Source organism: Hemiscyllium ocellatum, chromosome 5 (genome assembly GCF_020745735.1).
Source record: "Hemiscyllium ocellatum isolate sHemOce1 chromosome 5, sHemOce1.pat.X.cur, whole genome shotgun sequence".
NCBI lineage: Eukaryota > Metazoa > Chordata > Chondrichthyes > Orectolobiformes > Hemiscylliidae > Hemiscyllium > Hemiscyllium ocellatum.
In genome coordinates, this window is record NC_083405.1 from 139,737,997 (window position 1) to 140,026,354 (window position 288,358).

The 288,358-nt window shown below is 48.3% G+C and overlaps 4 protein-coding genes and 1 non-coding gene across 7 annotated transcripts; 2 read left to right on the forward strand and 3 right to left on the reverse strand.

The window, feature by feature from the left end:
- Positions 1-17,675: 17,675 nt before the first annotated feature.
- Positions 17,676-72,184, reverse strand: LOC132815903 (fucolectin-like). 3 transcript variants are annotated; one of them, XM_060825276.1, is made up of 5 exons: positions 71,839-72,184; positions 22,764-22,831; positions 21,500-21,782; positions 20,042-20,223; positions 17,676-17,836 (listed from the first exon to the last, which is right to left on the reverse strand). In XM_060825276.1, the coding sequence occupies exons 2-4, from the start codon at positions 22,828-22,830 to the stop codon at positions 20,061-20,063; spliced, it is 513 nt and encodes a 170-aa protein (XP_060681259.1). In that variant the 5' UTR covers position 22,831; positions 71,839-72,184; the 3' UTR covers positions 17,676-17,836; positions 20,042-20,060. The 3 variants fall into 3 exon arrangements, with proteins under 3 accessions (XP_060681259.1, XP_060681258.1, XP_060681260.1); XM_060825275.1 differs by lacking the exon at positions 71,839-72,184 and adding an exon at positions 71,525-71,638; XM_060825277.1 differs by lacking the exon at positions 22,764-22,831 and having other exon boundaries at positions 71,839-72,183.
- Positions 72,185-86,418: 14,234 nt separating this feature from the next.
- On the forward strand, positions 86,419-110,503 carry LOC132815904 (fucolectin-like). The gene is made up of 5 exons (XM_060825278.1): positions 86,419-86,454; positions 103,558-103,625; positions 106,179-106,458; positions 108,488-108,665; positions 109,954-110,503. The coding sequence occupies exons 2-4, from the start codon at positions 103,559-103,561 to the stop codon at positions 108,648-108,650; spliced, it is 510 nt and encodes a 169-aa protein (XP_060681261.1). The 5' UTR covers positions 86,419-86,454; position 103,558; the 3' UTR covers positions 108,651-108,665; positions 109,954-110,503.
- Positions 110,504-116,732: 6,229 nt separating this feature from the next.
- Positions 116,733-152,420, reverse strand: LOC132816255 (uncharacterized). Its single transcript, XM_060825751.1, has 8 exons — positions 152,255-152,420; positions 150,840-151,101; positions 150,592-150,756; positions 141,589-141,609; positions 137,812-137,884; positions 134,571-134,854; positions 124,164-124,363; positions 116,733-116,867 (listed from the first exon to the last, which is right to left on the reverse strand). The coding sequence occupies exons 1-7, from the start codon at positions 152,319-152,321 to the stop codon at positions 124,198-124,200; spliced, it is 1,038 nt and encodes a 345-aa protein (XP_060681734.1). The 5' UTR covers positions 152,322-152,420; the 3' UTR covers positions 116,733-116,867; positions 124,164-124,197.
- trnag-ucc (transfer RNA glycine (anticodon UCC)) lies at positions 140,923-140,994 on the forward strand. The gene has a single exon. It is a non-coding gene; the product is annotated as a tRNA-Gly (tRNA).
- Positions 152,421-167,090: 14,670 nt separating the features above from the next.
- Positions 167,091-240,506, reverse strand: LOC132816188 (IQ motif and ankyrin repeat domain-containing protein 1-like). The gene is made up of 12 exons (XM_060825684.1): positions 240,463-240,506; positions 229,815-229,979; positions 226,788-226,979; positions 220,400-220,525; positions 218,835-218,974; positions 215,765-215,819; positions 202,583-202,675; positions 190,842-190,950; positions 185,314-185,413; positions 173,334-173,468; positions 171,448-171,576; positions 167,091-167,398 (listed from the first exon to the last, which is right to left on the reverse strand). The coding sequence occupies exons 1-12, from the start codon at positions 240,481-240,483 to the stop codon at positions 167,236-167,238; spliced, it is 1,428 nt and encodes a 475-aa protein (XP_060681667.1). The 5' UTR covers positions 240,484-240,506; the 3' UTR covers positions 167,091-167,235.
- Positions 240,507-288,358: the final 47,852 nt, after the last annotated feature.

A 288,358-nucleotide genomic window follows, 5' to 3' on the forward strand; every position in this document is an offset into this window, starting at 1 on the left:
AGGATCCGGGATGTCACCGATCGGGTTTACAGGATTCTGAAGGGGATAGGTGAGCATCCAGAAATTGTGGTACATATTGGCACCAATGATATAGCCAGGAAGGTGATTAAGGATCTGAAAAGTGACTACAGAGAGTTAGGTTGGAAGCTGAAGAGCAGGATGGGTAGAGTAGTGATCTCAGGTTTGCTACCGGTGCCACGAGACAGTGAGGTGAGAAACCGGCCGAGTGCAGCTTAACATGTGGCTGAGAGACTGGAGCAGGAGGGAAGGCTTCAGGTACTTAGACTATTGGGATACCTTCTGGGGAAGGTGGGACCTGTACATGAAGGATGGGTTGTACCTGAACTGGAGGGATGCAAATATCATGGGTGGGAGGTTTGCATGTGTGGTTTGGGAGGGTTTAAACTAGTTTGGCAGGGGGGTGGGAATCAAAGCTACATATCTGAGAGGGGGGCAGTTGCAGAAGGGACAGTGACATGATATAGTGAATCTATCGGGAAGGTTCTCACGTGAGGAAACAAAGGGATTGGTTAAAGTGTATCTGCTTTAACGCAAGGAGTGTCCGAAATAAGAGTGACGAACTTAGAGCATGGATCAGTACTTGGGACTATGATGTTGTGGCCATAACGGAGACTTGGGTTTCAGAGGGGCAGGAATGGTTGCAGATCTTGACCAGATGGGCCAATGGGCTGAGAAGTGGCAGATGGAGTTTAATTCAGATAAATGCGAGTTGCTGCATTTTGGGAAAGCAAATCTTAGCACGACCTATACACTTAATAGTAAGGTCCTAGGGAGTGTTGCTGAACAAAGAGACCTTGGAGTGCAGATTCATAGCTCCTTGAAAGTGGAGTCACAGGTAGATAGGATAGTGAAGTTTAGTATGCTTTCCTTTATTGGTCAGAGTATTGAATACAGGAGTTGGGAGGTCATGTTGCGGCTGTACAGGACATTGGTTTGGCCACTGTTGGACTATTGTGTGCAATTCTGGTCTCCTTCCTATCGGAAAGATGTTGTGAAACTTGAAAGGGTTCAGAAAAGATTCACAAGGATGTTGGAGGATTTGAGCTACAGGGAGAGGCTGAACAGGCTGGGGCTGTTTTCCCTACATTGTCGGAGGCTGAGGGATGACCTTATAGAGGTTTACAAAGTTGTAAGGGGCATGGATAGGATAAATAGACAAAGTCTTTTCCCTGGGGTCAGGGAGTCCAGAACTAGAGGGCATAGGTTTAGGGGTGAGGGGGAAAGATAGAAAAGAGACCTACAGGGCAACTTTTTCACACAGAGGGTGGTACGTGTATGGAATGAGCTGCCAGAGGAAGTGTTGGAGACTGATACAATTGCAATATTTAAGAGGCATCTGGATGGGTATATGAATAGGAAGGGTTTGGAGGGATATGGGTCGGGCGCTGGCAGATGGGACGAGATTAGGTTGGGATATCTGGTTGGCATGGATACGTTGAACTGAAGGGTCTGTTTCTCTATGACTCTAGATGTTCCAGGGTTTAGAACATTTAAAAAGAACAGGGAGGGTGGAAAAAAAAGGAGGGGGTGTAGCATTGCTAATCAGAGAGTGCATCACAGCTACAGAAATGAAGGTTGTCGAGGAAGGTTTGTCTACTGAGTCAGTATGGGTGGAAGTTAGGAACACCACCTTGAAGAAGCTCTCTTCCTCCCTCTACACCTTGAAGAAGCTCTCTTCCTCCCTCTACAACCTTGAAGAAGCTCTCTTCCTCCCTCTACAACCTTGAAGAAGCTCTCTTCCTCCCTCTACAAACAAGGATGCCTTCCTTGAAGAAGCTCTCTTCCTCCCTCTACAACAAGGATGCCTTCCTTGAAGAAGCTCTCTTCCTCCCTCTACAAACAAGGATGCCTTCCTTGAAGAAGCTCTCTTCCTCCCTCTACAAACAAGGATGCCTTCCTTGAAGAAGCTATCTTCCTCCCTCTACAAATCTCCAGCATCTGCAGACCTCATTTTTTACTGGAAGTTAGGAACAGCAAGGGAACAGCCGCCTCATTGGGGGTTTTCTATAGACCCTCTAATAGTAATAGAGAGATTGAATAACTCATAGGCCAGCAGATGTTGAATAAAATCCAGATGGAGCAGGATTGTTGTTATGGGTGACTTCAATTTTCCCGATATCATCTGGAACCTCCGAAGTGCAGATGGTTTGGATGGAGCTGTTTTTGTTAGGTGTGTTCAGGAAGGTTTCCTTACTCAGTGTGTAGACAGACCAATGAGGAGAGAGCCCATTTTGGATTTGGTGCTCGGCAATGAGCCAGGACAGGTATCAGATCTCACGGTGGGAGAACACTTTGGTGACAGTGACTACAACTGCCTCATATTTACCACAGCCTTGGAGAGGGAAAGGAGCAGTTACCATGGGAAGACATTTAATTGGGGAAAAGGAAATTATGACGCTATGAGACAGGAGTTGGGAAACACAGACTGGGAGCAAGTGTTCCACAGAAAGGGCACAACAGACATGTGGAGACTGTTTTAAGGAGCAGTTGTGCGAGTGATGCACAAATTTGTTCCTCTGAGGCAGGCAAGAAGGGGTAAGATTAAGGAGCCTTGAATGATGAGAACAGAGGAGCTTCTCGTCAAAAGGAAAAAGGCAGCATACATAAGGTGGAAGAAGCAAAGATTTAGCACAGCTTTAGGGGATTACAGGCTTACTAAAAGGGAGCTCAGAAATGGGCTGAACAGATTCAGGAGGGGGCACAACATGAGGAATAAGAGAAAGATCAGGGAGAAGGTAGGGCCAGTCAGAAATAGCGTAGGAAACTTGTGCGTCGAGTCTGAGCAGATAGGGGAAGCTCTAAATGAGTTTTTTGCTTCGGTTTTCACTAAGGAAAGGGACCTTGTTGTAAATGAAAACTTTGAGGAGCTGGGATACAGGCTTGACCAGATCAAAATTGATGACGTTGATGTGCTGGAAATATTGGAAGACATTAAGATTGATAGGTCCCCAGGGCCAGACCAGATTTATCCCAGGCTGCTCCGGGAAGTAAGAAAGGAGGTTGCTAAGCCTATGGCGAGGATCTTTGCCTCCTCACTCTCCATGGGAGACGTACCGGAGGATTGGAAAGAGGCGAATGTTGTTCCTCTTTTCAAGAAGAGTAATAGGGAAATCCCTGGCAATTACAGACCAGTCAGTCTTACGTCGGTGGTCAGCAAGGTTTTGGAAAGAATTCTGAGGGATAAGATTTATGACTATTTGGAAAAGCACAGCGTGATTAAAGGCAGTCAGCATGGCTTTGTGAAGGGCAGGTCATGCCTCACAAATCTTATTGAGTTCTTTGAGGATATGACAAGACGGGTCGATGAAGGTTGAGCAATGGATGTGGTGTATATGGACTTCAGCAAGGCACTTGATAAGGTTCCCCATGGTAGGCTTATTTATAAAGTCAAGAAGTATGGGATACAAGGAGATTTGGCTATCTGGATTCAGAATTGGCTGGCTGACAGAAGGTAGAGTGGTTGCTGATGGAAAGTATTCTGCCTGGAGGTCAGTGTTGAGTGGGATCCCGCAAGGCTCTGTTCTTGGGCCTCTGCTCTTTGTAGTTTTTATAAATGACTTGGATGAGGAGGTTGAGGGGTGGGTTAGTAAATTTGCTGATGTCACAAAGGTTGGATGTGTCATTGATAGTTTAGAGGGCTATTGCAGGCTGCAGAGCAACATAGACAGGATGCAGAGCTGGGCTGAGAAATGGCAGATGGAGTTCACCCTGGATAAATGTGAAGTGATGCATTTTGGAAGGTCAAACTTGAATGCCGAATATAGGATTAAAGACAGGATTGTTGGCAGTGTGGAGGAACAGAGGGATCTGGGTGTTCAAGTTCATAGATCCCTCAAAGTTGCCACCCAAGTGGATAGGGTTGTTGAGAAAGCATATGGTGTTTTGGCTTTCATTAACAGGAGGACCGAATTTATAAGCCGCAAGGTTTTGCTGCAGCTCTACAAGTCCCTGGTGAGACCACACTTGGAATATTGTGTCCAGTTCCGATTGCCCTCCTATAGGAAAGATACAGAGGCTTTGGAGAGAGTGCAAAGAAGGTGTACCAGGATGCTGCCTGGACTGGAGGGCTTGCCTTATGAAGAGAGGTTGACTTAGCTCAGAATTTTCTCTCTGGAGAGAAGGAGGAAGAGAGGAGACCTGATCGAGGTGTACAAGGTAATGAGAGCCTTGGATAGAGTCAATAGCCAGAGACTCTTCCCCAGGGCAGGATTGACTGGCACGAGGGGACGTAGTTTGAAGATATTAGGAGGAAGGTACAGAGGAGACGTCTGAGGTAGGTTCTTTACGAAGAGAATTATGAATGCATGGAATGCGTTGCCAGCTGTGGTGGTGGAAGCAGAGTCATTGGGGACATTTAAGTGACTGCTGGACATGCACACGGACAGCAGTGAGTTGAGAGGTGCGTAGGTTAGGTTATTTTATTTTAGATTAGCAATATTCCTCGGCACAACATCGTGGGCCGAAGAGCCTATTCTGTGCAGTAGTTTTCTGTGTTCTGTGTTCTATCTTACCCATTCCCTCCATAATTGTATGCGTTTCTATAAGATCCCCCCCTCATTATTCTGAATTCCAATGAATATAATCTCAGTCTACTCAGTCTCTCCTCGTAAGCCAATCACCTCAACTCCGGAATCAAACTAATGAACTTCCTCTGTACCCCTCCAGTGCCAGTACATCCTTTCTCAAGTAAGGAGACCAAAACTGCACGCAGTACTCACAGTTGTGGATACCAAGCCCAAAATGCTCTCCTACTGAAACACTGATCTACTCCTTCTACATTGTCCCCATTAAATATTCCAGGGCAGGGACAGCACGGGGTTAGATACAGAGTAAAGCTCCCTCTATACTGTCCTCTCATCAAACACTCCCAGGACAGGAACAGCATAGGGTTAGATACAGAGTAAAGCACAGTCTACACTGTCCCGCATTAAACATTCCCAGGAGAATCTTAGACCCATCAGGATAAGTTGCAAGAAAATCAATTCCATGGGAAAATCTACTTTTATTCTACCTGAGACGAAGCTGGTGATTAGCAACACATTTGATTGAGAATGGTGTTGCCACGGAGAATGCAGCAATTAATGATGATTGACAGTTAACTGCCAGAGTGCAGTTAAATTTTGAAGCAGGCAGGCTGACTCTGGTCAGGGTGTTGTCCTGAGAAATAAACCAATGAGTGCCTGTTGCAGAGCAGGAGTCTTATTCTGGAGGGGTTCACTCTGACGCAGCAAGTTTGGAGTCTGTTTATCAGCTGAAAACAGCCAGCAATGTCAACATTCCAGAAAGAATCTTCTCTTCTCTCCTCGCAGTTGAATGGCTACTTGCACCACGGTGCTGTGGTCAGTCGGCTCATCCTCCCTGCAGTCCCCATTCCCGTCCACACAGGGAGCAAAACTCTCAAACCTGTTGGACAAGGACAGGGGCTGGGGATCCTGCATCTCTACCTCCTGGCTCCCTTTACCTGCCTCACTCACAGCCTACACCCTCCTGTCTCTGACCACTGGCCGAATTCGAGTTAGTTAGTCAAAGGGGTGTGACTGTGGTGTAGCTGTGTAAGTGGAAGGCAATAGCCTAGTAGTATTATCACTGCACTAAACCGAAGTAATGTCTGGAGACCTGTGTTCGATTCCTGCCATGGTAGAATTTGAATTCAATATGATTCCATGAGGTTATCTTAATATATAAATACATAAGTTGCCTCCTCTAAATAACCTATAACACTTACTTGTGTAGAACAATAGCCTTTTTTTTCTGCTGAGATTCACTTTAGCCAATAAGTCTTAGTTCTTGAAGGCCAAAAGGAAAACAATTTCCCTTCTCCCCATATCGGTGCGGATACCAGTCCCATTCAGTTGGACCTGTCTCCATTGCACTCTTGGGGCGTGTGTTCCAAACACTAACCATTCACTGCAGGCTGCGCTTCTCTCGATGTCCTTCACTCCGACACCATTCTCTCCCGCTGCTCATTAAACAGTGATCTGCAAAAAGATTCCAATGTGAAAGGGCCATTCAACTCCTTGAACCTGTTCCTGTTCAGTGGGTAATGCTAGAGGTAATTCCATTTAAAGATGTAAATCTACAAATGGTCCATCGTCCCTGGTTTCCAATTGAGGGTGGTGCACAAACTCCCTGAATCTTAGCACATTCTGTTGAGGTTGGAGCAGTGTGTTCTCTCTCTCCCTCCTCTCTCTAGAAGAGGTCCTTCTGCAGCTGTACAGGGCCCTGGTGAGACCGCACCTGGAGTACTGTGTGCAGTTTTGGTCTCCAAATGTGAGGAGGGGCATTCTGGCTAATGAGGGAGTGCAATGTAGATTCACGAGGTCAATTCCCAGAATGGCGGGACTATCCAATGTTGAAAGATTAGAGCGACTGGGATTGTATACGCTTGAGTTTAGAAGGATGAGAGGGAATCTGATTGAGACATATAAGATTATTAAAGGATTGGACACTCTGGAAGCAGGAAGCATGTTTCCGCTGATGGGTGAGTCCAGAACCAGTTTAAAAATAAGGGGTAGGCCACTTAGAACAGAGTTGAGGAGAAACTTCTTCACCCAGAGAGTGGTGGGTGTATGGAATGCTCTGCCCCAGAAGGCAATGGAGGCCCAGTCTCTGGATACTTTCAAGAAAGAGCAGGATAGAGCTCTTAAAGATAGTGGGATCAAAGGTTATGGGGATAAGGCAGGAACAGGATACTGATTGAGGATGATCAGCCGTGATCATAATGAATGATGGTGCAGGTTTGAAGGGTCGAATGGCCTACTCCTGCACCTATTGTCTATTGTCTCTCCCCCTCTCTTTAGCTCTGTACTTTTTTCTCCTTCCTTCTCTCTCTCTCTTTCTCTGTCCCCCTCTCTCTCTTTTTCTCCCTGTCCCTTTCTCTCTCTCTCTCACACACACACTCTCTCCCCCCTCCCCCTTTCTCTCTCCTCCCTCCCTCTCTCCCTCGTTTTCCCTCTCTCCCCGCTTCCCTTCTCTCTCTCTTTCTCTCTCTTTCTCTCTCTTTCTCTCTCTTTCCCTCTCTTTCCCTCTCTTTTCCTCTCTTTACTCAGCGGGTTGTGAGTTCATGGAATGCCCTGCCAGTAGCAGTGGTGAACTCTCCCTCTTTATGGTCATTTAAGCGGGCATTGGATAAGCATATGGAGGTTATTGGGCTAGTGTAGGTTAGGTAGACTTTGATCGGCGCAACATCGAGGGCCGAAGGGCCTGTACTGCGCTGTATTTTTCTGTGTTCTATGTTCTTTTCCACTCTTTCTCTCTCTTTTTCTTTCTTTCCCTCTCTGTCTCTCTCACACACACTCTCTCTCCCCCCTCCCCCTCCTCCTTTCTCTCTCCTCCCTCCCTCTCTCCCTTGTTTTCCCTCTCTCCCCCTCTTCCCCTCTCTCTCTTTCCCTCTCTCTCTCTCCCTCTGCCCGTCCCTCTCTCCCTCTCTCTCCCATCTCACTCCTCCACAATTCATGTCATCATCAATTTCAGTCGTTTACAAAACCCGATTCAACCAGTTATTTGTGTTCTCTACATTAGACTTCAAATAGGATCCATCAATCCAGAGTCCTTAATAACCACAAAATTATTAATCAGCATTAAAATAACACTTAACCAGTTTTCTATCTTCATTGATTGACTTAGGAGGAGTTATGAAGAGAGACTGGCTAGACTGAGTTTGTCTATCCTGGAGCAGAGGAGGCTGAGGGGGATCTGATTGAGGGAAATTCGAGGGACATAGATAGTTCAAATGATGAGAATTTCTTCCCCATGGCAGCCATGTTTAAGGAGAACAATGTGAGGAGTCAGTAGTTTAGAGGTGATCTGAGAATTTGTTTTCGATCCATGCAGCAATACGCGCACACACACACACACACACACACACTCGTACACACACACATCACACACACACACACACACACACACACACACACACACACACACACACACACACACACACACACACACACACACACACACACACTCGTACACACACACACCAGCAGGTTCAGGAACAGCTTCTTCCCTGCTGTTCGTAGACTGATGAATGGAACTCACCAATTTCAAATTTAATGTTCATCTTACTAACATAGATCTTGCTTTGTGAACCTCCTGTGCAGTATGCCTCACTCTGTCTAAGAGCCTGGTGAGCTGTAAGTTATTAGATTAGATTCCCTACAGTGTGGAAACAGGCCCTTCAGCCCAACAAGTCCACACCGACCCGCCGAAGCGTAACCCACCCAGACCCATTCTCCTACATTTACCCCTTCATCTAACACTACGGGCAATTTAGCATGGCCAATTCACCTAACCTGCGCATTTGGACAGTGGGAGGAAACCAGAGCACCAAGGAGGAAACCCACACAGACACGGGGAGAATGTGCAAACTCCACACAGTCACTTGTCTGAGGTGGGAATTGAACCCGGGTCTCTGGCGCTGTGAGGCAGCAGTGCTAACCACTGTGCCACCGTGCCGCCCACAATCTGCCTGTACTGCTCACAAAAAAACTTACCACTGTACTTAGTTACATGTGACTACAATAAATCAAATCAAGGGGAGAAATGTTGTGAGAGGGTGTTGAGGCAAGTGCTCTCACAACATTTAAATTGCATCTGGATAGGCACTTACAAGGCCAGGGCACAGAAGGTTGTGGACCAATGGGATTAGTGTAATTTGGTCCTTTGGCAGAGACGTGATGAGCCAAAGGCTCTGTTCCTGTGCTGTCTGACTCTATGACTCTCAGTGTGACAATCCAAAATACTTATTTTTTTCTATTCATTCATGAGATGAGGGCATCACTGGCTGGGTCAGCATTTATTATCCATCCCTAATTACCCAGATCAAAATCAACCTCATTGCTGTGGGTCTGGAGTCACATGTAGGCCAGAACAAGAAAGGATGGCAGCTTCCTTCCCTGAAGGGCATTAGTGACCCAGATGGGCTTTCCTGACAATTGACTCCTGCTCATCCTCAATTCCAGATTTTTAATTGAATTCAAATCCCACCATCTGCCAATGCAGGATTCAAACCCAGGTCCCCAGGACATTACTGGGGTCCCTGGGTTTACAGTCCAGTGATAATGCCTCTACGTTATTGCCTTCCCTTACACAGATACACCACAGTCACACCCCTGTGACTCACTCGAATTCAGCCAGTGGTCAGGGACAGGAGGGTGTGGCTGTGAATGAGGCAGGTAGAGGGATCCACGAGGTAGAGATGCAGGATCCCCATCCCCTGTCCTTGTCTGAGAGTTTGAGAGTTTTGCTCCCTGTGTGGACGGGAATGGGGACTGCAGCGAGGATGAGCCGACTAACCACAGCACTGTGGTGCAGGAGCCATTCAACTGGGAGGAGAGAAGGGAATGTTGGTATAACTAGGGACAGTATAATTAGAGGTATAGACAATGTTGTCTGTGACCAGGACTGAGGGACCTGAAGGCTGTGTTGCCGGCTAGTGCCTGGGTTTGGGATATTCCATCTGGGCTGCAGAGGAACCTGGAGTGGGAGGAGGAAGAGCCAGTGATCATGGTCCATGTAGGTACCAATGGCATTGAGTAAAAAATGAGGTCTGCAGATGCTGGAGATCACAGCTGAAAATGTGTTGCTGGTTAAAGCACAGCAGGTTAGGCAGCACCTCAGGAATAGGGAATTCGACGTTTCGAGCATAAGCCCTTCATCAGGAATCCATTCTGATGAAGGGCTTATGCTCGAAACGTCGAATTCCCTATTCCTGAGATGCTGCCTAACCTGCTGTGCTTTAACCAGCAACACATTTTCACCAATGGCATTGATAAAACTAGGGCAGAGGTTCCGCTAAGGGAGTATGAACAGCTCAGAGCTAAATTAAAAAGCAGAGCCAAAAAGGTAATGTCTGGATTACTACCTGAGCCACAAGCTGATTGGTACAGGGTCAATAAGATTAAGCAGGTAAATATGTGGCTCAAAGATGGGTGTGGGAGAAATCCTGGGAATTACAGACCAGTCAGTCTTACATTGGTGGTGGGCAAAGAGACGGGATTTATGATTACTTGGAAAACTAGAGTTTGATTAGAGATAGTCAGCATGGCTTTGTGAGGGTTGGGTCATGCCTCACAAACCTTACTGAATTCTTTGAGGATGTGACAAAACACATTGATGAGGGTAGAGCAGTGGGTGTGGTGTACATGGATTTTAACAAAGCATTTGATAAGGTTCCCCTTTAACAAGGCTCATTCAGAAAGTAAGGAGATATGGGGTACAGGGAAATCTGGTTGTCTGGATATAGAATTGGCTGGCCCAGACATGACAGAGGGTGATGGTAGATGGAAAGTTTTCAGCCTGGAGCTTGGTGACCAGTGGTGTTCTGCAGGGATCTGTTCTGCGACCTCTGCTCTTTGTGATTTTTATAAATAACTTGGATGAGGAAATGGAAGGGTGCATTAGTAAGTTTGCCAATGGCATGGAAGGTTGGTGGACCTGTGGATACTGTGGAGAGCTGTTGTAGGCTGTAACAGGACAATGACAGGATGCAGAACTAGGCTGATAAGTGGCAGATGGAGTTCAACCTGGAAAAGTGTGAAGTGATTCACTTTGGAAGGTGGAATTTGAATGCAGAATCCAGGTTTAAATGCAGGATTCTTGGCAGTATGGAGGAACAGAGAGATCTTGGGGTCCATGTTCATAGATCCCTCAAAGTTACCATCCAAGTTGATAGGGTCATTAAGAATATGTATGGTGTGTCAACATCCTGGCCATTACCAACCACAGAACAGCATTGCCGGCTTGTGCTGGTGATGCCTCCCTCCCAGGTGATTTGGACCAGATAACATCCAAGGCAGAGTGCTCAGAGGATGCTCTGACGTACTGACAGATGTTCTCATGGACATCTTTAACATCTTTCTGAGCTGCTCTATAGTTCCAACATGCTTCAAAGCTGCTACCGTCGTGCCCATGCATAGAAGTCTTCAGCGTCCTGTCTCAATGACTACTGCCCTGTTGCACTAACATCCATCATTATGAAATGTTTCAAGAGGCTTGTGATGAGGCATATGAAAACCCTGCTGCCCCCTTCACTGGAGACCCTATAGTTCTTGTATTGTCCAAACCGCTCAACAGATGATGCCATTTCCATCTGACCCTCACCCACCTGGAGAAGAAGGACACCTACTTCAGATTACTATTCATACACTTCCGTTCTGCATTTAACACAACATTCCTCAGTACCTGACTGGAAAGCTGAGTCTGCTGGGCCTAAATACATCCCTTTGTAACTGGATCCTGGACTTCTTGACTGGGAGACCTCAGTCAGTGCAGATTGGGGACAGCATCTCTAACGTTATCACACTGAGCACGGCCAGTGCTGTTCACCATGTTGACACATGACAGTGCAGCGATGCACAGCTCAAATCACATCAGGTTCACTGATGACACATCTGTAGAGGGTCTCTTTAGCAGGAACAATGTACAGACAGGAAGTGCAGTGGCTAACAGACTGGTGCAGAGACAATAACCCATCTCTGAACATGGACAACATGAAAGAGATGATTGCTGACCTCAGGAGGGGACGTAGCAACCACTCTCTGCTGGACATTGACGGCTCCCCTGTGGAGATCATGAACAGCACCAAGTTTCTTGGCATACACCTGGTGGAGAATCTCACCTGGACCCTCAACACCAGCTCCATAACCAGGAAAGTCCAGCTGTGTCTCTACTTTCAGCATAGGCTGAGGGAAGTCCCCCCCCACCCCCAATCATCACAGCATTCTACAGAGGGTGCATGGAGAGTACCCTGAGCTGCTGCCTGGTTTGGGAATTGCACTGTCTCTGATCCTAAGACCCTACAACGGATAGTGGTGACAGCTGAGTGGATCATCAGGGTTTCTGTCCCCTCCATTACAGACATTTACACCACACGCTGCATCTGAAAGGCTAAGAGATTGTGGAAGACCCCACACACACCCCTTACTCAAACTCTTCTCCCTCCTGCCATCTGGCAGAAGATACCGGAGCATTTGGTCTCTCACGGCCAGACTGTGCAACAATTTCATCTCCTAAGCCATCAAGCTCCTTAAACCCGTATGATCAGACTCTTTCCCATCTGAAATTCCTTGCACGACTTCCAATTGCTGCCAGAACAATGTCTATTAGTTATTATTCTTTTATTATACTGTAAGCTGTGAGTTTTACACACCTTATGCACTTTATGCTGCCCTGAGCATGATCGTGTAGTTTGTGCTGTCTATGTAACACCTTGGTCCTGAAGGAACACTGCCTCATTTTTACTGTATCAGTTGTATATGGGAGAAATGACAAATAACGACTCTACTTTACTCATTAGCAGGGGGATTGAGTTTAAGAGCTGCGAGGTTATGCTGCAGCTCTATAAAGCCCTGGTTAGACCACACTTGGAATATTGTGTTCAGTTCTGGTCGCCTCATTAAAGGAAAGGTGTGGAACTTTACGGAGGGTGCTGAGGAGATTTACCAGGATGCTGCCTGGACTGGAGAGCTTGTCTTATGGAAAAAGGTTGAGGGAGCTAGGGCTTTTCTCATTGGAGTGAAGAAGAATATGAGGTGACTTGATGGAAGAGTACACGATGATGAGAGGCACCGATAGAGTGGATAGCCAGAGACTTTTTCCCAGGGCAGAAATGTCTGTCATTTGGGGATATAATTTTAAGGTGATTGGAAGAATGTTGAGGGGAGATGTCCGAGGTAGGTTCTTTACACAGAGAGTGGTGGGTATGTGGAATGCACTGCCAGCGGTGGGAGTAGGGTCAGAGACATTAGGGACATTTTAAACGACTCTTGGTTAGGCACATGGATGATAGTAAATTGAAAAGTATGTAGTTTGTTTTATCTTAGAGCAGGATAGAAGGCCATCACATCAAAGGCCAAAGGCCCTGTTCTGTGCTGTACTGTTCTATGTTCTATGTTCGGATTCATGGGACATTGGCACCAGGACTGGGGAAGGACGGAGCTGCTCCAATGGGCGCAGGGATCAGAATCCCGAATGAATCGCTCAACTAGGGCTTTAGACAGGGTTTTAAACTGAATGGGGGAAGTGGGGGGGGGGGGAGTGTGGGGGGTGGGGACTCTTATAGGAGAGATTAGAAAACCCGAATTAAAGGAGGAGGTAAGAGTGCGGAGCTCAGGAGAGGTTATTAAAATCTCCAGCACTGACACAAAAAGGACAGAGTGTATGGAATGGGTTAGTGATCAAACTTCAAGCACACTGGACAAACGAGTGACAGGACTGAAGGTGTTATATCGGAATGCACACAGTGTCAGGAATAAGGTAAATGAGTGTATGGCGCAGATTGAAATTGGCAGGTATGACGTGGTGGGCATCACGGAGATGCAAGGGGCTGCAAGGGGATTAGAATTGGGAGCTGAATATTCACAGATATCCTTCCTATTGAAAAGACAGGCAGGTGGGCAGAGGGGGAGGGATTGCCTTCTTAGTACAGCATGAAATTAAATCAATAGTAAGAAATGCAGTAGGGTCAGGTGATGTCGAATCTGTGTGGGTAGGATTGAGGAACTGCAAGGTGAAAAAACCCATAGTTGGAGTTATGTACAGACCTCCAAACAGCAGTCAGGAGCTGGGGCGCAAGATACTCCAGGAGATAGAAAAGATGTGTAGGAAAGGCAAAGTTACAGTGATCATGGGGGATTTCAGTGTGCAGGTGGACTGAGAAATCAGGTTGGCAGTGGACTGCAAGAAAAGGAATTTGTGGAGTGTCTACAGGATGGCGTTTTGGAGCAGCTTGTGGTGGAGCTCATTAGGAAACAGGCAATACTGGATTTCGTGTTGTGCAATGAAGCAGGCTTGGTAGGGGGGCTTAAGGTCAAGGAACTTGTAGGAGGCAGTGCTCATAATATGATTGAATTTACTCTGCAATTTGAGAGGGAGAAGATAGAATCAGTGACAATGGTAAAAACAATGACTGCAGATGCTGGAAACCAGATTCTGGATTAGTGGTGCTGGAAGAACATAGCAGTTCAGGCAGCATCCAACGAGCAGCGAAATCGACGTTTTGGGCAAAAGCCCTTCATCAGGAATAAAGGCAGAGAGCTGGAAGCATGGAGAGATAAGCTAGAGGAGGGTGGGGGTGGGGAGAGAGTAGCATAGAGTAAGTTGCAGTGAGAAAGGGACTCCCTGAGATTCTTGTAGAGAGAGGAGGAAAACTTCTTCAAGGCAGGCATCCTTGCAAGAGGATTCGCAGTCGGGTTGAAGAAGTTTTCCTCCTCTCTCTACAAGAAAAAGCTTATCTCTCCATGCTTCCAGCTCACTGCCTTTATTCCTGATGAAGGGCTTTTGCCCGAAACGTCGATTTCGCTGCTCTTTGGATGCTGCCTGAACTGCTGTGCTCTTCCAGCACCACTGATACAGTGGTAATGGTATGCTATCTGAATAAATACAACTCCAGAGGCATGAGGGAGGAGCTGGGTAGAATTGACTGGGAGAGGAGCCCAGCAGAAAAGACAGTGGAACAGCAATAGCAGGAGTTTCTGGGCGTACTTCAGGAGACACAGCAGGGATTCATCCCGAGGAAAAGGAAGCATGGTACAGGGAGGATGAGGCAACCGTGGCTGACTAGGGAAGTTCAGGGTCAGCATAAAAACAAAAGGGAAAGCAGATAATGTGGTGAAGGGCAGTGGGAACCTGGAGAATTGGGAAGCTTACAAAGATCAACAGAGGGCAACAAAACAAGAAATAAGGAGCCGGGGGAGGGGGGTGGGGTGGAGATTAAATATAAGGGTAAACTAGCCTGTAATGTCAAGGAAGACTAAGAGTTCTCTTTAGATCTATAAAGGGCAAAGAGGGGCAAAGGTTGACGATGGGCAGCTGGAAAATGATGCTGGAGAGATAGTAGTGGGGATCACGGAAATGGCTGAGGAACTGAATAATTATTTCACGTCATTCTTCACGGCAGAAGACACAAGTAAAATCCCAAAGATTCAAGAGAGTGAGGGGTCAGAGCTGAGTCTGGTGGCCATCACCAAGGAGAAGGTGCTAGAAAAACTGAATCACCTGGACCAGGTGGTTCTAAGGGAGATAGCTGAAGTGATAATGAAGGCATTAGTGGTGATTTTTCAGGAATCACTAGAATCAGGGAGGTCCCAGACAACTGGAAAATCGCTAACATGACACCCCTGTTTAAAAAGGGAGTAAGACAAAAGACGGAAAATTACGGTCTGGTTAGTCTAACCTCCGTCGTGGGTAAGATCCTGGAATTCATTGTAATGATATTTCCGAATACTTGGAAGTGCATGGTAAAATAAGGCAAAGTCAGCATTGTTTCATCAAGGGGAGGTCATGCCTGATAAATCTGCTAGAATTCTTTTAGGAATTAACCAGCAGGTTAGACCAAAGAGAGCCAATGGATGTTATTTACCTGGACTTCAAGAAGGCCTTTGACAAGGTGCCGCACAGGGCGCTGGAAAAGCAGGAAGGGCTAATGTCCGAAATGTCGATTCTCCTGCTCCTTGGATGCTTTCTGACCTACTGTGCTTTTTCAGCACTACACTCTCGATTCAGATCCCCAGCATCTACAGTCTGTACTTTATCCTCCGCCACACGGGAGGCTACTGAGTAAGATAAGGTCCCATGGTGTTAGAGGCAAGGTGCTAGCGTGGATAGAAGCTTGGCTGCTGGCAGGAAGCAGAGAGTGGGGATAAAAGGGCCCTTCTCAGGTTGGCAGCCGGTGACAAGTGGTGTTCTGCAAGGCTCAGTGTTAAAACCACAACTTTTCACTTTATACATTAATAATTTAGATGAAGGAACTGAGGGTATTCTGGCAAAGTTTACAGACAATACGAAGGTAGGTAGAGAGACAGGTAGCATTTAAAAAGTGGGGAGGCTGCAGAAGGATTGAGACAGTTTAAGGGAGTGGGCAAAGAAACGGCAGATGGAGTACAATGTGGGAAAGTGTGAGGTAGGAAGAGTAGAGGCATGGACTATTTTCTAAATGGGGAGAAAATTCAGAAATCTGAAGTGCAAAAGGACTTGGGAGTTCTACACCAGTATTCTCCTCAAGGTAAACTTGCAGGTTGAGTCAGTAGTCGGAGAGGTAAATACAATGATGGCTTTTATCTTGTACACCTCTATGACTCTGTGACTCTTTGTACCCAGCAGGATAGATCAAGGGAAAGCAGTGGATCAGATATTTTTGAATTCTCAAAACATATTAGGCTACTGAATAAGATAAGAGCCCATGATGTTAGGGGGAATTATATTTGCATGAAGAACTCTTGGAAGACAGAGTTGGGATAATGGGGGCATTTTCCAGGTGGCAATCAGTAACTCATGTACCACCCCAAGGATCAGTGCTGGGACCACAGTTATTCAGAACATTATCTTATTGACTGGCATGAGGAAAGTGAATGTACTGTAGCCAGGTTCGCAGATGACACAGGAGGGATCTGCAGAGGGATATTGGCAGGTCAGACGAATGAATCTTGGCAGATGGAATATAATGTGGGACAATGTGTTGTTATGCACTTTGGTAGGAAGAACAGAGGCACTAAATATTATTTAAATGGATACAGACTGCAGAAAGCTGGCATTAGGAATCTTCCATGAATCACAAAAAGCGAGCATCCAAGTTCACCTTTCTAAACTGAAAGCCTTCTGCCTCCGTGCGGTCCCTCTCCCTGTATTCCCGACTTCCTTGTGTAGTTTTCAAGATGCTTCTTAAACGTTGCTGTTGTATCCGGCCCACCACCTCCTCAGGCACTTACCACCCTCTGTGGAAAAAAGACTTGCCTCTCACATCTCCTTTAAACTTACCCCCTTTTACCTTCAACCTATGTCCTGAGTAATTGGCATTTCTATCTTGGGAGAAAGACTCCGACGATCAATTCCATCCATGCCTCTCATAATTTTGTAAACTTCTATCAGCCTCCAATGTTCAAGTGAAAATTAACCAAGTTTGTTCGATCTGTCCTTATAGCTAATACCTTCCAAACCAGGCAACTTCTGTATCTGTACCCTCCACGTCCTTCTGATTGTGTGGTGACCAGAACTGTACACAATATTCCAAATGTGGCCGAATTAAGTTTCTCTACAGCTGCAACACGGCTTGTCAGTGTTTATAGTCTGTGCCCTGACCGATGAAAGCTCGCCTGTTGTATACCTTCTTGACCATCCTACCCACTTGTGTTGCCACTTTCAGGGAATTGTGGACCTTTGAGTGCAGATCCCTCTGTATGTATGTTAATGTTTCTGAGGGTTTTGCCATTTACTGTATATTCCCTCCTGCATTACATCTTCCAAACTGTATCACCTCACATTTGTTCGGATTAAACTCCATCTGCCATTTCTCCACCCAAGTCTCCATCCTTTCGATATCCTGCTGTATCCTCTGACAAACCTCCTCACCATCCACAGCTCATGTACCATGCAAAGGACAGTGAGCTGCATTTACATGGCCTCCAGTTGTTGTTGGATGGTGCTCTCCATGAGGGTGGCCACTCTCTCATGGCTGAAGCTCCAGCGTTTGACAGCAACGTCATCAAAGACGGGACGCTGAGTTCAGAGAGTGGGGAATCTGTCTCCCAAACACCCAGGCTTGGGCCAAATGGAAGAGAATGGAAGGTTTGTTCAAAATCAGTTCTGCTGATTTCCCTTCCACCATCGTTCCCATGTGATATTCTACCCTGTACCATATTTGTTGAAAGACCAAAAGCTGTTGTTGAATTGATTTGTTTTATTTCATGGCAATACAGGAAGTCAGAGCTGGTGTAAATCTTGTCAAGACTGACTCCTGTAGCTCACAGTTTCTGGAAGAGGTTGAACTCAGATGCTCCAGTGCATTATTCTGATGGTTTCATCTCTGCTGTCTATAACCCTAGGAAATAGAACAGAAGGGAACACTGAGTTCTCCCCAATCAACTAGATGTTACTTCTTACTGTTGAGGGTATGGTGCTGGAAAAACACAGCAGGTCAGGCAGCATTCGAGGAACAGAAGAATCGATATTTCGGGCAAAAGACCTTTATCATCCATTCCTGCTCCTCGGATGCTGCCTGACTTGCAGTGGTTTGCCAGCGCCACACTCTCAACTTTAATCTCCAGCAACTGCAGTCCTCCTTTTCACCTAATTCCTTCTTACTGACCATCCCATTGGTGTCTGTGCTTTGAGAGAGGGTTCTCAGATCAGACACGGCCCTTTCCACCAGCACAGAAAGGTATAGTCACCCCTTTCCCCAGAGAAATGTGGCAAGATGACCAGTCAGGAATACCGAGGAGCTGATTCCACTATCCCAACCATCCCCTTCTCCTTTTATTGACCAGTCTGGAGGGGATACTCTCTTCAAACGGAAATGTGAAGGAATTTCTTCCCCCAGAGGGTCACGAATGAGAGAATTCTCTGGGTCAGAGAGCTGTTGAGGCTAGTTCACCAAAACAGTCAGTTTCAAAAGGAGGGGGCCAGGCCTAGAAATATCAAGGAGTTGAGGTCTGGGGCAGGTGGAAGAATAGGCTTAAGGGGACAGGTGTCCCACTCTAAGTGGAGAGGTGTGGGCAGGGAATTCCAGAGCCTGCTGAAGGCATGGCCAATGGTGAGTGAGTGTCTAAAATCCCCACTAGGGCCACGTAGCTGAAGGGGTTGTGAGGACTATGGAGATTACAGAGATTAGGAAGCTGAGTGAGGATTTGGTAACAATTATTGTTTGAATGGAATGTTGTTTCTTAATGAGGAGCCCCAGCATGAGAGAGAACGCAGGGCGTGAGGGGCACCGGACTAGGACTACGAGCCTGTGTCAAGACTACAACAACAACTGGCCTACCTTGGGATGACCTTGGTTGTCATTGATGATGTGGGAATACCAAACACTCTGGTGTCTTCAACAACTGTTGGGGGTCAGGGGTCTGATGGGGATCAGACAGAAATGTCCAAGAGGGTCTCCCTGAATTCTCCCATAGCTTCAGTGAGATTGGGCTCATCACCATGGCAACACTCACTTGCCAATCTGTCTTCACTAAGGAAGACACAGATAATCTTCAGGAAATGCTCAAGGTCAGAGGGTCAAGTATGAAGGAGGAAGTGAAGGAAATCCTTATTAATCAGGAAATGGAATTGGGGAAATTGATGGGATTAAAACCCGACAAGCCCCAAGGACCTGATGCTCTATATCCCAGAGAACTTAAGGAAGTGGCCTTACAAATAGTGGATCTATTGGTGATCATTTTCCAGTATTTTGTAGACTCTGAAAGAGTACCAATGGACTGGAAGGTAGCGAATATAACTCCATTCTTTAAAAAGGAGGGAGAGGGAAAATGGGGAAATATAGGCTGGTTAGCCTGACATTGGTGGTGGTGAAAATGCTGGAGTCAATCATTAAGGATGTAATAATTGAGCATTTGGGAAGTGGTGACAGAATTGGTCCAAGTCAGCATGGATTCACTAAAGGGAAATCATGATTGACAGATCTTTTGGAATTTTTTGAGGATGTGACCAGTCGAGTAGACAATGGTGAATCAATAGATGTTGTATATCTGGACTTTCAAAAGGCTTTTGACAAGGTTCAATACAAGGTATTAGTGAGGAAAATTAAAGCTCATGGTATTGGAAGTAATGTATTGACATGGATGGAGAACTGATTGGCAGGCAGGAGTTGGAATAAACTGGCCCTTTTTAGAGTGGGAGGCAGTGATGAGGGGGTGCTGCAGGGTTCAGTGCTGGGACCCCAGCTGTTCACAATATACATTAACCATTTGGATGAAGGAATTAAAGGGGCCAAGGGGTATGGGGAGAGGGTGGGAATAGGATACTGAGATTGCTTAATCAGCCATGATCATATTGAATGGTGGGACAGGCTTGAAGGGCCGAATGGCCAACTCCTGCACCTAGTTTCTATGCTGCTGTGTTTGTAGGAGAGTCACTGGGAGGTTCCATAGCCTGACCATTGACCTCAGCTCAGCAGCTATGAGGGGAGGGGGATTGGTGAATGGATCTGGGAATGTGGCTTAGAATAAATGTCAGGATACCCGTGGGGTGAAGTGGAATGCAGGCCTCCCAGTGGTTCAACCGAGGGACACGCTATTTTACTTACCAATTAGGGACCTCCTCCTCTAACAGTCAACCCAACGTTCCCAGTTCCCAAAAATCTCCACCTCACAGAGAGTCAGATACTCTCTTCTTCTTGGGATGAAGATATTGACGTAACGGCCAGGCATGCCATTGCAGTGGAAGGTTTCGGAGTGACCAGCTCCAATGGAGCTGATGGTCGCACATCTGCAGAAAGAAGCGGATGTGGAAATCTGAATGTCCAAGCCACGAACGAAAGGAGCATCAGTGTTCAGGCCACACCCTTCTGGGTGCAGCTGTGAGCAATATCTCCATCAAACAACAGTCAGCCTTTTAACATTGTACCAATTCCCAAATTCCCATAGAAGTGATGACCTAATACTGCTTATAAATTCTGAAGAAGAATCACACTGAACTTGAAACATTAAGGACATTTAAGTCGACTCTTGGATAGGCACATGGATGAGAGTAAAATATAGAATATGAAGGTGAGTTTGATCTTAGAGTAGGATAAAAGGTCAGTACAATATCAAAGACCGAAGGGCCCATATTGTTCTGTATTCTATGAAACATTAACTCCCTCCTCAGATGCTGCCAGACCTGCTGAGTTCCTGCAGCAATTTCTGGATTTGCTTTTAAATTCTTGTGTGTGATTTGGGTGTCCGAAACAAAGCAGAATTTGTTTCTTTGGGCTAGCTCTCCAGGCCATTTCAGAGTCACCCATAGTGCAATGGGTTTGGAGTCACATGTACACCAGACCAGGTAAGGAAAGCAGTTTCCCTCTCTAAAGGCCATTCATGGGTTTTTGTAACGGGGTGGGTGGGGGTCATGACTGACATTGTACCAGCAGATTATTATGGAATTCAGATGTCACTATTTGCCAGGGTGGGGTTCCTGGCTGTCAGCATTTCTTCTCCAGGGCCATTATCACAACAACATGATCATACTGTGACACTGACCTATCAACTAGAACCCAAATGGCTTCACAGCCAATGAAGTGTTTTATTGAAATATAGTTACTGCTGCAATATTGGAAATAGAGCAAACTGTACATAGGAAGATCCCACAATTTGTATTGAGCCCATGAGTGTTTACTCTCTTTTTGTGATACTGGTTGGGAGTTAAGTATTGGCCTGGACCCTGCAATAGTTGCACAACATAAAACCTATATCTCCACAATCGGTTTAGCTCAGTTGGCTGGAGTGTTGGTTTCCAGAGCAGTCTGATGCCAACAGCGTGGGTTCAATGCCCATCACTGGTTTGAGGTTACCATGAAGGACTCTCTTTCTCAACCTCTTCCCCAGCCTGAGGTCTGGTGGCTCTCAAGTTAAATCACCACCAGTCGATTCTCTAATGAGAGAGCAGCCCCTATGGTCTGCTAAGACTATGGTGATGCAACAATATTCCCCACACATCTGTCCCCAATCCCATTTCCACACAATTCCTGAGGCCCTAGTACGAGGTTTCCCTCTCCTCCACCTACTTGGGATTGCTGTTGCCATTATTATCCAGAGAGTCTCCAATCCGAATCTCTGCCCCATTGAGACGTTGTGGACAGCAGTCCCCTCTGTTGGTGATTCTGATTGAGTGTATCTTATGTGAACTGAGTAAGTCGGCTCTCCACCAGGGCTCCATATCGTTCTGAGTAGCCGTGCAGGATGATTTTGAGTAGTTGGGGTCAGGGTTCCCATCAACGGCATTCACTGCATGGCCACGGTAATCATAGACACTGGACTGTGTCGGTCGACATCTCTTAGATAGATTCTCTGTCAAACAACAACAACACTTAGAGTCTTTAGGTCATAGAGATTATCGCATGGAAACAGATGTTTTGGTCCAACTCATCCATACTGACAAGATATCCCTAACCTGACCTAGTCCTATTTGACAACATTTGGCCCATATCCCTCCAAACCCTTCCTTTTCATATACCCATTCAGATGTCTTTTAAATGTTGCAATTGTACCAGCCTCCACCACTTCCTCTGGCAGCTCATTCCATACATGCACCACCCTCTGCATGAAAAAGTTGCCCCTTAGGTCTCTTTTAAACCTTTCTCCCTCACCCTAAGCCTATGCCCTCTAGTTCTGGACTTCCCCACCCCAGGGAAGAGACTTTGTCTATTTATCCTATCCATGCCCCTCATGATTTTATAAACCTCTATAAGGTCACCCCTCAGCCTCTGACCCTACAGGGAAAACAGCCCCAGCCTATTTGGCCTCTCCCTATAGCTCAAATCCTCCAACCCTGGCAACATCCTTGTAAATCTTTTCTGAACCCTTTCATGTTTCTCCAAGTTGAAGTGAATAGATAGTAGCAATCAGCTTTCTGATGGTTTTACAAAGAAAGGAGCAAGTTGGAACAGCTGCTGGTGATAGTGATGCTTCAATCCCCAAGTGCAAAGAGAAAGTAAATCATATAAGATGCTCTCATTTTGTATCTTATTTTGTTTGTGTCATTCTTATTATTGAGAATATATATATATAGGGGGCCTAAATCATCCAGTAAAATCTGCAGGCATGCCTGAGAGGGAACAGTTGATGGATACATTTATTTGGGTTAGAATTGATTGTGGAAATATTGGGGAATGGTAATCAGTGTGGTGAGAGTTTTCTGGAATATGCTGAAATGAATAAAACTCCCAATCAAAGTGTGGACTTGGACTCTGTTTAATCACATGCAAATTCTAGTTTGTAATAAAAGTCCTCTTCTCAGATCTGAAGACGCAAATTAAGGGTGATTCTTACCGTCTGCGTTTCCAACCATGAACATCAGAAAGACGCAGATGAGAGCTGACAGCTTCATCATTCCCATCCTCAGGGTTAAAACAGAAGAGTTTTCAAAATTATCTTGGAATGCAAACCAAACTCTCCCCCGACATATATAACCCATGAACCAAATATAGACGTTTCGAGCACTCTCACAAGGAACCAATGTGCACCCCAGATCAGACCTTGATCCTTTCTGAGTGACTCATCCATTTTCACTCTCTGCACAGTGCAGTGCTTTACAGAGAAACATAGAGACAGAAACTAGGTGCAGGAGTTGGCCATTCAGCCCTTTGAGCCTGCCCCACTATTCAATATGATCATGGCTGATCATGCAATCTCAGTATCCCATTCCCACCCTCTCCCCATTCCCCTTGATCCCTTCAGTCACAAGGACCACATCCAGCTCCCCCTTGAACATATCTAATGAACTGACCCCAATTTCACGGGTTCGCAACTCTCTGAGTGAAGAAATTCTTTCTCATCTCAATCCTGAATGGATTATCCCTTATTCTTAGACTGTGACTCCTAGTTCTGGACTTCCCCAGCATCGGGAACATTCTTCCCTTATCCAGCCAGTCCAGTCCCATCAGGATTTTATATGTTTCTATGAGAATCCCCTCACAATCTTCTAAATCCCATTGAGTACAAGCCCACTCGATCCAGTCTGTCCTCATACATTGATCCTGCCATCCTGGGAATCAGTCTGGGGAACCCTCAGTGGACTCCCTCAGGAGCAAGAATGTCCTTCCTCAGACGAGGAGACTGAAACTGCACACAATACTCAAGGGGTGGCCTCACCACGGCCCTGTGTAACTGCAGCAAGACATCCTTACTCCGATACTCAAACCCTCTCACTATGAACACCAGCATGGCATTAGCTTTCCTCACTGCCTGCTATATCTGCATCTAGATTAAAGTGGTGCTAGAAAAGCACAGCAGGTCAGGCAGCATCCGTGGAGCCGGGAAAGTTGACGTTTTGGGCAAAACCCTTCATGCATACCAACCATCAGTGACTTTTCCACCATGACACCCAGGTCTCGCTGTATCTCACCTTTTCCTAAACTGCCACCGTTCAGATCATAATCTGCCTTCCTGCTTTTGTGACCAAAGTGAATAAGCTCACATTTATTCACATGATATTGCATTTGCCAAGTATTTGCCCATGCAGCCAGTCTGTCCAAGTCACCCTGCAGCCTCTTAGCATCCTCCTCCCAGCACACACTGCCACCCAGCTTAGTGTCATCTACAAATATGGAGATACCACATTCAATTCCTTCATTGAAATGGTTCATGTATATTGTGAACAGCTGGGGTCCCAGCACTGAACCCTACAGTACCCCACTCATCACTGCCTCCCACTCTGAAAAGGATCAGTTTATTCCTCCTCTCTGCTTCCTCCCTGCCAACCAGTTCTCTATCCAGGTCAGTGTTTTACGTCTGATACCATGAGCTTTATTTTTCCTCACTATTACCTTGTATTGAACCTTGTCAAAAGCCTTTTGAAAATCCAGATACACAACTGGATTCACCCTTGTGGGTCTGGTCACATCCTCAACAAATTCCAAAAGATCTGTCAAGCATGATTTCCCTTCAGTGAATTCATGCTGACTTGGACCGATTCTTTCACTGCTTTCCAAATGCCCAGTTATTACATCACTAATGATTAACTCGAGCATTCTCCCCACCACCAATGTCAGGCTAACCAGCCTATAATTCCCCATTTTCCCTCTCCCTCCTTTTTAAAGAATGGAGTTATATTCGCTACCCTCCAGTCCATTGGTATTCTTTCAGAGTCTACAAAATACTGGAAAATGATCACCAATAGATCCACTATTTCTGAGGCCACTTCCTTAAGTTCTCTGGAATACAGAGCATCTGGTCCTTGGGGCTTATCTGGTTTTAATCCCATCAATTTCTCCAATTCCATTTCCAGATTAATAAGGATTTTCTTCAATTCCTCCTTTATGCTTGACCCTCTGACCCTTAGCATTTCCTGAAAATTATCTGTGTCCTCCTTAGTGAAGACAGATCCATTGTATTTGTCCAACCGGTCTGCCATCTTATTTTTATTCATTTACGGGATGAGGACGTCACTGGCTGGGTCAGCATTTACTTCCCATCCCTAACTGCCCAGAGACCAATTGAGGCCAGACCAGGTAAGGGTGGCAGTTTCCTTCCCTAAAGGACATTAGTGAACCAAATGGGTTTTGCCTGACAAACAATAATGGATTCATGGTGATCATTCGCCTCTTAATTTCAGATTTTGTTTCTTTTTACTGAATTTAAATTCCACCATCTGCCATGGCAGGATTCGAACCTGGGTGCTCAGAACATTATCTGGGTCTCTGGATTAACAGTCAACAGAGTGGTGCTGGAAAAGCACCACAGGTCAGGCAGCATCCGAGGAGGAGGAAAATCGACCGTTGGTGCAAAAGTCCTTCATCAGGAATTCCCGACAAAGGACTTTTGCCCAAAACATCGATTCTCCTGCCCCTCAGATGCTGCCTGACCTGCTGTGCTTTTCCAGCACCATACTCTCGACTCTGATCTCCAGCATCTGCAGCCCTCACTTTCTCCTCTCTGGAATAATTACCCAGCCAAAACACCACCAGGCCATTACCTCCACCAATCTCTTCACTGTCCATTATTCACCTGATTCCTTCTGTGAGGGACATACATCTGCCTTTAGCAGTCTTTTTTTTCACATATCTATAGAAGCTTTTGCAGTCAGTGTTTATGTTTTCTACAAGCTAACTTTCATATTCTATTTTCCCTTTCAGAATTTGTCCTCCTATGCTGAATTTTAAACTTCTCCCAATTCTCAGGTTTGCTGTTTTTTCCGGACAATTTATATGCCCCCTCTATGGCTTCAGTGGTAATTTCACCTTATTAGTGCCAACTTATCACAATTCACTTTATCAAAATAGCAATGTTTCCGTCTTTAGCAGCATTTGATATTAATATTTCCCCATAGTTCATCGAATGATGTATCAACAGCTGTCATTAAGCACAAAATTCCCCAACATCACTGCAAATCTTTGTCCAAACCTACCTCACACTTGCATTTTCCCATCGACCAGTTAACTTTCCATCAAAGCTTCTCTTACACTACAGGGTGGCGCTGTTGTGCTTAGAAGGTCATTCGGCCACCCCCCAGCCTGCTGTACCATTCCATTCAATCAAAGATGACGTGCATCAAAAGGTGTGGTGCTGGAAAATCACAGACAGTCAGGCAGCATCCGAGGAGCAGGAATGATGAAGGGCTTTTGCCCGAAACATCGACTCTCCTGATCCTCGGATGCTGCCTGACCTGCTGTGCCTTACCAGCACCACACTCTCGACTCTGATCCCCAGCATCTGCAGTCCTCACTTTGTCCCAAAGATGATATGTCTCAACCCAACTTTGCTCTCAATAATTATGAAAATATTATAAACCTCATTCAGTAAAATAACTAATTTTGAAAGTTGTGGAGTAGAATAAGACACAGGTTTTTTTGCTCCTCACCTCCTTGTAGTCTGTCTCCTCCAGTCTGATGTGATTATGCTTCTGCCCAGACTTAAATACAGAGCGCTCATGCACACACACGCACACACCGACACAGACACAAAGAAATGATATGGACATACAATTGGTGGTAAGTTACTAACCAAATGAAAATCACTGCAGGAGTTCAATCAAAGTTCCATTTTGATAACAATTGTTAAAAAAGTGGGTGAATGTTGTGTAAATCCAGCTGCTCAAATATTATAATACATGGGCCTTTCACATCTCACAAAGAAATATATTTAACACTGAATCATCAGAGACTATACATCAGGGCTGGGCCTGTTTACTGCTGTATTTTCTTATGGCGTTGCTCTCGTATATTCCTGGGCAGAATACACAAATAAACCTTTCAAAAACAAACTGAGGCAAATAACCTCTTAGTATCAGTTTCAACTTCTGCAATCCTTTCTTTTGGTTTGTGTACTCAGTACTGCTCTGAGCAATGCTCTCTGTGAGCACCTGGTCCCTTATGCAACATGAGCATCGCTGGCTGGGCCCAGCATTTACTGCCTGTCCTTGTTGCCCCTTGAGAAAGTGGCGGTGAGCTGTCTTCATGAAACGCTGCAGTCCACCTGATGCTATTAAGGCATTTCCAGGATTTTGACTCGATGACACAAGAGCAGGTCCTGTGGGCAATGTTTCCATGTGACGATAGTGAGGTGTTGGTGACCCCATGTATCTGCTGCCCCCGATCACCCAGTTGAGGCCAAGTCTACGTGAGGATCAGGGCCTGGCCGAGTTGCTGCACTGTAGCTTAAAGCTGATACAGTATATACAGCTACCATTGGGCTCATGAGGTGGGGGAGGGAATGTTTTAAATGGTGGAATAAAAACAGAATTTGCCGGAAATACTCAGCAGGTCTGGCAGCATCTGTGCAGAGAAAGCAGAGTTGACATTTTGGGATCAGTGATACTTCTTCAGAACTGATAGTACCTCGGAAGAGGTTGGGATATAAACCAAAGATGAGTTGGGGGGAGGGGCAGGAGTAAACAGAGGGTGAGGATGGAGCCCAGAGAGAGAGCGAGAGAGAAAGAGAAAATGGAGAGACAAAGGAGTGGGTAAAGATCAGCCTGGGAGAATCAATAACGGGCTCCGTTAGTAGCTGGCTTTGGTAGCAGCCAATGTAATGACAAGGCCTGGGATGTGGAGGTTGGGGTAAGGACAGGGTTCTCAGGCCCTAAAATTATTCAAGTCAATATTGAGTCCAGAGGGTTGGAGAGTTCCCAAGCAGAAAATCAGATGGTCATTTTAATGTGGTGATTGTGGTGCCAATCAAATGACTGCTTTGTCCTGGATGGTGTCGAGCTTCTTGAGTGTTGTTGGAGCTGCCCCCATCCAGGGCAAGTGGGGAGTACTCCCTCACACTCCTGACTTGTGCCTTGTAGATGGAGAACAGGCTTTGGATAGTCAGGAGGGTGAGTTATTTTCTCCTTTAGCTGTTCCGGCTGTCTCTGAGTGCAAACTGTGGCCATGGGGATCCATGCGGTTTTCCCAGTTATCCCAGTCTCTTTGTGGACAATGTGGAACATTCCCTATTCCAGTCCTACTTCAGCCTCCTGCTCTCATCCAGAAATGGAACATTCCATCAGTTTTGCTTCGAGTTTCCTTCTCTGACCTTTACCTGGTCCATCCTGGACTCTTCCTTTTCCTTCTTTGACATCTCTGTCTCCACTTCTGGGGAGAGATTATTCACAAATATTCATTCCAAAACCCCACCAACTGTCACAGTTACCGTGACCACACCTGCTCACACTCTCCACTCTTTCTCACAGTTTCTCCATCTCTGTCACATCTCTTGTGATGATCTCACCTTCCTCTCTGCTGCCTGTGACATGACCTCCTTTTCCTTCAAATGGAAATTCTCCCACACTGTGGTTGACAGGATCCTCAGGCGCATCTGACCCCTCTCCACACCTCTACACTCAGCCCTTCCCCTCTGTCCCAGATCAATGAAAGGGTTCCCCTTGTCCTCACATTCCACCCCCACAAGTCTCCACAACCCCAGGACCATTCTCCACCATTTCTGCCACCTCCAACAGGATACCATCACCAAACATTACTTTCCCCTCTCCTCCGCTGTCAGCATTCCACAGGGATCATTCCCTCTGTGACTCCCCAACCCACTCATCCATCATCCCGAACACTTCCTCACTCCCCCACCTTCCCCTGCCATTACTGAAGGTGTAAAACCTGTTCTTTCACCTTCTCCCTCCTCATGGTCCAAGTTCCCAAACACACCTTCTAGGGGTAGCGGTGTCTGACTTGTGTGTGTTTTTAAATATTTTAAATATTCTACAGTATTCACTACTCACAATGTGGTCTCCTTTGCACTGGGAGACCAAATGTCTGGTCTTTATTTTTCTTAAACTCTTCCTCCTCCTCCCTCACTTAAAAGTTCACAAGATATAGGAGCAGAATTAGGCAAATCAGCTCATCGAGTTAGCTCCCCCATTCGATCATTGCTGATATATCCCTCACTCCCATTTTCCTGCCTTCTCTCTGTAACCCTCCAACTCATTACCAATTAAAAATCTGTCTAACTCCTCCTTAAATGTACTCACTGTCCCAACATCCACCACACTTTGACGTAGCAAATTCCACAGATTCACAACCCCTCAGGAGAAGTAGTTTCTCCTCAACTCTAAAAACTTGTTTGTGTATTTTTTTTCTGTATTTTCTTATCCATCCATTTCAAATTATTATTGCCCCCCACCTCTGGAGCAGATGGGACTTGAACCTAGGCCTGCTACAGAAGTAGAAAGGACCCATTCTCTCCTTTCACATCTTAAGTCATACCCACTACCCCCACCACCATACTCCAAACTATTGCATAAATGCTGCACTTCACTTCAGCTCTGATGAGGAGTCATCTAGACTTGAAATGGTAGCTTCCTCTCTCTCCATGGATGCTGTCTGACCCGCCGTGATCTCCAGCATTTGTTGTTTTCAGTACAGATTCCCGCATCTGCAGTAATTTGTTCTGATATTTGATCCTCTTCCACAATCATTAACTACCCTTTATAATGGGTCTCTGCCTGTTAAAAGTACAGTATATAGAAAAGCATTCTTCAACACTTTTCAGTCCTGAAGAAGTCATATTGGACTGGAAATGTTAACACTGTTTCTCTCTCTGCAGATCCTGCCAGACCTACTGAGTTTCTCCAGCATTCTATGAGCTGCTCATAGTAGAATTAAAACAGAAGGAGGCCATTCAGCCCCATAAGCCTGCTGCACCATTCCAGATCATGGCTGACCATTCGCCACTATGCCATTTTCCTATGTTGACCCATTTTCTTTCCTCTTTTCAGCATCTAGAAATCTATTGGTCTCTGTCTTTAGCAAACTCAGTGACTGAGCTTCCACACAGCTCTCTGGGGTAGAGAATTACAAAGATCCATTCCTCCACCCCCACCCAAGTGAAGAGGTTCCCCCTTATCTCATCCCTGAATGGCCTGCCCTTATTCCACAACCAGGGAAGCATCCTCTTTGCATCCACCCTTCTATTTATCTCTTTAAGAATAGAACACAGAACAATACAGTACAGAACAGGCCATTCAGCCCTCAATGTTACGCCGACCTGTAAACTATTTTCAGCACGTCCCCCTACACTATCCCATCGTCATCCATGTTCTTATCCAAAGATTATTTAAATTATGGAAGGTTCTATGAGATTCCCTCTCATTCTTCTAAATCTCAGAGAGTGTAGGCCCCACTTCCTCAATCCCTCCATTTTGGATGGTCCCTCTGGTGAACATCAGCTGAACCCTCTCAACAGTAAGTCTAACCTTCCTGATGCAATGAGACGACCACACCCATATACACACTACTCAGAGAGTCACAAAGTCATAGAGATGTACAGCTCAGAAACAGACCCTTCGGTCCAACTCGTCAATGCTGACCAGATATCCCAACCTAATCTAGTCCCATTTGCCAGCACCTGGCCCATACCCCTCCAAACACTTCCTATTCACACTGTTCCATACAGTTGAAGGTGTCTCAGTGCCTGGTCTCAAATTCTTAAGTGATAAAGGCCAGCATTTTATTTCACTGCCTAACTGTTTTCCATGCTCGCATTGTACTTTACAAAGGAAATAGAAACAGGAGCAGGACATTCATAGAGTCATAGAGATGTACAGCATGGAAACGGACCCTTCGGTCCAACCCGTCCATGCTGACCAGATATCCCAACCCAACACCCAGCCCATATCCCTCCAAACCCTTCCTATTCGTATACTGCCTAGGCCAGCAATATTGTATCCACAATCTGCAGCAAAGAAGAATTCAAGAAAATGCTTTTTTCTGATGAAATAAAGAACATAGAACAGTACAGCACAGAACAGGCCCTTCAGCCCACGATGTTGTGCCGACCACTGATCCTCATGTAAGGTAAACCTAATGTACGAACCCTCAAATTTCTGTGACCATATGCATGTCTAGCAATCTCTTAAATATCCCCAATGACCTCGTTTCCACAACTGCTGCTGGCAACGCATTCCATGCTCTCTCAACTCTCTGCATAAAGAACCCGCCTCTGACATCCCCTCTGTACTTTCAGCCAAACAGCTTAAAACAATGACCCTTCATGTTAACAATCTCTGCCCTCGGAAAATGTCTCTGGCTATCAGCTCTATCTTTGCCTCTCATTATCTTGTACATCTCAATTAGGTCCCCTCTCTTTCTTTTTTCCAATGAAAAAAGTCTCAGCTCAGTCAACCTCTCTTCATAAGATAAGCCCTCCATTCTAGGCAGCATCCTGGTAAACCTCCTCTGAACCCTCTCCAAAGCATCCACATCTTTCCTATAATAGGGCGACCAGAACTGGACACAGTATTCCAAGTGCGGTCTAACCAAAGTTTTATAGAGCTGCAACAAGATCTCACGACACTGAAACTCAATCCCCCTGTTAATGAAAGCCAAAACACAATATGCTTTCTTAACAACCCTGTCCACTTGGGTGGCCATTTTAAGGGATCTATGCACCTGCACACCAAGCTCCCACTGTTCCTCCACACTGCCAAGAATCCTATCCTTAATCCTGTACTCAGCTTTCAAATTCGACCTTCCAAAATGCATCACCTCGCATTTATCCAGGTTGAACTCCATCTTCCACCTCTCAGCCCATCTCTGCATCCTGTCAATGTCCCGCTGCAGCCTACAACAGCCCTCTATACTGTCAACGACACCTCCAACCTTTGTGTCATCTGCAAACTCGCTGACCCATCCTTCAATCCCCTCAGCCAAGTCATTAATAAAAATTACAAACAATAGAGGCCCAAGGAGAGAGCCCTGTGGAACACTACTCACCACTGACTTCCAGGCAGAATACTTTCCTCCCACTATCACTTGCTGTCTTCTGTTGGCCAGCCAATTACGTATCCAGACAGCTATGTTCCCCTGTATCCCATTCCTCCTGACCTTCTGAATGAGCCTACCATGGGGAACCTTATCAAATGCCTTGCTGAAGTCCATATACACCACATCCACCGCTTGACCCTCATCAACTTGTTTAGTAACATCCTCAAAGAACTCAATAAGATTTGTGAGGCATGACCTGCCCTTCACAAAGCCGTGCTGACTGCATTTAATCAAGCCATGCTCTTCCAGATGGTCATAAATCCTATCCCTCAGAATCCTTTCTGACACCTTGCAGATGACAGACATGAGACTGACTGGTCTGTAATTGCCGGGGATTTCCCTATTTCCTTTCTTGAAGAGAGGAATTACATTTGCCTCCCTCCAGTCCTCAGGTGCGACTCCGGTGGAGAGCAAGGATGAAAAGATCTTCGCAAGTGACGAAGCAATCACATTTCTCGTTTCCCAAAGCAGCCAAGGACAAATCTGGTCTGGCCCTGGCGACTTATCAATCTTAATGTTTGTCAAAATTTTCAGCACATCAGCTTCCTCAATCTCTATCTATTCCAGCATGCTTACCTGCTCCTCAATGGTTTCATTCACTACAAGGTCCTTTTCTTTAGTAAAGACAGAACTAAAAAACTCATTTAGGGCTTCCCCTACCTGCTCAGACTCCACACACAAACTCCCTATGCTATCACCGAACGGCCCTACTCTTTCTTTGATCATTCTCTTATTTCTCACATAAGTGTAAAATGCCTTTGTGTTCTCCCTAATCCATTCTGCCAAGCCTTTCTCGTGTCCCCTCCTGGCTCTCCTCAGAACATTTTTAAGCTCCTTTCTCGCCTGCCTGTAATCCTGTAGAGCTGAGCTTGACCCTAGCTTCCTCCACCTTATGTAAGCTACCTTCTTCCTTTTGACGAGAAGCTCCACCGCTCTCGTCATCAAAGGTTCCTTTATCTTACCACTTCTTGCCTGTCTCAGAGGGACATATTTATTCATCACTCGCAACAACTGTTCCTTAAACAGTCTCCACATGTCTATAGTGCCTTTACCATGGAACAATTGCTCCCAATCCATGCTTCCTAACTCATGTCTGATCGCATCATAGTTTCCTCTTCCCCAATTAAATATCCTCCCATTTTGCCTAATCCTCTCCTTCTCCATAGCTATGTAGAATGTGAGGCAGTTGTGGTCACTATCACCAAAATGCTCTCCCACCACAAGATCTGATACCTGCCCCGGTTTGTTTCCAAGCACCAAGTCTAGAATGGTCTCTCCCCTCGTCGGCCTGTCAACGTACTGAGTTAGGAAACCGTCCTGAACACACCTTACAAAAACAGCTCCATTCAAATCTTCTGCTCGAAGGAGGTTCCAATCAATATTGGGAAAGTTAAAGTCACCCATTACAACAACCCTACTACGTCCACACTTTTCCAAAATCTGCCGACCTATGCTTTCTTCCATCTCCCTGCTGCTATTGGGGGGCTCATCACTTTTATTCCTGATACTCCTTGCATTAAAGCAAACACACTTTAATTGAACCCTTGGTTCTTTCCCAGGAAATTCCTTCCCACTAGCTGCGCTACCTCTTGCTATTGCCTCGTCTCCATCAACTCTCACCACCGGTACATAGCTCAGGTTCCCACCCCCTGCCATACTTGTTTAAACCCTCCTGAACCACTCGAGCAAACCTTCCACCCAGGACATTGGTCCCCTTCCAGTTCAGATGCAACCCGTCCTTTTTGTACAGGTCCCACCTTCCCCAGAAGGCATCCCAATTATCCCAATTTTCTTCACACAGCGGGTTGTGAGTTCATGGAATGCCCTGCCCGTATCAGTGGTGAACTCTCCTTCTTTATGGTCATTTAAGCGGGCATTGGATAGGCATTTGGAAGTTATTGGGCTAGTATAGGTTAGGTAGGATTCGGTCGGCGCAACATCGAGGGCCGAAGGGCCTGTACTGCGCTGTATCCTTCTATGTTCTATGTTCTATATATCTGAAGCCCTCCCTCCTACACCAGCTGCGCAGCCATGTATTAAGCTGCGCCCGCTCCCTGTTCCTCACCTCGCTATCTCGTGGCACCGGTAGTAAACTAGAGAACACTACTCTGTTCGTCCTGCTCTGCAGCTTCCACCCTAACTCCCTGAAATCACTTTTTATATCCTCAATCCTTTTCCTGGCTATATCATTAGTGCCAACATGTAACACGATTCCTGGCTGTTCGCTCTCCCCTTTCAGAATCTTATACACCCAATCGGAGACTTCCCGGACCCTGGCATCAGGGAGGCAACATACCTTCCGGGAATCCCGATCCTGTCAAATGCTCCTAACAATCGAGTCTCCTACCACTAACGCTTCTGCCCCCTTCCCTTCTGGGCCCCAGTGCCAGGCTCAGTGCCAGAGAACTGACTGCTATGGCTTTCCTCTGGTAGGTCATCCCCCCCCAGCAGTATCCGAAACGATATACTTATTGCTGAGGGGAATGTCCACAGGGGATCTCTGCACTGTCTGTCTGTCCCCTTTCCTCCCCCTGACTGTAAATCATTGGTTCAGCTTTAAGATTGCCTCAGAGCCAGGAAAGTCACAAGAAGCTCAGCACACTTGCTGTGAAAGCCACATCCCGAAAACATTTCTCCACTGAAATCACCAGAACTCTAATTCTCTGAAAAACAATTCACTCATTGGGGAAACAAGCCTTTCCAGAAGCAAGGAGGGCATGGCTCCCTCAAAGTAGCAACACAAATGGAGAAGCCGCTTGGCAGGCTTGCCTTCATTATTCAGGGCACTGAGGATAAAACGTATAAAACTTTTGTCAGGCCACATTTGGAATACTGTGTGCAGTTCTGGTCCACACACTTTAGGAAGAATATGGAAGCTTTACAGAGGGTGCAGAAAAGGTTGAGCAGGGTGTTCCCTGGATTGGCATGTTTTAGCGATAAGAAGAGGTTGGACAAACTTGGATTGTTTTCATTACAGCATCAGAATCATAGATTCATAGAGATGTACAGCACAGAAACAGATCCTTAGGTCCAACCTGTGCATGCCAACCAGATATCCCAACCCAATCTAGACCCACCTGCCAACACCTGGCCCATTTCCCTCCAAACCCTTCCTATTCATATACCCATTCAGATGCCTCTTAAATGTTGTTATTGTACCAGCCTCACCACTTCCTCTGGCAGCTCATTCCATACACGCACCACCCTCTGTGTGAAAAAGTTGCCCCTTAAATCTCTTTTATATCTTTTCCCTCTCACCCTAAACCAATGCCCTCTAGTTCTGGACACCCCAACCCCAGGAGAAAGTGAGGACTGCAGATGCTGGAGATCAGAGCTGAAAATGTGTTGCTGGAAAAGCGCAGCAGGTCAGGCAGCATCCAAGGAGCAGGAAATTCGACATTTTGGGCATAAGCCCTTCTTCAGGAATGAAGAAAGTGTGTCCAGCAGGCTAAGATAAAAGGTAGGGAGGAGGGACTTGGGGGAGGGATGATGGAGATGTGATAGGTGGAAGGAGGTCAAGGTGAGGGTGATAGGCTGGAGTGGGGTGGGGGGCGGAGAGGTCAGGAAGAAGATTGCAGGTTAGGAAGGCGGTGCTGAGTTCGAGGGATTCGACTGAGACAAGGTGGGGGGAGGGGAAATGAGGAAACTGGAGAAATCTGAGTTCATCCCTTGTGGTTGGAGGGTTCCCAGGCGGAAGATGAGGCGCTCTTCCTCCAACCGTCGTGTTGTTATGGTCCGGCGATGGAGGAGTCCAAGGACCTGCATGTCCTCGGTGGAGTGGGAGGGGGAGTTAAAGTGTTGAGCCACGGGGTGGTTGGGTTGGTTGGTCCGGTCGGCCCAGAGGTGTTCTCTGAAACGTTCCGCAAGTAGGCGGCCTGTCTCCCCAATATAGAGGAGGCCACATCGGGTGCAGCGGATGCAATAGATGATGTGTGTGGAGGTGCAGGTGAATTTGTGGCGGATATGGAAGGATCCCTTGGGGCCTTGGAGAGAAGTAAGGGAGGAGGTGTGGGCGCAAGTTTTACATTTCCTGCGGTTGCAGGGGAAGGTGCCGGGAGTGGAGGTTGGGTTGGTGGGGGGTGTGGACCTGACGAGGGAGTCACGAAGGGAGTGGTCTTTTCAGAACGCTGATAGGGGAGGGGAGGGAAATATATCCCTGGTGGTGGGGTCCGTTTGGAGGTGGCGGAAATGGCGGCGGATAATACGTTGTATGCGGAGGTTGGTGGGGTGGTAGGTGAGAACCAGTGGGGTTCTGTCTTGGTGGTGGTTGGAGAGGTGGGGCTCAAGGGCGGAGGAGCGGGAAGTGGAGGAGATGCGGTGGAGGGCATCGTCGATCACGTCTGGGGGGATTCTGCGGTCCTTGAAAAAGGAGGCCATCTGGGCTGTACGGTATTGGAACTAGTCCTCCTGGGAGCAGATGCGGCGGAGATGAAGGAATTGGGAATATGGGATGGAGTTTTTACAGGGGGCAGGGTGGGAGGAGGTGTAGTCCAGGTAGCTGTGGGAGTCAGTCGGTTTATAGTAGATGTCTGTGTTGAGTCGGTCGCCCGAGATAGAGATGGAAAGGTCTAGGAAGGGGAGGGAGGAGTCTGAGACAGTCCAGGTGAATTTGAGGTCGGGGTGGAAGGTGTTGGTAAAGTTGATGAACTGTTCAACCTCCTCGTGGGAGCACGAGGCAGCGCTGATACAGTCATCGATGTAGCGGAGGAAAAGGTAGGGGGTGGTGCCAGTGTATTTGCGGAAGATGGACTTTCCACATATCTTATGAAGAGGCAGACATAGCTGGGGCCCATGCGGGTGCCCATGGCTTATCCTTTGGTTTGGAGGAAGTGGGAGGATTGCATACCTTGACACGGTCCTGTCCGCCTTAGTCCAAAAACTCCCCACCTACATTCAGGACACCACCCACTCCCTCCACCTCCTCCATGATTTTCGCTTCCCCGGTCCCCAATGCCTTATCTTCACGATGGACATCCAGTCCCTGTACACCTCCATCCCTCATCACAAAGAACTCAAAGCCCTCCGCTTCTTCCTTTCCCGCCGCACCAACCAGTACCCTTCCACTGACACCCTCCTTCGACTGACTGAACTGGTCCTCACCCTGAACAACTTCTCTTTCCAATCCTCCCACTGGTGCAAAATACTCTTTAAGTATCTCCTCCATCTCCTGTGGATCCCCACAAAGGCTGCCTTGCTGATCTTTGAGGGGTCCTACTCTCTCCCTAGTTACCCTTTTGTCCTTAATGTATTTATAAAAAAGAGGCTGAGGGGTGATCTGATGGAATTTTATAAAATTATGAGAGGGATGGAAAGGGTTGATAGTCAGACTCTTTCTCCCGGTATAGAAATGACAAATACTAGAGGGTATGGGGGCAAGTTCACACAAGCTCGGTAAGGCTGTTTTTTTCACACAGAGGGTAGTAAGTTAGTGAGTGTTTATAAGAGATTCTAGATGTAGATCACTGAGATGGAAGGTTCGTTTTCAGACGTTTCATCATCATACTAGGTAACATTGTCAGTGAGTAAAAAATGAGGTCTGCAGATGCTGGAGATCACAGCTGCAAATGTGTTGCTGGTCAAAGCACAGCAGGCCAGGCAGCATCTCAGGAATAGAGAATTCGACGTTTCGAGCATAAGCCCCATTCCTGATGAAGGGCTTATGCTCGAAACATCGAATTCTCTATTCCTGAGATGCTGCCTGGCCTGCTGTGCTTTGACCAGCAACACATTTGCAACATTGTCAGTGAGCCTCCAGATGAAGCCCTGGTGATATGGCCTGCTTTTTATTTATGTGTTTAGGTTTCCTTGGATTGGTGATGTCATTTCCTGTGGTGATGTCATTTTTTGTTCTTTTTCTCAGGGGTGATAAATGGGATCTGAGTCAATGTGTTTGTTGATAGTTTTCTGGTTGGAATGCCATGTTTCTAGGAATTCTTGTGCATGTCTCTGTTTGGCTTGTCCTAGCCTGGATGTGTTGTCCCTGTTGAAATGGTGTCCTTCCTTATCTGTCTGTAAGGATATTAGTAAGAGAGGGTTAGGGTTATCGTTAGGCATCAGGATACATGAACATCAGCTAGCTACAAAAAGAGATGACCCACTCTCACTAGTATCCTTACATCCAGATGAGGAAGAACACCACTTTGACAGGGACAACACATCCATCTGAGGACAAGTCAAACAGCGACACGCACGAGAATTCCTAAAAGCATGGCATTCCAACTGGAACTTTATCAACAAACAGATTGACTCGAATCCCATTTACCACGCCCTGAGAAAAAGAACATGAAATGACATCACCAATCCAGGAAACCTAAACACATAAATAAAAAGCAGGCCATACCACCAGGGCTTTATCCGGAGGCTCACTGCTGATATTACCTAGTCTGTAATATCTGAAAACAAACCTTTCAGCTCAGCAGCAAACCTACATCCAGGGTGGTAAGTGCCTGGAATGCTTGCTAGGGAGGTGGTAGAGCAGATACAATAGCAACAGATGTTGAAACAGACATATGAAAAGGCAGGTGATAGAGGGATGTGGATCACGCGCAGGCAGTTGGGATGAGTTTAGAATGGCATCATGGTCACCACAGACATGGTGGGCTGAAGGGCCTGTTCCTATGCTGTACTGTTCTGTGTTCAATAAAAGCTCATTGCAACTGAGAGGGTAAACTCAAACTGAATACCTGCAAGGAGCAGCTGATTAACGGTCACCTAAAACAGATTTGATCCATTCGGGGAGAGGACAGAAATGTTTAATTTCCATCTGAAAAAGCCAAGCTGAGGAGCACAGTGAAAAGTTCTGAGGTAACATCTATAAACTGCAGGTAGTTCTCCTCTAATGCTGTAGTTGTATTCCAACAAAATCTCACTTAATAGAAAATCACTTAATGGAAATAATGGGGCCTAGAGGAAAAGTGCGGTTCGGGGCAAAGCAGCAAAAAGTGATCTCTCTAAAATCACTCAAAAGTCTCGCAAAGTGTAGCACAGCCTGAATGAAGGTTTCAATCATATTTACTAAGGTAACAAAAGTAAATTTAACACATAACATTGAAAAAAAACATTGTTAATGTAGGGCCTAAAACATTTAAATCAATGGTGGCATTTATGAGGGATCCTGAGGCAAAAAATGTGGTTCACATTGACAGTGAGAAGGTTTGGCACTATTTGTGATCATGGACTTTGATGGGAAATGGGATACTCAGTGCTGATAACAATGCTGTTTTATTTTGTTTGTGAGCGTGGGACTGCAAGTTCTGCCAATGTTATCAATCATAGCATAAAGGAAATGTAATGCATGCAGCGCAATGTGGCCTTATTACTTATTTTGTTTTTTTTGGTGTGGTCTGGGTGGAGGAATTTTTATTTTCATAAACACTATATTTTGATACTTTCATCTAATGATCCAGTTAAAAGATGAAAATCTGAAGACATAACTGAATATCTGGCAACCCTGGGAAGGTCACAGCAATATGACCACAAAACCACAGAGATTTCCTGCAGGGCAAGATGATGTTCAACCCTCTGTGGCTGGCTAAAATGGCGGAGCTAATCTCACCGTGCTCTATCCCACAAGTCCCTGAATCTTCACCTCCTTCATTTAATGCAAAACAGGGACAAACCACTCTGTTTGATTGGCACCAGATCCACAAACATTCACCTCCTCCACCACTGAAGCTCAGCAGCAGCTGTGTGCACCATCTATGAGATACACTTCAGGAATTCACCAAGATTCCTGAGACAGCATCTTCCATGACCATCACCATCTAGAAGGATTAGGTACATGGGAACAATGCGTATTCCCCTCAAGCCACACACCACTGTGATTTCAAAATATATTACCATTCTTTTAGTTTTGCGCATCCAAGATCCTTGAAGTTCCTCTTTAATGGCAGTATAGGTGTGGTGACACCCACTTTACTGCAGCGGTTCAAGAAGGCAGCTCACATCTTCTCGAGAGTAATTAAGGGTGAGTAATGAATGAATGCTGACCCAAATGGAAGATTCTGTACTCAACAATTTCCTGCTGATCTCAACAACCAAATAAATGCAGATTTTGAAATCTGACATAAAAACAGAAAGTACTCTGGTGATTAGGCATCACTTATAGGGAGAAACGGTTAATGTTTCAGGTCCCTTTCTCAGAGCCTGCACCTACCCGGGGCATTGTCAGCTTTCATATCTAATCAACAAGCTACCAGTGCTTTTGAATTGAATTGAATTTATTGTCATGTGTAGCGAGGCACAGTAAAAAGTTTTGTCTTGTGAGCAATACAGGCAGATCACAGAGTTAAGGAGCATAGATAAGTAAATAATAGGTAAGCAGCAGCAAAAACAAAAACACAAGTACAGGTGAATATTAAGAATTTGTGAGTCTATTTGGTATTCTAATAACAGTAGGGTAGAAACCGTTTCGAAACTGGAGGATGATGTGATGTATATGAAGGTTGGTGGGTGGAAGGTGAGGACCAGGCGGGTTCTGTCCTGATTGCGGTTGGAGGGTGGGGTTTGAAGGCGGAGGTGTGGGACATAGATGGGATGCGCTGGCAGGCATCATCAACCACGTGGGAGAGGAAATTGCAGTCTTTAAAGAAGAAAGCCAGCTGTGGTGAAACTGTTCTTCCTGGGATTTTGGATCAGAGTGGTGCTGGAAAAGCGCAGCAGGTCAGGCAGCATCCAAGGAGCAGGAAAATCTGGTTTCCAGCATCTGCAGTCCTCACTTTTGCCCTGTTCTTCCTGGGAGCAGATGCAGTGGAGGTGGAGGAATTGTGAATACGGGATAGCATTTTTGCAGGAGGCGAAATGGGAAGAAGTGTCATCTGCCGACATTTCCGCCATCTACAAACGGACCCCACCACCAGGGATATATTTCCCTCCCCACCCCTATCTACTTTCTGTAAAGACTGTTCCCTCTGCAACTACCTGGTCAGGTCCACACCCCCTAACAGCCCACCCTCCCCTCCTGGCACCTTCCCCTGCCACTGAAGGAATTGCAAAATCTGCACCCAAATCTCCCACCTCACCTCCGTCCATAGCCCCAAAGGAGCCTTCCACATCCATCAGAGTTTTACCTGCACTTCCACACATGTCATTTACTGCATCCTTTGCTCCCGAGGTGGTCGCCTCTACACTGGGGAGACAGGACAACTCTTCAGAGAATATCTCTGGGACATCCGCACCAATCAACCCCACCATCCCGTGGCTGAAGACTTCAACTCTCCCTCCCATTCTGCCGAGAACATGCAGGTCCTGGGCCTCCTCCATTGCCACTCCTTATCACCCAACGTCTGGAGGAAGAGTGCCTCATATTCCGCCTCGGAACTCTTCAACCCCACAGCAACAATGTGGATTTCACCAGTTTCCTCATTTCCCCTCCCCCCACCTTACCCTAGTTCCAACCTTCAAGCTCAGCACTGTCCTCATGATCTGTCCCACCTGTCAATCTTCCTTCCCACCTATCTGGTCCATTCTCCACATGTCCTGTTGAAAGCAAAGGAGAGGAAAGGCAAGATTTGTGAATCATGGATGACAGGAGAAACTGTATGACCAGCCTGGAGGAAAAGGGAAGCGTACATAAGGTCCAGGCAGCTAAGAATGGAACGGGCCCTGGAGGGATATCGGGAGAGTAGGACCAGTCTTAAACAAGGAATCAAGCAGGCTAAAAGGGGTCATGAAATAGCTTTACCGAGCAGAATTAAAGAGAATCCCAAGCAGGTAACTAGAGAAAGGATTGGTCCACTAAAGGATAATGAAGGAAGGCTGTGGGTTGAACCTGAGAGAATGGGTGAGATTCAGAATGATTACTTTGCATCAGTGTTCACTAAGAGAGGGACATGATGAATGTTGAGATTAGAGATAGAAGTTTGATCAGGCTGGATCACGTTGACATAAGTAGGGAAGATGTGTTGGGTAGGCTAGAGGTTATTACTGTGGACAAATCCCCAAGATCGGGAGGGATCTATCCCAGGTTGCTGAGCGTGGAAAGAGAGGAAATAGCTGGGGCCCTGACAGTTATCTTTGCAGCATCCTTAAACACAGGTGAGGTGCCGGAGGACTGGAGGTTGTTTCATGTTGTCCCCCTGTACAAGAAGGGTAGTAGGGATATTCAGGGTAACTACAGACCAGTCAGCCTGGCGTCAGTGGTGGGAAAGTTGCTGGAGAAGGTACTGAGTGTTAGGATCTATTTATAATTGGAAAAGAATGGGCTTATCAGTGAGAGGCAACATGGTTTTGTGTGGGGGAGATCGTGCCTTACCAACTTAATAGAGTTCTTGGAGGAAGTGACCAAGTTGATAGATGAAGGAAGGATTGTTGATATCATATACATGGATTTTAGTAAGGCATCTGATCAGGTTCCCCCTGGTAAACTAATAGAGAAAGTGAAGTCACATGGTGTGCAGGGTGTTCTAGCGAGATGGATAAAGAACTGGTTGAGCAACAGGAGACAGAGAGTAATAGTTGAAGGGGTTTCTCAAAATGGAGAAAGATGACCAGTGGTGTCCCACAGGGGTCAGTGTTGGGGTCACTGTTGTTTGTGATAGACATCAATGATCTGGAAGGGGGCACAGTTGGTCTGATCAGCAAGTTTGCAGATGACACGAAGATTGGTGGAGTAGCAGAAAGCATAAGGGATTGTCAGAGAATACAGGAAGATATAGATAGACTGGAGAGCTGGGCGGAGAAGTGGCAGATGGAGTTTGATCCAGGCAAATGTGAGGTGATGTATTTTGCAAAGTTTAATTCGAGAGCAAACTATACAGTAAATGGAAGAGCCTTGGGAAAAGTTGATGAGCAGAGAGATCTGGGAGTGCAGGTCCATTGTACCCTGAAGGTTGCTGCACAGGTGGATAGAGTGGTCAAGAAGGCATATGGTATGGTTGCCTTCATCGGACGGGGTATTGAGTATAAGAGCTGGCAGGTCATGTTAATATTGTACAATATGTTGGTTCGTCCACATTTAGAATACTGTGTACAGTTCTGGTCGGCACATTACCGAAAGGATGGGGACGCTTTGGAGAGGGTGTGGAGAAGGTTTATAAGGATGTTGCCTAGTATGGAAAGTGCTAGCTATGAAGAGAGGTTGAGTAGGTTAGGTTTGTTTTCATTAGGAAAAAGGAGATTGAGGGGGGACCTGATTGAGGTTTACAAAATCATGAAGGGGATAGACAGGGTGGATAGAGATAAGCTTTTTCCCAGGGTGAAGGATTCAACAACGAGAGGTCACGCTTTCAAGGTGAGAGGTGGAAAATTTAAGGGGGATACACACGCCAAGTACTTCACACAGAGGTTGGTGGGCATCAGGATTGCGTTGCCAGCAGCGGTGGTAGAGGCAGGAACGGGAGATTCATTTAAGATGCGTCTGGACAGATGCCTGAGTAGGTGGGGAGCAGAGGGATACAGATGCTTAGGAATTGGATGACAGATTTAGACAGTGGATTTGGATCAGCTCAGGCTTGGAGGGCCGAAGGGCCTGTTCCTGGGCTGTAAATTTCTTTGTTCTCTTTGTTCTTCCTTTCCGATCTATCACCTTTATTCCCACCTCCATCTACCTATTAGACTCTCAGCTACCCTTCCCCCAGCCCTACCCCCTCTCCCATTTATCTCTCCACCCGTGAGGCTTCCAGCCTTATTCCTGATGAAGGGCTTTTGCCTGAAACGTGATTTTCCTGCTCCTCAGATGCTGCCTGACCTGCTGTGCTTTTCCAACACCACACTCTTGACTCTAACCTCCAGCATCTGCAGTACTCACTTTTGCCAGATTAGGTGAATTGGCCATGCTAAATTGCCCATAGTGTTCAGGGATGAGTACGTTAGGTGCATCAATAGGGGTAAATGTAGAGTAATGGGTTTGGGTGGGATACTCTTTGGAGGGTCGGTGGGGACTTGTTGGGCCTCAGTGCCTGTTTCCACACTGTAGGGACTCTATGATTCTATGACAGAGGGTCATGACCTTCATCACCACCTTTAGGTGCAGCCTCTCCAGCTGCCTGAGTTCCTTTGGCCATAACCTCACAGATTTGCTGACACTCAGACTTGTTCCAGCAATACAGCTTGCTTTAATACATGACAGTGTTGTCTGTAATGGTGTGTAAGTTGGCTCCCTCATTCCTGTTAAGCAAGCTATATCACATCTTCTCTGTTTATGCTCAGAACACTTTATAACATCGGGCTTCTCTTCCAGTGTTATAATCTTTCTTTTCCATTAACCACCCACAATTTTACCACCAGGACACTTCTTGCTAACATTCTTGTCACTGTGCCCCTCCATTTTTTGCAAAAAAGGGATTATCTCGGAGTAGATTGTGTGATATGTGATACAAGAACAAATTAGAAAGGCAAACGTTATGTATAAGAGTAATGCAGTCCTGCAGGAAATAAACAGGGCTTAAAAAGGAATTAAAAAATGAGGTCTGCAGATGCTGGAGATCACAGTTGAAAATGCGTTGCTGGTTAAAGCACAGCAGGTCAGGCAGCATCCAAGGAACAGGAAATTCAATGTTTCGGGCATAAGCCCTTCATCAGGGCTTATGCCCGAAACGTTGAATTTCCTATTCCTTGGATGCTGCCTGACCTGCTGTGCTTTAACCAGCAACGCATTTTCAACTTAAAAAGGAATTAGACAAGAATACTCTTGTCTCAGGGGGAGAGCAATGAACATTCATTTGTTTAATGTTTGAGATGAAGCTGCTCAGTGTATAGCACTGTACTCTCACATGCTCTGACAGCAGCTGGCATCAGCACTTTTGCAGAACAAAGTGTGCGAAACAATCGCTGCTGGAATTATTCTTGAAAATACCGTTCCCTAATGCTTCACCAATGATGAAGGGCTCCAGCCCGAAACGTCAATCCTCCTGCTCCTCGGATGCTGCCTGACCGGCTGTGCTTTTCCAGAACCACACACTCAACTCTGACCTCCAGCATCTGCAGACTTCACTGTCCCTCAGCAATGGTAGAGCCAAATCATGCTGCCAAAAACCTGCTTTATATGAGAACTACCTGGTTTTACTTGATGACCAAGTTAACAACAGCGAGTTCGGTAAGTTACAGGCTTAAGGAATATCAATTGAAAACAAAAAGAAAATCAGGAACATAGATTGTTAAAGTATATTGAAATATTAAGGACCTGCAGCGAAGTTGGTGAAATCATTATGATGTTGACGTTTAAAACACAGGGGTAATGTTCTCTTCAATAGCTTAGCAGGTTTATTGATTTTATTCATTAAAACACAGAATCAGGAAAATGTCAATCTGACCATGTGAGTTTGGCACAAAAATAACTCAAATGTAGAAACAAATTGAATGGTCACAGCAGCTGATTTTGTTTGATTGATTGTAGTCGTATGTACTAAAGTACAGTGAAAAGCTTTGTTTTGTGAGCATTGCGGGCAGATCATAGCAAACAAGGACACAGCAGGATGCTAAGACAGAGTGAGGCACACGGGTTACACTGCACAGGAGGGGCGGGAAGCAAGGTCAACATTAGATTAAAATTAGAGATGTCTATTCATCAGTCTAATAACGGACGGGAGGAAGCTGTTCCTGAACCTGTTGGTGTGTGTGTTCAGGTTTCTGTACCTTCTGCCTGATGGAAGAGGGTGTGGGAGATCATTACCGGGGTGTGATGGATATTTGATGACGGCCTATTTGATCATGTTGGCAGCTTTTCTGCGGCAGTGAATGGTGTAAATGGAATTCATGGATGGAAGGTTGGCTTCTGTGATGGGCTGGGCTGTGCACACCACCTTCTGTAGTTTCTTATGGTCCTGGGCAGGACAGTTGCCATACCAGGCCATTATACACCGGGACAGTATACACACCAAGGTCCTCTGATCCTCAGGGGTTTCCCAGGGTCCTACTATCCATGATGTTTTCCCTTGTCTTGTTTGTCCAAGTGCATCATATTCATCTGGATTGAGTTCCATTTGGCACTGACCACCCCAGCTTTATCCTCCTGTCTACTAAAGCTATCCTCCTCACTATTTGCCACATCCACCAATTTTCATATCATCCACAACCTCGCTGATCAACCGGGTGTAGGTTTGCTCGCTGAGCTGTCGGTTTGACATCCAGACGTTTCATTACCTGGCTCGGTAACGTCATCAGTGGCGACCTCCAAGTGAAGCGAAGCTGTTGTCTCCTGCTTTCTATTTATAAGTTTGTCCTGGATGGGGTTCCTGGGGTTTGTGGTGATGTCATTTCCTGTTCATTTTCTGAGGGGCTGATAGATGGGTATCTAGATCTTTGTGTTTGTTTATGGCATTGTGGTTGGAGTGCCAGGCCTCTAGGAGTTCTCTGGCATGTCTTTGCTTAGCCTGTCCCAGGATAGATGTGTTGTCCCAGTCGAAATGGCGTTTTTTTTCATCCATGTGTAGGGCTACGAGGGAGAATGGGTCGTGTCTTTTTGTGGCTAGCTGGTGTTCGTGTATCCTGGTGGCTAACTTTCTTCCTGTTTGTCCATGGACAAAACCAACGTCATCTACAAAATTCCATGCAAGGACTGCCACAAACACTACGTAGGACAAACAGGAAGAAAGTTAGTCACCAGGATACACGAACACCAGCTAGCCACAAAAAGACACGATCCTCTCTCCCTTGTAGCTCTACACACAGATGAAAAAAAAACCACCATTTCGACTGGGACAACACATCTATCCTGGGACAGGATAAGCAAAGACATGCCAAAGAATTCCTAGAGGCCTGGCACTCCAACCACAACGCCATAAACAAACACATAGATCTAGATACCCATCTATCAACCCCTCAGAAAACGAATAGGAAATGACATCACCACAAACCCCAGGAACCCCATCCAGGACAAACATATAAATAGGAAGCAGAAGACAACAGCTTCACTTCACTTGGAGGTCCCCACTGCTGATGTTACCTAGCCAGGTAATGAAATGTCTGGATATCAAACCTACAGCTCAGCGAGGCACGGTGGCACAGTGGTTAGCACTGCTGCCTCACAGCGCCTGTAGACCCGGGTTCAATTCCCGACTCAGGCGACTGACTGTGTGGAGTTTGCACGTTCTCCCCGTGTCTGCGTGGGTTTCCTCCGGGTGCTCCGGTTTCCTCCCACAGTCCAAAGATGTGCGGGTCAGGTGAATTGGCCAAGCTAAATTGCCCGTAGTGTTAGGTAAGGGGTAAATGTAGGGGTATGGGTGGGTTGCGCTTCGGCGGGTCGGTGTGGACTTGTTGGGCCGAAGGGCCTGTTTCCACACTGTAAGTCTAATCTAATCAAACCTCAACCTTCACAAACCTTGCAAAAATCACTGATCAATCCTGCAACATTGGAGTCTAACTCATTTAAACATATCACAAACAACAACGACCCCAACACTGATTTCTCTGGGTCTCTGCAGAACACAGTGCTAATTATTGTATTTATTTTCTATCTGCCTTGAACCCCTTGATTATTGTGTAATTTTGGAATGATATTAGTATCTTCCACTATGAAGACTGATATAAAGTATTTATTCACCACCTCTCCTCTTTATTATTTTCTAGCCTTGTTCACGAAGAGCCTCTGTCCATCTTAATATTTCTTGCAAGCTTACCCTTTCACGTTATTTTCTCCATTTATATTATTTTTGATTGTCTTTTGTTGTTTTTTAGAACTTTCCCAATCCTATGGATTACCATAAACCACTGAAAAATATGTTTTTTCTTTCAATCTTTAATTTTTTTGAGTGAACCATGGTTAGTTATCCCATTCCAATAATCCTTGTTCCTCACTGGAATCTCTCTGTGAGCCATGAACTATTTTCTTAAAAGTCTGCCATTATTTCTCAATCACCTTTGCTGCTAAACTCCTTTGCAATTCATTCTAGCCAGCTCTACCCTCATACTTATTTAGGTTTAGTACAGTTGTTTCTAACCCAATTCCTCTCTCTCAAACTGGGATGTAAATTCTACCACGTTATGGTTACTGTTTCCGAGGGGATCTTTTACTTGGAGACAATTTATTAAACGTGCATTATTACATGTCATCAGATTCCTAATTGGATTCACAGCATATTTTTCTTACGGGGTGGCATGGTGATTCAATGGTTAGCACTGCTACCTCACAGCACCAGGGACCTGGGTTCAATGCCAGCCTCGGGCGACTGTCTGTGTGGAGTTTGCACATTTTCCCTGTGTCTGTGTGGGTTTCCTCTGAGTGCTCCGGTTTCCTCCCAGAGTCCAAAGATGTGCAGGTCAAGTAGATTGGCATTGGGGAATATAGTGTTACAAGGATGGAGTAGAGGGTAGGTTAAGATGTAATGCTCTTCGAAGGGTCGGTATGGACTCAATGGGCCAAATGGCCTGCTTCCGCACTGTGGGATTCTATGATTCTCAGAAACTGTTCTAAATACACTGTATTAATTATTTCCTCGTTGCTTTCTCTGACTTTCCCAATCTACATGAAGATTAATGTCACCCACATATCAAATGCCCTTTGTCATATAAGACCATAAGACATAGGAGTGGAAGTAAGTCCATTCGGCCCATCGAGTCCACTCCGCCATTCAATCATGGCTGAGGGGCATTTCAACTACACTTATCCACATTCTCCCCGTAGCCCGTAATTCCTCGAGACAACAAGAATCTATCAATCTCTGCCTTGAAGACATTTAGTGTCCCGGCCTCCACTGCACTCTGTGGCAATGAATTCCACAGGCCCACCACTCTCTGGCTGAAGATATGTCTCCGCATTTCTGTTCTGAATTGACCCCCTCTAATTCTAAGGCTGTGTCCACAGGTCCTAGTCTCCTCGCCTAATAGAAACAATTTCCTAGCATCCACCCTTTCCAAGCCATGTATTATCTTGTAAGTTTCTATTAAGTCTCCCCTTAATCTTCTAAACTCCAATGAATACAATCCCAGGATCCTCAGCTGTTCCTCGTATGTTAGACCTACTATTCCAGGGATCATCCGTGTGAATCTCCGCTGGACACACTCCAGTGCCAGTATGTCCTTCCTGAGGTGTGGGGACCAAAACTAGACACAGTACTCCAAATGGGGCCTAACCAGAGCTTTATAAAGTCTCAGTAGCACAATGGTGCTTTTATATTCCAACCCTCTTGAGATAAATGACAACATTGCATTCGCTTTCTTAATCACAGACTCAACCTGCATGTTTACGTTCAGAGAATCCTTGACTAGCACTCCCAGATCCCTTTGTACTTTGGCTTTATGAATTTTCTCACCATTTAGAAAGTAGACCATGCTTGTATTCTTTTTCCCAAAGTGCAAGACCTCAGCCATTTCCTGGACCACTCTCCCAAACTCCCTAGATCCTTCTGCAGCCTCCCCACTTCCTCAGCACTACCTGCCTGTCCATCTAACTTTGTATCATCAGCAAACTTCGCTAGAATGCCCCCAGTCCCTTCATCCAGATCATTAATATATAACGTGAACAGCTGTGGCCCCAACACTGAACCCTGCGGGACACCACTTGTCACTGGCTGCCATTCCAAATAAGGACCTTTTATCCCAACTCTCTGCCTTCTGTCAGACAGCCAATCCTCAATCCATACCAGTAGCTCACCTCGAACACCATGGGCCCTCACCTTGCTCAGCAGCCTCCTGTGTGGTACCTTATCAAAGGCCTTTTGGAAGTCTAGATAGACCACATCCACTGGGTTTCCCTGGTCTAACCTACTTGTCACCTCTTCAAAGAATTCCAACAGGTTTGTCAGGCACGACCTCCCCTTACTAAATCCATGTTGACTTGTTCTAATCCGACTCTGCTCTTCCAAAAATTTAAAAACCTCATCCTTAATGATGGATTTTAGAATTTTACCAACAACCAAGGTTAGGCTATTTGGCCTATAATCTTCCATCTTTTGTCTTGATCCTTTCTTGAACAAGGGGGTTACAACAGCAATCTTCCAATCATCCAGGACTTTCCCTGACTCCAGTGACTTTTGAAAGATCTCAACCAATGCCTCTGCTATTTCCTCAGCCACTTCCCTCAGAACTCTAGGATGTAGCCCATCGGGGCCAGGAGATTTATCAATTTTAAGACCTTTTAGCTTTTCCAGCACTTTCTCTTTTGTAATGGCAACTATACTCAACTCAGCCCCCTGACTCCCTTAAATTGTTGGGATATTACTCATGTCTTCCACTGTGAAGACTGACGCAAAGTACTTATTAAGTTCTCCTGCTATTTCCTTATCTCCCATCACTAGACTTCCAGCGTCAGTTTGAAGTGGTCCAATGTCTACTTTTGCCTGTCATTTATGCCCTCATCACTTCCTGATTTACTCTCTGTCCCACCACATAACTACTGTTCCAAGGTCTGTCAAGTACTCCAAACTTCTGAGGAAGGGTCACTCCAGCTGAAATGTTAACTCTGATTTCTCGTACCACCCTCTGCATGAAAAAGTTACCTCTTAGATTCCTTTTATATCTTACCCCTCTCATCCTAAACCTATGCCTCTAGTCTGGACTCCCCGACCCCAGAGAAAAGTCTATGTCTATTTATCATATCCATGCCCCTCGTGATTTTATAAACCTTTATAGGTCACCCTTCAGCCTCCGACACTCCAGGGAAAACAGCCCCAGTCTATTCAATCTCACCTGATAGCTCAAATCCTCCAACCATGGCAACATCCTTATAAATCTTTTCTGGACACTATCAAGTTTCACAACATCCCTCTTTTAGGAAGGAGACCAGAACTGCACACAATATTCCAAAAGTGGCCTAATCAATGTCCTGTACAGCCGCAACATGACCTCCCAACTCCTGTACCCAATACTCTGACCAATAAAGGAAAGCATACCAAACGCCTTCTTCACTATCCTATCTACCTGCGACTCCAATTTCAAGGAGCTATGAACCTGCACTCCAAGGTCTCTTTGTTCAGCAACACTCCCTAGGACCTTACCATTAAGTGTATAAGTCCTGCTAAGATTTGCTTTTCCAAAATGCAGCACCTCATATTTATCTGAATTAAATTCCATCTGCCACTTCTCAGCCCATTGGCCCATCTGGTCCAGATCCGTTGTAATCTGAGGTAACATTTTTTGCTGTCCGCTATACCTCCAATTTTGGTGTCATCTACAAACTTAATAACATATAAATGATGAAAAGTAGTGGACCAATCCTTGTGACACACTAATGGTCACAGGCCCCCAGTCTGAAAAACAACCCTCCACCACCACCCTCTGTCTTCTACCTTTGAGCCAGTTCTGTATGCAAATGGCTAGTTCTCCCTGTATTCCATGAGATCTAATCTTGATAACCAGTCTCTCATGGAGAACCTTATTGAACGCCTTACTGAAGTCCATATAGATCATGTCCACTGCTCTGCCCTCATCAATTCTTTTGTTACTTCTTCAAAAATTAAATCAAGTTTGTGAGACATGATTTCCCACACACAAAGCCATGCTGGCTATCTCTAATCAGTCCTTGCCTTTCCACATACATGTACATCCTGTCCCTCAGGATTCCCTCCAACAACTTGCCCACCAACGACATCAGGCTCACTGGTCTATAGTTCCCTGGCTTGTCGTTACCACCTTTATGAAACAGTGGCACCACATTAGCCAACCTCTGGTCTGTGACTATTGATAATACAAATATCTCAGTAAGAGACCCCGCAATTACTTCCCTAGCTTCCCACAGAGTTCTAGGGTACATCTGATCAGGTCCTTGGGGTTTATTCACGTTTATGCATTTCAAGACATCCAGCACTTCCTCCTCTGTAATATGGACATTTTTCAAGATGTCATCATCTACTTCCCCACATTCTATATCTTCCATAGTCTTTTCCACAGTAAACACTGATGCAAAATAGTCTTTTAGTATTTCCCCCATCTCCTGCGGCTTCCCAAAAAGGCCGCCTTGCTGATCTTTTAGGGGCCCTATTCGCTCCCGAGTTACCCTTTTGTCCTTAATGTATTTATAAAAGCCCTTTGGATTCCCCTTAACTCTATTTGCCATAGCTATCTCATGTCCCCTTTTTGCCTTCTTAAGTATACTCCTATTATCTTTATACTCTTCCAAGGATTCATTGTATCTCCCCCGAGTTTACCTGACACATGCTTCCTTATTTTTCTTAACCAAAATTTCTCGAGTCATCCAGCATTCTCTATACCTACCAAGCTTTCCTTTAACCCGAACTGGAATATCCAGTCTCTGGATTTTCATTATCTCATTTCTGAAGGTTTCCCATTTTCCAGCCATCCCTTTACCTGTGAACATCTGCGCCCAATCAGCTTTTGAACGTTCTTGGAGAAAGTGAGGACTGCAGATGCTGGAGATCAGAGTCGAGAGTGTGGTGCTGGAAAAGCACAGCTAGTCAGGCAGCATCTGAGGTGCAGGAGAGTCAATGTTTGAACATAAACCCTTCATCAGGAAAGTTCTTGCCGAATACCGTCAAAATTAGCCTTCCTCCAATTTAGAGCTTCAAATTTTAGATCCAGTCTATCCTTTACCATCACTATTTTAAAACTAATAGAATTATGGTCTCTGGCCCCAAAGTTGACTCTCCTGCTCCTCAGATGCTGCCTGACCGGCTGTGCTTTTCCAGCACCACACTCTTCAACTCTGATCTCCAGCATCTGCAGTCCTCACTTTCTCCAAAGTGCTCCCCCACTGACACCTCAGTCACCTGCCCTGCCTTATTTTTCAAGAGTAGGTCAAGTTTTGCACCTTCTCTAGTAGGTACATCCACAAACTGAATCAGAAAATTTTCTTGCACACACTTAACAAATTCCTCTCCATCTAAACCGTTAACACTATGACAGTCCCAGTCTGTTTGGAAAGTTAAAATCCTCCATCATAACCACCCTATTATTCTTAAAGATAAGTGAGATCTCCTTCCAAATTTGTTTCTCAATTTCCTGCTGACTATTAGGAGGTCTAAAATACAATCCCAATAAGGTGGTCATCCCTTTCTTATTTCTCAGTTCCACCCAAATAACTTCCCTGGATGTATTTCCGGGAATATGCTCCCTCAGTACAGCTGTAATACTATCCTGTGTCAAAGTGCCACTCCCCCTTTCTCTCTGACCACCTCCCATCCCCCCACCTCACCCTTTCCATCCTTTCTTATAGCATTTGTATCCTGAAACATGAGGCTGCCAGTCCTGCCCATCCCTGAGCCATGTTTCTGTAATTGCTATGATATCCCAGTCCCATCTTCCTAACCATGCCCTGAGTTCATCTGCCTTCCCTGTTAGGCCTCTTGTGTTGAAGTAAATGCGGTTTAATTTATCATTCCTACCTTGTTCTCTGCTTTGTCTCTGCCTGCCCTGACTGTTTAACTCGCCTTTGTTCTCAACTGTACCAGTCTCAGATTGATCTCTTTCCTCACTATCTCCCTGGGTCGCACCTCCCACCTTACTAGTTTAAATCCTCCAAACAGCATTAGCAAATCTCCCTGCTAGTATATTAGTCCCCTTCCAATTTAGGTGCAATCTGTTCTCCTTGTACGGGTCACTTCTTGCCCAGAAGAGATTCCAATGATCCAAAAATGTGAATCCTTCTCCCATACACCAGCTCCTCAGCCATGCATTCATCTGCTCTATCCTCACTAGCTCGTACCACCGGGAGAATACCAGATATTACTACTCTCGAGGACCTCCTTTTTAAATTCCTGTCTAACTTTCTCTATTCTCCCTTCAAAAATCTCATCGTTTTCCCTTCCTATGTTGTTGGTTCCAAGGTGTACAATGACCTCCTGCTGGGCCCTCTCCCTTTTGAGAATATTCTGCACCCTCTCTGAGATATTCTTGATCCTGGCACTAGGGAGGTAACACACCATTCGGATTTTTCACTGCTGGCCACAGAAATGTTTGTCTGTGCCTCTGACTAGTGGGTCCCCTAACATAATCGCTTGGAACCCGACATACCCCTCGTTGCATTAGAGCCAGGGGTGGGAGAAAGTAGCATAGAGTATAATAGGTGAGTGGGGGAGGGGATGAAGGTGATAGGTCAGGGAGGAGAGGGTGGAGTGGATAGGTGGAAAAGGAGCTAGGCAGGTCGGACAAGTCCAGACAAGTCATGGGGACAGTGCTGAGCTGGAAGTTTGGAACTGGGGTGAGGTGGGGGAAGGGGAAATGAGGAAACTGTTGAAGTCTATATTGATGCCCTGGGGTTGAAGTGTTCCGAGACGGAAGATGAGGCATTCTTCCTCCAGGCGTCTGGTGGTGAGGGAGTGGCGGTGAAGGAGGCCCAGGAACTCCATGTCCTCGAGAGAGTGGGAGGGGGAGTTGAAATGTTGGGCCACGGGGTGGTGTGGTTGATTGGTGCGGGTGTCCCGGAGATGTTCCCTAAAGCGCTCTGCTAGGGGGTGCCCAGTCTCCCCAATGTAGAGGAGACCGCATCGGGAGCAATGGATACAATAAATAATATTAGTGGATGTGCAGGTAAAACTTCGATGGATATGGAAGGCTCCTTTAGGGCCTTGGATGGAGGTGAGGGAGGAGGTGTGGGCGCAGGTTTTGCACTACCTGCCCACTCCTCCTACTTTTCCTGGAGTTAACCTATATATGCGACTGTATCTGCAGCTTTTCTCCCTTCCTATAACTGCCATCTATCACTTCCCCTTGCTCTTGTAAATTCCTCATTGCCTCTACCTGTTACTCCAACCGATCCATGCAATCTGCTAGGATTTGCAACCAAAGTCAATTCCTGCAGATATGCTCATCAGTAACATGGAAACTCTCCCTAAACTCCAACTTCTGAAGAGCATATCACTTTATTGAAGGCCGTCTTTGCCCCTTGACAATCTGCAGACTCAGAAAATAGCACCGTCTTTTTGCTCTAAAAAACAGTGCCCCAGGTTAGTACTTGTGGTTTATATTTTTAAAATTCATCAAGAGGCAGATTTCAATAAAACATTTAATCAAGAAAGAAACCACTCTACTCACTACTGCAGACTTACAGCAATGTTATGTGTTAAAAAGTATGCACTTATCTGTTCCTGTGCTGCGAGCTCTCCCACACAGGTTCCTCCAAGGTCAGCTGTGAATTTCACTGTTTATTAATTTTTCCTAGATGCATCCCAATGTCCAAAGATAAATGAACTCAAACTACAGAGGCAGTAACTGTGCAGGTTCACTGTTGTGTCAGTTAGCAGTGTAGGTTTCTTTCTCTCTCTCCCTCACTGACCATGTGGTTGCTGTCTTCTGTCTGTCTTTCTCCCTTTTAAAAGTGCCGTTGTTTTGACTTATTTCCCCAAAGTTCCAAAGCAATGCAACAACATCTGAAACAGGAATTTGCTGCTCCGGGATTTCGAGGAAATCACCTCCAACACCTCAAAAAAGGAGCAGCTCTTACAGCCAGAATTTTTTCCCATTTTCTAGCAATTTGTATTTCTGTTTCTGATTTGACAGCATCTGCAGTTCTTTCAGTTTTTACTCTCAACATAAAATTTTTTATTGGGGAAAATGCTAAAGTCTATTATAAATGATACAATAACAGAGCATTTAGAAATATATAATACTATCAAACAGAATCAACATGGCTTCATGAAAGGAAAATATAGCCTGACAAATTTAATAGAATGTTTTGAGAAGATAACAAGTGACATAGTTAAAGGTGAAGCAGTGGATGAAGTATACTTGGATTTTCAGAAGGTGTTTGATAAAATGCCACACATTAGGCTCTTTACCAAGAGACGAACCCATGGCGTTAGGGTTAGTATGTTATTGTGGAGACAGTGGTTCTGTTCGCCGAGCTGGAAGTTTTTGTTGCAAACGTTTCGTCCCCTGGCTAGGAGACATCATCAGTGCTCTGGAGCCTCCTGCGAAGCGCTTCTTTGATGTTTCTTCCGGTATTTATAGTGGTCTGTCCTTGCCGCTTCCGGGTGTCAGTTTCAGCTGTCCGCTGTAGTGATTGGTATATTGGGTTCAGGTCGATGTGTCTGTTGATGGAGTTTGTGGATGAATGCCATGCCTCTAGGAATTCCCTGGCTGTTCTCTGTCTGGCTTGCCCTATGGTAGTAGTGTTTTCCCAGTCGAATTCATGTTGCTTGTTGTCTGAGTGTGTGGCTACTAGGGATAGCTGGTCGTGTCGTTTCGTGGCTAGTTGGTGTTCATGTATGCGGATTGTTAGCTGTCTTCCTGTTTGTCCTATATAGTGTTTTGTGCAGTCCTTGCATGGTATTTTATAAACTACATTAGTTTTGCTCATGTTGGGTATTGGCTCCTTTGTTCTAGTAAGTTGTTGTCTGAGCGTGGCTGTTGGTTTGTGTGCCGTTATGAGTCCTAAGGGTCGCAGTAGTCTGGCTGTCAGTTCTGAAACGCTCCTGATGTATGGTAGAGTGGCTAGTCCTTTTGGTTGTGGCATGTCCTCGTTCCGTGGTCTATCTCTTAGGCATCTGTTGATAAAGTTGAGCGGGTATCCGTTTTTGGCGAATACCTTGTATAGGTGTTCCTCTTCCTCTTTTCGCAGTTCTGGTGTACTGCAGTGTGTTGTAGCTCTTTTGAATAGTGTCCTGATGCAGCTTCGTTTGTGTGTGTTGGGGTGGTTACTTTCATAGTTTAGGACTTGGTCTGTGTGTGTTGTTTTCCTGTGTACCCTTGTGGTGAAGACCCGTAGTGCTCTTTGATGGGGTGTTACATGGTTTTGACCCAGTGACAGCGAAGGGATGGCAATACATTTCCAAGTCAAGATGGTGAATGGCTTGGAGGGGAACATGCAAGGGATGGTGTTCCCATGTACCTGCTGCCCTTGTCCTTTTAGATGAAAGTGTTTGTTGGTTTGGAAGATGCAGTTTGTGGATCTTTGGTGAATTTTTGCAGTGCACCTTGTAGATGGTATACCTTTCAAATTTTGACTGAGTTCACCCCACCAGACCATGAATTGTCAAAAACAGAAATTGCTGAAAAAGCTCAGCAGGTCTGGCAGCATCTGCAGAGAGAAATCAGAGTTAATCTGAGGTAGGGTTGCTGGACCTGAAGATTTAATTCTGATTTCTCTGCACTGATGCTGCTAAACCTGCTGAGCTTTAACAACAATTTTTATCTCCAACTTACAGCATCCGCAGTTTTTTTGATTTTTGTCAGTATCTGACATCTCCTGTTTCAACTACATCATTCTCAGCTGATACTCTCTGTATTTTTCTCTCATTTACCTTCCTTTTCTTTCCTCTTGCATTTCCAAATCTAGTTTCCTCCATTTCCATTTTCTGTTTTCCTAATTACGTCTCAGATTCCTCCTCGTACTCTGCCATCATTAGTTTGTTCCTTCTCTTCTTACAGTCAAGTTGCTTTAATTATCACCAAGTGTCAGATCTGGAAATTCAATCTGCCATCTTTGAAAAAGAGATTTTAGTTGTTATATGGTCTTGTGAAAGAATTTCTGACTAAATCCTGGGCCTCAGCTTGTAAAGGGTCTGATGAAAGACCTGGTTCCAATCGATCTGTTTGGGGTTTCATGGTCCCAATGGATGGGAGCCACAGTTGGCAGCATCAGTGAATGGTGGGACCTTAATGGCAGCCTCCTGTTAGCTGGATAGCCCTTAGTCAGGATCTTCTGCAGTGATTGCCAAATGCAGACCATGGAATGGGAAGACTTGTTCTAGGATTGTCCTGGTTCAATGGTGGCTTCAAACTCCGCACTTGTCTCTCTCTCTCTCTCTGGTTTGAAGCCCTGTACCAGGGCTCTCCCTGTGGTTTGGAGCTCCATGCCAGGGCAATCCTTGTGGAAAGGAGCTCCATGACAGGTCTTCACATTGTTTGGAGCTCCGCGCCAGGTCTCCCTGTGGGTTGGAGCTCCATGCCAGGTCTCCCTGTGGGTTGGAGCTCCGTGCTGGGCCCCTCTTTGTGTTGGCACTCCACACTGGGCCATTCACGTGAGATGTCAGTGATTCAGGGACCCTTTTTGTGTGTTCCGCACAGGACCCCTCTCTGTGGTGGAGTTCCGCATTGAGGCCCCTCCCTGTGGTGGAGCTCTGCGCTGGCCCCCCTCCCTGTGGTGGAGCTCCATGCTGGGCCCCCTCCCTGCGGTTGAGCTCGGTGCTGGGCCCCCTCCCTGTGGCGGAGCTCCACGCTGGGGCTCCTCGCTGTGGCAGAGCTCCGCGCTGGGGCCTCTCCCTGTGACGGACCTCTGCGATGGGGCCCCTCCCTGTGATGGAGCTCCGCGATGGGGCCCCTCCCTGTGATGGAGCTCTGCGATGGGGCCCCTCCCTGTGGCAGAGCTCCGCGCTGGCCCCCCTCCCTGTGGTGGAGATCAATGCTGGGTCCCCTCCGTGTGGTGGAGCTCGGTGCTGGGCCCCCTCCCTGTGGTGGAGCTCCACGCTGGGCCCCCTCCCTGTGGCGGAGCTCCACGCTGGGGCTCCTCACTGTGGCAGAGCTCCGCGCTGGGGCCTCTCCCTGTGGCGGAGCTCCTCGCTGGGGCCCCTCCCTGTGGTGGAGCTCCTCGCTGGGGCCTCTTCCTGTGACGGAGCTCCGCGCTGGGGCTCCTCCCTGTGGCGGAGCTCCGCGCTGGGGCTCCTCCCTGTGGCGGAGCTCCGCACTGGGGCTCCTCCCTGTGGCAGAGCTCCGCGCTGGACCTCTCTCTAATGGGGGATGCTGAGTCCGCGGGACATGGCGCTGCCGCTCCGGGTTTATGTCTTTCTCGGAATCTGCAGCTCCCCAGCTGCACCCAGTCACTCAGTAAGTGACTTCACCCCCTCACCCCCTCACCCTCCCATCCTCACCCTGCCTCACCCCCAATCCCCTTACCCTCCTCCTCATTCACTCCCTCCCTCTCTCCATCACTTCAGTATCATTGGTCAGACACACACTTTCCAGGATTATTTTCATTAACTCTGTTGATGGGCTCCTCCGACAGATCTCTCACCAACAGATCTCTCACCAACAGATCTCTCACTAACAGATCCTCACCAACAGATCCTCACTAACAGATCCTCACCAACAGATCCTCACCAACAGATCTCTCACCAACAGATCTCTCACTAACAGATCCTCACCAACAGATCCTCACCAACAGATCTCTCACCAACAGATCCTCACCAACAAATCTCTCACCAACAAATCTCTCACCAACAGATCTCTCACCAACAGATCTCTCACTAACAGATCCTCACCAACAGATCCTCACTAACAGATCCTCACCAACAGATCCTCACCAACAGATCCTCACTAACAGATCCTCACTAACAGACCCTCACTAACAGACCCTCACCAACAGATCCTCACCAACAGATTCTCACTAACAGATCCTCACCAACAGACCCTCCCTAACAGATCCTCACCAACAGATCCTCACTAACAGATCCTCACCAACAGATCCTCACCAACAGACCCTCACTAACAGATCCTCACCAACAGACCCTCCCTAACAGACCCTCCCTAACAGATCCTCACCAACAGATCCTCACCAACAGATCCTCACTAACAGATCCTCACTAACAGATCCTCACCAACAGATCCTCACCAACAGATCCTGGCTGACTGATCCAAATCCTTCTTGCCCTGTAACCTCGCTCCGCTCCCCTCACAGCCTCCATTTGCCCCATCCCAAACCTCCTTCTCCCTGTTCATCATCCCACTTTAATCCACTGCCTCCATCTCCCACTCCTCCCATCTCTCTAACACTGTAAATTTATTTTTCAGTTTTCTCTCTTCCTTCTCTTGGCCTTTTGTTCATTCCTCACTGTCTCTCTCTTTCCTCAGAATGGAACCAAGTCCTTTGGGAATATCATTGAAAACATCACTGTGGCTGAATCTCACCAACAAGGTAGGTGTCTGGAGTCTGCGTTACAGGAAGCTTTTAAAGTAACATTGGACATCCACTAATGTCATTTATTGGATCCATTGCTCCTGATGCGGTCTCCTCTACATTGGGGAGACTGGACCTCTCCTAGCAGAGCGCTTTAGGGAACATCTCTGAGATACCCGGACCAATCAAGCACACCGCCCCGTGGCCCAACATTTCAACTCATCTTCCACTCTGCCGAGGACATGGAGGTCCTGGGCCTCCTTCACCGCCGCTCCCTCACCACCAGATGCCTGGAGGAAGAACGCCTCATCTTCCGCCTCGGAACACTTCAACCCCAGGACATCAATGTGGACTTCAACAGCTTCCTCATTTCCCCTTCCCCCACCTCACCCTAGTTCCAAACTTCCAGCTCAGCACTGTCCCCATGACTTGTCCGGACTTGTCCTACCTGCCTAGCTCCTTTTCAACCTATCCACTCTACCCTCTCCTCCCTGACCTATCACCTTCATCCCCTCCCCCACTCACCCATTGTACTCTATGCTACTTTCTCCCCACCCCCACCCCCCTCTAGCTTATCTCTCCACACTTCCAGCTCACTGCCTTTGTTCCTGATGAAGGTCTATTGCCCGAAACGTCGATGTCTCTGCACTTTGGACGCTGCCTGAACTTCTGTGCTCTTCCAGCACCACTGATCCAGAATCTGGTTTCCAGCATCTGCAGTCATTGCTTTTACCTCACTGACCCTCCAACAGTGCGGTGTTCCTTCAGCACTGACCCTCCAACTGTGCAGCACTCCCTCAGCACTGACCCTCCAACAGTGCCCACTCCCTCAGCACTTATCTTCTGACAGTGCTCACTCCATCAACACTGATCCTCCAACAGGGCCCACTCCCTCAGCACTGACCCTGTAACAGTGCGACGCTCCCTCAGCACTGACCCTCCGACAGTGCAGCACTCCCTCAGCACTAACCCTCCAACAGTGCCCACTCCCTCAGCACTGACCATTCGACAATGTGGCACTCCCTCAGCACCATCCCTCCAACAGTCCCCACTCGCTCAGCACTGACCCTCTGACAGTACGGTGCTCCCTCAGCACTGACCTCCAACAGTGCAGCACTCCCTCAGCACTGATTGTCTGACAGTGCCCACTCCCTCAGCACTGACCCTCCAACAGTGCCCACTCCCTCAGCACTGATGCTGTAACAAGGCCTACTCCCTCAGCACTGACATTCGGACAGTGCGGACTCCTTCTGCACTGACCCTCCAACAGGGCCCACTCCCTCAGCACTGACCCTCCAACAATGCCCACTCAGTCAGCTCGGTCCCTCTGACAGTGCAGCACTCCATCAGCACTGCCCCTCCAACAGTGCAGCACTCCCTCAGCACTGACCCTCCAACAGGGTCCACTCCCTCAGCACTCACCCTCCAACAGTGCCCACTCCCTCAGCACTTATCCTCCAACAGTGCTCACTCCATCAACACTGATCCTCCAACAGGGCCCACTCCCTCAGCACTAACCCTCTGACAGTGCCACTCCCCCAGCGTTGACCCTCTGACAGTGCAGCACTCCTTAAGCACTGACCTTCCGACACTGCCCACTCCCTCAGCACTGACCCTCTGACAGTGCCCACTCCCTCAGCACTGACCCTCCGACAGTGCCCACTCCCTCAGCACTGACACTGTGACAGTGCCCACTCCCTCAGCACTGACCCTCCGACAGTGCGGCACTCCCTCAGCACTGACCCTCCGACAGTGCCCACTCCCTCAGCACTGACCCTCAGTGGGGGAGGCAGTGAGTCGGTGGGGAAGCAGGTACGGGGAGGAGGAACCTGATTCCAGAACTGGTTGAATTTATTTGCCAGTTTGTTAACTGGTATTCCTTTATATCGGGGACTAATTTCAAAGAAGAACAAAGAACAGAATGTACAGCCCAGGAGCTGGCCCTTCGGCCCTCCAAGCCTGAGCTGATCCAAGTCCCCTGTCTGAACCTGTCGCCCAATTCCTAAGCATCTGTGTCCCTCTGCTCCCCACCCACTCAGGCATCTGTCCTGACGCATCTTAAATGAATCTCCCTGTGCCTGCCTCTACCATCGCTGCTGGCAACGTGTTCCAGACACCCACCACCCTCTGTATAAGGTACTTACCGCGTGTATCCCCCTTAAACTGTTCACCTCTCACCTTGAAAGCGTGACCTCTCGTTGTTGAATCCTTCACCCTGGGAAAAAGCTTGTCTCTACCCACCCTGTCTATCCCCTTCATGATTTTGTAAACCTCAATCAGATCCCCCCTCAATCTCCTTTTTTCTAATGAAAACAATCCTAACCTACTAAACCTCTCTTCATAACTAGCACCTTCCCTACCAGGCAACATCCTCGTAAACCTTCTCCACACCCTCTCCAAAGCGTCCACATTCTTTTGGTAATGTGATGACCAGAACTGTACACAGAATTCTAAATGCAGCCAAACCAATGTCTTGTACAATTTTAACATGACCTGCCAGCTGTTATACTCAATACCCCGTCCGATGAAGGCAAGCATACTGTATGCCTTCTTGACCACTCTATCCAACTGTGCAGCAACCTTCAGGGTACAATGGACCTGTACTCTCAGATCTCTCTGCCCATCAACTTTTCCCAAGGCTCTTCCATTTACTATATAGTTCGCTCTAGAATTAGAATTCCCAAAATACATCACCTCACATTTGCCTGGATTGAACTCCATCTGCCACTTCTCCGCCCAGCTCTCCAGTATATCTATATTCTCCTGTATTCTCTGACAGTCCCCTATGCTTTCTGCTACTCCACCAATCTTCGTGTCATCTGCAAACTTGCTGATCAGACCAACAGTGCCCTCTTCCAGATCATTGATGTCTATCACAAACAACAGAGGCCCCAGCACTGACCCCTGTGGGACACCACTGGTCACCTTTCTCCATTTTGAGAAACTCCCTTCAACTACTGTTGATTTTTTCGCAGGGCTTAGCCCTTGGACTTCATTTTTTCAGTAAGTGTCTTCACTGTTTTTGGTGTATGGACTGAGCCCTTGTGGATGACATGCGTTTTACTAGAGGAGCTGTTCCTGTGGGGAGGCCTAGCCCTGGAACTCAATCTCTGAAGATTGAACACCTGTGTGTGCGCTGGGAGGTGAGCAGTTGCTGTATCCTGGAGTTTGGGAGAAGACCTTTCCTTCATGAGTGAACCAAACCCCTGTGAGTTAACTGCACCTGTACAATGTATTATGTTCCTGTGGGTGGGCCTGGTTTTCCAAGGATGGGCCAGGACTCCATGGAGACTGAACACTTGTGTGCTTAGGGGTGTGCATTTGCTGTCTCTGGGAGTGAACTCTGCCCATGGTTGTGGACCCTGTTATTTTAGCGGTGGACTCTGCAGTTTGGAATGGACTCCATTTCTGACAATGCACCTCGTAAACTGGAGTGGACTGTGTTCCTGGGAATGGACTCTATATTTTGAAGACTCTGTTTGGGCTCTGTGTACCAGAAAGGACTCCTTTTATTCCCATGATTAACTCTATCATGCTGTTTGTTGGGGTAATCACCTGCACTGTCTTGTGTGTCCCTGGATCTGGCAGGCCTTACTGTGAGCTGGGAGGCTCATGGGTGGTCCAGAGGGCAGTGGAGGCCAGGTCTCTGGATTCATTTAAGAAAGAGTTGGATAGAGCTCTGAAGGATAGTGGAATCAAGGGTTATGGAGATAAGGCAAGAACAGAATACTGATTAAGGATGATCAGCCATGATCATATTGAATGGTGGTGCAGGCTCGAAGGGCAGAATGGCCTACTCCTGCACCTATTGTCTAATGAAAGCTGTCACCCTGAGAATCGGAGGATGGATAGGCCATCCTGGTGCCGGTCACCCTGAGAACCAGAAGGCTTGTCAGCTGTCGTCCCAGGGAAAGGGGATGGGCTGTTTTAGAGGTGGTTGGAAGGTGGGAGGGATGGGTGGGCTGTTGGGGGTGTGGCTCTGTTTTCTATGCATTGTTCTTTATGTAATTGAACTGTCTTATATGTCATTGTGGATCAGTGGTGCTGGAAGAGCACAGCAGTTCAAGCAACATCCAAAGTGCAGCGAAATCGACGTTTCAGGCAAAAGCCCTTCATCAGGAATAAAGGCAGTGAGCCTGAAGGGTGGAGAGATAAGCTAGAGGGGGGTGGGGGTGGGGAGAGAGTAGCATAGAGTACAATGGGTGAGTGGGGGAGGGATGAAGGTGAAAGGTCAGGGAGGAGAGGGTGGGTGGATACGTGGAAAATGAGATAGGCAGGTAGGACAAGTCCGGACAAGTCATGGGGACAGTGCTCTATGCTACTTTCTCCCCACCCCACCCTCCTCTAGCTTATCTCTCCACCCTTCAGGCTCTCTGCCTGTATTCCTGATGAAGGGCTTTTGCCCGAAACGTTAATTTTACTGCTCCTCAGATGCTGCCTGAACTGCTGTGCTCTTCCAGCACCTGCAGTCCCCAACAGTACCCTTCCACCGACACTCTCATTCGTTTGGCCGAACTGGTCCTCACCCTTAACAATTTCTCCTTTGAATCGTCCCACTTTCTCCAGACCAAAGCAGTAGCCATGGGCACACGTATGGGTCCCAGCTATGCCTGACTCTTTGTTGGTTACGTAGAAGAGTTGATCTTCCGTAATTACACAGGCACCACTCCCCACCTCTTCCTCCGCTACATTAATGATTGCATTGGTGCCACCTCGTGCTCCCACGAGGAGGTTGAGCAATTCATCAACTTCACCAACACATTCCACCCTGACCTTAAATTTACCTGGACCATCTCTGACACCTCCCTCCCCTTCCTGGACCTCTCTATCTCCATTAATGATGACCGACTTGACACTGACATTTTTTACAAACCCACCCACTCCCACAGCTACCTGGATTACACCTCTTCCCACCCTACCTCTTGCAAAAATGCCATCCCATATTCCCAATTCCTCCGCCTCCGCTGTATCTGCTCCCAGGAGGACCAGTTCCACCATAGAACACACCAGATGGCCTCCTTCTTTAGAGACCGCAATTTCCCTTCCCACGTGGTTAAAGATGCCCTCAACGCATCTCGTCCACATCCCGCACCTCCGCCCTCAGACCCCACCCCTCCAACAGAACGCCCCTGGTGCTCACCTTCCACCCTACAAACCTTCGCATAAACCAAATCATCCACCGACATTTCCGCCACCTCCAAAAAGACCCCACCACCAGGGATATATTTCCCTCCCCACCCCTTTCCGCCTTCCGCAAAGACCGTTCCCTCCGTGACTACCTGGTCAGGTCCACACACCCCTACAACCACCGTCCCATCCCGGCACTTTCCCCTGCCACCGCAGGAACTGTAAAACCTGTGCCCACACCTCCTCCCTCACCTCTATCCAAGGCCCTAAAGGAGCCTTCCACATCCATCAAAGTTTTACCTGCACATCCACTAATATCATTTATTGTATCCGTTGCTCCCGATGCGGTCTCCTCTACATTGGGGAGACTGGGTGCCTCCTAGCAGAGCGCTTTAGGGAACATCTCCGGGACACCCACACCAATCAACCACACTGCCCTGTGGCCCAACATTTCAACTCCCCCTCCCACTCTCCTGGGCCTCCTTCACCGCCGCTCCCTCACCACCAGACGCCTGGAGGAAGAACGCCTCATCTTCTGCCTCGGAACACTTCAACCCCAGGGTATCAATGTGGAGTTCAACAGCTTCCTCATTTCCCCTTCCCCCACCTCACCCCAGTTCCTAACTTCCAGCTCAGCACTGTCCCCATGACTTGTCCTCCCCTTCCCTAAGACCGGTACCCATTATTCCTGTTTATTTCTTGTCTTATCCAGTCTTGTCTGTGAAAAAAAATGCTCATTCCTGTTCTCAAGGCCATTTGACCTCCTCCTGCTGTGGGCACATCCTTGCCTTACCATTATTTACTCCCTCCATCTGCGCTGCCCCTCTCAGCATCTTATCACTCAGCCCTTTCAATCTTTTTTAACCATTATCTTACAGTCCCGTTTCTTTCTTGCATACACTTTTAGGTAATATAAAAAAACAATTATGCATTTCCTCCACATAGTTTCCATTCTTGTTGACTCAGCTCCTGGCTGAAACAATTACACACTGATGTGGGTTCATTTATTTTTATATAATTAATTATAATTGCAGAATTGCGGAAGTAACATTAATTTACCATATCCCACAGATTTCCCCTTTTCTTTAATTACCATTTGTTATCTTCTGCATTTTTCTTTTAAGCATCGCCCCCGAAATTCGCAAGCATCATTCCGGAGATTTCATCCATCTTGTTCTCACTCATCTCCTCATTATTTAGTTGATAAAGATCTTCTGCCTGATTTCCTTTTAGGGGCATCTGTTTCATCAAGGCTGTGTCAATCAGTCTCTGGGTGAGCTCTCGTATACAGGGTATGATACAACAGCCAATGGTCGCCAATACCCCGACTACTACTATCAGGGAAGTAAGGATGGAAACTACCACCCCCTTCCATCTTCCAAACCAGGATTCAAGCCCATCCCGGGAGAGATGTGTCTACTCCTGAATCCTCAGCCAGTTCCTCTGCTAAGGTAGTCAATCCCCTTAAGGCCCGAGTAATTGAACCATCAGGCGCAGTGTTGTTAGGAATAAAGGTACAACAGCTTCCTCCTAACATCTCACACACACACACACACACACACACACCCTTTTTCTGCTAAAATCATATCAAGGGCCATTCTGTTTTCCCATGCCATCCTACTTGTCGCATCAAGCTGTTCTGATATTCCTTTAACCGCATCTCTTGTATAATTTATAAATCACTGCTGATTATAGAAAATGTAATTTATCCAATCTACATGTTTATTAATTGTTACCCACCAAAAGAGAGCTGACTCAAAGCCTGCTGCAATCTGGTTATGAGCCTTGAACTCATCAGGTACCCCCCCAGGGACTCCTACCGAATCGAGATAAATCCTGTCATCGAAAGAGCTGTCTAACAGTGATCTCCTATCCCTTCCCTTTTTCCCTACTATCTTTTCCTTCTCAAATGCCAGGGTAAATGGAATTGCCAATTGTACAATTGCACATATCCCTTTCCAATCTGGAGGTAGGCTGGGTCTCAATATTTTGCCTCCACAGTACCACCACAGATCCGCTCAGGGAACCTTTAGTGCTGAGTAGTTCACTCCTTTCTCCGTGTCGGTAACATTTTTAATCTCTGTACATAATCTCAGCTCCCCCAAATCTCTAGACTGACTTGTGCCTCGTCTACACACACACGACGTGTGATTTCCAACTGCAGCGGAAAATGTTGGGGGAGCTTGTACATCTTTCTTCTCCAAGGGAGGGAACATCAGAGATAGGGAGGTACAATTCCTATCATTCCGTGCAGTCTCATCCTGATACAGGGCTATCATACATTTCATGCCCTTCCTGTCTCACTTCCACCCGAGCGGAAAGGGAACCACCTGGGCCACTGGCCTACCGGAGGCACATGCATAGCAATTGCTTTTGTTCAGACTTTTTATACAGTATACTTTACCCATTCAACCCAGGCATTTGCATCCCTGTACCCAGTTTCTATTTCGATAGTCTGTTTCAAGTCCTTTACCTCTATAATTTTTACTACTTTAGGATCAGCGGGAAGGATGAAAGGTTGTATCTCATTATCCAGTAATTCTGCCCGTTTTCCCTGTCCTACGCTAATTCGAAAACAATAGCCCACAAAATCCTTCCCATTTGCTTTCATTTCTATCCCAAACATTTCATTTAATTGTATCTCATAGGTGCCCGCCCCCCCACCAAGAATTGCTTCGTGCCATGTGGTTTTCTTTATTGTCAGGTATATTGGGTTACACTTTTTATCGGGACAATCGCGAGCTGGTCGGAAGGGGGTCCGGTGTACTATGACGAGACCATTATACCAAGTACCATCCCCAAGGCCAGCCCCACAATTCACTCAGCTGCATGCATCAGCGTCTATTACTTGTAGATTATCAGACTCAGGAACCGTTAATAATACATATGAAAATGATATTTGATAAAATCCCAATACTAAGAGGGCTAACTCTAAGCATTCCCAGTACTTTAAACATCATGCTGAAGCACAAAAAGACTTAATATACAATCCTACAGAAATAATCCCGTGCTCGCGTCGCCACTGTATAATCAGTTACTCAAGTCTCTTTAGCCTGAGTTTCAGCGGGTCTTGCGTTGATTCGGCTGTCCAGACTTCTTCCTCAACTGGAGATTCCACTGACCCTTTGATCCGAGTGTAGTGGGTCCAGCCTTTCTCCGCCATCCTTATTGCCGTTTCGGTCAAAAGAGCCTGGTACGGCCCTTCCCAGTCCGGCTGCAATTTAGTCTCTGTCCATGATTTTACTAAGACCCAACCTCCCGGCTGGATGGGATGAACGGTGAATTCTAGGGGTGGAGTCTGTGCCAATAAACCCTGTTTCCTGAGGAAAGACAGAGAGGAGGACAAGCCCAGTATATACTTCTTTAAGAACAAATCTTTAGTTTCAGGAATTGGCAATTCTCCATTCGTTCCCAGATAAGGTAATCCAAATAAGATTTCATAGGGGGATAGACCCAAATCTTTCCGTGGGGTTGTTCGTACTCGCAATAGAGCTATAGGTAAACATTTGGTCCAAGGGAGTCTGGTTTCTATTATCAATTTAGAGAGCTGTCGTTTGAGTGTTTCCAATATTGTTTTAGACACCCCACTCGCAGTGGCAGTAGCTAGGGGGTATGCCTCAACCCAACCGGATAAATGATCTACTATGACCAACATATATTTTAGTCTCCTTACTCTGGGTAGTTCAGTATAATCTACTTGTATACTCTGGAAGGGTCTCAATCCTGGGTCCCTTCCTCCCGGGGTCTGTTTTCTCAAGACTTTTTTATTTACCTTTCTGCATATTATACATCCCTCACATCTTTGTTTAGCAATTGTATATATTCCTTTACATCCATGTTCCCTAAGAACTAAATCACACATTGCTTGTACTCCCCAATGACTGCCTTGGTGTAGGACAGGCATAATCTCTCACATCATCATTTTGTTCAACATCTGTCCAAATAAATTCGAGGATTCTGTAAACCCCTGGGGGAGCACAGTCCACTGGTATTGCTGTTCCCGTCCTGTCTTGGGGTCTTCCCATTCAAAGGCGAACAAATTCCTACTTTCCTTCGCCAAGGGACAAGCCCAAAAGGAATCCTTTAAATCTATCACACTAAACCATTTGTGGTCATGAGGGATCTTACTCAATAACGTATAGGGGGTTGGCACCACTGGATGTCTGATCTGTACTATTCAATTCAATGTTCTCAAATCCTGCACCAATCGATGGTTTCCGTACGGGTAGGATTGGGGTATTATACGGAGACATACATGGCTCCAACAATCCATCTCTAATCAGTCCCTCAATTACTGGCTGCAGTCCTCGTTTACCTTCTATGGAAATGGGATATTGTCGCTCCTTTTTAAATTTACTTCAAGGGGAGGGATCTGTAGTCCTCCACGATTCCCTTCCCTAGCCCATACAATAGGGTCGTTCTCTCTCTCCATATCCTCTGTCAACATCGCCATTTGTACAACTAATTCTTGTTCCTGAATTCCAATCTCCAGTCCTAAGAGGATAATTAAGTCTCTCCCTAATAAGTTACTTCCTATATCGGGGATATACAACAGTTTCCCTGTGACTCTATCCTTAGGACCTTCTATCATCATAGGTTCAAATACTGGGACTGTAAATCCCTCCCCTTTTACCCTGGAAACAGTAATTGACCGTGTTGACATTCCTACTTTCTTTGGTTTAAAACTCAGCGACGACCGTGCTACCCCCGTATCTACGAGGAAGACTATCTCTTCCCTATAGGGTCCCACCTTCAAGTTTATCGAGGGTTCCTGGTGGGTCCCCGAAGGCAGGAACCCCTGACACCCCATTTCATTATCAAAATTCATAAGCAGAATTGCTCTTTCTTCCCTTTGTAGATCAGGACACTCCCACCTAAAATGCCCTATCTTTCCACAATAATAGCATCCTTCCCGTGGAGACTTCCATCTCTGCCCCTGTCACTCAAACCCTCTATCAAATGCTCCCCCTTGTCCTCTCCCTCTCCCCTTTCCTCTCTGCCCTACATGCTGCCACCCGCCGCTCATTCTTTTCTAGACTACCTCATCAACCGCAGCTACCATCATTTTCACCTTCTGTTTTTGTCTCTCATCCTCTCTTTACAAACACTTTGTGCCTCTCTTAACAATTCATCTAATGGTTTTTCACTCCACCCTTCTATCTTCTGTATCTTTCTCTGTATGTCTGGCCATGCCTTTGTCACAAAATGTACTTTCAAAAGACCCTGTGCCACTGGGTCCTCAGGGTTCATTCCAGAATATTTCCGCATTGAGTCTCTTAATCTTTACAAGAAAGCTGGGGGAGTCTCATCTTTCTCCTGTCTAACTTCAAAGGCTTTAGTCAGATTCTGCGACTTCATTTCTGCTCTATGCTCCAGGTTTTGATTTTCCCACTGGGGGTCTCTGAGGGGAAACTTCGTCTCTCCCTGTCCAGCATCCCCATCTCCAATCGGGTGTTCCCTGTCCCATATTTTAGTGGCTGCTCCCTGTATAAGTCCCCTTTCCTCCCCAGTAAATAGTATATTCAAAATAGACATTAACTCAGCCCACGTATACAGACTGGGCCCCAAAAATTGATCAATTTGTTCAGACAATCCTACCGGATCCTCAGGCAAGACCTTCATTTCCTTTTTAAATGTTCTGACCTCCCCACTGGTGAGGGGGGCACTTACAAACCCAATCTCTTTGTCCCCTATTGGTACCTCCCGAAGGGGATAAGTCATTACATTCTTCCCCTTTTTTCTTTCTTAAAGAAATATTGCAATATTTCTAGCTCCCCATAACTTCAAACACCAATTCATCAATTCATGCTTGACTAACTTTAAAGCCTGTTCCAAACTTGTAAATATATTTATATATTTACGTTCATTTAGTCAGTATTTAATATTTAAAATGTCAAAATGCATACAGTTCCCAGTTTTGAAATCCACTGTAATTACCCAGTTTTAGTCCCTTAATTTAAAGGGTAAAATGTGAGGTCTGCAGATGCTGGAGATCAGAGCTGAAAATGTGTTGCTGGTTAAAGCGCAGCAGGTCAGGCAGCATCCAAGGAACAGGAAATTCGACGTTTCGGGCAAAAGCAGGGCTGCTTTTGCCCGCAACATCGAATTTCCTGTTCCTTGGATGCTGCCTGACCTGCTGCGCTTTAACCAGCAACACATTTTCATCCCTTAATTTAAATCCAAAATTAGTTTTCTTATGTTGTCCTGACCAATCATTGCTCAATTACAATACTATGGGTCGTGAAATAATCAGAGCTGCTTTTTACTTTTTTTTAGATTATTTATAGTGTGGAAACAGGCCCTTCGGCCCAACAAGTCCACACCGACCCGCCGAAGCACAACCCACCCATACCCCTACATTTACCCCTTACCTGACACTACAGGCAATTAAACATGGCCAATTTACCTGACCCGCACATCTTTGGACTGTGGGAGGAAACCAGAGCACCCGGAAGAAACGGGGAAAACGTACAAACTCCACACAGTCAGTCACCTGAGTCGGGAATTGAACCCGGTTCTCAGGCGCTATGAGGCAGCAATGCTAACCACTGTGCCACCGTGCCTTACAAGAATTTGTCTATTCAAGTTAGAAAAAACTTCTAATGCATGAACGATGGCTGAATCCAAGGTCACAGATATTAACCATAGGATTTTGTTTTTACTACAATCTAATGTTGAACTGAAACTTCAACTGTCCTCCATAAATCACTTTTATGTAAAGATAAGAGATTAGTTAGAAACTGATAGTAAGGCAGTCATGACCTGTAAAAAGAACAGGATTTATCTTTTTTTCCATAATCTCTATAGAATCCTTAACCTTAAAAGAAATCATGTTAAGTTTCCATAATAAAAATCAGATTCAAAAACAGTCCTGGAACTCAAGCCCCAGGGAATAAAACGAAAACATTCAATCACCAACAAACAAACGTGCATTCAAACCAAATCACAAAGGGTTAAACTTTCTACCAGCTGTACAGCTCTTTTCATTCTCTCTCTCTCACACATTGACATATAAATTCAGATATTTACAAACCCAGTCTCCGGCCGACCTGTACTTTGGCCAGAAGACGGCGGGATGAAGAATGGATTCCTTAGTCCATACAAAGCAACAATATTTAATCATCTTTTTCCCTTGTACAAGTATTATTTTTCCAATTCCACAACATCCTGCCCAACGGACTTTAGGAGGTATGTTGTAAGGGACTCCGCCTCCATTTCCATTGCTTTGTCCTTCGTCTGTTTTCCCGGAGGCTTTTTCCTTACCCATGGCACAACCCATATTGAGTTCCTTCGTTAGCCACTTATTAACGACTAAAACTCAATCCCGGCCACCAAGGCAATACTTAAAAGTCAGTTTTCTTACCTTGGTCTGTGCACAGAGTTGCCTGGCCCCTTTTTGCCGTATTTTCTATCGATTGCATGTCACTGTCTGATTCAGATGTCTCTCTTGTGGGATTCGTACCAGTTGCCCAAGGGAACAGACCAAACCGGGACACGAGACCGCTCCTCACTTGGGAACGGGACGCGTCTTCCCAGTGTCCAGGGCCAGCCACTCCCCCCGGCGATGGAAGAACATCCCGGACAGCCCCACGTTGGACACCAATTGTGAGAAACAAAGCTCACTCACTGCAATAATTTCAGTCCGAGACAAGATCGGAATCAGTAGTGTCATTTATTTCCCACTTGCAAGTGGGTGTGATGTCCACAAGGCAGGGACAAAACACACTGAATTCAACAAATACTCGATATTTATATAATTTGGTTCCCATATTTTTTTTCTTATTTCATTGTTTCCCCCCCTGTTTACATCCTCCCCTTCCCGAAGACCGGTACCCATTACTCCTGTTTATCTTGTGTCTTATCCGGCCTGATCTGTGAAAAATAAATGCTTATTCCTGTTCTCAAGGCCATTTGACCTCCTCCTGCTGTGGGCACATCCTTGCCTTACCATTATCTACTCCCTCCATCTGTGCCGCCCCTCTCAGCATCTTATCACTAAGTCCTTTTAATCTTTTTTAACCATTATCTTACAGTCCCGTTTCTTTCTTGCATACACTTTTAGCTAATACAAAAAAACAATTATGCATTTCCTCCACATAGTTCCCAGTCTTGTTGACTCAGCTCCTGGCTGAAACAATTACACACTGATGTGGGTTCATTCACCTTGTATCAGAAATTATAACTGAGAATTGCAGAAGTAACATTAATTTACCATATCCCACACTTTCTTTTTTCGCCCCCACACCCTCCTTTACCAGAGAGGATTTTGTTCTTTTTGGTTTATTGTTGTTTGTCTTTACTTTAGTTTAAACTGTGTTCAGCTGCACAAGCAGCAACCACCACTACAGCTCCCATGGCAACAGCCTGGGCATTGCCCACAACGAAATACTGCTGCTGCCTGGGCCTAACCCAAACCTGGGGCCGCTGCTGCTGCCTGGGCCTAGACCAAACCTGGGGCCACTGCTGCTGCCTGGGCCTAGTCCAAACCTGGGGCTGCTGCTGCTGCCTGGGCCTAGTCCAAACCTGGGGCCACTGCTGCTGCTGCTGCTGCCTGGGCCTAGCCCAAACCTGGGGCCGCTGCTACTGCCTGGGCCTAGCCCAAACCTGGGGCCGCTGCTGCTGCCTGGGCCTAGACCAAACCTGGGGACGCTGCTGCTGCCTGGGCCTAGCCCAAACCTGGGGCCGCTGCTGCTGCCTGGGCCTAGCCCAAACCTGGGGCCGCTGCTGCTGCCTGGGCCTAGCCCAAACCTGGGGCCGCTGCTACTGCCTGGGCCTAGCCCAAACCTGGGGCTGCTGCTGCTGCCTGGGCCCAGCCCAAACCTGGGGCCAATGCTGCTGCTGCCTGGGCCTAACCCAAACCTGGGGCCAATGCTGCTGCCTGGGCCTAGCCCACACCTGGGGCTGCTGCTGCTGCCTGGGCCTAGACCAAACCTGGGGCTGCTGCTGCCTGGGCCTAGCCCACACCTGGGGCTGCTGCTGCCTGGGCCTAGTCCAAACCTGGGGCTGCTGCTGCCTGGGCCTAGCCCAAACCTGGGCCCACTGCTGCTACTGCCTGGGTCTAGTCCAAACCTGGGCCCACTGCTGCTGCTGCCTGGGCCTAGCCCAGACCTGGGGCTGCTGCTGCCTGGGCCTAGCCCAAACCTGGGGCTGCTGCTGCCTGGGCCTAGCCCAAACCTGGGGCTGCTGCTGCTGCCTGGGCCTAGCCCAAACCTGGGGCTGCTGCTGCTGCCTGGGCCCAGCCCAAACCTGGGGCCGCTGCTGCCTGGGCCTAGCCCAAACCTGGGGCTGCTGCTGCTGCCTGGGCCTAGCCCAAACTTGGGGCTGCTGCTACTGCCTGGGTCTAGTCCAAACCTGGGCCCACTGCTGCTGCTGCCTGGGTCTAGTCCAAACCTGGGCCCACTGCTGCTACTGCCTGGGTCTAGTCCAAACCTGGGCCCACTGCTGCTGCTGCCTGGGTCTAGTCCAAACCTGGGGCCGCTGCTGCTGCCTGGGCCCAGCCCAAACCTGGGGCTGCTGCAGCTGCTGGTGGAAATTGAACAAAGATTTGTACACTTGTTGTGTCTCACACCTGCACACACACAGCATGGTTCCTGGGGAAAGTATAAGGCCTACCGCAGTTCGGCAGCATTGTGGGGGTAAAGAGAAAATAAACTGAAGCAGCTGGTGGCTGTCATGCTGTGGTACTGGCTGGTCCCTTTGGTCCCTCCTCCTGGCTTTGTCACTGACATCCAGAGAACGTTGGTTCCTACTTCTGGGACAGTACTGGGTCACTGCGCCCTATTAAGGAGGGCGGTCAGTCGCTGGTGTGCGTCCGCACCCAGGTCGTGACATTCCGCCTTCAGACCTTGCAGCGATACCTTTACGTCGAGCCTCCTCCTAGGTGGTGCGCCCTGACAATGGATTTTTTTCTAGTAAAAAGTGAGGTCTGCAGATGCTGGAGATCAGAGCTGAAAATGTGTTGCTGGTTAAAGCGCATCATTCCTGATGAAGGGCTTTTGCCTGAAACGTCGAATTTCCTGTTCCTTGGATGCTGCCTGACCTGCTGCGCTTTAACCAGCAACACATTTTCAGACATATTTTTTCTGCCAGGTGCGTAACCTCAACTACGACACGCAGCTCCTGTTCGTTGACCGTGACGGTTTGGAGGTCGCCCTCAAGATGCTGCCTGTCTTTTACCAGGACCTGATCACTGTCTGGAACATGGTCGAATCGCGCCGCGCCTACCCTCCGGCAGGAGTAGCGGCTGTCGTCAGGGAGCCGTTGCTCAGGAATCCGCACCTCCGTGCTCGCGGGTTCGAGTGGCTGTCGGAGGGGAGGGCCGTGGCGGTGAGGGTGACCAGGGTCGGGGACGTGCTGGGTGCCAGGGGCCTGGGCTGGACACTGCCGCAGGACACAGCGAGCAGGGCAGCTGTAGACATCCGGTGCGTGGCCACCGCCATCCGACGCCTTAAAACGGCGGTGCTCGAACCCGACGTAGTGCACCAGTTGGAGGATGCTCAGGTGTGCGGTGGGATCCCGTCCACGCTCACCCCCTGCCTGGACGGAATTTCACATTTGGCCCCAAGGTCCAATACTTCCTGCAGGAGCCTGTGCCCCACACCCTGAGCCGCCTCCAGAATTTTAATTTTGTCCCTTTTACGGACGTAAAAAGGCTGGCCCTGTATAGACTGCTACTGCACACCGTCCACCTCTTCTCCCTCATCCACCGTCCGGACACGCCTTGGCGTGCCCATTTGCCATCGGGCGGTGGGGATCCCCAGTGGAGGGCTCTCTACGCTGGAGTCCTCCCCCTTTCTCTCGGGGATCTGGGGTGGAGGGTGCAGCACACAGCGGTCCCCTGCAACCGCAGATTGTGGTGGTTCACGGACTCCCAGCCCAATTGCTTGTTCTGTGGTGCTGTGGAGTCCGTGGACCATGTGTATGTTGGGTGTGGGTGTTTGCACTCCCTTTTTGATTTTCTGAAAAACCTTCTCCTCTGTTTTTGGTTGCACTTCAGTCCCACGCTCCTGATCTTCGGGCACCCGGTACGGAGGAGGGAGGGCAAGTCTGAAGACCTCCTCGTGGGTCTGCTCCTGGGCCTAGCCAAACTGGCCATAAACAGGTCCAGGCAGCGGGCCGTGGAGGGGGTCGTTAGGGCCGACTGCCTGCCCCTCTTCTGCGATTACGTTAGAGCCCGGGTGTCCTTGGAGAAGGAGCACGCAGTGTCCACCGACACCCTGGAGATGTTCAGGGAGAGGTGGGTGCCGCAGGGAGTGGAGTGCATCATTTCCCCCTCCAGCTCTATTTTGATTTAGTCCCTGCCCTCCCCTTCACTGTTTGATCACACAGCATTGCCCTTTAATGTGAAGGACATTGCTTGTCACTGGCCACTCGGGTGTTTCCTTTCTGTGTAGTAGGGGAGTATCAATAAAGATTGACAGACTTGTTGCTCTTCACTGTGTCTCACACCTGCACACACACACACACACACACTCCTACACACACACACACACACACTCCTACACACACACACACACACACACACACACAGTTACTCCTGCACTCACACACACACAGATACTCCTACACTATCACACACACACACACACAGATACTCCTACACTATCACACACACACACACACACACTCCTACACACACACACACAGATACTCCTGCACTCACACACACACAGATACTCCTACACTATCACACACACACACACACAGATACTCCTGCACTCACACACACACAGATACTCCTACACTCTCTCTCACACACACACACACTCACACACACAGATACTCCTGCACTCACACACACACACACTCCTACACATACACACACACACAACACACACACACACAGATACTCCTACACTCACACACACACACACACAGATACTCCTGCACTCACACACACACACACACACAGATACTCCTACACTCACACACACACACACACACAGATACTCCTACACTCTCTCACACACACACACACACACACACACACACACACACACACACCATGGGAGCTGGGGACATTTTTTAAAAAAGCAGAAACAGTAAACAGGTGGCTCAGGGGATCCGTTCACTCTGGGAGAGGGCTCTGAGGGAGTTGGATCAGTGTGAAGGACTCTCCCTGTGAAAATAAAGGGGGACCTGGAGATGGGATACCAGTCTCAGTGGAATTAGTTCCCCACGGGTTTGTGAGATGTGTGTAAGGAGCTTCCATTGAGTCACAACCGTCAGACGTTTAGAAACTTCTGCTTTGGCCCTGAGTTTCTCCCTGAGCCAACAGTGAATTGGGAAAGGAGTTGGTGGTTTAACGGTCTCACTGGGTCACCTCCCAGAGTTGTGTAATGAACAACTGTGGGTTTTTCTCGTGTGGATTCCTCACCTCAGCTACAAAGACAGCATTTATTGTCCCTCGATAACTCTCCCTGATCTGTGACAGGGGGCAGGTTGCTGTGGGTTTGGAGTTACCTGGAGGCCAGGCCCTGGTAAGGACAGCAGGTTACCTTCCCAATAGGAGATTTGCTGACATCACCAGATCTGATCCCTCTCCTGAATGAAGTGTTGTTCATTGGGATGGATCAGGTTCACAAGACCAGGGCCTTCCTCAGAGGTGGCTTTGAATACAGCAAAGGATCAGGCCATTCAGCCCACAATACTGGCCTAGCCAGAGATACCCTTACCCCGGAATGAATGCAGCACAGCAACAGGCCATTCAGCCCACAATACTAGCCTAGCCAGAGACACCCTCATCCCGGGAATGAATACAGCACAGCAACAGACCATTCAGCCCACAATGTTGTGCTGAACATGATGCCAGGTTAAACTAATCCCTTCTGCCTGCATTTGGTCCATATCCCTGCATTCCTTGTATATTCACATGCTCATCTAAAAGTCCCTTAGATGCCCCGATCGTATCTGCCTCCACCACCCCCTGGCAGTGCGTTCCACGCTCCTAGCACTCCCTGTGTAAAAAACCTGCCCCTCATATCTCCTTTGAACTTGTCCCCTTTCAACATACATACATGCTGCCGAGAATTAAACACTTCAACTCTGAGAAAGAAGCCCTGACTGTTCATCTCATTATTTTATCGACTTCTGTCAAGTCTCCCCTCAGCCTCTGCTGCTGCAGAGAAAACAACCTGGATGTTTCTAGTCCCTCCTTCTAGCTCACACCCTCTAATCCAGGCAGCACCCTGATAAACCACTTCTGTACCCTCTCCAAAGCCTCCACATCCTTCCTGCAATTGGGAAACCAGAATTGAATGCAGTACCCTAAACAAGGCCTAACCAAAGTCTTAGAAAAGCTGTAACATGACATCCTGATTCTTGAGCTCAGTGCCCTGACCAATAAAGACAAGTATGCCATACGCCTTCTTGACCACCCTATCTACTTGTGTGGCCACTCTCAAGGAGCTATGGAGTTGAACCCCAAGATCCCTCTGTACATCAATGCTGTTCAGGGTCCAGCCATTAACTGTATACTTTTCCTTTACATTTGATCTCCCAAAGTGCAGCACCTCACACTTACCAGGATTAAACTCCATCTGCCGTTCTTCTGCTTATATCTGTAACTAATCTATATCCTGCTGTATCCTTCAACAACCTTCTACACTATCCACAACTTCACCGATCTTTGTATCATCTACAACTTTGCAAACTTACTAACCCCCCCTCCCCACCCCCCCCCCCCCCCACCTACACTTTCATTCCCTCTGGAGATCTCTCCACAGCTTCCCACTTCATTATCCCGTAAGCCCACACAGGCCACCTGGACCCCCTTCCAAACACCTACAAACAGGAGTGTTTGGGAAGACCCATCTCTTCAGCCTGTTCCTGTCTCTCTGAGCTGATCTCTTCACTCTGCTTTCTGCCTGCTCCATCAGTCACTCTCTTCCCATTTACATTCCTGATTCTTCAGATGCTCCACAGCATTTCCACAATTCCCAAAGTTCTGGTCCTTGTTCCCTATGGATGTGCAATCTCTTTACATTCCCATTAAGGTGGTCAGAGAGCTCTCTACTTTGTCCAGGATCAAACACCTGCAGCATCTACTTCCAGCCGCACCCCCGGCCTGGCCCAGCTCCTCCACACTTTTAACAACATCTCCTTTAGCTCCTCCCACTGTCTGAGTGAAAGCTGTGGCCATGGGGATCCACGCGGTTTTCCCAGTTATCCCAGTCTCTTTGTGGATGATGTGGAACATTCCCTGTTCCAGTCCTACTCCAGGCCCTCAGCCACAGCTCACTCTCTGTACATTGAGGCTGTTCTTGGTGCTGCTTCCTGCGCTGACCCCTCTCCACACCTCCACCCTCAGCCCTTCACCTCCGTCCCAGATCAATGAAAGGGTTCCCCTTGTCCTCACATTCCACCTCCACAAGTCTCCACAGCCCCAGGACCATCCTCCACCAATTCTGCCATCTCCAACAGGATACCATCACCAAACATTACTTTCCCCACCCCTCCACTGTCAGCATTCCACAGGGATCATTCCCTCTGACTCCCCCACCTGCTCATCCATCATCCCTAACACTTCCTCACTCCCCCACCTTCCCCTGCCATTACTGAAGGTATAAAACCTGTTCTTTCACCTTCTCTCTCCTCACGGTCCAAGTTCCCAAACACACCTTCTCGGGGTAGCAGTATTTCATTCGTATTTCTTTCTGTCTCCCATCAGTCTACTGTATGAACTGCTCACAACGTGCTCTCTGTTACACCACAGACTGAATGAGTACTTTGCAACACACCTCTGTCTGTCTGTCTGTCTGCAGGAATGACCCTCAGCTCCCAGTCACGTTCCATCTCAGTAAACCATCTTGCTGTCACATGAACATTTCTGCCCTGGACCTGCTGCAATGTTCCAATAACACATCGGGTCACTTTGAGGAACACCCCACCCACCACCTCGGAGATACAACAGTCAGGGATTTGCACAGCTTCAGAGCATGACGTCTGCCCCCATTTTTCTTACCTCCCCCACCATTCCTTTCCATACCTTGTTTGTATCTTGTTGACTTTGCTCTCTGCAGAGTGGGCCCATTGGGTCCTTTTCACTCGTTTAACACCTCAATCATTCCTTTGGCCCTCATTTCACTGCCTCTGCCTTTTGCTCTGTTCCATTTACCCCCCCCCCCCGCCTTCTGTCATCAACATAAAAAACCCGTTTCCTATGTCTGAGGAAGATCCTGGATTTGAAACATAACTCTTCTCTCTCCACTGAGACTGCCAGACCTACTGAGTTTCTCCAGCAATTTCTGTTTCTGATTTCCAGCATCCACCATATTTTCCTTTAGTTTTAATTACTAAGCTCTATTGCTTCATTGTGAACTATTGTTAAAAGGCCACCTGAAAATTAACCTTCCAAACTCTCAGGAGTAGGTTCAAATAGTTTGGATGGAGCAGTTTTTGTCAGGAACGATTCCTGGTGCAATCTGTAGACAGGCCGACTAGAGGGGAGGCCAGATTGGATTCGGTGCTTAGCAACAAACTAGGCCAGGTGTCAGATCTCTCAGTGAGAGAGCATTTCGGTGATAGTGACCACAACCCCCTGACCTTTACTATACTCATGGAGAGGGATAAGAGTAGACGGTATGGGAAAATATTTAATTGGGGGAGGGGGAATTGCAATACTACTAGGCAGGAACTGTGGAGCATAAATTGGGAACAAATATTCTCAGGGAAATACACAACAGAAATTGGGAGGTTGTTTGGGGAGCACTTGCTACAAAGTGCTGGACAAGTTTGTTCCACTGAAGCAGGGAAGGGATAGTTGGGTGAAGGAACCTTGGGTGACAAGGGATGTGGAACATCTAGTCAAGAGGAAGAAGGAAGCTTACTTAAGGTTGAGGAGGCCAGGATCAGACAGGGTTACAAGGTAGTCAGGAAGGGTTACAAGGTAATCAGGAAGGAACTGAAGAAGAGACTGAGAAGCTTTAGCGGTTAGGATTAAGGAAAACCGAAAGGTGTCCTTCACTAATGTGAGGAACAAGAGAATGGCTAGAGTGAGGATAGGGCCCATCAGGGATAGTGGAGGGAACTTGTGCCTGGGTTGGAGGAAGTAGGGGAGGTCCTGAATGAAAACTTTGCTTCAGTATTCACTACTGAGAAGGACCTTAATGTTTCTGATGACAGCATGAAACAGACGACCTTGCTAGAACAGGTTAATGTTAAGAAGGAGGATGCGCTGAACATTTTGAAAAACGTAAGGAGAGATAAATCCACTGGACCAGACGGGATATACCCAAGGTTTCTACAGTAAGTGAGGGAAGAGATTGCTGCGCCTTTGGCGATGATCTTGCATCCTCACTGTCCACTTAGGTAGTGCCAGATGATTGGAGGGTGGCAAATATTATTCCCTGTTCAAGAAAGGGAATAGGGATAATCATGGGAATTACAGACCAGTCAGACTTAAGTCTATGGTGGGGAAAGTATTGGAGAGGATTCTGAGAGACAGGATTTATGATTACTTGGAAAACCATTGTTTGATTAGAGATAGTCAGCATGGCTCTGTGAAGGGCAGGTCATGCCTCACAAACCTTACTGAATTCTTTGAGGATGTGACAAAACACACTGTTGAAGGTAGAGCAGTGGATATGGTGTACGTGGATTTTAGCAAGGTGTTTGATAAGGTTCCCCATGGTAGGCTCATTCACAAAGTAAGGAGGCTTGGGATACAGGGAAACCCGGCTGTCTGGATACAGAATTGGCTGGCCCATAGAAGACAGAGGGTGGTGGGAGATGGAAAGTATTCTGCCTGGAGCTCAGTGACCAGTGGTGTTCCTCAGGGATCGGTTCTGGGACCTCTGCTCTTTGTGATTTTATAAATGACTTGGATGAGGAAGTGGAAGGGTGGGTTAGTAGGTTTGTCGATGACATGAAGGTTGGGGGAGTGGTGGATAGTGTGGAGGGCTGTTGTAGGCTGCAGCGTGACATAGACAGGATACAGAGCTGGGCTGAGAAGTCGCAGATGGAGTTCAACCTGGAAAAGGGTGAAGTGATTCAAAATTGAATGCAGATTGGAGGGTTAGAGGCAGGATTCTTGGCAGTGTGGAGAAACAGAGGGATCTTGGCGTCCATGTCCATAAATCCCTCAAAGTTACCATCCAAGTTGTTAAGAAGGTGTATGGTGTGTTGACTTTCATTAGCAGGGGGAGTGAGTTTAAGAGCTGCAGCTCTAAGGAACCCTGGTTAGATCACACTTGCAATATTGTGTTCAGTTCTGGTTGCTTCATTATAGGAAGAATAGAACAAAGAACAAAGAAAATGTACAGCCCAGGAGCTGGCCCTTCGGCCCGCCAAGCCTGAGCTGATCCAAATCCACCCTCTAAACCTGTCGCCCAATTCCTCAGCATCTGTATCCCTCTGCTCCCCACCGACTCGTGCATCTGTCCTGACGCATCTTAAATGAATCTCCCATGCCTGCCTCTACCACCGCTGCTGGCAACGTGTTCCAGGCACCCACCACCCTCTGTGTGAGGTACTTACCGCGTGTATCTCCCTTCAACTTTTCACCTCTCACCTTGAAAGCGTGATTGAATCCTTCACCCTGGGAAAAAGCTAGGTCTATCCACCCTGTCTATACCCTTCATGATTTTGTAAACCTCAGTCAGGTTCCCCCTCAATCTTCTTTTTTCTAATGAAAACAAACCTAACCTACTCAACCTCTCTTCATCGCTAGCACCTTCCATACCAGGTAACTTCCTCGTAAACCATCTCCACACCCTCTCCAAAGCATCCACATCCTTTTGGTAATAGAATGTAGAACATAGAAAAATACAGCGCAGTACAGGCCCTTTGGCCCTCGATGTTGCGCCGACCCAAGCCCACCTAACCTACACTAGCCCACTATCCTCCATATGTCTATCCAATGCCCGTTTAAATGCCCATAAAGAGGGAGAGTCCACCACTGCTACTGGCAGGGCATTCCATGAACTCACGACACGCTGAGTAAAGAATCTACTCCTAACATCTGTCCTATACCTACCACCCCTTAATTTAAAGCTATGCCCCCTCGTAATATCTGACTCTATACGTGGAAAAAGGTTCTCATGGTCAACCCTATCTAAACCCCTAATCATCTTGTACACCTTTATCAAGTCACTCCTAAACCTTCTTTTCTCCAATGAGAACAGCCCCAAGTGCCTCAGCCTTTCCTCATATGATCTTCCTACCATACCAGGCAACATCCTGGTAAACCTCCTCTGCACCCGTTCCAGTGCCTCCACATCCTTCCTATAGTATGGCGACCAAAACTGCACACAATACTCCAGATGTGGCCGCACCAGAGTCTTATACAACTGCAACATGACCTCAGGACTCCAGAACTCAATTCCTCTACCAATAAAAGCCACTAAGCCATATGCCTTCCTCACAGCACTATTTACCTGGGTGGCAACTTTCAGAGATCTGTGTACATGGACACCAAGATCCCTCTGCTCATCCACACTACCAAGTATCCGACCATTAGCCCAGTACCCCATCTTCTTGTTACTCTTACCAAAGTGAATCACTTCACACTTAGCTACATTGAACTCCATTTGCCACCTTTCTGCCCAGCTCTGCAGCTTATCTATATCCCGCTGTAACCTGCCACATCCTTCCTCACTGTCAACAACTCCACCGACTTTCGTATCATCCGCAAACTTGCTCACCCAACCTTCTAGCCCTCCTTTCGGTCATTTATAAAAATGACAAACAGCAATGGTCCCAAAACAGATCCTTGTGGAACACCGCTGGTAACTGCACTCCAAGATGAACCTTTACCATCAACTACTACCCTCTGTCTCCTTCCAGCCAGCCAATTCCTAATCCAAACCTCTAATGCACCCTCAATGCCATACCTCCGTAGTTTTTGCATTAGCCTACCATGGGGTACCTTATCGAACACCTTACTAAAATCCATATACACCACATCTACTGCTTTACCCTCATCCACCTCCTTAGTCACCTTCTCAAAGAATTCAATAAGGTTTGTGAGGCACGACCTGCCCTTCACAAAACCATGCTGACTATCCTTAATCACATTATTCCTATCCAGATGTTCATAAATCCTATCCCTTACAATTCTCTCTAAGACTTTGCCCACAACAGAAGTGAGACTGTGGCGACCAGAACTGTACACAGTATTCTAAATGCGGCCGAACCAACATTGTGTACAATATTAACATGACCTGCCAGCTCTTATACTCAATACCCCGTCTGATGAAGGCAAGCACACTGTATGCCTTCTTGACCACTCTATCCACCTGCGCAGCAACCTTCAGGGTACGATGGACCTGAACTCCCAGATCTCTCTGCCCATCAACTTTTCCCAAGGCTCTTCCATTTACTGTATAATTCGCTCTAGAATTAGACTTCCCAAAATACATCACCTCACATTTGCCTGGATCAAACTCCATCTGCCACTTCTCCGCCCAGCTCTCCAGTCTATCTATATCTTCCTGTATTCTCTGACAGTCTCCTATGCTTTCTGCTACTCCATCAATCTTCGGTGGAAGCTTTAGAGAGGGTGCAGAGGAGGTTTACCAGGATGCTGCCTGGACTGGAGGGTGTGTCTTATGGGGAAAAGTTGAGGGAGCGAGGGCTTTCGTCATTGGATTGAAGGAGGATGTGAGGGGCCTTGATAGAGGTGTGCAAGATGATGAGAGGCAGAGATAGAGGAGATAGCTAGATACATTTTCCCAGGGTGCTCATGGCCATCGTGAAGAGGCTTAGCTTTAAGGTGATTGGAGGAAGGTTTTGGGGAGATGTTGGTGGTAGGTCCTTCACACAGGGACTGGTGGGTATGTGGAATGCACTGCCAGCAGTGGGAGTAGAGTCAGAGACATTAGGGACATTTTAAACAACTCTTGGTTAGGCACATGGATGATAGTACAATGAAGAGTATGTAGGTTAGCCCAATCTTAAAGGAGGATAAAAGGCTGGCACAACATTGAGGGCCAAAGGGCCTGTACTGCGCTGTACTGTGTTCTTTAAAAGTGTCTGAGACATCAAAGTAAAACTTCGGCAGGTACTTTGGCTCCAAGCTTAGCATCGGTGCCTCACAGCACAAAGGACTGGGGGTCAGTCCCACCCTCAGGCGACTCTCTGCCCATGTCTGTGTGGGTTTGCTCCAGTTTCCCCCCACAATCCAAAAGCTGTTCAGGTTTGGGTGGATTGGCCATGCTAGATTGCCCGTCATGTTCAGGGATGTGCAGGCTGGGTGGGTTAGCCATGGGGAATGCAGGGTTACAGGGATAGTGTGGGGTGCTGCTCAGAGAGTTGGTATGGACTAGATAGGCCGAATGACCTGCCTCCACCCTGTAGGGATTTGTAAAATATCTAAAAGAGCTGGAGAAAGGAGAGGATCTCATTAACTTGGTCTTTGCCCAGTTATTTGGTGGTTATTGAGGAAGGTCATTGACCTTCTTGCTGACCTGACCATTCCCCAGCTGCTCTGTAACGCCAACAGTGAGGCTTCAATTCCTGCAATGGCTGACGTTACCACAAAGGACCCCCTTCACAATCTCTCCCCCCAACCTGACTTCCCCCTCAGGCTAAACCAGCAGGTGCCCCTCCCTATCTCCCTCTCTCTTTCCATCATTCCCTCTCTCCCTCTCCCACTCCCCCTCCTTCTCCTTCTCCCTCTCTCTCCTTCCCTCTCTCCTTCCCTCTCTCCTTCTCCCTCTCTCCCTCCCTCTCCCTCTCTCTCGCGCCCTCTCTCTCCCCCTCTTTCCCTCTCTCTCTCCCTCCCTTTTCCTCTCCTTCTCTCTCCATCTCCCTCTCTCTCCCTCTCCTCCTTCTCTCCCTCTTTACCCTTCTCCCTCCTTTCCTCTCACTCCCTTTCCTTCTCCCTCCCCCTACCCCTCTCTCCCTCTCCCCTTCTTCCCTTCTCTCTCACCCTCTCTCTCTCCCCCTCTCCTTCTCCCTCTCTCCCTCTGTCTCTCCCCCTCCTCCTCTCTCTTCCTCTCTCTTTCTCTCCTTCTCTTCCCTCCCCCTCCCTCTCCCTCATCCTCTCCCTCTCTTTCTCCCTCTCTCTCTTCCCTCCTCCACCCCTCCCTCTCCTCACTCTCTCCTCCCCCTCTCCCTCTCCAGCTCTCCTTCTTCCTCTCCTGCTCTCCCTCTCTTCCCTCTCTCTCCATCTCCTCTCTCCCTCTTCTCTCCCTCTCTCTCTCTCTACCCCTCATTCTCCCCCTTCCCTCCCTCTCTCCCTCCCTCTCCCCTCTCCCTCTTTCCCACTCCCTCTCCTTCTCCCTGTCTCCCTCTCTCTCTTCCCTCCTCCTCCCTCGCTCCCTCCCTCTCTCCCTCGCTCCCTCTCTCTGCTGAGAGACTGGGACTGGGGTATGTGTATCTTGTACTCAGTGATGGTAATGCCATTGAGTGTCAGTGGGTGATGTTGGAGACGGGTTATTGCCTGGAAGTTGTGGTACAAATGTTTTTACTATTTCTCAGCCTGAGCTGGTAACGAGGAGAAATCTCTGGGCTTTATTGAACAGGGACCTGCTGTATTCCTCTCAATGTCTCTGGTACATCCAGCTGTTGGTCTGTACAGTGACCCCACCTGGTTCCTATTGTCTCTCTAGTCGTTATCCCCAAACCCCAAATAAAACATCTCTCTACATTAACTTTCATCCACCCCTCACTCCCCACCTTCGCCAATCTCATTCCATTTGATTTCAAGTTGATCTTTATTCAACCCCTCCACCCCACCCCCTGACCCTGAGCTGTCGGTCCCACAACACACCCCACCCCTCTCCCACGGAACATTCCTGCTTTCCCATCCTGTCTAACAGCCATTCACATGTTGCACATTTCCCCCCTTCTTTCTTTCGGAGGGGATTGCATCAATGACTATTACCTAAGATTGACCAATCAGATCAGACCGTTGGTCAATAGACAGCCACCATCAGCATCATGTGACAGTTGGCACACTGACCCCCTCCCCCGGTTGCTCTGATATAAATCTCTGAGCAAAGCCTCCACTCACAGCCACGGTGAAAACCATCAGAAGGTGAGACACTGTTCCTGATCACTATTCCTGCAGCCTGGAACTGGGCACTGGGTGGGGAGCACTGGGCACTGGGGAGAGAGCATTGTGCACTGGGGAGAGAGCACTGGGGAGAAAGAACTGGGCACTGGGGAGAGGGCACTGAGTACTGGGGAGAGAGCACTGGGCACTGGGGAGAGGGCACAGGGCACTGGGTGGGGAGCACTGGGCGCTGGGGAGAGAGCACTGGGAACTGGGCACTGAGTACTGGGAAGTGGGCACTGGGTGGGGAGTACTGGGCACTAGGCACTGGGGAGAGAGCACTGGGCACTGGGCCCGGGGTGGGGAGCACTGGGAACTTGGAACTGGGGTCTGGGCGCTGGGGATTGAGCAGTGTGATTAGGTTTTAGGGATTAGGTTTGGGTTTGAGGGTTAGGACTGGGATTGGGATTGGAATTGCGGGTAGAGGATTGGGATTGGGGATTGGGGTTTGGAATTGGACACTGGGTGTGTTCTCGGAATGCCTGGAACCTCGAGACCCACATGGTACAGAACCATGTTCAACCAACAGCCCCCAAGTGTAACATGCAGTCGAGAGTAATCTGAGCTTTACTCTGTATCTAACCCCGTGCTGTCCATGTCTTGGGAGTGTTTGATAGGGGATAGTGTAGAGGGAGCTTTACTCTGTATCTAACCCCGTGCTGTCCCTGTCTTGGGAGTGTTTGATAGGGGATAGTGTAGAGGGAGCTTTACTCTGTATCTAACCCCGTGCTGTCCCTGTCTTGGGAGTGTTTGATGGGAGACAGTGTAGCGAGAACTTTATTCTGTATCTGACCCCTGTTTCACTGAGTCAGGAGCATTTGAGGGGGGAGACTGTAGAGGCACCTTTACTCTGTAATACTCAGGGACAGTGTAGAAGGAGCTTCACTCTGTTACTGGGGGACAGTGTAGAGGGAGCTTCACTCGGTTACTGGGGACAGTGTGGAGGGAGCTTCACTCTGTTACTGGGGAGCAGTGCAGAGGGAGCTTCACTCGGTTACTGGGGGACAGTGTAGAGGGAACTTCACTCTGTAACTGGGGGGACAGTGTAGAGGGAGCTTCACTCGGTTACTGGGGACAGTGTGGAGGGAGCTTCACTCTGTTACTGGGGGACAGTGTAGAGGGAGCTTCACTCTGTTACTGGAGGACAGTATAGAGGGAGCTTCACGCTGTTACTGGAGACAGTATAGAGGGAGCTTCACGCTGTTACTGGAGGACAGTGTAGAGGAAGCTTCAGTCTAATACTGGGGACAGTGTAGAGGAAGCTTCACTCGGTTACTGGGGACAGTGTAGATGGAGCTTCACTCGGTTACTGGGGACAGTGTAGAGGGAAAAAAACGAGGTAAAAGCAATGACTGCAGATGCTGGAAACAAGGTTCTGGATCAGTGGTGCTGGAAGAGCACAGCAGTTCAGGCAGCATCCAAAGTGCAGCGAAATCGACGTTTCGGGCGAAAGCCCTTCATCAGGAATAAAGGCAGTGAGCCTGAAGCATGGAGAGATAAGCTAGAGGAGGGTGGGGGTGGGGAGAGAGTAGCATAGAGTACAATGGGTGAGTGGGGGAGGAGAGGAAGGTGATAGGTCAGGGAGGAGAGGGTGGAGTGGATCGGTGGAAAAGAAGCTAGGCAGGTAGGTCACTCTCTCGGCGGTGCAGGTAGTGGCTGTCGTGGTATTTTTTTTAAGTCGCGGTATAGTCCAGTTAGTGTTTTTTAACAGTTAAAATTTAAAGTTTTTTTAAGCGCCTAGCGGACCCGGAAGCTGGTGTCGCGCTAGGTTACCTGGGAAGGTTTTTTTTCTTATAAAAGCGCGCAGCTCCAAGCCTTCGCCCTCACTCTCTCGGCGGAGTAGGTAACGGCTGTCTGGTGGTATTTTTTTTAAGTCGCGGTATAATCCAGTTATTGTTTTTTTAACGGCTAAAATTTAAAGTTTTTTTTAAGCGCCTAGCGGACCCGGAAGCTGGTGTCGCGCTAGCTTACCTGGGAAGGGTTTTTTTTCTTATAAAAGCGCGCAGGTGAGGAACCCGAGGCACTACAGGGGTAGAGCCTCCCACCCGCCCTCCTCCTCTAACCTAATAAGACCCGTTGTGGTAAGCAGGTAAGTGCTGCATTTTGCTTGTTTGTTTCTTTAGATCTAGTTTATAAAGTTTACCTTTTAGAGGGATGGCAGTGCAATGTTCCTCTTGCAACATGTATGAGGTGAGGGAAGCCATTAGCGTCCCTGCTGATTACACTTGCAGGAAGTGCAGCCATCTCCAGCTCCTCCAAGACCGTGTTAGGGAACTGGAGCTGGAGTTGGATGAACCCCAGATCATTCGGGAGACAGAGGGGGTCATAGATCGGAGCTTTAGGGAAGTAGTTACTCCGAAAGTTATAGAGAGATGGGTGACAGTGAGGGGGAGTGGGAGGAAGCAGCCAGTGCAGGGACCCCCTGCGGTCATTCCCCTCAAGAACAAGTATACTGTTTGGATACTTGTGGGGGGGATGACTTACCAGCGGTAAGCGATGGGGTTCGTGCCTCTGGCACGGAGCCTGTCCCCGTTGCTCAGAAGGGAAGGGTGGAGAAAGGTAGAGCGATAGTTATTGGGGACTCAATAGTTCGGGGCACAGATAGGTGGTTTTGTGGGGGCGACAGAGACTCACAATTGGTATGTTGCCTCCCAGGTGCAAGGGTACGTGACGTCTCTGATCGTGTTTTCCAGGTCCTTAAGGGGGAGGGGGAGCAGCCCCAGATCGTGGTCCACATTGGCACCAATGACATAGGTAGGAAGAGGGATGAGGATGTTAGGCAGGCTTTCAGGGAGCTAGGTTGGAAGCTCAGAGTTAGAACAAACAGAGTTGTTGTCTCTGGTTTGTTACCCGTGCCACGTGATAGAGAGTCGAGGAATAGGGAGAGAGAGCAGTTAAATCCGTGGCTACAGGGATGGTGCAGGAGGGAGGGATTCCGGTTTCTGGATAACTGGGGTTCTTTCTGGGCAAGGTGGGACCTCTATAAACAGGATGGTCTCCACCTGAACCTGAGGGGCACCAGTATCCTTGGGGGGAGGTTTGCTGGTGCTCTTTGGGAGGGCTTAAACTAACTCTGCAGGGGCATGGGAACCTAGACTGTAGCTTTAGGGTGCAGGACCTGGAGTGTAGGGAGGTTAGGAACAAGGCATCGATCTTGAAGGAGGGTGCCGGTAAACATGAAGGTGGCTTGAAGTGTGTATACTTCAATGCCAGAAGTATAAGAAATAAGGTAGGTGAACTTGCAGCGTGGGTTGGTACCTGGGACTTCGATGTTGCGGCCATTACAGAGACATGGGTAGAACAGGGACAGGATTGGCTGTTGCAGGTTCCAGGGTTTAAATGTTTTAGCAGGGTCAGAGGTGGGGGTAAAAGAGGGGGAGGTGTGGCATTGCTTGTCAAGGATAGTATTACAGCGGTGGAAAGGACAATGAAGGAAGACTTGCCATCTGAGGTAGTTTGGGCTGAGGTTAGAAATAGGAAAGGTGAGGCCACCCTGTTAGGTGTTTTCTACAGGCCTCCTAATAGTCCGAGAGAAGTAGAGGAAAGGATTGCGAGGATGATTCAGGAGAAGAGCGAAAGTAGCAGGGTGGTTGTTATGGGGGACTTTAACTTCCCAGATATTGACTGGGAAAGCTATAGCTCGAGTTCGTTAGATGGGTCGGTGTTTGTCCAATGTGTGCAGGAGGGTTTCCTGACACAATATGTAGACAGGCCAACAAGAGGTGAGGCTATACTGGATTTGGTTCTGGGTAATGAACCAGGTCAGGTGTTAGACTTGGAGGTAGGTGAGCACTTTGGCGACAGTGACCACAACTCGGTGACTTTTACTCTAGTGATGGAGAGGGATAAGTGTGCACTGCAGGGCAGGAGTTATACCTGGGGGCAGGGAAATTATGATGCGGTGAGGCATGACTTAGGATGTGTGGATTGGAAAAATAGGCTTCAAAGGAAGAACACAAATGATATGTGGAGATTGTTCAAGGAAAAGCTAATGGGTGTCCTTGATAAGTATGTACCTGTCAGGCAGGGAGTAAAGGGTCTTGTGAGGGAGCTGTGGTTTAATAGGAAATTGGAATCCCTTGTGAAAGGGAAGAGGGCGGCCTATGTAAAGATGAGGCGTGAAGGTTCAGTTGGGGCGATTGAGAGTTATAAGGTAGCCAGGAAGGATCTAAAGAGAGAGCTAAGAGCAGCGAGAAGGGGACATGTAAAGTCCTTGGTTGGTAGGATTAGGGAAAACCCAAAGGCTTTCTATAGGTATGTCAGGAATAAAAGGATGACTAGGGTAGGTATCGGTCCAGTCAAGGATAGTAGTGGGAAGTTGTGCGTGGAGGCGGAGGAGATTGGAGAGACACTAAATCAATACTTTTCGTCAGTATTCACTCAGGAACAGGACACTGTTGCCGATGTGAATATTGAGTTACAAGTGATTAGAATGGATGGCCTTGAGGTATGTAGGGAAGAGGTCTGGGGAATACTGGAAAGGATGAAAATAGATAAGTCCCCTGGGCCTGATGGCATTTATCCTAGGATCCTCTGGGAAGCTAGGGAGGAGATAGCAGAGCCATTGGCCTTGATTTTTATGTCGTCATTGTCTACGGGAAGAGTGCCAGAAGACTGGAGGATAGCGAATGTCGTCCCCTTGTTCAAGAAGGGGAGTAGGGATAGCCTGAGTAACTATAGGCCAGTGAGTCTCACTTCTGTTGTGGGCAAAGTCTTAGAGAGAATGGTAAGGGATAGGATTTATGAACATCTGGATAGGAATAATATGATCAAGGATAGTCAGCATGGTTTTGTGAAGGGCAGGTCGTGCCTCACAAACCTTATTGAGTTCTTTGAGAAGGTGACTAAGGAGGTGGATGAGGGTAAAGCAGTAGATGTGGTGTATATGGATTTTAGTAAGGTGTTCGATAAGGTACCCCATGGCAGGCTAATGCAAAAACCACGGAGGTATGGCATTGAGGGTGCATTAGAGGTTTGGATTAGGAATTGGCTGGCTGGAAGGAGACAGAGGGTAGTAGTTGATGGTAAAGGTTCATCTTGGAGTGCAGTTACTAGCGGTGTTCCACAAGGATCTGTTTTGGGACCATTGCTGTTTGTCATTTTTATAAATGACCGAAAGGAGGGGCTTGAAAGCTGGGTGAGCAAGTTTGCGGATGACATGAAAGTCGGTGGAGTTGTGGACAGCGAAGAAGGATGTGGCAGGTTACAGCGGGATATAGATAAGTTGCAGAGCTGGTCAGAAAGGTGGCAAATGGAGTTCAATGTAGCTAAGTGTGAAGTCATTCACTTTGGTAGGAGTAACAAGAAGATGGATTACTGGGCTAATGATAGGCTACTTGGTAGTGTGGATGAGCAGAGGGATCTTGGTGTCCATGTACACAGATCTCTGAAAGTTGCCACCCAGGTAAATAGTGCTGTGAGGAAGGCATATGGTGTACTGGCTTTTATTGGTAGAGGAATTGAGTTCCGTAGTCCTGAGGTCATGTTGCAGTTGTATAAGACTCTGGTGCGGCCGCATCTGGAGTATTGTGTGCAGTTTTGGTCGCCATACTATAGGAAGGATGTGGAGGCATTGGAACGAGTGCAGAGGAGGTTTACCAGGATGTTGCCTGGCATGGTAGGAAGATCGTATGAGGAAAGGCTGAGGCACTTGGAGCTGTTCTCATTGGAGAAAAGAAGGTTTAGGGGAGATTTGATAGAGGTGTACAAGATGATTAGGGGTTTAGATAGGGTTGACAATGAGAACCTTTTTCCGCTAATGGAGTCAGCTGTTACTGGGGGACACAGCTTTAAATTAAGGGGTGGTAGGTATAGGACAGATGTTAGGGGTAGATTCTTTACTCAGCAGGTTGTGAGTTCATGGAATGCCCTGCCAGTAGCAGTGGTGGACTCTCCCTCTTTATGGTCATTCAAGCGGGCATTGGATAAGCATATGGAGGTTATTGGGCTAGTGTAGGTTAGGTAGGCTTCGGTCGGCGCAACATCGAGGGTTGCTGTATTTTTCTATGTTCTATGTTCTATGACAAGTCCGGACAAGTCATGGGGACACTGCTGGGCTGGAAGTTTGGAACTGGGGTGAGGTGGGGGAAGGGGAAATGAGGAAACTGTTGAAGTCCACATTGATGCCCTGGGGTTGAAGTGTGTCGAGGCTCCTTTAGGGCCTTGGATAGAGCTGAGGGAGGAGGTGTGGGCACAGGTTTTACAGTTCCTGCGGTGGCAGGGGAAAGTGCCAGGATGGGAGGGTGGGTTGTAGGGAGTCGTGGACCTGACCAGGTAGTCACAGAGGGAACGGTCTTTGCGGAAGGCGGAAAGGGGTGGGGAGGGAAATATATCCCTGGTGGTGGGGTCTTTTTGGAGGTGGCGGAAATGTCGGTGGATGATTTGGTTTATGCGAAGGTTGGTAGGGTGGAAGGTGAGCACCAGGGACGTTCTGTCCTTTTTACAGTTGGAGGGGTGGGGTCTGAGGGCGGGATGTGGACGAGATGCGTTGGAGGGCATCTTTAACCACGTGGGAAGGGAAATTGCGGTCTCTAAAGAAGGAGGCCATCTGGTGTGTTCTATGGTGGAACTGGTCCTCCTGGGAGCAGATACGGCAGAGGCGGAGGAATTGGGAATACGGGATGGCATTTTTGCAGGAGTTAGGGTGGGAAGAGGTGTAATCCAGGTAGCTGTGGGAGTGGGTGGGTTTGTAAAAAATGTCAGTGTCAAGTCGGTCATCATTAATGGAGATGGAGAGGTCCAGGAAGGGGAGGGAGGTGTCAGAGATGGTCCAGATAAATTTAAGGTCAGGGTGGAATGTGTTGGTGAAGTTGATGAATTGCTCAACCTCCTCACGGGAGCACGAGGTGGTGCCAATGCAGTCATCAATGTAGCGGAAGAAGAGGTGGGGAGTGGTGCCTGTGTAATTACGGAAGATCAACTGTTCTACGTAGCCAACAAAAAGACAGGCATAGCTGGGGCCCATACGTGTGCCCATGGCTACCCCTTGGGTCTGGAGGAAGTGGGCGGATTCAAAGGAAAAATTGTTAAGGGTGAGGACCAGTTCGGCCAAACGAATGAGAGTGTCAGTGGAAGGGTACTGTTGGGGACGTCTGGAGAGGCAAAAACGGAGGGCTAGGTGGCCCTGGTCATGGCGGATGGAGGTGTGGAAGGATTGGATTTCCGTGGTGAAGATGAGGCATTGTGGGCCGGGGAAACGGAAGTCTTGGAGGAGATGGAGGGCCTGGGTGGTGTCTCGAACGTATGTTGGGAGTTCCTGGACTACTGGGGATAGGACAGTGTCGAGGTAGGTAGAGATGAGTTCAGTGGGGCAGGAGCATGCTGAGACAATGGGTCGGCCAGGGTGGTCAGGCTTGTGGATTTTGGGAAGGAGGTAGAACCGGGCAGTGCGGGGTTCCCGGACTATGAGGTTGGAAGCTGTGGGTTGGAGATCTCCTGAGGTGATGAGGTTCTGTATGGTCTGGGTGATGGTGGGGTGGGGTTATGGTCAAGGGGGCAGTAGGAAGAGATGTCCTCGAGTTGGCGTTTAGCTTCAGCGGTGTAGAGGTCAGTGCATCCCCTTTATCCGCTGGCTTGATGGTGAGGTTGGGATTGGAGCAGTGGGATTGGAGGGGTGCGCGTTGTGAGGGTGAGAGGTTGGAGTGGGGGAGGGGGGTAGACAGGTTGAGGCGGTTAATGTCCCGGCGGCGGTTGGAAATGAAGAGGTCGAGGGCAGGTAATAGACCAGCGCGGGGTGTCCAGGTGGATGCAGTGTGTTGGAGGTGGGCGAAGGGGTCCTCGGAAGGTGGGCGGGAATCCTGATTGTGAAAGTAAGCTCAGAGGTGGAGGCGATGGAAGAATTATTCGACGTCACGGCGTGTATTAAGTTTATTGATGCGTGGACGGAGGGGGATGAAGGTGAGTCCTTTGCTGAGGACTGATCATTCGTCCTCAGTGAGGGGGAGGTCTGGGGGGGGATGGTGAAAACCCGGCAGAGCTGGGAGCTGGGATCTGGTGTGGGTGTGGAGCTGGGAGTGGGGGCGGAGCCAGTACCTGAGTGGGTGTGATGGTGGGGGGAATGGGGGTGGAATCATGAGCAGGGGTAGTGTTCCCCTCGGGATTCTGGGGGGTGGGGATAGTGACAGTGGGGTCTGTGGGGGGTGTGTCAGCAGAATGCAGGTGAGTGGCGCTGGTGGGGGCGGAAATGGTGGTGACCACGGCAGTAGGGGTGGCAGAAGTCACTGAGCGTGCGGCATCAGCGATGATGTGAGGGGCGGAAGTGATGTCACGTGTGATGCATGAGGAATTGTGAGGGGCGGAAGTGGTCGTGGGAGTGGCCATGATGTGGGGTGGAAGTGACTTCATCAATCAGCGTGGGGGTGGCAGCTGCATCAGCCGCATGGCTAATAGCGACTGAGTAATTTCTGAGGCCAGGGGAATCTTCTGGAATGTTTGAGGAGCGCTGGTTATGGAGTTGGGTAGATAACAGTTTGTTGTACTTACAATTTTTGATGTTTGAGATGGAGTTGAAATACTGTTTGTTGAGAGTATGAATTCTCCTGAGGATGTAGTACAGAGTGGGTCCTTTGCAATTCTGAGAGAGTGTGGCCCTCAGCTGAGGCAGGGCTGACTGTAGAGAGGTTAGGTCCCGGCGCATTGCTGCGAGCGTGGAGCGGAGGATCTTGAAGGAGAACCGTTGCTGGTGTTTTGGAATCTGTAGTCTGTACTGTTTGACCTGTTCGGGTCCGAACTCTGCTGGTTTAAAGGTGGTCCGGAGTCCGTGTGGGATGAATTGGTTACAGAGGCAGACCCTGAGGAAGCAAATGTGGCTGTGGTACCGCGTTTGTTTCATGACATGGTTGAAGAGCTTCAGGGCAGAGGAAATGACCTGGGAGTTGCAGTGGGAGAGGGACTCCCTGAGATTCTTGTAGAGAGAGGAGGAAAACTTCTTCAAGGCAGGCATCCTTGTAAGAGGATTCGCAGTCGGGTAAAAATCAACGAGGTAAAAACAATGACTGCAGATGCAGGAAACCAGATTCTGGATCAGTGGTGCTGGAAGAGCACAGCAGTTCAGGCAGCATCCAACGAGCAGCGAAATCGACGTTTCGTGCAAAAGCCCTTCATCAGAAATAAAGGCACTGTAGAGGGAGTTTCACTCTGTTACTGGGGACAGTGTAAAGGGAGTTTCACTCTGTTACTGGGGGGGCAGTGTAGAGGAAGCTTCACGCTCCTACCCGGGGGACAGTGTAGAGGGAGCTTCACTCTGTCACTGGGGGACAGTGTAGAGGGAGCTTCACTCTGCTACTGGGGACAGTGTAGAGGGAGTTTCACTCTGTTACTGCGGGGGACAGTGTAGAGGGAGTTTCACTCTGTTACTGCGGGGGACAGTGTAGAGGGAGCTTCACTCTGTTACTGGGGGAAAGTGTAGAGGGAGCTTCACGCTGTTACTGGGGGGGACAGTGTCGAGGGAGCTTCACTCTGTTACTGGGGGGGACAGTGTAGAGGGAGCTTCACGCTGTTACTGGGGGGGAAAGTGTAGAGGGAGCTTCACGCTCCTACCCGGGGGACAGTGTAGAGGGAGCTTCACTCTGTTACTGGGGGAGACAGTGTAGAGGGAACTTCACTCTGTTACTGGAGGGGCAGTGTAGAGGGAGCTACACGCTCCTACCCGGGGGACAGTGTAGAGGGAGCTTCACTCTGTTACTGCAGGGGACAGTGTAGAGGGAGCTTCACTCTGTCACTGGGGGACAGTGTAGAGGGAGCTTCACTCTGTTACTGGGGGGGACAGTGTAGAGGGAGCTTCACTCTGTTACTGGGGGGGACAGTGTAGAGGGAACTTCACTCTGTCACTGGGGGACAGTGTAGAGGGAGCTTCACTCTGTCACTGGGGGACAGTGTAGAGGGAGCTTCACGCTCCTACCCGGGGGACAGTGTAGAGGGAGCTTCACTCTGTTACTGGAGGGGCAGTGTAGAGGGAGCTTCACTCTGTCACTGGGGGACAGTGTAGAGGGAGCTTCATGCTCCTACCCGGGGGACAGTATAGAGGGAGCTTCACTTTGTTACTGGAGGGACAGAGTAGAGGGAGCTTCACTCTGTTCCTGGGGGACAGTGTAGAGGGAGCTTCACTCTGCTACTGGGGGGACAGTGTAGAGGGAGCTTCACTCTGTCACTGGGGGACAGTGTAGAGGGAGCTTCACGCTCCTACCCGGGGGACAGTGTAGAGGGAGCTTCACTCTGTTACTGGAGGGGCAGTGTAGAGGGAGCTTCACTCTGTCACTGGGGGACAGTGTAGAGGGAGCTTCACGCTCCTACCCGGGGGACAGTATAGAGGGAGCTTCACTTTGTTACTGGAGGGACAGAGTAGAGGGAGCTTCACTCTGTTTCTGGGGGACAGTGTAGAGGGAGCTTCACTCTGCTACTGGGGGGACAGTGTAGAGGGAGCTTCACTCTGTCACTGGGGGACAGTGTAGAGGGAGCTTCACGCTCCTACCCGGGGGACAGTGTAGAGGGAGCTTCACTCTGTTACTGGAGGGGCAGTGTAGAGGGAGCTTCACTCTGTCACTGGGGGGACAGCGTAGAGGGAGCTTCACTCTGTCACTGGGGGGACAGTGTAGAGGGAGCTTCACTCTGTCACTGGGGGGACAGTGTAGAGGGATCATCACTCTGTTCCTGGGGGGACAGTATAGAGGGAGCTTCACTCTGCTACTGGGGACAGTGCAGAGGGAGCTTCACGCTCCTACCTGGGGGACAGTGTAGAGGGAGCTTCACTCTGTTACTGGGGGGACAGTGTAGAGGGAGCTTCACTCTGTCACTGGAGGGACAGTGTAGAGGGAGCTTCACTCTGTTACTGGGGGGACAGTGTAGAGGGAGTTCACGCTCCTACCCAGGGGACAGTGTAGAGGGAGCTTCACTCTGTCAATGGGGGGACAGTGTAGAGGGAGCTTCACGCTCCTACCCGGGGGACAGTGTAGAGGGAGCTTCACACTGTTACTGGGGGGCAGTGTAGAGGAAGCTTCTCTCTGCTACTGGGGACAATGTAGCGGGAGCTTCACTCTCCTACCCGGGGGACAGTGTAGAGGGAGCTTCACTCTGTTACTGGGAGACATTGTAGAGGGAGCTTCACTCTGCTACTGGGAGACATTGTAGAGGGAGCTTCACTCTGCTACTGGGGACAGTGTAGAGGGAGCTTCACGGTCCTATCCGGGGGGCAGTGTAGAGGGAGCTTCACTCTGTTACGGGGAGACATTGTAGAGGGAGCTTCACTCTGCTACTGGGGACAGTGTAGAGGGAGCTTCACGCTCCTATCCGGGGGGCAGTGTAGAGGGAGCTTCACTCTGTTACGGGGAGACAGTGTAGAGGGAGCTTCACGCTGTTACTGGGGTACATTCTGTGTTAGTGTGTGGGGGTGTGTATGGTGAATGGTGTGGGGGTGCGGGTGTGGGTGTGGGGGTAGGGGCTGTGAGGATGTGTGTGTGTGGGTGTGGGGGTGAGAGGGTGAATGATGTCGGGGTGTGTACAGTGAAGGGTGTGGGTGTGGGGCTGTGAGGGTGTGGGTGTGGGGGTGAGAGGGTGAATGATGTCGGGGGGTGTGGGGCTGTGAGGGTGTGGGTGTGGGGCTGTGAGGGTGTGGGTGTGGGGCTGTGAGGGTGTGGGTGTGGGGGTGTCGGGGTGTGTACAGTGAAGGGTGTGGGTGTGTACTATGTTGGGGTGTGAACCCCCTTTGCTCTCTGTGTGTCTCGGGGAAGGCAGTCTGCCATCCTGCCCCAGCCTGGCCTGGGTGTGACTGCAGGTACACAGCAGTGTGATCGTCCGTGTCCCTGTCCCTGTCCCTGTCCCTGTCCCTGTCCCTGTCCCTGTCCGTGTCCCTGTCCGTGTCCCCGACCGTGTCCCTGTCCGCGTCCCTGTCCGCGTCCCTGTCCGTGTCCGTGTCCCTGTCCGTGTCCCTGTCCGTGTCCGTGTCCGTGTCCCTGTCCCTGTCCGTGTCCCTGTCCCTGTCCGTGTCCCTGTCCGTGTCCCTGTCCGTGTCCCTGTCCCTGTCCCTGTCCCTGTCCGTGTCTGTGTCCCTGTCCCTGTCCCTGTCCCTGTCCCTGTCCCTGTCCCTGTCCGTGTCCGCGTCCCTGTCCCTGTCCGTGTCCCTGTCCGTGTCCCTGTCCGTGTCCCTGTCCGTGTCCCTGTCCCTGTCCCTGTCCGTGTCCCTGTCCCTGTCCCTGTCCGTGTCCGTGTCCGTGTCCCTGTCCCTGTCCGTGTCCCTGTCCCTGTCCCTGTCCGCGTCCCTGTCCCTGTCCCTGTCCCTGTCCGTGTCCCTGTCCCTGTCCCTGTCCCTGTCCGTGTCCGTGTCCGTGTCCGTGTCCCTGTCCGTGTCCCAGTCCGCGTCCCTGTCCCTGTCCGTGTCCGCGTCCCTGTCCCTGTCCCTGTCCGTGTCCGTGTCCCTGTCCCTGTCCCTGTCCCTGTCCCTGTCCGTGTCCCTGTCCCTGTCCGTGTCCGTGTCCGTGTCCGTGTCCGTGTCCGTGTCCCTGTCCGTGTCCCAGTCCGCGTCCCTGTCCGTGTCCGTGTCCGCGTCCCTGTCCCTGTCCCTGTCCCTGTCCCTGTCCGCGTCCGCGTCCGCGTCCCTGTCCCAGTCCCTGTCCCAGTCCCTGTCCCAGTCCCAGTCCCAGTCCCAGTCCCTGTCCCTGTCCGTGTCCGTGTCCGTGTCCGTGTCCGTGTCCGTGTCCCTGTCCGCGTCCCTGTCCCTGTCCCTGTCCGTGTCCGCGTCCCTGTCCCTGTCCGCGTCCGCGTCCCTGTCCCTGTCCCTGTCCCTGTCCCTGTCCCTGTCCGTGTCTGTGTCCGCGTCCCTGTCCCTGTCCGTGTCCCTGTCCGTGTCCCTGTCCGTGTCCCTGTCCGTGTCCCTGTCCGTGTCCGCGTCCCTGTCCCTGTCCGTGTCCGTGTCCGTGTCCGTGTCCCTGTCCGTGTCCGTGTCCCTGTCCGTGTCCGTGTCCCAGTCCGCGTCCCTGTCCCTGTCCCTGTCCGTGTCCGCGTCCCTGTCCCTGTCCCTGTCCCTGTCCCTGTCCGCGTCCGCGTCCGCGTCCCTGTCCCTGTCCGTGTCCCTGTCCCTGTCCCTGTCCCTGTCCCTGTCCGTGTCCCTGTCCGTGTCCCTGTCCGTGTCCCTGTCCCTGTCCCTGTCCCTGTCCCTGTCCCTGTCCGTGTCCCTGTCCGTGTCCGTGTCCGTGTCCCTGTCCGTGTCCCAGTCCGCGTCCCTGTCCCTGTCCGTGTCCGCGTCCCTGTCCCTGTCCCTGTCCCTGTCCCTGTCCCTGTCCCTGTCCCTGTCCGCGTCCGCGTCCCTGTCCCTGTCCGTGTCCCTGTCCCTGTCCCTGTCCCTGTCCCTGTCCCTGTCCGTGTCTGTGTCCGCGTCCCTGTCCCTGTCCCTGTCCCTGTCCGTGTCCCTGTCCGTGTCCCTGTCCGTGTCCGTGTCCCTGTCCGTGTCCCTGTCCGTGTCCCTGTCCGTGTCCCTGTCCGTGTCCCTGTCCGTGTCCCTGTCCGCGTCCCTGTCCCTGTCCGTGTCCGCGTCCCTGTCCCTGTCCCTGTCCGCGTCCGCGTCCCTGTCCCTGTCCGTGTCCCTGTCCGTGTCCCTGTCCGTGTCCCTGTCCCTGTCCCTGTCCCTGTCCCTGTCCCTGTCCCTGTCCCTGTCCGTGTCTGTGTCCGCGTCCCTGTCCCTGTCCGTGTCCCTGTCCGTGTCCCTGTCCGTGTCCGCGTCCCTGTCCGCGTCCCTGTCCGCGTCCCTGTCCGCGTCCGCGTCCCTGTCCCTGTCCGTGTCCCTGTCCGTGTCCCTGTCCGTGTCCCTGTCCCTGTCCGTGTCCCTGTCCCTGTCCGTGTCCCTGTCCGTGTCCCTGTCCGTGTCCCTGTCCGTGTCCCTGTCCGTGTCCGTGTCCGTGTCCGTGTCCGTGTCCGCGTCCCTGTCCCTGTCCCTGTCCCTGTCCCTGTCCGCGTCCGCGTCCCTGTCCCTGTCCGTGTCCGTGTCCCTGTCCCTGTCCCTGTCCCTGTCCCTGTCCCTGTCCCTGTCCGTGTCCGTGTCCGCGTCCCTGTCCCTGTCCCTGTCCCTGTCCGTGTCCCTGTCCGTGTCCCTGTCCGTGTCCCTGTCCGTGTCCCTGTCCGTGTCCGTGTCCCTGTCCGTGTCCCTGTCCGTGTCCGTGTCCGTGTCCGTGTCCGTGTCCCTGTCCGTGTCCCAGTCCGTGTCCCAGTCCGCGTCCCTGTCCGCGTCCCTGTCCCTGTCCCTGTCCGCGTCCGCGTCCCTGTCCCTGTCCGTGTCCGTGTCCCTGTCCCTGTCCCTGTCCCTGTCCCTGTCCCTGTCCCTGTCCGTGTCTGTGTCCGCGTCCCTGTCCCTGTCCGTGTCCCTGTCCGTGTCCCTGTCCGTGTCCCTGTCCGTGTCCGCGTCCCTGTCCGCGTCCCTGTCCGCGTCCCTGTCCGCGTCCCTGTCCGCGTCCCTGTCCGCGTCCCTGTCCGTGTCCGTGTCCGTGTCCGTGTCCGTGTCCCTGTCCGTGTCCGTGTCCCAGTCCGCGTCCCTGTCCCTGTCCCTGTCCGCGTCCGCGTCCGCGTCCCTGTCCCTGTCCCTGTCCCTGTCCGCGTCCCTGTCCCTGTCCGTGTCCCTGTCCGTGTCCCTGTCCCTGTCCCTGTCCCTGTCCCTGTCCGTGTCCCTGTCCCTGTCCCTGTCCGTGTCCCTGTCCCTGTCCCTGTCCCTGTCCCTGTCCCTGTCCCTGTCCCTGTCCGTGTCCGCGTCCCTGTCCCTGTCCCTGTCCCTGTCCGTGTCCCTGTCCGTGTCCCTGTCCGTGTCCCTGTCCGTGTCCCTGTCCGTGTCCCTGTCCCTGTCCCTGTCCGCGTCCCTGTCCCTGTCCCTGTCCCTGTCCCTGTCCCTGTCCGCGTCCCTGTCCGCGTCCGTGTCCGCGTCCCTGTCCCTGTCCGTGTCCCTGTCCGTGTCCCTGTCCGCGTCCCTGTCCGCGTCCCTGTCCGTGTCCCAGTCCGCGTCCCTGTCCCTGTCCGTGTCCGCGTCCCTGTCCCTGTCCCTGTCCCTGTCCCTGTCCCTGTCCCTGTCCGCGTCCGCGTCCGCGTCCGCGTCCGCGTCCGCGTCCGCGTCCCTGTCCCTGTCCCTGTCCCTGTCCCTGTCCCTGTCCGCGTCCCTGTCCGCGTCCCTGTCCCTGTCCCTGTCCCTGTCCCTGTCCCTGTCCCTGTCCCTGTCCCTGTCCCTGTCCGCGTCCCTGTCCGCGTCCCTGTCCCTGTCCGCGTCCCTGTCCCTGTCCGCGTCCCTGTCCCTGTCCCTGTCCCTGTCCCTGTCCGCGTCCCTGTCCGCGTCCCTGTCCCTGTCCGCGTCCCTGTCCGCGTCCCTGTCCGCGTCCCTGTCCCTGTCCCTGTCCCTGTCCCTGTCCCTGTCCCTGTCCCTGTCCGTGTCCGTGTCCGTGTCCGCGTCCCTGTCCCTGTCCGCGTCCCTGTCCCTGTCCCTGTCCGCGTCCCTGTCCGCGTCCCTGTCCCTGTCCCTGTCCCTGTCCCTGTCCGTGTCCCTGTCCCTGTCCGTGTCCCTGTCCCTGTCCCTGTCCCTGTCCGCGTCCCTGTCCGCGTCCCTGTCCGCGTCCCTGTCCGCGTCCCTGTCCGTGTCCCTGTCCGCGTCCCTGTCCGCGTCCGTGTCCGTGTCCGTGTCCGCGTCCCTGTCCCTGTCCGCGTCCCTGTCCCTGTCCGCGTCCCTGTCCCTGTCCCTGTCCCTGTCCCTGTCCCTGTCCCTGTCCGCGTCCCTGTCCGCGTCCCTGTCCGCGTCCCTGTCCGCGTCCCTGTCCGCGTCCCTGTCCGCGTCCCTGTCCCTGTCCGCGTCCCTGTCCCTGTCCGTGTCCCTGTCCGTGTCCCTGTCCGTGTCCCTGTCCGTGTCCCTGTCCCTGTCCCTGTCCCTGTCCCTGTCCCTGTCCGTGTCCGTGTCCGTGTCCGTGTCCGTGTCCGTGTCCCTGTCCGCGTCCCTGTCCCTGTCCGCGTCCCTGTCCGCGTCCCTGTCCCTGTCCCTGTCCCTGTCCCTGTCCCTGTCCCTGTCCGCGTCCCTGTCCGCGTCCCTGTCCGCGTCCCTGTCCGCGTCCCTGTCCGCGTCCCTGTCCGTGTCCCTGTCCGCGTCCCTGTCCGCGTCCCTGTCCGCGTCCCTGTCCGCGTCCCTGTCCGCGTCCCTGTCCCTGTCCCTGTCCCTGTCCGTGTCCCTGTCCCTGTCCCTGTCCCTGTCCGCGTCCCTGTTCCTGTCCGTGTCCGTGTCCCCTGTCCGTGTCCCTGTCCCTGTCCCTGTCCGCGTCCCTGTCCCTGTCCCTGTCCCTGTCCGCGTCCCTGTTCCTGTCCGCGTCCCTGTCCCTGTCCCTGTCCGTGTCCGCGTCCCTGTCCGTGTCCGCGTCCCTGTCCGTGTCCCTGTCCCCTGTCCGTGTCCCTGTCCCTGTCCGTGTCCCTGTCCCTGTCCCTGTCCCTGTCCGTGTCCCTGTCCCTGTCCGTGTCCCTGTCCCTGTCCCTGTCCCTGTCCCTGTCCGCGTCCCTGTCCGCGTCCCTGTTCCTGTCCGCGTCCCTGTTCCTGTCCCTGTCCGTGTCCGTGTCCCTGTCCGTGTCCCTGTCCGTGTCCCTGTCCCCTGTCCGTGTCCCTGTCCCTGTCCGCGTCCCTGTCCCCTGTCCCCTGTCCCTGTCCCTGTCCCTGTCCCTGTCCCTGTCCCTGTCCCTGTCCGTGTCCCTGTCCGTGTCCCTGTCCGCGTCCCTGTCCGCGTCCCTGTCCCTGTCCCTGTCCCTGTCCGTGTCCCTGTCCGTGTCCCTGTCCCTGTCCGTGTCCCTGTCCGCGTCCCTGTCCCTGTCCCTGTCCGCCTCCCTGTCCGTGTCCCTGTCCCTGTCCCTGTCCGTGTCCCTGTCATGCCTCTGTTAGAGACTCAGTTCGGGCAGGTCTCCAATAAACCTTCGGTCATTTGCAAAACTGGCGTCAATGAAGAAATCAAACAGCTTTGATGGAAATCCTGCCCAGTGTTCCAGCTTCCGAATGTGGAAGCTGTGAATATCTCGAAGGTGAGTGTCCTTCCTCCCACCCCACTGTCTCCATGTGGCAGTGTGATTAACCTTGCTGTCTCTCTGTGATTCCTACAGGATGATGTCTCACTCGCTCCTGGCTTTGGCTGCCCTCTGTGCGCTCTTTTCTGTCGCAGACTCCCAGGGTAAGATCCTCACGGGGATCCGGAAAATCCTCATTCCAATCTGGGAAGGTTCAGTCTCAGGCTGTAACTGTTTCACTCCTATTTCAATCACACCATCAGAATTGTTACAGTGCAGGAGGGGGCCATTCAGCCCATCATCCCTGCACTGATTCTATCACACAGTGACCACCTCCTGCCTTTTCCCTCATTACCTTGTACACACTGTTTCCTTCCAAATAACCATCCAATGTCCCTCCTGAATGCATCGATTGAACCTGCCTGTTCTCGCTGAGTGAGAACATTCTCCACCCCCCCCCCCCCCCCCCCCGCTTCGTTCACACTTCACTTTTAATCAAAGCCCCTCGTGTTCTTCTTCCTGGTATGAGCAGGAACTGTTTCTCCCTGCTCTGTCCAGCTCTGCTCCTGGTTATGAAAACCTCTATCAGACCTCTCTCCCAGCTGCCCTCTCTCTGGGGAGAACAGTCCCAACACCTTCAATCCCGTCCCCCCCATCCCTGAAGTGTCTCATTCCGGAAACCATTCCTGGAAACCACTTTCTACACTCTCTCCAATGCATTCCCATCTTTCCTATAATGTGGGGCCCACCCCCTGTACACAGTCCTCCAGCTGAAGACCAACAAGGGTCCTGGATAAGTTCAACATCACCCCCCCCCCCCCCCTCCCCAGCTATTGTACTCTCTGCCCCAGTAATAAAGCCGAGGGTCCTGCCTGCTTTATTAACTCCTCTCCCCCCCCCCTGTCCTGCCACCTTCAATGACCTGTGATGTATACCACCACCCAGCTCCCTCTGCTCCTGTATCCCCGTGAGAATTATATCCCTGACTTTATATTGTCTTTCAATGTTTTTCCAACCCTATGGTTGGCACGGTGGCTCAGTGATGCGCACTGCTGCCTCACAGCGCCAGGCACCCAGGTTCAATCCCACAGCTGGGTGACTGTCTGTGTGGAGTTTGCACATTCTCCCCGTGACTGCGTGGGTTTACTCTCATAATCCAAAGGTGTGCAGGTCAGGGTGGATTGGCCATGGGAGATGTTGGGTTACATGGGTGTGGTAGAACAGTGGAACGGAATGGGACAGAGGGTCAATGTGGACTCAATGGGTCGAATGCCCATTGTAGGGTTTCTGATTTGAAATACATCACCTCACATTTCCCTGTATTAAACCTCACCTTCTCCTCCACTTCACCAACATGTCAATGTCCCCTTGGAGTTCCACGCAGTCCTCCTAACAGCTTATCATATGTCCAAGTTTCATGTCATCATGTTTTTTTACAATGGTGTGGAGCAGATTGTATTTATGAGACCATCAGATAAAGGAACAGGATTAGGCCATTCAGCCCATTGAGTCTGCTCCGCTATTCCATCATGGCTGATAGGTTTCTCAATCCCAGTCTCCTTCCTTCTCCCTGTCACCCTCGATCCCCTTACAAATCATGAACCTGTTTATCTCTGTCTTAAATATACTCACTGACTTGGCCTCCACAGATTCTCCACCCTTCGGCTGAAGAAATTCCTTCCCATCTCTGTTCTAAAGTGTCTGTCCTTCACGCTGTGGCTGTGCCCTTGACTCCTAGTCTCTCCTACCAGGAAAATATCTTCTCCACATTCACGCTGCCCAGCCCTCAGTATTCTGTAAGTTTCAATCAGATTCCTCCATAGCTTTCTAAACTCCATCCAGTACAGACCAAGAGTCCTCAACTGCTCCTCATAGGACCAGCCCTTCATCCCAGGATCATTTTTGTAAACACCCTCTGGACCCCTTCAACACTAGCACATCCTTCCCGAGATACAGGACCCAAAACTGTTCCCCATATTCCGTTCACCAGAGCCCGACCAGAGCCGGATACAGCCTCAGCTGTAGCTCTCTGCTCTTGTATTCTAGCCCTCTTTGAAACAAATGCTAACATAGCACATGCCTTCCTGACTGTTAACTGGACCTGCAAATTAACTCAAAGACAATCCTGGATTAGATCTCCCTTAAAGTTCCTTTACACTTCAGACTGCTGAATTCTTACCCCATTAGATAATAATCTATGTCTCCAATCTTCCTACAGAAATCTATCACCGTACACTTTCCCACGTTGTATTCCATCTGCCACCTCTTTGCTCACTCTCTGAACCTATCCAAGTCCTTCTATAGCCCCCCTGCCGGAAGGAGGGGGAGGGGGGAGGGTGACAGGGAGGGGAGGGGGAGGGTGAGGGGGAAGGGGAGGGAGGGGAGGGTGGTTGGGGGAGGGGGAGGGTGAAGAAGGGGAGGAGGAGGGTGAGGGAGGGTGGGGAGGAGGTGGATGAGGGAGGGGGAGGGGGAGGGAGGAGAGTGAGGGAGGGGAGGGTGAGGGTGAGGGGAGAGTAGGGGAGGGGGACGGTGAGGGGAAGGTGAGCGTGAGGGTGGGGGGAGGGAGGGTGAGGGCAAGGGTGAGGGTGAGCGGGAGGGCGAGGGTGAGTGTGAGGGAGGGGGAGGGTGGGGGAGGAGGTGAGGGTGAGGGTGAGGGGATGGAGTGATGTGCTCTGTGCGATAGGGTGGTCATGGAAACGCACTGTCTCTGGTTTTAGAGAATGTTGCAGCTGGGGTCCGTGCTACACAATCCACCACCTTCCGATTTTATGCTGATGCCAACAATGCGATCGATGGGAATCCCAATCCCAAGTTCCGTCATTCCTCCTGCAGTAGCACCAGAAGGCAGAAAGATCCCTGGTGGAGAGTGGACCTGAAGGAACACTACCGCATCTTCGTTGTGAGAGTCACCAACCGAGACTGCAAACCACAGAGACTGGATGGAGCAGAGATCCGAATCGGTGATTCCCTGGATAACAACGGGAACAACAACACCCTGTAAATATGCACAGGAAACATTGACCCACGGCACCTCCCCTCTGCAGACTATACCCCAACTCGAGTCAAGTAGACAGGTTGATGAGGGAAGCCAGCTGATGTGGTTGGTTTGGTCTTTGGGAAAGCTGTAGTGTGTAAAACAAAAGCACATGGGATTGAACGATGTATATTCTGACTTGGAGATGGAAACAACAACAAAGAGGAAAAATAAACCGGTCCTTCTGAGTGTGTCAGGCACCATGGTCTCTGCAGGATCAGAGGGATTCCCACACACCAAAATGATTTCAATGAGCAAACTCAATGTTATATCTCCAAGTCTGGGTGGGAGGGTGAGCTGAAAGGAGAATGTGGAGATGTTACAGTGTGATTTGGACAAGCTGGGTCAGTGGGGAAATGAGTGACAGACGCTGTACAATGTGGATCAATGCGACATCCTACACTATGGCAGCAAAAGCAGGAATAGACATCATTCTCTAAACGGTGATCGATTGGCAAAGGGGGAGATGGAATGAGACCTAGGTGTCCTTGTGCACAAGTCACTGACGGTGAGTGTGTGTGTACAGCAGGTGGTGACGGTGAGTGTGTGTGTCCAGCAGGTGGTGACGGTGAGTGTGTGTGTCCAGCAGGTGGTGACGGTGAGTGTGTGGGTACAGCAGGTGGTGACGGTGAGTGTGTGGGTACAGCAGGTGGTGACGGTGAGTGTGTGATTACAGCAGGTGGTGACGGTGAGTGTGTGGGTACAGCAGGTGGTGACGGTGAGTGTGTGTGGGTACAGCAGGTGGTGACGGTGAGTGTGTGATTACAGCAGGTGGTGACGGTGAGTGTGTGGGTACAGCAGGTGGTGACGGTGAGTGTGTGTGTCCAGCAGGTGGTGACGGTGAGTGTGTGGGTACAGCAGGTGGTGACGGTGAGTGTGTGGGTACAGCAGGTGGTGACGGTGAGTGTGTGATTACAGCAGGTGGTGACGGTGAGTGTGTGTGTACAGCAGGTGGTGACGGTGAGTGTGTGTGTACAGCAGGTGGTGACGGTGAGTGCGTGTGTACAGCAGGTGGTGACGGTGAGTGTGTGATTACAGCAGGTGGTGACGGTGAGTGTGTGTGTACAGCAGGTGGTGACGGTGAGTGTGTGTGTACAGCAGGTGGTGACGGTGAGTGTGTGGGTGCAGCAGGTGGTGACGGTGAGTGTGTGTGTGTACAGCAGGTGGTGACGGTGAGTGTGTGGGTACAGCAGGTGGTGACGGTGAGTGTGTGATTACAGCAGGTGGTGACGGTGAGTGTGTGTGTACAGCAGGTGGTGACGGTGAGTGTGTGTGTACAGCAGGTGATGACGGTGAGTGTGTGTGTACAGCAGGTGGTGACGGTGAGTGTGTGTGTACAGCAGGTGGTGACGGTGAGTGTGTGGGTACAGCAGGTGGTGACGGTGAGTGTGTGTGTGGGTACAGCAGGTGGTGAAGACGGTCAATGGGGTGTTGACGTTTGTAGTGAGAGGGTTGGGGATCAGGAGCAGCGATGTCTTGCTGCAGTTGTACAGGGCCTTGGGGAGACCACACCTGGAGGATAGTGTGTCAGTCTGGTGTCCGTATCTGAGGAAGGACGTCCTGGTGATGGAGGGAGGATAGCGGAGGGTCACCAGCCCGATTCCTGGGATGGCAGGATCTGACACCAGAGCAGTGACTGAATTGGTTAGGATGATATTCACTGAAGTTGGGAAAATGAGGAGGCGTTTCACAGAAATGGATAAAATTTGTAAAACAGCGATGAGGGGCAATTAGTTAGCTGAACGGGTCATGAATCTGTGATATCCCCTTGCTCAGAGTGGATGCTGAGTAACTGTGAGGCCGACATTGACAGGTTTTTAATGAGTAATGGGTTATGCAGAGAGGGCAGGAAAGTGGGGTTGAGGCTGAGATGTGATGAGTCAGGATGGCAGTGTATGGTGGAGCAGATTTGAGGGGCTGAATGGCCTTCTCCTGTTCCTAGTCCTCATGGTCTGATGTAGTAACCATCATTCTCACTTTTCTCTCTTACAGCTGTGCAACGATTGATTCCATTCCCAGGGGGGGGACTAAGTCTTTCTCTTGTGCTGCCCTTAATGGTGTTCATGGCAGATTTGTCAATATCTTCCTGAGAAAATCTCGTGGCATTCTGACCTTGTGTGAGGTGGAAGTGTATGGTGCCCTTGATCCTCAGTAACTACCAGGAACCGCTGTGAGTATCTATTCCCACTCCTGCTTTATTCTACACTCACACCATTACAGCATTCACAACTCTCCACAGGACAGCACCCTCCCTCTCTCCCTCTCTCAGAGTGAGGGGTGGAGGACAGGTTCAGAGGTTCCCAATCACAGCTGCTGTGTTATAGACAGACACCAGGCCAACACATCAGCTTTGGTCATGATAGACTCTGTGGACAACATCTCTGTGGAACCCTCCATTTACTTTCATTCAGTGAGATCTGATCAGCTTCATTGACAATGTTGGATTAACACCTCTGAGGGTGTGCTCAACCAGGTAATCTTGATCAATGGGGCGGCACGGTGGCTCTGTGGTTAGCACTGCTGCCTCACAGCACCAGGGACCCGGGTTCGATTCCAGCCTCAGGTGATTGTCTGTGTGGAGTTTGCACATTGTCCCTGTGTCTGTGTGGGTTTCCTTCCACAATCCAAAGATGTGCAGGTCAGGGTGAATTGGCCATGCTAAATTGTCCATAGTGTTAGATGCATTAGTCAGAGGGAAAGGTGTCTGGGTGGGTTACTCTTCAGAGGGTCAGTGTGGACTTGTTGGGCCGAAGGGCCTGTTTCCACACTTTAGGGAATCTAATCTAACAACTGAAAAAAGTCCTCAAATACATTACTGTCAGTATTCTAACAAAGTAAGGTTTCCCCCTCACACACTCTGCTCCTTCACTGAGTGATGGGGTGGACAATTAAACAACTCACTGGCTCCACAAATCTCCCCCTCCTCAATGATGGAGGGGCCCAGCACATCAGGACAATGGATAAGGCTGAACATTTCACAGCAATCTCCAGCCAGAAATGCTGAGTGAATGATCCATCTCAGCCTCCTGCAGTGGTCCCCAGCGTCACAGACACCAGTCTCCAGTCAATTTGATTTACTCCACGTGATACCAAGGAACAGTTGGAGACGCTGGATACTACAAAGGCTGTAGACCCTGACAACATTCCGGTAATAGGACTGAACTTGCCACTCCCTGAGCCAAGCTGTTCCAGTACAGTTACAACACTGGCATCTACCCGACAACGTGGCAACTTGCCCAGGTATGACCTGTACATTAAAAGCAGTGCCCTCTCTCTGACAGTGTGGTGGCTTGGATTGGTGACACTGTTCCTGAGCTCAGTGAAATTCCAGCAATGTTCAGCTTCCAGAGATTGTCATGGATTGAGTGAGAATTAGGAAAAGTATTGATCACTGATACGGTGAGTGTGATTTCCAATCAGAGAGTAACTGAGCGTTTTTTGTGACTTTTATTTTCCAGACATGAACATTAATCCAAAACGCTGCTCATTTGGAGAGAGCCATGTTGTGCTTTGAGCTTCTGCAGCCAATCAGCTCCTGCTCCCCCCACACCCCCCCACCAGGCCACACTCTCTGCTTGAAAGTTGCTGTGAACAAGGATGGGAACCAGCCTTTCCCAGTTTCTGTCTCCCACCCACAGTCAGTCAGTCACGGATTTCTCCATCAATCTCCCTGGAACAGTCCCAGGCAACGGAGACCATGCTCAGTGACAGCATCAGCTGAGAAACTCTGTCAAAGATTATCCAGGGAGACGGAGGGGGGAGGTGACTGAGAAAAATCTCAGACCGTCCTGACTGTCACATGGAACAACAGCTTTATCTGAGCACCCAGAGTTCAGACTTGAACTGGTATTAATGCCCACAGTCTCTGGTCACTAACAACCCAGGACTGATTGACGATTGACGGTCTGTATTGTGTAATTACACCGTTCTGTGAGAATCTGGGAGCCACCTGGAACTTTCTGCTTTTTCTGATTTAAAAGCCTCAATAAAGTTGCTGCCTGCACAGGACTGAGACTGAGTCTGTTCAATCCCAGTGAGACCATCACCCACAGGACAATCAGAGACTCACTCCCCACAGTCACACCGACCCCCCCCTCACACAGTCACACCAACCCCCCCCTCACACAGTCACACCGACCCCCCCCTCACACAGTCACACCAACCCCCCCCTCACACAGTCACACCGACCCCCCCCTCACACAGTCACACCAACCCCCCCCCACACAGTCACACCGACCCCTCCTCACACAGTCACACCAACCCCCCCCCACACAGTCACACCGACCCCCCCCTCACACAGTCACACCGACCCCCCCTCACACAGTCACACCGACCCCCCCCACACAGTCACACCGACCCCCTCCTCACACAGTCACACCGACCCCCCCTCACACAGTCACACTGCCCCCCTCACACAGTCACACCGACCCCCCCCTCACACAGTCACACCGACCCCCCATCACACAGTCACACCGACCCCCCCCTCACACAGTCACACCGACCCCCCCCACACAGTCACACCGACCCCCCCCCTCCTCACACAGTCACACAGCTCCCCCCTCACACAGTCACACCGACCCCCCCCCACACAGTCACACCGACCCCCTCACACAGTCACACCGACCCCCTCCTCACACAGTCACACCGACCCCCCCCTCACACAGTCACACCGACCCCCCCTCACACAGTCACACCGACCCCCCCCTCACACAGTCACACCGACCCCCCCCCCACACAGTCACACCGACCCCCCTCACACAGTCACACCGACCCCCCCCCTCACACAGTCACACCGACCCCCCACACAGTCACACCGACCCCCCTTCACACAGTCACACCGACCCCTCCGCTCACAGTCACACCGACCCCCCCTCCTCACACAGTCACACCGACCCCCCCTCACACAGTCACACCGACCCCCCCTCCTCACACAGTCACACCGACCCCTCCTCTCACAGTCACACCGACCCCCCCTCCTCACACAGTCACACCGACCCCCCCCTCCTCACACAGTCACACCGACCCCCCCTCACACAGTCACACCGACCTCCCCTCACACAGTCACACCGACGCCCCCCTCACACAGTCACACTGCCCCCCCTCACACAGTCACACCGACCCCCCCCCTCACTCAGTCACACCGACCCCCCCTCACACAGTCACACCGACCCCTCCTCACACAGTCACACCGTCCCCCCCCTCACACAGTCACACCGACCCCCCCCTCACACAGTCACACCGACCCCCCCTCACTCAGTCACACCGACCCCCTCCTCACACAGTCACACCGACCCCTCCTCTCACAGTCACACCGACCCCCCCCTCACTCAGTCACACCGACCCCCCCTCCTCACACAGTCACACCGACCCCCCCTCACTCAGTCACACCGACCCCCTCCTCACACAGTCACACCGACCCCTCCTCTCACAGTCACACCGACCCCCCCCTCACTCAGTCACACCGACCCCCCCTCCTCACACAGTCACACCGACCCCCTCCTGACACAGTCACACCGACCCCCCCCTCACTCAGTCACACCGACCCCCCCTCCTCACACAGTCACACCGACCCCCTCCTCACACAGTCACACCCCCCCCCTCACTCAGTCACACCGACCCCCCCCTCCTCTCACAGTCACACCGCTCCCCCCTCACACAGTCACACCGACCCCTCCTCTCACAGTCACACCGACTCCCCCCTCACTCAGTCACACCAACCCCCCCTCCTCACACAGTCACACCGACCCCCTCCTCACACAGTCACACCGACCCCCTCCTCACACAGTCACACCGCCCCCCCACTCAGTCACACCGACCCCCCCTCCTCACACAGTCACACTGCCCCCCCTCACACAGTCACACCGACCCCCCCCTCCTCACACAGTCATACCGACCCCCCTCACACAGTCACACCGACCCCCACCCCCACACAGTCTCACCGCCCCCCTCCTCACACAGTCACACTAACCCCGAGTGCCCCCTCTGACACACACCCCACCCACACCCCTACACCCACACACCCCACCCACACCACACTCCCACACCACATCCACACACCACACCCCCACACCCACACCACACACCCCAGACCACACACCCCAGACCACACCCCCACACCCATACCACACCCCCACACCCTCACCCACACCACACTCCCCACCCACACCACACCTCCCACACCTCCCACACCCACACCCACACCCCCGCACCCACACCACGCTTCTACACCCACACACAACACTCCCCACCCACACCACACCCACATACACCATACCCCCCACACCCACACACCACACCCCCCACACCCACACCCCCACACCAACACTCCCCCCCACAGCACACTCCCATACACCATACCTCCCACACCCACACCCCACCCCCACACCACACCCCACACACCATACCCCCCACACCCACACACCACACCCTCCCACACCCACTCCCCCCACCCACACCACACCCAGCCATACCCCACACTCCCCACCCACACCACACCCCCACACCTTTACCCACACTCACATGTCCCAGGGAGCTCCCACCTCTCCCCCCCCGTACCTCCCACTCCTCCACCCATTCCAAGGGGCTCCCTCCACCAGACCACACCCCCCCCCACCTCATCCTTCTGTACAGTTCTGTCTTGTTTAACCTTTGCTGATTTGACAATCCCCCTCCCCTAACCCCGGACCACCATTGTGAACATTCTCTCAACAGCCACCAATCAGTAAAGGATGTAAGCTGCTCTCAGTCCTCTCGGTGCGGTCACCCCAGCAACTTGGATAGCTCCAGTTAGACCTGCAGCCGGTGTGCTCCTGGTAAACACTCCCGTGTGAGTGCACTGTGTCCACATTCGAAGGTTTGGTACAATATAACATCAGCACGAGCTTTCTGGAAATCAAAGTAATCAATACAGATTGTGTTTCCCTAAACTAAAATCTGAATAATATTTTCAAATATTGGAATCACGTTTTTACAGAGTGACCTGTCTTTGATAAAAACAATGGGGTTTCCCCGCCACTCGCTATTACCCTGTGCACACTATCACCCGACCAGCTTCACTAACATCCCTCCCTTTGTTCATAGCCCAAACATTAGCAACAAAGACCCATCAGAACAATCCCAGAATTGTCCGTATACTCAAATATCCTAGATCATGTTCCCACAGACCCATAAATATCCCGGGCCATGTTCCCACAGACTCATAAACATCCCAGACCATATCCCTATAGACTCATAAATATCCCGGGCAATATTCCTCAAGACTCATAAATATCCCGGATCATGTTCCCACAGTCTCATAAATATCCCGGACCATGTTCCTATAGACTCATAAATATCCCGGACCATATTCCTAAAGACACATAAATATCCCGGACCATATTCCCACAGACATGTAAGTATTCCGGACCATGTTCCCACAGTCTCATAAATATCCCAGCTGAAAATGTGTTGCTGGAAAAGCACAGCAGGTCAGGCAGCATCCAAGGAACAGGAACTTCGACGTTTTGGGCATAAGCCCTTCATCAGGAAGGATTCCTGATGAAGGGCTTATGCCCGAAACGTCGAATTTCCCGTTCCTTGGGTGCTGCCTGACCTGCTGCGCTTTTCCAGCAACACATTTTCAGCTCTGATCTTCATCATCTGCAGACCTCACTTTCTCCTCATAACTATCCCAGACCATATCCCCACAGACTCATAAATATCCCGGATCATATCCCTATAGATTCATAAATATCCCGGATCATATCCCTATAGACTCATAAATATCCCAGACTATATTCCTCAAGACTCATCCCAGATCATGTTCCCACAGACTCCTAAGTATCTGCAACACAGAAGGAGGCTATTCAGCCCATTGTGTCCATACTGGTCACAAAGATCCGATCGTATTCATCCCATTTTTCAGCTCTTGGCCCATGTCCTGGAGGCTATAGCAATGCAAGTGAATATTTAAATACGACCTCAATGTTATCAGAGTTTTAGACTTGACCATCCTTTCAGACAATCAGCTGCGGACTCCCACCATCCTCAGAGTGTAAAGCATTCTCCTTATGTCTCCTCTCAGCCTTGTAGCTCAGACCTGACATCAATTTTCCCTGCTATTTACTCATCTCTTTACTAATAGATAAAGTGTCTTTCTGTCCATCCGAAATCTGCCCTTCATTATCTTGTAGCCCTCTGTCAGGTCTTCGCTCAACCATCCCCACAGTGAAGATTCAAAACCCAGTTTCTCCAATCATTCCCTGTCCCTCGGACCCTCCAGTCCCTGGCTGTATAGAACATAGAACAATACAGCACAGAACAGGCCCTTCGGCCCTCGATGTTGCACCGACCTGTGAACTATTCTCATCTCGTCCCCCTACACTATCCCAAAATCATCCATGTGCTTATCTAAGGATTGCTTAAATCTCCCTCGTGTGGCTGGGTTACCTACATTAGCAGGTAGGGCATTCCACCCCCTTACCACTCTCTGAGTAAAGAACCTGCCTCTGACATCTGTCTTAAATCTATCACCCCTCAATTTGTAGTTGTGCCCCCTCATACACGCTGACACCATCACCCTCGGAAAAAGACTCTCACTGTCGACCCTATCTAATCCTCTGACCATCTTGTATGTCTCTATTAAATCCCCTCTTAGCCTTCTTCTTTCCAATGAGAACAGACCCAAGTCTCTCAGCCTTTCCTCATAAGACCTTCAAGTATCCTGGTGGTCCTCCTCTGCACCCCCTCCAGTACAGTCACCTTGAGTGACCTAACCAGCATTTGATATATTCCCTTGGTTTTGCAAGCAAGTACATCATACAGATTCTTAACTGCTTGATCATGGGCATCGTTGGTCACACAGTTACTCACTGTGGACAGTGACGCTAACAGAGTGGGTTCAATTCCCGCTCTGGCTAAGAAACCACCTCCTCTCCCTCTGCCCTCGCCTGAGGCATGCTGACCCTCAGATTAAGCTTTCCAATGGGGGGCTGGACAGTTACCTTTTACAGGTTACCTTCAGGGGTATAAGAGCTGGCAGGTCATGTTAAAATTGTATAAGACTTTGGTTCAGCCGCATTTAGAATACTGTGTACAGTTCTGGTCGCCACATTACCGAAAGGATGTGGACGCTTTGGAGAGGGTGTGGAGAAGGTTTACGAGGATGTTACCTGGTATGGAAGGTGCTAGCTATGAAGAGAGGTTGAGTAGGTTAGGATTGTTTCCATTAGAAAAAAGGAGATTGAGGGGGGACCTGATTGAGGTTTACAAAATCATGAAGGGGATAGACAGGGGGGATAGAGAGAAGCTTTTTCCCAGGGTGAAGGATTCAACAACGAGAGGTCACGCTTTCACGGTGAGAGGTGAACAGTTTAAGGGGGATACACACGGTAAGTACCTTATACAGAGGGTGGTGGGTGTCTGGAACACGTTGCCAGCAGAGGTGGTAGAGGCAGGCACGGGAGATTCATCTAAGATGCGTCAGGACAGATGCCTGAGTGGGTGGGGAGCAGAGGGACACAGATGCTTAGGAATTGGGCGACAGGTTTAGACAGTGGACTTGGATCAGCTCAGGCTTGGAGGGCCGAAGGGCCAGCTCCTGGGCTGTACATTTTCTTTGTTGAGGGATCTGTGGGTAAGCAGACCCAGGTCCCTCTGATCTTCAGTAATATCTGGGGTCTGATCATTCCCAGTGTAACCCCTTGCCTTGTTAGCCCTCCCCACCCCCCATTTCCAGCATGAATACCATGTGTGATTGCTCTGCCTGACTGGCCCAGGCTGGTGATAAACAGCAGGACGGCTCACCCCTAACCATGCTGCTGTCATCTGCAGAATTCGAGATCATAGCCCTGACATTTCAGCCCAAGTCATTAATCCACACGTGAAGGTATCATTCCAGCCTGACTCAGTCTCAGTCCATTCAAAGGCCACCTTCTCGGTGAATCGGTTCTCTGGTTCGAGTCTGTAAAACAAATAGCTTTTGAGGCTGTACCTGTGACCAATAAGACAGGCCAGGGTGTGTCTGAAATAATCCCCAAGCCAGTCATGGGAGTAACTGATGCAAAGGGGAAATTTATTTTTATATTGACCTGGAAGATGGGCATCATCTCTAACATCACCTGAGGGTGGAATCGAACCTGGGTCCCTGAGGCAATGGTACGAACCACTGAGCCAGCATGCCCTCACCCCACCATTGCTTTCCTGTATCTTGAACCTTTCCAGTCATAATGATTAAACACAATTAAAATCCAGCCTGGCAGATGGTGTAAGCCATTTATTTGTGAACAGAGTTAGAGTGAATCATAGATTGAGTCATGAACAAGTGTTATTAAGAGCAGCTACAGCTGACCCGCCTCAGTGAACCTTGCTGCACGTGAGAGATCAAACAGGTCACCTGAATTAAACACAGAAAAACAGAAGAGAGTTAGATATTTTGTCACAAATACATACTTATTTTGAAACAACACCACCAGCTCTGCACCTAACCCAGTCCCTCACATCAAAAAGAAACAGAGACAATCAAACAGGGAACTCTCAACCAGTTAGATTAATGTTCCTGACCAGGAAAATGGTCGTGTTTTATAAAGGATGTAATAACAGAGCAATTAGAAATATATAATATGATCAGGCAGAGTCAGTGTGGCTTCATGAAGGGGAAACTGATAAAGGGAAACCAGTAGATGTCACATATTTGGATTTCAAAAGACATTCAGTACAGGATTGGCCTTGGGGCTATTTAATTTAAGAGTCCATGGCGTTGGAAGCTGTAAATTAGCCTGGAGAGAGGATTGGCTAACTAATAGAAAACAAAGTGTTAGGATAAGGGGGCACTGTCATGATCTAACTCTGGGTGTTTACCCACTGGAGTTAAGAAGGATGAGGGGGGGAATCTGTTAGAAACTGACAGGATCCTGAATGGCCTGGATAGAGGGCACATTGAGATGCTTCCACTAGTAGGAGAGACAAGGAGTGAGGGACAACCCTTTAGAACAGAGATGAGGAGGAACGTCTTCAGCTGGGGTGGAGGTGAATCTGTGGAACTCATTGGCACAGAGGGCTATGGAGGCCGAGTGTATCTAAGACAGAGTGAGACAGGGTCTTGATTCATAAAGGGACCAAGGGTTATGGGGAGAAGGAAGGAGAATGTGATTGAGAAATAGGTCAGCCATGATTGAATGGCAGAACAGACTCAATGGGCCAATTGGCCTAATTCTGTTCCTCTATCTGATGGTCTTATGGTAACTGTAATTGGTGGAGTTGCCCCAGGGATCAGTGCTGGTGCCACAGTCATTTATAATCTGTATTAGTCATTATTTACAAACTGCATTCGCGACTTGAACAAGGGAAGTGAAAGTATTATTATCAAATTGGTTAACAAGAATAGTTAGGAAGGTGAGTGTTGTGGATGACGCAGAGTCTGCACAGGCAAAAATATGGCAGATAGAATATAATTTGCGAAAATTTAAGATGTTGTAATTTGGCAGGAACAACAGAGGAGCTGAATATTATTTAAATTAGAATTTCCCAGGAAGCTTCAACTGGAGACCTATTTCTTTATTATTCTATGAAATAAAGTTTAACTTTTTAACTCTTGTGACCTTGCTGCTGTGTACCTAAGCTTCCTTCATACCTGGGCACTTTGTCTCTGCTATGACCCTGTCCGCAGTGACATTATACACTTTTCAATATCCTCCTGCCCCCTCCCCTATACTTGAGAACATGTGACAATAAAATCTATAATGTAGAAAGAATAAGAGGCGACCTTGCTGAAACAAATTAATAAGATAAATACCATCAGACCGTCAGACTCAGGAACAGGAGGAGAGCATTCAATAGGATCATGGCTGATTTGATATGTCTCAGATTTCCTGCCCCTTCCCATAAGCTTTGATTCCCCGAATGATCAAGAATCTATTGATGTCAGCCTTAAATATACACAAGGACGCTGCCCCCACAGCTCTCTGTGAGAAGAAACTACTCCACATCTCCATCTTCAGTTGGTGCCTCTTTATTCTGAGACTGTGCCCTTTGGTGCCAGACTCTCCCTCCCATGAGGGGGAACCATCTTCCCAGCATTGACCCTGTCAAGCCCCTTAAGAATCTGATACGTTTCGATGAGATCACCTCTCATTCTTTTGACCTTCAAGGAGTATCATATAATCCCTACTGTGTGAAAACAGGCCATTTGGCCCAACTTGTCCACACCAACCATCCAAAGAGTAACCCACCCAGACCCATTTCCCCAACCCTGTTGTACATTTACCCCTGACTAATGCATCTAGTCTACACATCCCTGAACACTAGGGGCAATTTAGCATGGCCAATTCACCTAAACTGCACATCTTTGGACTGTGGGAGGAAACTGGAGCACCTGGAGGAAACCCACTCAGACACAGGGAGAACGTGCAAACTCCACACAGAGAGTCACCCGAGGCTGGAATCGAACCTGGGTCCCTGACGCTGTGAGGGAAGCAGTGCTAACCACTGAGCAACTGAGCCGCCCAGCCTGTTTAACTTCTGCTCATGAGACAATCCCTCCATCCTCAGGATCATCCGAGCAAACCTTCTCTGAGCTGCTTCCAATGAAATGATATCTGTCCAGTTCTGGTCCCAGCACTGATCTCTGTGGAACTCCACCAGTCACAGGTTACCAAGCTGATAAAGAATCCTTCATCCCCACTCACTGTTTCCTGCCCATCAGCTAATTCTTTATCCATGCCAATGTACTGCCTCCAACACTGTGGGCTGTTATCTTATAAGTTAACCTTGTGTGAGGTAGCTTATCGAACACCTTCTAGAAGTCAAATACAGCACATCGACTGGTTCCCCTCTATCTACTCTGGTTCAGACTTCCTCGAGAAATTAATAAATTAGTCAGACACGGTTTTCTTTTTATGAAGCCATGCTAATCTGCTTGATTAGTTATGACTTTCTAAATTGATTCCAATACATTTCTAACGATACATGTTTGGCTAATCAGCCGACAGTTACCCACGTTTTGGCTCCCTCCCTTTTTGAGTCAGGGTATCACATCAACATTTTTCCAATCCTCTGGCACTTCTCCAGAATCCAAAGATTTTTGGAAAGTTACAGCCAGTGCACCACCATCTCTGTAGCTCCCTCTTTTAGAATCCCTTGAGACATACCCCAGGACCAGGGGATTTTGCTCCCTTTAGCCCCATGAGTTTATCTAATATAATATAAGACTTCTCTAGTGATGGTGATTCTGCCCCCTGTACTCTTTAGTATGAATGGGATGTCCAAAGTACCCTTCTCCATAAAGACTGATGAAAAATATCTGTTTAACCTCTGTGTTCACCAAAACCGTGACTCCAGACTCATTTTCTAAGAGGTCATGTTCACATTGTCCTTTGTAGTTGTGATGTATTTAAAGAAACTCTGATCGTTTGTTTTCATATTCCTTGTTAATTTGATATTGTATTTATTTTTTCTCTTTATCTTTTGAGTCTCCTTGCTGGATTCTGAATTGGGAGGCAATTGCCTCGCGGTATTATAACAAGATGATCCATCCAGAAACTCAGCGAATGGGAGCTATGTTCAAATCCCACAACAGCAGATGATGGAATTTCACTTCAAAGAAGAATCTAATGTAAAGGGTCTGATGATGGCCATGAAGCCACTGTCAGATAAACTCATCTGGGTCAGCAATGTCTTTGAGGGAAGGAAACTGCCATCTTTCCCTGGTCTGATGTACATGTGACTCCAGACCCACAGCAATGTCGCTCTCTCTTAATTGCTCTCTGGTATCACAAAGCTAGTCCCTTTTCTTCCTAAAAGCTGCTCCTCGGCTCAAGGAGACTCTGTTCCTTGATTGTTTTCAGAGGGGTAATAAACCGGGCGGGGCTGCGATCAGTCTGGTTTGGTACAGAGACAAAAAGGGTTTTGAGAGGCCTTTTGTTTCTCAGTAAACAGATGAGACTTCAGGCCAAAGTGACCATGCGTTAGAAGTGATTTGTATAAAGACAGGGGAGTGGTCAGCTCTCTAGCTGAGCTGCGCTGAGCTGTTTTATTTCAGTCCTGAACTGGGAAGTTCAACAGGGAGCTGTATGGAAACTCACTCTCTTTTCTGCCCTTCAACTCCAACCTGTAAGTATGTGTTCCATTTGTCCTGGGTTTTAAAGGGGGTTTACTTTTTGGGACTATTGTGTATATTCGGAACAGCTGGCTAGGTTGAGTTCTGTAGGGGTTCTTTATTCTGTTCTGTGTGTTTCACTGTGTAATTTTGTGAATAATTTTTTGCCTGTTTTAAAATCTAGTAGTTAACCTAGCTACCTCATGGAGTAATTTTCACTGTTCACTTACCGAAACAAATTGCAAAGTTCAGTCTAGGGCTGCCTGCTTAAGAATGTTTTGAGTGGTCTGGCCTGGTCACATGGCAATTAGGGATGGGTGATAAATGTTTGCCTGCCCACAGATGCCCTCACCCTGTGAGTGAATATAAAATAATCGCAGCCTTTGGGACGATCATGGACTTTGACCTAAATAATGTGTCCAGACCTGAACACCATCCTCCAAATGTGGTCTGTTGTTGAGCCCCTGAACCCCGAGGTGTCTCTGCTCCTGTCCTCCCCTCACAGGTGTCCCATTGAGTCGGTATTGTCTCTCTATGTTCCTTCTCCCGAAATGCCTCACCTCACATTTCCCAGCTTTGAAATGCATTTGCCAGGTGTCTGTCCATTTGGCCAACTGTTCAATGTCCCTCTGGAGTCTCTCTGTATCATCCTCACAATTCCCTATTCTCCCTGGCTTAGTACCCTCTCCAAATATAGATAATTTACCCTCAACTCTCATCCCTAAAATTATTTATATAAACCAGAAAAACCAAGGTTCCCATCACAGAACCCTGGGGAACACCATTGTCAACACAGCGCCAGGGACCTGGGTTCAATTCCCGCCTCAGGCGACTGACTGTGTGGAGTTTGCACGTTCTCCCCGTGTCTGCGTGGGTTTCTGCCGGGTGCTCCGGTTTCCTCCCACAGTCCAAAGATGTGCGGGTCAGGTGAATTGGACATGCTAAATTGCCCGTAGTGTTAGGTAAGGGGTATATGTTGGGGTATGGGTGGGTTGCGCTTCGGCGGGTCGGTGTGGACTTGTTGGGCCGAAGGGCCTGTTTCCACACTGTAAGTAATCTAATCTAAAACTGGCCTCCAATCTGAGAAATGCCCATCTATACCCAGCCTCTGTTCCTTATCTGTTCAGCACCTTCTAATCCATGTTACTGAGGTCCCATTAATCCCAAACAGTTCTCATTTGTTAACCGACCTGCCATGTGGCACCGTGTCAAGTCCTATCTGAAAATTCAAATATACAACATTCACAGCAGAACCCTCAACAAAGAGCTCAACTCAATTTGTCAGACATGACCTGCCATTGACAAAGCCATGTTGACTGTCTCGTTACAAGTTCTGTTTCTCTGAGTGTATATTTACCATAAACCGGATCAGGACCTCCGTCAGTTTCCCCACTATTGATGTCACACTGACAGGACTATGGTTTCTTGGGCTTTCATTTGCCTCTTTCTTAAACAACAGCGTGACATTTCCAATCCCTCAGGACTAATTCTATTTCAGAGGGACCAGGAACATTTCTGTCAATGGCTCTGCAATTTGTTCCCTTACCCCTCTCAGCAATCTCGTATGCATCCTATCTGGGCCCGGCAACTTCTCTAGCTGGAGATTTGCCAGTCTTTTTAGCACCTCTTCTTTATTTATCACGAGACGGTTCAGATGCTGAGCACCAACATTATCACCATTTTCTAATTTGGTAAAAACAGACGCCAAATATTTATTCCGTAGCCCCCTGTCTCATCCTTTTCTTCAGTGAGCAGCTTGCCCTGTTTGGTCCCTATGGGCCGCACACTATCCTTCACTCATCTTTTATTGTTAATATGTTTGATGAACATTTGACTGTTTGTTTTAGCACAGCCTGCCATCCTTTCCTTATGCTTCCCCTTAGCCTTTCTGCTCTCCTGCATCTGAGACACTCTTCCTGATTTACTGCCATTATTATTCCAGTGTGTATCTACTTTTTCTACTTTATTCTCTCATCAATACCCCAAACCATCTTGGGTACTCTCACTTTGGATTAGCCCATATTATTTCTCATGGGCATGTACCTAGCTTGCACTGTATTCATCTTTCTTTTGAAATGCTCCCATATTTCACCCACTGGTTTCTTCATCAGAATGCTTGTCCAATCAACTTCTCCAGTTCAACTTTAAGATGAAAGTCTGCCCTCTCCCTGTCTGGGATCTTAACCATTGATTGTTTTTATCTTTTTCCAATTTAATATTGAATCTTGTTACGGTATGATCACTATTTCCCAAATGCTCCCCTGCTCTAACATTCTTCACTTCGTCTGCCTCATTTCCTAGGAGCACATCCTGCACTGCTCGCTGCCTGGTATGATTGTAAATGTCCTGTTTCAGAAAGGTCTCCAGTACACACTGCAGGGATTACTCCCCTTCCATGCACCACATTTTTTCCAGTCCACCTGCGGGTATTTGAAATCACCAACTATCACAACTCTACACATCATGCAGATATCCAGAACCTGTGTACAAATGTTCTCTTCTAGTTCCTGACCCTCCGACAGTGTGGCACTCCCTCAGTAATGACCTCCAACAATGCGGCACTTCCTCAGCACTGACCCTCCGACAGTGTGGCACTCCCTCAGCACTGACCCTCCAACAATGCGGCACTTCCTCAGCACTGACCCTCCGACAGTGTGGCACTCCCTCAGCACTGACCCTCCAACCATGCCCACTCCCTCAGCACTGACCCTCCAACAGTGCGGCACTCCCTCAGCACTGACCCTCCAACAGTGCCCACTCCCTCAGCACTGACCCTCCAACAGTGCGGCGCTCCCTCAGCACTGACCCTCCGACAGTGCCCACTCCCTCAGCACTGACCCTCACTCTGTGTTTGACTGTGGTGTCAGTCCTAGATGTCGTGCTGTGGGCTGAATTTGTATTGACACATTGTGACTGGGATGAGATCATTTGGAAAAGGCTAACATGACATCATCTTTAGCCAGCTTTACAGATCCGCTGTGTCCCAAAACTGGTCCCTTTTTACTAAAAGCTGTTCCTTTTCTCACGGATACTGTCTCCTTGGGCAGTAATACACCATTCCGAGGGCTGTTTAGTCGCGTTTGGTCATTTCGGGCATGAGCCCTTCTTCAGGAAATCTTCTCATGCCCGAAACGTCGAATCTCCTGTTCCTTGGATGCTGCCTGACCTGCTGCGCTTTTCCAGCAACACATTTTCAGCTTTGATCTCCAGCATCTGCAGTCCTCACTTTCTCGAAGTCTGGTTTGGTACTGAGATTAAAGGGTATATTGAGAGGCCTTTGTGTTTATATGTAAACAGATGAGACTTCAGCCCAAAGTGGACATGTTTTCGAAGTGACCTGTATAATGAAAGGGTAGTGGTCAGCTCTCTAGCTGAGCAGTTTAGTTCAGTCCAGGGCTAGTTGGGTGTTCAACAGTGATCTATGTGGGAACTCTCTCTCTCTCTTTCGGTCCTTCTAACTTTAACCTGTAAGTCCGTTATAACTGCGAGTCCCTGCTGCTTTGATAATTGGTCTATTTATTTCTGTGTCTGCGTGGAAGCCTTCTCTCTGTTGAAGTGCAAAGGGTGTGAATTGAAAATAGAAGAACATTGAAATACCTCAGGCACTGCTAATGAAGATATGGGATTCCCTTTAACAATCTTCAAGGAACGGAGTTACCATTTCGTAGATCTCAACCTCACAGAGAGTCAGGATTTTGTTATTCCCTCGGATGTAGATGTTGACATATTGACCCTCCATTCCTTTACACTCGAAAGTATAAGTTACCTGCTGCTGAGTGACGTTGACAATTCCACATCTGAAAGATTTAATTCATCATGTTAGTCACCAAATACACCTAGAATGTCAAACATTGAAGAAAATCCATCGATCAAACCTGCCTCCGATCAGACTAAGTTTCCAATCTGACATCATTCACCTACATTTTAACAAAGTCTTTTCCCTGGGGTCGGGGAGTCCAGAACTAGAAGGTTTAGTGTGAGAGGGGAAAGATATAAAAGAGACCTAAGGTGCAATGTTTTCACACAGAGGGTGGTACATGTATGGAATGAGCTGCCAGAGGAAGTGGTGGAGGCTGGTACAATTACAACAGTTAAAAGGCATTTGGATGGGTATATGAATAGGAAGGGTTTGGAGGGAAAAGGGTCGGGTGCTGGCAGGTGGGACTAGATTGTGTTGGGATATCTGGTCAGCATAGACGGGTTGGACCGATGGGTCTGTTTCCATGCTGTACAGCTCTATGACTCTCTGACTTTGCCTATTTACCCTATCCATGCCCCACATGATTTGGTAAACCTCTATAAGGTCACCCCTCAGCCTCTGACGCTCCAGGGAAAACAGCCCCAGCCTGTTTAGCCTCTCCCTGTAGCTCAAATCCTCCAACCCTGGCAACATCCTTGTAAATCTTTTCTGAAGTTTCACAACATCTTTCCAATAGGAAGGAGACCAGAATTGCACACAATATTCCAACAGTGGCCTAACCAATGTCCTGTACAGCTGCAACATGACCTCTCAACTCCTGTACTCAATACTCTGACCAATAAAGGAAAGCATACCAAACACCACCTTCACTATCCTATCTACCTGTGACTCCACTTTCAAGGAGCTATGAACCTGCACTCCAAGGTCTCTTTGTTCAGCAACATTCCCTAGGACCTTACCATTAAGTGTATAAGTCCTGCTAAGATTTGCTTTCCCAAAATGCAGCACCTCGCATTTATCTGAATTATCTCCATCTGCCACTTCTCAGCCCATTGGTCCAGATCCTGTTGTAATCTGAGGTAACCCTCTTCGCTGTCCACTACACCTCCAATTTTGGTGTCATCTGCAAACTTACTAACTGTACCTCTTATGCTCGCATTCAAATCATTTATGTAAATGACAAAAAGTAGAGGGCCCAGCACCGATCCTTGTGGCACTCCACTGGTCACAGGCCTCCAGTCTGAAAAACAACCCTCAACCACCACCCTCTGCCTTCTACCTTTGAGCCAGTTCTGTACCCAAATGGCTAGTTCTCCCTGTATTCCATGAGATCTAACTTTGCTAACCAGTCTCCCATGGGGAACCTGTCAAATGCCTTACTGAAGTCCATATAGATCACATCTATCCCTCTGCCCTTATGAATCCTCTTTGTTACTTCTTCAAAAAACTCAATCAAGTTTGTGAGACATGATTTCCCACGCACAAAGCCATGTTGACTGTCCCTAATCAGTCCTTGTGTTTCTAAACACATGTACATCCTGTCCCTCAGGATTCCCTCCCACCACCGAGGTCAGGCTCTCTGGTCTATAGTTCCCTGGCTTGTCCTTACCGCCCTTCTTAAACAGTGGCACCACGTTTGCCAACCTCCAGTCTTCCAGCACCTCACCTGTGATTATTGATGATTCAAATAGCTCAGTAAGAGGCCCAGCAATCACTTCTCTACCCCAGAGTTCTGGGGTATACCTGATCAGGTCCTAGGGATTTATCCATGTTTATGCATTTCAAGACATCCAGCACTACCTCCTCTGTAATATGGACATTTTTCAAGATGTCACCATCTATTTCCCTACAGTCTATATCTTCCATATCCTTTTCCACAGTAAATACTGTGCAAAATACTCGTTTAGTATCTAGACCTTTTTATTTCTATCTCAGGCGACCGACTCAACACGGACATTTACTATAAACCGACCGACTCCCACAGCTACCTAGATTACACCTCCTCCCAACCTGCCCCCTGTAAAAACGCCATCCCATATTCCCAACTCCTTCGCCTCCACTGTATCTGCTCCCAGGAGGACCAGTTCCAATACCGAACAACCCAGATGGCCTCCTTCTTCAAAGACCGCAATTTCCCCTCAGACGTGGTTGACGATGCTATCCACCGCATCTCCTCCATTTCCCGCTCCTCCGCCCTTGAGCCCTGCCCCTCCAATCGCCACCAGGACAGAACCCCACTGGTCCTCACCGTCCACCCCACCAACCTCCAGATAGAAAGGAGTTTGCCAAGCTGCTGGCGAGGATATTTGCCTCCTCACTCTCCATGGGAGACGTACCGGAGGATTGGAAGGAGGCGAATGTTGTTCCTCTTTTCAAGAAGAGTAATAGGGAAATCCCTGGCGATTACAGACCAGTCAGTCTCATGTCTGTGGTCAGCAAGGTTTTGGAAAGAATTCTGAGGGATAGGATTTATGACTATTTGGAAAAGCACAGCATGATTAAAGGCAGTCAGCATGGCTTTGTGAGGGGCAGGTCATGCCTCACAAATCTTATTGAGTTCTTTGAGGAGGTGTCGAGACAGATCGATGAAGGTCGAGCTGTGGATGTGGTGTATATGGACTTCAGCAAGGCATTTGATAAGGTTCCCCACAGTAGGCTCATTCATTAAGTCAGGGAGTATGGGATACAGGGAGATTTGGCTATCTGGATTCAGAATTGGCTGGCTGACAGAAGGCAGAGTGGTTGCTGATGGAAAGTATTCTGCCTGGCGGTCAGTGTTGAGTGGGGTCCCACGGGGCTCTGTTCTTGGGCCTCTGCTCTTTGTAGTTTTTATAAATGACTTAGATGAGGAGGTTGAGGGGCGGGTTAGTAAATTTGCAGATGACACAAAGTTGGAGGTGCCGTTGATAGTATCGAGGGCTATTGCAGGCTGCAGCACGACATAGACAGGATGCAGAACTGGACTGAGAAATGGCAGATGGAGTTCACCCTGGATAAATGTGAAGTGATGCATTTTGGAAGGTCAAACTTGAATGCTGAATATAGGATTAAAAACAGGATTCTTGGCAGTGTGGAGGAACAGAGGGATCTGGGTGTTCAAGTTCATAGATCCCTCAAAGTTGCCACCCAAGTGGATAGGGTTGTTAAGAAAGTTGTTTAGATTAGATTACTTACAATGTGGAAACAGGCCCTTCGACACCAACCCTCCAAAGCGCAACCCACCCAGACCCATTCCCCTACATTTACCCCTTCACCTAACACTACGGGCAATCTCCCATGGCCAATTCACCTAACCTGCACATCTTTGGACTGTGGGAGGAAACTGGAGCATCTGGAGGAAACCCACGCAGACACGGGGAGAATGTGCAAACTCCACACAGTCAGTCACCTGAACCCGGGTCTCTGGCGCTGTGAGGCAGCAGTTAGCTTTAAGTAACAGGGGGATCGAGTTTAAGAGCTGCAAGGTTTTGCTGCAGCTCTACAAGTCCCTGGTGAGACCACACTTGGAATATTGTGTCCAATTCTGGTCGCCCTACTATAGGAGGGATACAGAGGCTTTGGAGAGGGTGCAAAGAAGGTGTACCAGGATGCTGCCTGGACTGGAGGGCTTGCCTTATGAAGGAAGGTTGAATAAGCTCAGGGCTTTTCTCTCTGGAGAGAAGGAGGAAGAGAGGAGACCTGATCGAGGTGTACAAGGTAATGAGAGGCTTGGATAGAGTCAATAGCCAGAGACTCTTCCCCAGGGCAGGATTGACTGGCACGAGGGGACGTAGTTTGAAGATATTAGGAGGAAGGTATAGAGGAGACGTCTGAGGTAGGTTCTTTACGAAGAGAATTATGAATGCATGGAATGCGTTGCCAGCTGTGGTGGTGGGAGCAGAGTCATTGGGGACATTTAAGCGACTGCTGGACATGCACACGGATAGCAGTGAGTTGAGGGGTGTGTAGGTTCAGTTATGTTACATTAGGATTAAACCACAGAACAACATCATGGGCCGAAGGGCCTTTTCTGTGCTGTATTTTCTATGTTCGATATTCTATCTCAGCCAGGGCTGCAGGGACCGACCGGACCTCCCAGTCACTACACACTATAATCCCCCTTCCCACTCCCTCTCTGACATGACCATCGTTCTCCTCCTCCATGGCCACAATGAACCAAACCGCACATTGGAAGAACAACACCTCATCTTCCGCCTGGGGAGACCACAAACCGGACGACTCAACATTTAGTTCTCCAATTACATATCACCTCCCTCCCCATCTCCCGACTCCCTTTCAGAGTCCCATCCCCCTCCAGTTCTCTCACCCAGCCACCAACCCGAATCATTCCTCTCATTCACCAACCAGGTCAGACACTCTGTCTGTCAACACCTACCACAACCTCACCATCCTGCCCCCGCCACCCCCTTTATTGGCAGCTCCCCGAATCCACTCCAGTCGTGAAAGAGGTTACACCCGAAACTTGACTTCTCTCCCCCCTGATACTGTCTGCCTTATTGTGACGGTGAGTGTGTGTGTACAGCAGGTGGTGACGGTGAGTGTGTGTGTGTACAGCAGGTGGTGACAGTGAGTGTGTGTGTACAGCAGGTGGTGACGGTGAGTGTGTGGGTACAGCAGGTGGTGACAGTGAGTGTGTGTACACCAGGTGGTGACGGTGAGTGTGTGGGTACAGCAGGTGGTGACGGTGAGTGTGTGTGTACAGCAGGTGGTGACGGTGAGTGTGTGTACAGCAGGTGGTGACAGTGAGTGTGTGTGTGTACAGCAGGTGGTGACGGTGAGTGTGTGGGCACAGCAGGTGGTGACGGTGAGTGTGTGTGTACAGCAGGTGGTGACGGTGAGTGTGTGTACAGCAGGTGGTGACGGTGAGTGTGTGTGTACAGCAGGTGGTGACGGTGAGTGTGTGTACAGCAGGTGGTGACGGTGAGTGTGTGTGTACAGCAGGTGGTGACGGTGAGTGTGTGGGTACAGCAGGTGGTGACGGTGTGTGTGTGTGAACAGCAGGTGGTGACAGTGAGTGTCTGTGTCCAGCAGGTGGTGACGGTGAGTGTGTGGGCACAGCAGGTGGTGACGGTGAGTGTGTGTGTACAGCAGGTGGTGACGGTGAGTGTGTGTACAGCAGGTGGTGACGGTGAGTGTGTGATTACCGCAGGTGGTGACGGTGAGTGTGTGATTACAGCAGGTGGTGACGGTGAGTGTGTGTGTGTACAGCAGGTGGTGACGGTGAGTGTGTGGGTACAGCAGGTGGTGACGGTGTGTGTGTGTGAACAGCAGGTGGTGACAGTGAGTGTCTGTGTCCAGCAGGTGGTGACGGTGAGTGTGTGGGCACAGCAGGTGGTGACGGTGAGTGTGTGTGTACAGCAGGTGGTGACGGTGAGTGTGTGATTACAGCAGGTGGTGACGGTGAGTGTGTGGGTACAGCAGGTGGTGACGGTGAGTGTGTGTGTACAGCAGGTGGTGACAGTGAGGACGTGTGTACAGCAGGTGGTGACGGTGAGTGTGTGTGTACAGCAGGTGGTGACAGTGAGGACGTGTGTACAGCAGGTGGTGACGGTGAGTGTGTGTGTACAGCAGGTGGTGACAGTGAGGCCGTGTGTACAGCAGGTGGTGACGGTGAGTGTGTGTGTACAGCAGGTGGTGACGGTGAGTGTGTGTGTCCAGCAGGTGGTGACGGTGAGTGTGTGTGTACAGCAGGTGGTGACGATGAGTGTGTGGGTACAGCAGGTGGTGACGGTGAGTGTGTGGGTACAGCAGGTGGTGACGGCGAGTGTGTGGGTACAGCAGGTGGTGACGGTGAGTGTGTGGGTACAGCAGGTGGTGACGGTGAGAGTGTGTGTACAGCAGGTGGTGACGGTGAGTGTGTGGGTACAGCAGGTGGTGACGGTGAGTGTGTGGGTACAGCAGGTGGTGACGGCGAGTGTGTGTGTACAGCAGGTGGTGACGGTGAGTGTGTGTGTACAGCAGGTGGTGATGGTGAGTGTGTGTGGGTACAGCAGGTGGTGACGGTGAGTGTGTGTGTACAGCAGGTGGTGATGGTGAGTGTGTGTGTGTCCAGCAGGTGGTGACGGTGAGTGTGTGGGTACAGCAGGTGGTGACGGTGAGTGCGTGTGTACAGCAGGTGGTGACGGTGAGTGTGTGTGTACAGCAGGTGGTGACGGTGAGTGTGTGGGTACAGCAGGTGGTGATGGTGTGTGTGTGATTACAGCAGGTTGTGACGGTGAGTGTGTGTGTCCAGCAGGTGGTGACGGTGAGTGTGTGCGTACAGCAGGTGGTGACGGTGAGTGTGTGTGTACAGCAGGTGGTGACGGTGAATGTGTGTGTCCAGCAGGTGGTGACGGTGAGTGTGTGTGATTACAGCAGGTGGTGACGGTGAGTGTGTGTACAGCAGGTGGTGACGGTGAGTGTGTGATTACCGCAGGTGGTGACGGTGAGTGTGTGATTACAGCAGGTGGTGACGGTGAGTGTGTGTGTGTACAGCAGGTGGTGACGGTGAGTGTGTGGGTACAGCAGGTGGTGACGGTGTGTGTGTGTGAACAGCAGGTGGTGACAGTGAGTGTCTGTGTCCAGCAGGTGGTGACGGTGAGTGTGTGGGCACAGCAGGTGGTGACGGTGAGTGTGTGTGTACAGCAGGTGGTGACGGTGAGTGTGTGATTACCGCAGGTGGTGACGGTGAGTGTGTGATTACAGCAGGTGGTGACGGTGAGTGTGTGGGTACAGCAGGTGGTGACGGTGAGTGCGTGTGTACAGCAGGTGGTGACGGTGAGTGTGTGTGTACAGCAGGTGGTGACAGTGAGGCCGTGTGTACAGCAGGTGGTGACGGTGAGTGTGTGTGTACAGCAGGTGGTGACAGTGAGGCCGTGTGTACAGCAGGTGGTGACGGTGAGTGTGTGTGTCCAGCAGGTGGTGACGGTGAGTGTGTGTGTCCAGCAGGTGGTGACGGTGAGTGTGTGTGTACAGCAGGTGGTGACGATGAGTGTGTGGGTACAGCAGGTGGTGACGGTGAGTGTGTGGGTACAGCAGGTGGTGACGGTGAGAGTGTGTGTACAGCAGGTGGTGACGGTGAGTGTGTGGGTACAGCAGGTGGTGACGGTGAGTGTGTGGGTACAGCAGGTGGTGACGGCGAGTGTGTGTGTACAGCAGGTGGTGACGGTGAGTGTGTGTGTACAGCAGGTGGTGATGGTGAGTGTGTGTGGGTACAGCAGGTGGTGACGGTGAGTGTGTGTGTACAGCAGGTGGTGATGGTGAGTGTGTGTGTCCAGCAGGTGGTGACGGTGAGTGTGTGGGTACAGCAGGTGGTGACGGTGAGTGCGTGTGTACAGCAGGTGGTGACGGTGAGTGTGTGTGTACAGCAGGTGGTGACGGTGAGTGTGTGGGTACAGCAGGTGGTGATGGTGTGTGTGTGATTACAGCAGGTTGTGACGGTGAGTGTGTGTGTCCAGCAGGTGGTGACGGTGAGTGTGTGTGTACAGGAGGTGGTGACGGTGAGTGTGTGTGTACAGCAGGTGGTGACGGTGAATGTGTGTGTCCAGCAGGTGGTGACGGTGAGTGTGTGTGATTACAGCAGGTGGTGACGGTGAGTGTGTGATTACAGCAGGTTGTGACGGTGAGTGTGTGGGTACAGCAGGTGGTGACGGTGAGTGTGTGATTACAGCAGGTTGTGACGGTGAATGTGTGTGTCCAGCAGGTGGTGACGGTGAGTGTGTGTGATTACAGCAGGTGGTGACGGTGAGTGTGTGGGTACAGCAGGTTGTGACGGTGAGTGTGTGGGTACAGCAGGTGGTGACGGTGAGTGTGTGATTACAGCAGGTTGTGACGGTGAGTGTGTGGGTACAGCAGGTGGTGACGGTGAGTGTGTGTGTCCAGCAGGTGGTGACGGTGAGTGTGTGATTACAGCAGGTGGTGACGGTGAGTGTGTGATTACAGCAGGTGGTGACGGTGAGTGTGTGGGTACAGCAGGTGGTGACGGTGAGTGTGTGTGTACAGCAGGTGGTGACGGTGAGTGTGTGATTACAGCAGGTGGTGACGGTGAGTGTGTGTGTACAGCAGGTGGTGACGGTGAGTGTGTGGGTACAGCAGGTGGTGACGGTGAGTGTGTGTGAACAGCAGGTGGTGACGGTGAGTGTGTGGGTTCAGCAGGTGGTGACGGTGAGTGTGTGTGTCCAGCAGGTGGTGATGGTGTGTGTGTGTGTACAGCAGGTGGTGATAGTGAGTGTGTGTGTACAGCAGGTGGTGACGGTGAGTGTGTGATTACAGCAGGTGGTGACGGTGAGTGTGTGGGTACAGCAGGTGGTGACGGTGAGTGTGTGTGAACAGCAGGTGGTGACGGTGAGTGTGTGGGTTCAGCAGGTGGTGACGGTGAGTGTGTGGGTACAGCAGGTGGTGATGGTGTGTGTGTGGGTACAGCAGGTGGTGACGGTGAGTGTGTGATTACAGCAGGTGGTGACGGTGAGTGTGTGTGTCCAGCAGGTGGTGACGGTGAGTGTGTGATTACAGCAGGTTGTGACGGTGAGTGTGTGTGTGTCCAGCAGGTGGTGACGGTGAGTGTGTGATTACAGCAGGTTGTGACGGTGAGTGTGTGGGTACAGCAGGTGGTGACGGTGAGTGTGTGTGTACAGCAGGTGGTGACGGTGAGTGTGTGGGTACAGCAGGTGGTGACGGTGAGTGTGTGTGAACAGCAGGTGGTGACGGTGAGTGTGTGGGTACAGCAGGTGGTGACGGTGAGTGTGTGAACAGCAGGTGGTGACGGTGAGTGTGTGAACAGCAGGTGGTGACGGTGAGTGTGTGTGTACAGCAGGTGGTGACAGTGAGTGTGTGTACAGCATGTGGTGACGGTGAGTGTGTGTGAACAGCAGGTGGTGACGGTGAGTGCGTGTGTACAGCAGGTGGTGACGGTGAGTGTGTGGGTACAGCAGGTGGTGACGGTGAGTGTGTGTGAACAGCAGGTGGTGACGGTGAGTGTGTGTGTACAGCAGGTGGTGACAGTGAGTGTGTGATTACAGCAGGTGGTGACGGTGAGTGCGTGTGTACAGCAGGTGGTGACAGTGAGTGTGTGTGTACAGCAGGTGGTGACGGTGAGTGAGTGTGTACAGCAGGTGGTGACGGTGAGTGTGTGTGTACAGCAGGTGGTGACGGTGAGTGAGTGTGTACAGCAGGTGGTGACGGTGAGTGTGTGGGTACAGCAGGTGGTGACGGTGAGTGTGTGGGTGCAGCAGGTGGTGACGGTGAGTGAGTGTGTACAGCAGGTGGTGACGGTGAGTGTGTGTGTACAGCAGGTGGTGACGGTGAGTGAGTGTGTACAGCAGGTGGTGACGGTGAGTGTGTGGGTACAGCAGGTGGTGACGGTGAGTGTGTGGGTGCAGCAGGTGGTGACGGTGAGTGTGTGGGTACAGCAGGTGGTGACAGTGAGTGTGTGGGTGCAGCAGGTGGTGACGGTGAGTGTGTGGGTACAGCAGGTGGTGACGGTGAGTGTGTGTGTACAGCAGGTGGTGACGGTGAGTGTGTGGGTGCAGCAGGTGGTGACGGTGAGTGTGTGGGTACAGCAGGTCATCAGGATAAAGGGATGGAAGTGTCTGGGGCAAGAGTGGTCTGAGTTGGAGGATCAGCCATGACCATATGGAATAGCAGAGTAGGTTCAATGGGCCGAATGGCCTCCTCACGCTTTGATGACACATGAGAGTTCTCTCCTCCTGGGATTGTCAGTCAGTGTGGTTTCTGAAACTCAGACATTCTGGACATTTTTGGTGAAAGTTTGTAAACCCAATGTTTCTTTTTGCCTCCTTCTTAGCCACAGTGCCCTCGAAGCTCACTCCCCACCGCACTGAGCTCTGAACACCATCACTCCCCACCGCACTGAGCTCTGAACACCATCACTCCCCACCGCACTGAGCTCTGAACACCATCACTCCCCACCGCACTGAGCTCTGAACACTATCACTCCCCACCGCACTGAGCTCTGAACACCATCATTCCAGCCTTGTCTACCCTTCCTCCCAGTCAGACATTTTACAGTCTTTCTCACATCATCGCCTTCACCTTGATCTCTCCCTCAACCTTACCCACTCATTCCTCTCCCTCCCCTTCCCTCTCCCTCATCCTCCTCCCTGCCTCCATCTCCCTCATCCTCCTCCCTCACTCCCTCCCTCTCCCTCATCCCCCTCCCTCACTCATCCCCTTCTCTCTGTCTCTCTGCCCACTCAGTGCTCGGAGGCCTCAGGCTTATTTAACCGCACAGGCCGATGAGCCCCATTGGAACTTGTTGAACCAACATTCCCACAATCCCCCACGGAGGTGTCGTGTTGGATAGTTACAGTGGGTTGGAATTCCCATTGTTCTCCAGTGAGTTTCCGATGCGGATCTCTGCCCCTGACAGGCGGCCGTAGCAGCACAGTTCAGCTCTGTTTGTGATCTTCACCGTGGCGATGTGGTAAGGTTGTTGTAAGTTGATTCTCCACCAGGGATTGGCCATCAGTGTGGTATGGGTGCAGGAGTGGCCAGCCCACTGAGACGCAGTGTTACCATCAATCGCCCGCTCAGCCTCTCCCCCGGGGGCTGTTGTGGATTGAGTTACTTGTCCTTTCAGAGCCACATTCTCCTGACGGAAAAGTGTCAAGACTTTACATTAAACTTTGAAACATACCACTCAGCATGAGTAGGCCATTCAGCCTTTCAAATTGTTCTGTCATTCAACATGATCATTCCCTTACCCCAATGCCACATTCACACTCCCCCCTCATGCTCCGCGATGCCTTTCAAACCTCAGACCTGACCTTTCTGGAATATACACAGTGACCTTTCCTCCATGACCTTCTGTACTCCAGAGTTCCATCCAGGCACCAGGATGTAAGGCCAGGATTGGACCATCAGAATTGTTCAGGCCATTCCCGGTCAGTGATGATATCCCCACTTGAAGTCTCTAGTGGGTCAATCCTACTCCTGACCATCCTTTTTGCAAGTGTGAATTTTAAAAAGTGATTTTTGAAGTCCGTGGTAAGTTTCCTTCTGGTAACCCCTTTTAATAGCAGCTCTAAGCTGCCGTGTGGCTCTGGGCTGGTCTCTGTCTTTCCCGCTCAGCAGGATCGATGCTGTAGTTTGTAGTTTTACACTTTTATTTTTACACAGCCCCTTATCCCTTTCATTGTCCATGGCTGTTTTATCCTGTGAAAGCGGATCTTTTCCCTCTCAGGAATATAAACTGGCTTTGTACGGTGTTCAATGTTTCCTTAAACATTCCCCACAGTTCTTCAGGTATTTTACACATCAGCAGGTTTTCCAGTTTCCCGTGGACAGTCTCTGTCTCATCGTGTTAAGCTCAGCAATCACACAGCACCAGGTTAGAGTCCAACAGCTTTATTTAAAATCACAATCTTTTGGGGAACACTGCTCCTTAATCTGTGAGGTGACATTTCACCAGGTAAGAGGAACAACCTTGTGTTTTCAACTGAACCTGTTGGGCTCTGACCTGGTGTGGGGGGAGAATACTGAGCTGGGCTAGCCCAGTCCCCAGCCCAACACCAGCAACTCCACATCATTTTGTTAAAGTCGGCCAAATTCAGACATTTCCGTAGTTGATGGATTTTTTTTCGCTTTCAGACATTGTAACACGATCAATCACCGCTTAGTAAATATTCAGGTCCTGGAGGGATTTTCATTTGAGGAGGGGTTGAGTTGACAGACACCTGGCAAATGCATTTCAAAGCTGGGAAATGTGAGGTGAGGCATTTCGGGAGAAGGAACATAGAGAGACAATACCGACTCAATGGGACAACTGTGAGGGGAGGACAGGAGCAGAGACACGTCGGGGTTCAGGGGCATGGTTCTCCGAAGGTGGCCTGGCAAGTTGGAACAATCTTCAAGGAGGCTTATAGGATCCTTGGGTTTATAATTAGGGGCTTCGAGTGTAAATGCGAGGTGGGGATGTTACACCTCAACAACAGACCACATTTGGAGGATGGTGTTCCGGTCTGGGCAACTTGTTTAAGTGTATGTTAAAGCCCAAGAGAACGTTCAAAGGAGATTTACTAGAGTGATACCGAGAGTGAGGGATTATAGAGACTGGGAAAGTTTAGAGAGATTTTCCTTGGAGCAGCGAAGGTTAAGAGGTGACAAAATCAGAAATTGCTGGAAAAGTTCGGTAGGTCTGGCATCATCTCTGGAGAGAAATCAGAATGTTTCGGATCAAGTTTTGAGGTAGGGTCACTGGATCTAAAACATTAACTCTGATTTCTCTCCACAAGAGTTAATGTTTTAGATCCAGTGACCTTTCCTCAAAACTCGAACCGAAACATTCTGATTTCTCTCCACAGACGCTGCCAGACCTGCCGAGCTTCTTCAGCAATTTCTGATTTTGCTTCTGATTTACAACAACTACCATTTTTTTGGTGTTGAAATTAGGAGGCGACCTTACTGAGGTTTTCAAAGTGATGAATAATTTGACATTTATCCTCTAATCGGTCTGACGGTAGGGATGGGCCCCAGTTTCGAGACTGTCAGCTGGAGAGCTCGGAATGAGATGTGGAGAAATTTCTTTACTCAGGGAGGGGTGCCCGGGAGAGTGATGGAGGAGGTTTGAAAGAGAGTTGGGTAAATATTGGAAAGGGATGAAGTTAAAGGGCTGCAGAGGTAGGGCTGGAGAGTGGGACGAGCTGGGGAAATATTTTGAGAGGCGCTTGGTGAAATGGCTTCTTCCTGTCCTGTACAATTCTCTGATTCATGATTGAGCCAATACTGAGTGGAGCTTCGAAAGATGACAGAAGACTTGCTGAAACATCCCAGCTTCTTCGGGGACTTGTCAGGTCAATGTGGGCAGGCTGCTTCCCAGTGTGGGAGACTCTCGGGTTAGAGTAACAGGTTGTCCATGTAAGAGAGAGATGGGGTGGGGGTGGGGCTTTGGCTTAACTCTGAGGGACTGAGTCTGTGCAAGTGTTTCCTGTCGAGGTTGGGTTGTTAAAGATGTTCACGGCTGAGCTCCTGTTTGATCTCCAGGATAACAATGATCCAACTCATCAACATCCACTCCTCATGCTAAATAAACTAATCTTCCCTTTCCTAAGTTGAGTTCTAGCCTCTGCGTTCTGACAAGTTCAAGATCAAAAGCTTTGACTTTATGAGACTCTTTTTAATAATACTTACATTTCCAAAGCACTCCATTGTGTATGAAATACTTTGAGGATTCCTGAGGACGTGATAACTGGGACCAGAATCAACACTGTCAGTTTAGATATTTTTAGATTCCCGACAGTGTGGAAACAGGCCCTTCGGCCCAACAAGCCCATACCGACCTGCTTCACACCCAGACCCAGTTCCCTACATTTACCCCTTCACCTAACACTACGGGCAATTTAGCATGGCCATTTCACCTGACCCGCACATCTTTGGATTGTGGGAGGAAACCGGAGCACCCGGAGGAAACCCACACAGACACGGGGAGAATGTGCAAACTCCACACAGTCAGTCACCCGAAGCTGGAATTGGCCCTGGGACCCTGGCGCTGTACTTTAACCGTATTGTTTATGTTAATTTGATATCGTGTAACTGAGGTCAGATCCTCACCTGCTCTCTGTTCACTGCAAGGTGCAATATTCCAAAAAAACAGGCAAACGCCAGCAGGTAAACCAGCTTCATCCTGTGGGAAATCAGACACAACATCACTGGGTTTGACTTTGCAGATGACACTAAACTGGAAAGAATTGGAAATTGTGAGGTGGACAGTGTGGGACTGCAAAAGGACACTGATACGTTGGTGAAGGGGGCAGAGAGGAGGCAGCTGGAGTTTAATGTTGAACATAGAACAGTACAGCCCAGACCAGGCCCTTCAGCCCACGATGTTGTGCTGACCACTGATCCTCATGAATGCACCCTCACATTTCTGTGACCATATGCATGTCCAGGAGTCTTTTAAATGTCCCCGATGACCCTGCCTCCACAACTGCTGCTGGCAACGCATTCCATGCTCTCACAACTCTCTGTGTAAAGAACCCGCCTCTGACATCCCCTCTATACTTTCCTCCAACCAGCTTAAAACTATGACCCCTCGTGTTAGCCATTTCTGCCCTGGGAAATAGTCTCTGGCTATCGACTCTATCTAAGCCTCTCATTATCTTGTACACCTCAATTAGGTCCCCTCTCCTCCTCCTTTTCTCCAATGAAAGAAGTCTGAGCTCAGTCAACCTCTCTTCATAAGATAAGCCCTCCAGTCCAGGCAGCATCCTGGTAAACCTCCTCTGAACCCTCTCCAAAGCATCCACATCTTTCCTATAATAGGGCGACCAGAACTGGATGCAGTATTCCAAGTGCGGTCTAACCAAAGTTTTGTAGAGCTGCAACAAGATCTCACGGCTCTTAAACTCAATCCCCCTGTTAATGAAAGCCAAAACGCCATCTGTTTCCTAAAGAGGAGTGTGAGGGGATGCACTTTGATCAGAAAAACATTGAAAGACAATATAAAGTCGGGGATATAATTCTCACGGGGATACAGGAGCAGAGGGAGCTGGGTGGTGGTATACATCACAGGTCATTGAAGGTGGCAGGACGGGGGGGGGGAAGAGGAGTTAATAAAGCAGGCAGGACCCTCGGCTTTATTACTGGGGCAGAGAGTACAATAGCTGGGGGGGGTGATGTTGAACTTGTCCAGGACCCTTGTTGGTCCTCAGCTGGAGGACTGTGTACAGGGGGTGGGCCCCACATTATAGGAAAGATGGGAATGCATTGGAGAGAGTGCAGAAAGTGTTTTACAGGAATGGATTCCGGAATGAGACACTTCAGGGATGGGGGGGGGGGATTGAAGGTGTTGGGACTGTTCTCCCCAGAGAGAGGGCAGCTGGGAGAGAGGTCTGATAGAGGTTTTCATAACCAGGAGCAGAGCTGGACAGAGCAGGGAGAAACAGTTCCTGCTCATACCAGGAAGAGGCGGCACGGTGGCACAGTGGGCGGCACGGTGGCACAGTGGTTAGCACTGCTGCCTCACAGCGCCTGAGACCCGGGTTCAATTCCCGACTCAGGCGACTGACCGTGTGGAGTTTGCACGTTCTCCCCATGTCTGCGTGGGTTTCCTCCGGGTGCTCCGGTTTCCTCCCACAGTCCAAAGATGTGCGGGTCAGGTGAATTGACCGTGCTAAATTGCCCGTAGTGTTAGGTAAGGGGTAAATGTAGGGGTATGGGTGGGTTTCGCTTCGGCGGGTCGGTGTGGACTTGTTGGGCCGAAGGGCCTGTTTCCACACTGTAAGTCTAATCTAATCTAAAAAAAAAGAACACGAGGGGCATTGATTAAAAGTGAAGTGTGAACGAAGCGGGGGGGGGGGGTGGAGAATGTTCTCACTCAGCGAGAACAGGCAGGTTCAATCGATGCATTCAGGAGGGACATTGGATGGTTATTTGGAAGGAAACAGTGTGTACAAGGTAATGAGGGAAAAGGCAGGAGGTTGGTGTTGGGAATTACACTCATTTAAAAGCTGGTACAAGCAAGATGGGCTGAATGGCTGCCTTAGGTGCTGTAACAATTCTGTGGATCGATCTCTGGGGATACAGCGAATCCTCGTTGTCTTTGCTCTTTCTGCCATGCCCTGCGTTTGTTCCTGTTTGAGTCCATTTACATTTCGACTGAATCAGCTTCCACTGCCCTTTCAGGCAGTGTGTTCCAGGTCACAGCTCACTGTGTTCCTCAATTCCCACTCCTGATCTTTTCCAATTCCATAAACCGGTCAGACCATCAGAAACAGGAACAGGAGATGGCCATTCAGCCCCTTGAGCCTGCCCCACCATTCAATAGGATCGTGGCTGACCTCCACCTTCCAGAGTTTTCCCTGTATCCCTTGATTCCCTGACTGATCCAGACTCTGTGGTAAGGAGTTCCGAAGATTCTCAGCCCACTGGGAAGAAATCCCTCCCCATCTCAGTATGAAATTGGTGCCCCTTTACTCTGAGACTGTCCCCTGAGACTCTCTGTGGGAAAAGATCTGCTGTCCTGCCAACCCAAGATAGGCCCACACAAGCAAAATTGGCCAAACTGCACCAAAAAACACCCAGAATGCCTCAGCAGGCTGACAAGCCAAACCAGACAGCACACCCCAACAAGGGAATACACTTCCCAGCACCTACTAACAATGGCAGAGCACCACGGTGGTCCTGAACCCCGAGGGCAGTTTCACAACCCACCAGCACCAACGCCACACTAAGGTAAAAACCACGCGGCTCCAGGTTATAGTGCAACAGGTTTAATTGGAAGCACTCGTCACAACCCCCTGATGAAGGAGCGTCGCTCCGAAAGCTAATGCTTCCAGTTAAACCTGCTGGATTCTAACCTGGTGATGTAAGATTTTTAACTCTGCACACCCCAGTTCAACTCCGACACCTCCACATCATGAAAGCCACACAATGAGCAGGTCAGACAGAGGCCTCAGCAAGGGCATTGCTCCCAGGACAAGACAATAGAAGCACCTCACCCCTTCAGAGGGGACATTAACAATTGGGTTCCTCCATTTCCAGCTACTTTGTACTTTCCCCATTTCTTAATCAGCTGTACGGTACAGCATTAGCCTCAACGCTGGCCTCATCCTCAGCTCTGGGAAGAGAGATACTGATCTCCCTGCTCAGACTCTCAGTTGTGTCAGCCTTTGTCAGTTTCTCTTCTGCGTTGTCACTTGTAATAAACATCATTTTGCGGTTGTGGTGGTGGTATAGTGGTGAGCATAGCTGCCTTCCAAGCAGTTGACCTGGGTTTGATTCCCAGCCATCGCATACTGCAGCTTTTAAACCGCTCAACAGCAAAAAGATCACTTCCAGCAGTGGGAATGAAACACATCCTGTAATAAACATCATGTCAATTTCACTTTGAGCTGTGTTTTGTGATGTCGAACTTATTGGGCAAAATTTCTCTGACACTCTCCCAAGAGGAGCAACATTCTTTCAGCATTGACCCTGTTCGGCTCCGATAGGATTCAATGAGATCACCTCTCATTCTCCCCAAGCTGCAGAGCCACATGTCCCAGTCTGTTTGAACTTTGTTTGGAAGATAATCCCTTCACCCTGTGCCCCTTTGATTACTAACCCTCCTCCCAGTAGAACATTTCCCCTTCTCTATCAGAAACCTTCCTGGTTTTAAATACTTCATTTGAAATGTCTGTACCTCACCATTTAACTCCTCACCAACTCTTTGTGGACACACTCATTTCCAACTTCTGTTCCTGTCTCTCCTGGTCTCAGACCCTGTCCCCTTGTCACCATCCTTGCAGCCAATTATTTGTTGAATTATCCCAATCTTGAAGCTATTTGCAAAATCTTGCAACTGTCCTGTGGACGCCAAAGGGAATAAATGGCCAGAAAATGTCTTACCTTTCACACAGGTGTTCCAAAATTCAAACACGATTGGTTTTTAGCAGGCTGGGTTTGGAGATTGTAAGCCAGTTGTGCTGTCTGTGTGCAGAGCAAAGGGCTATTAAACACACCGTCCTCTTCCTTATTTCATTACTCACTGAGTAAATACTCATTTTGTCAAAGGCTGAGAAACCACTGCCCAGCCAGGGGAGATATCACGAGGTTGTTTCCTCTTGTGGAAGGGTCTCGGGCTAGCTGCTATAATTTCAGCATGAGGAGAGATGAGGAGGGACTTCTTCTCTCACAGGGGAGAGAATTTGTGGAATTCTTTCCGGAATTCTGAACTGACCTGAAACGTTAACTCAGTGTCACTCTCCATCCTGCTGAGTTTCTCCAGGTATTTCTGTCTTTGGTTCTGATTTCCAGCAGCTGCAGTTCTTTTGGGGTTTTTTTGAGGCTGATCAGGTCAGCGAGAATCTTGTGGGAAGGTGAAGCAGACCCCAATGGGGCTGAACAGCTTGTTCTGATTCTCTGGCCTTCTTACTCCCGTTAACAGCTGCATTTCCCAGAGCCCACATCCTGAAGATTAGTTCCTGCTTGAGTTTGTAGATGATGCCAAGTTGGGTGGGAGGGTGAACTGTGATGAGGATGTAGAGATCCTTCAGCATGATCTGGACAGGTTGGGTAAGTGCACAAATCAATGACAGTATAATTTGGATAAGTGTGAGGTCATTCACTTTGGAAGTAAAAGCAAGAAGGCAGATTCCGACCTGAATGGGTGTACACTGGGAGAGGGGAATGTGCAGTGGGACCTGGGTGACCTTGTGCACCACTTGCTGAAGGTCAGCGTGCAGGTGCAGCAGGTGGTAAAGAAGGCAAATGGGATATTGGTCTTCATGTGAGAGGTTTCAAGGACAGGAGCGGGGATGTGTGGTTGCAGTTACACAGGGCCTTGGTGAGGCCATACCTCGAGTATTGTCTCCTTTTCTGAGGAAGGATGCTCTTGCTCTTGAGGGAGTGCATTGAAGGTTTCTCAGGCTGATTACGGGGAAGGTGGGACTCCAGATGAATGAGGGAGGTTCTCAGAGTCTTGTAAAAGTCTAACAGGACTATACAGGGTAGATGCAGGGACGATGTTCCTGATGGTGGGTGTGTCCAGAACTCAGGGTCACAGTCTGAGGATTCGGGGTGGACCATTTAGGACAGAGATGAGGAGACATCTTTTCACCCAAAGAGTGGTGAGCCTGTGGAATTCATTACCACAGGAAGGAATTGTTGCCAAAACACTGAATGTATTCGAGAGGCAGCTGGGTATGAGATCGAAGGTTATGGGGAGAAAGCAGGATGAGGCTATTGAGTTGGATGATCAGCCATGATCATGAGGAATGGTGGAGCAGGCTCGAAGGGCTGAATGGCCTCCTCCTATCTTCTATGTTTCTATGGGTTCATGGGTGAACTAATATACTCAGTTCCCTCTGACGCATTAACAATTAACGAGTGCAGGAGATCTGCCTCAGGCCATGTACAAACTCACTCACAATGTCAGGCACAGAGTTCCTGCACAGGAACAGGCCACTCAGCCCATCTGGCCCATGGAGGAATTTCTGCTCCAGTGAATGGCGAGTCCCCTGTTCGTCTTGTCCATTCACTATTTCCTCTTTGTTGGCTACGTAGAACAGTTGATCTTCCGTAATTACACCGTTACCACTCCCCACCTCTTCCTCCGCTACATTGATGACTGCATTGGCGCCACCTCGTGCTCCCACGAGGAGGTTGAGCAATTCATCAACTTCACCAACACATTCCACCCCGACCTTAAATTTACCTGGACCATCTCTGACACCTCCCTCCCCTTCCTGGACCTCTCCATCTCCATTAATGACGACCGACTTGACACTGACATTTTTTTACGAACCCACCGACTCCCACAGCTACCTGGATTACACCTCTTCCCACCCTATCGCTTGCAAAAATGCCATCCCGTATTCCCAAATCCTCTGCCTCTGCCGTATCTGCTCCCAGGAGGACCAGTTCCACCAAAGAACACACCAGATGGCCTCTTTCTTTAGAGACTGAAATGTCCCCTCCCACGTGGTTGAAGATGCCCTCCAACGCATCTCATCCACGTCCCGCACCGCTGTCCTCAAACCACCCCCCCCAAACACAATAAGGACAGAACCACACCCGCCCCTCTGTCCTCACCTTCGACCCCACCAACCTTCGCATAAACATTGCATCATTCTCCACCATTTCCACCGCCAACAAACAGACCCCACCGCCAGAGATATATTTCCCTCCCCACTCCTACCAGCATTCTGAAGAGACCATTCCCTCAGCAACTCTCTTGTCAGACCCCCGCCCCCCAAATCAGCCTCCATTTCCGGCACCTTCCCTTGGCCACCGAAGGAAGTGCAAACTCTGTGCCCACACCTCCCCCCTCACCTCTGTGCAAGGCCCCAGAGATTTACCTGCAGTTCCACACACCTCATCTACTGTGTCCGTTGCTCTTGATGTGGTCTCCTCTACATCAGGGAGGCAGGATGCCAATTTGCGGAATGGTTCAGACAATATCTCTGGGACACCCGCACCGACCAATCCCACCACCCAGTGGCTGAACATTGCAACCCGCCCTCCCACTCCACCAAGGACATGCAGGCTCTGGGCCTCCTCCATCACCACTCCCTAACCACCCTTCGCCTGGAGGAAGAACACCTCATCTTCCACCTTCCGATTCCCTAACCACACGGCATCATTGTAGATTTCACCAGTTTCCTCATCTCCCCTCCTCCCACCTTATCGTAGTTCCAACCTTCCAACTCAGCATCACCCTCTTGACCTGTCCATCTTCCTTCCCACCTATCCACTCCACCCTCCTTTCTGACTTATCACCATCAACCCCCACCTTCATCTAGCTATCGCATTCCCAGCTGCCTTCGCCCCATCCCCACACCCCTCCCCTCCCATTTACCTCTCAGTCCCCTTGGGCCAACCTCTCATTTCTGATGAAGAGCTGATGTTGGAAACATTGTCTCTCCTGCTCCTCGGATGCTGCCTGACCGGCTGTACTTTTCCAGCATCAGACTTCAACTTGTTCACTATTTCCATCTGTTACTCGATCATCTGCTTCTCAAGCTTCCCAGGAAATATCCCAGGATTATCCACCTCAATCACTCCCTGTGGCAGAGGTCTACATTCTCAGCACTCTCTGGGTGAAATGGTTTCTGGTAAATCCCTGCCTGGGTTAGTTACTGGTGGTTTTATATTGATCACTGTTATGACACAGGGCAAACCCTCCTGCTTAATTTAAACCAGCAACACAGAGACGATTAATCCCATGAAATAATCTGTGAAAATTCAAGAGGCCAAGAACTATTTAAAGTAAAAATTAACAACTTTATTTCTTAAAGTATAACGGAGAACAAGGACAGAACACCCCTGGTGCTCACCTTCCACCTTACAAACCTTCACATAAACCAAATCATCCGCCAACATTTCCGCCACCTCCAAAAAGACCCCACCACCAGGGATATATATCCCTCCCCACCCCTTTCCGCCTTCCGCAAAGACCGTTCTCTCCGTGACTACCATGAAATCTCTCACACAGTGGGTTCAGGATGCCTCATCCTCCCTGTACTATGCTTCCTTTCCCTCGGGATGAATCCCTGCTGTGTCTCCTGAAGTACTCCCAGAAACTCCTGCTATTGCTGTTCCACTGTCTTTCCTGTGGGCTCCTCTCCCAGTCAATTCTACCCAGCTCCTCCCTCATGCCTCTGGAGTTGTATTTATTCAGATAACATACCATTACCACTGATTCTATCTTCGCCCTCTCAAATTGCAGAGTCAATTCAATCATATTATGAGCACTGCCTCCTACAAGTTCCTTGACCTTAAGCTCCCCTACCAAGCCTGCCTCATTGCACAACACTAAATCCAGTATTGCCTGTTTCCTAATGAGCTCCACCACAAGCTGCTCCAAAACGCCATCCTGTAGACACTCCACAAATTCCTTTTCTTGCAATCCACTGCCAACCTGATTTCTCAGTCCACCTGCACACTGAAATCCCCCATGATCACTGTAACTTTGCCTTTCCTCCACATCTATTCTATCTCCTGGAGTATCTTGCGCCCCAGCTCCTGACTGCTGTTTGGAGGTCTGTACATAACTCCAACTATGGGTTTTTTCACCTTGCAGTTCCTCAATCCTACCCACACAGATTCGACATCACCTGACCCTACTGCATTTCTTACTATTGATTTAATTTCATGATGTACTAAGAAGGCAATCCCTCTCCCTCTGCCCACCTGCCTGTCTTTTCAATAGGAAGGATATCTGTGAATATTCAGCTCCCAATTCTAATCCCCTTGCAGCCCCTTGCATCTCCGTGATGCCCACCACGTCATACCTGCCAATTTCAATCTGCGCCATACGCTCATTTACCTTATTCCTGACACTGTGTGCATTCCGATATAACACCTTCAGTCCTGTCACTCGTTTGTCCAGTGTGCTTGAAGTTTGATCACTAACCCATTCCATACACTCTGTCCTTTTTGTGTCAGTGCTGGAGATTTTAATAACCTCTCCTGAGCTCCGCACTCTTACCTCCTCCTTTAATTCGGGTTTTCTAATCTCTCCTATAAGAGTCCCCACCCCCCCACACTCCGCCCCCCCCTTCCCCCATTCAGTTTAAAACCCTGTCTAAAGCCCTAGTTGTGCGATTCATTCGGGATTCTGATCCCTGCGCCCATTGGAGCAGCTCCGTCCTTCCCCAGTCCTGGTGCCAATGTCCCATGAATTCGAACCCATTTCTCCCACACCTATCTTTGAGCCACACATTTACCTGCTTAATCTTATTGACCCTGTACCAATCAGCTTGTGGCTCAGGTAGTAATCTAGAGATTATCTTTTTGGCTCTGCTTTTTAATTTAGCTCTGAGCTGTTCACACTCCCTTAGCGGAACCTCTGCCCTAGCTTTATCAATGCCATTGGTACCTACATGGACCATGATCACTGGCTCTTCCTCCTCCCACTCCAGGTTCCTCTGCAGCCCAGATGGAATATCCCAAACCCAGGCACCAGCCGGCAACACAGCCTTCAGGTCCCTCAGTCCTGGTCACAGAATTATGTTTTTTTTTCAATTAGTCATTGACTTGAACTATTTCGATCAGTGATGGACAGAGTCTCCTGTCCATAGACTATTTATTTCCTTGGAATTCATCTGTTTTGTGGATTGCAAAATATCCCCATAAATACTGACGACGGAGTCGGCATTTTCAAACTGTTGTATTTGTTTTATAACCAAAGACAGAAAGGGAACTCTCACTCAATCTGAAAGCTCTCAACTTCAACTTGAGTCTGAACTGATTTGGATTCTGTCCAGTGAATGTCTTAATTGAACAGACGACACACAAGTTATAATTCAGTGAGAAGGTAATCCATTTATTCATTCAAAGGAAGAAACCAACAAGCAGACATGAAAAAAATGATTGGTATTTCTACAGCAACATTCACAGAGTCCAACATCCAAATAAAGTGCTGCTCACCAAGCTCTAAGGTACAGCCAAGGAACACAAAGACATGAATGTCAGACGGAGGGTCAGTGCTGAGGGAGTGCCGCACTGTCACAGGGTCAGTGCTGAGGGAGGGCCGCACTGTCGGAGGGTCCGTGCTGAGGGAGTGCCGCACTGTCACAGGGTCAGTGCTGAGGGAGGGCCGCACTGTCGGAGGGTCCGTGCTGAGGGAGTGCCGAACTGTCAGAGGATGAGTGCTGAGGGAGTGCCACCCTGTCAGAGGGTCAGTGCTGAGGGAGGGCCACACTGTCGGAGGGTCAGTGCTGAGGGAGCGCCGCACTGTCAGCGGGTCAGTGCTGAGGGAATGCCGCACTGTCAGAGGGTCAGTGCTGAGGGAGTGGGCACTGTCGGAGGGTCAGTACTGAGGGAGTGCCACACTGTCAGAGGGTCAGTGCTGAGGGAGTTCCACACTGTCAGAGGGTCAGTGCTGAGGGAGTGGGCACTGTCGGAGGGTCAGTACTGAGGGAGTGCCACACTGTTGGAGGGTCAGTGCTGAGGGAGTGCCACACTGTCGGAGGGTCAGTGCTGAGGGAGTGCCCCACTGTCAGAGGGTCAGTGCTGAGGGAGTGCCGCACTGTCACAGGGTCAGTGCTGAGGGAGGGCCGCACTGTCGGAGGGTCCGTGCTGAGGGAGTGCCGCACTGTCACAGGGTCAGTGCTGAGGGAGGGCCGCACTGTCGGAGGGTCCGTGCTGAGGGAGTGCCGAACTGTCAGAGGATGAGCGCTGAGGGAGTGCCACCCTGTCAGAGGGTCAGTGCTGAGGGAGTTCCACACTGTCAGAGGGTCAGTGCTGAGGGAGTGGGCACTGTCGGAGGGTCAGTACTGAGGGAGTGCCACACTGTTGGAGGGTCAGTGCTGAGGGAGTGCCACACTGTCGGAGGGTCAGTGCTGAGGGAGTGCCCCACTGTCAGAGGGTCAGTGCTGAGGGAGTGCCGCACTGTCACAGGGTCAGTGCTGAGGGAGGGCCGCACTGTCGGAGGGTCCGTGCTGAGGGAGTGCCGCACTGTCACAGGGTCAGTGCTGAGGGAGGGCCGCACTGTCGGAGGGTCCGTGCTGAGGGAGTGCCGAACTGTCAGAGGATGTGTGCTGAGGGAGTGCCACCCTGTCAGAGGGTCAGTGCTGAGGGAGGGCCACACTGTCGGAGGGTCAGTGCTGAGGGAGCGCCGCACTGTCAGCGGGTCAGTGCTGAGGGAATGCCGCACTGTCAGAGGGTCAGTGCTGAGGGAGTGGGCACTGTCGGAGGGTCAGTACTGAGGGAGTGCCACACTGTCGGAGGGTCAGTGCTGAGGGAGTGCCCCACTGTCAGAGGGTCAGTGCTGAGGGAGTGAGCACTGTCGGAGGGTCAGTGCTGAGGGAGTGCCGCACTGTCGGCGGAGGGTCAGTGCTGAGGGAGTGCTGCACTGTCAGAGGGTCAGTGCTGAGGGAGTGGGCACTGTCGGAGGGTCAGTACTGAGGGAGTGCCACACTGTCGGTGGGTCAGTGCTGTGGAAATGCCGCACTGTCAGAGGGTCAGTGCTGAGGGAGTGAGCACTGTCGGAGGGTCAGTGCTGAGGGAGTGCCGCACTGTCGGCGGAGGGTCAGTGCTGAGGGAGTGCCGCACTGTCAAAGGGTCAGTGTTGAGGGAGTGCCGCACTGTCGGAGGATCAGTGCTGAGGGAGTGCCGCACTGTTGGAGGGTCAGTGCTGAGGTAGTGCCGCACTGTCGGAGGGTCAGTGCTGAGGGAGTGCCGCACTGTCGGAGGGTCAGTGCTGAGGGAGTGCCGCACTGTCGGAGGGTCAGTGCTGAGGGAGTGCCGCACTGTCGGAGGGTCAGTGCTGAGGGAGGGTCGCACTGTCGGAGGGTCAGTGCTGCGGGAGTGCCGCACTGTCGGAGGGTCAGTGCTGAGGGAGGGCCGCACTGTTGGAGGGTCAGTGCTGAGGGAGTGCTGCACTGTCGGAGGGTCAGTGCTGAGGGAGGGCCGCACTGTCGGAGGGTCAGTGCTGCGGGAGTGCCGCACTGTCGGAGGGTCAGTGCTGAGGGAGGGCCGCACTGTTGGAGGGTCAGTGCTGAGGGAGTGCTGCACTGTCGGAGGGTCAGTGCTGAGGGAGGGCCGCACTGTTGGAGGGTCAGTGCTGAGGGAGTGCTGCACTGTCGGAGGGTCAGTGCTGAGGGAGGGCCGCACTGTTGGAGGGTCAGTGCTGAGGGAGTGCTGTACTTCCTGAACTTTCGATGAAACCTGAAGCTAGGTTGCTGCTGCTCGGTGAAGTGAATGTCCTGTTGAAAGATGATCTGGGGAGTTGTTTCCATGTCCTCCAACTGAATTTTGTGGAATGATTGGAATTCCTGCAACTGGAGCTGTTACTATGGAAACGCAGCTTATAGACATTCCCTTAGAGAGCTCTTGAAGAAATGGTGGCGCGGGGACTCAGCGGCGCGGGGACTCAGCGGCGCGGGGACTCAGTGGTTAGCACAGCTGCCTCACCGCACCAGGGAGCCAGCGTGGATCCCAGCCTTGGGCGACTGCCTGTGTGGAGTTTGCAGATTCTGTTTGGAGTTACTCCCACAGTTTGAAGATGTGTCGGTTTGGGTGAATTGGCCATGCTCAATTGTCTATTGTGTTCAGGGGTGAGTAGGTTAGGTGCATCAGTCAGGGCGGAAGTGAGGACTGCAGATGCTGGGGATCAGAATCGAGAATGTGGTGCTGGAAAAGCACAGCAGGTCAGGCAGCATCTGAGGAGCAGGAGAGTCGATGTTTCAGATCAAAGCCCTTCATCAGGAATGGGTGGGTTACTCTTTGGAGGGTCAGAATGGACCTGTTGGGCTGAATGGCCTGTTTCCACACTGTAGGGAATCTATTTTATTCTATCGATCAGACAGGGCCGTGGGACTAATTCAATTGTTTTCTCAATGAGCTAGCATCTCAAGTTAGATGGCCTGAATGGCTTCTTTCCATGGTGTATCATTCTGTGAGATGGTAATCTCGGAGACAGAAAGGCCATTGATGAAGACAGCGATAAACAGATTGTGAACAGGCCGATTGTGCTGCCTCCAGGGGTGTTGGCACTGAGGTGGAACCAGCAATCCGGGCATTCATGTGAATGTCCTGTGGGCGCAGGTTCACAGCTCACTGCGGTTAAATTTCAATTCAACCGATCAGTTGAGAATGTAGAAACCGTCGGAGTTAACAGTGGCTGGCAAACTATCATCGATTGTCATAAAGCCCCATCTGGGTCACTGATGTCCTGAGGGAAGGACCCTGCCATCCTTACCTGGTCTGGCCTACACGTAACTCCAGACCCAGAGCATTGTGGGTGACTCTGTCCTTCCCTCTGGAGTGGCCAAGGAAGGATGGTTTGGGGGATGAGGAATGAATTCTGATCTGCTCGGAGATGCTCAGAGCCCATATAGAAGGAAGCAGGAGGAGACAAAGACATGGGTGAGGGAAAGCTGGACCTATTGATGGCTGGACAGTTACCATTGGCAGGGTTTTATTATGAAGAGGGGCTGACCGAAGACCTGCACCTCACACAGAGTCAGCTTTTTCTTTCCAGGGCGAATGATATTCACGTATCGACCTTGCATTCCTGTACAGTTAAAGATGTCTGTGGCTCCGAGAGGCATGGATTCCACTGTGGCACACCTGAAAACGACAGACAGAATGGTATGAGTGAGCAGACAGCACATCCACCAGCCACTGGCATGAGGACATATTCACCCACTCACTTTGGGTTATTGATGCCACCTTTCTGGCCCGAGTCACCAATCCGGATTTCCGCTCCTGCGATGGCTGCCTCTCTCTCCTTCATGTGGTTGGTTATTTTGATGGACCATATCTGGTACTTTTGGCGGAGGTCCAGCCTCCACCAGGGGTCATCTTGCTGCTTAGTCATGGAGCAGGAATCATCAGTCTTCCCATCGATAGCTTTGTTTGCCCGTCGGTGAGTGCTTGACTGAGTAGCAATACCGTACACTGCTATATTGGAGCCTGTCAATGATATTCAGTCATGTCAATACTTTCTGCACGCCCCGAGGTATAAAGCCTTAACATTCCTGATCCCCCGCACAGACCCAAGATTCAGTTTGTCCGCACTCCACTCACACCACTGTCCACTTTTTGATCTCTAGGCCCATACATTCTGTGTCTGTGTGCTTCTCTCTCACTTCGCATGATCAAGGGGCAGCACTCTGAAAGCTTGTGATTTCAAATAACCCTGTTGGACATCAACCTGGTGTTGTGGGAATTCTGACCATTTTCAGAGGAGCAGGTTGGCAGAGAGTTGATGAACAGCTAAGAGCAGAAAGCTGGTTTTTTCAGGAGGATGTTACAGAAACAGAGACACAGGTTACAGGGATTCCAAAGCTGCGAAGCTGCAGGTCATACGGATGATAGGAAGTGAGGACAGCAGATCTCTCGTTTGGCCCAGAAATGGCTACAGAGATAGGGAGGTACTTACCGATACAGAACCTGTCAGTCAGTGAGCACAGGGGTACGCAGTGAACGGGACTGAGGGAGAATTACAGTCACCTTAGTCTGAGAGAGGGGAAGGTTTAACCTGAGGGTCAGTACACCTCAGGCAAAGGCAGAGGGTGAGAATCAGAATCCTCTCATGGTCACCTCAGCTCGTGCAGGAACTGAACCCCACACTGTTAGCATCACTCTGCATTGTCATCCAGCTGTCCAGACAACTGAGCTAACTGACAGAGTGACAGTTTTAGTAGGCCTCTCTTCAACAGTGGGCAGAAGGAGGGGTATAGTTTGGCAGGGAGTGTGGAGAATTGAATGGCAGAGGCGAGTCAGTGATAGGTCATCTTGCAGAGAGGAATGTGAGCAACCTTCCTGCTGGAGGACAAGTCAGTCACCATCTCGACCCAGAGCTCATTAGGGACACCACATTTACAAACGGTCAGGTCCAGCTTCTGGTGATTTGAACAAAGAACAAAGAAAATTTACAGCCCAGAAACAGGCCCTTTGGCATTTCAAGCCTGTGCTAGGGAAAGGAATAGTCAGAGGTATACACACACACACACACACAGACACACACAGACACACACACACACACACACACAGACATACACACACACACATACACACACACACACACACAGACACACAAATGGAGATGAATGATGGTGCTCACCCAGAGCCGATCCCCCATGAACGATTGCCCAGAGACAGGCGAGGGTACAGAGCTGAAGTTGCTCCATGTGAAAGAGACAAGGTGTGAAAGGAGCTTTGAAATGGTTGAAGGCTCAATGTGAGCGAGAGATCCTGTACCTACTTGTCTTTCCAGCAGTGGGTTTATCCCAGGGTGCTGCAGCCAGGCGTCAACTCAGTAACTGGAAGCCTCTGAGTGGTTCTCCCTCCCCCGTTAGTGGGTGTGAGAATTATCACGGTCCACTGCTCTCTCTCTCTCTCTCTGTTTGGATCCTGGGTAAGACCTGAATGCACGCTGCTGCTGTTTTTATAACAGATTGTAGCCTGTGAACACATTCAGTGACAACACCTCCACTTTCATAGACATTTCGGGTCAAGTGACTCTTTTTCAGAACTGGATTGGGAACGTTGACTCGGTTTTTCTCTCTCCACAGATACTGCCAGACCTGCTGAGTTGCTCCAGTGCTCTCTGTGTGTTTGAGATCTCCAACAGCTGCAGTTCAACATGTGATTGAACATTCCTCGGGTTGGTGTGGTCCGGGGTCACTCGCTTACAGCCTTGTGCATGTCCAGCAGCTTTGTCACTGGGACACAACTCTGACAACTGTTTGGGTTCACTCCCTGGGATGAGGCTAAGATGGAATAGTCAGTCAGATAAACCGAATTCTTCCCTCGCAGCCAACCTGTGCACATCAACTCATGGGGAAAGGAGTAGGCCATTCAGCCTGTCAACTCGGCTCCTCCATACTATCCAATCAGGGCTGACTTTGGGCTTCAGCTCCAATTTCCCACATCCTCCCTGTATCCTTGATCCCTCTGACAGCAAACTCGTTTCAAACTTACCTTAAACATATTTCAGGAAGGAACACCCATGTTCCTTGTGTCTGTCTTTCAGCTCTTTTCTCTATTTCTTCAGCCTCTACAATCTATCTCCAGTTTCCATTTGCTGCATCTGTCTGTACTCACAATCTCAAAGTGCACTCTCTATCTGTATCTGTCTGCACTCTCTATCCATTTCTGTCTGTCTGTCTCTGCACTCTCTATCTGTCTCTATCTGTACTCTCTGTCTCTGCCTGCACTCTCTATCTGTCTCTATCTGCACTCTCTATCTGTCTCTGTCTGCACTCTCTGTCTCTGTCTGCACTCTCTATCTCTGTCTGCACTCTCTCTCTGTCTCTGTCTGCACTCTCTATCCATCTCTGTCTGTCTCTGCACTCTCTATCTGTCTCTGCCTGCACTCTCTCTCTGTCTCTGTCTGCACTCTCTCTCTGTCTCTGTCTGCACTCTCTCTCTCTGTCTGCACTCTCTGCATTCTTTATCTGTCTCTGTCTGCACTCTCTATCTGTCTCTGTCTGCACTCTCTCTCTGTCTGTCTCTGTCTGCACTCTCTGTCTGAATTCTTTATCTGTCTCTGTCTGCACTTTCTGTCTCTGTCTGCACTCTCTGTCTGTCTCTGTCTGCACTCTCTGTCTGTCTCTGTCTCTGTCTGCATTCTCTCTCTGTCTCTGTCTGCCTGTCTCTGCGGTAACCTGCAATCTCTGGTGGTTCACAATGGCTACCTGTTTCTATGTGTTGTGTTGTCTCTTTCTGAAGTCTCTGTCTCTGTGTATATCGTCAGCTCTTTTCTGTGATTTTCTGCAGTTTCTGTGTCTGCGTTTGTCTACAATCTCTGTCTGTCTGTCTGCAGCCCTTTGCTCTGTATCTTCTGTAGTCTGTGACTAATTGCAACTCTGACGTGTGCCGAACTGCAGTCTGCAGTCTCTCCCTTTGTCAGTCTCTATCTGCCTACAGTGTCTCTCGGTGATTGTCTACAATGCCTGAGCCTTTGTCTGATTTAAACTCCTGTTAAAATCTGCATTTCTGTCTATGATCAATCACACCTTTTACTTGTTCAGCTTCAGGTGTATTTGATGAGCTGTCTTAAGCAGTCACAGAGTCATCGAGTCCTACAGCACAGAGACAGGCCCTTCAACCCAAACTGGTCCATGCCGACCAAAATGCCCCCCCACACTAACCCCATTTCCCTGCACTTGGCCCATGTCCTTCTAATCCTTTCCTATCTGTGTATTTGTCCAAATGCCTTTTAAATGTTGTTAATGGACCCACCTTAACCACTTCCCCTGGCAGCTCATTCCATATGTGTACCACCCTCTGTGTAAAAAAGTTGCCCCTCAGGTTCCCTTTGATTCTTTCCCCCTAACCTTAAACTGATGCCCTCTAGTCCTCGATTCCCCAAAGCTGAGAAAAAGACTGAGTACATTCACCCTATCCATGCCTTTCATGATCTTATACACCTCTATAAGGTTTCCGAAACCCCCATCCCTCAGTCTCCTACGCTCTAAAGGGAAAAGTCCAGGCTTGTCCAACCTCGCCCTACAGCTCTAACCATTGAGTCCAGGCAACATCCTTGTAAATTTCTTCTGCACTCTTTCCAGTTTAATAACATCCTTCCTACAACAAGGTGACCAAAGCTGAACACAATACTCCAAGTGCGGCCTCACCAACATCCTGTACAACTGCAACATAACTTCCCACCTTCTATACTCACTGTCCTGACTGATGAAGGCCAGTGTGCCAAAGGTCCCTGCCTACCTGGGACTCCACTTCCAGAGAACCGTGCACCTGAACTCCAAGGTCCCTCTGTCCCACTACGCTCCTTAAGGCCCGAACATTCACCATGACACTCCTACCTTGATTTGACTTTCCAAAACACAAGACCTCACACTTACTTGTATTAAGCTCCATTTGCCATTTCTCAGCCCACTTCCTCAGTTGATCAAGGTCCTGCTGCAATTTCTGACAACCTTCCTCACTGTCCACGATACCATCTATTTTAGTGTCATCAGTAAATTACTCATCATGCCTTGTACATTCTCATCCAGATCATTGACATAGATAATAAACAGCAATAAGCCCTGCACTGACCTCTGAGGCACTCCACCAGGGGCAGCACTGCTGCCTCACAGCGCCAGGGACCCAGGTTCAATTCTAGCCTCAGGCGACTGTCTGTGTAGAGTTTGCACATTCTCCCTGTGTCTGCGTGGGTTTCCTCTGAGTGCTCCAGTTTCCTCCAACAACCTAAAGATGTGCAGGTTAGGCGGATCAGCCATGCTAAATTGCCCATTGTGTTAGGTGCAAGTGTCAAGGGTAAATATAGGGTAGAGGAATGGATCTGGGTGAGTTACTGTTTGGAGGGTCGGTGTGGACTTGTTGGGCTGAAGGGCCTGTTACTGTACTGTAGGGAATCTAATCTAATCCAGTCACAGGCCTCCATTCCGACAAGCATTCTTCCACTATTACCCTCAGCTTCCTACCATCAAGCCAATTGTGTATCCAATTTGCCAGCTCCCCCTGGGCTCCATGCAATCTAACCTTCCAGAGCAGGCTACCATGTGGAACCTTATCAAAAGGCCTTACTGAAATCCATAAAGACTATGTATCTCCCTGCCCTCATCAACCTTCCTGGTCACTTCATCAGAGAACTCTAACAAATTTGTGAAGCATTATCTCACACACGTAAAACCATACTGACTCTTTCTAACTAAACCCTGTCTTTCCAAATGCTTATATGTCTTATTCCTCAGCATCCTCTCAAGGACCTTACCCACCACAGATGTGAGGCTTACTGGTCTACAGTTTCCAGGTTGGACTAGATTCTAATTGTAGCCTACAATGATTTCTTCCATGATGTCTCCACCTCCGCAGGTGAGCAGGTATTTCACAAAAACTTCCACTCCACTGAATGCTGCCTGCTCTGATATACCACTGGAGGAGAGAGAAGTGAAATGGCGTGTTCCATCAAATTATTTCCTGAGGAGTTTTGCAGAATGCAGTTAGAAACCTATTGCTTTCAGCCAGCTCCACCTGCCAGTAACCATCCTTGACACCAACAACAATAAAGACTTCTACCTTGACAAGTTCTGGGTAAATGTCTTCAATCGTTGCTGTCGGTAATGAGATTTATTCAGCGTTGTATTGAGAGCCCCTGGATTATACATGCTCCCAGGTTTCCAGAATTCACGCGTACTGCTTACTCAGCCTGTCGGACTTGTAACTTTCTTAATCACAAAAACAGAAATTGCTCGAAAATCTCAGCAGGTCTGGCAGGATCTGGAATCACAGACTGAAAGTCATACACTCAGTATGGAAACAAATCCTGATGAAGGGCTTTAGCCTGAAACGTCGATTCTCCTGCTCCTCGGATGCTGCCTGACCTGCTGTGCTTTTCCAGCACCACACTCTCAACTCTGATCTCCAGCATCTGCAGTCCTCATCTTTGCCCATGGCAACAAATTGTTCAGTCCAACTGGTCTATGCCGACCCAGATATCCTACATTAAGCCAGTCTCCTTTTCCTGCGGTTGGTCTATATCCCTCTGAACTCTTCATGTACCCATCCAAGTGACTTGTAAATATTGCAATTGTACCAGCATCCATCAGTTTTGATTGATTTGATTGATTTATTGTCATGTGTACCAAAGTACAACGGAAAGCTTTGTTTACAAGCAGATAGGGAGAGGCTGAACAGGCTGGGACTGTTTTCCCTGGAGTGTCGGAGGCTGAGGGGTGACCTTATAGAGGTTTACAAAATTATGAAGGACATGGATAGGATAAATAGACAAAGTCTTTTCCCAGGGGTCGGGGAGTCCAGAACTAGAGGGCATAGGTTTAGGATGAGAGGGGAAAGATATAAAAGACACCTAAGGGGCAATGTTTTCATGCAGAAGGTGGTGCGTGTATGGAATGAGCTGCCAGAGGATGTGGTGGAGGCTGGTACAATCGCAACATTTAAAAGGCATTTGGATGGGTATATGAATAGGAAGGGTTTGGAGGGACATGGGCCGGGTGCTGGCAGGTGGGACGAGATTGGGTTGGGATATCTAGTCAGCATGGACGAGTTGGACCAAAGGGCCTGTTTGTGTGCTGTACATCTCTATGACTCTATGACTCTGTAAATTAAACTCCATCTGCCACCCCCTCAGCCCATTGGCCCATCTGATCAAGGTCTGAAAAAGAAATCAGAGTTAATGTTTTGGGGTCAGACAGTATCTGAGCAGCAGGAGAGTTGACATTTTCAGCATAAGCTCTTCATCAGGAATGAGCTTCCTGATAAAGACCTTATGTTTGAAACGTTGACTATTCTGAGAAACCACTGAGGGGCATTCTGGGAGAAGCCGCAACAGTCAAAATGACCAATTAGCAGAGTGAGAAAGAATCTGGTTCCAATGAATGGTAAGTCCCAGACATTCCATTACTGTAGTGTTTGTGAAATTGTCAAAGTGTGAAATGGAGAAAGTATTGCCTGATCTCTTTAAAAGATGGTGTTTTTTCAGTGCTTTGAGATGTCAAATGGATGTTTGTGGGCAACAGCTTGGCAGCCCTTAGGTGCACTGACAGCACCTGAACTGGAACATTTACATGAAAAGGCCATACAATTAGCAGGTCAAGCAGCAGTTTTACTTAGACAACAAGTTCTGATTTTAAAAAATCAATTTGATCAGACCTTTAGGTATCAAAAAATCTCACAAATTTAAATAGAACATAGAAAAGTCCAACACAGAACAAGCCCTTCAGCCCATGATGTTGTGCTGAGGATTATTCCTAATCTAAAATAAAACAACCTAACCTACACACCCCTCAACTCACTGCTGTCCGTGTGCATGTCCAGCAGTCGCTTAAATGTTCCCAGTGACTCTGCTCCCACCACCACAGCTGGTAACGCATTCCATGTATTCACAACTCTCTGCATAAAGAACCTACCTCAGACGTCTCCTCTGTACCTTCCTCCTAATATCTTCAAACTCTGTCCCCTCGTGCCAGTCAATCCTGCCCTGGGGAAGAGTCTCTGACTATTGACTCTATCTATTCCTCTCATTACCTTGTACACCTCGATCAGGTCTCCTCTCTTCCTCCTTCTCTCCAGAGAGAAAAGTCCGAGCTTACTCAACCTTTCTTCATAAGGCAAGCCCTCCAGTCCTGGCAGCATCCTGGTAAACCTTCTTTGCACCCTCTCCAAAGCCTCTGTATCTTTCTTATAGTAGGGCAACCAGAACTGGACACAATATTCCAAGTGTGGTCTCACCAGGGACTTGTAGAGCTGCAGCAAAACCTCGCGGCTCTTAAACTCGATCCCCCTGTTAATGAAACCCAAAACAACATATGCTTTCTTAACAACCCTATCCACTTGGGTGGCAACTTTGAGGGATCTATGCACTTGTACACCCAGATCCCTCTGTTCCTCCACACTGCCAACAATCCTGTCTTTAATTCTATATTCAGCATTCAACTTCGATCTTCCAAAATGCATCACTTCACATTTATCCAGATTGAACTCCATCTGCCATTTCTCAGCCCAGCTCTGCATCCTGTCTATGTTGCTCTGCAGCCTACAATAGCCCTCGATACTATCAACGGCACATCCAACCTTTGTGACATCTGCAAATTTACTAACCCACCCCTCAACCTCCTCATTCAAGACATTTAAAGAAACTATAAAGAACAGAGGCCCAAGAACAGAGCCCTGTGGGACCTCACTCAACACTGACCTCCGGGCAGAATACTTTCCATCAGCAACCACTCTGCCTTCTGTCAGCCAGCCAATTCTGAATCCAAATAGCCACCTCTCCCTGTATCCCATACTCCCTGACTTTATGAATGAGCCTACGATGGGGAACCTTATCAAGTGCCTTGCTGAAGTCCATATACACCACATCCACTGCTCGACCTTCGTCAACCAGTCTCGTCACCTTCTCAAAGAACTCAATAAGATTAGTGCCTGCCCCTCACAAAGCCATGCTGACTGCCTTTAATCACACTGTGCTTTTCCAAATAGTCATCAATCCTATCCCTCAGAATTCTTTCCAAAACCTTGCTGACCACCGACGTAAGACTGACTGGTCTGTAATTGCCAGGGATTTCCCTATTACCCTTCTTGAAAAGAGGAACATTCGCCTCCTTCCAATCCTCCGGTACGACTCCTGTGGAGAGTGAGGAGGCAAAGATCCTTGCCATAGGCTTAGCAACCTCCTTTCTCGCTTCCCGGAGCAGCCTGAGATAAATCTGGTCTGGCCCTGGGGACCTATCAATCTTAATGTCTTCCAAAATTTCCAGCACATCAACTTCATCAATCTTGATCCGGTCAAGCCTGTATCCCAGCTCCTCAAAGTTCCCATTCACAACAAGGTCCCTTTCCTTAATGAAAACTGAAGCAAAAAACCCATTTCGGGCTTTCCCTATCTGCTCAGACTCGACGCACAAATCTGATGGTCTTGATAACCTAGGACCAATCCGACTATAAAAATATAAATATTGATAAGTCATCAAAGGTATGAACGAAAGAGGCAGTTGAAATCTCAGCAGGTCCACCTGCCTTCCTCCCATCCTAACAGCTCTCAGCTCTCCAGAGAGAAATTGGCTCTGATAGAGAAAACTTCATCTCAATAATAATGGTACCAATGAAGGAAAAAGGCATTTCTGACAAAATAATCAGAGGAAAAGACATGCCTGACAGAACACACAGAATATTCCGGAAGGCACATAACCGGGATGTAATTTCAAGAGACTAAATTCAACTTTTCTTTGTATATGGGTGGGACTTGTATTTATTGGAACAGCCTCCTTTTAGAATCTTGTTTTATTTCAGAATAGTTTGCAGTTAGAAGGGATTGATCTGGATAGTTCATAGTTTAGTTAATTTATTTCCTGTTTGAGTTAGTTAAATAAATTGTTACTTATTGATTTTGATTGAACCATAAGTTGCTGCAGAGCCGGTTACCTCACTTTTCACACTTTTTCTCACAGACTATAGGGTGAGCTGCTTCTGTTTGGGTATTTTGGCTTTGGTTCTCAGTCTCTGCTTTATTACAGTGGTGTTTCCAGGCAGAAAGGATCAGCTTAATTTGACATCATGTTCGGCACAACATCATGAGTTGAGAGGTCTGTTTTTGTGCTGTTCAGATCGATGTTCTGTGATCCTGAAAATTCACTCTACATCAGACAACAAGTTGATGCCATTGCTGAATAAGTTATAAAAGGTTTCGGACTGTTAGAATGGTGACTACAATCGGAGAGTGTCAAGTGAAGATGGAGAATCTCTTAGTCACTGGTGTTTTCTGCAACATCATGTGTCTCACAGACCCCACTATGAAGTGACTGAAGATGATGATGTGAAAAGAAACTCCTTAAAGGAACGATCTCTCCACATCTGCCTTAAACATATTTATCGAATCTGCTTCCATTATCTTTTCAGCAAAACCTCACAACTCTCTGAGAGCAAGGAGTTTGCCTCATCTTGGTGCCTGATTGTTAAACTGTAAATCTGATTCTCCCTGGAATACAGATGTCGGCTCCACCAGCCAAGATCTCTCAGGATTGTTCGTAATTCAATCACATCACCTCATACTGTTCAAAACTCCGGCAGATATAAACCCAGCCTGTCCAACCTTGTTTCAAAAGGCAGCTTTGGTGTCCTGATTTCAGGAAAGGTATCCTTTCATTGGAGACAGCTCATAGAAGGTTCACTCGAATGGTCTTCGGGATGGACGGATTGTTTTATGAGCAGATGCTATACAGGTTGGGACTCTACACCCTGCAGAATAGAAGAATGAGAGGTGACCTTATTGAAACATATCAGATTCTTATGGGACTTGAAAGGGTGACATTTCTGGTCAATATTAACGCATGATGTTCCATTCCTGAAGAAGGGCTTATGCCGGAAACGTTGAATTTCCTGTTCCTTGGATGCTGCCTGACCTGCTGCGCTTTTCCAGCAACACATTGTCAGCTCTGATCTCCAGCATCTGCAGACCTCACTTTCTCCTCTTTATAATTACTTGTAACAAGTTGATGACCCAGATCTGATCCGTGTGGTCAATAACTTGTTTACATCTTGCCAAACATCGTGGGTTAATATTGACCAGAAATTTAATCAGACTTACCATGTAACCACAGCAGCTACAAGAGCTGGTCAGAGGCCGAGAATCCTGCAGCCAGTAACTCACCCCCTGACTCCCCAAAGCCTGTCCACCATCTACAAGGGACAGGTCAGGGAGGTGAGGGAATACACCAGCCATCTGGCCTTGATTGTTCTACTTGCTCTTCTGCAAATATTTCTTTCCTTTTCCCTGCTTGTTGTTGCCTGGGATATTTCTCAGAGTAATGCAAAATCTCATGTATTTCCCCATTAATATGCTCAGCTGACTAACAATCTCAGAATGTCTGTGCTTCAATAGATTTCTTGACAGTAAGTTTCTTCTGTCAAAATAAACACATTATCATAGCAGGGTCTTTTATGCCTAAGACAATCCTATCTTAAAAGAGATTGCCTTTCAGGTGTCTAAACCCACAGTGTTCAATTGGATGTATCAGTCTGGTCACATATTGATCTATAGTCTCCCACTACTCTGAGTCTATAGCTTTAAAACTTGTCTTTAAACATTTAGACTAAAATGTAATGCTGACTTGTGGAACACATTTACTGCACTAGAAAATAGACAGGCAGGAAGGCTCAGAAAAAGTGGAGAAATTCAAGGAATGCAGAAGATAGCGACATCTGGGCTCACCAAGTGATAACAGGATGCTGTAAGGCAATTAAGAACATTCGCTTTAGCATCGGTGAACCTGTGTGAACAGGACACCAAGTGATAACATTCACAACTGTTCCCTTGTGAAATTAATGACAGTGTTTGATTCTGACCCTGAAATGAAACTTGGTACTATTAACAGCTTTGTAATTAACAGTCAGATGCTATTAATTATAATGGATTCTTATTACCCCTTGCGAGTGCGGCAGAGAGAAAAAAAATCTTTGCTAATGGAGAAAGTGAAGTCACATGGTGTGCAGGGTGTTCTAGCGAGGTGGATAAAGAACTGGTTGAGCAACAGGAGACAGAGAGTAGTAGTTGAAGGGAGTTTCTCGAAATGGAGAAAGGTGGCCAGTGGCGTCCCACAGGGGTCAGTGTTGGGGTCACTGTTGTTTGTGATAGACATCAATGATCTGGAAGAGGGCACTGTTGGTATGATCAGCAAGTTTGCAGATGACACGAAGATTGGTGGAGTAGCAGAAAGCATAGGGGACTGTCAGAGAATACAGGAGGATATAGATAGACTGGAGAGCTGGGCAGAGAAGTGGCAGATGAAGCTCAATCCAGGCAAATGTGAGGTTTGTGAAGTTTGGGAAGTCTAATTCTAGAGAAAGCTATACAGTAAATAGAAAAGCCTTGGGAAAAGTTGATGGGTAAAGATCTGGGAGTGCAGGTCCATTGTACCCTGAAGGTTGCTGCACAGGTGGATAGAGTGGTCAAGAAGGCATAGAGTATGCTTGCCTTCATTGGACGGGGTATTGAGTATAACAGCTGGCAGGTCATGTTAATATTGTACAAGACATTGGTTCGGCCACATTTAGAATACTGTGTACAGTTCTGGTCACCACATTACCGAAAGGATGTGGACGCTTTGGAGAGGGTGCAGAGAAGGTTTACGAGGATGTTGCCTGGTATGGAAGGTGCTAGCTATGAAGAGAGGTTGAGTAGGTTAGACTTATTTTCATTAGAAAAGAGGAGATTGAGGGGGGACCTGATTGAGGTTTACAAAATCATGAAGGGGATAGACAGGGTGGATAGAGATAAGCTTTTTCCCAGGGTGAAGGATTCAATAATGAGAGGTCACGCTTTCAAGGTGAGAGGTGGAAGGTTTAAGGGGGATACACGTGGTAAGTACTTCACACAGAGGGTGGAACACGTTGCCAGCAGAGCTGGTAGAGGCAGGCACGGTAGATTCATTTACCGTGGAAAGATGTATGAGTAGGTGGGGAGCAGAGGAATTAGGAATTGACTGACAGGTTCAGACAGTACATTTGGATAGGCTCAGGATTGGAGGGCCGAACGGCCTGTTCCTGGGCTGTACATTTTCTTTGTTCTTTGTTGTTACAAGTCCCTGACTTGAGAGTTCAAAAGGACACTAGACAGAGAGAGACCATTTTAGGGCTGAGGCTATTGGAGGCCGTAGAAAATTAACTCTTAGTGCTTACCTGCTATGGATTGAATTTAGATGCATTTTGGGATTTTATGATAATATTGAGTAGCCATTACCAGTTATTAAATATAAACTCTGTAAAAGGTAATATTGATGAAGCTTTAATTTGCTGTTCTTGCAGACTGCTCTACAGACCTTACACTTGCCCCATTGTCAATTCTAACAAATCAGATCTTACCTCTTATTTGAATTCGAATCACAACCCTGAAAAGAAAGCATGCTAATTCAAAGACTAATGAGTCAGTTTAAATGCAACCTCATGGTAACATCCCAGCCTCAGGTACAGAATGATTCAGTGCTTAAAAAAAACATGAGTCTGCTCCTAGCTTTTAAAAAAAGTTATTCTAAGCCTAACATTGAAGAGATTCTGGTTCATGTGTCAATAAGCCATTTTATGGTCAATAGTTTGCCCTTGTTGCTAAGAAGCCATTTTGCAAAACAATTATATTTAACATGTCAGCTGTGCACAGTTACCTTATGAACTCTTCAATTAGCTCAGAGTGGTACCTCTTCATAACACGAGTTAATCTTGCTAGCAGACGCCTCATCCAGCTGGGTATATTTGTCCACGCGATGAATGGCTTAGGGTGTGGAGGAGTGATTAGTCAAGGGTATACAGACCTGTCAATTAACCTTCCTTCCTTATGAATTATTGTCTTTCACTGTTAACATGCAATGTTTTTGTAAACTTTCGTATAAAGGAAGCCACTTTGTACCAGTACATTAGAGTGGCCTGCTGGGGTACCTGTAGTGCTGGCACCTTACTCTCCTCGGTTATCAGAACCTAGTTAGTTTAGCTTCTCGGTATCAGTGTTATGATGTAACAGTGATTCAACCAATCTGTCTGTAAGAGAGTTTTTTTAATTCCAAACTTCCAAAGAGTACGATCTCTGGGACAAACCAAGAGAAAGGCTTTACATGTCTGAGTCCATAAGGGATTCCCTGGTCATCTCCAATCTGTACTTTAACACCTCTTGAGCTCAGATGTTGAACCCATACTGTTCATATTTAGCATTGACATCGAGTTCAAAGTGTGTCTTTAAGGTTTCCAAAACTCCTCTGCCCCAGCCTTTCTGTTCCTCCTGAGATTGTACCCCCCTGCCACCCAGGATTGATAACAGGTTTATAACTCTTATTTGTTCAAGTTTAGCTATTTCATAGTTTGCCATTTGGAATGAATAAAATTCCAATTCTATCTCACGTCTCCTATCATTAGCAGGAAAAAGGAAATTCACTCCCACTTTGATACACCTGCATTTCAAAGCTGCAGGCTGTTGTTTCTAAATTATTCTCCGGCATTTCCTTCAGTAGCAGCCTCTCTTACAATTCTGAAAATCCACACATTTCCAGCTCTCTCAACCCCAAGTGATGTGTGTAATGGCTGCCACACATCACACACACAGACATTCACAGCAAATAGACCATCACATAACTACCATAAAGCAATTTACGTTTCTCCAAACATACTCTCGATAGCTTCACCTTTCTACTTGAGTTATGAAGATTCAAAAAGTGAATAACTTTTCATTGTAGCCATCAAGTCACAGATCGAAGCTGTGTGATTTTTGGTGGAAAGGGATCAGAAATGGAGAACTATCCCTCTGGTAAAATAAAGGTAGAATTGAAAGTGGGGAAGTGTTATATCAGAGATGTTGTTCTCAGCGATGCTGCTGACTCTCCCCACGGATGCTGCTGACTCTCCCCACGGATGCTGCTGACTCTCCCCACGGATGCTGCTGACTCTCCCCACGGATGCTGCTGGCTCTCCATGTCATGCAGCCCAGCGAGATACTGACAGAGCAGGGAGTGAACCATTAGTGCGATGAGGAAGCCTCAAGTGGTTGTGACTGGTCAGGGTACAGGATTGGCCTCAGGGGTGGAGACATTGGAGACATTTGTGGGGATGGGACGGGGGAAGGGATGGAGAGGCGAGTTGGAGGGAGTGAAAGGGGGAGAATAATGGGGGAGTGTAATTTGATACAGGAGGAGGAAAGGACAGGTGAGGAGACAGAGAAGTAGTGGAAGGGAGTTAGGGGCATGAGGGGGATCTGAGAGTGGAAATGCTGGTAAGAGGTCAGAGTTATCATTCTGCTTGCAGCAGGAAGCTCAAGTGTAATGAATTAACAGAACATAGAACAGTATAGCACAGTACAGGCCCTTCAGCCCTCGATGCTGTGCTGGCCTTTTATCCTAAGCTCAGATCAGACTAACCTACATACCCCTCATTGTACTATCTTCCATGGGCCTATCCAAGAGTCGCTTAAATGTCCCTAATGTCTCTGACCCTACTCCCACCGCTGGCAGTGCATTCCACACACCTCCCACTCTCTGAGTAAAGAACCTACCTCTGACATCTCCCCAAAACCTTCCTCCAACCACCTTAAAATGATACCTCCTCGTGATAGACATTTCCACCCTGGGAAAAAGTCTCTATCTAAGTCTGTCATCATCTTGCACACCTCTATCAAGTCACCTTACATCCTTCTTCAATCCAATGATGAAAGCCCTAGCTCCCTCAGCCTTTCTTCATAAGACACACCCTCCAGTCCAGGCAGCATCCTGGTAAACCTCCTCTGCACTCTCTCTAAAGCTTCCACAATGAAATAAGATTGAGAAATATTGATGTGAAAATGTGGTAATGTAGCCGCTCTGTGTACACAGATGAACTGGAAATGTGGGCAGATGTGGAACCAAACAACATTATCAGCAGAGACAAGTTCAATTGTGAGGTGGATTTACAAATATTGACAGACAAAGGTAATTAAGTTCCAACCCTGAGCTTCACTGTCCCCTGTTTGCTGAAACAGCTGCTGTTTGTGGATTCAAACCCCTCTCCTTTTAACATTGACTGCCTGAGCACACCATCTATTTACAACAGGTATCATTTGATCTTTCAATACTATCCTAACACAAAGACTGCCCCTAAACAAAAGCTTGTTTTTATATGCCAACTGACATCACCACAAAATATCCCTGTCATACTGCAGGAAACTCAGGAGCCAATTTACACACAGCCAACTCCACCGACAGCAATGGAATAATGACCAGGTCATCTGTTTGGTGGTATTTGGGTGTTATTTTCATGTTGTTCAGGTCAGAGTTGTTTTATTGTTGAAAAGGGTTACAGTGGAAGGGGGGTAGCTTCACCAAATGGGGTTGCTTCTCAAACAAACATTCTGTATTTTGGAGAAAATTCCAAAACTGTTCAATGATCTCAGATTCTCAAAACAGCCGCTTACCTTGGGGCAAAAACAGAGGATGCTGGAGAAATTCAGTAAGTCTGGCAGCATCTGTGGAGAGAAAACAGCTATTACCCCACCTGCCCCCCACTTTCACCTCCAATACCATCTTTTCCAAACTTCCATCAGTTGTGAAGAAGGGTCTCGGGACATGAAACGTTAACTCTGTTTCTCTCTCCACAGATGCTGCCAGAGCTGCTGAGTTTCTCCATTATCCTGGGAGGGGATGGGGACATGATAACATGGATTTATATAGCCCTTTAACTCAATACACCACCCCCAAGGTATGCGCCAACAAAATGTGACCCCAAATCTGATGTCTGATACGGAAAGATTAGGGCAGCTGACTGAAATCTTGGTCCAAGTGTTGGATTGAGGAATGTTGGAAAGAAATGAAGTTTTGAAGGGATGCACAGAGATTTGCAGATGGAATTTCATTGTATTTATTTCTCTATAAATTACAACTGGGACTGATATCCCAATTTATCCCAAGAAAATCTGAGATTCATTGCCTAAAAAGATAGAAAAATTCAAAATCTAAAGACATGTTCTAGTTCCCTTCCTAAAGATTGCTGGAATATGCTTTTATCCTTTGACTTTATTCTTGGAGAAACACTTTGGTTACCAGGACAGTCAACAGAGAAGGGTCCTGATCAGCTGCAGGCTCTTTCAATGGTATTGAATTGCTGAATTGGCTATTTAATGACAATTTGAATTGGATAGAAGATGGTGAGCTGCTCTTCTGGGGGGTTCTGCATTTTGGTGATAAAGACCAGTTGGAATTTTTCTGTCCTTGTTGGAGAGAATTCATTGCGGGAATATTCTGGCCCATCTCCAGGTCTAATCAACGATAGAAACCTGTCAAGAGAAAAGGCACAAACGAGATATATATATTTATAAACCCTTTCCCATGACTAATGTACTATAGAATGCTTCTCTGATGGATAATCAAAGAGTCAAATAGTAACTGAAAGTGAGAGATGAATGATGCCACTTGAAAAGGGAATTACATAGGAGCGTGTTGTACGAACAGATTAAGGAAACGGATCAATAGGATCTTTTGTTTTATAACTTGAGATCTACTATAAACAGACAAAGATGGAGGATGGGAAAAAATGGTGGCTGTAACAGTTGCTCCTTCTTTGAGGTGTTTTCAGTGCTGGAGGTGATTTCCTCAGAATCCAGGAACAACAATTCCTGTTTGATGTGCTTGTTGCATTGTTATGGAACTTTGGGGGGATAAAAATCAAAACAATGTCACTTTAAAAAGGAGGAAGACAGACAAAGGCAGTGACCAAATGAGAAGTGATTCCAATGGAACAGCAAACCTGCACAGCTGACTACCTTTGCTGTTTGGTTTCAAGTATCTCTGGACATCTGAGTTCATTGAGATAAAAATAAACAAATCGCACATACACAGCTGACCTTGGAGAAACCTGGGAGGGGAGCTCACAGCAGGGGAGCAGCTAAGTAGCTGGGTTTAAAGCGTAACCCTACGTTTTTGTTTGTGAATTTACATTAGTTAGTAGAGTGTGGTTGTTTTTGATTATATGTTTTTTATTGAGACCTGTCTCTTGATTAAACTTTAAAAATATAAAAACCCCAGGTACTAAGCCAGCCTGGAGCAGTGGTTTTTAGAGCATTTTAACACTATATCACTTCTTGCTATTAATTTAATTTCATTTCTTACTAACAAGGCTCTTCCCTGAGTCTGTCCACCTGCCTGTCCTTGCAATAGGACATGTATCCTTCAATATATCGTTCCCAGCCCTAATCCTCTTGCAGCCGTGTCTCTGTGATACCCACAGCATTAATCGGAGTGGGTAGAGTTGATCCAGGTCCCGAGCAGCAATCTGGATGTAGGCCAGAAAAGAACTCAGGACATAAAACAGCATGTTAGACAGACACTGTTCCAGTAATCATGGGGAAACGTCAATATGCCAGTGGAGTGGGGAAATCAGTTTGGTGGTGGATCTCGAGAAAAGGAATTTGTGCATTGTCAACAAAATGTGTTTTATTGGAACACCTTGTGGTAGAGCCCATTGGAGCAGGCAATTCTGGATTTATTGGTTTATTAAAGAGGCAGATTTGATTAGTGAATTGAAGGTGAAAGAACCCCTAGGGGGCAGTGACCATGATATCACTGGAATCAGATGTATTACAGTTGAGTAAAAGTAACCAAAAAAACATGAGGGATGAGCTGGCCAGAGTTGATTGGAAGGCGCGTCTAGCAGGGGGGAGATGGTGCAGCAACAATGGCAGGGGTTTGGGGGGCAATTTGGGAGGGGCAGCAGAAATTCATCCCAAGGTAGAAGACACCTACAAAGGGAAGACTGAGGTGTCTCTGTGGCCAACAGAGAAAGTCAGAGGGAGAAACATGTCAGAGAGAAAGCATACAATGTGATGAAGATTAGAGTGAAACCAGAGAATTAGCAAACCTTTCAAAACCCACAGAAGTTAAACTGAAAAAAGCAATGAATGGGTGTAGGAAACTGACCTGGTGCTAAAACACCTGAGGAGGCTTCCCCAGACAGAGAACCGGCCTGTCTCGGTGGACTCAGAGCGGGGAGGGATGGAGTCATTGGAACAAGGTCAGCCAGCTGGACCCCATACAATATGAGTTCCCTGATTGGGGCTGTTCCCCTGGTGGGAAAGAGAGTGGGTTTACTGACCGACCTTCTGGTACACGGCATGAATGATATCACCGTGCAAAGTACCAACTTGCTGAAGCCCACTGGACTTCAAGCAGGCTCTACACTGGCTTTCTCATTGGCAAATACCAGCTAAGGTCAAACCAGGAATCAGGAGGCTGGGAAGTGAAGCAATCATCGAACCAGCCCAGTTAGCGGAATGGGCAGCACAGGTCACACCGATTGTGAAGCCCGATGGGTCAGTTCACCTTCGTGAGGATTTTAAATAAACAGCAAATTGTTTTTTTTGCAGCTGGATAAATACCCAAGCTGTCAGGGGCTCTGCCTTTCTCAGAACGGGACGTGAACCACACTTACTTCCAACTGTGGTTAGATGAGGATTCCTCGAGTATGCCACAATGAATACCCAGGGGGGTTGTACCAATACATCAGGGTGCTGTCAGCCGGTGCCACTTTTCAGTGGACAATAGAGAACATTTAGCAAGGTCCAGCCCAGGTCACCATTTATCTGGGTGACACCCTGGGAAGAGGGAAAACCAATAAGAAACACTTAGATCACTAGGATCGGCATTCTTCCCAGGCGGAGGCGTATGCCCTAGAAGGGAACAATGGATGTTTCAGGGCATTCAGTGACCTGCCTGGGGCCACAGAGTCAACAAGACCAGGTTACACCCATTGGAGGATAAAGTGAGGGCAATCAAAGGTGCACTGCACCTTTCCCCACCTCCACCACCTCCCCCCACTTCTCTACCACACACACACACACACACACACACACACACACACACACACACACACACACACACACACACACACACACACACACACACCCCTCCCCCGTCTGCTTAGGAGCTGAGGTCATTTCTTGGTCTGGTAAATTATTATGGAAAGCTTCTGCATAATTTGGTGTCCATCCTGGCACCTTCGTATCAACTGCTAAAGGATCAGCCTTGGAAATGGTCTCATAAACAACTCCAAGCTTTCAATGAAGTAAATAACCAGCTCTTATCCCCTGTGGTGTTGGTACACTGTGATCTCAAGAAAGGTCTGCTGCTGAAGGGTGATTCCTGCCATTCAGCATCAGGGTAGTATGAGTTCATAGGTGGCCCAATGGAGAGGAACACCCAATAGCATATGAATCCAGGACTTTGGCTAATGCAGAGGGTAAATGCAGAGCCCAGCTAGAAAGCGAGGGACTGGCTGCCATATGTGGAGTCAGTAGAGTTCCACCAATGCCTTTCTGGCTGAAAATTTGGGATAATCATGGAACACAAACCCACCCTTGGTCTGCTTAAGGAGGACAAGGTATTGCCACCCATTGCTCAGGCTGCATTTGGTGGTGGGCTCTATTACTAAATGCTTATAATTACAAGTGACAACATGGTCCAGGAGGCCAAGTAACAGTTACAGGCACATTGAGAAACTGCCCGTGAGCAGGTACACCATCGGTGGTACACCCAATGGAAGTCTCTGTAATGATATTACATTTTCTGGAAATGCTCTCAATCACACCTAACAATATCAGACTTACGCCATAGAAAGATCCAGTCATTTCCAAATTGAAACCATTGGTATTAATGGGAGAAACCAAAGGGCCATATTAGAATTCAAACATCTCTGGACCCAGAGACCAGCTCACAGCAGAGGACAGGGTATTGTTAGAGGGAGTCAAGACAATTGTCCCAAGCGAAGGTCACCATCAGGTACTGGCTAAACTCCACCAGGTCTATCCCGGGGTCTCCATAATGAAGATGTTGGTGAGAGGTTATGTCTGGTGGCCACACTAAGCCAGTCCTTTCATGGGCTCAATGTTCCTGGTTATTGTAGACGCCCACTCAGTGGCTGGACATGTGTAGAGGGTATGAGGACTGCAGATGCTGGAGAGTTAGAGTCGCTAAAGCATGGGGCTGGAAAAAGCACGTTTCAGGCAAAACCCTTCATCAGTGTCAAGCCCAAACCATGGATCTCCTGCTTCTCAGGTGCTGCCTGCCCTGCTATGCTTTCTCCAGCACTCCACATTCACCAAACCCTGGATGTGTACAGAAACCATTCATCAAACTCTGCGATGCACTGGATGGGGTTTCACAGAAAGTGACACAGTCAGCTTGCTTTTTATTCCAGATTTTTATGGTGTTCCAATTTTATATTCCGCTGTAGTGAGGGAAGGGGGGAATAGAGACAGAGAGACAGAGAGAGAAGAGATAGAGAGAGACAGAGAGAGACAAACACAGAGAGAGTGATGCTCATTATCCTGACCTGTCCTTTTGGAGTAATTCCTTATTCAGTAGCTTCTCCATCAGGCCTGCTTCGATCTGATTAAATATCCTGCTCACTGCTTCAAACATATTCACCTCCATCATGTCGATCACAAGCATCTTCCCGTACCTTGACGCAAGTAAATCATTAGTCACAGGTCCTTCACACTCCTTCCATCTTTTTGTTCTTCATCTCCCTGCCCTGCGTCTCCCTGCCCTCCGTCTCCCTGCCCTGCATCTCCCTGCCCTCCGTCTCCCTGCCCTGCATCTCCCTGCCCTCCGTCTCCCTGCCCTCCGTCTCCCTGCCCTGCATCTCCCTGCCCTCCATCTCCCTGCCCTCCGTCTCCCTGCCCTGCGTCTCCCTGCCCTGCGTCTCCCTGCCCTCCGTCTCCCTGCCCTGCATCTCCCTGCCCTCCGTCTCCCTGCCCTGCGTCTCCCTGCCCTGCATCTCCCTGCCCTCCATCTCCCTGCCCTGCATCTCCCTGAACTCCATCTCCCTGCCCTCCGTCTCCCTGCCCTCCGTCTCCCTGCCCTGCATCTCCCGGCCCTCCATCTCCCTGCCCTGCATCTCCCTGAACTCCATCTCCCTGCCCTCCGTCTCCCTGCCCTCCGTCTCCCTGCCCTGCATCTCCCTGCCCTCCGTCTCCCTGCCCTCCGTCTCCCTGAACTCCATCTCTCTGCCCTCCGTCTCCCTGCCCTCCGTCTCCCTGCCCTGCGTCTCCCTGCCCTGCATCTTTCTGCCCTCCATCTCCCTGCCCTGCGTCGCCCTGCCCTGCGTCTCCCTGCCCTCCATCTCCCTGCCCTGCGTCTCCCTGCCCTGCGTCTCCCTGCCCTGCGTCTCCCTGCCTTCCATCTCCCTGCCCTCCGTCTCCCTGCCCTGCGTCTCCCTGCCTTCCATCTCCCTGCCCTGCATCTCCCTGCCCTGCGTCTCCCTGCCCTGCGTCTCCCTGCCCTGCATCTCCCTGCCCTCTGTCTCCCTGCCCTGCGTCTCCCTGCCCTGCATCTCCCTGAACTCCATCTCCCTGCCCTCCGTCTCCCTGCCCTGCGTCTCCCTGCCTTCCATCTCCCTGCCCTCCATCTCCCTGCCCTGCGTCTCCCTGCCCTCCATCTCCCTGCCCTGCGTCTCCCTGCCCTGCGTCTCCCTGCCCTGCATCTCCCTGCCCTGCATCTCCTGCCCTGCGTCTCCCTGCCTTCCATCTCCCTGCCGTCCATCTCCCTGCCTTCCATCTCCCTGCCCTGCATCTCCCTGCCCTCCATCTCCCTGCCCTGCATCTCCCTGCCCTGCGTCTCCCTGCCCTGCGTCTCCCTGCCCTGCGTCTCCCTGCCTTCCATCTCCCTGCCCTGCATCTCCCTGCCCTGCGTCTCCCTGCCCTGCGTCTCCCTGCCCTCCATCTCCATGTCTTCCATCCCTTTTCTTTCCACTTTTGTCTGCCATCTCTGCCCTTCATTGCTCTATTCAGGTCTTTCTGCCCTCAACCTTCCTGATCTTTTTCGACTCTGCCCGACCTCTCTCTGCCCGACCTCTCTCTGCCCGACCTCTCTCTGCCCTACCTCTCTCTGTCCTACCTCTCTCTGTCCTACCTCTCCCTGCCCTACCTCTCTCTGCCCGACCTCTCTCTGTCGTTTCTCAATCTGCAACAGTGAGTCAGTGTCCAGCAGTATAACAGACAGAGGCTGACAGAGTTACAGGCAGTGCCTGACTCTCTCTCTGGTTGTATAACATGCAGCAGATGCTGACAGAATATCAGGCAATAATACGTCACTGCCAGAGAGTCTGACATGATCAGGTTCAGAATAACCATCACCACCGACACTTCATGATGGCCATTTGAAGCCCATGATACTGATGATATGGCTGTTGATCTCGAACCCCTAGTAATTGTTTACCTTATGGCTCCAAGGAGGCCGAGTCGGAGAACCTGGGGCTGCATGTGCCCAGGATTGAGAGCGTCGTAAAAGTTGGTGTCCCGGTATCGCAGGAAGATGCTGGCTTGGCCTGATGGGTCAATAACGAGAGGCCACCTGGAACACAACAGTAACATAGAAGATAGGTCCACAATCAGAGGAGTGCAGTCGCATACTGTTCAAACAGACACCAACAACAGCTACATTAGAATCCTACTCATTAACTACATTTCAGCCTTCAACACTATTATCCCCTTGAGGATGATTACTAAACTTAGTGAGCTCTCCTTCTGAACCTGTGCCAACTTTCGAGGGTTCTGCTTGTAAGGATGTGGCTTCATCGGAACAGCATCTCCTATATCTTCTCAATTATTTCTGCATATCTCCCCATGTGTTAGTAATAACTCTGTCAGGTCATTTCGATTTTCTTGTGGAAGGTAACTCAATTATTTATCCCAATTTTTGACAACTTCCTCATTGTCCAGTTTGATTTGAGGAATGTCCAATTCAGAATCCCCTGAACGTGGTTCTCCCCCCTGTGCTGTCATCATTAACACCTCCTCCTCTTGCTTCCCTTCCTTATCAAAACACCTTCTGAGCATATTCACATGGCACTCTCTGTGAGATTCCTTCCTGTCTGGACTCCTTATCAAGTAGTTCACCTCACTCAATTTGATACAGTTCACTAAATCTTGTTTTTAAAGACTTATCTGTTGCTGGAAGTACCTTATCCAATACCGTTTCCCCAATGGAAAAATTGGGAATTTTTAATTTCTTCTCCACTTCTTGTTTCGTTGTGTGCTGCGATACTTTTAAATGCTGTCTGGTCAATCCTCCAGCTCTATTTAGTCGTTCCCTAAAATTTGACACAGTCCAAATGGGTGGTCTCTGAGTTCTGCCTGACTAATTTCTCCATTACAATTTTAATGGTCTTCTTACTTCATGCCCAAACATTAATTCAAATGGACTGAATTTGATCGATTCATCTCCGATCGCAAAAAGTACAAACAGAACTCCCTTATCCCAATCATCTGGATAATCCTGACCATAAGCCCTCAACATGGTCTTTACTGTTTGATGCCATCTCTCTAGCACTCCCTGTGATTCCGGATGGTACGCAGTAGATTTGAATTCTTTATTCCCAAGTTATCCATAACCACCTCGAATAGTTTGATATGAAGTTTGATCCTTGATATGACTGGATCTCTATTGGTAGTCCATGTTTAGTAAAACGATTTGAGTAATTCTTCTCCATCCCTTTTAGTTGTGATGTTGCATAATGGGATTGCCTCTGGAAATCTAGTCGACACATCCATTATTGTTAATAAATACTCATTCCCACTTTTTGTTTGAGGTAGGGGACGTACACATTCCATCAAGACTCTTGTGAAAGGTTCCTCAAATGCTGGAATAGGTTAGTGAGTTTTGAGAAGATTTGTAGCTCAGGTTGAGGTTCTGGTTGTATGTTTGGAAGGTTTTACAGGATTTACATTTATTTGGGAAGCCAAGGACTGATTAGGGATAGTCAACATGGGAAATCGTGCTGGAAATCGTGGCTCACTAACTTGATTGAGCTTTTTAAAGAAGGCATGTTGTGTGCAATTCTGGTCTCCCTCCTATTGGAAGGATGTTGTGAAACTTAGAAGAATTCAGAAAAGATTTACAAGGATGTTTCATTCCTGATGAAGGGCTTTTGCCTGAAACGTCGAATTTCCTGTTCCTTGGATGCCGCCTGACCTGCTGCGCTTTAACCAGCAACACATTTTCAGCTTTACAAGGATGTTGCCAGGGTTGGAGGATTTGAGCTATAGGGAGAGGCTGAATAGACTGAGGCTAAAATCATGAGGGGTATGGATAGGGTAAAAGACAAGGTCTTTTCCCTGAGGTGGGGAGTCCAGAACTAGAGGGCATGGGTTTGAGGTGAGAGGGGAAAGACTTTGAAGGGGACCTAAGGGGCAGCTTGTTCACACAGAGGGAGGTGCATGTATAGAATGAGAGGAAGTGATGGAGGCTGGTAGAATTATAACATTTAAAAGGCATCTGGATGGGTGTATGACTAGGAAGGGTTCAGAGGGATATGGGCCGGGTGCTGGCAATTGGGACTAGATTAGGTTAGCATATCTGGTCAGCATGGATGAGTTGAACCAAATGATCTGCTTCTGTGTTGTACAACTCTGTAACTCTATGACTTCCAACTTAGACACAGTGATGATCGCTATTCTAATCAAAGCTCCGTCTCTTATCAGATTATTCATTATCACCTTTTCATTGCACAATAATAGACAACAGAACCTCATGTTTCTGTAGTGATTATAGCAAGGTCAGCCAGGTGGACCGAATACAATATGACTCCTCGATTGGGGCTGTTAGTCTGGTCCAATCAGGGAGCCTTAGCTGACAGATAGAAACATTCTGCCCTTCGAGCCTGCACCACCATTCAATATGATCATGGCTGATCATTCCTAATCAGTATCCTGTTCCTGCCTTATCTCCATAACCCTTGATTCCACTATCTTTGAGAGCTCTATCCAACTCTTTCTTAAATGAATCCAGAGACTGGGCCTCCACTGCCCTCTGGGGCAGAGCATTCCACACAGCCACCACTCTCTGGGTGAAGAAGTTTCTCCTCATCTCTGTCCTAAATGGTCTACCCCATATTTTTAAGCTGTGTCTTCTGGTTCGGCACTCACCCATCAGCAGAAACACGTTTCCTGCCTCCAGAGTGTCCAATCCTTTAATAATCTTATATGTCTCAATCAGATCCCCTCTCAGTCTTCTAAACTCAAGGGTATACAAGCCCAGTCGCTCCAGTCTTTCAGCGTAGGATAGTCCCGTCCTTCCAGGAATTGACCTCGTGAACCTACGCTGCACTCCCTCAATAGCCAGAATGTCTTTCCTCAAATTTGGAGACCAGAACTGCACACAGTACTCCAGGTGTGGTCTCACCAGGGCCCTGTACAGCTGCAGAAGAACCTCTTTGCTTTTATACTCAATCCCTCTTGTTATGAAGGCCAGCATGCTGTTAGCCTTCTTCACTACCTGCTGTACCTGCATGCTTGCCTTCATTGACTGGTGTACAAGAACACCCAGATCTCTCTGTACTGCCCCTTTACCTAAATTGATTCCATTTCGGTAGTAATCTGCCTTCCTGTTCTTGCCACCAAAGTGGATAACCATACATTTATCCACATTAAACTGCATCTGCCATGCATCTGCTCACTCATCTAACTTGTCCAGATCAACCTGTAATCTCCTAACACCCTCATCACATTTCACCCTGCCACTCAGCTTAGTATCATCAGCAAATTTGCTAATGTTATTGCTAATACCATCTTCTATATCATTAACATATATTGTAAAAAGCTGCGGTCCCAGCACAGATCCCTGCGGTACCCCACTGGTCACTGCCTGCCATTCTGAAAGGGAGCCGTTTATCACTACTCTTTGTTTCCTATCAGCCAACCAACTTTCAATCCAATCTAGTACTTTGCCCCCAATACCATGTGTCCTAATTTTGCTCACTAACCTCCTATGTGGGACTTTATCAAAAGCTTTCTGAAAGTCCAGGTACACTGCATCTACTGGATCTCCCGCGTCCATCTTCAGAGTTACATTCTCAAAAAATTCCAGAAGATTAGTCAAGCATGGTTTCCCCTTCATAAATCCATGCTGACTCTGACCTATCCTGTTACACAATGGTGTCTTTTCACTATGTCAGTGCACATTCACACGTAACCATAGGTGAAACTATAAGCAGTACTGCTGCGCCCCCCTTTGGGTGCAGTGGTAGTAAGGGGGAATTTTTTTAAAAAAGAAAAAATAAATAAACAAGAGATTCTGAGAGTCTCCTCATTTGAGAAAAGAAAACAGGTATCTCAGAGATGCCACTCAGTTTAGGGACTGACTCTGAGCTAGCCAGTCAGCGTCCATGTACCATGCACCTGGTAATAAAGGGTGACCCAGTGACAGGATACTGTGGAGTTATTTCAATTAAACAATGTCAATTGAAAAAAGTGAAAAAAAAACAGGAATATCAGAGGGCCCTGTTCTCTCTGAAAGCTGGCTCTGAGGAAGCCAGACCAGTGTCAAGTGTAACTAAAAGGTGACTTGGTGATAGTTTGCCTGCCTCTGTGCAGTATTTCAGTGGCGATGAGAGAAAGACATATTGTTCTGAAGAAATTTGCCTCACAGCAGGCGTCTTTGATTGGGGTAAGCATTTCTGGCATCATGCCATTACTTCAGAAGCTTGACTTGTTCTATCCTGCCATTGAAATCCAGGCCCAGAATGTGGAAAGCATGCATTATTTTCTTCTGGACAAATGACAGTGGGGAAGATGAAAAGCAACGAGTAATTCTCCTGACAGCCTGTGGACCTGCAGCTTTTTTAGTTATTAGGAGCCTAACATTTCCTCAGGCACAGATACAAAACTTTTGATGAGTTGACGGATTTGGCTAAGGAATATCATGATCCTAAGACTCATCTAATTCTGAGATGCTATCGGTTTTACTCGGCAGTTCGAGAATCAGGGAATCTGTCAGGGTTTTTGATGAGGTTAAGATAACTGGCAGAGGTATGTAACTTTGGTTTAACCCTTAATGAAATGCTGAGAGACCGTTTAGTACGTGGGATTAATGATGTGACCATGTAAAAGTACTTACTGAAGTCTCTCTGGACTTGAACACACACCTTTAATGCATTGTCTGAGCTGAGATGTCACCTTTTTTCCGATAAAACCTTAAGTTATCTTGAACATGTGACTTAAAATAAGTTCTGGGATTTACATATTAATGCAACCCATTCTAAAAGATGAAAGACTTAACAACAATCCAGGTTTGTTAAATATATCATTTTACTTGTATGTCACTGTAATCTTTTGCTATAAATTCTGTGTCTCATGGTCCTGCCTCACAACCACCTGATGAAGGAGCAGTGCTCCAAAAACTAGTACTTTCAAAGAAACCTGTTGGACTATAACCTTGTGTAACTTTGGATTTGAAACAGACACTACAACTGGCTTTATCATTAGAAAAGACAGCAACTGGAGCATGGGAGTTGAAAACACCAAATGCAGGAGATCACAATGAGTCAGACAGTAACCATGGAGCGAGAGCAAGTGAACATTTTGAGTCTAGATGACCATTCATCATAGCAACAAGGTATTCCGACAGAAGTGGATATCTCACCAGGCTGACTGAGTTTGAGGAACACCACTTGTAAAAAGGCAATTGCATATAGAGCATAGAGATGTACAGCACGGAAACAGACCCTTCAGTCCAACCCATCCATGCTGACCAGATATCCCAACCCAATCTAGTCCCACCTGCCAGCACCCGGCCCATATCCCTCCAAACCCTTCCTATTCATATACCCATCCAGATGCCTTTTAAATGTTGCAATTGTACCAGCCTCCACCACTTCCTCTGGCAGCTCATTCCATACACGTACCACCCTCTGTGTGAAAAAGTTGCCCCTTAGGTCTCTTTTATATCTTTCCCCTCTCACCCTAAACCTATGCCCTCTAGTTCTGGACTCCCCCACCCCAGGGAAAAGACTTTGCCTATTTACCCTATCCATGCCCCTCATAATTTTGTAAATCTCTATAAGGTTACCCCTCAGCCTCCGACGATCCAGGGAAAACAGCCCAGCCTGTTCAGCCTCTCCCTATAGCTCAAATCCTCCAACCCTGCCAACATCCTTGTAAATCTTCTCTGAACCCTTTCAAGTTTCACAACATCTTTCCGATATGAAGGAGACCAGAATTGCACACAATATTCCAACAGTGGCCTAACCAATGTCCTGTACAGCCGCAACATGACCTCCCAACTCCTGTACTCTATACTCTGACCAATGAAGGAAAGCATACCAAATGCCTTCTTCACTATCCTATCTACCTGCGACTCCACTTTCAAGGAGCTATGAACCTGCACTCCAAGGTCTCCTTGTTCAGCAACACTCCCTTACCTTTAAGTGTATAAATCCGGCTAAGATTTGCTTTCCCAAAATGCAGCACCTCGCATTTATCTAAATTAAACTAAGGTCAGTGGAGTTGTAGATAGAGACGAAGGATGTTGTAGGTTACAGAGAGACATAGATAAGCTACAGAGCTGGGCTGAGAGGTGGCAAATGGAGTTTAATGCAGACAAGTGTGAGGTGATTCATTTGGTCAGAGTAACCGGAATGCAAAGTACTAGGCTAATGGTAAGATTCTTGGTAGTGTGGATGAGCAGAGAGATCTCGGTGTCCAGGTACACAGATCCTTGAAAGTTGCCACTCAGGTTGACAGGGTTGTTAAGAAGGCATACAGTGTTTTAGTGTTTATTAATAGAGGGATCAAGTTCTGGAACCATGAGGTTATGCTGCAGCTGTACAAAACTCTAGTGCAGACGCACTTGGAGTATTGTGTACAGTTCTGGTCACCGCATTATAAGAAGGATGTGGAAGCTTTGGAAAGGGTGCAAAGGAGATTTTGCCTGGTATGTTGCCTGGTATGGAGGGAAGGTCTTATGAGGAAAGGCTGAGGGACTTGAGGCTGTTTTCATTAGAGAGAAGAAGGTTGAGAGGTGACTTAATTGAGGCATACAAGATAACCAGAGGGTTAGCTAGGGTGGACAGGGAGAGCCTTTTTCCAAGTATGGTGATGGCTAGCACGAAGGGGCATAACTTTAAATTGAGGGGTGATAGATATAGGACAGATGTCAGAGGTAGTTTCTTTACTCAGAGAGGAGTAAGGGTATGGAATGCTTTGCCTGCAACGGTAGTAGATTCGTCAACTTTAAGTACATTCAAGTCGCCACTGGACAGGCAAATGGTCGCACGTGGAATAGTGTAGGTTAGATGGGCTTCAGATTGGTATGACAGGTCGGCGCAACATCGAGGGCCGAAGGGCCTGTACTGCGCTGTAATGTTCTATTTTCTAAACTCCATCTGCCACTTTTCAGCCCATTGGCCCATCTGGTCCAGATCCTGTTGTAATCTGAGGTAACCCTCTTCGCTGTCCACTACACCTCCAATTTTGGTGTCATCTGCAAACTTACTAACTGTACCTCTGATGCTCACATCCAAATCATTTATGTAAATGACAAAAAGTAGAGGGCCCAGCACCGATCCTTGTGGCACTCCACTGGTCACAGGCTCCACTCATGAGATATCCTGAACAGAGGGACTTGAGGTCGGCCCTCAACAAAACCCCAAAACAAAGCCAACCCTCGGCCAAACGGGATCTGGGCCAGCCGGCCATTGTAGTTGCGGCTGGAATGCAAACCTGAGACAGTAAAAGAGTCTCACTGGGCAGGAACTGAGGAAGAGAATCCATCGGCCAAGACAGTGCATGCCTGAAATGCCCACCGCTATCTGATTTGGAACAGGAAATTTGCTAAACAGCTTCCAAATCAGAACCAATCAAAATAACTGTCTGGTTAAATGGTCACCCAGATCTAATGGAGGGCGATACAGGTGTGGGTGTATCGCTGATTGCAGAACTAGTCTTTAACGAAATTCACTCTGGCCTCCAACCCTTAAGTTTACATAAGACTTTAGCTAGACTGAGAACCTATCCCGGGGAACCTTTACGGATTAAGGGTATGTCTTCCATTCCAGTCTCTTGTGAGAAACAGCTGGTTCAGTTCCCACTGATAGCAGTAAAAGACTCAGGCCCAAGCTTGATCGGGCGAAATCATTGAGAAAGCCTCAGCTCAATTGGCTCAACGTTTTACTACGAGAAACTTACTGCCTGAGTAAAGTCTGAATCAAATACCGGATTCTAGGGATAATCAGAGGAGCTGAGGCCACCTGCGTGTTGACCAGGAAGCAATCCCATGATCCTGCACGGCCCACCCAGTGCCATTTGCCTTCCAGGCAAAAGCAGAGGCAGAAATCAGGGAGGCTGGGAATGAAAGGAATCATCAAACCAGCCCAGTGGGTGGAAAGGCCAGCACTGGTCACAAAGCCAGACGGGGATCTTAAACAAACAGTGAACTATCTGCATTTGCTGATAGTGACCACAAGTTATGTTTATTTAGCAACGGTATATTCTGCAGGCCAAGAGTTATAGCTGGGGGAAAGGCAATTATGATGTGATTAGGCAGGATTCAGGATGCATAGGATGGGGAAGGAAACTGCAGGGGATGGGCACAATTGAAATGTACAGCTTATTCAAGGAACAGCTACTGTGTGTCCTTGATAAGTATGTACCTGTCAGGCAGGGAGGGAGTGGTCGAGTGTGGGAGCCGTGGTTTACTGAAGAAGTTGAATGTCTTGTCAAGAGGAAGAATGCTTATGTTAGGATGAGATGCGATGACTCAGTTATGCACTTGAGAGTTACAAGGTAGCCAGGAAAGACTTAAACAAAGAGTTAAGAAGAGCCAGGAGGGGACATGAGAAGTTATTGGTGGAGAGGATCAAGGCAAACCCTAAGGCTTTCTATAGGTATATCAAGAATAAAAGAATGACGAGAGAAAGATTAGGGTCAATCAATCATAGTGTGTGGAGTGAGAGGAGATAGGGGAAGCGCTAAATGAATACTTTTCATCCGTATTCACATTGGAAAAGACAATGTGGTCAAGGAGAATGCTGAGATCGAGGCTATTAGACTAGATGGGAATGAAATGCATTAAGAGGAGGTGTTAGCAATTCTGGAAAGTGTATAAATAGATAAGTCCCCTGGGCCAGATGGGATTTATCCTCGGATTCTCTGGGAAGCCAGGGAGGAGACTGCAGAGCCTTTAGCTTTGATCTTTATGTCATCATTATCGACAGGAGTAGTGCCAGAAGTCTGGAGGATAGCAAATGTTGTTCCCTTGTTCAGGAACGGGAATAGAGCCAACCCTGGAAATTATAGACCATGAGCCTTACTTCAGTTGTGAGTAAAGTGTTGGAAAGGGTTATAAGAGATAGGATTTATAATCATCTGGAAAGGAATAAGCTGATTAGGGATTGTCAATGTGGTTTTGTGAAGAGTAGGTCATGACTCACAAACCTTATTGAGCTCTCTAAGAAGGTGACCAAACAGGTGGATGAGGGTAAAGCAGTTGATGTGGTGTATATGGATTTCAGTAAGGTGTTTGATAAGGTTCCCCACGGTAGGCTATTGCACAAAATAAGGAGGTTTTTGATGAGGGTGATTTAGCAGTTGGGATCAGTAATTGGCTTGCTGAAAGAAGACAGAGGGTGGTAGTTGATGGGAAATGTTCATCCTGGAGTTCGGTTAGTAGTGGTGTACAGCTGTTTGTCATTTTTATAAGTGACCTGGATGAGGGCGTTGGAGGATGACACTAAGTAAATTTGCAGATGACACTAAGGTCGATAGAGTTGTAGATAGTGCCAAAGGATGGTTTAGGTTACAGAGGGACATAGATAAGCTGCAGAGCTGGGCTGAGAGGTGGCAAATGGAGTTCAATGTGGAAAAGTGTGAGGTGATTCACTTTGGATGGAGTAACAGGAATGCAGAGTACTGGGCTAATGGTAAGATTCTTGGTAATATAGATGTGCACAGGGATCTCAGTGACCAGGTACATAGATCCCTGAAAGTTACCACCCAGGTTGATAGAGCTGTTAAGAAGTCATACGATGTGTTAGTTTTTATTAGTAGAGGGATTGAGTTTCGGAACCATGACATCATGCTGCAGCTGTACAAAACACTGGTGTGGCTGCACTTGGGAGTATTGCATATCATTCTGCAGTTTAGAATGGATGTGGAAGCTTTGGAAAGTGTGCAGAGGAGATTTACTAGGATGTTGCCTGGACTGGAGGGAAAGACTTAGGAGGAAGGGCTGAGGGACTTGAGGCTGTTTTCATTGGAGAGAAGAAGGTTGAGAGGTGACATAATCAAGACATATAAGATAATCAGAGGGTTCGATATAGTGGACAGTGAGAGCCTTTTCCCTTGGATGGTGATGGCTAGCACGAGGGGACATAGCTTTAAATTGAGGGATGATGGATATCGGACAGATGTCAGAGGGAGTCTCTTTACTCAGAGAGTAGTAGGGGCATGGAACGCACTGCCTGCAACAGTAGTAGACTCACCAACTTTAAAGGCATTTAAATGGTCATTGGATAGGGATATTGAATTGAATTGAATTGAATTTATTGTCACGTGTACCGAGGCACAGTGAAAAGCTTTATCTTGTGAGCAATAGAGGCAGATCACAGAGTTACATAGAATAGATAAGTAATAGATAAACAGCAGCAAAACAAAAACACAGGCAGATGAATGCTGAGAGATTGTGAGTCCATTCAGTACTCCAACAACAGTCGGGTAAAAAGTAGGGTATGAAGTTGATGTGCTGGACATCTTGGCAAACATTAAGATAGATAGGTCCCCAGGGCCAGACCAGATTTATCCCAGGCTGCTCCGGGAAAGGAGAAAGGAGGTTGCTAAGCCGCTGGCGAGGATCTTTGCCTCCTCACTCTCCATGGAAAACGTACCGGAGGATTGGAAGGAGGCGAATGTTGTTCCTCTTTTCAAGAAGGGTAATAGGGAAATCCCTGGCAATTACAGACCAGTCAGTCTTACGTCAGTGGTCAGCAAGGTTTTGGAAAGAATTCTGAGGGATAGGATTGATGACTATTTGGTAAAGCTTGGTGTGATTAAAGGCAGTCAGCAGGGCTTTGTGAAGGGCAGATTGTGCCTCACAAATCTTATTGAGTTCTTTGAGGATATGACAAGACAGGTCGATGAAGGTCGAGCAGTGGATGTGGTGTATATGGACTTTAGCAAGGCACTTGATAAGGTTCCCCATGGTAGGCTCATTCATAAAGTCAGGAAGTATGGGATACAGGGAGATTTGGCTATCTGGATTCAGAATTGGCTGGCTGACAGAAGGCAGAGTGGTTGCTGATGGAAAGTATTCTGCCTGGCGGTCAGTGTTGAGTGGGGTCCCACGGGGCTCTGTTCTTGGGCCTCTGCTCTTTGTAGTTTTTATAAGTGACTTAGATGAGGAGGTTGAGGGGTGGGTTAGTGTCTCACACCTGCACACACACACATGGGAGCTGGGGGAAAATATAAGTGCTCCCACAGTTAGGCAGTAGTTTATAAAAAATAACCAGGAGGCTCAGACATCCTGTTCCCTCTGGGAGCTGGATCAGTGTCAAGGTCGATGCACGTGTGAGTAAAGGGTGATTTGGTGATGGGATTATGGTCTCTGTGGAGTTATCTCAGTTTCCATTTCAGGAATGTGAAATCCCTCAACCCGCCAATATTTGTACTAATTAGGTTTACACAGTCCAGATAGGGATTGAAGTTTGTGTGGTCAGTATATTCCTGCTCAACCTGATTCCCCATGGACTCCGGATATTTTGTGCATTTCAGATCTGAAATCGCTTGAAACACCCACTCCTAAAACCTTTTATATTCTTGACCCTGAACAACTGTTTATTTTCAATCCTAAATTGGGGGTGGACACCACAGTAGTTCAGTGGTTAGCACTACTGCCTCCTAGCACCAGGGATCTGGGTTGGATTCCTGCATCAGGTGACTGTCTGTATGGAGTTTGCATGTTCTCCCTGTGTTTGTGTGGGTTACCTCCTGTGGTGTATAGATGTGCAGCTTAGGTGGATTGGTCATGGGAACTGCAGAGTTATGGGGATAAGATGGATGACTGGATCTGGGTGGGATGTGGTTTGGAGGGTTGGTACAGTCCTGATGGGCAAATAGCCTCTTTCCACACAGTAAGGAATCTCTAATCCAGGATTACTCCACTCCCTGACTCTTTTGGTATCTTTTTAGTGTTGCCTGTTCAATTAGGAAGTAGGGAGAAGAAATTTAGAAAGTAAATGCATCACACCATTCACAATGTCAGGACATTCCATGCTTCTCTCCAGCCAATTCTTGTTTTAAGATTAGACGAGAATAGCATTGTCATGATGGAGCAGGCTGGATGGGAACACTTCAGCTCCTGCCCACTCTCCATCAACACACTCCCTGCAACCTGAGACTACTGTAGAGAATCAGTTTGAAGCTGGTACCTGCCATCTTGTTTGATCTTGTTCCCAACATCCTTCAGGAGCACATCATCCAGCTCACGAATGTTACACAGGGCCCCTATAGGCTTGGTCAAGGACGCTTCTAAAGAAAGAACGTCATTTTAGGAGCGTGTGAGAGGATGTTGGAACTTCCTTACTCGATAATAACTCATCCCAGCCTTTAGTGTTTATAACTCCGACCAGGTGCTGGTGTCGTGGTGATCTGACTGGACCATCAAAACCTCTACACTAGCCCCATCAAACACCCCCAGGACAGGGACAGCACGGGGTTAGATACAGAGTAAAGCTCCCTCTACACTGTCCCCATCAAACACCCCCAGGACAAGGACAGCACGGGGTTAGATACAGAGTAAAGCTCCCTCTACACTGTCCCCATCAAACACTCCCAGGACAGGGACAGCACGAGGTTAGATACAGAGTAAAGCTCCCTCTACACTGTCCCCCATCAAACACTCCCAGGACGGGGACTGCACGAGGTTAGATACAGAGTAAAGCTCCCTCTACACTGTCCCCCATCAAACACTCCCAGGACAGGGACAGCACGAGGTTAGATACAGAGTAAAGCTCCCCCTACACTGTCCTTCCATCAAACACTCCCAGGACAGGGACAGCACGGTGTTAGATACAGAGTAAGGCTCCCTCTACACTGTCCCCCATCAAACACTCCCAGGGACAGGGACAGCACAAGGTTAAATACAGAGTAAAGCTCCCTCTACAATGGCCCCATCACACACCCCCAGGACAGGGACAGCATGGGGTTAGATACAGAGTAAAGCTCCTCTACACTGTCCCCCATCAAACACTCCCAGGACAGGGACAGCATGGAGTTCAATACAGAGTAAAGCTCCCCAGCTCCCTCTACACTGGCCCCATCACACACTCCCAGGACAGGGACAGCACGAGGTTAGATACAGAGTAAAGCTCCCTCTACACTATTCCCCCATCAAACACTCCCAGGACAGGAACAGCACAGGGCTAGATACAGAGTAAAGCTCCCTCTACACTGTCCCCATCAAACACTCCCAGGATAGGGACAGCATGGGGATAGATACATAGTAAAGCTCCCTCTACACTGTCCCCATCAAACACTCCCAGGATAGGGACAGCATGGGGATACATAGTAAAGCTTCCTCTACACTAACCCCATGAAACACTTCCAGGGCAAGGATGGCACAGGGTTAGATACAGAGTAAAGCTCCCTCTACACTGTCCCCTCATCAAATAATCCCAGGACAGGGACCGCACGGGGTTAGATACAGAGTATAGCTCCCTCTACACTTACCCCACCGAAGACTCCCAGGACAGGGACAGCACTGGGTTAGATACAGAGTAAAGCTCCCTCTACACTGTCCCCATCAAACACTCCCAGGACAGGAACAGCACAGGGTTAGATACAGAGTAAAATTCCCTCTACACAGTCCCCTCATCAAACACTCCCAGGACAGGGACAGCACGCGGTTAGATACAGAGTAAAACTCCCTCTACACTGTCCCCCCACCAGATACTCCCAGGACAGGGACAGCATGGGGTTAAATACAGAGTAAAGCTCCCCCTACAAATGGATTTGTCTCACTGACCCCAGAAGCAGCTCGGAGTCAGTATAATGGGAGAGAAATGCTGAGATGGTTGGTTGGTAAACTGCCTGATGAAAGCCAAAAGAACCACGGATGCTGTAAATTAGAAACAATAGTAGAAATTGCTGGAAAAACTCAGTACTCTGCCAGCATCTGTGGTGGGAAAGTTAATGGTTGGGTTGAGTGACTCTTCCTCAGTTCTAAGGAAAGATCACTCAACTCAAAACATAAACTCTGATTTCTCTCCACAGATACAGTCAGAGAGTCACAGAGATGTACAGCACAGAAACAGACCCTTCGGTCTGACTCGTCCATGCCGACCAGATATCCCACCCCAATCTAGTCCCACCTGCCAGCACCCGGCCCATATCCCTCCAAACCCTTCCTATTCATATACCCATCCAGATGCCTCTCAAATGTTGCAATTGTACCAGCCTCCACCACATCCTCTGGCAGCTCGTTCCATACACGCCCCTTAGGTCTCTTTTTCATCTTTCCCCTCTCACCCTAAACCTATGCCCTCTAGTTCTGGACTCCCCCCACCCCAGGGAAAAGACTTTATCTATTTACCCTATCCAGGCCCCTCGTGATTTGATAAAACTCTGTTAAGGTCACCCCTTAGACAGATTCTGCCAGATCTGCAGAGCTTTTCCAGCAATTTCTGTTTTTGATAAACTGCCTGTTTCAGTTTCAGTTGTTTACAAAGACATCTCATGATGTTTTGGTACATTGCCAGCTTTCACTGCTCACATGTATCACTCCTATTGTGCCCCCACAGTTGCCCCATGCCATACCCTCACCATCCTTTCAGCCCTTAAAACCCCTCCTTCCAGCACAGTGCCAGCTGACCCACTATGTCGATAGCTTCTTTGAAAACTCCTATGCTGACTTGCCCCTCATATCCTCCATGCCATCCCACGTGTACAGGCAGCAGCAGTAGTGTATTTGCCTCCCTCCAGCCTGTTCCACCATTCGATAAGATCAGGGCTGCTCTGACTGTAGCCTCCATTCTAATTTCTGACTGATTATTTGTGCTATTTGATTTCCATGTCAATCAAGAATATATAACTCGGCCTGGAAAGTATTCACTGACCCAGCTTGGACACTCAGTAGATAGGAGGATATTGATAATCATCTCAGTGAAAAACAAACTTCTCCTGCTCTCTGTCTGAAGTAGGAAAGTCTTTCCCTTGGTCTAGTGTCATCCAGAAGGTGAGTATCCTCTCTGCATCTACACCTCGTTTTGGTTCATTCACATGATAAGGCTGTCACTGACTAAGCCACATTTCTTGCCCATCTTTAATTGCCAAGAGGGTGGTTCAGTGACAACCGCATTGCTGTGGGTCTGGACTCACATGTCAGCAAGACCAGGTAAGGATAGTTGTTTCCTTCCCTCAGGGATACTGATGAACCAGACGGGGTTTTATAATGAGCAATGATCATTCCATGCTTATCACTAGATTCCTAATTCCAGAAGTGTATTGAATTCAAATTCCACTATCTGCCATGGATTAGTAATCTCATGATAGTGCCGTTAGACCAGTACCTCCTGTCAGGATCGCTCATGATCTTCTATAAGGTCACCTCTCATTTTTCTAAACTGCAGTGGATACGGGGTCTGGGTGCGATGCTCTTTGGAGAATGGACTGAATGACCTGCTTCCACACGAGAGGGATTCTATGAAACCCTCTCTCAACTGCTTCAACTGTAATTATATCCATTCTCAAGTTATGAGAACAAAACTGAGTACAGTAATCTGGATGTGACATAATGTGGGCGGCACGGTGGCACAGTGGTTAGCACTGCTGTCTCACAGCGCCAGAGACCCGGGTTCAATTCCCGACTCTGGCAATTGACTGTGTGGAGTTTGCACGTTCTCCCCGTGTCTGCGTGGGTTTCCTCCGGGTGCTCCGGTTTCCTCCCATAGTCAGGTGAATTGGCCATGCTAAATTGCCCGTAGTGTTAGGTAGGGGGTAAATGTAGGGGTATGGGTGGGTTGCGCTTCGACGGGTCGGTGTGGACTTGTTGGGCTGAAGGGCCTGTTTTCACACTGTAAGTAATCTAATCTAATAATCAATTAAAATCACATAATCTTTCATTTCATTTCCATGAACTAATTGTAAATCATTACATTCACCTTTCCAATGCTGTGAGAGGTTCTGGTCTCCACAACATATGCAGGATCTGACCACCGTCAGAAGGGGTGCAGAGGAGGGTCACCACGATGCTGCCAGGGATGGAGCATTTCAGCCACGTAGACAGGCTGGAGAAGCTCAGGGGCTTTCCTTTAGCACAGTGAAGGAATAGAAGTGGGAAAAGATTAGGAGGGGCATGGACAGGGAGGATGGAAAGCAGTTGTTCCCCTCAACTGAAGGGTCAATAATGAGGGGGCATAATATTAAAGTGTAAGGCAGGAGATTTGAGGGGAATTAAGGAAAGGTTTTTATCACTTCGAGGGTGGTGGGGATTTGGAATGTTCTGTCTGGGAGGGGGAACCTCACAAACTTCAAAAGGTATAAGGATGAGTGTACTTGAAATGTTCAAGGCTATGGGTCAAATGCTGGGAAGAGGGATTGTTCGAGATAGGCTAGTACAGACTCAATGGGCTAAATGTGCTGTATAATTGTATGATTCACTGCGATACCTGCAGACTAACATTCTGTGATTCATGTACCAGGACACCCAGATCCCTCTGCACCTCAGAGTTCTGTAGTCTCTCTCAAAGTGGACAAGTTCATACTCCGATATTAGACTCTATCTGCCAAACTTTGGCCCATTCACGGCACCCATGACCTTGACAGCCTCCTTACATCACCTTCCAGTTTTACTTATCTTTATGTCATTTAAAAGCTTAACGAGCAGACATTCACCCCTTCACTGAAGTCATTAACACAAACTTGAGGTCCAACTGGTCGTTGTGTCACAGTGCTAGTTACAGATTCTCAGTTTCCTGTTAGTGAACTATTCCTTTACCCATGCTAATATGTTACTCCCTACAGCAGGGGCTTGCATTTTTTGATGTGGCACCTTATCTAATGTCTTTAGGAAGTTCCAGTACGTGACATCCACAGTTTCCCCTTTATCCATATCACTTTCTACGTCCTCAAAGAAGTCCATCAAACTGGTCAAACACAATGCTCCCTTCACAAAACCATCTTCATTTTGCCTGGTTGTCTTAAACATTTCTAAGTATCTTGCTCTAACATCCTGAATAACAAATTCTCACATTTTCCCTCTGTCAGGTCTTTGGCAAAATAATCTGACTAATTAACTCACTCCCTTCTATGGACATTCAAGCCAATAGACACTCTGCCCTCTATATGTGTAAAATGTTTCATTAGATAGCGCCTGTATACAATTCTTTGAAGAAACAAACAGTGTCTGATACATGTGTCAATCAAACAGACCAGGTCGGTAGCAAGAACAGAAGCTTTAACAGTGTCACACCTCGTAATTTTGTGCAAACAAATTTTGACACAGAACATTGACAAAAGAGATCACATAAAAAAACTAAAGATAACCACATGAAGATAACAATCATGCAAAATCAACATTTCTGTTGACCTGTGAAAATAAAGCTCCCACACTGTCAGTGCGTTTTGGGGCCTGTGTTTACAGTCAAGCCTCACCATACAAGTGAGTAGGTCAGGACAAACCCTGTGTGGGCTTTGGGCAAACCTGCAGCTGTGGGGCTGGAGGAGATCACAAACAGCCCTGGGGAAAAGGGCGATTCGAGTCTCATTCTGCACAGAAGATTAGAATCTCTGAGTTTAGGAGCGGGGCAGATTGTGGTTTGAGTTCTTTGCCTGCAGTAAATCAGAGCCCTGGTGCTGGTGAATTGGAGATCAGGGTCAGGTCTGTTCACCAGCACGTCAGTGTTATGCTGGATAGACCGGGCTCAGTCCTGGAGCTGGAGTGGATAGAACCTGGACTTGCCTCTCTGCAGTTTCTCTCTCAGCTCCAGCTTGGCCAAGGAGAGTTTCTCTTCTGTCCTTGATACTGCTGCTCTCTTTTCTGCCAACAGTTCCTCTGCATCACGAATAGCCTGAAATGGAGAGAGGACTTTGTCAGATCACAGCACAGAAACCTCAGAAAGGAGGGGCCATACGGCAAGGCCAGTGTCAAAGCCCCGGTTCCTGTGCATGCTCTCCTCCTGCTGCAGTCTAAAACAGCATGTGTATTAGGAGCAGGACGAGACCATTCAGGGCCTTGGGCTTGCACCACCATTTGACAAGACCGTGGGTACGACAGCACTGAGAACAAAAGCCCTTCAGCTGCATCCATGAAAAGCATTTGCATCAACCTTCAGCCAGAGGAGCCAACTGATGATCCATGTCAACCTCCTCCAGTGGTCCCCTGCATCACAGATGTCAGTCATCAGCCAGTTCATGTCACTCTACATGATAAAGGAACAATTGGAGACACTGGATACTGCAAAGACTATGTTTGGGCATTGACAACATTCCGGCAATAGGACTGAAGACGTGTGCTCCTGAACCTGCCATTCCCCTAGCTAAGCTGTTCCAGTACAGTTACTACACTGGTATCTATACAACAATGTGGAAAATTGCCCAGGTATGTCCCGTACATAAAAAGCAGGACAAATCCCATTTGGCCAATTCCTGCCCCATCAGTCTCCTCTCGATCCTCAGTAAAGTGATGGACGGTGTCAGTAACAGAGCCACCAAGCAGCACCTGCTCAGCAATAACCTGCTCAGTGACCTGCCCAGTTTGGGTTCCCCCAGGGTCACTCAGCTCCTGACCTCATTCCAGCCTTGGGTCAAACATGGGCAGAAGAGCTGGATTCCAGAGGGGAGGGGAGAGGGACAGCCCTTAACATCAGGGCTGCATTCAACCGAGTGTGGCATCAAGGAGCCCTGGCAAAACTGGAATCAATGGGTATCAGGGGACAAACTCTCTGCCAGTTGGAGTCATAACTGACACATAGGAAGAGGTTTCTGGTTGTTCGAGATCAGTTGTCACAGCCCTGGGACTTCTCTGCAGGAGGTCATCAGAGTATTGTCCTAGGCCCAGCCATCTTCAGCTACTTCATCATTTCATTTGTTTTGATTTATTGTAGTCACATGTACGTACAGTGATAAGCTTTGTTTTGTTAGCAATACAGGTAGATCATAGCAAACACGGACACAGAGACAATAGGGTGCTTAGACAGAGCAAGGTATCGAGTGTTCCACTCCACAGGACAGTGCGAAGCAAGATCAACATTATTTGGAGCCAATAAGCAGCAGTCTGATGTTAGTGTCCTTGTTATCCATACGTTCCAGGGATGAGGGCAGGGCGAGGGAAACACCATCTGCTGTACACTTGTTTCATCATCAGCAAATTGTAAGGGATCAGGCCAGCCTGCCAGCCTAGAGTAACTGTGAGCCATGACCAGCCTCTCAAAGCATTTCATGATGACTGAGGTCAGAGTCGCTGGGCGGTAGTCATTCACGCACGTTGCATGCTCTTTCTCTGGGACTGAGATGATGGTGGCCTTCTTGAAGCAGGTGGGGGTTTTCAGCTTGGAGGAGGGAGAGGTTGATGATGTCAGTGAGTACCCCCGCCAACAGGCCCTTACAGAATCTCAGTGCATGGCTGGGGACTCTCCCACTTTCCTTGGGTTGACTCTCAGGGAGACCGATCTAACATCTGCAGCAGTGATGGAGGAAACAGGTGCCTCTGGGGCTGTCGAGTTGGGTGACACAGCACAGCTGGCATTCTGCTCAACCCGAGCAGAAAAAGCACTGAGAGCATCAGGGAGGGATGTGTTTTTGTTCACTATCTTGTTCTGCTTCATTTTGTATCCCGTTATGTTGTTTACATCTTGTCACAGGCGGTGGGTGCCCGTATGGTTAGATTGGGCTGCTATGTTAAGGCAGGAGTACCTCAGAGGGACTGCTGGTCTGAGGTGCATTTGTTTTAATGCAAGAAGTGTAGTAGGTAAGGCAGATGAACTTAGGGTTTGGATTAATACTTGGGATTATGATGTTATTGCTGTTACTGAGACTTGGTTGAGGGAAGGGCATGACTGACAACTAAATATCCCAGGATATGGATGTTTCAGGTGGGATAGAGAGGGAGGTAAAGGTGGTGGAGGGGTTACATTTCTGGTCAGAGAGGGTATCACAGCTGTGCTGAAGCAGGGCACGATGGAGAACTCGAGGAGTGAGGCAATATGGGCAGAGCTCAGAAATAGGAAGGGTGTGGTAACAATATTGGGGCAGTACTACAGGCCTCCCATCAGTGAGCGTGAGGTAGGGGTACAGTTATGTAAACAGATTATGGAGAGATGTCGGAGCAACAGGGTGGTGGTGATGAGAGATTTTAGTTTTGCCAACATTAACTGGGATTCACTTAGTATTAGTGGTCCAGATGGAGTGGAATTTGTAAGGAGCATCCAGGAGGGGTTTCTAGAGCAGTTTGTAAATAGTCCAACTTGGGAAGGAGCCATACTGGCCTGGTGTTGGGAATGAGCCCAGTCGGGTGGTTTAAGTTTCAGTAGGGGTGAATTTTGGGAATAGTGATCACAATTCCATAAGTTTTAGTCCACTCATGAACAAAGACGAGAGTGGTCCTAAAGGAAGAGTGCTAAATTGGGGGAAGGCCAACGATAGCAAAATTGGGCAGGAGCTGAGGAATGTGAATTGGGAGCAGCTGTTTGAAGGGAAATGCACATTCAATATGTGGGAGGCTTTTAAAGAGAGGTTGATTAGAGTTTAAGAGAGACATGTTCCTGTGAAAATAAGGGATAGAGATGGCAAGATTAGGGAACCATGGATGACAGGTGAAATTGTGAGACTAGCTAAGAGGAAAAAGGATGTGTACATAAGGTCTAGGCGACTGAAGACAGATGAAGCCTTGGAAGAATATATGGAATGTAGGACCAATCTGAAACGAGGAATTAAGAGGGCTAAAAGGGGTCATGAGATATCCTTAGTGAGTAGGGTTAAGGAAAACTTCAAAGCCTTGTATTCATCTATAAGGAGCAAAAGGGTAACTAGAGAAAGAGTTGGCCCACTCAATGACAAAGGAGGAGAGTTATGGGTGGAGTCAGAGAAAATGGGTGAGATTCTAAATGAATATTTTGTATCGGTATTCACTGAGGAGAGGGACATGATTAATGTGTTGAGGTTAGGGATAGATGTTTGAATACTCTAGGTCACATCAGCATAAGGAGGGAGGGAATGTTGGGTATTCTAAAAGGCATTAAGGTGGAGAAGTCCTGAGGTCTGGATGGGATTTATCCCAGATTACTGAGGGAAGTGAGAGAGGAAAGAGCTGGGTCTTGAACAGATATCTTTGCAACATCCTTGAACATGGGGGAGGTCCCAGAGGACTGGAGAATTGCTAATGTTATCCCCTTGTTTAAGAAGGGTAGCAGGGATAATCCAGGTAATTACAGACCGGTGAGCCTGACGTCAGTGGTAGGGAAGCTGCTGGAGAAGATACTGAGGGATAGGATATATACCCGTTTGAAAGAAAATAGGCTTACCAGTGATAGGGAACGTGGTTTTTTGCAGGGAAGATCATGTCTTACCAACTTAATGAAGAGGTGACAATGTTAATTGATGAGGGAAGGGATGTAGATGTCATACACAAGGACTTTAGTGAGGCATTTGATAAGGTTCCTCATGGTAGGCTGATGATGAAGGTGAAGTCGCACATGGGGTCCAGGGTGTGCTATCGAGATGGATACAGAACTGGCTGGACAGCAGGAGGCAGAGAGTAGGAGTGGAAGGGACCCTCTCCAAATGGAGACCTGTGACCAGTGATGTCCCACGGGGATCTGTGCTGGGACCACTGTTGTTTGTGATCTACATAAATGATTCGGAGGAAGGTGTAGGTTACCTCAGTAGCAAGTTTGGAAATGACACTAAGATTGGTGGAGTAGCAGATAGTGAAGGGGACTGTTAGAGAATGCAGCAGAATATAGAAAGATTGGAGAGTTGAGCAGAGAAATGGCAGATGGAGTTCAATCTGGGCAACTGCAAGGTGATGCATTTTGGAAGAGCCAGTTCAAAAGCGAATTGTACAGTAAATGAAAACGTCCTGGGGAAAATTGACGTGCAGAGAGACCTGGGTGTTCAGGTCCATTGTTCCCTGAAGGTAGTAAGAAGGCATACGGCATGCTTTCCTTCATCGGACGGGGTATTGTGTACAAGAGTTGGCAGGTCATGTTTCACTTGTATCCGACTTTGGTTTGGCCACATTTGGAATACTGTGTACAGTTCTGGTCGCCACATTACCAAAAGGATGTGGGTGTCTTGGAGAGGATGCAGAGGAGGTTCACCAGGATGTTGCCTGGTACGGAAGGTGCTAGCTATGAGGAGAGGTTGAGTAGATTAGGATTATTTTCATTGGAAAGAAGGAGGTCGAGGGGGGATCTTATTGACACCTACAAAATCATGAGAGATTTAGATAGGGTGGATCGCAAGTAACATTTTCCCAGAGTGGGGGACTCAATTACTAGGGATCACGAGTTCAAGGTGAGAGGGGAAAGGTTTCGGGGAGATATACATGGAAAGTTCTTTGTGCACAGAGTGGTGGGTGTTTGGAACATATTGCCAGTGGAGCTGGCAGAGTCAGGCGGAATAGGATCATTTAAGATGTATCTAGACAGATACATGAATGGGCAGGGAACAGAGGGATACAGATCCTTCGAAAGTAGGCGGCAGATTTAGATCGAGGATCTGGATTGGTGCAGGCTTGGAGGGCTGAAGGGCCTGTTCCTGTGCTGGAATGTTCTTTGTTCTTCTTGGCGTCTCTGATGGCTTTTCAGAGGGTCATATCAGACTTCGGTGACGGTCTGAGTCATCTGATTTAAATGTTACACACCTGATGTTCGGTCAACGACCTTCCCTCTGTCATCAGGTCAGAAGTGGGGATGTTTACCAATGACTGCACAATGTTCAGCTCCATTCGCGACTTCTCAGAAACAGCCTGAAACAGTCCGTACCTAAATGCAACGATATCTGGACAATATCCAGGCTTGGGCTGACAAGTGGCAAGTAACATTTGCACACACAAATACCAGGCAATGACCATCTCCAATAAGAGACAATCTAACCGCTACCCCTTGACAGTCAATATCATCACTGAATCTCCCCACTATCAACATGCTGGGGGTTACTATTGACAAGAAACTCAACTGGACAATGGCTCCAAGAGCAGGTCAGAAGTTGGGAACACTGCAGTGAGTAACTAACCACCTGACTCCCCAAAACCTGTCCACCATCTACAAGGTGGAAAAGCGCAGCAGGTCAGGCAGCATCCAAGGAGCAGGAGAATCGACGTTTCGGGCATGAGCCCTTCTTCAGGAATGAGGAGGGTGTGCCAAGCAGGCTAAGATAAAAGGTAGGGAGGAGGGACATCGGGGAGGGGCTTTGGGAATGCAATAGGTGGAAGGAGGTTAAGGTGAGGGTGATAGGCCGGAGTGGGGGTGGGGCCGGAGAGGTCGGGAAGAAGATTGCAGGTCAAGAAGGTGGTGCTGAGTCCAAGGGGAGGGGAAATGAGGAAGGTGGAGAAATCTCCACCCTGGAGGCTCCCTGCCTCCATTCATGATGAAGGGCTTTTGCCTGAAACGTCGATTTTCCTGCTCCTCGGATGTTGCCTGACCTGCTGTGCTTTTCCAGCAACACTCTGATCTAAACTCTGGTTTCCAGCATCTGCAGTCCTCACTTTTGATGTGGAAATATACCGTCATTCCTTCAGTGTCACTGGATCAGAATGCTGAAATGTTCTCCCTTAAAGCATTGCGGGTCAATCCCCAACAGGGAACTGCAGCAGTTCAAGAAGGCTGCTTATCATCCCCCTCCCTGGGGCAAGTAGGGATGGGCAATAAATGCTGGGTCATCAGTGATACCCATGTCCCACCGGTAAACAAATAAAAAACACTCCTAATTCTGCCAACTTTAAACGCTTTGCCATTGCAAGTGTACCTCTATATACTCCTTAAGTGTGATGATGATTTCTGCTTCCCCCACCCTTGCAGGCAGTGAGTTCCAGATTCCACCACCCATCTCCAACTTCGCTGATGTCTCCGGAGTAGCAGGACAGATGTCTAACGACAATGAGTCAGAATACAGAGGGGATATGGGGCCCTACAAGGATCTCAGTGACTCTCTCCCTCTCACCACACTCCCCAGGTCATCTCCTCTGCCCTGAAACTCTTCAGCCACATCCTGAAACAGTGCATTCTCAACTACCGTACCCCAAACCCCACCCCCCTCCCATTTATCTCAGCCCCTCCCGGTTCACAAGCCTCATTCCTGATGAAGGGTTTATGCCTGAAATGCCAATTCTCCGCTCCTTGGAAGCTGCCTGACTTGCTGTGTTTTTCCAGCACCACACTTTCAACGCTTGGTGACGTGATGCAATGAGAATAACCTCTCTCTCACTGTTGGCAAATCCAAGAGAACTGACCATTGCCTTCAGGAAGTAAGGAAGAGGACATACTCCCATCTTCCTCAATGGAGCAGACTTTAAGAGGCTGGAGAGGGTCAAGTTCCAACTGACAACCCGTCCTGGCCTTCCCACGTAGGTGTGACGGTCAAGAAGGTACAACAACAACTCTTCCTCCTCAGGCAGCTCAGGAAATCCAGCGTGTCCATAAGGACCCTCACCAACGTCTCCAGGTACAGCATTGACACCATCCTGTCCCGGTGGGTAACGGCCTGGTACGGTAACTGTAAGAAACTACAGAAGGTGGTGTGCACAGCCCAGACCATCACAGAAGCCAACCTTCCATCCATGGACTCCATTTACACGGCTCACTGCCGCAGAAAGGCTGCCAACATCATCAAAGACCCATCACACCCCGGGAATGATCTCCCACACCCTCTTCCATCAGGCAGAAGGTACAGAAACCTGAACACACACACACACACACACACACACACCCAACAGGTTCAGGAACAGCTTCCTCCCATCCGTTATTAGGCTGATGAATGGAATCTCTAACTTCAAGTAATACTGACCTTGTTCGTATTGATCTTGCTTCATGCAGCTCCTGTGCAGTGTAACCTGTGTGCCTCCCTCTGTCTAAGCACCCTCTGGTCTGTATGTCCTTGTTTGCTATGATCTACCTGCACTGCTCACAAAACAAAACCTCTCACTGTCCTAAGGTACATGTGACTACAATAAATCAAATCAAAATAAATTCTGTCCCTCAGAATTGCTTCCAACAGTTTCCCTCCCAATGAGGTTAAACCCAATGGGGTGCTGCATTTTGGGAAAGCAAATCTTATCAGGACTTATACACTTAATGGTAAGGTCCTAGGGAGTGTTGCTGAACAAAGAGACTTTGGAGTGCAGGTTCATAGCTCCTTGTAAGTGGAGTCGCAGTTAGATAGGATAGTGAAGAAGGCATTTGGTATGCTTTCCTTTATTGGTCAGAGTATTGAGTACAGGAGTTGGGAGGTCATGTTGCGGCTGTACAGGACATTGGTTAAGGCCATTTTTGGAATATTGCGTGCAATTCTGGTCTCCTTCCTATTGGAAAGATGTTGTGAAACTTGAAAGGATTCAGAAAAGATTTACAAGGATGTTGCTAGGGTTGGAGAATTTGAGCTACAGGGAGAGGCTGAACAGGCTGGGGCTGTTTTCCCTGGAGCGTCGGAGGCTGAGGGGTGCCCTTATAGAGGTTTACAAAATCATGACGGGCATGGATAGGGTAAATAGACAAAGTCTTTTCCCTGCGGTCAGGGAGTCCAGAACTAGAGGGCATAGGTTTAGGGTGAGAGGGGAAAGACATAAAAGAGACCTACAGGGTAACTTTTTCACACAGAGGGTGGTACGTGCATGGAATGAGCTGCCAGAGGAAGTGGTGGAGGCTGGTACAATTGCAACATTTAAGAGGCATTTGGATGGGTACATGAATAGGAAGGGTTTGGAGGGATATGGGTCAGGTGCTTGCAGGTGGGACTAGATTGGGTTGGGATATCTGGGTCAGCATGGACGGGTTGGACCGAAGGATCTGTTTCCGTGCTGTACATCGCGATGACTCTATGACTGTAGTTTCCTGGTTTATCCATTGCTTCCTTTTTGAATATTGCTGCCACATTGGCTATCCTCCAGTCCTCTGGTCAGAGAGAAACTGAAAATTACAACCCAAGCCCCTGCTATTTCCTCCCTTGCCTGAGATACACTTCAACCAAGAGACAGTGAGGACTGCAGACACTGGAGAATCAGAATCAAAACTTGTAGTGCTAGAAAAGCACAGCTAGTCAGGCAGCATCCGAGGAGCAGGGGAGTCAATGTTTCAGCCATAAGCCCTTCATCAGGAATGTGGGGGGAGGGGAGAGGGGAGATGAGAGATAAATAGGATGTGGAGGTGCTGGTGTTGGACTGGGATGGACAAAGTTAAAACTCACACACTAGGTTATAGTCCAGATTACAACAGTACTTCCAAATAATCCTGTTGGACTATAACCTGGTGGTATGTGAGAGATAATGGGGAGAGGGGGCTGGGGGAAGGTAGCTGGGAAGGTGATAGTTGGATGCAGCTGGGGGAGCTAATGGTGAAAGGTTAGTAGGTCGGTGGGGAGGGTGGAGTGGATAGGTTGGGAGAAAGATGACTGTCAGGTGAACATTGCATTTGCCTACCTGCCAACTGAACCTGCATGTAACCTTTCAGAGAATCCTGAACTAGGACTCCCAAGTTCTTTTGTATTTCGAGTCACTGAGTCATACAACATGCAAGCAGACCCATTCACTTCAACGTTCATGTCAGTCAAATATCCTGAATTAACCTTGTCCCGTTTGTCAGCATTTGGCCCATATCCCTCGAAACCCTTCCATATATCCACTCGGATATCTATTAAATAGAGTCATAGAGATGTACAACACGGAAACAGACCCTTCGGTCCAACCTGTCCATGCCGACCAGATATCCCAAACCAATCTAGTCCCACCTGCCAGCACCCGGCCCATATCCCTCCAAACCCTTCCTATTCATATACCCATCCAAATGCCTCTTAAATGTTGTAATTGTACCAGCCTCCACCACTTCCTCTGGCAGCTCATTCCATACACGCACCATCCTCTGTGTGAAAAGGTTGCCCCTTAGGTCTCTTTTATATCTTTCCCCTCTCACCCTAAACCTATGTCCTTTAGATCTGGACTCCCCCGCCCCAGGGAAATCATTTTGTCTATTTTTCAACATGCTCTTCATGATTTTATAAACCTCGATAAGGTTACCCCTCAGCTCCGATGCTCCAGGGAAAACAGCCCCAGCCTATTCAACCTCTCCTTAAACCCTCCAACCCTGGCAACATCCTTGTAAATCTTCTCTGAACATTTTCAAGTTTCACAACATCTTTCCGATAGGAAGGAGACCAGAATTGCACGCAATATTCCAACAGTGGCCTAACCAATGTCCTGTACAGCCGCAACATGACCTCCCAACTCCTGTACTCAATACTCTGACCAATAAAGGAAAGCATACCAAACACCTTCTTCACTATCCTATCTACCTGTGACTCCACTTTCAAGGAGCTATGAACCTGCACTCCAAGGTCTCTGTTTAACAACACTCTCTAGGACCTTACCATTAAGTGTATAGGTCTTGCTAAGATTTGATTTCCCAAAATGCAGCACCTCGCATTTATCTAAATTAAACTCCATCTGCCACTTTTCAGCCCATTGGCCCATCTGATCAAGATCTTATTGTAATCTGAGGTAACCTTCTATACTGTCCACTCCACCTCTAATTTTGGTGTCATCTGCAAACTTAATGACTCTACCTCTTATGTTCACATCTAAATCATTTATATAAATGACAAAAAGTAGAGGACCCAGCACCGATCCTTGTGGCACTCCACTGGTCACAGGCCTCCAGTCTGAAAAACAACCTTCTACCTTTGAGCCAGTTCTGTATCCAAATGGCTAGTTCTCTCTGTATTCCATGAGATCTAACCTTGCTAATCAGTCTCCCATGGGGATGCTTGTCGGATGCCTTACTGACGTCCATATTGATCACATCTACTGCTCCATCCTCATCAATCCTCTTTGTTACTTCTTCAAAAAACTCAATCAATCATGATTTCCACACACAAAGCCATGTTGACTGTCCCTAATCAGTCCTTGCCTTTCCAAATACATGTACATCCTGTCCCTCAGGATTCCCTCCAACAACTTGCCCACCACCGAGGTCAGGCTCACTGGTCTATAGTTCCCTGGCTTGTCTTTACCGCCCTTCTTAAACAGTGGCACTGCATTTGCCAAGCTCCAGTCTTGCAGCACCTCACACGTGACTATCGATAATACAAATATCTCATGTTAAATGTTAAATTTAAATATCAGCCTCCACCACTTCATCTGGCAGGTCATTCCATACACACACCACCCTCGGAGTGATAAAGATACCCCTCAGGTCTCTTTTAAATCTTTCCACTCTCACCTTAAACCTTTACCCTCTTGCTGTCGACTGCCCCAGCCCACATAAAAGACCATAGCTATTTACACTCGCCAGGCCTGTCATGATTTTATAAACCTTTATAAGGTGACCCCTCAGTCTCCGACACACCAGGGAAAATAGTTTTAGATTTCTGAAGTCTTTCCACATTTAGAAAATAGTCTACATCTCTATTGTGGGAGAAAGTGAGATATTCAGATGCTGGAGGTCAGAGATGAGAGTTTGATGCTGAAAAATAGAGACATAGTGAGAGTGGAAAAGCACAGCAGGTCAGGCAGCATCTGAGCAGCAAGAAAATCAATGTTTCAAGCAAGAGCCCTTCATCAGTCCTTATTCCTGGTGAAGGGCTATTGTCTGAAACGTTGATTCTCCTGCTCCTCAGATGCTGCCTGACCTGCTGTGCTTTTCCAGCCCCACACTCTCACTATGTCTCTATTTTTCCTATGAAAATGTGTACCCTCATCTGTTCCATCTGACACTTCTCTGCCCACTTGCCAAGTCTCTCCAAGTCCTTCTGAAGATGACTGTTGTAAACAGGTTTCTTTAGGATCATGTTTTACTCTCATCACTGAAATAACAGCACAGAGGCCAGTATCCCGTCACCAAGTCCCCCTTTATTTACATGAGAAGTCCTTGCCTTTGGCACAGTCTCATCAGAGTCAGGACATAGAGGATCAGGATCTCTAATACTCCGCTGTTTATCTGTCAGCTGGGGCTCCCTGATTGGACCTGATTAACAAACCCAGTCAGGGAACCACATTCTATGAGGTCCACCTTGTTACAATATATACAGTTTCCTCATTCTTCACTTCATAGCAAGTCAATACTGATTAGATTAGATTACTTACAGTGTGGAAACAGGCCCTCTGGCCCAACAAGTCCACACTGACCCTCCAAAGAGCAACCCACCCAGACCCATTCCCTTACATTTACCCTTTCACCAAACACTACGAGCAATTTAGCATGGCCAATTCACTTAACCTGCACATTTTTGGACTGCCATGTTATTCACCTGTCGCAGACTTCACCTGCAAGTCTCATGCTTCCATTCCCCATCACAGCAAACAGGAACTCTGGCAGAGTGCTTGCATGTTCTAGCCATCAGATACTGGCTCAGTAATTGAGAAAGAGAGAGAAAGCATACGCAACAGAGAGAGAGGGAGAGAGTGAGAAAGAGGAAGAAAGTTACTGTGAGCAAGAAAGAGGGGGCAAAGTGAAAACAGAACACTGAGACTCATGCCTCCCAAATCCTCTGACTCACCTGCAGTGTGATGTCTGTTTTACTCATGTTTTTAGAAACACACTTGTCATGTTCATTAATGCGTTTGTTAAGCTCACAGTAGGCTTTGTGCAGCTGCAAAGAAAATGGTTGCAGTTAATCTCTTAGCTGTATTCCCAGAGTTGGTTTCATACACGACTCAGGATATTCACAAACTAAATAAATACTGCAGTGAGCTTCGGCAGAGGGTCCGGAAGTTTTAAACATTATTGGATTCTGAAGAAATATCAGAGAGTTGGAAAACTGCTGTCACACCCCTATTCAAAAAGGAGACAAGCAACAAGTGAGTAACTATAGACTGATTAACCTCACATCTATTGTTGGAAAAGTTTTGGATTCAATTATTAAAGAATTAACAGCAGAACATTGGAAAATCACGATCTAACCAAACAGAGTCAGCTTGCCTTCATGAAAAACACATCTGACTGATTTATTAGATATTGATTCGAGGAAGTCTCAACCAGAGTGGACAGAGAGAAACCAGTCAATAGATTGTATTTAGAATTTCAGAACACATTTGACCAGATACCCCACAAAACATAATTAGGTCAGAGGCCATTATGTTGGAGGTGATATATAGGTGTGGATACAGAATTATTCATGGGCAGGTAACAGCAAGTGTGGAGAGGGGGGTTTTACAGGTTGATGTCCCTGGCCTTCCACAGGGATCTGTACGGGCACCGCATTACTGAGCCGTTAATGTTATTCCTCTGTTCAAGAAGGGGAATATGGCTAATTCAGGGAGTTTTGACACAGAGTCTCACATCAGTGGTTGGCAAGCTATTGGAAAGAATTCTTAGGAGTAGGATTTACGCACGTTTGGAAAATCATGATCTAATCAAACAGAGTCAGCTTGGCTTCATGAAAGGGAAGTCAAGTCGGACTGATTTATCAGAGCTTTTCGCAAAGTCTGAATCAGGGCAGAAATAGAATGCAGAGAGTCTGTCAGGAAGGACACACAGGTGACAGGGCAAAGGGATGGGTTAGAGGGTATCTGCTTCAATGCAGAGTGTCAGGAATATGAGTGATGAACTGAGCATGGATCAGTACCTGGGGATACGATGTTTTGACCATAACGGAGATGTAGATTTCACAGGGACAGGAATAGTTGCTGGATGTTCCAGGGTTCAGATCTTTTAAAAAGAACAGGGAAGGGGCTAAAACAGGAGGGGGAGTAGCATTGTTAATTAGAGAGTGCATCACAGCTACAGAAAAGGAGGTTGTTGAGGTGGGTTTGTCTAGAGTCAGTATGGGTGGAAGTCAGTAATAGGAAAGAGCAGTCATTTTATTGGGTGTTTTCTATATCCCCAACCCCTCCCCACCCCCACCCCCACACACACACACACACCAATAGCAGCAGCAGATGTAACAGAGTTGTTGTTATAGATGACTTCAACTTCCCCAAGTGCAGATGATCTGGATGGAGCTGATTTGGTCAGGGGTGTCCAGGGAGGGATTTCTGACCCAATCTGTAGGAAGGCCCGTGAGGGGAGCGGCCATATTGGATTTGGTGCCGGGCAATGAGCCAGTCCAGGTGTCAGATCTCTCAGTGGGACAGCATTTCAGTGACAGTGACCACAACTGCCTCACCTTTACCGTAGCCATGGAGAGGGATAGGAGCAGACAGTATGGGAAGGTATTTAATTGGGGGAAGGGAAATTATACTGCTATTAGACTGGAGCTGTGGAATATAAATTGGGAACAATTATTCTATGGGCAATGCACAACAGAAATGTGGAGGCTGTTTAAGGAGCACTAGTTGGGAGCAATGGATAACTTTGTCCCAATGAGACAGACAAGGAATGGTAAGGTGACAGAGTCTTGGATGACAAGAGAAGAGGAGCTTCATGTCAAGAGGGAGAAGGAAGCTCACTTAGGGTTGATGAAGTAAGGATCTGGCACAGCTTTAGAGGATTACAGGGTAGCTCGGAAAGAACTCAAGAATGGACTGAGGAGAGCTGGGAGGGGACACGAAAAGGCCTGGACGGGAAGGATTAGAGAAAATCTAAAGGAGGTAGAGGAATTGTGAGGGGCAGGTCATACCTCACAAGCCTTATCATGTTCTTTGAGGAATACGTGAGGAATAAGAGAATGATCAGAGAGAGGGTAGGGCCGATCAGGGATAGTGGAGGGAACTTGTGCCTGTAGTCTCAAGGAGAGATTCTACTTGAGTTTTTTGCTTCAGTATTCACCAGAGAAAGGGGCTTTGTTGAGAGTGAGAACACTATGAACCAGGTTAATAGGTTTGAACAGATTGATAATGAGGAAGTGGTTGTACTGGAAATTCTGGAAAACATCAACGTAGATAAGTCCCCAGAGCTGGACCAGATATATCCAAGGATACTACAGGAAACGAGGAGTGAGATTTCTGCACTTCTGGCGATGATCTTTGCATCCTCACTCTCCATGGGATGATTGGAGGGAGGTGAATGTTGTTCGTCTGTTCAAGAAAGGGAATAAGGAAATCCCTGGGAATTACAGACCAGTCAGTCTGACATCTGTGATAAGCAAGGTATTGGAAAGGATTCTGAAAGTTAGGATTTATGACTATTTGGAAAAACATTGTTTGATGAAAGGTAGTCAGTATTGCTTTGTGAGGGGCGGGTCATACCTCACAAGCCTTATCAGGTTCTTTGAGAATGTGACGAGCCAAGTTGATGAAGGTTGAGCAGTGGATGTGGTGTGTATGGATTTCAGTGAGACATTTGATAAAGTTTCCCACAGTAGGCTCATTCAGAAAGTTAGGGGGTATGGGATACAGGGAAATGTAGCTGTCTGCATACAGAATTGGCTGGCTGAAAAAAGCCAGCAAGTAGTTGTGGATGGAACTTATTTCACCTGGAGCTCGGTGACCAGTGGTGTCCCACAGGGATCTGTTCCTGGGCCTCTGCTGTTTGTAGTTTTTATAAATGACTTGGATGAAGAAATGGAAGGGTGGGTTACTGAGTTTGCCGATGACACAGAAGTCAGTGGTGTTGTAGGGTTGTTAAGAAGACGTGTGGTGGTTTGGCTTTCATTCACAGGGGGATTGAATATAACAGCCGCGAGGTTTTGCTGCAGCTCTACAAAACCCTGGTTCGACCACACTTCGAATATTGTGTCCAGTTCTGGTCGCCTCATTAGAGGAAGGATGTAGATGTTTTAGAGAGAGTGCAGAGGAGATTTATCAGGATGCTGCCTGGACTGGAGGGCTTGTCTTATGAAGAGAGGTTGAGTCAGCTTGGGCTTTTCACAGTGGAGAGGAGGAGGAAGAGAGGTGACTAGGTAGAGGTGGACAAGGTAATGAGAGGCAGAGATAGAGTAGATAGCCAGAGACTTTTCCCCAGGGCAGAAATGGCTGTCATGAGGGATTATAATTTGAAGGTGATTGGAGGACGGTATAGAGGAGATGTCAGAGGTAGATCCTTTACAAAGAGAGAGTGGTGGGTGTGTGGAATGTACTGCCAGCGGTGACTGTGGAGTCAGAGACATTAGGAATATTTCAGCAACTGCTGGACAAGCACATGGTCGGCAGTAAATTGAGGGGTTAGGTTAGGTTGATCTGAGATTAAGATAAACGCTTGGCACAACATAGTGGGCCGAAGGGCCTGTACTGTTCTATGTAAGTATAGTCTAATGGCTCTGTGCATGGCAGGTAATGTCTTACTGACTTGATTTAATTTTTCGAGGAGGTGACAAAGATGATCAATGAGGATAGAGCAGTGGATGTTGTCTGCATCGATTTTAGTAAGGCTTTTAACAAATCCCTCATCCAGAAGATTAAGGTGCACAGGATCCATGGTGACTTGGTGGTGGGGATTCAGAATTGGTTTGCCCATAGAAGGCGAAGGGTAGGGGTGGAAGGGTGTTTTTCAGGCTGGGGGTCCATGTTCATTTTGTAAGGGTGAACAAAAGAACATGATCCAATTGATTAGCATAGCAGGCTGGAGGTCCAAATGGTCTACTCCTATTCCTATTTCTTATGATTTATTTAATCAATCCAGTCTCCCGGTTAGAATTTTACAGGTTTCTACAAGAACCCCATCACTCTTCTCAATTTCAGTAAACTAATGTAGTTTACAAAATACCATGCAAGGACTGCACAAAACACTATATAGGGCAAACAGGAAGACAGCTAACAATCCGCATACATGAACATCAACTAGCCACGAAACGACACGACCAGCTATCCCTAGTAGCCACACACGCAGACAACAAGGAACATGAATTCGAATGGGAAAACACTACTATCATAGGGCAAGCCAGACAGAGAACAGCCAGGGAATTCCTAGAGGCATGGCATTCATCCACAAACTCCATCAACAAACACATCGACCTGGACCCAATATACCAACCACTACAGCGGACAGCTGAAACTGACACCCGGAAGCGGCAAGGACAGACCACTATAAATACCGGAAGAAACATCAAAGAAGCGCTTCGCTGGAGGCTCCAGAGCACTGATGATGTCGCCTAGCCAGGGGATGAAACGTTTGCAACAAAAACTTCCAGCTCGGCGAACAGAACCACAACAACGAGCACCCGAGCTACAAATCTTCGCACAAACCTTGAACACTTCAGTAAATACAGTCTAACTGATCCAGTCTTTCCTCCGGTGTCAGATCCTGCCATCCCAGGAATCAGTCTGGTGACCCTCCGCTACCCTCCCTCCATCACCAGGACATCCTTCCTCAGATACGGAGACCAAACCTATACACAATCTTCCAGGTGTGGTCTCCCCCAGATCGTGTATAACTGCAGCAAGACATCTCTGCTCCTGAACTCGAATCCTCTCGCTATGAAGGCAAACATCCCATTTACCTTCTTCACCGCCTGCTGCACCCACACTTACTAACTGTACCTCTTATGCTCCCATCCAAATCATTATATAAATGATGAAAAGTAGTGGACCCAGCACCGATCCTTGAGGCATTCCACTTGTCACAGGCCTCCAGTCTGAAAAACAATCTTTGAGCCAGTTCTATATCCAAAGGGTTAGTTCTCCCTGTATTCCATGAGATCTAACCTTGCTAATCAGTCTCCCATGGGGAACCTTGTCAAATGCCTTACTGAAGTCCATATAGATCACATCTACTGTTCTGCCCTCATCAAACTTCTTTGTTACTTCTTCAAAAAGCTCGATCAAGTTTGTGAGACATGATTTCCCACACACAAAGCCATGTTGACTATCCCGAATTAGTCTTTGCGTTTCCAAATACACGTACATCCTGTCCCTCAGGATTCCCTCCAACAACTTGCCCATCACCGAGGTCAGGCTCACTGGTCTATAGTTCCCTGGCTTGTCTTTACCGCCCTTCTTAAACAGTGGCACCACATTAGCCAACCTCCAGTCTTCCGGCACCTCACCTGTGACTATCGATGATACAAATATCTCAGCAAGAGGCCCAGCAATCACTTCTCTAGCTTCCTACAGAGTTCTAGGTTACATCTGATCAGGTCCCGGAGATTTTTCCACTTTTATGTGTTTCAAGTTATCCAGCACTTCCTCCTCCGTAATACGGACATTTTTTTAAAGGTGTCACCATCTATTTCCCTACATTCCGTACCTTCCATGTCCTTTTCCACAGTAAACACTGGTGCAAAATACTTGCTTAGATCCTCCCCCCCATCTCCTGTGGCTTCACACAAAGGCCGCCTTGCCGATCTTTGAGGGGCCTTATTCTCTCCCTAGTTACCCTGTTGTCTTTAAAACCCTACAGCACGGACACAGACCCTTTGGCTCAAACTGGTCCATGCCGACCAAAATGTCCTTCCTGAAAAGGGCTCATGCCCGGAACATGGACTCTCCTGCTCCTTGGATGCTGCCTGACCTGCTGTGTTTTCCCATCACCACACGTTTCCACTCATGCCGACCAAAATGACCATCCACACTAGCCCCATTTCCCGGCCCTTGGCCCATATCCTTCCTGAGGAAGGGCTCATGCCCGAAACGTCGATTCTCCTGTTCCTTTGATGTTGCCTGACCTGCTGCGCTTTTCCAGCAACACATTTTTAAGCTCTGATCTCCATCTGCAGTCCTCACTTTCTCCACATCCTTCTAATCCTTTCCTATCTGTGTATTTGTCCAAATGCCTTTTAAATGTTGTTAATGGACCCACCTCAACCACTCCCTCTGGCAGCTCATTCCATATGCGTACCACCCTCTGTGTAAAAAAGTTGCCCCTCAGGTTCCCTTTGATTCTTTCCCCCTAACCTTAAACTGATGCCCTCTAGTCCTCGATTCCCCAAAGCTGAGAAAAAGACTGAGTACATTCACCCTATCCATGCCTTTCCTGATCTTATACACCTCTATGAGGTTTCCGAAACCCCCATCCCTCAGTCTCCTACGCTCTAAAGGGAAAAGTCCAGGCTTGTCCAACCTCGCCCTACAGCTCTAACCATTGAGTCCAGGCAACATCCTTGTAAATTTCTTCTGCACTCTTTCCAGTTTAATAACATCCTTCCTACAACAAGGTGACCAAAGCTGAACACAATACTCCAAGTGCGGCCTCACCAACATCCTGTACAACTGCAACATAACTTCCCACCTTCTATACTCACTGCCCTGACTGATGAAGGCCAATGTGCCAAAGGTCCCTGTCTACCTGGGACTCCACTTCCAGAGAACCGTGCACCTGAACTCCAAGGTCCCTCTGTTCCACTACACTCCTTAAGGCCCGAACATTCATCATGACACTCCTACCTTGTTGTGGTTCTGCTCGCCGAGCTGGAAGTTTTTGCTGCAAACATTTCGTTCCCTGGCTAGGGAACATCATCAGTGCTATTGGAGCCTCCTGTGAAGCGCTGAAGATTTGTAGCTCGGGTGTCCGTTGTTGTGCGCTTCACAGGAGGCTCCAATAGCACTGATGATGTTCCCTAGCCAGGGAATGAAACGTTTGCAGCAAAAACTTCCAGCTCGGCGAGCAGAACCACAACAACGGACACCCGAGCTACAAATCTTCAACCAGACTTTAAACTCCTACCTTGATTTGACTTTCCAAAACACAAGACCTCACACTTATCTATATTAAATTCCATTTGCCATTTCTCGGCCCACTTCTCCAGCTGATCAAGGTCTTGTTTTAGTGTAACCTACAAACTTACTAATCATGCCCTGTACATTGCCATCCAAATCATTGATATAGATAGCAAACGGTAATGGGCCCAGCACTGACCCCTGAGGCACTCCACTAGTCACAGGCCTCCATTCCGACAAGCATCCTTCCACTATTACCCTCAGCTTCCTACCATCAAGCCAATTGTGTATCCAATTTGCCAACTCCCCCTGGGCTCTAACCTTCCAGAGCAGGCTACCATGTGGAACCTTATCAAAAGGCCTTACCGAAATCCATATAGACTATGTATCTCCCTGCCCTCATCAACCTTCCTGGTCACTTCATCAAAGAACTCTAACAAATTTGTGAAGTATGACCTCCCATGTACTAAGCCATACTCACTACTCCTAATCAAACCCTGCTTTCCAAATGCAGGCATAACGTATCTCTTTGAATTTTCTCAAGTACCTTACCCACCACAGATGTTAGGCTGACTGGGCTATAGCCCCCAGGTTTTTCTTTGTAGCCCTCCTTGAATAACAGCAAAATATTTGCTTCTGGGACTTAACCCCTAGTTAACAATGACACAAAACTATCAGCCAGGGCATCTGCAATTTCTTCTCTAGCCTCTTGCACAAGATGTTACCGACATATCTCAAAGATTTGGAGTGGGAACCAAATGTAAATGTCTAGGTTTGCAGATGATGCAAACTAAATGTAAGTGTGTGCTGTGAGGAAGGTTTAAAACATTGGACTGCTTGAAAATGAGGTGGAGAAGTAGTAATAGAGAACAAAGAAATGGCGGAGGAATGGAAGAGGTACTTTGCATTAGTTTTCACAGTGGAAGACCCCAGCATTACACCAAAACACCCAGAAAGTCAGGGCAGAGGTGAGTGTCGTGGCCATCACTAAGGAGATGGGGTCAGGAAGCTGAAAGGTTTGATGGTGAATAAATCACCCAAACTGGATGGACTACACCACCGGGTTCAGGAGGGGATAGCTGAGGAAATAGTGGAGATCTTGGTGTGATCTTTGTGAATCACTGGAATCAGGGAGACTCCCAGGGAACTGGAACAAGGCTAGTGCCACACCCTGTTTAAGAAGGGAGAGCAACAGAAGTTAAGAAGCTCTCGGCGGGTTAGTCTGGTCTTAGTCATTGGTAAGATTAGATTAGATTAGACTTAGATTAGACTTACAGTGTGGAAACAGGCCCTTCGGCCCAACAAGTCCACACCGACCCGCCGAAGCGCAACCCACCCATACATTTACCCCTTACCTAACACTACGGGCAATTTAGCTTGGCCAATTCACCTGACCCGCACATCTTTGTGACTGTGGGAGGAAACCGGAGCACCCGGAGGAAACCCATGCAGACACGGGGAGAACGTGCAAACTCCACACAGTCAGTCGCCTGAGTCGGGAATTGAACCCGGGTCTACAGGCGCTGTGAGGCAGCAGTGCTAACCACTGTGCCACCGTGCCGCCCTTAAGATGTTAAAGTCCATTATTAAGGATGAGATAGTGGAGTACTTGGAAGTGCAGGGTAAAACAGGGCTGAGTCAGCACAGCTTCACCAAGGGGAGGTCATGCCTGATCAATCTGTTAGAATTCTTTGAGGAGGTAATGAGAAAATTAGACAAAGGGGAGCCAACAGACATGACCTATTTGGATTTCCAGAAGGCCTTTGACAAGGTGCTGCAGAAGTACCACACAACACAAAGGAGGGTATTGTCAATGTGAAGGCGGGTCTTTATCTCCACAAGGACTGTGCAGTGGTCACCTTTACTGATACTATCCTTGCTACATGGATCAGCAGCTGGCAGATTGATAAGGATGCGGTCACGGGTGTTTTTTCCTCTTGTTGGTTCCCTCACCACCTGCCGCAGACCCAGCGTAGCAGCAATGTCCTTAAGGCAGCCGAGCCACTCTGGATGGTGGACATTGAAATGCTCCACCCCAGAGTACATTTTGTGACCTTGTCATCCTCAGTGCTTCTTCAAGGTGTTGTTTAACATCAAGGAGTACTGATTCATTAGCTGAGGGAGGGCAGTAAATGGTGACCAGCAGGAGGTTTCCTTGCCCATGATTAACCTGAAACAGTGAGACTCCATGGGGTCCAACATCAATGTTGAAGATTCCCAGGGCCACACCCCTCCTGACTGTATCCCACTGTGCCGCCCCCCCTCTGCTGGGTCTGTCCTGCCGGGGGGACAGGACATATCCAGGGAGGGGGATAGTGGGGTCTGATTTGATTTATTATTGTCACATACACTGAGATGTGGTGAGAAGTATTGTTTTGTGTGCTAACCAGACAGATCATACCTGACATAAGTACATCAGGGGAATGGAACACAACGTTACAGCTACAGAGAAAGATCAACTCTAATATGTGAGAGGTCTGGTCATTGGCTGATAACCGTGAGGAAAGAAGCTGTGTTTAAATCTGTTGATATGGGTTTTCAAACTTATGGGAGATTGTCTGTGAGGTGTGAATCCCTGGATATGACTGTGTCAGACTGTTGCTCGGGTAGTCTGTGAGACAGCTCTCCCAGTGTTGGCACTAGCCCCCTGATGTTAGTGAGGAGCTCCCTGCAGGGTCAACAGGGCTGTTGTAATTCTCATTTAAGCTGATGTCAGGTGGTCTGCCCAGTTTCATCTGTTCCTTCACATTTTGTACCTGTTTTGGATACAACTGAGTAGCTTGCTGTGCTGTTGCAGAGGGTACTCTCTCCTCATTCATGGACCCATAAGAGTTTTTATGCTAAACCCTCTCAGTTGCCTGTAGGTCCTAGATTGAGAAATATTGCTCTTAAACATTGTAAAACAGTCATCCAAGTGTTTACTTGTCTTCAGGAACAGGTCTGGTGCAGCATCACTTTTCAGCTCAGAGATAAAACTGAGCAGGCCCTGCCTTTCCCAGTGGCTGCAACAAAAGCAAGACATGGTTTAGGGAGAGGTTTCACACTCCCCCCTCCATCTCGCAATAAAACAAGTTCTCAAACACTGAGTCAGAATGTCATAAAGCCTGGGAAACCGACCCTTCGGTCCAACCAGTCCATGCCAACCAAAACCCCAAACTAAACGAGTCCCACCTGCCTGCACCTGGCCTATATCCCTCCTAACCTTTCATATTCATGAACTTATCCAAATGTCTTAAACATTATAACTGGACTTGCATCCACCGCTTTCCACACACAAACCACTCACTGTGTAAAGACATTGCCCCACATGTCCATTCTTCTCTCACCTGAACAATGTGCTTCCTCGTTTTCAACTCCCGAGGGAAAAGACCCTCATCATTCACCTCATCTATGCCTCTCAACTGCTACTGTCCAGGGAAAAAAGTTCCAGTCTTTCCCATCCATTTTTATTCCTGAAACCCTCCATTCCCAGTAACATCCTGTTAAATCTTTTCTGAATCCTTTCCAGTTTAATATCTCTCCTGTAGCAGGGTGACCAGAACTGCACACAGTACTCCATTCAACCTCACAGCTGTGTTTACTCATGAAACAACAGTCCAACAATGCATTGTAAATGTGAGATGAGGGGGCTCGATCTACCATTGCTGTGCTATCTTTCTATAAATGCATCAATAATCCCATTGTTCACTTAGTGAAGAAACAAAGAGAACCCTACCTGAAGAATGCAGCCCTCCCAAACAGCTGAGGTATTGGATATCAATATTTCTTGCTGCTGTGTAACCTGGCAGAATTATTACCTTCTCACACCTGACTATCTGACACTACAAACATTCCCTTTATGCGAATTGCAAACAGAATCCCATGCCTGTGGGTAATCTGAAATAAAAACAAAAACCCACTGGGAACACACAGCAGATTCTGGCCAGATCTACGGAGAGAAACTGCATTGTGCGCCCACGGTTTTGGGGAAGTACATTAATAATGCAGAGAGCAAAAGAGAAAATGCTGGAAAAGCTCTGACAAAGGGTCAGTTAGGCTCAAAACGTCAGCTTTTGTCCCGCCTTACAGATGCTGCCAGACCTGCTGAGATTTTCCAGCATTTTCTCTTTAGGTTTCAGATTCCAGCATCCGCAGTAATTTGCTTTTATATAATAATGGAGAGAGGATTAGCCAACTCCTAAGGAATAGAGACTTGAGATTAGATTAGATTACTAACAGTGTGGAAACAGGCCCATCGGCCCAACAAGTCTACACCGACCCACCGAAGCGCAACCCACCCATACCCCTACATTTACCCCTTCACCTAACACTATGGGCAATTTAGCATGGCCAATTCACCCTGACCCGCACATCTTTGGACTGTGGGAGGAAACCGGAGCACCCGGAGAAACCCACGCAGACACAGGGAGAATGTGCAAACTCCACACAGTCAGTCGCCTGAGTCGGGAATTGAACCCGGATCTCTGGCGCTGTGAGGCAGCAGTGCTAACCACTGTGCCACCGTGCCGCCCTAACAGGATAACAGGAAGCATTTTCAGGATGACAACCTGGGACTAGTGCAGTGCCCCAGCAATCAGCGCTGGGACCACAATTACTTGCAACATGTATTAGTGACCTGGATAAGGAAAGGGAATTTCCGATTGGCAAGTTTGCAAATGACTCAGGAACCTGTTGGAAAGTAAGTAGTGAGGATGAACACAGACAAGTTAAGTGAGGGACGTGAAATATAAAGTGGAGAAATGCAAGATTATGCATTTTGGGAGGAAGAATAGAGGAGCTGAATATTATTTAAATGGAGAAAGATTACAGAATGTTAGAGCACAGATGAATTTGAGATTGCTTGTGCATAAATCACAAAATGTTACTGTCCTAATTTTAAACAAAAATCATCCTTGAGGGCATTGCTGGCTGAGCAGCATTAAAAGCCCAACCCTGGGTGCACTGGAGAAGGTGGTGGTGAGGCCATTAATGGGAATTAAAATAAAGGCCACCTTCTCCAGTGCACCTAGGGTTGGGCTTTTAATGCTGCTCAGCCAGCAATGCCCTCAAGGATGATTTTTGTTTAAAATTAGGACAGTAACATTTTGTGATTTATGCACAAGTAATCCCAAATTCATCTGTGCTCTAACATTCTGTAATCTTTCTCCATTTAATTTTTTTATATCAGGCAGGCGAATGCAGATGCTGGAGATCAGAATTAAGAGTATGGTACTGCAAATGCTGCCTGACCTGCTGTGCTTTTCCAGCACCACACTCTCGACTCTTTTTTATATCGATTGATTGATTGATTGCTGATTGATCACCAGTTCCTTATTCATTGTCTCCTTCCTGGGAAGGCAGAGAACAAAATGGATTGGTGCTGGTCTTCACTGTTCAATAATTCCTACATTGCTGTAGAAAATACAGCTCAGAAACGGGACTTACACCGGTTTGATTATAGGAATGATAAAATAAAACAAAGAAAGATCAGCAAAATATTATCAGGATAAAAACCCTGGGAAAATGGAAAAAATGAATCAGACGAGAGGGTAAGTGAACAGAGAGGGCAGGCTGGGAATCAGAGATACACAAAGTAGTAATCTAAGTAGGCAGATCATAACAGGAAAGTGCCAGAGGTCAAAGGATCCCCTCCGAATGACTGATCGAGAGCTGGCCATCAGTTTCCACAGAAATGCTAAGGAACAGGAAGGATGTGGAAGCATTGGAAAAGGTGCAGAGGAGATTTCCCAGGATGTTGTCTGGTCTGGAGGGAAGGTCTTATGAGGAAAGGCTGAGAGACTTGGGTCAGTTCTTATTGGAAAGAAGAACGCTAAGAGGGGATTTGATAGAGACATCCAAGATGACCAGAGGATTAGATAGGGGAGACAGTGAGAGTCTTTTTCCTAGGATGATGACGTCAGCTTGTACGAGAGGGCATAACTACAAATTGAGGTGTGATAGGTTTTAGACAGATGTCAGAGGCAGGTTCTTTACTCAGAGAGTGGTAAGGGGGTGGAATGCCCTACCTGCTAATGTAGGTAACCCAGCCACATTAGGGAGATTTAAACAATCCTTAGATAAGCACATGGATGATTTTGGGATAGTGTAGGGGGACGAGCCGAGAATAGTTCACAGGTCGGTGCAACATCGTGGGCCGAAGGGCCTGTTCTGTGCTGTATTGTTCTATGTTCTAACAGTTCAATTTACCAGGCTCCCACAGGGACAGGTACCTCATGTTGATATTGGGCCAGTTCCTTTGTGATTTCTGAAATCTGATTCTGAATCCTGGAGAGAAGAAAAATTAGATCTTAGGTTAGAGAATCACAGTTTCCCCCAGCACCTCATATTCACACATTTACTTCAACTAAACCCTCCGATTTTTAACTATAATGCCCTGTTTTATTTCCCTGGATTCCAGTTCCCTCGTTGTCATTGGGCTAGATTTTTTTTTAAAAATCAAATTTCACCATCTGCCATGGTGGGATTTGAACCCATACCCTCAGAACGTTAACCTGGGCTCCTGCATCACCAGCCCAGTGAGGTTAGCACTGTGTAACTAACTCCCCTAGTTTGGGCCCATTGCCAATGATTGCTTGTTGAGGCTCTCTTTTACAAGTGGTTGGCGTGGTGTATATAGATTTCAATAAAACATATGATAAAGTTCCCCACGGTAGGTTATTGCAGAAAACATGGAGGCATGGGATTGAGGGTGATTTAGTGGTTTGGATCAGAAATTGGCTAGCTGAAAGGAGACAGAGGGTGGTGATTGATGGGAAATGTTCACCCTGGATTCAATTACTAGCGGTGTACCACGAGGATCTGTTTTGGGTCCACTGCTGTTTATCATTTTTATAAATGATTTGGATTTGGGCATAGAAGGATGAGTTAGTAAATTTGCAGGAGAAAGTGAGGACTGCAGATGCTGGAGATTAGAGTCGAGAGTGTGGTGCTGGAAAAGCACAGCAGGTCAGGCAGAATGATAGGTTAGTAAATTTGCAGACAAAGTTATGGATAGTGCCAAAGGATGTTGCAGGTTACAGAGGGACATGGATAAGCTGCAGGGCTGGGCTGAGAGGTAGGAGTAACAGGAATGCAGAGTACTGGGCTAATGGTAAGATTCTTGGTAGTGTGGATGAGCAGAGAGATCTCGGTGTCCATGTACATAGATCCCTGAAAATTGTCACCCAGGTTGATAGCATTGTTAGGAAGACATACGGTGTGTTCACTGTTATTGGTAGAGGGATTGAGTTTTGGAACCATGAGATCATGCTACAGCTGTACAAAAATCTGGTATGGCCACACTTGGAGTATTGCATACAGTTCTGGTCACTGCATTATAGGAAGAATGTGGAAGCTTTGGAAAGGGTGCAGAGGTGATTTACTAGAATGTTGCCTGGTATGGAGGGAAGGCCTTATGAGGGAAGATTGAGAGACTTGAGACTGTTTTTGCTAGAGAGAAGAAGGTTGAGAGGTGACTTAATTGAGATGTATGAGTCCATTAGCAGAAAAAGGTTCTCACTGTCAACCCTATCTAAACCCCTAATCATCTTGTAAAGGTTGTAGTTTCTTTACTCAGAGTAGTAGGGGCATGGAATACTCTGCCTGCAATAATAGTCAACTCGCCAACTTTAAGGACATTTAAATGGGTATTGGATAAACATATGGATGAAGATGGAATAGTGTAGGATAGATGGGCTTCAGATTGATTCCACAGGTCAGCACAATATCGAGGGCCGAAGGGCCTGTGCTGTGCTGTTCTGTGTTCTACATGTCTCAGCATTCAACTGTGTGGTCGAACCAGCCGGTGTGCTCAGCTATCACAGCATTAGCAGTTTTCTGAGCTCTCTAACTCAACCTCAGCAGCAAAGCTCATGCACTTGTGTGACTGTCATTCTCGCAACACCCACACACATGCACATTCACACACAATTACATATACACATAGGCAAACACACATACTGAAACATACTCACAGATATGCACATACATGCTGGTGGGCCAGTTAGCTCAGTTGGCTGACCAACTGGTTTGTCCGCCACAAGTTCACCTGTACCTCCACACACATCATCTATTGCATCCGCTGCACCCGATGTGGCCTCCTCTATATTGGTGAGACAGGCCGCTTACTTGCGGAACGCTTCAGAGAACACCTCTGGGCCGCCCGAACCAACCAACCCAATCACCCCGTGGCTCAACACTTTAACTCCCCCTCCCACTCCACCGAGGACATGCAGGTAGCAGAACACAACTACACGACGGCTGGAGGAGGAGCGCCTCATCTTCCGCCTGGGAACCCTCCAACCACAAGGTATGAATTCAGATTTCTCCAGCTTCCTCATTTCCCCTCCCCCCACCTTGTCTCAGTCGGTTCCCTCAACTCAGCACCGCCCTCCTAACCTGCAATCCTCTTCCTGACCTCTCCGCCCCCACCCCACTCCGGCCTATCACCCTCACCTTGACCTCCTTCCACCTATCCCACCTCCATCGCCCCTCCCCCTAGTCCCTCCTCCCTACCTTTTATCTCAGCCGGCTTGGCTCTCTCTCTCTTATTCCTGATGAAGGGCTTATGCTCGAAACGTCGAATTCTCTATTCCTGAGATGCTGCCTAACCTGCTGTGCTTTGACCAGCAACACATTTGCAGCTGTGATGCAGAATGATGCCAACAATTCCCACAACAGCTAGGGCCACCATAAAGGACTCTCCCAAAGCATAGCAACTTTCAGGCTAAACCACCAGCAGCTCTCCATTGAGAGAACAACCTTCTGGTCTGGTAAACTATCGTAAACTTACCTTCCCCATTTTTTAACACACGGGTTAGTAAACACAAGTACACACAAAACAAAGTCTCGGACACAGGTCAGGAGTTCAAACCTTTGGTGAATATTCCCCTGACCTATTTCAGTAAGATGAGGGAGCAGCTCGTTGCTGGTATAGCTACAAACCTGCTTTGCCCACTGCCGGATATACTCAGCAATGATCTCTGAAAGCTGCTTTGAGAGGTGTATGTACCAGCTGCACCACTGGAGGGAGCAGTTTTCCACAATGTGCCTGTGGCCCAGACACCCATCATTGTGGCAGCAGCTAGCTCACTCCTGACCCAAAATGAGACAAAGAACTGTGGATGCTGGAAAACTGAAACTAAAACAGAAATTGCTGTCGAAACTCTGGCAGCAGAGAGAAAGCAGAGAACTTCTGGTGAAGGGTCAATGGAGTTGAAGGGTTGACTCTGTTTTCTCTCCACAGATGCTGCCAGACCTGCTGAGCTTTTTCAGCACTATCTGCTTTATTTCATTGCTGACCTGTTTGTTTCTTCCAGTTTCAGTTTCTTCTCAGCTGCTAATATCCGCTGCCTCTCTGATTCCATCTTCTCCCCCAGCGCCACAGTCGTACTGATGTCCCACTCATGAAGGATTTTTATGGCAGCATCAGTGGATGCTATCTGCTCAGAAACAAGTGACAAGACAATAATGACACAGGAAACAGAATCTCTCCACCATGTCAATGCCAACCTCACTTCGTCAGACTTTCCTAAAAAGGAATGCTGGGGAATGTGAACAGCACCACCCAGTAATCACAGCTCTCTCACAGCAGGGGGTGAAGTGCAGCATCAGGTTTGATCCAAACTGTGGCTGTAGTACAACTCCTGATCCCAGCCCCACCAAAGCACAGACCACCCATTACTGTCCCAGCTGATGTTTCCTGCCTGAATGTTAAGTTGGAAACCAGGTGATCTCAAATACCCGTTTCCTCATTCATGGGTAAATCCTAAAGCAGAATGCCAGGATCAATTCATCATGGCCACCCCTGCCTCAGCCAAATGGTCTAAAGTTCCTCTTTATATATTTCAGCTTCTCCACTCTCTGCTTTTCTTCCTTTAAGGCACTGTTTAAATTGATTCCTGGGTCAAATGTTTGATCATCCAATCCATTAAGACCATGAAAAAACAGGAACAGGAGGCGGCTATGTAGCCCCTCAAGTGTGCACCACCATTCACTAGGCTGATCCAACATTCCACACATCCATTTCCCACCCTTTCCCTGTAACCCACGATTCCCTGACTGATCAAGAACCTATCTATATCAGCATTCCTACCCGCTCCAGGTAATGTCTTTGCACAGGGAACAGGAGGGAGTTCCGAAGGTCTGCAGCAGGAACGGGAGGGAGTTCCAAGAGTCTGCGGGAATAGGAGGGAGGTCCAAGGGTCTGCGTGAATGGGAGGGAGCTCCGAGGGTCTGCAGGAATGGGAGGGAGTTCCAAGGGTCTGCAGTGGGAACGGGAGGGAGTTCCGAGGGTCTGCAGGAACAGGGATGGATTTCCGAGGGTCTGCAGTGGGAATGGCAGATAGGACAGGTCATGGGGACAGTGCTGAGCTGAAAGGTTGGAACTGGGGGAAGGGGAAATGAGGAGCTGAAAATGTGTTGCTGGAAAAGCGCAGCAGGTCAGGCAGCATCCGAGGAACAGGAGAATCAACGTTTCGGGCATAAGCCCTTCTTCAGGAAGGGGAGGGAGTTCCGAGAGTCTGCGGGAACAGGAGGGAGTTCCGAGAGTCTGCGGGAACAGGAGGGAGGTCCGAGGGTCTGTGGGAATGGGAGGGGGGGGAAATGAGGAAACTGGTGAAGTCCACATGGATGCCCTGGGGTTGAAGTGTTCCGAGGCGGAAGATGAGGCGTTCTTCCTCCAGGCGTTGGGTAGTGAGGGAGCGGCGGTGAAGGAGGCCCAGGATCTGCATGTTCTCGGCAGAGTGGGAGGGGGAGTTGAAATGTCCGGCCACGGGGCAGTGGGGTTGATTGGTGAGGTCAGAGGTCCCTAGCCTCTGACCTGCTCTTGTAGCCACTGTATTGATATGGCTGGTTCAGTAACTCACCTCCTCAGGTGTGATGCCATCTTCTGCGTAGATCCGAGGGTCCCCCCCATATTGTAACAACATTTCAAGTGCTGCCAGATGCCCACCAAAGGCTGCTCTGTACAGGGGGGTTCTTCCATAAGCACCCTGACAGGAAAAGGACACAATAAACAAATCAGTCCGCGATTAAACCATACACACACACAAACACATCACAGAGACAGAGTGAACACAGGAACACATGCTCATACACGCACACATATGCATGTGCAGACAGAACACGCAGAAACACTCACATGCACTCGGACAGAACACACACAGAAATCATGTGCGTGCTTACACACACACTACACACACACTACTCCACACAGATGCATGCACACGGACAGAACACGTGCACACACTGACACACATGCACACGGACAGAACACGTGCACACACTGACACACATGCACACATAGACACATCCTTTGAGGCATAGATTGGGCATGTGCAGAAATATCTTTATATGGTATAATCTCACTCCAGTAAAAATCTTTAATGACATCTCACACAGTGAAATAATCTGATCAGTGGGAGCAGACAGCTACCAACCTCACACCACCAAAAGTAAAATGGGAAAGCTAGCCAAGCCAGGGCATTTTGTGGGGAAGTACAGATAGTATTAAATCCATGGAAGAAGCATAAACATTGGCAAGAGAATCTGTGACTCTATGAGAAAACATTTGAGAGTCATAGGGGTCTACAGCACAGATAAAGGCAACTGAGACTTCACCAGTCAAAACCAACCACTTGACTATTTGAATCTCAATTGCCAGCACTTGGCCCACAGCTTTGTGTGCCTTGCCATTGCAAGTGTACATCCTCTTGTCACCTTATTTGCTGTGTTCCTACTTTGTACACTCTGTCCCTTCCTGTCCCACTCTGAATATTGTTCTCCAAATAGTTCCCTGTAATATTGGCAAATCCCCTTGCTTTCTAAGCCTACATTTCCCAATGACTCTGCAATTCATTTAAACTCTCTCTCCATCCCCAGTCATTTGATTCGCCAGGATTCTGGTTCAAGTGAAGCCTACCCATGCAGAACAGTTCCCTCTTAGCCCAGTGGTAGTGTCAGTGTCTCATGAACTGTAACCCATTCTCCCACATCAATCTCTGAGTCATGTACTTAACTCCATGACCCTATTTACTCAATGTCAGTTTGCCTGTGGTTTAGGATGTAATCAGAGATTATTACCTTGGTGGGTCAGCTCTCAAAATGAGTTCCCAATTGTTCAAAATCTTTCAGTACAACCTTCTTTCTAGTCCTCCCAACGCGCTGGATGACTAAAGAAATTGAGGGAAAAGCGCAGCAGGTCAGGCAGCATCTGAGGAGCAGGAGATTCGATGTTTTGGGCATAAGCCCTTCATCAAACTCCTGCCTGAAATGTCAATTCGCCTGCTCCTCGGATGCTGCCTGACCTGCTGTGCTTCTCCAGCACCACACTCTCCAGCGTCTACAGTGCTCACTTTCTCCAAAAGAAATTGAGGGTTTGATTAAGAAAAAGGTGTCAGGTAGAGACAGGATAGATCAAGTGAATCCTGAGAAGAGTATAAAGGCAGTAGGAGTACACTTAAGAGGGAAATCAGGAGGGCAAAAGGGACATGAGATAGCTTTGACAAATACAGTTGAGGAGAATCCAAAGGGGTTTTTATAAATATATTAAGGACAAAAGGGTAACTAGGGAGAGAATAGGGCCCCTCAAAGATCAGCAAAGCGGCCTTTGTGTGGAGCCACAGGAGATGGGGTGATACTAAATGAGTATTTTGCATCAGTGTTTACTCTGGAGAAGGACGTGGAAGGTCTAGAATGTGAGGAAATAGATGGTGGTATCTTGAAAAATGTCCATATTACAGAGGAGGAGGTGCTGGATGTCTTGAAGTGCATAAAAGTGGATAAATCCCCAGGACCTGATCAGGTGTAATCTAGAACTCTGTGGGAAGCTAGAGAAGTGATTGCTGGGCCTCTTGCTGAGATACTTGCATTGTCGATAGTCACAGATGAGGTGCCAGACGACTGGAGGTTGGCAAACGTGGTGCCACTGTTTAGGAAGGGTGGTAAGGACAAAACCAGTGAGCCTGACGTCAGTGGTAGGCAAGTTGTTGGAGGGAATCCTGAGGGACAGGATGTACATGTATTTGGAAAGGTAATAGATTGATTAGAGATAGCCAGCATGGTTTTGTGTGTGGGAAATCATGTCTCACAAACTTGATTGAATTTTTTGAAGAAGTAACATGGAAGATTGATGAGGGCAGAGTGGTAGATGTGATCTACATGGACTTCAGTAAGGTGAAGTCCATGGGAGACTGGTTAGCAAGGTTAAATCTCATGGAATACAGGGAGAACTAGCCACTTGGATACAGAACTGGCTCAAAGGTAGAAGACAGAGGGTGGTGGTGGAGGGTTGTTTTTCAGACTGGAGGCCTGTGACCAGTGGAGTGCCACAAGGATCGGTGCTGGGTCCTATACTTTTTGTCATTTACATAAATGATTTGGATGCGAGCATAAGAGGTACAGTTAGTAAGTTTGCAGAAGACATCAAAATTGGAGGTGTAGTGGACAGCGAAGAGGGTTACCTCAGATTACAACAGGATCTTGACCAGATGGGCCAATGGGCTGAGAAGTGGCAGATGGAGTTTAATTCAGATAAATGCGAGGTGCTGCATTTTGGGAAAGCAAATCTTAGCAGGACTTATACACTTAATGGTAAGGTCCTAGGGAGTGTTGCTGAACAAAGAGACCTTGGAGTGCAGGTTCATAGCTCCTTGAAAGTGGAGTCACAGGGAGAAAGGATGAAGAAAGCGTTTGGTATGCTATCCTTTATTGGTCAGAGTATTGAGTATAGGAGTTGGGAGGTCATGTTGCGGCTGTACAGGACATTGGTTAGGCTACTGTTGGAATATTGTGTGCAATTTTGGTCTCCTTCCTAACGGAAGTTGTGAAACTTGAAAGGGTTCAGAAAAGATTTACAAGGATGTTGCCAGGGTTGAGAATTTGAGCTATAGGGAGAGGCTGAACAGGCTGGGGCTATTTTCCCTGGAGCATCAGAGGCTGAGGGGTGACCTTATAGAGGTTTATAAAATCATGAGGGGCATGGATAGGGTAAATAGACAAATTATTTTCCTTGGGGGGGTTTGGAATTAGGGTGAGGTGAGGTAAGGGGAAATGAGGAAGCTGTTGAAGTCCACATTGATGCCCTGGGGTTGAAGTGTTCCGAGGCGGAAGATGAGGTGTTCTTCCTCCAGGCGTCTGGTGGTGAGGGAGCGGCGGTGAAGGAGACCCAGGACCTCCATGTCCTCGGCAGAGTGGGAGGGGGAGTTGAAGTGTTGGGCCACGGGGCGGTGTGGTTGATTGGTGCGGGTATCTCAGAGATGTTCCCTAAAGCGCTCTGCTAGGAGGCGCCCAGTCTCCCCAATGTAGAGGAGACCACATCGGGAGCAACGGATACAATAAATGATATTAGTGGATGTGCAGGGAAAACTTTGATGGATGTGGAAAGCTCCTTTAGGGTCTCGGATAGAGGTGAGGGAGGAGGTGTGGGCACAGGTTTTACAGTTCCTGCGGTGGCAGGGGAAAGTGCCAGGATGGGAGGGTGGGTTGTAGGGGGCGTGGACCTGACCAGGTAGTCACGGAGGGAAGAGTCTTTGCGGAAGGCAGAAAGGCGTGGGGAGGGAAATATATCCCTGGTGGTGGGGTCTTTTTGGAGGTGGCGGAAATGTCGGCGGATGATTTGGTTTATGCGAAGGTTGGTAGGGTGGAAGGTGAGCACCAGGGGCCTTCTGTCCTTGTTACGGTTGGAGGGGTGGGGTCTGAGGGTGGAGGTGCGGGATGTGGACGAGGTGTGTTGGAGGGCATCTTTAACCACGTGGGAAGGGAAATTGCGGTCTCGAAAGAAGGAGGCCATCTGGGGTGTTCTATGGCAGATACAGTGGAGGCGGAGGAATTGGGAATACGGAATGGCATTTTTGCAAGAGGTAGGGTGGGAAGAGGTGTAATCCAGGTAACTGTGGGAGTCGGTGGGTTTGTAAAAAATGTTAGTGTCAAGTTGGTCGTCATTAATGGAGATGGAGAGGTCCAGGAAGGGGAGGGAGGTGTCAGAGATGGTCCAGGTAAAGGGTTACAAAGTGAAGCTGAGTAGAATCACCGATAACAATGCTCCCTCCCTGATGAGCCCCCCCCTCCCCACTTTGAGTTCAATGGTACATCCCCCTCCCCCCTCCGATGAGCTCAATGGTAAATCCCCCCACCCCCGATGAGCTCATGGTACATCCCCTTCCCCCCTCCCCCACCATGAGCTCAATGGTACATCCCTCCCTGTTGAACTCAATGTGAGGATTGCAGATGCTGGAGATCAGAGTCTAGATTAGAGTGATGCTGGAAAAGCACAAACAAAGGGCTTTTGCCCGAAACATTGATTTTCCTGCTTCTCGGATGCTGCCTGACCTGCTGTGCTTTCCCAGCACCACTCTAATCCCCCCGATGAGCTCAATGGTACATCCCTCCCCAATGAGACCATTCCATTCTGTGCTCACTTTGAACAGAAGCTGGGTGAAATGATGTCACCTGCCCCAACAGCCCCAGGTACCCTGGACCCACAGTCACTGCTGCAGGGATCAGATCGGCCTTCCTGAGGGTGAACCCACAGAGAGGGACAGGCCCAAGTGGAGACCCTGGCCGTACACTCGGGTCCTGCATGGACCAGCCGGTGGGAGTAGTCACTGCCATCTTTAACCTCTTCCTCCTCTGACCTGACGTTCCCACCTGCTTCAAGGAGACCCAATTATACCAGTGCCAAAGTAAAACCTGGCAATGTGTCCCGATGCCTCCTGCCCAGTGGCTCTGACACCCATCATTATGAAATGCTTCGAGAAGTTAGTAATGGCACACATCAACCCCAGCCTCCCAGACTGACTTGACAGAATAAAATCACCTATCATCACAATGGGTCCAGAGCAGACCCCATCTCCCTGGGCCTACACTTATTCCAGGACCATCTGGATAACAAGGACACCTACATCAGAGTCTTGTTCATTGACTTTAGTTCCGCCTTCATCACCATAATTATGATGTTACTCATCTGCAAACTTCAAGACTTAGGATTCTGCTTCCCCCCTCTGTTACCGGATCCTCGACTTCCTGGCCAGCAGACAGCAGGCACCAAGGATAGGCTACAGTATCTCCTCCACCATAATCCTCAACACTATGCCCCGCAAGGTTGCCTACTTAGCCCCTTATAGTCCCTTATACACTTCCTCAGGAGGTGAAGGAAATGCAGCCTGTCCACAAAGACTCTGACCCATTTTTATACATGCAACACAGAAAGCACCCTTTCCAGATGCATCACAGCTTGGTAGAGCAACTGCTTTGCACAAGAAATGACAGAGAGGTGTGAACACAGGCCAGTCCATCACTCAAACCAACCTTCCATTCATTGACTCCGTCTGCACTTCCCACTGCCTCAGGAAAGCAGCCAACATCATCATAGACCCCTCCCCACCCCGGTCAGACTCTCTTACCCCCTCTTCCATCAGGCACAAGATACTAAAGTTTAAAAACACTGACCAACAGATTTAAGAACAGCTTCTTCCCCACTGTAATCAGACTTCTGATTAGACCTGGAATATATTGAAGCTAATTTCTCTCTGCACCCTTCCTCTCGCTGTAACACTATCTTCTAGGAAAAGGTCAGACTGCAAATGCTGGACAGTCAAAGTCAAAACGTGTGGTGCTGGACAAGCACAGCTTTCCCAGCTACCTTCCCCCTGCCCCACCCCCACCCTCCTGTTTATCTCTCAGCTCCCTTCCCCTCCACATTCCTGATGAAGGAGTAAAGCCAGAAATGTCGATGATCCTGCTCCTCAGATGCTGCCTGACCCGCTGTGCTCTACCAGCATCATTTTTTTTACCATAACACTATATCCTGCATTCTGCTCTATTACCCTGAGATGATGGGCAGGAGGGAACTCATGGAGTGATGCAGGAACCACATAGAGACACAGGGACACAGTGACACGTAGGGGATACACAGAGCACATGGAGATACAGGAAACACATGAGATCCAGAGACAGAGACACACAGAGACTCACTCCAAGACAAACCCATGGTGTCTTACAGAGAGGCAGAGGAACACACAGAGACAAGAGATATGCTGAGGACATGGAGAGAAACATCACGATACACAAACAGAGATGGGGACCCTCAGACAGTGAAAAACATGGATCAAGCCAGGCATACATGGAGACACATCCAACATAGTAAAACCTTGACTCTCCCTCGGTTGAAACTGCCTTCGCTCGGTGAACTCACATTACAGGGTGAGAGGTGAAAGGTCGTGAGCTGACCTTTCACCTTCACTAACCGTACAATACCTTTGAGTTGGGATTAGCTCCTTTTTCAATCAAGAACCGAATGGCCTCAGGATGCCCCCCACCGGAAGCCTCTGACAGAGGTGTGTTGCCATGTGCGTCAGTACAATCTGCCAGTGCTAACTGGTGCCGTCGCTGAATCACTTTCCCCATCTCATCATTTCGGATTCCATTTTTGAAGTCCAGATCAGAAACCTGAGGGACAATCAAAGAGAAGCATTTGCAAAAACACGGTATGCTGTCTGCAGAATCTCACCACTGTCCGTGGCCAACTCTGGGACCAATTCTCTTTCCACAGTGGTCAATGTCTTTCTCAGGCATGAATGCCACCATTCTGTTTTCATACTTCTGTTCATTAATTAAAGTAGCGTTGGAGCTTGAAAAGGCTCCTGTGTGACACCTTGTCAAAGGCCTTCTGGAAATCCCAACCCAATCTAGTCCCACCTGCCAGCACCCGGCCCATATCCCTCCAGACCCTTCCTATTCATATACCCATCCAAATGCCTCTTAAATGTTGCAATTGTACCAGCCTCCACCACTTCCTCTGGCATCTCATTCCATACACGTACCACCCTCTGTGTGAAAAACTTAGCCCTTAGGTCTCTTTTATATCTTTCCCCTCTCACCCTAAACCTATGCCCTCTAGTTCTGGACTCCCCGACCCCAGAGAAAAGACTTTGTCTATTTATCCTATCCATGCCCCTTATAATTTTGTAAATCTCTATAAGGTCACCCCTCAGCCTCCCATGCTCCAGGGAAAATAGCCCCAGCCTGTTCAGCCTCTCCCTATAGCTCAAATCCTCCAACCCTGGCAACATCCTTGTAAATCTTTTCTGAACCCTTTCAAGTTTCACAACATCTTTCCGATAGGAAGGAGACCAGAATTGCACACAATATTCCAACAGTGGCCTGACCAATGTCCTGTACAGCCGCAACATGACCTCCCAACCCCTGTACTCAACACTCTGACCAATAAAGGAAAGCATACCAAATGCCTTCTTTATTATCCTATGCATCTGTCCATGACAGTATTGGTCAGAGTAACCACTGCACAGTCCTTTTGGAGACAAAAATCCCACCTTCACATTGAGAATATCCTCCATCGTGTTGTGTGGCACTATCACTGTGCTAAATGGGACAGACGTCAGACAGATCTAGCAACTCAAGACTGGGCATCCATGAGGCACTGTGGGTCATCAACAGCAGCAGAACTGTACTCCAGCACAGTCTGTAACCTCATGGCCTGGCGTATCCCCCACTCACCCATTACCATCAACCAGGGGATCCACCCTGGTTCAATGGAGAGTGCAGGAGGACATGCCAGGAGCAGCATCAGGCGTACCTGAAGATGAGGTGTCAGCCTGGTGAAGCCACTTACATGCCAAACAACTTCAGCAGCAAGTGATAGATGGAGCTAAGCAAGTGTCAATAAAATCTGGAGCTGGAAAGTGCAGGTCAAGCAGCATCACAAGAGCAGGAGTGTCAACATTTCGGGCAGGACCCTTTTATTGTCTCTGATTTTCCAGAATCTGCAGTCCTCACTATCTCCATAGAGCCAAACAATCCCACAACCAACAGATCAGAGCTAAGCTCTCCAGTCCTGTCACATCCACTTGTGAATGGTGGTGGACAATTAAACAATTCACTGAAGGAAGAGGCCACACAAATATCCATCTTCAACGATGGAAGAGCCCATCACATCAGTGCGCAAGATAAGACTGAAGCATTCAGTCATCCTCGCCCAGAAATGTCGAGGGGAAGATCCATCTCGGACTCCTCCAGTTGTCAGCAGCATAACTGTCTTGAGCCAATCGATTCAGTCCATGTGGTATTAAGAAACTGGCTGGGGACACTGGTTACTGCAAAAGGTACAGGTCTGAACAACATTCCAGCAATAGTACAGCCTTGATTCAAACATGAAGAAAAGAGCTGAATTCCAGAGCTAAGGTTAGAGTAATGACCTTAACATCAATGCTGCATTTGATTGAATGTGGCATCAGGATCTCACACAAAACTATTTAGGTAGGACAGTCCCATACAAAGTGCATCAGAGTAAGAGAACCAAGTGTTACAGCTGCGGGGAAGGTGCAGACAGACAAGTCCACATTGACATTTGAGAGGCCCATTCACACATCTGACAATAGCAGAGAAGGAGCCCTTCTAGAAACTGTTTGTACATGTATTCAAACTTTTATATCTTCTGCCTGAAGGAAGAGGGTGGGAGGGGTGTGTGATGATGTTGGTTGCTGTCCTGAGGCAGTGGGAAGTATAACCAGAGGCAATGGGTGGGAGGCTGGTCTGTGTGATGGACTGGGCTGTGTTCACAACTCTCTGTTGCTATACCAAGCTGTGATGCATCCAGATAGGATGCTTTCTGTGACACATCAATAAAAAACTGGTAAGAGATTATGATATCAGTAAGAAAACCATCATGAGACTGATTCTGGAGTTGAGGGGGTTACCTGATGAGGAGACTGAGTACAGTGGGATTATATTCATTGGAATTCAGAAGAATGAAGGGGGAACCTTATAGAAACATATAAAATTATGAAGGGAATCGATGAGATCGATGTAGAGAGGATGTGTCTGCTGGCAGGTGAAACCAGGACGAGAGGGCATGGCCTCAGGATTACAGGGAGCAGGTTTCAGACTGAATTGAGAAGAAACTTCTTCACCCGGAGGGTTGTGAAGCGATGGAATTCCCTGCCCAGGGAAGTGACTGAGGCGTCCTCAGTAAATGTCTCTGAAGTTAAGGTAGATAACGTGTTTGAACAGTAATGTAAGGAAGGGGTCTGGAGAGAGGGTGGGCAAGGGGAGCTCAGGTCACAAAAAGATCCTGCTCTTCAGATGCTACTTTTCCAGCACCACACTCTTCGACCACGAAAAGATCAGCTATGATTTTATTGAATGGTGGAGTAGGCTTGAAGGGCCAGATGGTCTCCTCCTGCTCCTAGTTCCGATGGTCTAGCACAGACTCCAAAACAATAGCTAACACTAATTGAACAAAATTGGTCACCACCAACTTCTGACCTCCTTTAACAATGCTTTCATCTCATCCACATCCCCATCGAAGGCTGCTTCCAACATCCGGGTGCGCTGTTTCTGCTCCTCCTGTTTCTGCTTTCGCTCCTTCTCTTCTTTTTCACGTTCTCTCGCTGCTGCCTCTTGCTCTCTCTTCACAAGAGCAACAAAGGCCTAGCAGAAACAGACATAGATTAGGAATTACAACAACAAATCAATCAAATACTAGCCTTGTAAATCAAAGGAGAATGTAAAATAACCATAATACCATCAAAAACAACAACTTTAAAGTTTCCCTGAAGCTGCCTCAGGGGATTAACATCTGAATAATGCCGCACTGTCGGAGGGTCAGTACTGAGGGAGCGTCAGACTGACCGAGAGCCCGTGCTGAGGGAACATCGCACTGTCGGAGGGTCAGTGCTGAGGGAGTGCTGCACTGTCGGAGGGTCAGTGCTGAGGGAGTGCTGCACTGTCGGAGGGTTAGTGCTGAGGGAGCGCCGCACTGTCGGAGGGTCTGTGCTGAGGGAGCGCTGCACTGTCGGAGGGTCTGTGCTGAGGGAGTGCTGCACTGTCCAAGAGTCAGTGCTGAGGGAGTGCTGCACTGTCGGAGGGTTAGTGCTGAGGGAGCGCCGCACTGTCGGAGGGTCAGTGCTGAGGGAGTGCTGCATTGTCAGAGGGTCAATGCTGAGGGAGCATCACACTGTCCGAGAGTCAATGCTGAGGGAGCACCACACTATCGACGGGTCAGTGCTGAGGGATCGCCGCACTGTTGGCGGGTCAGTGCTGAGGGAGCGTTACACTGTCCGAGAGTCAGTGCTGAGGGAACATCGCACTGTCGGAGAGTCAGTGCTGAGGGAGTGCTGCACTGTCGGAGGGTTAGTGCTGAGGGAGCGCCGCACTGTCGGAGGGTCAGTGCTGAAGGATCGCTGCACTGTCAGAGGGTCAGTGCTGAGGGAGCGCCACACTGTCGGAGGATCAGTGCTGAGGGATCGCTGCACTGTCGAAGGGTCAGTGCTGAGGGAGCACTGTACTGTGTGACGGTCAGTGCTGTGAGAGTGCTGCATTGTCAGAGGGTCAATGCTGAGGGAGCACCACACTGTCGGAGGGTCAGTGCTGAGGGAGCGCCACACTGTCGGAGGATCAGTGCTGAGGGATCGCTGCACTGTCGAAGGGTCAGTGCTGAGGGAGCACTGTACTGTGCGACGGTCAGTGCTGAGAGAGTGCTGCATTGTCAGAGGGTCAGTGCTGAGGCAGTGCTGCATTGTCAGAGGGTCAATGCTGAGGGAGCGCCGCAGTGTCGATGGATCAGTGCTGAGGGAGCGCCGCACTGTCGGAAGGTCAGTGCTGAGGGAGCGCCGCATTGTCGGAGGGTCAGTGCTGAGCAAGTGCTGCACTGTCGGAGGGTCAGTACTGAGGGAGTGCCGCACTGTCGGACGGTCAGTACCTAGGAAGTGCCACACTGTTGGAGGGTCAGTGCTGAGGGAGCGTCACACTGTCCGAGAGCCCGTGCTGAGGGAACATCGCACTGTTGGCGGGTCAGTGCTAAGGGAGCGCTGCACTGTCGGAGGGTCAGTGCTGAGGCAGTGCTGTATTTTTGGAGGGTCAGTGCTGAGGGTGTGCCGCACTGTCGGAGGGTCCGTGCTGAGGGAGTGCCGCACTGTCCGAGAGTCAGTGCTGAGGGAACGTCGCACTGTCGGAGGGTCAGTGCTGAGGGAGTGCTGCATTGTCAGAGGGTCAATGCTGAGGGAGCATTGCACCGTCCGAGAGTCAATGCTGAGGGAGCACCACACTATCGACGGGTCAGTGCTGAGGGATCGCCGCACTGTTGGCGGGTCAGTGCTGAGGGAGTGCTGCACTGTCCGAGAGTCAGTGCTGAGGGAACATCGCACTGTCGGAGAGTCAGTGCTGAGGGAGTGCTGCACTGTCGGAGGGTCAGTACTGAGCAAGTGCCGCACTGTTGGAGGGTCAGTACTGAGGGAGCGCCGCACTGTCAGAGGGTCTGTGCTGAGGGAGTGTCACACTGTCGGAGGGTCAGTGCTGAGGGAGTGCCGCACTGTCAGAGGATCAGTGCTGAGGAAGCGCCGCACTGTCGGAGGAGCAGTGCTGAGGGAGTGCCGCACTGTCAGAGGGTCAGTGCTGAGGGAGCGTCACACTGTCTGAGAGTCAGTGCTGAGGGAACATCGCACTGTCGGAGGGTCAGTGCTGAGGGAGTGCTGCATTGTCAGAGGGTCAATGTTGAGGGAGCACCACACTGTCGGAGGATCAGTGCTGAGGGATCGCTGCACTGTCGAAGGGTCAGTGCTGAGGGAGCACTGTACTGTGGGAGGGTCAGTGCTGAGAGAGTGCTGCATTGTCAGAGAGTCAGTGCTGAGGCAGTGCTGCATTGTCGGAGGGTCAATGCTGAGGGAGCGCCGCAGTGTCGATGGATCAGTGCTGAGGGAGCGCCACACTGTCGGAAGGTCAGTGCTGAGGGATCGCCGCACTGTCGGAGGGTCAGTGCTGAGGGAGCGCCGCAGTGTTGATGGATCAGTGCTGAGGGAGTGCCGCACTGTCGGAGGGTCAGTGCTGAGGGAGTGCCACACTGTCGGAGGGTCAGTGCTGAGGGAGCGCCACACTGTCCGAGGGTCAGTGCTGAGGGAGCGCCGCACTGTCCGAGAGTCAGTGCTGAGGGAACATCGCACTGTTGGCGGGTCAGTGCTGAGGGAACGTCGCACTGTCAGAGGGTCAGTGCTGAGGGAGTGCTGCATTGTCAGAGGGTCAATGCTGAGGGAGCACCACACTGTCGGAGGGTCAGTGCTGAGGGAGCGCCACACTGTCGGAGGATCAGTGCTGAGGGAGCACTGTACTGTGCGACGGTCAGTGCTGAGAGAGTGCTGCATTGTCAGAGGGTCAGTGCTGAGGCAGTGCTGCATTGTCGGAAGGTCAGTGCTGACCAAGTGCTGCACTGTCAGAGGGTCAGTACTGAGGGAGTGCCACACTGTTGGAGGGTCAGTGCTGAGGGAGTGCCGCACTGTCAGAGGGTCAGTGCTGAGGGAGCGTCACACTGTCCGAGAGCCCGTGCTGAGGGAACATCGCACTGTTGGCGGGTCAGTGCTAAGGGAGCGCTGCACTGTCGGAGGGTCAGTGCTGAGGCAGTGCTGCATTTTTGGAGGGTCAGTGCTGAGGGTGTGCCGCACGGTCGGAGGGTCCGTGCTGAGGGAGTGCCGCACTGTCCGAGAGTCAGTGCTGAGGGAGTGCCGCACTGTCAGAGGGTCAGTGCTGAGGGAGCGTCACACTGTCTGAGAGTCAGTGCTGAGGGAACATCGCACTGTCGGAGGGTCAGTGCCGAGGGAGTGCTGCATTGTCAGAGGGTCAATGTTGAGGGAGCACCACACTGTCGGAGGATCAGTGCTGAGGGATCGCTGCACTGTCGAAGGGTCAGTGCTGAGGGAGCACTGTACTGTGGGAGGGTCAGTGCTGAGAGAGTGCTGCATTGTCAGAGAGTCAGTGCTGAGGCAGTGCTGCATTGTCGGAGGGTCAATGCTGAGGGAGCGCCGCAGTGTCGATGGATCAGTGCTGAGGGAGCGCCACACTGTCGGAAGGTCAGTGCTGAGGGGTCGCCGCACTGTCGGAGGGTCAGTGCTGAGGGAGCGCCGCAGTGTTGATGGATCAGTGCTGAGGGAGTGCCGCACTGTCGGAGGGTCAGTGCTGAGGGATCGCCGCACTGTCAGAGGGTCAGTGCTGAGGGAGTGCCACACTGTCGGAGGGTCAGTGCTGAGGGAGCACCGCACTGTCCGAGGGTCAGTGCTGAGGGAGCGCCGCACTGTCCGAGAGTCAGTGCTGAGGGAACATCGCACTGTTGGCGGGTCAGTGCTGAGGGAACGTCGCACTGTCAGAGGGTCAGTGCTGAGGGAGTGCTGCATTGTCAGAGGGTCAATGCTGAGGGAGCACCACACTGTCGGAGGGTCAGTGCTGAGGGAGCGCCACACTGTCGGAGGATCAGTGCTGAGGGAGCACTGTACTGTGCGACGGTCAGTGCTGAGAGAGTGCTGCATTGTCAGAGGGTCAGTGCTGAGGCAGTGCTGCATTGTCGGAGGGTCAATGCTGAGGGAGCGCCGCAGTGTCGATGGATCAGTGCTGAGGGAGCGCCGCACTGTCGGAAGGTCAGTGCTGAGGGAGCGCCGCACTGTCGGAGGGTCAGTGCTGAGCAAGTGCTGCACTGTCGGAGGGTCAGTACTGAGGGAGTGCCGCACTGTCGGACGGTCAGTACCTAGGAAGTGCCACACTGTTGGAGGGTCAGTGCTGAGGGAGTGCCGCACTGTCAGAGGGTCAGTGCTGAGGGAGCGTCACACTGTCCGAGAGCCCGTGCTGAGGGAACATCGCACTGTTGGCGGGTCAGTGCTAAGGGAGCGCTGCACTGTCGGAGGGTCAGTGCTGAGGCAGTGCTGCATTTTTGGAGGGTCAGTGCTGAGGGTGTGCCGCACTGTCGGAGGGTCCGTGCTGAGGGAGTGCCGCACTGTCCGAGAGTCAGTGCTGAGGGAACGTCGCACTGTCGGAGGGTCAGTGCTGAGGGAGTGCTGCATTGTCAGAGGGTCAATGCTGAGGGAGCATTGCACCGTCCGAGAGTCAATGCTGAGGGAGCACCACACTATCGACGGGTCAGTGCTGAGGGATCGCCGCACTGTTGGCGGGTCAGTGCTGAGGGAGTGCTGCACTGTCCGAGAGTCAGTGCTGAGGGAACATCGCACTGTCGGAGAGTCAGTGCTGAGGGAGTGCTGCACTGTTGGAGGGTTAGTGCTGAGGGAGTGGGCACTGTCGGAGGGTCAGTACTGAGCAAGTGCCGCACTGTCAGAGGGTCAGTACTGAGGGAGCGCCGCACTGTCAGAGGGTCTGTGCTGAGGGAGTGTCACACTGTCGGAGGGTCAGTGCTGAGGGAGTGCCGCACTGTCAGAGGATCAGTGCTGAGGAAGCGCCGCACTGTCGGAGGATCAGTGCTGAGGGAGTGCCGCACTGTCAGAGGGTCAGTGCTGAGGGAGCGTCACACTGTCTGAGAGTCAGTGCTGAGGGAACATCGCACTGTTGGAGGGTCAGTGCTAAGGGAGCGCTGCACTGTCGGAGGGTCAGTGCTGAGGCAGTGCTGCATTTTTGGAGGGTCAGTGCTGAGGGTGTGCCGCACTGTCGGAGGGTCCGTGCTGAGGGAGCGCTGCACTGTCCGAGAGTCAGTGCTGAGGGAATGTCGCACTGTTGTACGGTCAGTGCCGAGGGAGTGCTGCATTGTCAGAGGGTCAATGCTGAGGGAGCATCGCACCGTCCAAGAGTCAATGCTGAGGGAGCACCACACTATCGACGGGTCAGTGCTGAGGGATCGCCGCACTGTTGGCGGGTCAGTGCTGAGGGAGTGCTGCACTGTCGGAGGGTCAGTGCTGAGGGAGTGCCGCACAGTCGGAGAGTCAGTGCTGAGGGAGTGCTGCACTGTCGGAGGGTTAGTGCTGAGGGAGTGGGCACTGTCAGAGAGTCTGTGCTGAGGGAGTGCCGCACTGTCGGAGGGTCAGTACTGAGGGAGCGCCGCACTGTCAGAGGGTCTGTGCTGAGGGAGTGCCGCACTGTCGGAGGGTCAGTGCTGAGGGAGTGCCGCACTGTCGATGGATCAGTGCTGAGGGAGCGCCGCACTGTCGGAGGGTCAGTGCTGAAGGATCGCTGCACTGTTGGAGGGTCAGTGCTGAGGGAGTGCCACACTGTCGGAGGGTCAGTGCTGAGGGAGCACCGCACTGTCGGACTGTCAGTACTGAGCAAGTGCTGCACTGTTGGAGGGTCAGTACTGAGGGAGTGCCGCACTGTCGGAGGGTCAGTGCTGAGACAGTGCCGCCCTGTCGGAGGGTCAGTGCTGAGGGAGTGATGCATTGTTTTATCAGATGATTTGTTAAACTGGGGCTCCACCTGTCTTTCCCAATGCTGACAGTCCTAGCATCACATAGCATGGAAACTCACCTTTTGGTCCAACTGGTCCTTGCGAACCATGATCCCAGGTAAACAAACCCAAATTTCCTGCGCTTCCCTCCAAAGCTTTCCCATTCATGAAGTTATCCAAATGTCTTTTAAACGTTGTAACTGTACTTACATCCACCATTCCCTCTGGAAGGTCACTCCACACATGAACCACTCTGTGCAAAAACCTTGCCCCTCGTGTTCTTTCTAAATATTTCTCTTCTCACCTTCAAAAAATGTGCCCTAGCTTTGAACAGCTCACCCTAGGGAAAAGACCTTATCCATGCCCCTCATGATCTTATTAACCTCAAAAAGGTCACCCCTCAGTCTCCTCCACTCCAGTGAAAAATGTCCCAGTCTTTCCAGTCTATTTTTATATTTAAAACCCTCACTTCCTGGCAACACCATATATAGTATTATTTAAAAGAACCACTGGGGAGTTGCCTCATCTCCTGGTCCATGATTCTCACCAACTAACATCACTAATACAGACAGTCTGGTCATTATCAGATTGTTCCTTGCAGAACCTTGTAGCCTGCAGTGGCTCCTCCTAAAATGGAACAGACAATGACAGTTGTAACAGTCTGTGAAAGCCTGCAAACAGGTTGGAATATTAGGGCACTGAGAATGGGTCAGATATTAACAGTGCTATCCTGCTCAGTGACCTGCCCAGTTTGGGTTCCCCCAGGGTCACTCAGCTCCTGACCTCATTCCAGCCTTGGGTCAAACATGGACAAAAGAGCTGGATTCCAGAGGGGAGGGAGAGGGACAGCCCTTAACATCAGGGCTTCATTCAACCGAGTGTGGCATTAAGGAGCCTGAGAAAAATTGGAATCAATGGGCAAACTCCCTCCTGGTTGGAGTTATACCTGGCATATAGGAAGATGATTGTGATTGTTGGAGATCAGTCATCTCAGCTCCAGGACATCCCTGCAGGAGTCCCTCAGGGGAGTGTCCCTATGCCCTGGCCCTCGGCCAGCTGCTTCACCAACCATAAGGTCAGAAGTAGGGATGGTCACTAATGATTGCACAATGTTCAGCACCATTTGGGACTCCTCAGAGACTGAAGCAGTCCAAGTTCAAACGCAGCAAGATCTGGACAGTATCCAGGCTTGGGCTGACAAGTGGCAAGTAACATTCGTGCCACACAAATGCCAGGCAATGACCATCATCAATAAGTGCCAATCTAACCAATGCCCTTGATATTCAATGGCATTACCATCATTGAATCCCCCACTATCAACATCCTGAGGGTTAACATTGATTAAAAACTCAACTGGATTTAGCCATTGAAAGACAGTGGCTGCAAGAGCAGGTCGGAGGCTGGGAATACTGCAGCAAGTAACTCACCACCTGACTCCCCAAAACCTGTCCACCATCTACAAGGCACAAGGCAGGAGTGTGATGGAGTACTCCCCATTTGTCCTGGATGGGGGCAGCTCCAACAATACTCAGGAATCTTGACACCATCCAGGACAAAGCAGCCACATGATTGGCACCACATCCACAAGCATCCCCTCCCTCCCCCACCCACACTCAGTAACAGCAGTGTGTACCGTCCCCTCCCTCCCCCACCCACACTCAGTAACAGCAGTGTGTACCATCCCCTCCCTCCCCCACCCACACTCAGTAACAGCAGTGTGTACTATCTACAAGATGCACGGCAGAAACTCACCAAAGATCCTCAGACAGCACCTTCCAAACCCACGACCACTTCCATCTAGAAGGACACAGGCAGCAGACACATGGGAACACCACCCCCTGCAAGTTCCCCTCCAAGCCATTCACCATCTTGACTTGGAAATATATTGTTGTTCCTTCACCATCACTGGGTCAAAATCCTGCAATTCCCTCCCTAAAAGCATTGTGAATCTACCTATAGTATGTGGACTGCAGTGGTTCAAGAAGACAGCTCGCCCCCACCTTGTAAAGGGCAACTAGGGGTGGACAATAAACGCTGGTCAGCTAGCAATGTCCAAGCCCCACCAGAGAATGAGGAAAGGCCAGTGATACACACATCCTGTGAGCAAAGAAAATAAAGAATATAGCGTGCAGAGTCTGGGGAACAAAATGTAGAAAATATGATCAGGCCAATGCCACGGCTGATTATCTAACTCAGGACCCTGTTCCCACTTCCTCCCCATACCATTTAATCCCTTTCACCTTAACAACAATCTCTAACTTCCTCTTGAAAAAACATCCAATGTTTTGGCCTCAACAGTTTTCTGTGGCAGAGGATTCCACAGGCTCACCATATTCTATGTGAAGAAAGATCTCATCTCAGCCCTAAGTTTTCTATCCCACATCCCTTGATTGTGACTCCGAGTTCCGGACTCCCTGGTCATTGGGTCCATCATTCCTGTGACGACAGTGCTCCTTTAACAAGGGGTTTTACAAGAGGGGTTGTAAAAGGCAGAGATTCTAATTTGTCTGGATTTTGGGCTAATGGCTCACAGATACTGCCTAAGGCAACACTCAGGGAAATCAGGGAGCTCTATTCCTGATGAAGGGCTTTTGCCTGAAACGTTGCATTTCCTGCTCCTCAGATGCCGCCTGAATTCCTTTCGAAACAGTAGTTCACATTTGCTAGCCTCCAATTCACCAGGAACTGTTCCAGACTCTATACAATCCTGAAAGATGACCATCAACATGCCCACAAGGTCACTTCCTTAAGTAGGCTGTAATACAGATTTTCAGGCTGTGGGGATTGCTCATTCCTGATAAAGGGCTCCTGCCCAAAATGTCGATTTTCCTGCTCCTCGGATGCTGCCTGACCTGCTGTGGCTTTTCCAGCACCACTCTAATCTTGACTCTGATCTCCAGCATCTGCGGTCCTCACTTTTGCTCAGGGTTTAATCCAATCAATATTCAGAAAGCCATTACTCTATTAAATTGATTTCCTTTAGTTTCACCCTCTCTCGACCCCTGGTTCTCCAATATTTTTGGGAAATTATTTGTATTCTCCTTTGTGAAGCCAGGATGTTTTTTAGTTGAACAGGTCTGGTGTGGGGAGTAAGGAGAGTGAATGGGTGACATTTCAGTGACCCTTTAGGGCTCAAAATGTTAACTGTCTCCACAGATGCTGCCAAATCAGATGAGTTTTTCCACCAATCAGTGTGTTCTTGTCAGATTTTCTGCATCTGCAGCTCTGTGTTTGATTTTTTTAATTGGTCAGCTCCCACTTTGTTGCCCACTATAACTTCCCCTGTTTCTGACTGGAAGGGACTTACATTTGTCTATACTAACCGCTTTCTCTACACATACCGATATAAACTTTTACAATCAGCTTCCATGTTCCCTGCAAACTTAGTGTCATGCTCTATTTTCACCCTCAATCATAAAAACATAAGCAATGACAGCAGGATTGGGTCATCTGGCCCCACTGATCTTTTTATGGACTCAGCTCCATTTCCCCACCCTTTCATCATAGCCCATCATTCCTTTACAGTTCAAACATCTATCAATTTTTGCTTTAAATAAGATTCAATGAGGTAGTCTCAAGTGCTTCACAGGGCAGGGAGTTCCACAGATTCACAACCCCACAGGTAAAGAAGTTCCTCGTCAGTTCCCCCTTGTTCTGGCTTCACCCACCAGTGGAAACAACCTCCCTGTTTCTATCTTATCAATCCCCTTCATAATTTTGTATGTTTCTATAAGATCCTGCCCCCCCTCCCCCATTCTTCTAAATTCCAGTGAGTACAGTCCCAGTCTACTCAATCTCTCCGAAGATAATCCTCCCAATTCCGGAAACAACCTAATGAACCTCCTGTGTAGACTCTCTAATGCCAGAACATCCTTCCTCAAGTAAGGAGACTAAAACTGTCCACAATACTCCAGGTGTGGTCTCACCAGCACCCCGTACAGAGCTGCAACATAACCTCCCTGGTTTTATTTTTTTTTTCATTCTTCAGTAACTTTATTTTCAATGGTAACAAAACCTTTACCTACTCCAACCACAATAATTCTAAATAAACGCATCATACATCAAGAATTTTGACATTTCATTAACTTATGACAAAATGCACCAGTTAATGGGTCCAGGTTTGTTGTAAAGGTGGTGGTGGGAAGGAATGGAAATTGCACTGAGATACATTCATCAGGATACAGCATATTCCACTCCTCTGAGCTTTCAACTCTTGAAGGATCAATAAAAGAGAGAATTTAGAGTTTTCACTTCACAGCAGACTGACAAAACAAGCTCAACTTCAATTTTCCCCTGAAATCGGAACATCTCAGTCAGGTGAGCATTTGAACTCCAACACACGGCCACTGTCATCGGGCACCCACAAACTGCATATGGAAGATGGCTTTCTTTTGTGACCTCCCTGGTTTTAAACTACAACCCTGCAGCAATGAAGGACATTATTCCATTTGCCTTCCTAATTACCTGCTGCAGCTGCAAACCAACCTCTTGTGACTCATGCACAAGGACACCCAGGTCTCTCTGCACAACAGCATGCTGCAATTTTCCAATCAATCCCTTTAATTTAAACTGTTTCCAATCCTCTGACCTGCTGCCTTTTTGGCCAGTTTCTATGCCTCTTCTTTGGATCTAATATTATTCTTAATTCCCCTTGTTAGTCAGAGCTGGGCCAGCTTTCCTGTTTTATTTTCCAGGCAGACAGGAATGAACAAGGATGTGAACGGGGGACTGGGTGAACATGAACTGCTTGGTCTGTTGTGGTTCTCTTACCTCTCTCTGAAGTTGCTCCATTAATTCCTCATAGTTCTCCTTCGCTGTGATACGTTTGATCCTTTCCTTCCTTGCAAGATACTGACGGCAGGCACACTGAATGATGATGGCAGACCTCACTGTGGAAAAACAGAAATTACACGCTGTCCACATGGAGACCACCCCAGAATGAAAGACCAGAAGGTTTATTTGACTGAAATGTGCTGATGTGCCCATTTAATTTCATGTAACTCAAATACTGACTTCCAATGACAACTGGACAGCAACAACTAGACACAACGAAGACCTTCTGAGCACAGGAGGAAGCATGTCGCTCTCACAACCAGAGCTGAACACATGCAGTATTAATGGAGGAAGTGTCCAAATACAGCACTCCCACAATACTGTCCTCAGACTTGTCTAATTTCTCTGCTCAAACTTTGATTTTGAGTTTGACTCCACACTTTGTGCATGATAGATGACAGAAATATAAACCAAAGGACAAGGAAACAGATACGTGCCCAACTTTACAGAAAATGACCCAGCGTTCTGGATGCTCTCTTCATTATGGCAATAAAGTGTGCTTTTATTTTCATGATCTATCAAAAATCTCAGATAATGCATTTGACATGACCATTGAAGGAATGACCTGCTCCTTGTTTCGACATGCTCAACTGAGCTACAGCCTTCTCAACATGATGACATGAATGACATTAGCTATATCACAGACCACTCCGTTATTCACAGCCTCATTTGGAGAAATTCCTGTTCACCGATCACCTCCATACTCAGTGACCACACTGTGTCCTGTTCGGTAGCTATACTGATACTGCTGGGTGGCAAAGACCATGCTCTTCACTCAGGAAGGGGTTCTGACTGGCAGGCACAGTGCAGGAGGGGAACCTGCTCACTGAGGGAGACCATCAGAAACAAAAAGGTTACAGACAAAACAACTGCAGATGCTGCAATCCAAGGAAGACAAGCAGGAGGGTGGGGGAACGCAGCAAGGCAGGCAGTATCAGGAGGGAGAGGGACACAGCAAGGCAGGCAGTATCAGGAGGGAGAGGGACACAGCAAGGCAGTCCCTCTCCCTCCTGATGCTGTGTCCCTCCCCCTCCTTACACTGCCTGCCTTGCTGTGTCCCTCTCCCTCCTGATGCTGCCTGCCTTGCTGTGTTCCCCTCCCTCCTGATGCTGCCTGCCTTGCTGTGTTCCCCTCCCTCCTGATACTGCCTGCCTTGCTGTGTCCCTCTCCCTCCTGATGCTGCCTGCCTTGCTGTGTCCCTCTCCCTCCTGATGCTGCCTGCCTTGCTGTGTCCCTCTCCCTCCTGATGCTGCCTGCCTTGCTGTGTCCCTCTCCCTCCTGATGCTGCCTGCCCTGCTGTGTCCCTCTCCCTCCTGATGCTGCCTGCCTTGCTGTGTTCCCCACCCTCCTGATACTGCCTGCCTTGCTGTGTCCCTCTCCCTCCTGATGTTGCCTGCCTTGCTGTGTTCCTCCCCCTCCTGATGCTGCCTGCCTTGCTGTGTCCCTCTCCCTCCTGATGCTGCCTGCCTTGCTGTGTCCCTCTCCCTCCTGATGCTGCCTGCCTTGCTGTGTCCCTCTCCCTCCTGATGCTGCCTGCCTTGCTGTGTTCCCCCACCCTCCTGATGCTGCCTGCCTTGCTGTGTCCCTCTCCCTCCTGATGCTGCCTGCCTTGCTGTGTTCCTCCCCCTCCTGATGCTGCCTGCCTTGCTGTGTCCCTCTCCCTCCTGATGCTGCCTGCCTTGCTGTGTCCCTCTCCCTCCTGATGCTGCCTGCCTTGCTGTGTCCCTCTCCCTCCTGATGTTGCCTGCCTTGCTGTGTCCCCCTCCCTCCTGATACTGCCTGCCTTGCTGTGTCCCTCTCCCTCCTGATGCTGCCTGCCTTGCTGTGTCCCTCTCCCTCCTGATGCTGCCTGCCTTGCTGTGTCCCTCTCCCTCCTGATGCTGCCTACCTTGCTGTGTCCCTCTCCCTCCTGATACTGCCTGCCTTGCTGTGTTCCCCTCCCTCCTGATGCTGCCTACCTTGCTGTGTCCCTCTCCCTCCTGATGCTGCCTGCCTTGCTGTGTTCCCCTCCCTCCTGATGCTGCCTGCCTTGCTGTCTCCCTCTCCCTCCTGATGCTGCCTGCCTTGCTGTGTCCCTCTCCCTCCTGATACTGCCTGCCTTGCTGTGTCCCTCTCCCTCCTGATGCTGCCTGCCTTGCTGTGTCCCTCTCCCTCCTGATACTGCCTGCCTTGCTGTGTTCCCCTCCCTCCTGATGCTGCCTGCCTTGCTGTGTCCCTCTCCCTCCTGATGCTGCCTGCCTTGCTGTGTTCCTCTCCCTCCTGATGCTGCCTGCCTTGCTGTCTCCCTCTCCCTCCTGATGCTGCCTGCCTTGCTGTGTCCCTCTCCCTCCTGATGCTGCCTGCCTTGCTGTGTCCCTCTCCTCCTGATGCTGCCTGCCTTGCTGTGTCCCTCTCCTCCTGATACTGCCTGCCTTGCTGTGTTCCCCACCCTCCTGATACTGCCTACCTTGCTGTGTCCCCCTCCCTCCTGATACTGCCTGCCTTGCTGTGTCCCTCTCCCTCCTGATGCTGCCTGCCTTGCTGTGTCCCTCTCCCTCCTGATACTGCCTGCCTTGCTGTGTTCCCCCAGCCTCCTGATTATTTATTCATAAATAAGTCGGCCTTCAGTGTTGAGCCTCTTGCAGAAGTTTCAAGTCCAGTTCTATATTTTTATTTCCCCTCTATCACAACGTGTGAGGGATTGCTGGTGGGCGTCTTCTTCAAAAACCTGTAGTTTATTGTCACAATTTGGATCGTACTGGGCAATTTTCAAACTCACCAAAAATCAGTTTAGTGTCATCATGTTGAAGTGAGTCTGGAATCACATAACGCTCCAGATTGGGTGAGAGTTCACAGAATCATTCAGCAGTGAGGATGTCTGGTTATGTGGATAAATTGGAGTTGGTGTTCTCCAGAGGGAAAAGTTTGAATCGATTTGATGGACATATTCAGAGGGGTTTATATCCTCGGAGGTGGGGAAACTGTTCCCATTACATAAGGATCGAGACCCAGAAGACAGACATTGAAAAGAAACAATGATGACATGAGGAAAACATTGTTCACACAGCAAGTGGTTAGGATCAGGAGTGCAGTGCCTGAGGATGTTAAGATTAGATTCCCTACAGCGTGGAGACAGGCTCTTCGGCCCAACAAGTCCACACCAACCCTCCGCAGAGCAACCCATTCCCCTATATTTACCCCTGACGAGTGCACCTAACACTACGGGCAATTTAGCATGGCCAATTCACCTAACCTGCACATCTTTGGATTCTGGGAGGAAACCGGAGCACCCGAAGGAAACCCACGCAGACACGGGGAGAATGTGCAAACTCCACACAGTCTCCCGGGGCTGGAATCGAACCTGGGACCCTGGTGCTGTGAGGCAGCAGTGCTCACCATTGAGCCACTGTGCCGCCCGTAAATGTGGTGGAGAAAGAGGCAAGTGAGTCATCTAAGAGGAAACTGAGGTATTATCTGAAGAGGAAATGTTTGCAGGGTTATGGGGAAAGGTAAGTGAGTGGCCCCAGGTGGATTTCTCCTGCAAAGAAGCAGCATGGATCTGATGGGACAGAATGGCATCCTTCTCCATTCTAACTATTCTTTAATACCATGAGAAGGAGGTCATCCAGACCATCCAACTGTGCCAGCTCTTTAATGAGCTCATCAATTCATCCTCTCCCCAGTATCTATCTTATTCCTCTTTGAAAGCTATTATTGAACTTGTTTCTATTTTCGGGTAATACATTCCCACTTCACACAATTTCCGGCATTGCACTATTGGTTCTGAGCCTTTTGTTAATGATCTGAAGTCTCTGTCCTCTGGTTAGCAATCCTTCAGTTACTGGTACGTTATAATTATTACAAGTACCAAAACTCTTCATGATGACAAATATCCAGATAGCCAGTTTATCTCAAGTTCCACATCCCTGGTACCATGATGCATTTCCACAAAAACCTCACCATCCTTTGGAAACTGCTTCTCCCAGAATAATAATGCAATTCGGCCCCATCCAATGTTTTGTCAAAATTTAAAATTAGTTCCCTGCTTTCTGTGCAAAACGCCTCTCACTGGAAGGTTCCGTATGTTTTCTCATGAGCATTCTAAACAGGTTCAGCTTCCTTCAAAGATTTCTGTCTAGTTACAACCAGATTTCAAAACAAACATTGATAACTTTTTGCCAGGTAAAGAGGAATAACGGCGATGAAACCAAGACAAGTAGATAGGTACAGAAAAAACATTATCGAATTGAGTTGTTGAACAGAGTTGCTGGTCTGAATGGCCTCCTGTTGCTATGTTCTGAAGGTGGTCGCTGAGTTAAATGTGAGTGCATTCTCCAAAGTAACAGAAGTCGTACTAATCAGCTCAACAGCTCTCTTATCTGTGACACTGTCATAGAAACAGATGTGTTGTTGTGGGTGGCACGGAGGCACAGTGGTTAGCACTGCTGCCTCACAGCGCCTGAGACCCGTGTTCAATTCCCAACTCAAGTGACAGACTGTGTGGAGTTTGCACGTTCTCCCCGTGTCTGCGTGGGTTTCCTCCGGGTGCTCTGGTTTCCTCCCACAGTCCAAAGATGTGCGGGTCAGGTGAATTGGCCATGCTAAATTGCCCGTAGTGTGAGGTAAGGGGTAAATGTAGGGTATGGGTAGATTGCGCTTCGGTGGGTTGGTGTGGACTTGTTGGGCCGAAGGGCCTGTTTCCACACTGTAAGTAATCTAAAAAAAAACAAAGAGACCTTGGAGTGCAGGTTCATAGCTCCTTGAAAGTGGAGTCGCAGGTAGATAGGATAGTGAAGATCGTGTTTGATATGCTTTCCTTTATTGGTCAGAGTATTGAGTACAGGAGTTGGGAGGTCATGTTGCGGCTGTACAGGACATTGGTTAGGCCACTGTTGGAATATTGTGTGCAATTCTGGTCTCTTTCCTATCGGAAGGATGTTGTGAAACTTGGATGGGTACAGGAAAAATTTACAAGGATGTTGCCAGGGTTGGAGGATTTGAGCTACAGGGAGAGGCTGAATAGGCTGGGGCTGTTTTCCCTGGAGCATCGGAGGCTGAGGGGTGACCTTATAGAGGTTATGAAATCATGAGGAGCATGGACAGAACAAACAGACAAGGTCTTTTCCCTGGAGTGGGGTAGTCCAGAACTAGAGGGCGTAGGTTTAGGGTGAGAGGGGAAAGATATAAAGGGTCCTAAGGGGCAACGTTTTCACGCTGAGGGTGATATGTGTATGAAATGAGCTACCAGAGGAAGTCACAGAGTCATAGAGTCATAGAGATGTACAGCACAGAAACAGACCCTTCGGTCTAACCCATCCATGCTAACCAGATATCCCAACCCAATCTAGTCCCACCTGCCAGCACCTGGCCCATATCCCTCCAAACCCTTCCTATTCATATACCCATCCAAGTGCCTTTTAAATATTGCAATTGTACCAGCCTCCACCACATCCTCTGGCAGCTCATTCCATACACGTACCACCCTTTGTGTGAAAAAGTTGCCCCTTAGGTATCTTTTATATCTTTCCCCTCTCACCCTAACCCTATGCCCTCTAGTTCTGGACTCCCCAACCCCAGGGAAAAGACTTTGTCTATTTACCCTATCCATGCCCCTCATGATTTTATAAATCGCTATAAGGTCACCCCTCAGCCTCTGACGTTCCAGGGAAAACAGCCACAGCCTGTTCAGCCTCTCCCTATAGCTCAAATCCTCTACCCCTGGTCCCACCCTCCTCTTTGACCTATCACCTCCATTCCCACCCCCATTCACCTATTGTACTTTATGCTACTTTCTCCCCACCCACCCCCCTCTCATTTACCTCTCCACCCTGGAGGCTCCCTGCCTCCATTCCTGATGAAGGGCTTTTGCCCAAAACGTCGATTCTCCTGCTCCTTGGATGCTGCCTGACCTGTTGTGCTTTTCCAGCAACACTCTGATCTAAACTCTGGTTTCCAGCATCTGCAGTCCTCACGTTTGCCATGGGAAATGCAAGATTACAGGGTAGGGTAGAGGGGTTGGTCTGGGTGGGATCCTCTTTGGAGGGTCTGAGTTGACTTGATGGGCTGAATGACCAGCTTCCAGGTTGTAGAGATTCTATTAAAAAGATAAATATTTGAAGAGATGCATGGATCGGATAAGTATGGAGAGTTATGGATCTAATGGAGGAAATGTGTCTAGTTTAATGGTGAAAACTGGGTAGCCTGTTTCCATGCTGTAAACGCCTTTGAATCTAGCATTCCTCGGGTCTCTGGATTAACAGGACAGTGATGATACCGTCACCTCTCCCTTATTATGTAGGGCACAAAGAAAACAGGTTTGACAAGGGTGAAATGACGTTATCACTCAGTCAACAAGAATGCTGTCATTATGTAAATTTATAACATTCCTATAAACATCAGTTTGGGAGTCTGAGTGGAAAGTTCTGTATCAGTGATTGTCAAGTCTGGGAGGCTGGTAATGAAAGCTGGGTAGTTAGATATAGAAGGCCAAGTATGAGGAAGAATGCATTCTGTGACTGCTAAATATGTAAAGCAGGGTTCAGTACTGATAGCACATTACACTAGTTCCTTTCAATTAAGTACAGGTTTTACAACTTTAGCTCTGCATGGAATTGCAAACACACTCATCACAGATAAGGATGAGTCATGATGCAGGGGAAGGGCAAACCTGGATTCCTTACCAAGCAACAAACATCTCCAAAACACTCCGTCTCGCTCCTCATCCACAACCTCACACAATGTACAGCTTCACAAATGGGAGCTGACTGAGACAGCTGCCAATGAGCAACACTGTACCCTCCATAAACAGGAGGCCATCCGAACCACATATGTCCTTGTATTATTTTGGACATAATTCCCTTCACTTTGTGCTGTGTGACCTACATTGATTCCTGAATCTATTTTAAAATTCTTATCTGCACATCTAAATCCCCTTTCATCACCTTGCCTCTCGTGATCTCTCCAGCCTCCTCTAACTCGCCAGTGTGAGCTTTGCAATCATCTACTCTAGAGCGACACAGTGGCTCAGTGGTTAGCCAGGGGCCTAGTTTCGATTCCAGCCTTGGGCGACTGTCTGTGTGGAGCATGCACATTCTCCCTGTGCCTGCATGGCCATGCTAAATTGCCTGGAGTGTCAGGTGCATTAGTCGGAGGGAAGTGGGTCTGGATGGGTTACTCTTCGGAGGGTCAGCGTGGACTGGTTGGGCTGATGAGTCTGTTTCCACACTGTAGGGTTTCTAATTTAATACAAGCTTCTCTGATACAATTACTCCATCATTTCATAAAACAGGGTGGCATGGTGGCCCAGTAAAATTAGATTTCCTACAGAATGGAAACAGGTCTTTCGGCCCAACAAGTCCACATCAACCCTCTGAAGACTAACCAGTCCCCTATCCTTTATTTACCCCTGACTAATGCACCTAACACTAGGGGCAATTTGAGAATGGCCAATTCACCTAACCTGCATATCTTTGGACTGTTGGAGGAAACCAGGGCACCCAGAGGAAACCCACACAGATACAGGGAGAGTGTGCAACTCCACACAGACAGTCGCCTGAGGCTGGAATCGAACCTAGATCCCTGGCACAATGAGGCAGCAGCACTAACCACTGAGCCACCATGCCATAGATAGTACTCACAGTGCTAGGGATCCAGGTTCGATTCCAACTGTGGGCGACTGTCTGTGTGGAGTTTGCACATTCTCCCCGTGTCTGCGTGGGTTTCCTCTGCGTGTTCTGGTATTTTTTCCCATAATCCAAAGATGTGCAGGTTAGGAGTATTGGCCATGCTAAATTGCCCATAGTATTCAGGGATGTGTAGGCTAGGTGCATTAGTCAGGGCTAAATATAGGGTAGGGGAATGGGTCAGTCTTTGGAGGTTTGGTGTAGACTTGTTGGGCCAAAGGGCCTGTTTCCACACTGTAGGGATTCTATGATATAGCAGCAGAATTAGGCCATTCGGCCCATTGAGTCTGCTCCATCATTTGATTGTGTCTGATATACTCCTCATCCCAACTTTCCTGCCTTCTCACCATAACCCTGTAACCCATTAGCAATGAAAAATCTGTCCAACCCCTCCTTAAATGTACTCACTGTCCCAGCATCCACCACACTTTGAGGTAGCGAATTCCACAGATTTACAACGCTTTGGGAGAAGCAGTTTCTCCTCAACTCTGTTTTAAATTTGCTGCCCTTTATCCTGAGACTATTAACTCTTGTCCCAGAATGCCCCACTAGAGGAAGCATCTGCTCCATGTCTATTTTATCCACACCTTTTATCGTATTGAATACCTTAATTTGATCTCCCCACATTCCTCTAAATTCCAGAGAGTATAGGCCTGAACTGTTCAATCTCTCTTCATGTGGTAAACCCCTCACCTCTGGGATTAACCTGGTGACCCTCCTCTGAACTGCCTCCAATGTCACTCCATCTTTCCTCAAATAAGGGACCAATACTGTGCACAGTACTCCAGGTGCGGTCTCACCAATGCCTTGTATAGCTGCAGCAATGCCTCTGTACCTTTATATTCTATTCCTTTAGCTATAAAAGTGAAAGTTCCATTCACTTTCTTTATTATCTATTATACCTGCAAAAAAATCCATCTATCCTCACTCTCTAACACTCTCTAATGGATCCCCAATCTCCTCCACCTCTTCCTTTAATACCCTAGGATGTAGGCCCAGGCGACCTGTCTGTCTTCAACCCTACCAGCTTGCTGAGTACCTTCTCCGTCTCGATATTGGTTGTCCTAAGTCTTACCCTTCCTATTGCCTCTGACCTGCCTATTCCAACAGGAATGGTACTCTTGTCCTCCACCATCAAGACTGAGGCAAAGTGTTGATTCAGCATCTCTGCCATCTCAGTGTTCCCCACTATTAACTCTCCAGCTTCATCTTCCAATGGGACCAATATTTATACGAGCAACTCTCTTCCTTTTTATATACCTATAGAAGCTTTTGATATCCTTTTTGGTATCTTGTGTTAGTTTTCTTTCATCATTTACCTTAACTCTTTTATTAATTTTTTCAGTATCCCTTTGTTTATGTTTGAAAGTTTCCCAAACTTCTCGCTTGCCACTGCCCTTTGCAATACCGTACACCTTAGTGTTTGTCTTTATGTTGTCCCTGACCTCCTTGTTTAGCCAAGGAGGTTTTTACTCCCACCCCCACCCCCACCCCCCTTACTATCTTTCTTTCTCACTGGGATATATTTTAGTTGTGAGGAATTGAGTAGCTCCTTAAACATCTGCCACTGCATATCTACTGACTTACCATTTAGCCTTCCTGTCCAATCTACACCGGCCAAACCTATCCTCAATCCTATATAATTTCCTTTGTTTAATTCCAGGACACTACTGTGACACTCCACTTTCTCACCCCCAAACTGGATTTTGAATTTTATCATATAATGGTCACTACTCCCCTAGAGGATCCTTAACTTTGATGTAATCAATTAATCCCTCCTCATTACTCCCAGAGTAGCTTGGGTGGTTCCATAATATACTGCTCCAAGAAACAATCTCTAATACATTTAATGAACTCTGTCTCCGGGCTACCCTTGCCAATTTGATTTCCAATCTATATACATGTTAAAATCATCCATGATTATTGCCATACCTTTCATAAACTCATAGAGTCATAGGGATGTACAGCACGAACTCAGACTCTTCAGTCCAACCCGTCCATGCCGACCAGATATCCCAACCCAAGCTAGTCCCACCTGCCAGCGACCGGCCCATATCCCTCCAAACCCTTCCTACTCATATACCCATCCAGATGCCTCTTAAATGTTGTAATTGTACCAGCCTCCACCACTTCCTCTGGCAGCTCATTCCATACACATACCACCCTCTGCGTGAAAATGTTGCCCTCATAGGTCCCTTTTATATCTTTCCCCCTCTCACCTTAACCTATGCCCTCTAGTTCTGGACTCCCCCATAGCAGGGAAAAGGCTTTGTCTATTTATCCTATCCATGCCCCTCATGATTTTGTAAACCTCTATAAGGTCACCCCTCAGCCTCTGATGCTCCAGGGAAAACAGCCCCAGCCTGTTCAGCCTCTCCCTGTAGCTCAAATCCTCCAACCCTGGCAACACCCTTGTAAATCTTTTCTAAACCCTTTCAAGTTTCACAACATCTTTCTGATAGAAAGGAGACCAGAATTGCACGTAATATTCCAAATGTGGCCTAACCAATGTCCTGTACAGCCGCAACATGACCTCCCACCTCCTGTACTCAATACTCTGACCAATAAAGGAAAGCATAACAAACGCTTTCTTCACTATCCTATCTACCTGCGACTCCACTTTCAAGGAGCTATGAACCTGCACTCCAAGGTCTCTTTGTTCAGCAACACTCCCTAGGACCTTACCATTAAGTGTATAAGTCCTGCTAAGATTTGCTTTCCCAAAATGCAGTACCTCACATTTATCTGAAACTCCATCTGCCACTTCTCAGCCCATTGGCACCACTTGCAAGCCTCTACTATTTCCTGGTTTATATGGTACCCCACTGCAGAACTACTGTTTGGAGAATCTTTAGGTTACTCCTACCAGGTACTTCTTTCCTTTGCTATTTCCCATTTCTACCCACACTGATTCCACGTCTTGATCTCCCGTGCTTACGTCATTTCTCATTACAGCACTGATCTCTTCCTTCACCAGCAAGTTCACACCACCTCCTTTTCCTTTCAGTCTCTCTCTGAAATGCTGAGTACCCCTGGATATTCAATACCCAGACCTGAGGAACTGAATATCCGATTTTCATGGTGGAGGACAATTCTGATTGAAATGGGAAAGTCAGAGACAATAGAAAGGGTAGAATTTAGAATTCTTCAGCTCTGAGAAAAGATCACTCAACTCGAAACGTTAACTCTGATTTCTCTCCAGATGCTGCCAGACCTGCTGAGCTTTTCCAGAGTTTGTATTTTTGTCCCATTACTTGCAGCATTCAGCTGCCTAGGCACAAGACTCTAGAATGTTCTCCCAGTGCTCTTCTGTCATGATTTCCTCCTCAACATCCTTAAAAACTATGTCTTTACAAAAGTTTTTTTGTCATTGCCTTGTACTATCCCTCTGGTAGTTTTTAAATATTTTTGTACATCATTTGTTCTTACAAAATTCCTTGTGAATTTTACTGTGTCAAAGACGCTTTCCAATACAAGGCGTTTTTTGAACAGAACTGTCTCCTGTTCCTTAGTGCAAACTATTACACTTCCACAATCCCTCTTGTCTAAGTATCCTCACCCCATTCTCCCACCCTCCACAATCTAAATGAGGGCTATAAAATGCAAAAGGGATGAACAAAGTAGATGTAGAGACGACAATTTCTCATGTTGGACAATCTAGAACGAAAGGTCATAGTTTTCGGATAATGAATAACAGATTTGAAACAGAGGTGATGAGAAATTACTACTTTCAAAGATTGGTGAATATGTGGAATTCTCTATCCCAATGGATACACAACATTTACAAACTTTAAGGATTTTTATCTAGTAACAGGTTGAATGTTGTGGGCAGGTAAGTGGAGTTGAGGACGAGATGAGGTCAACCATTTTTGTATTAAATGATGGAGCAGGCTAAATTGCCTCCTCTTGCTCCTAGCTCTTATGGTTTTACAACAATTAACCAACCTCTTAATCCCACACGCTGTCAGCCTGTAACTTCATTAAATCAGTATTCCCCTCACTCGGCCACACACTCTCACCTCACCACCTCTCCAATCACTTCTTCATCTCTCACTCTGTAGGAGAGGTAGACAAAAAGGAAAAGGGGGAGGGGGAGGATTCCTCATCAGGAATGATATCAGTCAGAGAGGGCAAGCATACCAGGCTAGAGCACTAATCTGGATATGCCATAAATCAGAAATTACAGACCATTATCGTTGTGTTTGTGGTTTACTAGAACCAGAAATGGAACACAAGATAGACAAAGGGTAAACCTGAACAAGAAATACTTTATTGGGCACCCTCTCAGCTCCACAGCTGGTCCTAGAGCCTTTCGAGCACCCAACACTTGGGTCACCTTACTCGCTCTCTTAAAGAAGCAATACACACTCAGCATACAATACTCATCCCCTTTATTTCCGTACTCCTTTTATCTATAAACACATAGAACAGTTACAACTGTTATACAAGTATTATAGCTAACACATGTGCCTCATCAGGAATACCAAAGAAAACCACTTTTCTGTAGTCTTCATTGGCATGATCAGTCTCGCTGGGGGTGACAATTCCTAGAAGACTGTCTGCTCATCTCAGGGACCTTCTCTCGTCTAGCTTCCCAGCCATCTGGAAGCTCCTGTTATTCCACAGGTACATCCCTCTCTGATTGGCTGTTGTTGCCCAGTGATATTGGTGTTGTCTCGTCCTTGGTTATGACTAACCCTGGCTTGGAGATACATAACTCAGGCAACTTCACTGGCCCTATCTGGACTGGTTTGGTATTAAGTGGGACTTGTCCCCACATTGGTGAGATGTGGTGATCAGCTAGTCCACGTGTCTCCTCCAGAACAGTCCATCCTTAGTCTGCACCGTGTATGATAGCGGTCCCACTACCACAGCCCAGATGTATCATTCCAGGCCAATTTGGTCTTTCCTCTTTGGAATACCCTTGATTTGAGGTCCCCACCCTTCTGACCATCTACCCTTCTGGATCCCGTTGTACTCTGGAGTAACCTTCACTGGGCACGACACCCCCAATTGTGGTGACATCCGTGCAATTCTAGTCTCCCTCCTATTGGAAGGATGTTGTTAAACTTGAAAGGGTTCAGAAAAGATTTACAAGGATGGTGCCAGGGTTGGAGGATTTGAGTTACAGGGAGAGGTTGAATAGGCTGGGGCTGTTTTCCCTGGAGTGTTGGAGGTTAAGAGGTAACCTTACAGAGGTTTATAAAATCATCAGGGGCATAGATAGGACAAACAGATAAGGTCTTTTCCCTGGGTTGGGGGAGCCCAGAACTAGAAGTTTACGGTAAAAGGGGAAAGATTTTAAAGCGACCTAAGAGGCAACTTTTTCACTCAGAGGGTGGTGCGTGTATGGAATGAGCTGCCAGAGGAAGTGATGGAGGCTGGTGCAATTACAGTATTTAAAAGGCATTTGGATGGGTACATGAATAGGAAGGTTTGTTTGGATATGGGCCAAGTGCTGACAGGTGGGACCAGATTATTTTAGGATATCTGGTCAGCATGGACGATTTGAACTGAAGGGTCCGTTTCTGTGTTGTACATCTCTATACTCAATGACTCCATCTGCAAACTTACGAACCATACCTCCTATATCCACAAAAAAATCATTTGCATAAGTGACCAAAATTAGTAGACTCAGCACCGATCCTTGTGGCACACAGCTAATTGCAAAAGCAACCCTCCAGTACCACTCTCTGACATCTGCCTTTTAGCCACTTCTATATCCAAATGGCTCGTTCTCCCTGTATTCCATGAGATTTAACCAATCTACCATGAGGAATCTTAATAAACACCTTCCTGAAGTTCATATAGATCAGGTCCACCACTCTGCCCTCATCAATCCTCTTTGTTACTTCCTCAAAAAGACAGGCAAGTTTATAAGACACAATTTCCCATGAACAAGCCATGCTGACTATCCCTAATCAGTCCTTGCCTTTCCAAATACATGTAAATCTTGCCCCTCAGGATTCCCTCCAACAACTTGCCCACCACTGATGTCAAGCTCACTGGTCTATAGTTCCCTGGCTTGTCCTTACCACTTTTTTTAAACAGTGGCACCACATTTGCCAACCTCCAGTCTTCCGGCACTTTACCTGTGACTATCAATGACACAAATATCTCAGCAAGAGGTCCAGCAATCACTTCCCTAGCTTCCCACAGAGTTCAAGGGTCACCTGATCAGGTCCTGGGGATTTATCCACTTTTAAGCACCTTGAGACATCCAGCACTTCCTCCTCTCTAATATGGACATTTTTCAACATGTTGCTATTTTATTTCCCCACGTTCTCTATCCTACTCCTCAGTAAACACTGATGCAAAATACTCATTTAGTATCTCCCCAATCTCCTGCGGTTCCACACACAGGCCATGTTGCTGATATTTAAGGGGCCCTATTCTCTCCCTAATTACCCTCTTATAGTCATAGAGTCAGTGTCCTTAATGTAGTTGTAAAATCTCTTTGGATTTTGCTTAACCTTATTTGCCAAAGCTATCTCATGTCTCCTTTTGCCCTCCAGATTTCCCTCTTAAGCATACTCCTACTGTCTTTATAATCTTCTAGGGATTCTCTCAATTGTTGCTGTCTATACCTGACATATGCTTCCTTCTTATTCTTAACAAAAACTTCAATTTCTCTCCTCATCCAGCATTCCTATACCTACCAGCCTTTCCTTTCACCTTAACTGGAATATACAGTCTCTGGACTCTCGTTATCTTATTTTTGAAGGCTTCCCATTTTCCAGACGTCCCTTTACCTATGAGCATCCGTCACCAGAGTACTTTTGCTTAATACCATCAAGATTGGTCTTCCTCTAATTTAAAAATGTAACTTTTAGACCTGGTCTATCCTTTTCCATCATGATTTTAAAACTAACAGAATAATGGTTGCTGGCCCCAAAGTGCTCCCCTACTGACACCTCAGGCACCTGCCCTGCCTTATTTCCCAAGAATAGGTCATGTTTTGCACCTTCCCTATTAGGTACATCTACATACTGAATCAGAAAATTTTCTTGTACACACTTAAATTCCTCTCCATCTAAACCCCTAACACTATGGCAGTCCCAGTCCATGTTTGGAAAATTAAAATCCCTTACCATAACCACCCTATGTTACAGATAACTGAGATCTCCTTACAAATCTGTTTCTCAATTTCCAGCTGATTATTGAGGGGGTTTATAGTACAATCCCAAGAAGATGATCATCCCTTTCTTAACTCTCAGTTCCACCCAAATAACTTCCCTGGATGTATTCCCAGAAATATCCTTCTTAAGTACAGCCATAATGTTGTACCTAATTAAAAATGCCACACCCTTTCCTCACTTGCCCCCTTTCTATCCTTCCTACAGCATCTGTACCCTGGATCATTAAACTGCCAGTCCTGCCCATCCCTGAGCCATGTTTCTGTAATTGCTATGATACCCCAGTCCCATGTTCCTAACCATGCCCTGAGTTCATCTGCCTTCCCTGTTACGCCTCTAGCATTGAAATAAATGCAGTTTAATTTATCAGTCCTACCTCGTTCTCTGCTCTGTCCCTACCCTGACTAATTTGACTTGCTCCTTTTCCCAAATACACCAGTCTCAGACTGATCTCTTTCCTCACGATCTCCTTGGGTCCCACATCACATCTCGCTCCACACCTCCCCCCAACTCATTGAAATCCTCCTGAGCAGCTCTGGCAAATTTCCCCTGCAAGGATTTTAATCCCCTTCCAATTCAAGGCATTGTTTGACTCCGTGATTTTCCAGGTACTCCTCAAACTTTTGCACAACCAGCTGTGGATCATTGTCACTCATGACTCGAACCTGGCAAATATTTCACAGAATAAAGACATCTAGGAGTACAAGTTCAGAATTCCTTGAAAATGGAGTCGTGGGTAGTCAGGGTGGTGAAGAAAGCTTTTGGCATGCTTGCTTTCATCGATCAGAGGACTGAATGTAGGAGTTGGGACGTCTTGTCACAGTCACAGTACTGCTTGCAGTTCTGGTCGCCTTACTATACAAAGGATATTGTTAAACTAGAAAGAGTGCAGAAAAAATGTACTAGGATGCGACCTAGACTGGCTGGTTTGAGTTCTAAGGAGAGGTGGATAGGCTGGAACTTTTATCTCTGCAGTGTAGGAGGCTGAGGGTGACTCTATAAAGGCATGAGAGGCATATATATGGTAGATAGCCAATAGATTTTCCCCATGGGATGGGGTGTCTAAACCGAGATGGCACAGGTTTAAGGTGAGAGGGGAGAGATATGAAAGGGTCCAGAGGGGCAATATTTTTCACAAAGAGAGTGATGAGTGTCTGTAATGGGCTGCCAGAGGTAGTGATTAAAGTGAGTACTATTTTGTCATTTAAGAAACATTTAGACAGGTATTTGAATGGGATAGATATGGAGGGTCATGGACCAGATGCAGGCAAACAAATGGGTCCAGTCTAATTGTGGTATGGCTAAATTGGGCCAAGGGGCCTGTTTCTATGCTGTAGACCTCTGTGACTCTAGGAAGTTGGTCTATTGTTGTTTCCATTGATACTGACTTTATGACAGCCACCTCAGGCCACTTGGATTTGGAATCCAAGACTACTAGTAGCATCCATCCTTCTACTGGTCCATGAAATCGATGTGGATTGGCTGCCATGGTGATTAAGGCCTTTCTCATGGGTGAAGCATGACAACAGCAGCAACAGTGAGGACTGCAGATACTGAAAACCAGAGTCTAGATCAGAGTGGTGCTGGAAAAACACAGCAGGTCAGGCAGCATCTGAGGAGCAGAAAAATTGACATTTCAGGCAAAAGCCCTTCATCAGGAATAGAGGGACGGAGCCTCCAGGGTGGAGAGATAAATATGGGGGTGGGGTGGGGCAGCTGGCGATAAGGTTACATGGAGTACAATAGGTGTATGGGGGTGGGGATGGAGGTGGTAGGTCAGAGAGGAGGGTGGGGGAAGGTAGCAAAGAGTATAATAGGTGGATGGGGGTGGGAATGGAGGTGATAGGCCAGAGAGGAAGGTGGAGCGGATAGGTGGAAAGGAAGATTGGCAGGTAGGACAGGTCATGGGGACCTTCCACCCCACCAACCTCCGCACAAACCGCATCATCTGTCGACATTTCTGCCACCTCCAAACAGACCCCACCACCAGGGATATAGTCCCTCCTCACCCCTTTCTGCTTTCCGCAAACACCATTCCCTCCGTGACGACCTGGTCATGTTCACGCCTCCCAAAACCACCCCCCCCTCGCGTCCTGGCACCTTCCCCTGCCACCGCAGGAATTGCAATACCTGCACCCACACCTCCTCCCTCACCTCCATCCAAGGCTCCAAAGGAGTTTTCCACATCCAACAAAGTTCCACTGTTCATCCAGCAATGTCATTTATCCGTTGCCCCCGATGTGGTCTCCTCTACATTGGGGAGACTGGACGACTCCTCGCAGAGCGCTTTAAGGAACATCTCCGGGACATCTGCACCAATCAACCCCACTGTCCCGTGGCCCAATATTTCAACTTCTCCTCTTGAGGACATGGAGGTCCTGGGCCTCCTCCACCGCCGCTCCCTCACCACCCGACGCCTGGAGGAAGAACGCCTCATCTTCTGACTTGGAACACTTCACTCCCAGGGCATCAATGTGGACTTCACCAGTTTCCTCTTTCCCCCTCCCCCACCTCACCCTAGTTCCAACCTTCCAGCTCAGCACCGTCCCCATGACCTGTCTTACCTGCCAATCTCCCTTCCCACCTATCCACTCCACCATCCTCTCTGATCTATCACCTTCATCCCCACCCCCATCCACATATTGTACTCTTTGCTGCCTTCTCCCCTGCCCCACCGCCTCCTATTTATCTCTCCAACCCGGAGACTCCCTGCCTCCATTCCTGATGAAGGGCTTTTGCCCGAAACGTCGATTTTCCTGCTCCTTGGATGCTTGCTTGACTTGCTGTGCTTTTCCAGCACCACGCTAATCAATGACAACAGCGGCACCTTCCTTAGTATGGTCCTGCTTTTTCCTCAAGCTGAAAGTCCACGTTAAGCTACCAAAAGTAGTTCCTGGCTATTTCTTTTCTTTGCAACATGCCGGGGTGCCCTTGGTGTGCTTGTTCCAACATCTTTCCTCTTAATGGGGGAGGGATAACAACTCTCATTCACCATATTAAACACCAATCTGAAACAGACAATTCCCACCTCCCATACAGTTAGGCTGTAATTCTGGGTGCTTTCTATGACAGCTCCTTCCTCTCAGGACTAAGTCCACCATTAAGCTCAAGGCCAGGCCATTCCCAGTAGTGTTCCACAGCACCTTGCTGACACCAGTATCTTGTCTTCTTGGGATAACCTTGTAATGATAACCTTGAAGACATTCTTACACCTGTCCAAAATCTCCTGCAAATTTGTTTTTGAGTCCTCTACCCTATTAACCACATCCCAATTTAACTTTAATTGCTGGAACCAGGAGCGTGCAGTGTAATCTCCATTCACTTGGTACAGAGGCAGTTTGGCACACTGATCCCTTAACTGTACTTTCACCATTACATGGCCCTTCAGTGGCACCACTTGTTCCATGTAAGTCTGTAGTATAAACATGGCAGGTTTCAATGGCAGTACCATGAACTTTTCCTAAACATTGATCAGGGAGAAGGTAGGGCTGATCAGGGATAGCATAGGGAACTTGTGCTTGGAGTCTGAGCAGATAGGGGAAGCCCTAAATGAATTTTTTGCTTCGGTTTTCACCAAGGAAAGGGACCTTGTTGTAAATAAAAACTTAGAGGAGCTGGGGTACAGGCTTGACCGGATCAAGATCGATAAAGTTGGTGTGCTGGAAACTTTGGCAAACATTAAGATTGATAGGTCCCCAGGGCCAGAGCAGATTTATCCCAGGCTGCTCTGGGAAGCGAGAAAGGAGGTTGCTAAGCCGCTGGCGAGGATCTTTGCCTCCTCACTCTCCACAGGAGTCTTATTGGAGGATTGGAAAGAGGCAAATGTTGTTCCTCTTTTCAAGAAGGGGAATAGGGAAATCCTTGGCAATTATTACGTCTGTGGTCAGCAAGGTTTTGGAAAGAATTCTGAGGGATAGGATTTATGACTATTTGGCAAAGCATAGCGTGATTAAAGGCAGTCAGCATGGCTTTGTGAGGGGCAGGTCATGCCTCACAAATCTTACTGAGTTCTTTGAGGAGGTGATGAGACAGGTCAAGCTGTAGATGTGATGTATATGGACTTCAGCAAGGCATTTGATAGGGCTCTCCATGGTAGGCTCATTCATAAAGTTCAGGAAGTATGGGACACGGAGATTTGACTATCTGGATTCAGAATTGGCTGGCTGACAGAAGGCAGAGTGGTTGTAGATGGAAAGTATTCTGCCTGGCGGTCAGTGTTGAGTGGGGTCCCACAGGGCTCTGTACTTGGGCCTCTGCTCTTTGTAGTTTTTATAAATGACTTGGATGAGGAGGTTGAGGGGTGGGTTAGTAAATTTGCCGATGACACAAAGATTGAAGGTGCCATCGATAGTATCGAGGGCTATTGCAGGCTGCAGTGTGACGTGGACAGGATGCAGAGCTGGGCTGAGAAATGGCAGATGGAGTTCACCCTGGATAAATGTGAAGTGATGCATTTTGGAAGGTCAAACTTGAATGCTGAATATAGGATTAAAGACAGGATTGTTGGCAGTGTGGAGGAACAGAGGGATCTGGGTGTGCAAGTTCATAGATCCCTCAAAGTTGTCACCAAGTGGATAGGGTTGTTAAGAAAGCATATGGTGTTTTGGCTTTCATTAACAGGGGGATCGAGTTCAAGAGCCGTTAGGTTTTGCTGCAGCTCTACAAGACCCTGGTGAGATCACACTTGGAATATTGTGTCCAATTCTGGTCACCCGACTATAGGAAGGATACAGAGGCTTTGGAGAGAGTGCAAAGAAGGTTTACCAGGATGCTGCCTGGACTGGAGGGCTTGCCTAATGAAGAAAGGTTGAATAAACTCGGACTTTTCTCTCTGGAGAGAAGGAGGAAGAGAGGAGACCTGATTGAGGTGTACAAGGTAATGAGAGGAATAGATAGAGTCAATAGCTCGAGACTTTTCCCCAGGGCAGGATTGACTGGGATGAGAAGTTACAGTTTGAAGATATTAGGAAGAAGGAGACATCTGAGGTAGGTTCTTTACGCAGAGAGTTGTGAATGCATGGAATGCGTTGCCAGCTGTGGTGGTGGAAGCAGAGTCATTGGGGACATTTATGCAACTGCTGGACATGCACATGGATAGCAGTGAGTTGAGGGGTGTGTAGGTTAAGTTACTATATTTTACATGAGGATTAATTCTCGGCACAACATCGTGGGCCAAAGGGCCTGTTCTGTGCTGTACATTTCTTTGTTCTATTGCTTCAGGAATCAGAGATGTCACTGCACCCGTATCCACCTGCACTTTAACTGTCTTACCCTCACATTTGGGATCAGTTTCACTCCGTCCTGACAGCATGTTTAAGTGTGTTTTGGAAGAAGGTTATTAAATTGAAGAGGGTTCAGAAAAGATTTCCCAGGATGTTGCTGGGAATGGAGGGTTTGAGTTATAAAGACAGGCCAGATAGGCTGGGACGTTTTTCACTGGAGTGTAGGAGGTTGAAAGGTGACCTTATAGAGGTTTATAAAATCGTGAGGGGCATGGATAAGATGAAGAGCAAAGGTCTTTTCTGAAGGTGAGGGAGTTCAAAACTATGGGGCATATTTCTCAGGTGAGAGGAGAAAGTTTTAAAAAAGATATGGCTGATCTGTGTGTGGAATGAACTGCTAGAGGAAGTGACAGATGCAGTATGGTAGAACATTTTGAAAGACATTTGAATAAATACATGAATAGGAAAGACTTGGAGGGATATGGGCCAAACACAGGCTGGTTGGTTTGGTTTAATTTGGGAACATGGTCAGTGTGGATTTCTTGGACTTAAGGGTCTGTTTCCATGCTGTATGACTCCATGACTGTATGATATACTTGTCAGAGAGGGAGTGCAACAGAGACTTAGCAGATTAATTCCTCAGAAGATGGGAATCACTTATAAGGAGACATTGAGAAATTAGGTCTGATTTCCCTTCAGGTACAATGATTGACAGTTGAGCTATTTGAACCTTATAAAATTGTTACAGGGCATGATAGGGTGGATATGGATAGGCTTCTTTTTAATTCATTCATTCGATGTGACATCACTGGTTGGGCCCAGTATTTATTGCCCATCCCTAGTTGCCCCCTTGAGAAGGTGGGGGTGAGCTGCCTTCTTGAACCGCTGCAGTCCATGTGCTGTGGGTTGACCCATAATGCCCTTAGGGAGGGAATTCCAGCATTTTGATCCAGTGACAGTGAAGGAATGGTGCTATATTCCAAGGCAGGATAGGGAGTGACTTTGAGGGGAATTTACAAGTGGTAGTGTTCTTGTGTAGGTGATGCCTTTGTCCTTCTGGATAGTGGTGATCGTGGGTTCGGAATGGATCTAAGGATTTCTGGGGAATTTCTGCAGTGCATCTTGTAAATGATACACACTGCTGCTACTGCACATCGGTGGTGGAGGGAGTGGATATTTGGGATGTGGTTCCAATCAATTGGGCTGCTTTGTCCTGAATGGTGTTGAGCTTCTTGAGTGTTGTTGAAGTTGCCCCCATTCAGGCAACTGTGCCTTGTAGATGGTGGACAGGTTGTGGGATGTCAGGAGATGAGTTACTTGCCTCAGTATTCCTAATTTCTAACTTTTTTTCTCACCAGTTGTAAGTTGTGACTTTTAAGCAATATACCAGAGACTTTATAAGATGTGAACCCGTCACCCTGTGCCTGCTATCCCCATTTCAAACAAGCATGCAGTTTTGGAAAATGTAGGGGGTAATGGATTCTCAGGGGAACGTAGCACAAACAGCCAAGTTTCTGGTATTGAGACTGGCTCTAATGCAGTGAGGGGTACGTCGGCTTCTAAGAGATCGATTGTGTTGGGAATTCTCTAGTCTGAGGAATAGACAGATGTTTCTGTGGCCAGCTGCAAAAAATCAGAGTGGTGTGTTGTTTCCCTGGTGCCAGGATCAAGGATGTCTCAGAGAGGGTGCAGAATGTTCTCACGGGGGAGAGGGGCCAGCAGGAGGTCATTATACACATTGGAACCAATGATATAGGAAGGGAAAAGGATGAGATTCTGAAGGGAGATTAGAGACAGTTAGGCAGGAATTTAAAAAGGAGGTCCTCGAGAGTAGTAATATCTGGATTACTCCCGGTGCTATAAGCTAGTGAGGGCAGGAATAGGAGGATAGAGCAGATGAATGCATAGCTGAGGAGCTGATGTATAGGAGAAGGATTCACATTTTTGGATCTTTGGAAATGCTTTTGGGGTAGAAGTGACCTGTACAAGAAGGACAGAGTGCACCTGAATTGAAAGGGGACTAATATACTGGCAGGGAAATTTGCTAGAACTGCTCGGGAGGATTTAAACTAGTAAGGTGGGAGGGTGGGACCCAGGGAGATAATGAGGAAAAAGATCAATCTGAGACTGGTACAATTGAGAACAAATGTGAGTCAAACAGTCAGGGCAGGCAGGGACAAAGCAGAGCACAAGGTAGAACTGATAAATTAAACTGCATTTATTTCAATGCAAGGGGCCTAACAGGGAAGGCAGATGAACTCAGGGCATGGTTAGGAACATGGGACTGGGATATCATAGCAATTACAGAAACATGGCTCAGGGATGGGCAGGACTGGCACTTAATGCTCCAGGATACAAATGCTACAGGAAGGGTAGAAAGGGAGGCAAGACAGGAGGGGGAGTGGCATTTCTGATAAGGGATAGCATTATAGCTGTGCTGAGGGAGGATATTCCCAGAAATACATCCAGGGAAGTTAATTGGGTGGAACAGAAAAAGAAGAAAGGGATAATTACCTTATTGGGGTTGTATTATAGACCCCTAATACTCAGAGGGAAATTGAGAAACAAATTTGTAAGAATACTTATCTCAATTATCTGTAAGAATAATGGGTGGTTATGGTAGAGGATTTTAACTTTCCAAACATAGTCTGGGACTGCAATAATGTTATGGTTTTAGATGGAGAGGAATGGAGAGGGCCTGGGACACTACCCTGAGGAATTCCTCAGAAGATATCCTGGAGCTGAGATGACTGACCTTCAATAACCACAACTATCTTCCTCGGTACAGGGTTTGACTCCAACCAGTGAAGATTTTGCATCCTGATTCCCATCGACTCTGGTTTTGTTAGAGATCTTTGGTGCCATTTCCAGTCAAAATGTAGGAGAAAGTGAGGACTGCAGATGCTGGAGCTCAGAGCTGAAAATGTGTTGCTGGAAAAGTGCAGCAGGTCAGGCAGCATCCAAGGAGCAGGAGAATCGACGTTTCGGGCATAAGCCCTTCTTCAGGAATGCTCCTTGCTCCTTGGATGCTGCCTGACCTGCTGCGCTTTTCCAGCAACACATTTTCAGCCCCAGTCAAAATGTAGCCTTGATGTCAAGGACAGTCACTTTCACTCACCTCACCTTAGTTTGGGGTTCTCTGTCAGTTTGTTGTTGTTCCACACTATTTTATTCAACTTAGACAGGAGATCTCCAGCCTTTGTTTTGTTATCTGTCTGTTGTTTTCAGCATCAGGTGATAGGTTATTGGAGACTTGGAACCTAGATATGTGCAGCTACCAAAAAACCTCCAGTGTCATTTCGTGAATATTGATAAATAGCAATATGGCCTTCCAAACTACTGAACTCTACCATCTACAAGGACAAGGGCAATAGATGCCTGGACAACATCACCATTCCTTCAGTTTCACTGGTTCAGAATCATAGAGCTCGCAGTGGAGTTGACCCACCAGCTTTTCCTCAGGTCTGGTATGCAAGGAAACCCTTTGCGGATTATCTGATGACAAATAACAGCAGCAAAGCAAACAATATGCCAAAACATCAGTGCCACAACCCAACCCTGAATGAGTCCAGACCTCCAAGCATGCTAATGTTACTCCATCATGACTGAGTGTGTCCATTTTGTTCTTACAGAGAGAGTGGATTACAAGGAGCAGCCAATGTTTGTCAACAGTTTAAATAGTTTGATCACGTGGTTGAATGCTTTGGTACAACTGAAGATAATACATAATGGTCTCCTTTGTTTACAACATTTCTTTTACAACTGCCAATCTGAGAGAATCATGTTAATTATGGTATTCTTCCAGTTCTAAAACCACACTTGGATTTGGAGTGGATGTGTTCAGCCAGGATCAGCAGCCTGATGAAGGAGGACTCTGGCAATTACTAACCCCTGATGGTCAGTAGGGAGAACCTCGATAGTTGTTCCAGTGACTGCAGTTGCTCTTATTTTTGTACAGAGTCACAACCTTTGCAATGGAAATATACTGTGGCATTACCCTTTCTCGCCAGCAGAGGTAGAGAGTTCATTCTAATGCTACAGGAGTGCCAGTTTCTGTGCTTGTTAGGTTCACGAGATATTGCAGCATCAAAAATTAAACCTTGAGGTAAGAAAACCTGCTATACTACCAAGGTTGGAACTAGTAGCTTTTCTAATCTGCACCCTAATCAAATACAGCCTCAGTCACCCCCACCCTCTCCTCCTCCCCCTCCTCATCAATTTTAAGTTTAATATGGTTACATACCCTGAAGTGTTAACTTCAGCCCATTCGTCAGTAGCAAGGAGCTATAAAGGTTGTATACATTGATGGGCACATGACATAAGGTTTTAGTGTCTGCCCTCTGATCATGAGAGAACACTATTATAGACTTAGGAGATAAGCACCACAAGGTAATGATTAATCAATGTAAAATTTTAATATTTAAATTGGATATTGAGTACTTTCTGTAAACTCCATTGTTGGAAAGATATGAAAGTTTCAGGCTGGATAGAATACAGGCTCACCAGCATACTGCCTGCTTTAAGGGACTATAACTGAAAATGTGTTGCTGGAAAAGCGCAGCAGGTCAGGCAGCATCCAAAGAGCAGGAGAATCGACGTTTCGGGCATGAACCCTTCTTCAGGAAATGAAGAAGGACTCATGCCCGAAACGTCGATTCGCCTGCTCTTTGGATGCTGCCTGACCTGCTGCGCTTTTCCAGCAACACATTTTCAGCTCTGATCTCCAGCGTCTGCAGTCCTCACTTTCTCCTTAAGGGACTATAATACAATTAATAAAAAGTGAGATGTTTCAGTTAGATTGCAAAAGGAATGCTGAAATGTTAGAAGGATCCCCCATGAAGGGATGTAACAGGATAGAAGGAAAGTGCAGGGAGTAAGGTGCCAAAAATACAAATTTAAAACAAAGGGCAGAAGAAACTTCCCTACACAGACAAAAAGCAAAGAACTATGGCTTCTGGAAATCTGAAACAGAAACAGAAATTAGTGAAGAAACTCAGCAGGTCTGGCAGCATCTGTGGAGAGAAAGCAGAGTCAATATTCAGAATCAGTGACCCTTGTTTGGGGGGGTGAAGAACTCTCACTGACCCCGAAATGCTGACTATGCAGATGCTGCCAGACCTGTGGGGTTTCTTCAACAATTTCTGGTTTTGTTTTCTCCACACAGACTTTGACCTGAGACTGTGAAATTCAACTCCAGAAAGAGTAATCATGTTACAACATAGTAGCTAACCCTGTGCTGTACCTGTCCTGGGAGTGTTTGATAGGGACAGTCACAAGGGAGCTTTATTTTTGGTTTAAGAGTAGAGACAGCTTTACTTTCAGTTTTAAAGTTAAGAGACAGCATTACACTGTATCTAACCCCATGCTGTCCCTGTTGTGTGTGTTTGATGGGGACAGTGTAGAGAAAGCTTCACTTTCAGTTTAAAAGATGAGAGAGGGCTTTATTTTCAGTTTAAAAGAGTATTCTGTATCTAACAATTCACTGTCCCTGTCCTGAGAGTGTTCCATTAGGAGATTGTTGAAGGAGCCTGACTCTGTATCTAACATCATGCTGTTCCTATCCTGGGAGTATCAAGCAAGCTTTTACTTTTAATTTAGCAGAGTAGAGGTAGCTTTACCCTGTACCGAACCCCGAACTGTACTTGTTTGATGGGGATAGTGTCGCAGGAGGTGTACCTGCAGTTTTAAGAGTAGAGATGTTCTCAAAGCATTCTTAGAGTTCACACATCTCTGATGACTCACGGAAGTCCTGGCACTGTGACCAAGCATAATGGGGAGAATTCAACAGGAAAGCCACCAAACACAGAGCAGTTTTGATAAATTTGTTCACAGGATGAGGGTGTCACTGGCTAAACCAGCATTTCTTATCCATCCCTAATTGTGCAGAGGGCTGTTAAGAGTCAATCACATCTGATGGGTCTGGAGTCACATATTGGCCAGACCAGGTAAGGATGGCAGTTTCCTTCCCTAAAGGACATAAATGACGCAGATGGGGTTTGCTTGATAATCGATAATGATATCATGGTCATCATTAGATGCTGAATTCCAGATTTTTTAAAATTCAAACTTTACCATCTGTCATGGTGGGATTTAAATCTAGGCCCCCAGAACAGAGTTGGGTGTCTGGGTTACTAGTCTCTGGATTACTTGGATCTCTGGGTTACTTGGGTCTCTGGATTACTAGTTTAGCGATAATACCATGAGGTCAATGCCTCTCCAGTTTTAGACTCAGAGGGTGACAGAGATATACAGCATGGAAACAGATCCTTCGGTCCAACCATCCAAGCAGACCAGATATACCAGACTGATTGAGCTCCCCAACTCCTCCATTTGACAGCATTAAGCCCATATCCCTCTAAACCCTTCTTATTCACGTACACGTCCTTTTCAATGTTGTAGTTGGACCAGCCTTTACCACTTCCTCTGGCAGCTCATTCCATTTACACAGCACTCTTTGCATGAAAAAGTTGACCCTTAGGTCCCTTTTAAATCTGTCCCCTCTCACCCTAAACCTATGCCCTCTAGTTCTGGACGCCCCCACCTCAGGGAAAAGACTTTGTCTATTTATCCTATCCATGCCCCTCATGATTTTATAATCCTCTATAAGGTCACCCTCAGTCTCTGATGCTCCAGGGAAAATTGCCCCAGCGTGTTCAACCTCTCCCTACAGTTCAAACTCTTCAAACCTGGCAACATCCTTGTAAATCTTTTCTGACCCCTTTCAAGTTTCATTACATCCTTCCGATAAGAGGGAGACCAGAATTGCACACAATAGTGCAAAAGTGGCCTAACCAATGTTCTGTAAAGCCACAACATGACCTCCCAATTTCTACGCTCAATGCACTAACCAATACATGTATACGCCCTGCCCTGATTTACCTTTCCAAAATGCAGTACGCCACATTTAACTAAATTAAACTCCATCTGGCACTCAGTCATAGAGTCATAGAGATGTACAGCACAGAAACAGACCCTTTGGTCTAACTCATCCATGCCGACCAGATATCCCAACCCAATCTAGTCCCACCTGCCAGCATCTGGCCCATATCCCTCCAAACCCTTCCTATTCATATACCCATCCAAATGCCTTTTAAATGTTGCAATTGTACCAGCCTCCATCACTTCCTCTGGCAGCTCATTCCATTCACATACCACCCTCTGTGTAAAGAAGTTGCCCCTTACGTTTCTTTTATATTTTTCCTCTCTCACCCTAAACCTATCCCCTCTAGTTCTGGACTCCCCGACCCCAGGGAAAAGACTTTGTCTATTTACCCTATCCATCTCCCTCATGATTTTATAAACCTCTATAAGGTCACCCCTCAGCCTCCGACGCTCCAGGGAAAACAGCCCCAGCCTGTTCAACCTCTCCCTATAGCTCAAATCCTTCAACCCTGGCAACATCCTTGTAAATCTTTTCTGAACCCTTTCAAGTTTCACAACATCTTTCCGATAGGAAGGAGACCAGAATTGCACGCAATATTCCAACAGTGGCCTAACCAATGTCCTGTACAGCCGCAACATGACCTCCCAACTCATGTACTCAATACTCTGACCAATAAAGGAAAGCATACTTCTTCACTATCCTATCTACCTGCGACTCTACATTCAATGAGTTGCACTCCAAGGTCTCTCTGTTCAGCAACACTCCCTAGGACCTTACCATTAAGTGTATAAATCCTGCTAAGATTTGCTTTCCCAAAATGCAGCACCTCACATTTATTAATTCAGCACACACATGAATTAAACTCCATCTGCCACTCTTCAGCACATTGGCCAATCTGATCAAGATCTCGTTGGAATCTGAGGTAACCTTCGCTATCCACTACAAATGCAATTTTGGTGTCATCTTCAAACTTATTAACTGTACCTCTTATGCTCACATCCAAATCATATAAATGACCCAGCACCGATCCTTGTGGCATTCCACTGGTCACAGGCCTCCAGTCTGAAAAACAACTTTCCACCACCACCCTCTGTCTTCTAACTTTGAGAAGTGTTTTATTACATGGTGTGTAAATGCTGATATGGCCTAAATAGCTTTTATCTGTTTTGGGGGGGGGGAGGGCTACATACTGAGCATGACATTGAGCAAACAACGATAGTGAGGTTGGATATCAAGAGTAAATTACAAAATAAAGATTAAGAAAGCTGAATTTTCTTTGTGAAAATTAGGCCATCGTTAGGAGGTTGAATTGCACATTAGAATTTGAAGGAAATTAATTGAACTGATTCAGCTACTTAAAGGGTATTGGAATTTTGTAGAATAATGGGTTGAAACATTTCAAATTTTTAAGGATAGATTGTTGGAGAATTTTAATTCTGGCTGAGAAATCTAGAATCTAGGGCATGGTGCAGAATAAGGAATCAATCATTTCGATTCACAAGAGAAATTTCTTCATTTAAAAGGTTGTCAATATTGGAATTTTTGTTCAAGACAGAGATTAATACATTTTTGAGTATTCAGAAAGTAAAGGAATATCAGGGTAATGTGGGAAGGGGAACTGAGGTAGAAGATCAGTTGTGATCATATTGAATGCAGCATGCTTGGAGGGCTGACTGACCAACTTCTGCTCCTCTCCTTTATGTTGTTACCAACATGAACAGATGAGAAAATGGAGGAAAGAAACAGTTATAAATAGTATCAACTAAAGGTGACATGAGTTGTCCAGAATGTTACCAGGGAACTGCCCGTTCAAGTATACAAGCTAAACAGGGAAGGAACTGCATTGACAAGAGAGAAGGTTATGGCCTAAAAGAGTCATGGTTTACTGTTTCATTTGATGGGGGTGGGAGTATCCCATGAGGAAAGGTTGGACAAGCATTATCAGAATGGAGAAGATTATCTTCATGAGACCAAGGGGCATGAGAAGGTGGATGAAAGACCCCACCTCAAAGGATGTTTCCTCTTGTAAGAGAGAGTACAAATAAATTTAAAAATAATGAATCCTCCATTGAAGACTGAAATTAAGAGAATTTCTTTTCCTCTCGGAGTAGAATTCTCTTCCCCAGAGTGGTGGAAGCAGAGATTTCGAATATTTTGAAGAGGTAGATTGATTCTTGACTAACAAAGGAGTCAAAGAGTATCAGAGGTGGAAATATGGAGTTGTGGTTGCAATTGGAACAGCAATGGTGCTGAAACCCTGCTCTGAATTCTCATGTTCATATGTTAATTATTTCCTCTTTTAAAAAATTCTTGTGCTGTTTTTGGTTCAAACATTAGATATATGCAGTGAAGGATACACTCTGATCTTTTTCCAGCATTACCTCACTTTATTTTATTCATTGCCCTCCTTTCTTCCCTAGCTCCTTGAGGTGACTGTACATTCATCCACAACCCATGGTGTATTCTTTGCTCCTAATATTTGTCAAATCCTTCAGAGTTATGCCACCTTGGGCCTGGGGAATGCAGGTTTCTGGAAGTTGGATTGTCAGCACATAACTCAACTAAGTTCTCCTGATTGCCAGTGCTCTTTTGTGTGAGTGAAAAAGCCAAGTTGCCAACTTCCTTGGTAAGATCCTTCAGCCCAGTCTTAATACTTTGTTGGAATTCCAGTAGTCTGGAGTTTATTGTCTCAAGGGTGGAATCCACGATCTCTAGATTCACTTTAACTCTGTTCACGGAGTTACACACTTGACCAACTGCTTGTTCAGTCCTCTTGTTATTTGTCTCAACCATTTGTTGAAGTACCTCCATCTTTTTTTGGAAGGATGTATCTGCCTGCGCCAGGCCAGCTGCAATCGCCTCCTTCACTTGTGCTGCAATCTCAGGCTGATATCCTTGCTCCAGTCTGATTGGGTTATTCTGAGGCATCACGTTCTTGCCATCCCAATTTAGGTTTCTGTTGGCCATACACTGCTCATTTTTCCCAGAACTCATAGAAGGAATTTCCTGATTGGTTGGGCCCCTATAAACCTCCCTGCCTGAGGTCAAGCTTAAAGGAACATCTAAATTCTCATTCTTTGCCTCTTTTATTGTATACATTAAAGGCTGAGGTGGGGTCACTGATGTGAAGTAACGTGAATCTACTGATATCATCTCAGAAGGTTTGTCTCCTCTTCCTGAAAAATAATGATGGATTGTAGTGAGAAAGTGACAAATAAACTGCACTGTGTATAATGTTTCCCTATCTCTTTATTATATAAGCTTCATTGAACTTGAATACTCAAGCTCAACTAACTATTAAAAATCTACAGGCTGCATAGATTGGTCTCCCTCCTACAGGAAGGATGTTGTGAAACTTGAAAGGGTTCAGAAAAGATTTACAAGGATGTTGGTGGGGTTGGAGGATTTGAGCAGGAGGGAGAGGTTGAACAGGCTGGGGCTGTTTTCCCTGGAGCGTCGGTGGCTGAGGGGTGACCTTATAGAGGTTTATAAAATCATGCGGGGCACGGATTGAGTAAGTAGACAAAGTCTTTTCCCTGGGGTCGGGGAGTCCAGAACTCGAGGTAGCCATGATTTGGAGGTGTCGGTTTTGGACTGGGGTGTACAAAGTTAAAAATCACATACCGGGGGTTATAGTCCAACAGGTTTATTTGGAAACCCTAGCTTTTGGAGCATTGCTCCTTCATCAGGTGGTTGTGGGGTAAAAGAATGTAAGACAGAATTTATGGCAAAAGTTTACAGTGCGGTGTAACTGAAATTATACATTGAAAAAGACCAGGATTGACTATTAAATCTCTCAACTTTTAGAATGACTATGTTGGTTTCAGTTCTTTCATTTGTAAATCGCAGAACTTTTGTAGAGTTACATTCTCAAGTGAACTTGAACATTTAGTGTCATGTCGGCCCTGATAAAGCATTGAAGGTGTGAGGTGCCCTGCGTGAGGCTGTCTGTGCCCCAATGGTCAGACTGATTCTAATCTAACAAACAAATTTACAGAATCTTATATGGATTCATGCAGTTTTTGAGCAAATTAAAATGTAACTCTATAAGTACAAATTCACACTACAAACTTACACGCATGTGCATGCATGTGGATGTGTGTACAGGGACGGGATATGAGTGTCTGTGAGAGTGTGTGTATGTGTATATGAGTATGAGTATTAAGGGGTATAAGTCTGTGAGAGGCTGTGTGTGTGCATGTGAGTGTGGGAGTGAATGTGTGAACGTATGAGAGAGAGAGCTTGTGTATGAGAGAGGGTCAGCGTGAGTGTATGAGTCTGTAGGAGTGTGTGTGTGTGTGTCTGTTTGCATGCATCTGTGTGTGTGTGTGCGCCTGTCTGGGAGTGTATGTCTGTGTGCATGCATACACATACACACACAGACACTCCTGGATACACAGACACATCATCTCCCAGACCATCCACAACCTCATCACTTCTGGGGATCTCCCATCCACGGCCTCCAACCTCATTGTCCGAGAACCCCACACCACCTGATAATACCTCTTGCCCAAGATTCACAAACCTGACTGCCCCAGTCGACCCATTGTCTCAGCCTGCTCCTACCCCACCAAACACATCTCTGTCTACCTTGACACTGTCCTGTTCCCCCTTAGTCCAGGAACTCCCCACCTACATTTGGGAGACCACCCACGCCCTTCACCTCTTCCAAGACATTCGTTTCCCAAGCCCACTATGCCTTAATTTCGCCAGGGACATCCAGTCCCTGTACACATCGAGCTGTCACGACAAAAGTCTCCAAACCCTCCATTTCTTCCTCTCATGCCGTCCCAACCAGTACCCTTCCATTGACACCCTCGTCTGCCTGGCTGAACTGTTTCTCACCCTTGTTGGGGAGAATCTGCTATCGGGGTACCTACATTGGGGCTAGGGAGGGGAGCACCATTATTAAAGCAGACACTGTCAGATACCAGCTAAAACACAGCCATGTAAAGTAAACCCAGCCACTGCAGGACTGCCTGCCTGGGGCCACATTCCTGGGGGATTAGAACATGTCCGTCAGTTTCAGATCATCCTGCTACACTCTCATTGTTAATAAAGGAAACCGGTAACTATCGGATAGTGTAAATCGCACCGATACTACACTTGATTGATAAAGTACTTGCTAATGCCTCCGCTGACGTCAAACTCATTCGGGTCCTGTGTTAAATGATAATATCTGTATATTCAACTATGGAGAACTATTGTGAACGCCCAGACAGCCAGACGCATGGCAATGAGGAATTCCCTTGTCAGATCCACACCCCCCACCAACCCAACCTCCACCCCCGGCACCTTCCCCTGCAACCGCAGGAAATGTAAAACTTGCGCCCACACCTCCACACTCACTTCCCTCCAAGGCCCCAAGGGATCCTTCCATATCCGCCACAAGTTCACCTGTACCTCCACACACATCATCTATTGCATCCGCTGCACCCGATGTGGCCTCCTCTATATTGGTGAGACAGGCCGCTTACTTGCGGAACGCTTCAGAGAACACCTCTGGGCCGCCCGAACCAACCAACCCAATCACCCCGTGGCTCAACACTTTAACTCCCCCTCCCACTCCACCGAGGACATGCAGGTCCTTGGACTCCTCCACCGGCAGAACACAACTACACGACGGCTGGAGGAGGAGCGCCTCATCTTCCGCCTGGGAACCCTCCAACCACAAGGTATGAATTCAGATTTCTCCAGCTTCCTCATTTCCCCTCCCCCCACCTTGTCTCAGTCGGTTCCCTCAACTCAGCACCGCCCTCCTAACTTGCAATCCTCTTCCTGACCTCTCCGCCCCCACCCCACTCCGGCCTATCACCCTCACCTTGACCTCCTTCCACCTATCCCACCTCCATCGCCCCTCCCCCTAGTCCCTCCTCCCTACCTTTTATCTCAGCCGGCTTGGCTCTCTCTCTTATTCCTGATGAAGGGCTTATGCTCGAAACGTCGAATTCTCTATTCCTGAGATGCTGCCTAACCTGCTGTGCTTTGACCAGCAACACATTTGCAGCTGTGATCTCCAGCATCTGCAGACCTCATTTTTTACACTTAAATGAGGAATCCCTTCCAACAATAAACTTTTAATTTACAAGATCGGAAACTGCCGAACCCAGGATGTCTACCCATTGTTCGGCACAGCAGGAGTGGGACAGGTATCTCGGGGCAGCCAATAGAGACACTAATCCCTTCACAGACAGGTGAACCGACCAATGAAAGAGCCGAACAAGGGGAACCTGACCAGGAACTCGAGGAAGCGCGAAGTATAACTGCACCAGATCCGAAGGGAGAGACAGAACGCCTTCTCCAACGAATTTGCATGCTTTTGAATTCGTTGTATAGTGTACCAGTTTTGATTCTGTAATAAACGGTGTTTTTGCTCCAAACTCTAGCCGGTTTGATCTCTCCTTCCAACGAACACGTAGAGACGAGACCATTCGGTTTCCGTCTCAACAGATGGTGAGCCTGAACGTGGGAAGGGTAAGAGACGACCGCAAGTTGGCCACGTTGGCGGACCGGAGGGCAGACAAACTTTCGGCCGAACTTTTAAAAGGTGAGGAAGCGCCTGTTAAAGCAAAGACTTCCAGTAGGTAAATTTTTTCAGTTAGTCAGTCTTTGTCTGCTCCCTGATCCTCACCAACACAAACAGTACTTTTAAATCAGTTTGGCAGCAACGTTGCAGAGTCCATACTGGTAAGCTATTTTCTCACTTCTTCACTAATACCTGCCTGTTATCGCGGTACTGAAGTGACTAATTGATCCATGGCTAGCCTTAAGTTAATGCGCGCTTTTTGAGTTTTACGCGTGGATTTCGGATCCTGGACGCGGTTTTTGAGTTAAGTTAATGCGTGGATTTCGGATCTTGGACGCAGCTTTTTGAGTTTGAGTTTTACGCGTGGATTTCGGATCCTGGACACGGTTTTTGAGTTAAGTTAATGCGTGGATTTCGGATCCTGGACGCAGCTTTTTGAGTTTGAGTTTTACGCGTGGATTTCGGATCCTGGACGCGGTTTTTGAGTTAAGTTAATGCGTGGATTTCGGATCCTGGACGCAGTTTTTGAGTTGAGTTAAAGTGTGTTCTTCCCGGAGGTCACAAGTGGTTCCGGCAGCCCAATTTTCAGAGGTGACAAAGTGCTCTGACGGGCAATTTTCAGAGGTGACAAAGTGCTCTGACGGCCAATTTTCGAAGGTAACAAGGTGCCCTGATGGACTGTCTTCAGAGGTAACGAAGGCTCTGACACGCGAGACGTCCAGTGCTGCAGTAATTTTCTTCTGAATGGGGGATTTTGTCGGGCCCGACGCGCTAGTGGGGAAAAAACTCTGGGTCTGAGTTAAGGTACAGCGTGGCTTACGGAGCCTGGACGCTTTTTGAAATTAATTAATACAGCGCTGACCGCACTTCACTGATTGGATCCTTTCTCTTTTTAATAAGCACTTTAACTCTGACAACTATCGATAGACACACTTGCTGCTAGCATCCTAAGGGGACAGAGGACGGATCTCATCTCCTGGTTAGGGTTTACCTGCACAGGCGTTTGCCTTAGACCGGTTGTTAAGAGCAGAGATCTGCCACGCGAAGGTCAGGCTTTTGAAAAACGCTCTGTTTTTAAAGCGGTACCCACCAGGGGAGATCCGTCATGGGGGACTTGAACTTTGGACCACCGAAAATGACCCAATTTCGACCATTACGCCCCGGAGTGCCCTGGTGGCACCTCACGGTTGGCACAGACGTAACTTGGCATGCCCATTTATTACTGGACAGTGTAACAGTGCACAAGACAGCACTGGATCAAGTGTTTAACCAAGCGCCCGCCCAAAAAAGACCTGATATTGACCAAACTAAAAGAGACCCTCACAAATACAGCGCTAATGAACAAAATTTTAAACGGTCTCCTACTCTCGCCGCAATATTCAGTGCGGCAAACAATAGCCCTAGGAAAACCCCCTACTGATTGGGCACCACTGACCGCCGACGAATCCCCGGGGTGGAAAACGAAACTGTTAATCACATTCAACCCACAGTGGCAAGGGGGCCACTGTACCTCCACCACAGCCCCAGTCATTTCGGACGCCCCTGCCAAACATGTCACTAAAACTGGGGACAAGGGACTGCGACAGGCTGAGACGAGAGTACGGACACACCGACAGTATGCATGGATTGGCATGTATAGAACATATAGAACATAGAAGGATACAGCGCAGTACAGGCCCTTCGGCCCTCGATGTTGCGCCGACCGAGTCCTACCTAACCTATACTAGCCCAATAACTTCCAAATGCCTATCCAATGCCTGCTTAAATGAACATAAAGAAGGAGAGTTCACCACAGATACGGGCAGGGCATTCCATGAACTCACAACCCGCTGTGTGAAGAATCTACCCCTAACATCTGTCCTATACCTACCACCCCTTAATTTAAAGCTATGTCCCCTAGTAACACCTGACTCCATTAGCGGTATGTGGATGAAAACCAGTGTGGGGCCGGCCCAGTGAGAGAGGGCGTGAGTGAGTGAGTGCAGTGATTTTTAACAGCCGTGGCGAACGGAGGTGTCGCAACAAATGTTTCATCCCAGGACTCGGTGTACAGTGGACCGGCACCGACAGCCTGAGTGACGGACAGGGACCGTGGGAAGCCACCCAGCAGCCGAACGCAGTTTTACTGGTGTCGGAGTACGTGAGTATTGTTCCCTACACTTAGCGATTTGGGATTGATCACTTAATGGTCTGGGATTTTTCTCCATAGTCTCGTCTTGATTTTTAGGATTAAATACCGCTTGTTCCCCCACTATCACTTTTAATTACTCTTATACTTGGAAAGGAATACCTGGATGTAGGGAGGGGGCGCAGGAAGGGATGGTGGAGCTTTTTTTCTATTTTTAATAACACTACGGTTGTGGAATCCTAAGACGGTAAATCCCGGGGTGTCCCGTGCTCACCCTAGTTTTGGCGGGTCACCCTTCTCTGGGCGGGTCACCTTAGTTCTTGGCGGGCTTTCTTGCTTTTGGCGCGAAGGCCCAGGTTGGGCGGGGCCAGCTGACTTTTGGCGCGAACGCTCAGTTAGGGCGGTGCCCGTTCGCTTTTGGCGCAAATGCTCACTCTTGGCAGGATCGCACAGTCTAGAAGGAGCTGCTCGCCTGCGGACGTTCCGCCACCCCTTTTAGCTCAACTACCGCGCCACCACTACACCGATGGGTCTCTCAAGCGTCATTGCCCTACTTCATGGGATTGCTCGATGCACAGGTCCTCTTCAGTTACTGGGATGTCGATATGAATCATGCCTCTAACCACATCTTCTCTGACAGGTTGTACCTTTCTAATTCTAACGTCCTGTCCGACAACATGCGCATTGCCGTATCGCCATATTGTGCGTTTTCATTTACAACGTTTTGTATGTCCAGTGTTTGGCCGTCCCACTGCCCGAATATCCCCCAGCCCACTGATTTTGTCTCTCTCCTTTTCCCCCGCTGGTCACAGGCCTCAGGCCTCTAGCTAGGACGTGCTACTCAGCACCCAGCAGGGTGCTTGGCCCATCTCTCTTCCTCGCGGCCGCTCACTCATCTTTTTGTCCACCGGCATGGGTGTTTAGGCCATCCCTTTTCCCCTCGTGTTCACAAAGTGCCAAGAACGAGGGGGGGCCCACCTACTCCTTCTTCCGTCTATGCCCTCCACATTTTTCTGCCCTCTCTCACGAACCCATTTTTATCTTTTCTCCCAAGTCCACAGATTTTTTCATTCGCTAAAGCATTATGGACGCTCATAGCCATGCACCTTCATCGTTTTCTCCCAAACCCACACACTTTATGTTCACCGCCGGATCTGAGGTCGTCTTAGTTCTGTCTTTCATTCAGCTTGCATGAATTCAACTGGGTCTTGCTGAATAGAAGATCCGCGGATCCTTATGCTCCATCTCTTTTAAGGTTTTCAGCTCCCTGAGGTTTTCTACCAGGACACAGTAACTCATCTTCTGGCCTCATCTCTCCATTAGGGCATTTCACTCACTATGCTTCCACTGCCGTGCTCTGCGCCCCATCTTCTTTCCAAAGTCTCATGCTCCCTGAGGTTTGCTACCAGGACTTCCCAACCCTCATGCCCTGCCCAAATCCTTCAGTCTCTTCAACTGCGAGTAGTCCTCTCCAACTCATCCGTTCGTACCTTTTGCAAGGCGCTGGTTCGCGCTGAGAACAGCAGGGTCACCAGCTTCCTTTATGATTCTTTTCCCGGAGTATCTTTTAAAGGCTGTTACTTCCCTCAAACTGATCAAATCCTCAAGTGTCAAAAGAAGGAAAGTGCTACTCAGACAGTTTCTGTCCTGACCTGTCTGACCATCCTTTTATGATACTCTCCCTCTCCCTCTCCTTTACACAGGGATGAAGTCCGATATGCCCGCAGCACCTGCGCATTCTCTTTTGTCTATGCCACACGGCCCTACACACACACAGATTCTTGCATACACAAGGATTATACTTGCACCTCTCGTTTTGTATCTCGTTTGGGGGGACAAGTCCCCTCAGGCAAACAGTCCAATTTCGTCCCACCGCAAATCTCCTAATTGCCCAGAGTTTTACATTGTCCCCCTCACCATAATCATCATCATCATATCTTATACTGAGCTGGCTGGAAACACATAGGCCACCGCACGCACCACTTCTCTCATTGCTCCAGGTCAGCGCAACCTAATATATCCCTAAAGTCACTCGATGAGACGGGACCTGACGGGGAGGTGCAGAAAGAGAGGGGATCATGCAACCCCACCTTGGCACGGTTTCTACGTAGAGTTTGGGTTGCTGCCCTTCTACACCGACATGGCTCTGTTTCACTGATATCTTTGCTCTTCTGGTACTTTATTCTGCTGTCTAAACTCTTCATTGGGCCTTCTCTTGGGAGGTCCACCTGGTTTATCATAGACTCCGCTTCGAGCGGGCAAATAGCCGCCAGGATAAGTTTGTGCCCTTCAGCTGGTGACTCAACCCCTTTTTATCTACATTGGTCTTTCTCCATTGTATAGGCGCCTTTCCCGATGTTACCAATACTGTCTGCCTCACAGTCGCGGTTCGCTCCAATGTCATACCCAAGTGTCTGGGGGCGAAAATGCCCGCCCTGCCTGCTAGATGGGGTCCCGGCCGCTTTGAGGCTTACGCTGCACGCCCTGAGAGGTTAGGGGGAATCTCCTGCGCTGTGTCTTCCCTAACCACACGGTGGAAATTTACCTGCTCTATTGTCCTGTTGCCACAGAGTTGATGGGGATCCTCATCATTTCCACATTAATGACCCTTGTCCTAAACGGTCTCCATGGGTGACTCATCAAACGATTGTCCTACGACAACCCCATTGGTAGTGCGCCCCGAGCACGGGCAGTTCCCCGGGGTGCAAATCGAGATTGCTTGCGCCCCTTACCGCGCAGTATCAAGGCGTACCGTAGGCCTTCCCCTATGCAGTCTATTGTAGTTCCCTTCTCACTATTACCAATCCCACTTCCCTCTCGAGGGACTTACTCTATTTTTTCGACACAACTCCTGGACGAATGTTTTTACACTTCAAACATTGCGTTTTAAAACATACAGGCGCCTGCGCTCCTGCAGCTGCTAGTATACGTTCCTACCGAGTCAGAACTACCACTCGTACTATCTTGCATTTATATCAGTGTCCCGACTTTCATCTCCCCCGTGTAGTGCTGCTGCTCAAATGGACACGGATTATCCTACTAACTGTCTTCCACACTATGCGCACACTTGATTTTAACTTTGTCAGAATATTGCGACTTGACACCGTTTGCGTGACTGCTCCCCGCAATTACATCACCGACACTGGACCAGTGTCATGATTACGTTTTTTACATTTTTCCTCTGCCTCTTTGTAATTCGACGAACATTAAAACACCTACAGTATAATCTGGCTACCCCTGCCTCGACTGCCTTTTTGTGGCAGCCCGTGCTGGGGAGCCTTTTTTCTCTGATTTGAGATCACGAATCCCTCTGACTACCTTTGTGTAAAGTTGTACCCTTTCCCTTACATGAAACCACCCCTTCTACCTCACACAGAGTTCTCTCTATTTTCATGTGACTCCTTTTTGTGGAATACTGCCACATACAGGTCCGCGACTCATAAGAATAGTTAAGGCTTTCACACTACCGTCATTATTTTCACCATGGTCTTTATATCTGCCCCCATTCCTCTTACACAAATGGTTGAGTACACTCTTCCTGGTTGCATTTGACATTTCACATGAGCACAGACCTTATGTTCAGGAGTACTGACTGGAGACTTTGGGGACTGCCTCCTGTCCATTCCGGTCTCCCAGGCATGCCACCCCAAAGGCCCCTTACAACACAACACTTTATTTCCCATAGTAGTCACATGGTTCCTGACTGACCCCGCCATATATCACCCTGGTGATGCGGGGACTCCTTTTTACTGCATTCCCACAGCCCCATCTCACTGATTTAAAGGTGATGAGGTATCATTACTTTTCAACCAGACCCCCATCCGTTGAGCTCCACCGGGAAACGCCGCTGCCACCAACTCCAACAACACGACAGCCTGTGTGTGACCTCCTACAAACGGACAGGGACACATCCAATACATGCTGTAATGCGACGTCCGCTTGTGAGCCATGATACCGGGTTTCTTGCTTACGGCTGGTTGCGATAAGGGCTGGCGAGTGGGGACCTCCCAATTCTTTTCTTCATTGCTATAGTACCGCCTTTGCATAAGCTCGCGGTTCGGGCATACTAAATCCTATCTCACCGGTGCGTGTCAGCTCCCTCAATGACTTTCTTTCGAATTCGTCTGATCCTGTTGTACTCATGACTAACTTTTCATCTTCATGTACGATAAATGCAGCCTGGTTGTCCAAAGAGCCCCCACTTAATTATTTTGCCCGTTTAAATTGGGGATATGTGAATTGATCCTTCCATAACAGCGGGTGGGTGAGATGTACTGTGTGCCTTGGCAATTGAGACACTGCTGTTCTCACAGGCGGCCTTTGCGGACTGTCCAGTATTCCTGACTGGCCTCAGCCACCCTCGGAGGCCACTGACCATGCTACTGAGCTGCCCATGCCTGTCCTTGGGGTGGTGAAATGGATGTCGCCATCTATTACTCAATGCAGCACGACTGGTTAGCCAATGACGGGTAAGATCCCTCGGGCGAGGGACAACCTAAGACAGGCACAGTCGCGCATTGACATCGGAACGTGTGGCCTCCGTTCGTCTCCATTTGATGAGATTTCTGCCTGCTTGCATCCGTGTCGGACGGTTGAACAGCACTGCTGCTCTCTGGAGCATACTGATCTATGGGACCACCGGGGCACACTACAGTTTCACACTGGGTTTCACATCTCTAGCGGGTACCTAGCTGCTGGTACCAGGCTGTTCCTACTCCCTTTCCAAACTTACAACACCTACTTACAATTGCCGGCTCTTTGGACTACAGACTTGCGTTTACTAAATGGCTTACTCATTCTAACACACTCGCGTACATTTCGCCAGCTCTGAATGACTTATTGCAATACTTGTCTAATCCTGTGCTTTTCGTTATTTCTGCAGACACTGCCTCAATTACTTCAACTATTAGTTTACCTTAGCATGCAGCTGTGACCATCTATTGCTTAATTGTGTAGCGGCGCGTTTTTCAGGGCACCCTTCATCCCCATATAACTGTCTCCCTAGAACCGGTGAGTCTGGTCGATACAACACCGGACACTGGTCGCCTCGTGGGGTTGCGTTCCTTACGGGATAAGGGGGTGTGGCCTCTTTCGAGGCCAAGGGAGGGAATGTTGGGGAGAATCTGCTATCGGGGTACCTACATTGGGGCTAGGGAGGGGAGCACCATTATTAAAGCAGACACTGTCAGATACCAGCTAAAACACAGCCATGTAAAGTAAACCCAGCCACTGCAGGACTGCCTGCCTGGGGCCACATTCCTGGGGGATTAGAACATGTCCGTCAGTTTCAGATCATCCTGCTACACTCTCATTGTTAATAAAGGAAACCGGTAACTATCGGATAGTGTAAATCGCACCGATACTACACTTGATTGATAAAGTACTTGCTAATGCCTCCGCTGACGTCAAACTCATTCGGGTCCTGTGTTAAATGATAATATCTGTATATTCAACTATGGAGAACTATTGTGAACGCCCAGACAGCCAGACGCATGGCAATGAGGAATCCCTTCCAACAATAAACTTTTAATTTACAAGATCGGAAACTGCCGAACCCAGGATGTCTACCCATTGTTCGGCACAGCAGGAGTGGGACAGGTATCTCGGGGCAGCCAATAGAGACACTAATCCCTTCACAGACAGGTGAACCGACCAATGAAAGAGCCGAACAAGGGGAACCTGACCAGGAACTCGAGGAAGCGCGAAGTATAACTGCACCAGATCCGAAGGGAGAGACAGAACGCCTTCTCCAACGAATTTGCATGCTTTTGAATTCGTTGTATAGTGTACCAGTTTTGATTCTGTAATAAACGGTGTTTTTGCTCCAAACTCTAGCCGGTTTGATCTCTCCTTCCAACGAACACGTAGAGACGAGACCATTCGGTTTCCGTCTCAACACCCTCAACAACGTTTCCTTCCAATCCTCCCACTTCCTCCAAACCAAAGAGGTAGCCATGGGCACCCGCATGGGTCCCAGCTATGCCTGCCTGTTTGTCGGGTACGTTGATCAGACCATCTTCCGCAGTTACACCGACACCATCCCCTACTTGTTCCTATGCTACATCGATGACTGTATCGGCGCTACCTCTTGTTCCCATGAGGAGGTTGAACAGTTCATCAACTTCACTGACACCTTTCATCCCGACCTCCAATTCACCTGGACCATCTTGGACACCTCCCTCCCCTTCCTGAACCTCTGTATCACCGTCTCTGGCAAGTGACTAACCACAGACATCTACTACAAGCCCACCGATTCCCACAGCTACTTAGGCTACACCTCCTACCACCCTACCTCCTGTAAAAACACCATCCCTAATTCCCAATTCCTCTGCCTCTGCTGATCTGTTCCCAGGATGACCAATTCCACCTCAGAAAGTCCCAGATGGCCTCCATCTTCCAAGACCGCAATTTCCCTTCCCACGTGGTTGACAATGCCCTCCAGCGCATCTCCTCTGTCCTTGAACCTCACCCCTCCCAACACAACAAGGACAAAACACCCCCCGGTCCTCACTTTCCACCCCAACAACCTCCATTCACTTTGCATCATCCTCCGCCACCTACAAACGGACCCCACCACCAGGGATATATTTTCCCCCCTAACCATATCAGATCTATGCTCGCCCCACCAGCCCCAGCCCTCACCTCACTCCTGGCACCTTCCCCAGCCACTGCAGGAAGTGCAAACCCTGCACCCACACCTCTGTCCAAGGTCCCAAGGGATCCTTCCACATTCATCAGAAATTTACCTGTACCTCTACCAATGTCATCTACTGTGTTCATTGCACCCGGTGTGGTCTCCTGTATGTCGGGGAGACAGGACATCAACTTGTGGATCATTTCAGAGAACATCTCTGGGACACACTGCCCTGTGGCTGAACACTTCAACTCCCCCTTACACTCCACTAAAGACATGAATGTCCTGAACTTCCTCCACCACCAAACCCTTACTGCCGGATGCCTGGAGGAAGAACACTTCATCTTCCACCTTGGGACCCTGCAACCACACAGAATCAATGTGAATTTCACCAGTTTCATCATCCCCCCCACCCCACCCCACCCCCACCACCACCACCCCCCCCACATTTTCCCAGTCCCAAGCCTCCAACTTGCCACCACCCTCTTGACCTGTCCATTATCTTTCCCATCTAATTGCTCCACTCCACCCCCCCCAACCTATCATCTTCTCACCCACCTCTATCTACCTTCCCTCAACCCCACCCCCTCCCAGTTATCTCTCAGCTCCCTTGGCTCCCAGCCTCATTCCTGATGAAGGACTTTGATCCCGAAACATCGATTCTCCTGCCCCTCAGATGCTGCCTGACCTGCTGTGCTTTTCCAGCACCATACTCTTGACTCTGATCTGCAGCATCTGCAGTCCTCACTATCTCCAGGTTCAAACTTTGTCAGACACAGTTATCATTTTATGAATGCCCTGCTGACTCTGCTTGATTCGATTATGATTTTCTAATGTTCTGCTGTTACTTCCTTGATAATTGATTCCAATACTTTGCCAACAATAGGTGTTTTGCTAATCAGCCAATAGTTACCCGTTTTTGCCTCAATCCCATTTTGATCACGGCTGTCACATTAACAGGTTTCCAAGCCTCTGGTAGTTCTCCATAGCACAAGGAGTTTTGGAAAATTACAATCAATGGATCCACTTTCTGTAGCTCCCATTTTTAGGATTCTAGGAGACAGAGGACTTACCTGCCTTTAGCCCATGAGTTTCTCTAATACATTCAGTTCTGATATAACATGATAGATCTATTCTTGTGCGTCTCGCATTATAAGAAAATCATGCAATAGCTACACCATTTAAGCCAACATGGCCCGAATTGTGTTACAGCCAGTAGGGAAGGAAAGTTCGCGTTCTACAAATAACAGTTGAAATTCTTCAATCACACTAAAGCTAATTCGAGTTGAACAAACGTGCGTTATAGCAGAACCGACTGTACTATTTCTCTAGTGATGGTAACTGGTACTTAATTCCTCCCCCTGTATTCTTTAGTATGAGTGGGATGTTCAAAGTACCTTTCTCCATAAAGACTGATGCAAAATACCTCATCTGCCATTACCTTGTTCCCCAAAACCGTCTCCATAGGTTCATTTTCTAAGGGCTGAAAACGTGTTGCTGGAAAAGCGCAGCAGGTCCTGTTGCTTCTCCAGCAACACATTTTCAGCTCTGATCTCCAGCATCTGCAGTCCTCACTTTCTAGATCATTTTCTAAGAGGTCATGTTCACATTGTCCTTTGTAGTTGTGATATATTTAAAGAAACTCTTATTGTTTGTTTTCATATTCCTTGCTAATTTGATATTGTATTTATTTTTTCTCTTTATCTTTTGAGTCTCCTTGTTGGATTCTGAATTGGGAGGCAATTGCCTCGCGGTATTATAACAAGATGATCCATCCAGAAACTCAGCGAATGGGAGCTATGTTCAAATCCCACAACAGCAGATGATGGAATTTCAATTCAATGAAGAATCTAATGTAAAGGGTCTGATGATGGCCATGAAGCCACTGTCAGATAAACTCATCTGGGTCAGCAATGTCTTTGAGGGAAGGAAATTCATCATCATAAATTCCCTACAGTGTAGAAGCAGGCTCATCAGCCCATTGAGTCCACACTGATCCTCCGAAGAGCATCCCACCAGACCCTACCCCACCCAGCCTATCCCTGTAACCCTGCATTTCCCAATAGCTAACCTATGTAGCCTGCACATCCATAGACTCTATTGCCCATAGTGTTCAGGAATGTGTAGGTTAAATGCATTAGTCAGGAGTAAATATAGGATAATAGGGTAGAGGAATGGGTCTGGGTGGATTACCTAATGAAGGGCTTTTGCCCGAAACGTCGATTTTCCGGCTCCTCAGATGCTGCCTGATCTGCTGCACTTTTCCAGCATCACTCTGATCCAAACACTGGTTTCCAGAATCTGCAGTCCTCACTTTTGCCTACCGTTTGGAGGGTCAGTGTGGACATGTTGGGCCGAAGGGGCCTGTTTTCACACTAGGGATTCTATGATTCTCTGGGCAATTTAGCATGGCCAATCCACCTAACTGCCCAGCATTGGACTGTAGGAGGAAACTGAAGCGCCCAGAGGAAACCCACACAGACATGGGAGAACGTGCAAGCTCCACACAGACAGTACCCCAAGATGGAATCAAACCTGGGTCCCTGGCACTGTGAGACCACGTGAACCAGTGAGCCACCGTGCTACACCCGTGTCTGTCTGGCCTACATGTGAATCCAGGTCCACAGCAATGTAATCGTCTCTTAATTGCTCTCTGGCAATTAGGGATGCGTGTTAAATGTTTGCCTGCCCAGAGATGCCCTCACCCTGTGAGTGAATATAAAATAATCGCAGCCTTTGGGATGATCATGGACTTTGACCTAAATAATGTGCCCGGACCTGAATACCATCCTCCAAATGTGGTCTGTTGTTGAGGTGTAACATCCCCACCTCGCATTTACACTCGAAGCCCCTAATTATAAACCCAAAGATCCTATAAGCCTTCTTGAAGATTATTCCAACTTGCCAGGCCACCTTCGGAGAACCATGCCCCTGAACCCCGAGGTGTCTCTGCTCCTGTCCTCCCCTCACAGTTGTCCCATTGAGTCGGTATTGTCTCTCTATGTTCCTTCTCCCGAAATGCCTCACCTCACATTTCCCTGCTTTGAAATGCATTTGCCAGGTGTCTGTCCATTTGGCCAACTGTTCAATGTCCCTCTGGAGTCTCTCTGTATCATCCTCACAATTCCCTATTCTCCCTGGCTTAGTACCCTCTCCAAATATAGATAACTTACCCTCAACTCTCATCCCTAAAATTATTTATATAAACCAGAAAAACCAAGGTTCCCAACACAGAACCCTGGGGAACACCATTGTCAACTGCCCTCCAATCTGAGAAATGCCCATCTATACCCAGCCTCTGTTCCTTATCTGTTCGGCACCTTCTAATCCATGTTACTGAGGTCCCATTAATCCCAAACAGTTCTCATTTGTTAACCGACCTGCCATGTGGCACCGTGTCAAGTCCTATCTGAAAATTCAAATATACAACATTCACAGCAGAACCCTCAACAAAGAGCTCAACTCAATTTGTCAGACATGACCTGCCATTGACAAAGCCATGTTGACTGTCTCGTTACAAGTTCTGTTTCTCTGAGTGTATATTTACCATAAACCGGATCAGGACCTCCATCAGTTTCCCCACTATTGATGTCACACTGACAGGACTATGGTTTCTTGGGCTATCATTTGCCTCTTTCTTAAACAACAGCGTGACATTTCCAATCCCTCAGGACTAATTCTATTTCAGAGGGACCAGGAACATTTCTGTCAATGGCTCTGCAATTTGTTCCCTTACCCCTCTCAGCAATCTCGTATGCATCCTATCTGGGCCCGGCAACTTCTCTAGCTGGAGATTTGCCAGTTATTTTAGCACCTCTTCTTTATTTATCACGAGACGGTTCAGATGCTGAACACCAACATTATCACCATTTTCTAATTTGGTAAAAACAGACGCCAAATATTTATTCCGTAGCTCCCTGTCTCATCCTTTACTTCAGTGAGCAGCTTGCCCTGTTTGGTCCCTATGGGCCGCACACTATCCTTCACTAATCTTTTATTGTTAATATGTTTGATGAACATTTGACTGTTTGTTTTAGCACAGCCTGCCATCCTTTCCTTATGCTTCCCCTTAGCCTTTCTGCTCTCCTGCATCTGAGACACTCTTCCTGATTTACTGCCATTATTATTCCAGTGTGTATCTACTTTTTCCTCTCAGCAATACCCTGAGCCATCTTGGGTACTCTCACTTTGGATAGCCCCACACACTATCTTTTTCCAGTCCGCCCAAGGGCAATTCAAATCACCAACTATCACAACCCTACCTGTCCTGCAGATTTGCAGAATTTGCCTATAAATGTTCTCTTCTAGTTCCTCTGTATTTGGAGATCTATAACAAATACTTAACAAAGTCACTGCTCCCTTCTTGCTTTCTCAATTCGAACCATCTCGATTCTAATTCAGGAACTGCATCTATTCAAGGCTTATCTTTGACCAAGACTGCTACACCTTCTCTGTTTTTACCCATGATTGTTTCTATTAAAAGCCTCAAAACCCCAGACACTAAATGATCCACTCTCCTGTTGTAGCTTGAGCCATGTTTCTGCCAATGTTACTATGCCACTCCCACCTAAAGCAATTGCTGTTTCCAGTCCTAAATGGCATCCCCTTCATTTTAAAATTGTGTCCCCAGTTGTAGACTCTGCAACCAAGGTAAATATCTTATCTGCATCTATCTTGTCTGTGGCCTTCGGGATTTTGTATGTTTAAATGAGACCTCTCATGCTTTGAAACTGCAGAGAATACAAGCCCAATTTGCCCAATCTCTCCTCATAGATCAGTCATAGAGATGTACAGCATGGAAACAGACCCCTCAGTCCAACCTGTCCATGCTGACCTGATAACCCAACCCAATCTAGTCCCACCTGCCAGCACCCGACCCATATCCCTCCAAACGCTTCTTATTCATTTACCCATCCAAATGCCTTTTAAATGTTGCAATTGTACCAGCCTCCACCACTTCCTCTGGCAACTCATTCCATACACACACCACCCTCTGTGTGAAAAAATTGCCCCTTAGATCCTTTCTAAATTTTTCCCCTCTCACCCTAAACCTATGCCCTCTAATTCTGGACTTCCCCACTCCAGGGAAAAGACCTTGTCCAGTTACCCAATCCATGCCCCTCATAATTTTGTGAACCTCTATAAGGTCACCCCTCAGCCTCCGACGCTCCAGGAAAAACAGCCCCAGCCCGTTCAGCCTCTCTCTGTAGCTCAACTTCTCCAAGTCTAGCAACATTCTTGTAAGTCTTTTCTGAACCCTTTCAAATTTTACGACATCATTCTGATAGGAGAGAGGCCAGAGATGGTGAAACCCATCCCTCCAGCTTTCTTCTTTCCCAAAAGTGATCCCAATGTTGTAAAAATTTAAACCCTTCCCGTTTAGACCATCCTTCAAGCCACGCATTTACCTCCCTGATCAGCCTTTGCCTAAATAGTGAAGCACTTGGCACAAATAATATATCTGAGATTCTTATCATGGAGGTTCTGAACTTTAACAAACACCCAACTCCAAAAACTGATTCTGCAATTCCACCCAATGTTGCTGGTTCCACATGAAATACAAGCACTGATTGTTTACCTTCCTTTTCAGAACTTTATCCTGCCATTCTGTTATGTCCTGAAGTCTTGCATCCAGAAGGCAGT

Excerpts from the sequence above, each read along its gene's own strand:
- LOC132815903 (XM_060825275.1), bottom strand. The coding sequence starts at position 71,598 with ATGATTAAATATTGTTGCTTTGTATGGACTAAGGAATCCATTCTTCAT. Across the intron at positions 21,783-22,763 it reads CATGGTTGGAAACGCAGACG|AGAATCTATCTAAGAGATGT; the intron begins GTAAGAATCACC and ends GTTGTTTGACAG. Across the intron at positions 20,224-21,499 it reads AATGGCAACAGCAATCCCAA|ATGTGCGACCATCAGCTCCA; the intron begins GTAGGTGGAGGA and ends TTCTTTCTGCAG.
- LOC132815904 (XM_060825278.1), top strand. The coding sequence starts at position 103,559 with ATGATGTCTCACTCGCTCCTGGCTTTGGCTGCCCTCTGTGCGCTCTTT. Across the intron at positions 103,626-106,178 it reads TTCTGTCGCAGACTCCCAGG|AGAATGTTGCAGCTGGGGTC; the intron begins GTAAGATCCTCA and ends CTCTGGTTTTAG. Across the intron at positions 106,459-108,487 it reads AACGGGAACAACAACACCCT|CTGTGCAACGATTGATTCCA; the intron begins GTAAATATGCAC and ends TCTCTCTTACAG.
- LOC132816255 (XM_060825751.1), bottom strand. The coding sequence starts at position 152,321 with ATGGAGCAACTTCAGCTCTGTACCCTCGCCTGTCTCTGGGCAATCGTT. Across the intron at positions 151,102-152,254 it reads TCATGGGGGATCGGCTCTGG|GCTCCAATATAGCAGTGTAC; the intron begins GTGAGCACCATC and ends TATCATTGACAG. Across the intron at positions 137,885-141,588 it reads TTGGAACACCTGTGTGAAAG|GATGAAGCTGGTTTACCTGC; the intron begins GTAAGACATTTT and ends GATTTCCCACAG.
- LOC132816188 (XM_060825684.1), bottom strand. The coding sequence starts at position 240,483 with ATGGAGCAACTTCAGAGAGAG. Across the intron at positions 215,820-218,834 it reads AAACTGGAAGAAACAAACAG|GATTCAGAATCAGATTTCAG; the intron begins GTCAGCAATGAA and ends TCTTCTCTCCAG. Across the intron at positions 171,577-173,333 it reads GGCCTCCTTGGAGCCATAAG|GTACGGGAAGATGCTTGTGA; the intron begins GTAAACAATTAC and ends ACTTGCGTCAAG.